The 281,143-nt window shown below is 37.8% G+C and overlaps 3 protein-coding genes and 1 long non-coding RNA gene across 7 annotated transcripts in view; 1 reads left to right on the top strand and 3 right to left on the bottom strand.

The window, feature by feature from the left end:
- Positions 1–51,174: 51,174 nt before the first annotated feature.
- Positions 51,175–160,253, bottom strand: LOC131970579 (RNA-binding protein Nova-1-like). 2 transcript variants are annotated; one of them, XM_059332006.1, is made up of 5 exons: positions 159,335–160,253; positions 155,900–155,968; positions 129,146–129,289; positions 77,232–77,398; positions 51,175–52,546 (listed from the first exon to the last, which is right to left on the bottom strand). In XM_059332006.1, exons 1-5 carry the CDS (start codon positions 159,489–159,491, stop codon positions 51,524–51,526), a joined length of 1,560 nt encoding a protein of 519 aa, XP_059187989.1. In that variant the 5' UTR covers positions 159,492–160,253; the 3' UTR covers positions 51,175–51,523. The 2 variants fall into 2 exon arrangements, with proteins under 2 accessions (XP_059187989.1, XP_059187990.1); XM_059332007.1 differs by lacking the exon at positions 155,900–155,968.
- A 29,871-nt stretch (positions 160,254–190,124) lies between these two features.
- gpr4 (G protein-coupled receptor 4) lies at positions 190,125–256,859 on the bottom strand. The gene is made up of 4 exons (XM_059332013.1): positions 256,701–256,859; positions 199,183–199,955; positions 196,365–196,629; positions 190,125–194,050 (listed from the first exon to the last, which is right to left on the bottom strand). The coding sequence occupies exons 2-4, from the start codon at positions 199,309–199,311 to the stop codon at positions 193,329–193,331; spliced, it is 1,116 nt and encodes a 371-aa protein (XP_059187996.1). The 5' UTR covers positions 199,312–199,955; positions 256,701–256,859; the 3' UTR covers positions 190,125–193,328.
- Positions 235,364–237,955, top strand: LOC131970587 (uncharacterized). 2 transcript variants are annotated; one of them, XR_009394194.1, is made up of 3 exons: positions 235,364–235,637; positions 235,817–235,987; positions 237,617–237,955. It is a non-coding gene; the product is annotated as an uncharacterized LOC131970587 (long non-coding RNA). The 2 variants fall into 2 exon arrangements; XR_009394195.1 differs by lacking the exon at positions 237,617–237,955 and adding an exon at positions 237,262–237,316.
- Positions 256,860–277,271: 20,412 nt separating the features above from the next.
- Positions 277,272–281,143, bottom strand: part of eml2 (EMAP like 2) — a 54,025-nt gene continuing 50,153 nt past the window's right edge. For both annotated transcript variants that reach the window (XM_059332004.1, XM_059332005.1), the window contains one exon: positions 277,272–280,103. In XM_059332004.1, the coding sequence (XP_059187987.1) occupies positions 279,981–280,103 (123 nt within the window). In that variant the 3' untranslated portion in view covers positions 277,272–279,980. The remainder of the gene's footprint in view (positions 280,104–281,143) is intronic.

The raw sequence follows: 281,143 nt of genomic DNA, 5'->3' as shown, positions 1-281,143 counted from the left end.
ACTCACCACATTGGAAAAAGTGAAACAGGTGAGTGTCTGGCAGCTTAACTTGAGAATTGACTTGTTGAATTGTGAATGTCCTGTTGATCTACAGACAAATTAATCCACTCATCATTCGTGCTCCTTGTATTACATCCGGGATCAGGGACACAGATGAATCCAGGTGAAATCTCTCCGACTCACACCTGTTTTTTTGTTTTTGTTTTTTATAAACTTTGTTCATTACGTTTTTTCACAATAGAACACAGACATACAGGAACGCTCAGAACAGAATCCCCACCCCAAAAAGTAAAAACAAATAAATATATAGATGGATAAATAATAATCATAATAATGATGATAATAAATATATGAATAAATCTAAGACAATATAAGTTAAATATGTTATAAAAGAGGACATATATAAACATAAAAAGGAGAGAATTTTACAGAAAACAAACAAAAAAAAAACAAGCAAAAAACATTGGAGAAGTACAGTACATACTGCAGCTCTGATTTCTCTTCCACATATCTCAGAAAAGGTTGACAAATCTTATTGAATTTGCCAGCTGAACCTCTAAATGTGTGTTTTATTTTTCCCAATTTCATATAATATAAAGTACTTCTGATCCAAAGTGACTGACTCACACCTGTTAAGTCCTCTGTAGTTGTGAAGGAAAGAGGTGGAGACATGTGAGAGATGGATTGTTATTAAGCCTTGTGGGTTAGACTTTTGGTGCTCGATTTAAGGAAGTTGGAGATATTTTGGTGCTCAGTGAATGTTGAACGTTTGAGGCAGAGATCAGCTGTTATGGATTTTAGGATTTGTGTCTCCGTTGCTCTTCCTTTCTGTCTTTTTGCTGCAGTAAAATCTTTCAAAGAAGAGGTTGGAAAAAGGAAAACATAATCTTTTCAGCAAAGTATTTGGCCACACAAACATCTCTGCCTTCCACAGCAGTCAGCACTGCACAAAAAGGTGTCTAAAAACCAGATAAAAACACTAAATCTGAGGGAAATGATCTTGCTGCATGGACAGATAATTTCACTTGACAAGATTTCTTGAATTAAGATTGTTAGATAGATTAAGATCTAAAAATAAGCATGTTGAATGCTTAAAATAAGAAATTAACTCTTAAAACAAGATAAATTATCTAACACTTCTGAATCTAAAGTTGTTTTTATCTTGGTAAGAAACAAATAATTTGCAGTGCACTCTGATAATTTTTTTTTTGACAATAGATTTTATTGATTTTTATCAAAACAAACACATAAACAACATATAAGTGCTCTCTATATTCACAAAGATATCAAAACAGATAGGAAAATAAACCACCATCCAAACCAAAATGAGAATAAATAAATGTATAAATAAATGTATAAATAAAAATAAAAGGAAATATCAATAAAATGAAATATAAATAAATAAATAAATAAAAATAAAATAAAGCATAAAAAAATAAAAAATAAAGTCAGCAATAAAAGAAAAGGGAGAAAAAAAGAGAAAGGGGTCTCCTTTTTCTTGTTTGCAGCTTTAATTTATCTTGTTTTAAGAGTTAATTTCTTTTTTTAAGCGTTCAACATGCTTATTTCTAGATTTAATAATCATAATTTAATAAATCTTGTCAAGGTAAATTATCTGTCCATGCAGCAGGATCATTTCCCTCAGATTTAGTGTTTTTATATCGTTTTTAGACACACCTTTTTTGCAGTGAGGAAGCTTAAAGTTGTCTTTCTTTCTTTTTTCTTGTAATGGGAGTCATTTTCTCTGCCTGAATCGCTTCAGACCGCTGACAGACAGCAAGTCAAATGTTAGAACAGCCAACGCTGTGCGAGACAGTGTGATAGGCTGCACAGAGAATCTGTTGCTAGGCTCACTGTGAACAGACCAGTCAAGTCTGACATATGTTTTCAAAGCAGCCCTCTTAGCAGCTTGCAGCAGTTGCCATGGAAACCCCAATGCCATTTCCCCCCATTGTTTGGATCGCTCGATATCCCGAAAGCTTTTTGCGAGTCCTGGTTTATTAAAGCCTGGAAGAACGACAATTAGAGCTGGTTTTGTGCTCAGTTTCACCATTTGTGTGTGTACATTTTATTTAATTTTATGTATATTTGTATGTATGTGCGTATGTGTGTATGTGCAGAGTGTTTGTGTACATAACTATCTGTGGCAGCATGTGTGCACAAACTCAAGGATGCATTCCTGTGTGTGTGTGTGTGTTTGAGCGAGTACAGTCTGTGTGAGACAGTGACAAAGGAAGACATCCTTCACCTGACCTTCAGTCTGCTGAGTGCTGCTCTGTTTCCACAGCTGAGGTGTAAACAGTGAGGGATTTATATAGAAAGACAACAGATGGAATTTAAAAAAAGAAAAAGATGTTTCTTCTAGTTCTATTAGGTTTAAGTGAATCAATCCTTTTTTTTTAAGACGATAAAGTATTTTTTAATCCTTAAATCTTCTACAGAATGAACACCTGGTACCATAAAAGCCCACTTCCCCTTGTGATTTGAGATAATTTGAAACACATGATGTTTTACCGTTATAAGCTGCATTTAAATTTGAACCCCCTTGTTATGTTCAATAATTCTGAGCTTAATTTGTAATATTAAAAGTTATGATAAAGTGTTCCCATTCAATGCAGCTTTCAAATTGAAATGTCTATTCCTATTCCTCATTGTATGTTAAAAAGCTCCAAAAAGCTCCAAATCCAGACATCTTTATCACATCTAGACTAGAAAACAAAGCAGCGTGGAGCCCTACTGTAAATTTACCTCTAAAGTTCTGGCTGTAAACTCCATGAGGCCAGTTTCAGTTTGATGATGATATACCAAGTAAAACTGGAGACAAGCTCAAATATATTTAGTATTAAATGATAGAACTGGATGGAACCCTCTTATATGTTAGATTTGACACCTTTGTTCACATTTGCAACATTTCAAATTCTTTATTGAGCATGATAGTGTTTTGAAAGTTAAAAAAAAGATTCAAAATCACATTTTATGTTGGACTAAAGGACTTAAAAAGGCACAAAATGATAAAAAAAGACACAAAAAGACACAAAATGACTTAAAAGAAGCCACAAAATGACCAAAAACAGACACAAAAATATACAAAATGACTAAATAAAGACACAAAAAGACACAAAATGACCAAAAAAGGCACAAAATAACAAAAAAAGAATAAAAAGACACAAAATGACTAAAAAAAGGACACAAAATGACAAAAAAAACACACAAAAAGACACAAAATGAGAAGACAAAATTACCAAAAAACCCCAAAATACACAAAATAACTAAAAAATACACAAAATTACCAAAATTGTTCTAAACACACAAGACACAAAGTCCCACTAGAATAAAAACCAGAGTTGATGACAGGATCAACACAATCACAAGATCACATTTATGTTGGTTTTTATTTGTTTCTTTTTGGTTCAAAATGTTGATCCAGTAAGTAAGAATAAAAAATCTATTATTATCAGGTCATATAGGTGAGGTTGTGCTGAAAAAACAACAACCAACATGGCATTTAAACATGTTTTAAGTGGTGTATACAGGCAGGATGAAAAGGATTCAAAAATGGACAAAATAGCCCAAAGCTCCATGGAGTTAAAATGTCCATTCCTATTCCTCGTTGTATGATAAACTGTGTGCTGACCGTAAAAAAATAAACCTCTCTGCTTCTTCAACCTGCCTGCTTTGTTCAGACTAAAATAATGTCTGGGTTACATTTGAAATAAATGAAAATAATTGAGTGAAAGTGAAGCAATCAAACAGTAGTTAACCTTCCGCCATCATGAAGGATCTCCCAATCACCTAATGAACCTCAAGGAGACGATAAGAGAGGAGAGAGGAGGCGCCAGGAGGAGCTCAGAGCGAGGTAACACGGCTGTCAAGGGATTCATTAATTATGATCTGTAATTAATTGATCTAATTAATCTCTTTTTTAATCTCACCTAAAATTTGCTGAGAAAAGCCCTCAACTTGAGGTATTTCCATTTGAATGCATTACATTATAGAGGCAGATCAAAAGATTGATAAACAACAAAAAAAGTGGCTTCATAAAGAAATGTATTGTTTCTAACAGATTTGAACAAATGCAGTCCTAGCCATTTACATTCCTTACTCACTGTAGTCCTGCAGGGAACCTGTCTATGTTCCCCTCTTTGTATGAGACTGGGGGACACTAATGGCTGCCCTACATCTTGATTGTTCCCCTTTTTTCCTGTAAGTCGCTTTGGATAAAAGTGTCTGCTGAATGATTAAATGTAAATGTAAATTAACGCGATAATTTGACCCCCCCTAATCCTACACATATCTTCCTCGTGTTTCTGTTTTACAGTCACTTATTTGAGACTAGTTCACAGTGGCAGCAGGCTTGATAATCTCCTCCCCAGCCACTTCCTGTAGCTCCTGGAGTATCACAGGCCAGGTCCTAACACGCTGTTCTGAGTCTACCCCGGGATCCCCTTCCAGCTGGAGGAAGTCTTTAAAGCAAGGCATGCAAGGCCCATTCTTACTTTAGTGATCGCGCTAAAGCAATTCAAGCAGCGTTGAAGTCATTGTGTTTCTAAATAGGGGCCATTTCAGCCACTTGTATCAATTGTCTCATTATTTCTGTCTCAATCCAAAACTTATGACCATATGTAGGATAAGAACCTGAGAAGTTCACCTACAGCTGCTTCGTCTCACCCTGCACTGTAAAAAAATGTCTGTAGATCTTATGGTGAAAAAATGTTTATATTTATACATGTATATTTATATGTATATTTATGTTTATACCTGACAAAGAAGACACAAATATTAACTATCCTATTTTGTTAAATCTGTGTTTTTACAATGGAAATTATTATTTGATGGCTGTAATAAGTCTGAAATGTTAAAATATGTGATTTTCCAATGTAATCTGGACTCTCAACTCTTTTAAAGTTAAACCTTAAAAATAAGACAAACATAGTTACACATATACTCAAATTGTTTATTTATTGTATCACTTTTTGTATCACTAAACTGTAAAAAATGTCTGTATATTTTACGGTGAAAAACTGCTAAACCATGACAGTAAAAGACAGTAAAATGATAAATGGGTTAATTCCGTTTCAGTAACAATGAAACACTGAAAATGTTGATATCAGAATTTTTTTTTTTTTTTACAGTTTTTTAATTTTTAAAAAATACATTACTCTACTGTAAAATACACTGGCAATATACTTTATATATATACTTTATATATAACAAAAATATACTGTAATATTTAATGGCAAAATCTTAATTCTTATCTCTCTCTTAACTCTTATCTATTCTTAATCTTAAATCCTAATTTATGCAGCATTTATAAAGTATTTTGTGGTCAATTATATGGCAGAACAGTGTTTCTTTTGATGGAAAAACTTTTTTTTTTTTTTTTTTACCATAAAACATGGAATAAAATGACAATCTTTGACGTGGAATCAACAGTGCTAATATCCTTTTACCGTAATATCAGAAAAAGTTGCACCGTATTTATTACGGTAAAGTTCTGGCAACCACAGATGCCTTTTTTTTTTTACCGTAAAAACATTTCACATTTTTGTGACTCATTAACAGTCCCTAAGTGAACTTGAAGTTTTTTCTCTTTGAGCAGTAATTCACTCCCAGTCTACAGTGAACAATCCATCATTTTCCACTTGAGTAGCATGGCGTCAGACTTGGAGGTGCTGACTCTATTCCCCTCAGGTTCTCTCACTCGGCTGCTGTCCCAAGTCAAGCAGAACGACATCATCTGCAAAAAGCAGAGATGTAATCCTGAGGCTGCCATACTGGACACGTTCCATCCCCTGTCAGCGCTGAGAGATTCTGTCCATAAAAATCACACAGGACCAGAAGCCCAGTCTCACTCAGTGCCTCATGAAGCTCTACAGGCTGCAGAAAGTTTCAACACTTCAGCACTGTGATTATTTTACTGCCAAATTATAAAACCCTGCTATTTAGTTTGTCCTCCCTTATAAAAGTTGACAAACCAACAAGTTGCTGCCAATATAAAGTTCACAAAGTGAAACCAAGCACGACAATATCAACGTTACATTTATGACCTTAAAAAGTTGCATAACACACTAACCTGATGCGATCAGCTGGACCTGTGCGTGTGATTTAGGATGTCCCTGTCATACCTTTATATAAGAGAATAAGTGCTTCAATATGTGTGTGTTTGTGTGTCTGTACATAAAAGTACAAATTTTTTTCCTTTCTGTTTGTGCCCCTTTTTTTTTAAAATTTTTATTTATTTGCTTTTCTATTTTTATTTTTATTTATTAATTACATTTTATTATTTCATATTCATTTTATTTTACTTATTTTATTAATTATTTATTTCGGCCTTGTGAGGGGTAGGTGGGTGGGATTGATTTGTTGTTTAATGTTACTGTTCTGTAACTTGAAAAATCTATAAATAAAATGCTTAAAAAAAAGTTGCATAAGTTCATGGGGATGTTTTAGCTGATTTTTAAAACATCTGATTATTTACAGTATCCATTGAACAATTTGACCAGATGGTCAAAGTAAAGTTAGTAATAAACTGTAAAAGTGCTCTCGGTGGAGTCATATCTCCTCCAGATGTTGAGAGTCTCCTGCATAGTAAAGTTCTGATCATTCAAAACTCCATTCAGAAATAAAAGCATTTTCAAGCTATTGCCTGTTGTCTTGCAGAGAGACTTGTCAAAGTATGAATTTAGACTTTTTACAGCTTTTTCAGCATCATGCACTGCAAAAAAGGTGTGTCTAAAAACAAGATATAAACACTAAATCTGAGGGAAATTATCTCGGCTCGTTCGAGACTGAAATATCACTAGGACAGAGGGTCAGATACACTCTCTCTGCATCTTTACATGTAGAGTTAAAGAGTTGATGATTTCTCTCCTCCTAACAGCTCACTGGACAGTAAAAACCACGTGTTTCCGTTTTCTGCGTCTCCTCTCTTTCCTCCTGATGACTTGCAGAGCTCCCTGCAGAGTGCCTTGTGTGCCTGAGCCCTCATTTAGACTCAGGTCAGAGTTCGGACTGCTGGATCAGAGATGAATTGGCCGTCAGAGGAGGGCTGTCGCTGGTCCTGAAGTCCTGCTGGGGAGCCATCTGCCTGCGGGTTGATGCAGACAAGCCCTTCTGCCCAGAGTTCTCCAGACTGGGGGGTTTGGCTGAGTAGGATTGTTTATTGGAAACAGTTATGGCAGACAACATGGATTAATATCACTTTCTCCTCCATAAAACATGCTACAGCCATTGGCTTCAGTTGAGAGAAAGCTTAACTCGTACAGCTATTTCAGCTGCTGTGTTTAGTGTGATCACAGGAAAGGTAACGTGTAGAATAGAAAAAAGATGCATTTCTCCAAAAATGTGTTCTTTAATGTTGACGATGCATGAAAAACACATTTACTGTCTGTCTCTAGAGCTGTTTCCACTAACGGGAAATACCTGGAATGAGGCAGGTCCGGAGCAGACTTTTGTCTTTTGGACTTTTTTCGTCCCTGTAGAAGAGCAGGGTCGTTTTTCTCCCCTTAAAAAGCCTGGTTACTGATTGGATAGAACGCTAAGCAGGATGTGACGTAGTACTCGACGCCACTACAACACGCGTCATTTGTAAAAGCCGGCGAAGCAGTGTTGCTAACTTAGCAACTTTATTTAGCAACTTTTCAGACCCCTTAGCGACTGTTTTTCAAAAAAGCGACTGAAGACAAATCCAGAGACTTTTTCTGGTGTTATTGGAGACTTTTGGAGCTGCAGTTAAGAAGAGTAAGAATGAGTCAAAGCTGCACAGTCCTCCTGCAGCAGTCTCTCCCAGCTGCAGAGCCGGAGGGGATGTTAACCCCTTAGCGTGCAGTCTGCAAATTGCTAATAGGCTAACATTTAGCTCTGTAGCAGTACAGTGTGTATGTGCTGCTGCTGCAGGAGGTGTTCACTTAGCGATCTCTGTTTGTTTACAACAAGCACTGGACACTCTGTGCACAGTTAGTGATGCCGGTTAATTTACCATCACTATGTTTATGATCAGTGAGACACTGTGCATAATTAGCCATGCTGCTTTGTTTATGATCAGCTGCTGACGTTGTGCACAGTTAGCGACGGCGGCCCCAGTTGTGTCTCCCGTGTTTAATACGTCACCTCCAGAGTCTCTAAATCCCTCTTGAGCCTTTTTGTAATGGAGACAGGCAGAGTGAGCGACTTTTGAGAGGGCGTGGCCTGAGACTTTCCTGGTGGCCACTCTTTCCCCGAAAGGAAACACGACTAATGACTCTTCTGTTGTGGAAACCAGACTGCGTTAGTGAGCCTCTTTGATCATAATATGATTAAGAATTCATGATGCACTTTAAGGTAAAGTAATTCTTTATCGCTCCATTGCAGTTCCATTAGACATAACAGCTGCACTTGTTTACTTTTATTAAGGCTGAACTCATCAACAGTTTTATATTAACAATGGATCAGATGACAATGTGTAAAGATGCTATTCGTAGTGGAAACCCCACAGAAAATTGTCACTTGACTCTTTGAAGCTTTGAGACATTCTTTCCAGCGTGTTGTGTTGGTTTTTCTGGCCCACAAACCTCACTCTGATCAAGCTTCACTTCCAGCTGCAGGAGGCAGCTGTTCCAGCTAACAAGGTCTGATAAACCAACTGCACACGACCTGCACAGCTCCAAACAGAAGACAGACAATATTTGTCAGCTGGAAAACATAGAGGACCACTGGGCACATTCTGTCATGACCACAGGTGAGCTCTCCTGTTATGTGAAAGTGTTATTAACCCTTTGATGCTCAACATATAAACACCTTCTAATGCACAACATGGGTCAAAAATAAGCTGCATTCATTTCCCATGTTGTTTCATGCTGGCCGTGTGTTTGAATATCTTTTTTATTTATTTATTACAAAAGATCATTATATTATTATATTATATATTTTTCTTTTCATACTTTATGAAGAAAAATAGTTTTTGTATTATTACATCAAGTTTACACACATGGGTCAAAAATGACCTTGCGCATTAGAAGCGTAATGATAAAAAAAGGGGGTTTTATTCAGAAAGTAAGAAATTAAAACAAAAAATTAGGATGTATGATGATAAAAAACAAGTTATTTGAGGAAAAGCTGCAATACTGAATGATGTAATTAATTTATTGCAAAGATATAGAATATAAAAACTTAGTCGGGTCACTTTAGATCCATGTTGTGCATCAAAGGGTTAAGAATATAAGGGAATATTACGTTTGTTTGCAGTTGGCTGGACTACAGCTCATTTTACAGTTTTCCAGACATAGATGAGTTGTATTTAAGTGTCCCATTTTACCATCATCCCAGTTGACTCTGGATGTTTTAACACCTGTCTGGATTAGTTTGGGTGAAATGAACCCTGGAGTGTTTCCCCTCTTGGTCCAGTTCATCTGAGCAGGTGTGAATACAGAATTCACACTCAGGTGTGGACCAGTTGTTCCAGTTCCAAACTAACTCTGGAGCGGTTCATTTGTGGTGGGAACATGACTCCAGTCCAACCAAACTGCCAGCTGTACTCTGAAAGTTTGAGCCAAACTGCTGCTGTAGACAGGCGTGCTTTTCATTCTTTAATGTGCCAGAGCACGCTACCTGAAACAGCTTCATAGTAGAAGTAGCCAAAGAAGCATAGCAGTGTTTCCCTCAAAGAAATATGCACCCACACTGCAAAAAAGGTGTGTCTAAAAACAAGATAGAAACACTAAATCTGAGGGAAATGATCTTGCTGCATGGACATTAAATAAACATTAAATGTTTATTCATTTATTTAAATAGAAAAATCACTATAGAAAAGTTTAAAAAATAAAGGCTATATCGCGAGAATAAGGACATGTGTTACATCCCTCCTGCAGTATACACAGGTAACCTCACCTAGCAGTAACCTCACCTAGTGGTTACCTCACCTAGTGGTAACCTCACATATCGGTAACCTCACATAGCGGTAACCTCACCTAGTCGTAACCTCACCTAGCGGTAACCTCACCTAGTGGTAACCTCACCCAGCGGTAACCTCGCCTAGTGGTAACCTCACCTAGCGGTAACCTTGCCTAGCGGTAACCTCACATAGCGGTAACCTCACCTAGCGGTAACCTCACCTACCGGTAACCTCACCTAGTGGTAACCTCACCCAGCGGTAACCTCGCCTAGTGGTAACCTCACCCAGCGGTAACCTCGCCTAGTGGTAACCTCATCTAGCAGTAACCTCACCTTGTGGTAACCTCACCCAGTGGTAACCTCGCCTAGCAGTAACCTCACCTAGCGGTAACCTCACCTAACAACAGAAACACAGAGCTAATGGAAAAACGGCAAAGCGTCAGGGAGACGAAAATGCTGAATATCTCAAAAAGAAAGAGAGGGTACCATGAAAGTCACAGTTCGGCTTCATAGAGGCAATGGACAATGGGGGGGGGGGGGGGGGGGGGGGGGACCACTGTGCTAAATGACATTGTAGAATTGTAGAATTGTAGAGATAAGTAACTGATGATGCTGTGGTTACTGAAAATGAGGATGATTTTGACTCCTGGCTGCAGTTAGATGCCAGAACCTGGCCTGTTCTAAACGATGACGTCTCAGCTCTGATGTCACAGGTGGAAAACTGGATTAGGATTTCTCTGCAGCAACCCACAGAAGGCTCCACTAGAGACTGTAGATGAGTGGGGAGGACTCCCACGAGACCATCAAAGAAGAAGAACAGATTCCAGGTGTTGGACGCCAGTATCTGGAATTGGCATTGAGCAGAATGCATCTGTTCTCCAGGATCACGTTGCAGCAGCTGCTCTGGATCAGCGTCATCACCCGGTACGGGCCCAGCTACCAGGATCCACCAATCACCAGCAGCTTGGTAGCTTTCTCCTGCAGCAGTTAGTCCTCACTTCTCATTGTGGGCTCCTCCATGGTTCATCACATCTCTCAGCCAAACTCACAAGCCATCTGCAGTCCTCATGCAGCATTATGTCCTGAGTACTGTTGGAATAATTTGATCATTCTGTCTTGTTAAAATAACTTGAATTATTCTGTTTCTTTTTTTCTGTCTCTGTGTGTTGAAGGTCACTATGCATGCATAATCCACTAACCTTGGTTGTACTATCTCTCTCTCTATGCATTTATATATTAATCATGAAATATGATTTTGATACAATGATTATGTTTGTGTGTTAATGTTGGTTTAGAAACTGTGATTACTTTAAATACATATATTCCATTTGCTTAAACTGATTAAGATTCTATAATCACAAAGAATATATTTTATGTTTCATATTTTAGACTTTAAAATGAATGTAGACATTGAAAAATCTTTGGCTCAAATTATATCTGTAAGACATAACAAGACAGAAGGTTTTGTTGAATGTTTTGGAGAACAGGCTAGGTCAAGGACACAGTGTGAAGGGCAGAGATGATTATTGCCCGGTGACATGACATGTCCCTTTAGAACCTGCTCTCACAGGAATCTGTGAAATAGCCACGGATTCGCTTAACTCAAAATCTGTGGAATAGCCACGGAATAACTCAAATTTCCGTGAAACTGACACGGATTTCACTACAATGCAAGTTAATGACAGTCATATCCCGTGGCTATTCCATGGATATTTTTTCCTATTGGCTTGTTCCAAGTCACGTGACTTTCAAGGTCCCGGCCGTCAGAACAAAAAACATGGCGGACAGTTCTCTCATTTTTAGTGAAAAAAATTATATTTTGACTTAGTTTCTGCAAAAAATGGATTCTGATCACATTTCTAGCGAGAAATATATGTTTTATTTTCTAAATATTCACTCAGTGAATGTACATAATCACTTTGTATGTTGGAATAGCCACGGGATATGACTGTCATTAACTTGCATTGTAGCGAAATCCGTGTCAGTTTCACGGAAATTTGAGTGATTCCGTGGCTATTCCACAGATTTTGACTTAAGCGAATCTGTGGCTATTTCACAAATTTCTGTGAGACCAGGTTGCCCTGTGTTGATTAAAACTGACGAATTGGCAGATCAAGAAGGCGACACTTCCTGGAAGAAATCTTCTTTCATGATTATTAAATCTGTAGAGGATAAAAAAGGGTTCGAGGGACAGAAAGGGGGTCAGACATCATGAACTGATCAACCTTAATCATGTGGAAGTGAGTTTTGAAACCAGGGGATCTCTGTAAAATGCACATTTCTTAACGTATTGTAATAAAATTATGTTAAACTGAGAACTTGGACGTCTCCTGCTCATCATTCTTCATCAAACGATCTGCGCAGAGAAATAGGTGAGGACTTTCAGTTGGTGTCAGATAATTTAATTTTCAAGGTTTTCTCAAGCTATTTTTCTAACAGTACTGAACATAAATTTCAGTCTCCCTGTGTTGTTGTTTAGTTGTCACAGCTCTGCGTCTAATGTTGGTTCAAATGTCAGAGCTGCTCAGAAATCATAAAAAGGGGCTTCTAGTCTGGTGCCGTGCCCTATGTTATGGTGGCATGAAATCCCATCAAATCAGACAACTACACACTTGTCTGAAAGGCTGCTGCTGCTCCCTGGGCCTGTCCTTTGTAGATAACTTGTCTGTATTTTTCTGAGATGTCTGTTTAGCAAAGATGGACCTCAGCAGGTCAGGATCCCACCACTTATCTATTTATATAGAACCAGCTCTGTATTTCTGCATTGCCACCTGTCCCTGATGTTGAGAAAACCACAGACTGCACTGTAAAAACCCAGCTTGCATTTAACATAAACCTTATAGTAAATATGAGACCACATTTATAAAATTGTGTGCAATTTTTATTCACTGCTATCTCAAGAAGCTAGACTGCAAAAAAGGTGTGTCAAAAAACAAGATAAAAACACTAAGTCTGAGGGAAATGATCTTGCTGCATGGACAGATAATTTCACTTGACAAGATTTATTATATTAAGATTATTAAATCTAAAAATAAGCATGTTGAACGCTTAGAATAAGATATTAACTCTTAAAACAAGATAAATTATCTAACACTTCTAAATCTAAAGCAAATAATTGTCAGGTCACTCTGCTTGGGCCAGTTCATCGCTGCTTGCAGCTTTAATTTATCTTGTTTTCAGAGTTAATTTCCTATCTTAAGCGTTTAACATGCTTATTTCTAGATTTAATAATCTTAATTTAAGAAATCTTGTCAAGGTAAATTATCTGTCCATGCAGCAACATAATTTCCCTCAGATTTAGTGTTTTTATCTGGTTTTTAGACACACCTTTTTTACAGTGTGTATTTAACATAAACGTTAGAGTAAATATGAGACAACATTTATAAAATTGTGTGCAATTTTGAAACCTGTTATTCACTGCTATCTAACAAAGCTAGAATGATTGAGATAAAACATTATTTATATCAGTGGTTGGCCGTCAGGGCCTGCAAGGCCTTCTCTGCTGGCCTAAAAAGTAGTCTGATGTTAATTATATTTCGTCCATGAATACTTATTAAATCATTCCAATGGTCTGTCTGCTTCCTTTCATAGCTTTTCCCTTGGTTGCTCTGTTTCCAGACGTGTATTTTCATATTAAAGCATTTAACCAATTCACACACAATTATTTGTTTCCAGGGTCAAATAAATCTGCCTGGAGTCCTTCACAATTAGTTCTGCAGGACCTGTAGCATAAAATAAGTGGCGATCAAACTGTTGCTTCAACCAATCAGATTTTGAGTTGGCGACACCAAGGCCCTCTAGCAGCCAAAAGGTTACATCAGCATGTTCATTCCCTCTGATTGGATAGTCAGAGAGTTACTAGCCAGAGCTAGCTAACTGCGTATGTAGCGAGCTGCACAAGCAAAAACATATTTGTGTTGATTTTATAGCTGTTTTGTCAACCCACAATGGCTGAAGGAGGAGAAGAATACACTAATTCTAAGGTATTTTTGGGTTCATTGAGATTAGATATTTTTACTTGTTTTGGAAAGTCTTGACAAGACAAATTTTCTTGTTCCATTGGCAGATAATTTTGCTATCTTTTAAGCAAAATACACCTGATTTTTGTACTTTTTTTCTTCTTTTTGAGAGGTGGCTTTTTGCAGTGCTGGATGGATGGATGGATGGATGGATGGATGGATGGATGGATAGATAGATAGATAGATAGATAGATAGATAGATAGATAGATAGATAGATAGATAGATAGATAGATAGATAGATAGCAGAAGGAGAGTAGAATTGGAAGGAATTTATGTATTTGGTTGTTTGTTTGTCTCTCACAAAAACAACAACAACCTAGGCATACTTCAAGCAATAAAATAATAATGTCTAAAGAAGGAGTATGTATTAAGGAGTAGCATTCCAGTGCAGAATAAATATGAATATACAGTATAAAAATATTGGTGCCGTGAAACAAATAAAGTGCAATGAACAGTGTGCATATAGCGACTGTATGTAATGAACCAGACTTTTATCTGTTATTGTACAGTGTTATGGCATGTGGCAGGAAATATTTTTTATATCTTTCTTCAGTAAATGCATTTATTCTGGCTACACGAGTTATCTATCTGCGATGCAATACTTCTTTATACTGCATTTCTGCACAATAAGATGGTTTTTATAGCCATAAAATAGTTATTGAGGGTGGATTGATTCAGACGGAGCACTACTGAAGGCCGAGGTGTGAAATGCACGGCCCGCCACTCAGTTATATGTTGCATAACTAAGATAAAACAATTATCTGTTATCTTTGCACCTTATTAAAATCAAAATAAGGAAGAATAAATGAGATAATAAAATGTTCGTAAACATATTCTACATTCCCTGGCCTCCAACTATCTTTATACATGTATAAAAAAAATCTTGAGCTGTTTGCAGTAATCCAAAAAGAGCCATGCTCGATGTTATGTAACTCACAGAAATAGGTCAGCATAATGGTAACAGGGTTACTCCCTTTCACACAGTTAAGGAGTTATCTCCCCTTCCCTTTATTCCACAAGACTTTCAACTTGGGTTACATAATTGTTTGTATAACAGTCGGATAATATGGAACAATTTTATAAGTGTAATATGGAATAAAATGGATTAAATGCTATTTACCTGCAGAACCTGTTGGCGGAGGAGAGGCACTTTGTTCTTCTCTCTCTCTCTCTCTCTCTCTCTCTCTCTCTCTCTCTCTCTCTCTCTCTCTGTAATAATCAGCATATTCCAGTTTTATTTGTCAGTTGAAGCTCTCCTGTTTTCAGAAGGTCTGCTGCTCCATAAGCTGACTTATGTAAAAGGGGATAAGCCAACACTGAGTATGTTGCATAAATAGTCCCTTTGTATTCCAACTGTCCATCCAGAAAATCCACCACCGCTCCTCCAGACTCTCGTTTTCATAGTGCAAAGTACATTCACTTGACCTCGACCACAACCAGCTCCATCTAAACCAGGGATGGGCAACTGGAGGCCCGGGGGCCACATACGGCCCGCACCCTCACTTGAAGTGGCCCTCAGTACAACTACATGCATTTGAGAATGAAATCTTAAAAGTGCAGTGTAAAAATGCACAAAATTATTTGTTGCAATTAATGTTGGTCTGCTGTTCTTGCACTGAAAAAAAAAGAAATCACAGTAAGTGGTTATTTTTTATTTGCTTCAAACCTTTTGTATTCCTATTTATACTGTTATACATGCATTTGAGCATGAAATATGTTAAGTTACTGCGCTGAAAACAAATAGACTCAAAATGACCAAAAAAAGACACAAAATGACCAAAAAAAGACACAAAATGAACAAAAAAGGCCACAAAATGAACAAAAGAACACAAAATGAACAAAAGAAGACACAAAATGAACAAAAAACCCACAAAAATAGACACAAAATGATCAAAAAACATGAAATCTTAAAAGTGCTGTGTAAAAATGCACAAAAGTATTTCTTGCAATTAATGTTGGTCTGCTGTTCTTGCACTGAAAAAAAAAAGAAATCACAGTAAGTGGTTATTTTTTATTTGCTTCAAACCTTTTGTATTCCTATTTATACTGTTATACATGCATTTGACCATGAAATATGTTAAGTTACTGCACTGTAAACATATTTAAAATTGCAGTTTCTTCATATCTGGTTAAGTGCATGCTCCTATATGTGGCCCTGTGGTAGTGTCCATGAAAAATTGTGGCCCCCTCCAGCATTTAAGTTGCCCATCCCTGATCTAAACTGACATGGTTTCATTTCTTCCCCAACGCTGGCGAGCCAGCTGTCCGTGTTCCAGGACACAGGAAGGAGCCAAAACAAGACAAAGGGAGGCAGTGGAAGCTTTGAGATTAAAGAAGTGGGCTGTAACCAGACACTGAAAAACGTGGTGAAGACGCTGCTAAGTTCAAGGGTTTACAACCAAAACACACACTGTGTTGGCTTCAGTTGCTGGAGTTGATCATATGTTTTTGGTGAGCGAGGCCACAGTGGGGAGGGCTCTGGCCAAATTATGCTGGCTCAACTTTTGTGGCAACTCAAAGCAACGTCATATGCACTGTAGATGTGCTGTGGGTTACTGTAATATGCACTGTAAATGTGCGGTGCTATTTTCATATTATGATCAGGCGGCAACCTTCGGGTCTGAGCAGAGAGGCAAACCAGGAAGTGCCTTAAGCTGCATTCTACCGAAAATTCCAGCAGGGGGGCGCTAAGTTTAGCTGCAAAAAAAATCTGTCCATTCATTTCAATGTAAAATGAGAAAACTTCTCACTTGATTTATTACCTCAGAATTTTTTTTTCAGGAGAACACTATGTTCTCCATCACTAGTAAAAAAATCTTCAAGACAATTTGATGTTAATAGTTCAAATAATGGCCCCATTTAGAAGAACATAAAAGATAAAGAATCGTTTGATTTGGGGGCGTGGCTACCTTTGATTGACAGGTCACTAACAAGGCGAGCCGTCATCAGGAGAGAAGCAGAACAATGCATATCCATGGCGACGTGTCAATAAAGTTATATATAACGTTATATAGATAGAAAAAAAGGATGTTTAGCGATTTGGTCTCTTTCAAGTTTCAGCTTGTTCATAATGTGAATGACGTAATTATGGTTTACCTTGTAATGATTAAGTCAAAGGTGCAGGAGATGTTCTATACAACCTCATATTTTAGTATTATGTGCTTTGATTTGCCAGGCCAAGAAAAAGTCGAGCTAATATCCACCTATTAAACCTCCATGTGTTGTTCACATTCTTCAGGTTTTGAACAGATGAAACAAACAAGATATAATGCAGCTGTTATCATGGCTGCCACTTACATACTTTAGTGTCAATTCACTCAGTTAGCAACTTAAGCAAAAGGGCTATTGACCACAGAACCTGATTGTATGCTGCAGGGATGATTAGGGAAATAATGGCCCTATTTAGAAGAAAATAGAAGATAAAGAATCGTATGATTTGGGGCGGGGCTACCTTTGACCTGTGATCGTATCCAAGGCAACGTGTCAATAAAGTTATATATAACGTTATATAGATATAAAAAAGGACGTTTAGCGGTTTGGTCTCATAACTTTGAGCCTTTCACTGTATTTTCACTTAATGACAGTTTATTTGAACGTTTTGTTCATTAAATGTCTTGTTCAGCCTTTGGTTGGACTAACAGACACTCCAAGGAGTCGCTGCTCAGTTTTCTGAGGTCAGTAACGAACATTTTGCTATTTTTTTTGCTATCCAAAACAAACATTAGGTAGTTAATGCTAACATGAATAAACAGTAGCGACTCCTCTCAGTCAGGTTGAGGTGTAGAGAGGCTGTAGTCAGTGATCAGATCCCTCCAGAGCCTGGTATGACTGCAGTCAGAATCTCTTCTCCTCATGAGTTCTCCTCTTTCCTTGACCTCGTGAAATTTTCCATTGAGGACTTGCACATTTCAGTTGGTGTTCAATTTTCCAATAAGACTGTGCATACAGTTCCTGACATGTCTGTAGATAGACTTTTATTTCTCAATCTAATAAGCGATTCATTTTGTCCATTGCATTTTGAATTGTAAACCTTAAATCGTGCGTCTGGCCCAGAGGAATAAAGAAAGCTACATTTTATCCTCTTTATTTCCAAGCACTTAGCCTGATCAGATTATCATTAAGTTATCACATGACTTGGGACTGTAATAACTTAAAAGCAAAGGGGAGGAATTCAGAGGTTCGAGGTTACTTCAAGGTCCCCGAATCACTAAATCTGTCTTAAATCCCACAAAGTTCGGACATTTACACTCTTTCTTCTATCGTCTTCCTTTGTTCATTGTTACAATAATGGAGGGAGAGAAGTAGAGGGAAGAATGTGTAAGACAAGAGTGGGAATAGAAGGAAGGAATAAACTGAGGCAGTAAAGAACAAAGGTAGTTACTTTTGACATTGACAGATGTAAAACTGTACAAAAGGTTGGCTCAGCTGTATTGTATAAAGATGTTCTTTAGAATAACTAAAAAATGTTTTTTAAGCATTTCACTTCTCCTTTATTGCTTGTTAGTTTAATCCATCCTACGGAGTCACAATAAGAGCACCTATTTCCCCACTTCGGCACAGTCTGACTTTAAGCAAACTTCTCACCTTGTTTTAACCCCTTATTTTTAATTCTTAAGGGCTTCATTTGCATGTAATAAACAACCAATAGCTGAAAATCTCAAAAGGCAATCGATGAGATTATAAGGCTGTTTCCACTAAAAAAATACCCGGTATGAGGCGGGTCTCACTCACCGAAACGCCCCTAATTTGAATATGGGACTTTTTTAGTAGAAGTAGAAGAGCAGGGCCGTTGTTCTCCCCTGAAAAAAGCCTGGATGCTGATTGGATAGAACGATAAGCAGGATGTGACGTAGTACTCGACTTTGTTGCTATATTGAACGACTTTTCAGACCCCCTTAGTGACTATTTTTTTAAAAAGCGACTGGAGACAAATCCAGCGACTTTTTCTGGTGTTATTGGTGCCCTGGCTCCTTAAGAAGAGTAAGAACGAGTCGAAGCAGCACAGTCCTCCTGCAGCAGTCTCTCCCAGCTGCAGAGCCGGAGGGGATGTTAACCCCTTAGCGTCCAGTCTGCAAATTGCTAATAGGCTAACAGTTAGCTCTGTAGCAGTACAGTGTGTATGTGCTGCTGCTGCAGTAGATGTTCACTTAGCAATCTCTGTTTGTTTACAACAAGCACCGGACACTCTGTGCACAGTTAGTGATGTCGGTTAATTCACGATCAGCAGAGATGCTGTGCATAATCAGCCATGCTGCTTTGTTTATGATCAGCTGCTGAAGTTGTGCACAGTTAGCGACGGCGGCCACAGTTGAGTCTCCAGTAATTAATCCGTCGTGACGATCTAAAACCATACGTCACCTCCAGAGTCTCTAAATCCCTCTGGAGGCCTTTTTGTAATGGAGACACGCAGAGTGAGAGGACTTTTGAGAGGGCGTGGCCTTTCCCGGCTTATGGCTGCTTCCTCGTGGTTTGGACAGAATTTGATCAGCAGAAACATGTCAAGGACAAAACAAACAGAAGTGGTCCTCTTGGGTCCTTACAGATGTTGTTTGTCCTTTAATGGCAGCTGGACAAACACACGATCACACACATAATGTAAAGTAACCATGAGAGAAGGAAGTGGCTTGTGTGTGTTTTGCTGCTCCACTGTGACTGTGATGTGTCGCAGCCTGAGGCAGTCAGCACGATCTGCTGCGGTTCTCTCTTCTCTGGCTGACTTCCATACATCACTGGAGGTCTAACGTCTCCTGACAGGGCTGCGTGATGTTTTGGGGGTCTCAGAGACAGGTGGAGAGTCTGCCCCGCTGGGCTCAGCCCAATGTGTCGAGAGGCTGCTACACTGTGATTAAAAATGACTCTGTAAGCTACCTGCAAGCGATTCTTACCACAGAGGAAGCCTTTGGCCATAAAAAAAAATCCCAAATAGGAAAATAAATGCAATAGTCTTTCTCTTTGTTGAGGGCTAAGTTTGTTTTGTGAATTCTAGATGTTCTGTAGAGTTAGTCTTTACTTAACTCTATGGAGTTTTGGGCTATTTTGTCCATTTTTTAATCCTTTTCATCCTGCCTGTATACACCACTTAAAACATGTTTAAATGCCATGTTGGTATATTTTTTTCACCTATATAACCTAATAATAATAGATTTTTTATTCTGACTTGCTGGATCAATGTTTAGAACCAAAAAGAAACAAAGAAAAACCAACAGAAATGTGATCTTGTGATTGTGTGTGATCCTGTCATCAACTCTGGTTTTTATTCTAGTGGGAATCTATTTTATTTGTGTCTTGAGTGTTTAGCGTAACAATTTTAGTTTTTTTTTTTTTTTTTTTTTTTGTGTCTTTTTGCCTCTTTTGGGTGTCTTTTTTGTGTCTTTTTTTGTTATTTTGAGTCTTTTTTTGGTCATTTTGTGTCTTTTTTTGTTCATTTTGTGTCTTTTTTAGTCTTTTTTGGTCATTTTGTGTCTTTTTTAGTCCTTTAGTCCAACATAGAATTAAGTTAAGATGGTTGAACTAGAAAAACTCTTAGGGGCAAATTCACAAAAGGATTGCAAGGCTTTTACGGCTGCTAAATATGTGCAAATAAGGCAAAAGCAAACCATATAATTCTCAAAGCACCTGCAAAGGGTGAATTGTGAATTGTACCCCTAACTGCACTGCCAAGCAAATTGTGTCTCAGTGCTCCGGTTCTTTTTGGATTTATTTAAATGAGGTAATATGTAATTAAGCAGTGCTTATTTACGCAAATAAGTGTGTCCTATCTCTGAAGACACACTTATCTTTGCGGTTCACTGAGCTGAACCTGGTTTATAAAAAACCAAAACAGCATGAGCCAAAGCACGTGTCAGACTGGGAGTTATTCAGTGCTTCACCCCTCACAACCGACTTTAACCTGTAGCACATTTGGTTACACTTTATATTAAGGTACATATATTCAACATTAATTTGTTGCTTATTAGCATGCAAATTAGTAACATATTGGCTCTTAATTAGTCATTATTAAGTAGTTATTAATGCCTTATTCTGCATGGCCTTATTATACAACCAGGAAGACATTAACTAAGAGTTTTTCCTCAATAACCTCAGAATTATTGCTTATTAGTAGTCAGGAAGTTGTTGTATATGAGTTATGATCTTAATATGCTTTATAATATGGACTTTATAAGGTGGTAGTTATGTAGGAACAGACCATATTCATTTAGTGTTATTAAGGGAGAATAAATATTCTTGTGGTACAAACACCTTATAAAGTCCATACAAAGTAAAGTATATTATACTTTATAATATTAAGTGTTACCGCACATGTATACTCTACCACTTGGATAATTGCAATTATATGTAAAAAGGGGGCAAATTGCTATCAGCTTCAAAACTTTAAGGGTGTGTTTGAGCTGTGATAAAATTAGTGCAATATCTGAATTTCCAAATCACTAGAAACTGAATTTGAATATTTATATTTATCATTTTTACTGAGGCACACATCTGGTCACTGAAGAAGAGCAATCTTTCAATGCATAACTCATGCAATCATAATATACATATGTTTTTTATGTTTTAAAATGTGTGTATGTTTGTGTATGTATGTATTTGTTTCTGTATATGTATATAAATATACCTTTTTTTCTATATTTTAACCTTTAATATCACACATCTAAGTTGCTCTACGGATTTTTGGCTATAGCAAGGTGGATTTAACTTATTAATATTTTACTTATTTAATATTATTTAGGTCGTTGTTTGCAGGTTGTGGTATTGTATAAATACAGATTTCATTTTCTTGCTGTACAGATCTTGACCCTCGCACTCCATGTGGAAACATTTTCCTCTTAAATGAGTAATATGCAAATGTAGAACATGCAGGAGAAGTGTTTCTGTTCCTGTAAGGAAATCTCTGCATCATTAGCATCGAGTTAATTTGGTGGAGAGGAATCACTTCATGTAATGTTTAAAACGTACAGATTAGGTTGAGCCTCGTTCTTCCCCACTCATGAATAATGTTTCTCATACAGAGCTAGGGATGCATGATATTATCGGCCGATATTGGCTTAAAAATTAACTAGATTAATTTATTCATTTTTGACCCATGTTGTGCATTAGAAGGTGTTTATATGTTGTGCATCAAAGGGTTAAGTTAAAATTTGAATTTAAGAAGCAGTCTGTAAGGTAGGGTGACCAAGCGTCCTCTTTTGCCCGGACATGTCCACTTTTTACGTCCTGTCCGGGGGGTCTGGCCGGGTTTTATAAATTCACGAAAATGTCCGGTGTTCACTGTTTTTCATAGGACCAGTACACGTGCACGTAAATTGACCGGCGCTTTGCACAAAATTTTGCGAGACGTAATTACCAAGAGGCTGCCTTGTGGGCGGGTCAGCGCCGCGCACACAGAGAGAGAGACAGAGAGCAGAGCAGACAGAGGGCAGATCGAACAGCGGAGCAACATTGCACGGGAAATGCCGAAGCGTAAGTGCAGCTTCACAGATGAACTGCAAAAAAAATTTCAGACGTACCGTCCGGGTCGGGACAGGTGGGAGGCGGAGTGCACCGTGTGCAATGCTGGCACATATGTCTCAGTGTCTAATAAAGGTGCTGGAGATCTCAAAGCTCAAAGCTCAAAGACAACTAAAGATGAAAAGTATAGATCCTTTTTGTTTGTTAAGTTAGTATCTTTGTGAGACTCTTCTATTATTTATCTTATTGCAGTTATTAAGAGATATATTGTTGAAGCTAGATTTTCTAACAGAAGAGTTCATATTTAGAACATTATTTCATATTATTTATTCATTTATTTGAAAAGAGTCTACGAGAGCTATTATTTTGTTACAAGTTTTTACAGATTTCATTTTATTTTATTACAGAAGTTAATTTTGCACCATTGAAGCATAATAAAGCATGTTCATCAACCTCCGAGAAGCCTGTCTGAATTTGTATGTCGAGGCCGTGCCGATTGTCCTCTTTTTTGGAAATCAAAATATGGTCACCCTACTGTAAGGTAAATTGACTAATTTAAGCACATTTACTGTGAAAGAGTAAATTTGTTATTTTTTCAATTTGGGTTTAACCCTTAATAGGGCACTCATTGAAATATGTGAAAATTCCAAATTTCAACCCTAGAGAATATTGGAGGATATTACATACTGCCAGAATGTGAACTGTGGAATGTGTAAAAAAACATACGGACCCGGGGGGAGGGGGTCATATTTTGAGAAAAAAAGTTTATGAGATTAAAGTGGCAAATCTACGAGAAAAAAATGTGCAGATTTATGAGATTTAAAGTGCTGAATCTGCGAGAAAAAACTTGCTTTGTTCCCCACTTTTTCCTCATAAATCTGCAACTTTTTTCGTGCAGATTTTCCACTTTAAATCTCTTAAATCTGTGACTTTTTTCTTGTAGATTTGCCACTTTAATCTAGTAAATTTGCAACTTTTTTCTCGAAATATTACCTCATTTTGATATCCAATGAAGTTACAGAATATAGTTATTGTCCCGATAAAGGGTTAAGTGCTGTACAGTTGCACTTTTCACATGTTCCCAGTGAAAGGAGGTTATTTTTACTTAATTTGTCAATTGTGAAATTGGCCAAATTTGCCCTGATTGTTGATATTGTTATTGATTATCTCAGGGAGATTATCATCCAAGTTTTAAGTAGGATGTATCTTTTTGTATTTTGTTTGAAAGCAATTGTCAAAAAATAAATATGCAGTTTTAAGCATCAAGTATTTTTCTTATTTTGCACAAGGAATGAATATTACATAACAAATGTGATAAGAGTATTCTCCATAATACTTGATGCTAATTCCACTACAGAAGAGAGATGAAGATCTCTGCAATTAGTTGTGCGGGTTTTTAGTGAATAAACATTTTCAAATCGATTTTCTTATAAGTGAAAAGTGTTAAACAACTCTATTCAAAGATGTGCGTATTTTAGACTTACTATCATAAAGAAATGTTATATTTAAGTCTTAATATGATTTTATCTCACTTTTTTTTACTTCATCACTATCTAGATAATACATTCCCTTTCAAATAAACTTAAAATTTCTACTATTTTTATGTTTAAATTAGTATATATATCCAAAGCAGACTGTGCTAAGTGCAATTACTGCTTGGTTTTGAGTTGGATTTTGTGGTTTTTATATAATTATTTCTCTGAAATAAAGTGAAATTGAAATCTAAAACTTTGTCACAAGATAAAACAGACAACAAGGAGTTCATTTTTAGTTATAACTCAATTTTGACCAAAACTTTACTGCAGTTAGACTTTGTAGGACAGTATACAGAGCATACATTCCATTGCTGAATTACTGCTGATACACTGAGAGCCACATTAAATAATGAACACTGTATCATTACAAGGAGATTATTTTTCCATTAAATAAATGATCTAAAATAACCTGCTGTTATTAGAGCTGTAGCACTTCTGAGTTACTGGAACACTGAAGCTGTTCTCAGGTTAAAAGTGTGTTTTCAGTTATTACACAGAATGAATAAAAAGGTCTGTGACATTTAAAAATGTGATTCCAAAGGTCTGGCACACAGGAACACACTGTGGCTGCACATTTAGGATGTATTGCTAATTTCTCTTTGCTATCTTCCTCAGACAGTTTCATTGACACAGCCTCATACTCTCAGTTTGTATTAGTATGTTTATAAGATTACCTATGGAAGCTGCCTGAGTCCTTATTATGCTAATCTGTCCTCGTCAGCCCACACAGCAGCTCTGATGCTGCTCTCTGCTTCGGCTGCAGCACAACTCCATTTTATATTTACTGTTTAAATCAGAGTTCATCCTGCTCTGCAGCTCCGGAGGATTTGGTGAATTTACAACCGAGTTAAACCAAGAATTGCATCGTTTAAAAGAGATGCGTGTGACTCTGTAATACAGAGTCACAGGTACAAAAGTAACTATATGGTCACATGTTAAGGTACTTTATCATACAGTCGTAAAGTGTGAGGACCCGTAGTTTGGACTTGATATTATATTATATGTTAATGCAATTAATTTAAATTATTTCAACTTTGTCTTTAATTTTTTTAGTACAGAGTTGAATGCATTCAAAACGTACCTGTTCAGAATGATTTGAACAGAAACACTCTCAGGTGCAAACGTTTTAAGCACATGCCAGCAGTGTTTGTGTAGTTTCTCTCACTGCCAGAGGGGGATAGACACATGTTTTGTAATACAGGTTTAAACTTTTATTACAGTTTTTCTCAAAACAATTAGTACAAACTGCAAAACCTAGTTGATAACCTACTTCTAGCAAATTAATTTTGTCTATTTCTGAATATTATCCTTAGTTTCTTTTGTTCAGACAAGGGAAAGTAGGAGATGTTTTTTTTATCTCGTTGATAAGGAGGTTCACCTGAGAGAAATTTATTCAATTCAGGTGATGAAGAATAAAAAAGAATATGTATCAAATTTTTTTTTTTTTTTTAAAGATAATTTTTTTGGCATTTTACATGCTTTATTGAAAGAGAGAGACAGATAGAAAGGGGGTGACAGAGGGGAGGACATGCGGCAAAGGGAGCTCAGGCCGGATTTGAACCCGGCTCCACCGCAGCGAGGACTGTGGCCTCTATACATGGGGTGCCTGTGTAACCCACTACGCTACGGACCACCCAAAAAAATATGTATCAAATTTGCTTGACAGATTTTGACAACTAGTTCAACATTTTTGTATGTAATGACTCAAGCAATGAAATGAGGACTATTAGTTTTATATGGAATGCCTATTCAGCATTCACAAGTATAGTTAATGTTGATTGACGTGACATAAGCAAATGATAATGTTATAAAACAGCAGAGAGTTGTATGAAAGCACTTGATGCATTTCCAAAAGCATTTGTAATTTATTGTAAGGAATGAGAGACTGCTACTATGTTGAGTACAAATGACTAAATGTTGTGGAGGTTGAACTAACTGTTGTGCAAATATTAATATTGATGTGAGAAATGCACCAAAGCGACTAAGAAAAACTGTAATTTATTTTTTCTTGGCCTCTTGGGGGCAGCATGTAAACACAAAATTGACATATTATCACCTTACGAAGTTTATATGGTGAACAGAACAATATTAGGGGTTATGTTGTGTCCATGTGATGGACATAAGTCTGTTTTTTGGTCCGCAGAAACGTCTTTTTTACTAGAAATGAATGTCTCTTTCGCTCCTTGATGCTTAATCTTCTTCACCATCTTGTTGCTAACTTTTTTCTGCTAACTGCAGGGAAGGAGGCGATCAATGGGTTTTTAGAGCTTTTCACTGAAAACAGCTGTAACATTGATGAGTGGGAGTGAAGCAGAACAGTGAAGTTGGAGACATTAAAACCAAAACAGAACACTGATGATACTCTGTTGGCTTGTTACTATGAGCAACCTTTAGAACATTACATGCAGTCAGTTAACTCTATGGAGTTTTGGGCTATTGTGTCCATTTTTGAATCCTTTTCATCCTGCCTGTATTCACCACTTAAAAATGTTTAAATGCCATGTTGGTATATTTTTTTCACCTATATGACCTGATAATAATTTATTTTTTTTCTGACTTACTGGATCAACATTTTGCACCAAAAAGAAACAAAGAAAAAACAACATAAATGTGATCTTGTGATTGTGTGTGATCTTTTTTGGTAATTTTGTGTCTTTTGAAGTGTCTTTTTTAGTTATTTTGTGTCTTTTTTTTTTTAGTAATTTTGTGTCTATTTTTTGGTAATTTTGTTTCGTTTTGTGTCTTTTGTTGTGTCTTTTTTTAGTCATTTTGTGTCTTTTTGTTTCTTTTTTTGTCATTTTGTCTTTTTTTGGTCATTTTGTGTCTTTTTTAGTCCTTTAGTCCAACATAAAATGTGATTTTGACTCTTTTTTAACTTTCTAAACACTATCATGCTCAATAAAGAATTTGAAATGTTGCAATTGTGAACAAAGGTTGCAAATCTAACATATAAGAGGGTTACATCCAGTTCTATCATTTTATACTAAATATATTTGAGCTTGTCTCCAGTTTTACTTGGTATATCATCATCAAACTGAAACTGGCCTCATGGAGTTTACAGCCAGAACTTTAGAGGTAAATTTGCAGTAGGGCTCCACGCTGCTTTGTTTTCTAGTCTGGATGTCATGAAGAAGTCTGGATTTGGAGCTTTTGGAGACTCCAGAGGGTTAAATCTAAAACGCTGATTAGTGCAGCTTTAAGCAAAAGCTTTCGTCCACGTGTGTCTTACCTTCAGTGCAACAAGCTTCATTTTCTTTCCTGCAAACATCTCAAAAAGACAAACAGGTAGAAATCCAAAACAAGAAAAAAGAGTTTTCTGGATTTAAAAAGGAGGCAGACAGAATATGTATTCTTTTTATGTTGTGATGTTGTAAATTAAAAAAGACACCAGAAGATGAAGGAGCAGAACTTTTCTTTTTGCGTTCTGGTTTTGCCGCCACCCACAGCAGCAGCAGCAGTTAGACACATGAAGCAGTGCGTAGGCTTCCCTTTGTACCGTAGAAAATGTATTTATTAAAGCATAGGCTCCAGAACAAAAAACAAAGAAAAGGAACAACAGCTGCAAGATTGCAGAACATATTATGTACCATAAAATTGATAAAGAAATCACTGTACACGCTACAGTGCTTTTTAAAATCACAGCTTTTGCAATGCAGTTAATAGAACGTACGGTCTATGTATTATTATTATTATTTTTATTATTTTTTACATATAATAAACATTTAATAAATCTCAAATATGTCTTCTTTTGGGAACATCTAGATTAATGTCAAATAAATGTATATCTGTAAGTTTGAGTTAGAAATGTTATCACAGCAAAACAAACAGAAAATACAAAAAATACAATCATTGTTCATTATTTAGCTCAGCTGACTGGTGTTCTGTCAATCACATGAAATATATGGATGATGATGAGAAATTTAAAATAAATTAACATTAGGATCCAAAGATTCTGTGGTGCTAAACATTTCTAACGGCTCTGACATAATACATACATAGTTATTCTAATCTGATTAGTGCAACCATATCTGTCATTTCTGTTACAGATCTATAATGTATATATACATACATATATCTAGTATATAGGTCACTTCTGAGGTCACTTAGAATATTTTGAGGTTTCATTGCTGTTGGGAGATGTTGGTGAAATGCAGCCTGTTCACTGCAAAAAAGGTGTGTCTAAAACAAGATAAAAACACTAAATCTGAGGGAAATGATCTTGCTGCATGGACAGATAATTTACCTTGACAAGATTTCTTAAATTAAGATTATTAAATCTAGAAATAAGCATGTTGAACACTTAAAATAACAAATTAACTCTTAAAACAGGATAAATGATGAACACTTCTAAATCTAAAGCTTTAGTTTATCTTGTGAAGAGTTAATTTCTTATTTTAAGCGTACAACCTACACGCTCTAGGCATAGGCGACATAGGCGGTCGCCTCGAGCGGCATCTGCTGGATGGGTGCCGCCAGTCACCCTCGAGGGAGAAAAATAAGTAAAAATAATAATATTAATAAACAGTAATAATTTTCGATGCCCATTGTCGCCCTCGCTTCGTGTTCTATCTTGAAAATAATAAATATTAACAAGATAAAGAAACAGATAAACAATGACATTTTGTGACTGTGACGTGTGGCCATTGCCTTGCCCCCCTTTAGACGGTCAGACCACTGTCACGGAGGTCAGGTCACGTCAAGTGACAGACATGTTATAATTATCTAACACTTCTAAATCTAAAGCAAATAATTGTCAGGTCACTCTGCTTGGGCCAGTTCATCGCTGCTTGCAGCTTTAATTTATCTTGTTTTCAGAGTTAATTTCCTATCTTAAGCGTTTAACATGCTTATTTCTAGATTTAATAATCTTAATTCAAGAAATCTTGTCAAATTAATTTATCTGTCCATGCAGCAAGATCATTTCCCTCAGATTTAATGTTTTTATCTTGTCTTTAGACACACCTTTATTGTAGCTGCTGTAACAGACTTTTTAGATTAAAGACAGGACACAACTTTAATTCAGTTTGAACAAACCGTTCTAAAATCATTTTTGGCTGAGTGACTTTTTGTGACAAACGTACATTTTAGTGATTTTTTTTTTGTTAAAATCTGCAGTCAGAATGTCTCCGCTTGTTACGATAAACTTCTCTTAAAAACTAGAATTCAAGGTTTCTTTTCTTAACTACAAATTGCTTTTAGCTGGCAAAAATATTAATTTTTACTTTAAAATGTAATTATCATACAAATGATATACACTTTTAAAAGCCAATATCTTATTAAACTCTGAGAGAATCCATGTTTAAATTTCATATAAAATGTATTGCATTAAAAACTGCTTTCTTTGAAGCAGATGGAGTTTGGCATACAATAGCTCGTCATTTCTAAAAGATCGAAAATCTTCAAGGGTTTTATTCCAAAATGCTAAATATGCACTTTTATTGTATTACTGCTTCTGATGTAAATCATCTAGAGCTGCAACAATTATTCGATTCATGGAACAGTAATCGATTATTAAATTAATCAACAACTATTTTGATAATCAAATAATTGGTTTGAGCAGTTTTTTAAAGAAAATTAGTCTAAATTCTCTGATTTCAGCTTCTTCAATGTGAATATTTCTGGTTTCTTTGTTCCTTTATGACAATAAACTGAATATCTCTTTGGTTTGTGGACAAAACAAGAGATTTGAAGACGTCATCTTGTGGTTTGGGAAACAATGATTGATATTTTTATACATTTTATTGACCAAACAACTAATCGATTAATCGTTTAAATAGTCGACAGATTAATCGATAATGAAAATAATCGTTAGTTGCAGCCCTAAAATCATCCATTACTCTTTGCTGGTACCTGATATCTGTAAATGTGTATTTGAAATGGGAGAAATAAAAGTTATGCACATTAACAACGTCTCATCGCTGATTTAAAGTGAAGTGAAGCTTTACTGAAACTGTCCCAGCCTGTAAAAATAAACCTGTTTTCTTTTTTAGAAATTCATTTTGTGTGCCAACAAGCAGCAACAAGTTGTGAGTTGTTCTTCTCTAATCGCTCTCTGCTCTGTCCTCTGAAAGACCTGCAGGGCATCAGGGTGATGTTATAAAAGCCGTTATGTCATCTGCTTTCTCTACCAGCTGATCACCAATTCAGATTTGTTGTTTAATTTGTTTTTCACCCCACATTTAAATAAAGCCCTTTGGAAAGTAAACCCTTCAAGCAAACCTCCCTCCTCCCTCCCACTGAGGATTCAATTAGACGGCGCTGCTCAGCGTGTGAATTACCAAGAAATTAAGTGATTGTGTATCTTTTTAGATTCAAAACATCTGCTGTTTATGCTGGTAAAAAGCTGCAGCAGCCTCATACTGGTGTTAGACTGTTTGGGATGAGAAGAGAAGAGGTGATGGAGGAACATGCAGAGAGTGGAGAGTGTGAGCAGTGATTAGGTTGATTGCTGTGAACATTAATGATGGAGATTCGTCTTGGTAGAATATAATTTAGTGCTTTAGTGTGTGTGTTCTTTCATCACACAGTGCAGACATGTTAAGTAAGTCTGGTCCTATGGGAGCTAACAAACAGAACCTTAGTGCACCTGTAGCAGGCAGGAATTTAGTGCATATACACTGTAAAAAAAACCTGTTGTTTTTACTGTAAAAAAACAGCAGCTGTGGTTGCCAGAACTTTACCGTAATAAATGTGGTGCGACTTTTTCTAAAATTACGGTAAAATTATATTGGCACTGTTGATTTAACATTTAAGATTGCCATTTTATTCCATATTTTACCGTAAAAAATAAAAAGTTTTTCCGTCAAAAGAAACGCTGTTCTGCCATATAATTGACAAGAAAATACTTTATAAATGCAGGAATTAAATATTTTACGGGAGTGTGTCTATGTTCGGTCCTATGTTCCCCGGTCTGTTACTTTTTCCACCATTACTGCCAAATTCCATGGCAAATAGGGCTAGGACTACGGGCTGTTTGACACACATATGTAAATAACCTAACCCTAAAAGGAAAAAGCTAAGCCTCGATGCAAGACAATATGATTAGGGTTGGGAATATACAAACATGAGTAATCATAGATTTAAAAAGCCAAAAAATGAACTGCAAAGTTACCCGAAAGTAGCTGCTGTGCAAATTTAAGTTTTGGGTCAGGGTTTTTTTTTCAGAAAAAGGGTCCTATGCTCCCCGGTATGTATTGCTACAGGGGAACATAGGACCCTTTTTGGGAAAAACGGGGAACATGGGACCTTTTTTTTTAAAAAAAAGGGGATGACCCCAGATTTTACCATTAAATATTACAGTATATTTCTGTTGGAGATATGGTATTTAGTACATTTAACAGTGAGAAAAAGTATTTTTACAGAAAATAAATGCAAAAATGATGGCTTGTATATATATATTACCGTATATTTTTGCTACAAACACAGTGCCAGTGTATTTTACAGTGGAGTAATGTATTTAAAATTTAAAAAACCCTGTATTTGCTGATATATACATTTATGGTGTTTCATTGTTACTGAAATGGAATTAACCCATATATCATTTTACGGTGTTTTACTGTCATGGTTTAGCAGTTTTTCACCGTAAAATCTACAGACATTTTTTACAGTGTTTGTGCATGAACACTCACAACAAAAATATAAGATTTTACTCTTGTAATGTGTCATTTAGCCGATGGGGGTGCTGCTATAGGAAGGAGAATAAGAGGCCATATAGAGGGATATGTACATTTGAAGAACTTTATCTGAAAATTAGATAAATGACACATTCACTATATGAAAATGTGACACAGATTTGTCCCTGGCTTAAAAAAAGCAGTCTTGTATTTATGGATTTACAAAATAACTACATTTGAGATTAATAAATTAGTAACCAGTATGACTTTTTTTCTGATGCAGAGCACACTGGAGCTTTAAATCCATCACTGGGATATGGCATATATTATTGACTTCCCCATAATGAATTAGATGTTGCTATAGCTGACGCTGACCTTCCAGTGCTTGGACCGATTGCCATTTAGGTTATTGATCGGCTATCACATGGCCTCAGCTCATTTGGCAGAGTGCTGTAATAGTGTTTAGAGTTCTCCCCTCCTGATAAAACAACAGTCGTCCAACAGCATGAACTGCATCACCAAAGATGAACTGGATCCAGAGGTTGCACTAGCAGACAGGTACGCTGTGCCCAGAAAAACACTTCAGTTGTTTTCTTCTCCTGAATTTCATATTGAAAATACAAAATATGAGTAACTATTCCATTATAGTTACAGTCTAAATTGGTGGTATTCTGAATCAGGCCTGTCACAATAACTATTTATGTTCGACAATTTATTGTCCTAGAAATAAACGTTAAATATTGATATTAGGGCTGCATGATTATGGCCAAAATGATAATCACGATTATTTTGACCAATATTGTAATCACGATTATTAATCATGATTATTCATCATGTTAGGGAAAACATCTGTATTTTTATTGCACTACTTTTAAACAAACAATAGGAACAGTTTTTAGTTTCTGGTGCTTGTTGTAAACAAACAGAGATCACTAAGTGAACACCTCCTGCAGCAGCAGCACATACACACTGTACTGCTACAGAGCTAACTGTTAGCCTGTTAGCAATTTGCAGACTGGACGCTAAGGGGTTAACATCCCCTCCGGCTCTGCAGCTGGGAGAGACTGCTGCAGGAGGACTGTGCCGCTTCGACTCGTTCTTACTCTTCTTAATGCTTTTTGTTATATATGTTAAAATATCCTCAATAAATAAAACAGGAATTACTGTAAAACGTATTGGGCCAAGGAACAAGGATAACACTGTAAGATAGGACATGACCTCGAGCCTTTTGGCAAGTAAAGACCAGATTTACACCGTGACTTCTCCTGTATCGGCCTCCACGTCCTCCACCACCAACTATAAATACTCACAGGAATTCATTACATGACTAATTTATAACAATTACTAATAAACGATACCAGTTTAGAGGGGATGCTGACATTTCACTTGTTAATGTTGTAGTGCCCTCTGGAACCTTGCATGCTGGTTGTAAACAGGGTCTTCCCCGGGGACAGTGAGGGCGTTCATGGAAGCAGGGCAGAGAGGCATCCAGTATTCATGGTCCCACAACATAAATAATTCGCTCTAATGCTCTCTAGATCCAGCACGGCCCTGTATCCCTGCCTGCAGCATGGATTTACGATGCATCGGTATGTTTTTTACACTGTGCACTGCAGTTTGCCTGCACTGTTACAGTACGGTATGCACTGCAAAAAAAGGTGTGTCTAAAAACAAGATAAAAACACTAAATCTAACGGAAATTATCTTTGTTGCATGGACAAACAAGATAAATTAAAGCTGCCAGCAGCGATGAACTGGCCCGAGCAGAGTGACCTGACAATTATTTGTTTCTCACCAAGATAAAAAAAAGCTTTAGATTTAGAAGTGTTAGATAATTTATCTTGTTGATATCTAGACATTTTCCATGGTTTTATTCATAATGATTTTGGTTATTATCAAGAATGTTTCCATGACTGTAGATGTAAAAATGACTGAAAAAAGACACAAATTGATGAAAAAAGACACAAGATGACCAAAAAAGACACAAACTGACCAAAAATAGATGTAGAAAAGACACAATGTTGAAATTAACTAGGTTAAAACAAGATAAATTAAAGCTGCAAGCAGCGATGAACTGGCCCGAGCAGAGTGACCTGACAATTATTGTTTCTTACCGAGATAAAAAAAAGCTTTATATTTTAAGTGTTCAACATGCTTATTTCTAGATTTAACAATCTTAATTTAAGAAATCTTGTCAGGTGAAATTATCTGTCCATGCAGCAAGATCATTTTCCTCAGATTTAGTGTTTCTATCTTGTTTTTAGACACACCTTTTTTGCAGTGTGGTTTTCTTTGCTTTGCAGGCTTTGGCTAAGTTCAGACACCCTCTAAAGCTGCAGACATGCACAACTCAAACATTTGGTTCTGGCCTACTTGCAAAGCTGCCGCCATGAATGTCCACATTAATCCTCCAAAACAAGGCCATGGCTTTATATTCCAATGGGAAAACTGGAAAATACCGTATGACGCCCCATAAAGGCCCTCTATGGTGACAGAAATATAGGCTACATGTGCATGAGAAGCACTGTTTCTCTGCAACAAGAGAGCCTATCCAATTTATCTTCATTCCTACTTCCGCCAGACTTCACAGGAGCAACCTGGGAATTCCTGTGAACGTCTCCGTTGGGGTTTACTGAGATCTATTCTTAGAGTTCAGATGAACGAGGGAACATGCAAAAAGTGAAAAGAACAGATGAGGAGGGAGGGAAATCAATATGCAGCCTCTAAGGGGAGACAGAGGGGTGCTATTAGCAGAAACAGGTGCGGCGCTAATGCTGACAAAGACGGATAACTAGCTAGCACTAGCTAGCATTAGCTAGTTAGCCGTTAAAGAAGTAGGGACGTTTCCTGGTCTAAAACTTTGATTTCATTATTAATTAAATCACTTTGACAGTCTGTGGTGGCAGGAAAGCTCAAGATTTGGTGTTTCTGGAACTTTGTGATAATAACAGCAGCTGAGCGACAACAGTTGTAGCTTGAGCGACATTCGAGCGCCCCAGATTCAGAGTCTGATCTGTGTGTTGCTACGTGCAGCTAGTTTATCATGGTAGCTGTCACACAGAGTCCTCTGAGGCTCTCAGAGCTGCTGGATCTGTACCGGCTACAGCCTTCTGCACTAAAGTAGGTCAACAGTGACTGAAAGACACTGAAACACCTTGAAAACAGTTCTGCACGGCAAAAAAAGTGTGTCTAAAAGCAAAATAAAAACACTAAATCTGAGGGAAATGATCTTGCTGCATGGACAGATGATTTCACTTGACAAGATTACTTAAATTAAGATTGTTAAATCTAGAAATAAGCATGTTGAACACTTACAATAAGAGATTGACTCTTAAAACAAGATAAATTAAAGCTGCAAGCAGTGATTAACTGGCCCGAGCAGAGTGACCTGATGATTATTTGTTTCTTACCAAGATAAAAAAAACTTTTTGTGTCTTTTTTTTGTTTTTGTCTTTTTATGTCTTTTTTGTGATTTTACATCTTCTGTTTCTTTTTTGGTCATTTTATGTCTTTTTGTGTCTTTTTTGGTCAATTTGTGTCTTTAAACATCTTCTTTTGGTCACAAAATTACCAAAAAAGACAAAAAATGTACAAAACAGATAAAATTAAAGCTGCAAGCAGCGATGAACTGGCCCGAGCAGAGTGACCTGACAATTATTTGTTTCTTACCAATATAAAAAAACCCATTAGATTTAGAAGTGTTACATAATGATCTTGTTTTACATACATAATTTCTTATTTTAAGCGTTAAACATGCTTATTTCTAGATTTAACAATCTTAATTTAAGAAATCTTGTCAAGTAAAATTATCTGTCCATGCAGCAAGATCATTTCCCTCAGATTTAGTGTTTTTATCTTGTTTATATTTACATATTATTGTATGCCACGTAGCAGTTAATTTAAGAAATAAAAAAATATAGATACCTCCAGTTACCCTGGATTAGGCTGAAACATGTTAATATTACAGGATGGATGATGTCTATGGTTAATGGAAGAAAAACTATTCTGAATGATGATCCATGCATGTCTATAAACTGTTTGATTTGTAGTAATCTGCTAAAAACACGTCTGTCGTGAAGCTTGTACATTTAATACTGATCTGTAGCAAAAATCATAGCATTACCTGATTGAATACATATTTTTTTTCTTCTTCTGGACAAGGTGTGCTGTAGCACTGGTATGAGGGGGTTTCTTGCTTTTCTTTACTTAATTCTGCTCACTGTAAAGAAATTACTGTGATTTTTACAGTAACGTATTGGCAGCAATTAACAAGTAACTTACTGTAATTATTATTTACAGTAGAACTACTTCATTTTTATTTACAGTACTGATTTGTTTACTGTAAGAATAAGAAATCAGTTAAACATTGTGATTTTTAATGGTACTGTATGTGGCAATACGGCACAGTAAAATATGCTGTTAATTTGATTATAATTGCATTATTTTTTATAGAAATAACTAGTAATTGCAAGTAATTACTCTATACACTAAATAAAATAATATTAATACATTTACTGTTTTACAATTGATTTCCATACTGTGTTTTGTATGAAAAACTTTAAGTTATTTATTTAAACAGCATTTGTATAGGACTGATTCTGATCAAAATGATGATAAAAATGGAAAAATACAGTAGTCTACTTTACTTTTCATACTGTCTACTGTGTTTTTTTCTACAGTAATGTTTTAACGACTGTAATTTTGTCACAAGGAGCTATTTTTATTGTAATTCATACAGCAACTGAACTGTGAATAATACAGTACGTAACTGTAGATTTCACAGCGATTATTTACAGTAATTCTGCTGCATTGTTTTGCTGATGTGACCTGGTTTCAGAGAGCATCTTTTTTTAAAGTTTATTGTTCTTGCAGAGGCACAGATAATCTCTAATCTCAAAGACAAACAGCAGCACGTTCTGTCACTTCTTTGATACATCATGTGTTATTAGCTGTACATGGTTTGAGGTTTTGCGCTTACATGAAAAAACCATTTCACCTCTCTTACTGCAGGTGATGAAACCACTCTGAGCAACTTACCTCCTGTATCCTCAGAGGCCTCTGTGGTTCTGACACAACCTACAGCACCTTTGGGAGCTGATCTAAGGCACATTAACATTCATCACAACACCGCACTGCATCTCAACGGACAATTTCAGACGATGTTTTAGTTCTTTCCTGTGTATTTGACCTCTCAGAACATGTTGATGGTTTGACAAACATTTCTTGGAGGCAGAGCTGCTCTGGAGGCAGAATAATCTTATTAGTTCAGTTAATATTAAAAAGGAAAAGCCAAAAAGGAGCTGTCATTTTGTCAGCATGCTAGCTGGCAACTCGAACTCCAGATGAAATATTTATAATAGATTTTGTCAATGAGCATAGCAGCCATCATCTGGAAGGATTCATATATTTGTCTTTTAGTTGCAATTGAAGACACAGCCAGGTGTGGAGCTGAAGAGGCAGATTATAATACATTTAATACATAAAAAAACAAACAAAACAAAAGAATCATTAGAGTCATTTGTGTTTCAGATTTGCCGATCAAAAGCTTATTTTTGATTAAAAATACATTGAATAATTAGTTTGACTTTGAGAGATAATATGAATGAGGAGGTTTTATTTTTCAAGTTATTTATCTTTCAAGTTTAATAATGATACATTATGACATTGTATTTTGCTCCATATGTCTATGTATGATTAGATTCTAAATATTGAAGGCCTTTCACAATAATTATAATAATAAGTTATTGTATGATAAATGGACATGACAGCGTTCGTTTTGGCTGAACTCGATATCATGTTTAGTTAATAATGTCACCAACACTTTAACCAACATGATGTTTGACAAAAAACATCAGTTAGTGTGTTTACATGCACAGTTTAATCGAGCTATGCTTAAAAATCTAATTTTGCCGTCTAATTGGACTTCTGTCCTTGTCCCAGTTAACATGCAACTGAGAAAACTGAATAACTGACGGGAATGTGTCCTCCTCCTCAACACTGGGTGGAGATATGCGTTGTTTCAGACGGTTAATATGGCGCCCTTTCTGTTGACCTCAGTTCGACACTTTGTGTGTCGGTACTGCGACCGGCTAACGCGACCGGCTAATAACACCGCCTAATTCGACCGGCTAATGTGACCGTCTATTGTGACCGGCGACTGCGACCGGCTAATAACACCGGCTACTGCGACCAGCTAACGTGACCGGCTAATGTGACTGTCTATTGTTTACCGGCTAATAACACCAGCTACTGCGACCAACTAATAACACCGGCTAATTCGACCGGCTAATGTGACTGTCTTTTGTGACCGGCGACTGCGACCGGCTAATGCGACCGGCTAATGTGACTGGCAACTGCAACCGACTAATAACACCGGCTAATGTAACCGTCTATTGTGACTGGCTAATAACACCGGCTACTGCGACCGGCTAATGTGACTGGCTAATAACACCGGCTACTGCGACCGGCTAATGTGACTGGCTAATTCGACCGGCTTTCTTTAGTGTTGCTGAGTGGTAGAAATTGGTCTTAAAATGACACTAATATTGTTTATGGCAATCATTTCTGGGACAACATATTGTCACAAAACGTTACAGGCCTAAATACATGTCATTTTATCTAAATATTTAAGGCTTTATTATTTGGCTGTAATCTTGTATATTTTTACATCAGGCTTAAAGGTTATTTAGCTTTATATGGGAACATTTCACATTTTATTCATGAGACCAGATCATTTTGTTAGAGTGACACATCCTCTTACGGCTCACTGTTTGCCAACCTTGCTGCTGGCTGGTTTATTGGGCCTCAGCCTAATATCACTGACCCAGAAAAGTGTTATTCCGTAAAATGAGGTTTATACCAACCAATGAGATCGTTTTTGCTCCCACAGCACTTCAGCCTCGAAGAAAAGAAAAAAGACCCAATCTGCTCTACACTCTGTGTAAAGTCCCTTTTATATAATATGATTCCAGTTTGAGTACAAAGATAAACATCTTAATGCTTACATTTTGTTGTGAGAACCTTGTAAGTATGTCATATGCATGAGTTTTTTTATTTGTTATTTAACTTTTAGCTGCCTGGAAGATCCATGCATCTGACCTAACGTATCAGGAGTGTAACTTTATCATAAAAACACCACAAAATGCCATGACCTTCTTGCTGGAAGCCGGAGAACTTCTTTAGTGGCTTATGGAGAAAGGTGTGTGGAAGGAGAGTGACAAGAGGTTGGTCGGACCATGCTGTGAAATTGTGACTCCATTTCCCAGGGGGCTTTGCAACAACAGCTCAACAAGCCTGCTAGCTGCTTAGCCGATGGCATGGAGAGGGCTGAGACGATTTGGCCAGAGGTCACAGGAGCTGATTGGCTGGTTTGTGGATCATGGTGGATGCAGGGGTGCAGGTGTTTGTTGATCGGATGACTCTGGTGCACAGGAGGATTGTGGGTAGATGGATATGTCAGAGAGTTGAACCCCGCCCCTTCTTAACTGTGATGAGAAAGCGGATCAAACCCTGATTGTCTTAATTCTTCCCTAACATGTTGAACCGACGACATCAAAATCTGCACTTGAGTCCATTGAAAATGTAATAAAACCTGATAATGTAATAACTTCCTGATAATGTAATAAAGTGCATTTCCCAATAATGTAATACACTTTTTTTTATACCAATAATGTAATAAAGTATAACATTAATGGGAGGTTATTACATTATCAGGTTAGCCTTCATTTCGCAAGTCCTGATAATGTAATAATTCCCCAATATTGTAATAATTTAACAGCAGACCACCCATTACTTGGGTTCAAGTGGTGATACTGTGTAGGCAACTCTAGCTCAAGAGCTCTAGCGCCACCAACAGGTCAAAGTTGAATGTTTATTAACTTTTGACCCGTTCATCCGTTTTTCACAAAGGATGTATCACTGGAACCCTTGGGCCAATCCGAGCTCAATGCATCCTCAATGGGGTTTTTCGGCCATATTGGATTTTCGGCCATCTTTGATTTGATCAAAAACCTTCCATTAATGTTATACTTTATTACATTATTGGTAAAAAATTGTATTACATTATTGGGAGATGCACTTTATTACATTATTGGGAAGTTATTACATTATCAGGTTATATTACATTTTCAATGGACTCAAGTGCAGATTTTTATTACATTATCGGGGTTATTACATTATCAGGAATTTATTACATTATCAGGTTCTACAAGCCCTCCTAGAAAAACTGGAGCACATTACCAGGTGCCATGTTGGATCAACTTACCTCATAACAGTGTATCTACTGCTTTATCCAAAGCTCTCAAAGCACCATTTTTTGGCACTGACTTTCCAAACAAATGTGTGAGGGCTTACTCCTTTAAGACTAAAGATGTTAATTTGCTTCAATGGTTTATTTTACCCATAACCATGTACAAATAAACAAAACCTTTACAGCTTTGTATGGTCACACATTTAGCATTCATTGGTCCATAAGCACTCCTCACGGCGACATGAAAACACTGTTATAAGACACCGACATTGATTTCTAGCATCGGCATCTCAACGTTGCACTGACGTCACAAATGTACCATCCATTCTAACAGTTTCATTGCAAATCAAAATAGTCACATGCAATGATTGAAAAAAATTACATTACCTCATGTCACATAGAAAGTAAGCGAAAAGTTCCATCATTTAGAAATAAGTACTCTTCAGAGATTTGTCTCTTTTTTTTCTCCTTTTTTTTTTAAGTCCTAGACATTCTTTTCAACAGCGTTGTTGGTCTCATTTGGGTTGTAAACATTAGTTACAGTGCCTAGCTTCATTCACCTGGCTGGCTATGTAGCGTCTCTCAAGAGAATTGGTCAATCAATACTATCAATCAACTGATCGAGAGGAATTGGTCAATAGTCAATCAATTGACAAGGAATTTATCATGGAAGGACATGATCGTCTTTGGGCTCAGTTAGGGGCAACAGGACACCAGTGAGAGACTGCAGAACAGACTGAACAGTAGATCAATATAAGACACCCTGAGAATCACAACTACATCTCTTTCATCTGTCATCCCTTCTTCCTATCCTCTCTCTTCCTCTATCTCTTCTTCTATGGAACGATCATAGTCAGGTGGGCGTGGCCTCGGTGGTTGAGGAAGATGGTTGGTTGGTTGGTAGGTTGGTTTGTTGTGGCGGATGCCGGTTGCGATGCAACTGGCTCCTTGGTGGTTGGCATGGAGACAGGTTAAGGTGGATTTCTGACCTGGTAAGGTAGTATGCGGCACGTACAGTAGTATGAACAGTAGAATGTAATATGCAGCTCTGGAGAAAAATACATGAATTTAAAATGGTTTCAAATGAAAACAAACACAACAAGTGCGCCTCATGCAGATTAAAGGGGCATTTCATCCAAAAGGCAACAATATTTTTTATTTTCTGTCTCTGAGATTTCCGTTACCATTCCCCCAAAAAAAATTTAATTTAGGTTTTGGTGCACAAAGTATTCTAAAAGTTTCCACTGGAACTGATTTCTACACTGAAAAAAATTGGAGTGACATTTACTTAAAAAAAGCTAGGCAAGTTTTTCCACACATAAAGTGTTTGTAATCTTTACTCAGGCTGTTTCTAAGTAATATTTATTTAATAGAGCCACTTCTTTTTCATGAAAATACACAAGTAAATTGCAGATTCACTGATGTCTCTCAATTACATTTTACTTGGAAATATCAACTAATGAAGCCAATGAACTGGTTTAGTGAATATTACTTGGAACGAATGATTCAATTTACATACAAAACTGAGGACACATAATAACAAACAATCACTAAGTAATGCACTATATGAAAAACTGCTATTTTAAAGTAAAAGCACTGAATTTGTATTTCTTTGTAGAATTCATATAGATGATTGAAATAATAATTACAGTGTACAGATAAAATAGTCCCAATGAAAAACTGCTCTGAGTGAGGTCTGTTTCTGGAAAAAAAATTGCTTATTTAATTGTAAATTTTAAATGCTTTGTGCACCACAAACTAAATTCTAGTGGAGGCAGAAATTGAGACACGTCTCAATCTGGACAAAATATCGGTTTTATTTTTGGATGTTATGGTCCTTTTATAAGTCAAACAACTTGAGGTGTACTTGTTTTCTCTTTAGAGCAACTTAAAGAGTGCTTGTTTTGATTTGCAAACACTTAATAATCTCAATAAACTCAACGAAAGCAAGTACACCTCAAGTTTGAACACTTGAATGTTGATTCTAGATGAGTATTTCTCCCCAGATCTGTCAGCATGTAACAGTAGATTGTGACAGTAGTATGTTATCGATGGAGAACATCACATGGGGCTGACGTGGTGTGCAGCAAAGGATGGCGCAGGGGAAGGCGGTAGTGGTGGACAGTGATTGGTTGATTTGGTTGGTCAGGTGACTGAGGGGGTTATGGACAGTCGAGTTGAGTCAGATCACATGATGAGGGTTTGCAGCTATAACGTCAGGAGGTTCCATCAGGAGGTATGGAAGCCTGACAGGTTTTAGCTTTTGGTGGACACTGGACAGAACACCCACCCTGAACCCCGCCCTCACATATCCAGCAAGCACCGCAAACACACACACACACACACACACACACACACACACACACACACACACCAACAAACAAGCATGCACTCATACAGAAGTGAGCAGACAAACACAGAAACACATTTACCCACATTTACTTTGCATAGACACACACAAATAAACACAATTTGTTAGCTACATTCTCACACACACACACACACACACACACACACACACACACGCACACAAACACACATCCGCTCCCACACTTCAATCACACAAACACACACTCTTGCCCACCCCCAGACTTGCGATGTGTTACTGTGATGATGCAGAGTGTGGTGGAAGGTGAAGAATAAGACAACGGAAGACAGGTGATGCTAAAATGAACATTTATAATGACTGCTGTTGCTGTCGCAAAATAAGAATCCTTAAAAAAAGACCTCATATATATTAGCACTAGATTGCCCACTTCACTGGTAATCCACAAGTCAAGAAACACAACTCACTAGGTTTTTTTCTCTTTACAAACACAATGCTACAATTACATTAAATATTCAATACTCTTTAAGTCAGTTAATGAATGTTGTTAAAAGCAACCACTAAAATACTAAAAATAAAAACAAAACAATACTAATATTAATTCACCTTTTTCCAGTCGTTCCCTTTTTCTTGTTGCGTTGTTATTTATTAATAGTATAATAATAATAATAGTCTGAGAAATAAATAGCTCATGTGGTGTTCTCAGGGCAATGGGGCAGGCAGCATAAATCAAGAGTGGAGCTCAGAGCAATGCAATGAAATGGTGGAGTCTAATCTCACGCAGTCACTTAATACTTTCAAAATGTCTCTGATGTACAGGCGAAATATGAAGATATGCCACAAGTTTGGTTCTGCAGGTAGGAGAATGGTTGAGTGGCACCTGCAGAGGTTAATCATCTCTAAACTATCATTCTATGTTATGTAAACTAGGACTGTATTGCACAAAAGTTAGCAGCTCAGCTTCCTCGTTTAGTAGCCCGGGAGGAGCTTCGTTTTTTTTTAATTTTTAAAATTTTGTTCTGTCCACCTCCCTGGGTTTATTTTTCCAACCTGGAGGAGCCGAGTCAAGCCGTTTTCCATGATGATATGTCTCTAACACGACCAAGCTTTTTCAATAACTATGGCTTGATGATAAAAGATACTAGCGCCACTACAACTCACTGTCAGGAAAACATCAACAAATGTACAAAAACAAGCCTACTTTGAGAATGGCTCGGACTACTTCTCAAGGTTAGTATTATTATTCGATGAGCACAGTTATCTAAAGAGTTCGCTAACCAACATGGAAGCTAAACAGCGAATACAGTAGGTAAATCAACACTAATAACAACAGCACAGGTTAACACAGTAGAACTAGCATAGCCGATTATACAGGCAGACCTAACTATCGGATACAGAGGATGAAAAGTGTCATGGTGGTCTACCGCGTCCACTAGTACCTCTTTATGCTGCCGGCCCCTTTCTGCTCAACACTTCTCTCTTTACAGCTCGGCAAAAATCTGACAAAATATTTACAATGAGAGAGAAAAAAAAATGAAATTGTGGAGAAACAGTTGTTTAGTGTTTTTTTTTCCTTTTTTTTTGTTTGTCTGCATTTCTTTTTTGAATGTTTTTTTCTTCCTTTCATATGTTTTTTTTTTGTTCTTTTTCGACTTATATCTCAGAGAATTGTCCCCAATGATGAGCAACAAACAAACAAACAAAAAAATCCAATCATATCAGCTAGCATTGCACAGTCTCAGAGAGGTTTTGGGGATGGAATGGAGAGTTATCGTCCAAACAGTTGGATGAACACAGAAGGGGGGTAGGAGGAGGAGGAAGAAGGTCAATAAAGTTCATGAGGGGGTGAAAGTTCAAAAAGTTCAAGAAGACAGAGGATGGCTGCGCAGCTGACGGTGCGGAAACACTCCCCACACCACCGCGCGGGGCGGTGCGTGTGTTGGCGTGCGTGGTTTGAATGTTAAACAACAACAAAAAAAATCATCATTAGAAAATGGAGTTTTTGAATCTTTCCCATCGAGAAAAATCAAATGGAGCAAGAGCGAGAGAGGGAGGAGGGGGGAGGGGGGTAGAAAGAGAGAAAAGGTGAGGGGGGGGGGGGGGGGGGGGGGTAGAAAGAGGGGGAGGTGAGGAGAGTGAAAGGTGCCCCCAACACTATGGCACACAATCAATGAAGTCCCACAGGCTGAAGAGATGACAGAATTAGGAAAGCAGCTGGCATGAGCGGTAGGGCTTTTTTAGGTAGGTTGAGAGGCAGGACAGTAGGTAGGTAGCCAACCTGCAGAGGGGTTAATCCTTGTCGGGTTTAGCTCTGTGGGGGGTGGTGAGGAGGAGGAGGAGGATTGGTGGTGGTGGGGGGCAAGGTGCTGTTCAGTTGAGGCGTCATGAGCGACATCATGTTATGAGGGCGGAGCATGCTGGCTTCATGGGTGCTTCCAGGATGGATGTCCGACACACAAGAACAACTCAAAGAAACGCTTGGAATGGTAGTTGTTGTTGTTGTTGTTGTTGTTGTCTTTTTTTGTTTTTGTTTTTTCCTCTCTGTTCTATTTTGGCACTCGAGAGAAGAGACTCGTGGGAGGCGGAGGAGGATAGTGTGTGTAATGTTTGGGCAAGGAGGAGGAGTGGGCAGTGAAAGTGCAAAAAAGAGGGCATGGAAGAGTGTGTGTGTGTGTAGGTGTAGGTGTGTGTTTGTGTGTGTGTGTGTGTGTGTGTGTGTGTGTGTGTGGAAGGGGTAAACAGGCTACACACAGAAATGGCATTTTGTTAAAACTGGTCTAGGTTAGACAGAGCATACAGTACAAATCAAAAACCAGGAAAAAAAAATCAACAGAGAACGAGAAGAAGGAACAGAAAAACAGTGATATGACAAATGCAGTCTACAGTTGCTGGTGCTTCGATGGGGCCCGAGTCGGGGAGGAAGGGGAGGTGAAAAAGGCGGGAGAGCGGGGTCCCATAATATGTCTTAGGGTGGGAGGGTCAGTGGTGGGTGTGGGTGAGAGTGGGTTTGAGTTTGTGGAGGTGGCGGTGGAGGGGGAGGGGCTGTAAAAGAAGATCTGAGGACTATGTCGAAGAGCCACACCCACTGAGAAGCAATGAGGTCACCCACCTGCAGTCGAGCAGGTGGGAGTTAAGTTTGCATTCCTCTACACATCACAATAACAACAGAAAGAAAAAAACATGACTAGCCGGCTACGTCGCAACACAGACACCACGAGCACGGAGCTGGCCTAAAGCAGACAAACTCAGAGAGAGAGAGAGAGAGAGAAAGAGGAGCATGCACATCTAAAACACTGCTGAATAAACACCTAGAGTACAGTAAGGCTACACATCTACAGTAGTCTCGCACACTGACCCCCACCTCAGCCCGGCCTGCCATGCACAGTAACAGCAGAGAGTTTAGTGCAAACATGTCGCTAGGAGCAGAAATGGAAATTTTCTTCTTTTTTTTGTTTTTTTTTGTTCTTTTTGGGGGAGTTTTGTAGGAAGCGGGCCATCTCCCATGACAACATCTGTCAGGATACAAAACATGACCGCACTGGAAATACTCTGGTTGCATAACAAGGAATGAGAAAGTGAGAGAGGTGGACTTGAGACTTTGGCAAAATTTCTTTTTTTTTTGTTTGACACTGAAGCCAATAAAGCATCTAATTGAACCGAGCTGGGAAACTGGAGAGAGAGAGAGAGAGAGGAGGGGGAGATAGAGAAAGAGAGAGAAAGCACACTGGCAATGTTCAGTGTTGTTTCTCTCCCTGAGATCAGAGCCATGGATTGCATATTAAGGAAGTGAAAACACAATCTGTCCCAAATTCTGCAGCGAGGCACCCGAGGGAGACCGAGAGTGCAGCAGACAGACTTGTGTGTGTGTGTTTTTTTTGGGATTAATAGGTGAGGGAGGGGCGTTTTCCCCTCGTTTTCTCACACACTCTCTCTTTAATAATCTCTCCCAACCCTGTTATAATCCACTGGGCGGGGCTGGAGGTGCTCCATGCCATATTTGAGGTCAATAAGGTGCATATCAATGACAAGACAAGCCAGAGCTCAGAGCGTGGGGGCGGAGGGGGTAAAAAGACAGACAACAGAGTTATACTGAGAGCTCGACACAGTGCGTCAAGGGTTAGTAATGTTAGAATACAAAAACACACGAAAACACATGTAAGCCTCTCCTGCACGTCAATGGTAAGAGGAGTGATATGCAAACTTATGCAGAGGTGAGTACATTCATGGACAATCCCAGTCTTCATTTGAAATTAAATCCTGATTTTATTTTTTTTTCTGTCTGTCTGAGAAGTTTTTAGTACAAGCTCGCTCAGCAAGTAGCAAAATAGTTTTAGGTTTTGTTCGGGAGCTTTATTCGGATCCCTTTGAGGATGGTTAGACAACTTAACGACAAAATACTTATTCTGTTTTAACGTTAAAATCAAACATTTTGTTCACCTTTTGTTCCGGTGGACCAGGACTCAAACAACAAACATTTGAACGCGTGTAAAACAATATCAAAATGCTCTACCCTTATCGGCATGCAAAGATTTGTCTCCGAAAAATGAATGACACACACTGCCTAATTTTTTTTTTTTTGTCACTTCTTTTTTGTTTCTTTGAATTTTTTTCCTTTTTTTTAAATCCACGCTTCACTTTGATATCATGCAATATAGACGTGCAAAAAAGATAACATCTATTTCCACAAAATACATCTTCATTGTAACTATAAAAGGCTGTATTTAAGAATGCTATCAAGTCACATTTTTTCTTTAGCATAATTATGCTAACCTATCGCTATATTGATTTGTCTAGCCCCAGAGTCATAGTGCTGTTGCATTCTGGGAAATGTGGTTTCCCAGAGGACTGGCTAACATGGCGGTCCCTCCTCTTGTGGCAGGAACAGAGAGGGCAAACAAACTGCTTTACTGAGGCGCTTTGACCGTCTAGTTAGTCTACTTAGTTCTTAAAAACTGTCATGTGGACTACTGCCTTCCTACGTAAATTATAAATATGGTTCATTTGGCACTTTTCACATTTTCTTAATATAAAAGTATGTCTTCTCTTATCTAATGTGGTTTTAATCAACACATTTACAGTTTCACTCTGTAAAGACCTAGTTTGGCACAGGTTTAACTTGTTCAGGTTAGAATTACACCATTATTAACTTATCTTCAGCTTATAACAGAGCTTGTATTACACTGCCACTTGAGACTAGCCTCTCCAGCTAAAGGACAGATTTCGATATGTTTAAACCTTGTATTTTTAGTACATCAGTTATTATTAAATAGCAGCATTTTCCACAAATTAAAAAAAAATTACCCATGTAAACCTATTCAACATCTAAATCCAAAGCTCCTACGGCAGACAGAGGATAAAGGACAGGACGACATGCCACTACGTGTATTGCTTCCAGTACTCATCACATTTTATCTCGATCCCCTAACATTAAGATAACTAAAGAGATTGGCCGCTGTTTAAAAGACAAACCAGAAAAAGATCTTTCTAAGGTTTATATATGAGATGAAAAAGAAATCTGTCCAGTATTAATCAGCTCAACTGGCACCTATATATCAGGAGCTTCATGCATTTTTTTCCACTGTTAACACACTGTGCTGCATCCAAAGTCATCTAGAAACAAACTAACCCTGCTCTAATTATGACAAAGAAATTCATCTTAAAGTTACAATTAACCTTCAAACCCTTAATTTAGATAATCCAATATCTGTTCAATCCAGAAAATGTAATAAAACAGTACAACAGAACGGTGCAGAAACTCCTTTTTCCGCCTGCAACAGCCTGAAAGCCAAATAAGTCAATTTATAATAATATAACAGCAAATCCTCACATTTGGAAAGCTATAATGAGCAAATGTTTGCCATTTTTTGCTTCCGTCTACCTGTTTGAACTGCCGTAACCTGCGCTAAATAAAGTGGATAATCGGTTACTAACTGCTTACAGCACAGTACTGCTCTACAGTGGAACAAAAGCACACTATCTACTACTATCTTCCCATGGTTTTATGAACTTTTTACCACAAAATATCAAACATAAATCCAGTCAAACCCCGTCAATGACAAAATATTCCCTCACGATATGTGTATGTTTTATGTTTGTGCAGCAAGATCTTCCAAATGAACAATTTCAGTTTTATGAATATATAATAAGAACGCACCGATCCAAACTACAGATGAGAGTGTTTGTGCACTAAAACCCTGCCGGCCTCGACTATGACTTCCTCTGCAGGTGTGGTCATTTCAGAGCATCTCTGAGCCTCAAAAGAGAAGAGAGACTCAATCTGTGGTGTTTGTCAGGGCAAGCAGCAGACATGCATTGATCGTAATACCAGACATAGTCACCCATGGAGCGATGTAGTAGGAGGAGAGGGGGTGTCAGGATGGGAGTGCACTGGAGGACTGAGGACGGGTGGGAGGGAGGGTGAGGAGAGTGTGGATGGTGTTAGATGGGAGTAAAGAAGCCTCCTTACCAAGCTGTGGAGATAAACCCTCACTGGCGCTCCAACAGAGAGTGACACATTCGATATCACAGTGGAGGATTTTGGGTCGGATTGGTTTAAAAACAATGAAAAAAAATCTCTTTTTTTTTTTTTTTTTAATCTTAGAGGAGTTTCCTCCCCTCACCAGGGTGTTTTAGGTCAATAAATCAAATGCACCCCCTCCTCATTTTTTGGCATTTTACATTCCGTCACACTTCAACTCCTTGTTGGACTTTATATGTGTCCAGGGATTTGCCCATACATCATCAATTTTCAACTGTTTATGAAAAAGACACAGCTGCGATTAGATAGAAAAGTGGATTTTTTATAATTTGTTCCAGTCTCTTTAATCTGCTACTGGACACCTAACACTCCCCCAACATCCCACCCTCTGGTTACAAAACACAGGTAAGCAGAATCTAATTGATCTCGACTCATTGACTTCAATTGATTGATCCTCTTCATCGACCTAGTCTCTTTCTCCTCCTGCAGTATTCAGATACATTTCTGGTGAAGTTCTTCATATGCATTCTACATATATTTCATATATATGTTTTTTTTTTTTCCCTGCCATACAAAAAAACCATCCAATTTGCGATGCCGTCTACAGCACACATCCCTGACCTCATAGGCAGAGAGAACCGCTCCCTCGCTTCACAGTGCATTAAGACAAAAATTCAGTGTACTCCGATTGTAAAAAAAAAAAAAGAAATAACACGACACAAACAAGAAAAAATTAACAACAAAAGAAACAACAGCATCTTCAGCAGCCTCCTGGGTCTACAGTGGGTCAGTAAACCTTTTGCCATGGGAGACCTGCAGTGTGCCAGAGGCAGAAACAAGCTTGACTCCCTGGACGTATGTTGAAAATCTCTCGTGTCTGCCCTTTACCTCATCGGCAGTAGGACGGTTGCTTGATAAGGGCAAAGATCAGTGAGGCTATTTATCTCCTTTAACTGATATGCACGCTGTCCTAAAATAGCAAATCTACGAGTGAGGCCTGCAGATTTAGCAGTGGACCCTGGACGAACAATGTTCCTTCGTCGTGTTTCAGTGTTTCCTCTTTACTCTATGTTTGCATTTCTCAGTAGTACAGTGTGAGTCTTAGATCTATACGCTGTGGTTTGAGTTCATCTAAAAAAAGGTTTTGGAAGACCACAGGCTGAGCAGTAGCAATTCATCTGAGATCTCAGTTATTTATTTTACATTGTAACTGGGCATTTGACTACACATTTAGGACAGCGGGGATATTTTGGAGCATGAGCTATTATAGCCAAGCAGGCGTTTAAGGGTTAATATAGCTGCTAAAACGCTGCACTGCAGCCTGTGGTGAGTGAGTGAGTGGTTTACATATAGATTCTTGCTAATCTAGAGGTCTCACTGCAGTCTGCATCATAGATATGGTGAATTCCCTTTTCTAGCACCAAATATGGCATCATAGTGTTTTGTGTGCGCATGTGTGTGTGTATGTGTGTGTGCGTTCCCTGTTCTGCTCTTTGACTGGATATATAAGGTGATCCTTCACTGTAATGATATTAATGCCTGGGGCGGCTTTCTTACTGGACTTAAATAAGACATATATTACACTATGTGACATTACTATTCATCTTAAATTCACTTAAATTAAAACAAAAAAAGATTCAAATCAAAAAATAGTCTCATTTACATTCATGTCAACCTGAATTCACAGATAAAAAAAAAAAAAAAAAGAAGAAACAACTGAGCTTTTTATGGGTGAACTCATTAATAAATAATGACGATGGTGATGATTCCTATCGTAATAATCATGACAATATCATTAACAGAATTATCACAGCAGACTGCAAATATATATGCCGTAGATCCTGTGTGTGTTTGCCGCAGCCTGCACAGTATCACTCTCGTCGGTTTCGCACTACGTGAGGTCATCAGCGTGCGCCTCGGCATTCTATCTCAAACACTAGAGCTGCGTATGGGGGGCGCTACGTGCCGTAACACCCCTGCGGCGCTGCACTGCTTGTGGGATACATCACAGGGTATACAGGGGAGTGCATGGTGTGCAAATGAAGAAACGCCCAGCTGATTCCCCCCCCCCCAACCTGAATTTCACTTCCCCCTTCGTTCTCCAATTGAAAGGAGGAAAAGGAACGGGGGAGGTGAGATTATAGATCATAGGCGGGGGAGAGAATAAAAGGTTTCGGGGGGATTCGAGGACGTTTCTTCTCTCACACACCAGGCTTAAGTTTGCAGTCTTGCTCATTATAAAACCCTTGTAAAAGGGGGGGAGGGGGGAGGGCGGGGCAGGGGCAAGTAGTGAGAGAGGCTTTGGGAGGAGGCGGGGCAAAGGACTGAGGGGCAAATCAAAACTAGAAAAAATAACAAAAAAAAACCCTACAGGAGGGTGACGGGTGTGGGCTGCAGGGGGAGGGAGGGGTAAGGGGTCTTTCCATATGGGATTTGGGGTTGTGGGGGGAGGGGGGGGGCTGGAGGGTTGTACCCTTTAAACGCAAACCCTCCCCCCCCCACCCCCTCCGTGCCCGTGCCCCTCCCTCCCTCCCTCTACTTCCTGTCGCCTCTCAGGCAGTCGGCCTGTCTACATGGCATTCAGCTTTGTCCACACAATACACAAACGAACAAACAGACAGCTTAATTTACTAAACGAAACAAAACAAAAAAACAATAAAACAAAACAATAAAAAATCCCGAAAGGTCAAGACGTTAAGTAATAAAACCTTATTTACATGTTACACATTTTTTTCTTGGTTTTTCAGCGTGATAACTCGCTCCATTCCCTCCTCGTCTTCTCAGCACATTTTTGCTTCGCGTCAAAATTTTTTTTTTTTAATAGAGAATACTGAAAACACGCAGAAGAAAACGGTGCAGACAATTCCTTCTGACATTCTTGCTCTCCTCTCCTTTTTTCCATTCTCACTCTCACTTTTTTATACTCCTCCCCCAAGCCCCCACTCTTTTTTTTTTCCTCTTTTCCTCCTCGTTTCTCATTGGCTGTCAGGTTTAGCCCACCTTCTGTGGGTTGGTGGCACGTACCCCCTGCTCGTAGGTGATTCGCTGGCTGATCAGGTACTGTGCAGCCTGTGTGGCGGCCTGGGAACCTGTGATGGTCACCTTCCTGTTCCGAGTACCGGGGATGAACTCGCCTTTCTTGGAGATCTGGATCCTGGCGCCGGTCAGCTCCTGGTACTCCACTAGCGTCTTCCCGCCTTTCCCCAAGATGGCTCCCACCAGGTTTTCCGGCACGGCGATCTCGACCACTTCCTTAGCTCCTTCTGCTAGCTTCTCCGTCGCCAATAGAGATGACGCCACCAGGGGCGATGCGGCGCTCAAGTAGCCGTTGGTGGCCCCTGTGGCGGCGGCCAGGGACCCCAGGGAGAAGCCCCCGAGGCCGGCCGCTGGGTGAGCTGCGCTGGTGGATGCATCGCTGGCGTAGGATGCTAACAAATTAGCCGCGGCGGCTGCTGCTGGGTTAGCATTAGCTGCTACGGCCGCTAACACCCCTGAGGCGGCAGCAGGATTCAGCCCCAGGCCCAGGGAGTTGGTGTTGTAGCCGTAGCTGGCCAGGGTGTTGAGGGCGGAGGTGATGGCCAGCAGGTCGTTGCCTGAGAGGCTGGACATGGTGGTGGGGAAGGCCCCCACCCCGGCCAGGCTGGCCTGGCCCAGCAGGGAGGAGGCCGTGGCTGCTGCAGCGGCCGCCGCGGCTGGCATGACCTCGGTGGAGTTGGCGTACGGGGAGCCGGTGGGGTTGGAGTTTGCGACGGGCCCCGTGATGTTGGAGTAGGAGATGTTGAGGCAGGAGGAGCTCTGGGGGTCCTCCTGGATCTTCTGGACGATGATCTCCACGGCTTTGCGGTTCTGCTCCGGCTCCCCGCTGATGGTGACGACGCGTTCCTGCAGGTTGATGCCCTCTGGCTTCTGGGAGAGCTGCACCCACGCCCCGGACTGCTCCATCACCGCCTTCACTGTAGCTCCGCCTTTACCGATGATCAGCCCTGCTGTGCTGTTGGGGACGATCAGCTTGGCCTGGTGGGAGGGAAGAGAGAGAGAGAGGAAAAGAAGTGAATAGAAGAAAAGTTATAGGTTATTGCTTTCCAAAAGATGTTTCATTAAAATCTAGTAAGTGTGTTCCTCTACAAACTACACGAAAGGGAACATGAAGAAATGTACACTGCAAAAAGGTGTCTAAAAACAAGATTAAAAAAAAGATACAAAGATAAAAGATACTGCATGCAGGTTCGAAATGAAATCGAGTGTGCAAGGCAGTATGGGTATACCCAGGCTAGATGTACGCCGAGGTTTACAACCTTCACGCTGCAAAAAAGGTGTCTAAAAACAAGATAAAAACAGTAAATCTGAGGGAAATGATCTTGCTGCATGGACAGATAATTTCGCTTGACAAGATTTCTTAAATTAAGATAATTAAATCTAGAAATAAGCATGTTGAACGCTTAAAATTAGAAATTAACTCAATACTCAATAAGAAAAGATAAATTAAAGCTGTAGAACCAAAAAGAAACAAAGAAAAACCAACATAAATGTGATCTTGTGATTGTGTGTGATCCTGTCACCCAACTCTGGTTTTTATTCTAGTGGGACTCTACTTTATTTGTGTCTCGTTTAGGGTAACAATTTTGGTCATTTTGTGTATTTTTTAGTCATTTTGTGTCTTTTTTAGTCATTTTGTGTCTTTTTTTTTGGTCGTTTTGTGTCTTTTTTTTGTAATTTTGTGTCTTTTTATGGTAATTTAAAACAAGATAAATTAAAGCTGCAAGCAGCGATGAACTGGCCCGAGCAGAGTGATCTGACAATAATTTGTTTCTTACCAAGATAAAAAAAACTTAAGATTTAGAAGTGTTAGATAATTTAACTTATTCCTTATTTCAAGTGTTCAACATGCTTATTTCTAGATTTAATAATCTTAATTTAAGAAATCTTGTCAAGTGAAATTATCTGTCCATGCAGCAAGATCATTTCCCTCAGATTTAGTGTTTTTATCTTGTTTTTAGACACAACTTTTCTGCAGTGTAGTAAGTGTGTTCCTCTACCAACTACACCAAAGGGAACATGAAGAAGGAGCAGAAATATGTGCAAGTCAGTGTTACAGAGAGCTGTTTCTGTGTTTTTTTACACATCAGAAAGAGACAAAACAAGACAATGTCACACCTGTGATGTTACAATTAAACATGCATGACAACAACCCCTCTCGAATCCAGAATATGCCGTGCAACGAGAAAATTAACAAGAATTATGCGATGGGGATCGGTGATGAAAAATCGCTCTTTTGTCATGCAGAACATGGTAAAATGGTGCGCGCGTCGTTCAGCTCGAGAGTAGACTTAAAAGGCAAGGTCAGCGCTGAAAAAGGACTTTGTCAGGAGATGCTTTTCAGAGGTGTCCTCGAGAAGGACGGGAGACAAAAAGAGGCAAAGAAAAGACGCAGAGGGAGACAGAACGGTGTCTGAATACAGAGAGATGTACTGATGTACGCTCTCGTGTGTGTGTGTGTGTGTCAGCAGTGTAATGATGTCTTGAAGGAGAAAAGATAGAAAACTGTGATAGAAACACAACATTATAGAGTGCACAGTGTCTAAACCACCTGAACACATCACTACATAACTAATAAAGGGCTGCTTTTTTTATTTTTTATTTCTTCGCTACATAACGGAGAGAAAAGAGGAGAAAAAGAGAGTGCAAGTTGGTGAGAGAACAGGTGATGAAGAGGTAGAGAGAGGTACACAGCGTGGGAGGAGAGAGAGAGAGAGAGAGAGAGAGAGAGAGAGGGAGGAATTATAAAGAGGCTACTTGTGTGAAAAAAATAACATTGACTCCCAGGGGTCAGTGTTGCCATGGAAACACAGCTCCAGCATTCAAAGGGTAGTGAGAGGGAGCGAGGCGATGACACACACACACACACACACACACACACACACACATGTACACACACATTCTGCATGTCCATGTACTGGCGCAGTATTATTTTTAATTTGATATATGTGTGCGTGTACAGATGATGTATTTTCTTTAGAATACTGTTTATCATATTTAACTCTACTAACTAACGTAATATTGTTGTAATGCTCAATGAATGGACATGAGGTGTTTTTTGTTTTTTTATACAGTAAATTCATAAATAGTACAGTGCTTGTGAACCTCAAGTCATTCTCATGCAGCATTTCCTCCCATGCATGCAATTTAGGTGAACCCTTTTTTTTAATCATTAACTTATATGTTGATTATTTTAACTCTATGGAGTTTTGGGCTGTTTTGTCCATTTTTGAATCTTTTCCATCCTGCCTGTATACACCGTTTAAAAAATGTTTAAATGCCATGTTGGTATTTTTTTTCCAGCACAACCTCACCTATATGACCTAATAATAATTGATTTTTTATTCTGACTTACTGGATCAATATTTTGAACCAAAAAGAAACAAAGAAAAACCAACATAAATGTGATCTTGTGTGTGTTTAGCGTAACAATTTTGGTAATTTTGTGTATTTTTTAGTCATTTTGTGTCTTTTTTGGTCATTTTGTGTCTTCTTTTAGTCATTTTGTGTCTTTTTTAGTCACTTTGTGTCTTTTTTAATCATTTTGTGTCTTTTTTTGGACATTTTGTGTCTTTTTTTTGTCATTTTGTGCCTTTTTTTTGGTCATTTTGTGTCTTTTTTTGGTAATTTAAAACAAGATAGTGCACTGCAAATTATTTATTTATTACCAAGATAAAAAACCTTTAAATTTAGAATTGTTAGATAATATAATAATCTTGTTTTAAGAGTTATTTTACTTATTTTAAGCGTTCAACATGCTTATTTCTAGATTTAATAATCTTAATTTGAAATTATCTGTCCATGCAGCAAGATCATTTCCCTCAGATTTAGTGTTTTTATCTTGTTTTTAGACACACCTTTTTTGCAGTGCACTAACTGGTGTGTGTTTTTTGACCCTTCCATCCATCCGTTCCACCCTACGCAGACTTTGATTACAACATTTTTATGAAACGTGAAAAACAAAGGTAATCTAGGAGAAAAGTTTCCTTCAGAACGTGCTTGTGAAGGTGTGATGTGAAGATGTAATGAAGCTGCTGTGTGAAGGTTCAGTGTTGACGTAAGCAGCGAGTGACGCATCACACTGTGCTGCAGCAGCGAGCACCATGCTGCACACTGAAAGCATCACTTAGCTGAATGGAAAGCGACCAGAGGAAAGTGTGAGACTCAACATTTGACAACAAAAAAAACAACTTCTGCTGCAACTTCTGTTACTTTGCTCTTCAGTGCGAACTAAATGATAGAAATAGTCTCTGTGAAGTCATTTCCACAAACAAGGACACCTGCAGGAGATGTTATCGACTTCTGCAGCACATTAGCTGCCTCCCAACTAACTGTGGGAGTGTGTACGAGTGGCGCGTTCCTCCTCTTAGCATTGATCCCACACTGCAGAACAAACCAGCGCAGCTATCTGCTGTCTGTCTGAATGTCGAATATTCATACTGAGAGCAGAAAGGGAGAGTGTGGGCTGCAGGAACAGGAGGAGGGGGGCTGAAGAGATAAAAAGAACTTGGCCTTGATAAAGAAAAGAGGCCGATAAAATGAAAGACAGAGCGGGAGGGGTGATCAATTCACAGAACGGAGAGAAAAGAGGACGAAATGTTTTGTTTTCTGTTTTTCCTTACAGCCAGAAATAAAGAAATAAAGGACGAAGAGAATCCAAAGAAAGACGGATCAATTCAGCTTACAATAGAAAAATGTGAAGGCCATTCCAATCACCTCCCCTGTCTCTCCCTCTCCTCCTTCCCTCCTCCCTTCTCCCTCTGTTTGCTGCAGTTTAAAGCCAAACTACATCTGCACGGCAGCAGCTCGATGCAGTGGTTTGTTGCCACGCTACATTCCACAGCTCGCTCTCTGCATCGCAGCTTTTCCACGAGGCGGAAGATGAATTTACATAGAAATAGAAAATTAGTAAGGGGCATGCAGGGGGAAGCTGATAATGCTTCAAACCTGCAGACAGCGTCAAATATTCACTTCTCTCTGCTTCGACTGTAATATTAGCAGAATTATCTTTCCCCCCTGTGAGTGTTTGTTTGTGGAGCGTCACTGTGTCGCTCTGTGGGATTAACAGGTGCAGTTTATTTCCCTTTTGTTCATTCATCTTTTCTCTCAGAGCGAGTGGCAGGCTGTAGTCCGTTTCTATTGATCAGTGTTGTTAGTGTGAGGCAGGTACACAGCAACACGTCTGCGTGCGTCCTGCTGCTATCAGAGACGCCGCTACAATCTGCTCCTCTGTGTAGATTAATGAGGAGAGCAAAGTGCTAACAAAGTGTGAACGCCGCTGTGGCTGAGACTCGATTATCTGTTCGGCACCGACGATCGGCTTCATCATCAGGTTACCTTTTAGAAGTCAATCATCGTATCGCAAATGTACTCAATTGCACATAATGTTCTGCGTTCCACTGTTAAAAAAACATTAATAAACCAAAACCTTTAATGTGATACATTAAATTGGAGAGAAGTTGAGTGAAAAACATTAATATAATATGGTCATATTATTACGATTTAATATCATCATCCAACCCTAAAAGCACTCAGACTCTACCTCTGCACTATCCTGTTTTTTTATTTTATTTTAATTAATTTTTTTAATGGATGCACTGCAAAAAAGGGGTGTCTAAAAACAAGATAAACTATCAAACACTTCTAAATCTAAAGGTTTTTTTTTTATCTTGATAAGAAACAAATAATTTGCAGTGCACTCTTGCAGCTTTAATTTATCTTGTTTTAAGAGTTAATTTCTTATTTTAAGCATTCAACATGCTTATTTCAAGATTTAATAATCTTAATTTAAGAAATCTTGTCAAGGTAAATTATCTGTCCATGCAGCAAGATCATTTCCCTCAGATTTAGTGTTTTTATCTTGTTTTTAGACACACCTTTTTTGCAGTTTGAAAATGTTATTTATTGGTCACTTATTTTAATCCAGGAGATTCATTCATGTGTTATTAAATGTTATTAAAAACAAACTCCTGGACCCACAAGATTTCTGAAAATGTATATATATATTCTGCAATTACAGCAGGACATCAGTTTGAGCTTGTGAAGGCTGTAAACCTCGGCGTACATCGCTGCTAAAATCTAATTTTGCATCTGAAAATGATTCAGTGTGTTTTTGTTCGAGTGACAATATTTTCAGGACGGTTGTTTTCTGCGGGGAGGAGCTGTGGGGGCGGAGGGGGTAAAAATGGAGACGAGGGATAAAAGAAATATGTGACAGGCAGCGAGAACGAGGGAAGGAGCCACAAAAAGATTTTACCCATGAACCCTTTCATCCTCTGCACCCTCACACACACACACACACACACACACACTCACACACACACACAAACACACACACACACAGTGTTGGTGGGAGGATAAACAGTGAAACAGTTACCCTAACGATCACATCCACCATCTTTACATCAACTGATTCTCTGCTAATGAGCTTCTCCGTTTGCCTCCGCTCTTCCTCCTCCTCCTCCTCCTCCGCCTGATTGGCTCTCTGTCCTCACGTTTTCCCTTTTCCATATTGTCACTTCTCTCTTCCTCCCATTTCATTTTTGCAGATTTAAAGAGGTTTTAACCCTCTGGGATCTGAGCCTATTTTGGCCGTTATTGAATACTTTTGATTTTGCCCTTCATTTTAGTCATTTTTGGTCATTTTGTGTCTTTTTTTTGTCATTTTGTGTCTTTTTTGGTCATTTTGTGTCTTTTTTTTGTCATTTTGTGTCTTTTTTGGTCATTTTGTGTCATTTTTAGTCCTTTAGTCCAACATAAAATGTGATTTTGAATCTTTTGTTTTTAACTTTCAAAACACTATTATGCTCAATAAAGAATTTTAAATGTTGCAAATGTGAACAAAGGTTGCAAATATAACATATAAGAGGGTTCCATCCAGTTCTATCATTTTATACTAAATCTATTTGAGCTTGTCTCCAGTTTTACTTGGTATATCATCATCAAACTGAAACTGGCCTCATGGAGTTTACAGCCAGAACTTTAGAGGTAAATTTACAGTAGGGCTCCACGCTGCTTTGTTTTCTTGTCTGGATGGAGTCAACAAGTCTGGATTTGGTGCTTTTGGTGACCATGAAACCACCTGCACACTACTTCTTCATGACATGACGACAATAAAATTAAGCAACGTTGAGTCTTGTCATCAGCCTCTAAAGTTCTGGTTTGAAACTCCATACCAGATTTTTTTTGGATTATATTTAGTCAAGTAAAACCGAAGATAATGTAAAATATATTAAGTATAAAAGTATAGAACTAGAGATTATCCTCATTTTACCTGTTATATGTAATATGTGCAACATGTATTCATATTTGCAACATTTAAAATTCTGTGTTTTGAAATATAATTTTCAGATTTCATTTTCATTAATTTCATTTTTTTTTGTTTCTTTTGGGTTGAACATTTTGATCAAGTAAGTCAAAGTTAAAAATTAATTATCAGGACATATAGGTGAGGTAACGCTGAAAAAACTGATACCAACATGGCATGGTGAAGATTTTTTTAACAGACATGAAAGCCCTTTTTAAGATTTAAAAAGGTTTTAAACCCTTTTCTCTCACGGTCAAACACACACTCTCCCACACATACAATCCAATCTGAAGGTTATTTTATTGTGAAATCATCATCTTCAGTCTGGTTTTATTTAGCTGACGCTGTTGGTTTCGGCTCGCTCTAATGGCCGACTCAGCCAGCCAGCCAGCCTCCTACCTACCCACAATCCTCTGCTTCCAGCACCTTTCTGCACAGAGAAGAAGATTATGTGACAGTTGGCAGTCGCTCCGACAGTGACAGCTCTTTCATGTTTGTTTTTTTCCCTCAGCTGCTCTGCTTTAATGCCTTTTATTTTGAGAAGTTTACACTTTTTCCCTCCATTTTTTCATCTTTGGTGTCTCCCCTTTTTGTTTTAGCTTTTTTTTTTTCTCCTTGAAGAGCTTTATATCTGTTGGGAGAAACTTTTCCAAATCGGGAGCGAAGAGGAAGGGTTTGGCTTCCATCCAGCTGCTGACTAGAACGTTCTGTTACTGCAGCTGCTGGGCCGGGGTCAAAGGTCAAAGACAATCTCCTGTTCATGAATACACTCAGGCAAACAGTGTGAAGGAGCGAGGATGGGAAGTGTCGACTTCAGCAGGCACGGCGGCTTAGCAGATAAGTCCAAATCAATGTCACAGCAGAGTGGGATGATTTGATTCACAAGAAACTTGGAACAAGTTCAGGGTTTTTCACTGCTGGGGGTGTTTGAATGCCAAAACTGTCAAAATGCCAATAGTTTATATTTTGAGCTGTCAAGCTTTAAATATCACAAAAAATAAGAAATAAATAACTAGAATTAAGCAAAGACATGCTCGAAACAAGTACAATTATCTGCCAGTGCAGTAAGTTAATGTTTCTTTGTAAGAATTCTTTAAATAAGTAAAAATGTCTAGGCACTGGAAAAGCCAATGATATGTTGAAATAAATCTAAATATAGTTATTTTGAGCAATTGTGGCTTGAATAGCCCAACTGTAGTAACATTAAAATGAGACAGAAATACTTGAAACAAGCACGTTTTGGTGGTAGGAAATGGTTTCGAAATATCATTCAAACTAGACTAATAATTAAATAAGCACATAAAGCTATGGTCAGTAGGTAAATTATACTCAAAATAATATAATTAAGACACTATTGCTAGATAGAAGAAGAAAATAGTTGGTAAGCTTCATGTTTTTTATGTGTGTGTGTATATACTGTATATATACACACAAGATATGATATAATATGATATATTGTATCGGCATTATATATGCATATAAATACTTGACTATACAAGATATACATACAATAGATAAGATACTAAGAGTATAATAATATGTAAATAAGTAGAATATTAGAGGCGTATTCCCTTCAGTTCATGTTATTGTTTGCCTACATGGCAAATAAATGCTTCTCTACTCTTAAAATGACACCTTTTTTTTATTTGAGGTTTTTAAAAGGCCTCCATCTTGCCTACTTTAAGCAACCCATTTCTTTACTGGACTTATATATATCTTATATGGACTTTATTACTGTGCAATATTTCTTTCTACTTGGCAATGTGCAATCATTTGTGTAATAATTTGTCCTTCAGCATGCAATATATTTATGAGCACTTCATAGCATCATATCTGCTTGTGGCAAATTGAATTGAAGACTTTGCACCTTACCTCCCTTTCTTGCATATGTTTACATTATATCGTATATATTTTTCTTTACATTTACTTGCCTAAGTATGTTTATGTTTATATTGCATATTTTTATATTTTATATATATTATATTTATTGTCGTACTGCTTTTTGGAGTCAGCTCTCAAATCTCATTGTAGATGTGTATAGTGACAATAAAGGCATTCTATTCTATTCTATTCTATTCTATTCTATTCTATTCTTTCTATTCTACTGTCGTAGTGTTGAAAAGCAACCATTCTAACTACACACAAAGCTGAATTAAGTTTCCTCAAGCATAGAGAAGATGGAGCCTCCAGCTGTTGTCCTAAAGTCGACCTGTTGTCCTCCAGACAGCGAGGAAGAGGTGGAGGCTTGTTCTGCTTCATCAAACAAAGCCTGTAAGTCATTTTGTGCATCTATAAAAGTGTACATGTATTGTGTATGCATGTGTATCTGTATGTGTGTGTGTGTGTGTGTGTGTGTGTGTGTGTGTAGTAGTAGTAGTAGTAGTGATAAGCTAACAGGGTGCTGAGGTCACCGGAGCATGGAAATCTGAGAGAACAATGTCTCATTTAACAAATGAGGAAACAAGCAAACTGTTAACAGCCATGACGAAACGCACTAAACACACATGCACACACACACACACACACACACACACACACACACACAGTATGTTGCAGTGGTTTGTTAGGGTTGAACCATGCAAATGTATTAACAGACAGCTTCAGCTGCCTGGGCTCTTTCTGTCTGTCTTCTAACTTTATTAAAACACAAAAAGCTGAATAAAAGTTAAATTCAATAAAACCTCCTGAGCGCAGACAGATATTTATTTTTCCATTCACTAAAATGTGGAAATGTTTCACTGGAGAACACATTACGTGCTAAAGAGCAATTGAAATTAATTTGTTGAATAACAAATGGCACTGGCTCGACATGATGCATTTTATTGGTAAACACTCTAAAAGCTTATTCACCTTCAGATACAATACGGTCATCATGAGCCAAATAACAGCAACTTAATGGGATTAAATCAGGGATGTATTATTGTTTTCTTATGAAAGTTTTGCTTGGCAGAGAGAAAAATATTTACAGATAGATATTTTTGAGCATTTTAATTGCATTAAGCATAGTTTCTGGAGGCAAACCTTTAAACTGTATATTTATACATTAATGTGCTCTTTATTTAAGATTATTAAACACGGGAGACTCAACTGTGGCCGTCGTCGCTAACTGTGCACAACATCAGCAGCTGATCATAAACAAAGCAGCATGGCTAATTATGCACAGAGTCTCCGCTGATCATAAACATAGTGATCGTGAATTAACCGGCATTGCTAACTGTGCACAGAGTGTCTGGTGCTTGTTGTAAACAAACAGAGATCGCTAAGTGAACACCTCCTGCAGCAGCAGCGCATATACACTGTACTGCTACAGAGCTAACTGTTAGCCTGTTAGCAATTTGCAGACTGGACGCTAAAGGGTTAACATCCCCTCCTGCTCTGCAGCTGGGAGAGACTGCTGCAGGAGGACTGTGCTGCTTCGACTCGTTCCAAAAGTCTCCAATAACACCAGAAAAAGTCGCTGGATTTGTATCCCGTCGCTTTTTTGGAAAAATAGTCGCTAAGGGGGTCTGAAAAGTTGCTAAATATAGCAACAAAGTCGCTAAGTTGGCAACACTGCTTCGCAGCTTTTACAAATGGCGCGTGTTGTTGTGGCGTCGAGTACTACGTCACATCCTGCTTAGTGTTCTATCCAATCAGCAACCAGGCTTTTTTCAGGGGAGAAAAACGGCCCTGCTCTTCTACAGGGACAAAAAAAGTCCTGTTAAAAGTCCTATTGAAGTACTCATGTTCAAATTAGGGGCGTTTCGGCGAGTGAGACCCGCCTCATTCCGGATATTGGGCGGTAGTGGAAACAGCCTTTATGTCAGAGCTGTCATGACGAAGAGACTTTTCATCTAAACATTGTGTCACGTTCCATCCAGGTCACCAGGCCGTCTGTCAGTGTTGTGTGAGTGCAGGACAACACACACGGAAACACAAACACATGGGCAAAAATGCACAAATGCAATCACAATTACATCACAATTTCACACGAATGTGTGTGAAAAAGGTACATACAATCCCACACAGAGAGATCAACATCAACACAAAACAATACACACTTGTTATCTGAGATGTACCACACCTACACACAAACACAGACACACACAGACTCACACAGGGAGTGGAGGACAGCGGACAACTGTTGAGGCTGCAGGAGTTTGAACTTTGAAGTCTTAAGCAGGGGACTTTAGCTTAATCTGTCTCCTCCTGATCCACAGGCTTAGTCGCCTCTCTCTCTCTCTCCCCGTCATACTCTACCTCGCTCGCTCGCTCGCTCTCTCTTCTCTATCCCTCATCATCATGTCATCCCTCTTTTTCCATCTCCCTCACTGTCTTTCTCATTTCATTCTTTGGCCTGTACGTGAGCACAGAAACCCCCCTGCATGTTAAAAATAACTGGAGGACAGAAGAGCCGGGGTACAATGACTGAACACACATAGTGTTAACTTGGACAAGAACATTCATGTTTACACACACCACCATGAATATATACATTATATATACACTGCAAAAAAAGAAAAATTGTGTGAACTCAAAATTTCAAGGCAGCAAACTTCGATAAAATTTTAAGTTGGACAATTAAACTAAATATTTTAAGTTTTGTTTTTGAGTTTGCTCAACTCTGAATTCAGATTTTTTAACTTAGAATTTAACATTGTAATAACTTTTAGTCCTTACTTCTGCTAACTTCTGCAATGTGCTGAATTTGCACGATTGTAATGCCGCTATGAAATGTCAGCTAATGTTGCGACCACAACTTTGAGTTAGCATTGATATGCTAATGGATACTCTTGTAGCTGTAACAAGCAGCGCCGCTAGCATCAGTTAGCCGCTAGCATCAGTTAGCCGCAAGCTTTCGCTAATGACTGAATTTCACCGCTTTCCCGCATTTCACAACAAAGAAATAAAAGTTAGCAGAACAATTGTCTCTTGTTGTGAACCCCAACTTAAAGATATAAGTAACAACAACTCACAAACTTGTTTTTGAGCATACAACTGGCTTCCTTTGTTGTGCTAACTTACATTATTGCCCTAAATGTCAATAATTAATATTTCCAAGTTTTACCAACTTAAATCACTATTTTAGGCAAAAAATACAAGTTGGTTTTTTTGCAGTGTATACAGTGCTTTAAACATAAAGATTTCAGGGCTTTTCACGACTTCTAAACAAGGATTTTGGTGCATTTTATGTTTCTGGTATGCAAAGAACAAAAACATGAAGACACAGAATATGCACTCTGTGTACACAGAGACACATGGCAAGGGTTAGAGCTGGATTCTGTCCTGTACTGTTGAAGTTTGAATGATCTCCTGAACAGATTTTCCTCTCCGGAGAACATTAAATTTGTCATTATGTGTTTGTAGATGTACACAAACACACACACACGGGAATACATTATTTTTCTGTATGCAAGTAACACAGTTTCGAATGCAAAAACAAAATATTTTGTAGTTAATTGAGAAAAAACAACTGCTTGAGTCATGAAAAATACTCCTGATTATAAATAAAAAATGAATGCATTAATGAAGCACTGCCAGTTGCCACTTCACACCATGAATCACTTTTTTGGGAACTGTTAAACGTTTCCGTTAACGGGCTAGACCTCCGCTGGCTCCATCGTTACATGCATGGTGTGCAGCCAAGGCTCGTCCAAAGCCACAAGACCCAAAGTTTCCAGAGATCCCAAACATGTCCTGCTTGATTTTGAGGATGAGTGCAGACTTTTTATTGATGCTTGATACAACTTGAATATTTCCATTTGTTTGAATGAGAAGTAAACATCATGTATTGTAACTTTAGAGGCGCCATGGAACAAGCTTTTATAATGACAGCTGAGTTTTCTCCTCTCCTCTTCTCCTTTCCTCTCCTCTCCTCTCCTCTCCTGTCCTCTCCTCTCCGCTCATTTCATTTCCTTTCCTTTCCTTGCCTTTCCTTTCCTTTCCTTTCCTTTCCTTTCCTCTCCTCTCCTCTCCTCTCCTCTCCTCCCAAACAAACACATTGTTAAGTCTTAAATAAAGACACAACAAAAGAATAACAGGAAGTGAGTGAGAAAGCTAAAAAAACACATTTGAACTTGATTTTTTTCAGCCTGTGGTGTTCATGTGTGTTAAACCAGTGCAGTAAAATATGAATTACAGCAGAGTTAATATAATGCAGACGCTCCATCCTGACTGTTAGAGCAGATAAGAGAGAGAGAGAGAGAGAGAGAGAGAGAGAGAGAGAGAGAGAGAGAGAGAGAGAGAGAGAGAGAGAGAGTGTGTATTATTCTGCTGATTCAGCGGTGAGGCAGAGGCTGCAAATCACAGTCTGACAGGAAGATAAAATGTTATGTAAGAATGTAAGAAAGCAGAATAGTGTAAAAGACTGCTCAGGTGTGTAAAACCCTGATCACAAGGCAACAGAATACAATGAAGCAGAACAGACGTATTGTCAGCGCACGTGTCTTGTATGCTTTGGTAGTTAAAAAAAAATTCAGAGACATGTTTTGCTCAGGTGGCAACCTCTGGGTCTGAGCAGGGAGGCAAACCAGGAAGTGCCTTAAGCTGCATTCTACCGAAAATCCCAGCAGGGGGCGCTAAGTTTGGCTGCAAAAAATTCTGTCCATTCATCTCAATGTAAAATTTGAAAACTTCTCACTTGATTTATTACCTCAGAATTTTTTTTTAGGACAACACTATGGTCTCAATCACTAGTAAAAAATCTTTATTAAATTCAAATAATGGCCCCATTTAGAAGAAAATAGAAGATAAAGAATCATATGATTTGGGGCGGGGCGGCCTTTGATTGACAGGTAACTAACAAGGCGAGCCGTCATCAGGAGAGAAGCAGAACAATGCGTATTCACGGCAATGTGTAAATAAAGTAAATATAACATTATATAGATATAAAAAAAGGACGTTTAGCGGTTTGGTCTCATAACTTTGACTCTTTCACTGTATTTTCACTTAATGACAGTTTATATTAAACATTTTGTTCATTAAAAATGTCTTGTTCAGCGTTTGGTTGGACTAACAGACACTCCAAGGAGTTGATATTTTCCTTGATTCATTCTTTGGTCAACAACAACACAGAACTTCTCCTCACTGTTGGTGTGTTCCAGTTTTTGGCTGAAGCTGAATTATTTCTCTCTGGCCAGCAGCTCAGAGTCTTACACTCCCACCTCTTCATCATCTGACACAAAGTGAGCCAGACTCTACGTTTTCCTGACATTTATGGTGAATTTCCTGTGCAGGGAGGCAATAACAGGAAGTAGGAAACAGGTGTTGATGCTGGAGGTGAAAGTTCACAGGAAATGGAGGCTCTCTCCAGCAGGAAGTGGCTGCAGGGAGAGGCCAGGAAAACAAGCAGGCTAGAGTCGACTAAAGCTCCTTTCTCTATGTGCATGTACAGTAGAAACAGCGTCACAGTACTGTTGCAGTTTTCAGTGAGAATAAAGGCCAGGCCGGGCCAGAAATAGCCCCAGAGTGATAACCACAACAAAACCACAGGCCATTTACAGCCGATCTCACAGGGGACGCGGCTCCGGTTCTGCAGCTCACTTCCAAACAACATAATGCAACAATAACAGAGGAGAGGGCATGTTTTACTGCCAATATGAATACAATATTGATGCAGTAAGTAGGTGATGCTTCACTACATTACACATAAAAATAAGTGAGGGAGGTCTCATGAGGGCTTTGGCTTTTATGTAACGATCGCTGGTGTTTGTGTGCTGCTGCTCTGCAAAGACTCAATCTGCAGTAAAACAACAGCAGGTGAACAGAACATGGAAACAGTCTGTGACATCATCAAGGTCAGAACTTCGGTTCTTTTCTCATCCCCAACTTGTCCGTCCGTTGAATATTGAAATTTTACAACATGACTGCAGATAGGCTTTGTTACTTGTTAGTAAAGGGAAACAGCCAAAAAACAACACTGCAAAATACTGTCTTATTTTGTGTTCTGGTCTCGTTATTTCTTGTTTTATTTTGAAATAGTAACTCTCCTCTCGTTTCAGGTCACTTGCCCTTCCCCGTGTGTTCACCTGGTGCTCCCTTCCCTCCATGTGTTCCAATAGTCTGTGTTTTCCCTTGTCTTGGTCCTGTGTGTTTGACCCCGTCACCATACTAGCCTGTACTCTCGTTCATGCCACAGCCACAGCTTGTCTTGTCTCGCCATTTTGAGTTTCCTCGCAAGAGTGATTTTTCTTTGTAATTTAATAGCGTAGCGCTAGTATTTAGTTTCATAGTTTTTCTTGTTAGTCGTTTTGTTTTTCCTCCAGTTGGAGAGATTTTGTGTTAATTTTTATTTCTCCCCTTTAGCCCTTTTCTAGGTTATCATAGTGTTTTTGTAGATTCCTTATTATTTCCTATTAGGTTTGGTTCCTCCCTTTTGGGGCGCCTTTTGTTTGTTGGAGTTTTTATTGTTAGTTTTGGTTTAGTATTCCCCGTTTCTTAGATTAGGATTTATTCGTTTAGTTTATTAGTGTAGATAGGCTTCCAATGCTTTCTCCTTTGGAGCAACTTTTCTTTATTATTATCCTACCTCAGCTTCAGGAGTTTTGTAGCCTCTTTGTTTTTCACTCTGTGAGGATTACTCCTGCTGCTTTCTTGAATAAAGAGACTTTAAGTACACCTTCCTTGAGCTGGCCTGAAATTAATAATTAAAAAATATTTTTAATTTGTCTTTTCAGTGAATACTAATATGCTTTAATATCTATCACTATATGACAATAAAAATAAACAATATAAGCAATCAAACTAACTACCTAAAATTAAAATTAACAGCATCAGGCTATGGGAAACTTAAGTTTATTATTCAGAACTGTACCCAGAGTCCCATTAAAAACTTTTCCTATTTAACAGAGAAAACAGTCCCTAACTCGGTTTGATGTACTCAAAGTCCTTTGTTAACATTTTGTGCATCAATCTAATGGTCTCAGTCCATTTAGTGAGAGCACTTATCACCCTTTCCAAACTCTGAATATCTAATTTGAAGTGTAACATTAGAGCGTGCTGCAGTGTGAACACAGTGGAGCGATGATGTTTTACAAAAGAGCACTTGGTGAGGTAACAAAAGCAAACACAGATAGTAAAAATAATAAAATCCTTCCATAAATTCTTCATCCATATGTCATGCCGGAGCTCATTAGAGTTGGTCAAAGCTCATAAATCTTCTTCTTCGTTGGTGTGTCGTCCTGGTATGCGGCCTTGAAGCGCGGCGTGTCGTCAGTCGGTGTCGTCGCTGCTCTGTTTTTCTCTCAGCAGCTGCTTCTTCCAGCGCCGCTCTCTGTCCCTCTGCAGCTGTCGGCTAACAAGAGTTCAGATCTGCTTCCAGCTATCAGTCACCCACTCAGCCGGCCAGACTTTTGTTTCTGGCTCACTTTGTCCTCTCTCGCTCTATCTATCTCTATGTCATCTTCTTCCACACACCCAGTCTCTTGTTCCAACTTTCTTCTTCTTCTTTACATTACAAAGTCCTTCAGACATGTCTTCCATCTCTTTCTTACCCTCTTCTCCTGTCTCGGCCGGTCCCCGAGGGGTTAAACCAGCGAGGCACATGCTACAACAGCCGCACTCTTGACAAGACGAAGAAGACGTTTTTATCCACAACCTAAAATAGCAGACAATGAACGGCTGCACTGCACTGGACGCTGATCCGTCTTTCAAGGACGCACATGTGTATGATGGTGTTTGTCAACGTGTGTGTGTGTGTGTGTGTGTTTGAGAGGTCCAGTCATCAGATGAAAATGAGCTTGTGTTTGTGTGTTTCCACAATGACAGCCATGCTTTTAAAACTCTGTAAGGGGTTACCGACTTGTCTCAGTTTACCAACAGTTCACTGACCTTAAATGTGGGTGTGTTAGTCTGTGTGTGTGTGTGTGTGTAAGGGTGTGTTATTAGTAATAGCCGTGTTTCCTTTAGGGGGAAGAGTGGCCACCGGGAAAGTCTCAGGCCATGCCCTCTCAAAAGGGATTTAGAGACTCTGGAGGTGACGTATGGTTTTAGATCGTCGCGACGGATTAAAAACGGGAGACGCAACTGTGGCCGCCGTCACTAACTGTGCACAACGTCAGCAGCTGATCATAAACAAAGCAGCATGGCTAATTATGCACAGCGTCTCCGCTGATCATAAACATCGTGATTGTGAATTAACCTGTGTGTCTGGTGCTTGTTGTAAACAAACAGAGATCGCTAAGTGAACACCTCCTGCAGCAGCAGCACATACACACTGTACTGCTACAGAGCTAACTGTTAGCCTGTTAGCAATTTGCAGAAAGGACGCTAAGGTGTTAACATCCCCTCTGGCTCTGCAGCTGGGAGAGACTGCTGCAGGAGGACTGTGGCAATTCGACTCGTTCTTTTTTTTTTTTTTTAAGATTATTTTTGTGGCATTTTTGCTTTTATTGAAAGTGATACAAGTGATAGAGATAGAAAGGGGGAGACAGAGGAGAGGACATGCGGCAAAGGGACCCCAGGCCGGGTCCGCCACAGGAAGGACTCAGCCCCAATGGCACGTGCTCCACCAGTGTGAGCCACCGGGACGCAATTCGACTCGTTCTTACTCTTCTTAACGAGCCGCCGGCCCCCGCAGCTTGTTAAGAAGAGTAAGAACGAGTCTCCAAAAGTCTCCAATAACACCAGAAAAAGTTGCTGGATTTGTATCCCGTCGCTTTTTTTAAATAATAGTCGGTAAGGGGGTCTGAAAAGTCGCTAAATATAGCAACAAAGTCGCTAAGTTGGCAACACTGCTTCGCCGGCTTCTACAAATGGTGCGTGTTGGTGTGCCGTTGAGTACTACGTCACATCCTGCTGAGCGTTCTATCCAATCAGCAACCAGGCTTTTTTCAGGGGAGAAATACGGCCCCGCTCTTCTACAGGGACAAAAAAAGCAAGTGAGACCCGCCTCATTCTGGGTATTGGGCTGTAGTGGGAACAGCCCTCTGGTTTTTTAACCCATGCACTCTAACAGCAACTTTTAGTACTTTTAACTACATTCCCTTACTTCCCATAACGTCACTGGTGTTATTCGTAATTACTAGGGTGCCAGCAGCAATACACGTAAATATAGAGCATTATAGGTACAGGCAGATAACCTGCTGTACCTACTAGAATACAAATACAAACACAAACATACTAATGGGAACATTTTAAAATGTTACGTTCTTTGATTATTCATATTTTTTTCCTTACTAAGTGATACAGGGGTTAGAGTGTTTGGGTCAACAAAAGATTGTATTGTAACATGTCGCTGAAGCAGGAAACGGACGTCTATATATATATATATATATATATATATATATATATATATATATGTATATATATATATATTTTTTTTTTAATTCAGATGTGTAGTTAAATATGTTTATAATCAGCCTTGTGTTTGTTTACCTTATATTTCACCATTCCACGTTACTGATAATAGAGCACCTAAAATATAGTTTTTCGTTCTTTTTGTTTGGTTTGATCGATGCTCGGCAGTTTCTTGGAAAGGTCAGGACGTCTGTGTGTCCAGCAGGGTTTGTTAAAGAGGTTATTTTGGTGAGGGGGTTTCTTTCTGTGTGTGTGTGTGTGTGAACATGTGTGTGTGTCTGTGTGTCCTCAAATGCTGCACAAATCCATTTAGTCGCCTCTCCGACATGGTATAAATAGCCTAAAGAGCAACAGGGGGATTCACCCTCTATTATGAGTGTCTAAATATCAGCAGCTATTAGCTTGCTTGTCTCCCGGCGGCTGCTCGCCTCTAAAACAGCATTACTCAACTGTCAGTCAGCCTCAGGCTCACACACTCATCATAACAAGATACAGACTGGACCAAGAAACAGAATCACACATGTTGAGGCTGGGGTTTTTACATTTGTTCAACTCTTCTTCACTGGAATATTCCGTGGAAAAAAACGTCTTTTAAAATATTTTCTAATAAAACATACACTGTCAAAAAAAACCTGTTGTTTTTACAGTAAAAAAAAAACAGCAGCTGTGGTTGCCAGAACTTTACCGTAATAAATATGGTGCAACTTTTTCTAATATTACGGTAAAAAGATATTAGCACTGTTGATTTCACATTTAAAATTGCCATTTTATTCCATTATACCGTATCAATAAAACATTTTTCCATCAAAAGAAACACTGTTTAGCCATATAATTGACAAGAAAATACTACACACACAGTAATGTTGTTTTTTTAAGAACTGTAAAAAAATACTGTTTTGGCTGATATATGCATTTACGGTGTTTCATTGTTACTGAAACTGAATTAACCCATTTATGATTTTACGGTCTTTTACTGTCATAGTTTAGCAGTTTTTCACTGTAAAATCTAGATAAATTAAAGCTGCCAGCAGCGATGAACTGGCCCGAGCAGAGTGACCTGACAATTATTTGTGTCTTACCAAGATAAAAAAAACTTTAGATTTAGAAGTGTTAGATAATTAATCTTGTTTGAAGAGTTAATTTCTTATTTTAAGTGTTCAACATGCTGATTTCTAGATTTAATAATCTTAATTTCTGAAATCTTGTCAAGGGAAATTATCTGTCCATGCAGCAAGATCATTTTCCTCAGATTTAGTGTTTTTATCTTGTTTTTAGACACACCTTTTTTTGCAGTGTACTAATGTGTATATTTACAAAATCAGAAGTATATCAGTTAAACATATCCTCTTAATACAGTTTTCAATTAAAAAGAACAATTGATCACAATCTGTTTTATTTATGTTTTAGATCCCAACTTGTTTGTAATAATCTGGGTTGTAAAGTCACTGTAGCAGCTGGTTTGGTTAGCTTTGCACTAGAAAGGAATAATAATAATCCACCAACCAGCAGCTCTACAGTTCACTCATAAACACTTAAAACCTTGTTTGGTCTGTATGAAAAAGCTCAAGGGTAAAAACAACATTTCGCCATTTTACAGGGGTTATTATGTGCTGCAGTGTTTTCTGGCTCTGAGTAGTAACTTCCTGGACTCTTCACTTGTTGCTTGGCAACTAGAAACTGAGTTTGTTGCGGAAAAACTTTACTGACCTCCACAGAGACTCAACAATATCTAACAATGTGGAATGTGGACTATACCAGCAGTGATGGAGCCACTAAAGAAGAGATGCTACAGTTTCCTTCAGCTGGAATATTCACATGTACTCATACGTTTATCTTCCTAGCCCGACAAGAAGACAATTTAGAACATTTTTTAGGGTAAAAAATGTACTTCAAAACAAGACCTTGACTTAGGGCTGCACGATTATGGCCAAAATGATAATCACGATTAGTTTGATCAATATTGTAATCAAGATTATCCATCATGTTAGGGAAAACATCTGTACTTTTATTGCACTACTTTTAAACAAACACCAGGAACAGTTTTTAGTGTCCAGTGCTTATTGTAAACAAACAGATCACTAAGTGAACACCTCCTGCAGCAGCAGCACATACACACTGTACTGCTACAGAGCTAACTGTTAGCCTGTTAGCAATTTGCAGACTGGACGCTAAGGGGTTAACATCCCCTCTGGCTCTGCAGCTGGGAGAGACTGCTGCAGGAGGACTGTGAGGCTTCGACTAGTTCTTACTCTTGTTAACAAGTTGTTAAGAAGAGTAAGAACGAGTCTCCAAAAGTCTCCAATAACACCAGAAAAAGTCGCTGGATTTGTCGCCAGTCGCTTTTTTGAAAAATAGTCGCTAAGGGGGTCTGAAAAGTCGCTAAATATAGCAACAAATTTGCCAAGTTCACAGTTTACAAATGTCGCGTGTTGTTGTGGCGTCGATTACTTCGTCACATCCTTATTAGCGTTCTATCCAATCAGTAACCGGGCTTTTTTCAGGTGAGAAAAAGGGCCCCGCCCCCTGGTGGTTGGTGGACTACTGGTTTAGAAAGTGCTTGATTAGATATGCAGGAGAGCCGCATTTGAAAATGGAAATATCGCCGACGATCAGGTTGATTTAATCGTGGCGGCCAAAATCGTGATCACGATTAAAATTTGATTAATTGTGCAGCTCTACCTTGACTTCACAAACAGAAATGACCCAGTCACCATATGTGCAAACACAATTTAACAGTGTTTTCTGCACGAGCCTTAAAAAGCCAGTTTGAGTTCAACTCTGCAGAGTGTGTGTGGGCTGGAGGATTGTGTGTGTGTGTGTGTGTGTGTGTGTGTGTGTGTGTATACCCTTTATTAATTAATTATGCATAAAACTCTCCTCATAGCTGCACCTTAGAAATGTGTACTCTGCAAAAAAACTCCATCTCTGAGGACTGTGTGTGTGTGTGTGTGTACACACACAGTCTGATAACTATAATTATTCACAACTATAAAGGCGTAGCACTCCTTCCTCTCCCCCACCCACAAATTTCTGCTTATCACAGAGAATGAGAAATTGCAGCGGGGAAAACAAATGCAACACTTGTGCAACAGCAGCAAGACAATGAGGAAAAACAGAAACTCCTGGGGACATTTAAAAAAAGTATATATATAAACCGAGTTTTCCCACTGTGCAGCAGATGTTCCATCTTTGATTTTTTAACCACTTTTTTATTGTTTTCAATGCTGTCAACACATAATAGTTTTGTTAAAAAGCCACAGCGTTTTATGTGTGTGTGTGTGGTTGAATGCATTGTCTAGCAGGCCTGAACAGTCGATAAGTGGAAACAATGCCAGACCTGACTAATCAATAGGGAGCAATCATGAAGAGAGAATGATGATAATCACTTAAAGAGATTGGGATCATAATCAATGACCGCACTAATTGTCCTCCATTACACGGCTGGTATTGGCGCTCACATTTAGCAGTACAATCAGCAGCAGAATGAGCTGCATGATAACTAGTGGCATTAAACTAAGTTTCTGAGCAAACACAGACTTTGTGAAATCATTTATCAAAAGTTTCTGCTGCACTGAAAAAAATTGGAGTGACATTTACAAAAAAAAAAGCTAGGCAAGTTTTTCCACACAGAAATTGTTTGTAATCTTTACTCAGGCTGTTTTTAAGTCATATTTATTTAATAGAACCACTTTTTTAAATGAAAATACACAAGTAAATTGCAGATTCACTGATGTACCTCAATTACATTTTACTTTGAAATATCAACTAATTAAGTCAATGAACTGGTTTAGTGAATATTACTTGGAATGAATGATTCAATTTACATAAAAAAAAACTGATGACACATAATAACAAACAATCACTAAGTAATGCACTACATGAAAAACTGTTATTTTAAAGTAAAAGCACTGAATTCGTATTTCTTTGTAGAATTTATATAGATGATTGAAATAATAATTACAGGGTCAATTTTTTTTTTTTTTCCAGTATGTAAGTTTGTTTGTAAACAGCTGAAACATGATGTAACTAGCCTCATGGGGGCTGGTCCTGTTGAATTTTAACAATTGATCTTTTTATTTATTTATTCCTAATTTATTCATTTATTTTATTTTGAAATAATGACTTATTTAATTTAGCTGTCTATTTATTTATGTGTCTGTTTCACTTGTTGCATGTTGCTGTTTCCTCTCTGTAAGCTGATGAGATTTATGATGCCGTTTGCTCAGCTCTCGTTGTTTTTATTGTTGCTTTTATTGTTTATGGAGTGCTATTATGATTTTGAGAGCTTTATTAATTTCAAAGTCATTTATTGCTTTGTGTATAGATGGGGTGGGCGGTTGTGTAGACTTATTTTTATGAGGAGAGTCATGTAAATAAGACCTGATTGCTTGATAATTTAGGTCACAAAATTGTCAGTTTGTACAGTTTCTATGTTAATGCGAGAATATGATCACAGGATCATGTTTCATCTTTTCAGAGAGACACATGAAATAATCCCTCGATGAGTAATCGCACCGAACAACAGCTGGGGGAACAAAAGTTCATGCTCAAAGGCCGTGCCTTTGGCTCGCTGATGGGAATTATTATATTTCATGGCATTCTAAATATTGTTGCCTGACTGGCACTCAACACAGAGTGATTTCTTCTTCTTTTTTTTCAGTTCTATTGATGTATAAAAGTATTGCCAACATTTAAACATTAACTCTTTATTAAGATGGATTTATATACATAAACTACAGGCAAACATCAAATTTGTACAAAAAAAGATCATAGTTTCATTGCTATACTTTGCAACAAAATAAACATGATTATTATATAAAGAGTCACTTATTAGAACACATTTTTACTATAATTATCAGGTCTTTGGGTTTTTATTGCTTAGACTTTGTGTATCCTTCTTTCCTTAACCCTCTGGAGTCCATCTATTTATTGAAAATACACATGTTTTATTTACAGTAATAACTTTATTTATATATAATATGTAGACAAGCTGAGAAAGCCAGTTGAAAGTGCATCATAGGAGCTTTAACAGTGTGCCATTTATGTTTCTAGACCATTTTTAAAATGTGAATTTTCTTTCTACAATGAAAACTATCACTATTTTCAATTTACGTGCAAATAGACTGTTTTGTAGTTTTATTATTTATTATTTTTTCCACTGTTTTTGTGTGTATAAATGTTTTTTTTTAAATGGTACATTTCCATAGCAACCTGTGTCTTTTGTTTGTATTTTGGGTTCCTGGCAGCTTTGTACTTTGTTAATTAAAATAAAATGAAAAATCCGACTGATAGCCAAGTTTGTGTGAAGAAAAAGGAGCCATGCATGTGATGTCAGGACAGACTGGAAGATGCTGAACAGAGACAGAAATTAATGCATAGGAAGTTGACAAATTTGAACCAAAATCTCCTGGACTTAAGAGGTTTAAGAGGCTTTGTGACACATGACAGCGCTACAAATATGCACCTGCTTGAATATTATATTTGGTAAGTATTTTGAAATAATTCAACATCATGCATCCACTGAGGTGACCCTGTACGTCATCATAACCAATCCAAGTAGAGAGAGACAGAGTCAATGAAAAGGAAGTCAGTGGGAAGGAAGGTTGAAGCTCCATGTTTTTCATTAAGACACTTCTCACACACAGTTAGTGTGTGTGTGTGTGTGTGTGTGTGTGTGTGTGAGAGAGAGAGACGGAGTGATCAGGACACTCGATCACACTTCCTCTCTCAGCAGGAAACAGTTTCCAGTTGGCGCATGAATGTGTGTGTTCATGTCACATGTGGAGTTTATATGTCGACACCTCACACACACACACACACACACACACACACACACACACACACACACACACACACAGAAACACACACATCCTGTCTGATTGGATGTCATTTCTTTTTTAACTCCCATCCCTTTTCTGTGTCTTCTTCTTTATATCTGCAGCTTCTTCCCCTCCTTCATCTGTTTACATGATTTTTTTGTATGATTGCATGTCGTATTTTCTTTTTTATTTCCTGTCTCATTCAATTTCACTCAAAGAGAAAAATCACAACCTCAACCACAGAAACGCACACACACAGTTTGTCTTTCCAAAGGCAAACACTTCCCTCCTCCTCCTCACACACCCCTTCAGCCTGGCACACACACACACACACACACACACACACACACACACACCATAGTTGGGATAGCCTCAGCTGCACTGCAAAAAGGTGTGTCTAAAAACAAGATAAAAACACTAAATCTGAGGGAAATGATCTTGCTGCATGGACAGATAATTTCACTTGCCAAGATTTCTTAAATTAATGTTATTAAATCTAGAAATAACCATGTTAAATGCTTAAAATAAGAAATTAACTCTTAAAACAAGATAAATTAAAGTAACTTTTCATGCAAAGATTGCAGAAAATGCTCTCAAATGTGAAGATTTCCTGCTTTTCTCTGTTTTATATCATAATAAATAGAATATCTTTTGGACTATTAAAGACTGGGATGAATATTTTACACAACATTTTGACATGATTTTTGACATTTTGTAGAGCAAACAATTCATCAATTTGTTAAGAAAATAATCGTCCGATGATAAAGAATAGTTGTTGATGATGAAAATAATTGTAAGTTGCAACTCTCGACCAGAGTAAACTGAAAAAGAAAGAAAGAGACGGGAACATTTTCTGTCTTCCGTGAAATAGAGAAGACCGTTTACTTTAAATAATGCATTTAAAAATAAATGTGGCATTATTTTAAATAAAAGGTATGATTTCAGTTGGAATTTAAGCTTTACAATAACAATAACAATTATTTGTTTCTTACAAAGATAAAAAACAACAACTTAGATTTAGAAGTGTTAGATAATTTATCTTGTTTTGAGAGTTAATTTCTTATTTTAAGTGTTCAACATGCTTATTTCTAGATTTAATAATCTTAATTTAAGAAATCTTGTCAAGTGGAATTATCTGTCCATGCAGCAAGATAATTTCCCTCAGATTTAGTGTTTTTATCTTGTTTTAGACCCTTTTTTGCAGTGTGCTCCCAGTGTGCTCTGGGTTTTTCTGGATGGAGAGAAGACTAAAAGTGGTACGGACCTGTTTGACGCGGTCGGGGTTGACTGTGGTCTGTGGCTGCAGGATGCTGACCGGCTCTGTCTTCTGGGTGCTCTGAGGCATCTCCCTCACCTTCTCAGCAATGAAGTCATGGACGCCGTTCAGCGCCTCCACCGTCCCCTGAATCAGACACACCCGCTCTGTCGTCCCTGTTAACACACACACACACACACACACACACACACACACACACAGAGGTCAGTGGATGAGCTCAAACTGAGATACAAAGAGCGACTTTTAAGCAAACAAGAAAAAATAAAACAAGCAGGTTTTCTCAGCTGCATGCTGATATGCAAATATTGTGTTTTGTAGAGCCGGACAGATATATCGGGTATTTTCGGCTGATATTAACCTATCAAAGGTATTGGTATCTGTGTATATGCTGTCAGATATTATTCCTGTTTATTCTTTATTTTCTCAGTTATCATTTATAGAATGGGCTGACAATGTAATAGTGTATCATAATGTATTACACTGTTGAGGGAGAGCTTCTTTTCCTCGAGCTTTCACCACCATAAATACTCGAAAAATTAGATCCACGCACAACCTTCATCCGTTTTCTGTATCTGCTACATTTAAGTGCAATAATATTATAGTGCAATATATTTATATTCATATTATCTAATAACTAACCTCTACATGCTGCCACTCATCCTCATTTGCCTCCTTTACATACATGGCTATTTTATTTTCATTTAATGAATTATTCTTGTTGTGATATTTTATACCTTTTATACCTCTATACCTTATTGTCCTTAGGTGTTTCTGTGTTGTTGTTCTTAATTTGTTTTATGTTCTCTGATTTTGTTGTGCTATGTACAATGACATTAAAGGTTATTCTATTCTAAATTATCATTATTATTATTATTATTTTATGCTTGAGAAAGTAGCTCTGTTGGTACATTTGCAGAGAGGTGAGAAATCGATGCACGCTCCGCATAAGAATGGTCTATTTTCATTCCAGCTCAAATAAATTGCTTTATATATTGCCATATCTGGCTCTTGTCATTTGTTACTCTGACACATATTTTAATTTAATCTCTTCTCCACATTTGTGTCACTGATGAGTATATATATATTTCCTGAATTCAGACAGAAAAGGTGTCAGAAATAAAGCACAAAGAAGAATTTTGTACTCCTTCATCGATGTGCCAACTTTAATACAAAAACAGCTTCATTATTTTGAAATTTGTCAAAAAGGGATTTGTTCCATTTATGTTTTCGTGTTCAAAAAATGTTTCGACAGGTGGGTGAAGGGAACTCACAGAGGGCAGGTGAAGGTTTGATGTTGTGCAGAATGTGCTATCCCAATTCTGATATCAACACTCAGAATCTTCTATTTTCATCATTTCTATGTGCAGCTGAATGGAAAAGAATCTCTCTTAAAAAACTATGCGATAAGAAAAGAGACTCTGTAATGATCCCCGCTGGGAAATTACACGTCTGCAGCAGAAAGCACTAACTGCAGAAACCCTATAACATAGAATTATCGAGAAACTGATAAGAAGTGGAAAAAAAGGAACATAAATATAAATATATGTAGTGTGGTAGGTGATATTTATAGCAGAATACGGTAACACTTTACAACAACAACTAAGTAATGTTTATAAATGGCTTATAAACCAATTATTAACCATTTACAAAGTGCTATACATATTTAATCGTTAAATGTTTTCAACCAATTTCTTAAAGGTATACGAATAATTTTAAAAATCATTAACATGCTTAATATGGTGTTACAAATGTTATAAAGAGTGCAACTAAAACCATTAATAAACTATTAATTATAATCTAATTGTTTGTTAATGATAAAGTAACTATAAACCTACATTAATATACCATCTATTAGCCATTTACAAATGATTTAGTTGTTTAAACATTAATAAATTATGTATTTACCATTCTAAATGGCCTATATACGGTTTATAAATGACGATTAAACATTAAAAAACTCTTTTTACCATTTATAAATGATGGTTGTTGTAAAGTGTTACCCTGAATACGAATGAGAAGCTGTACAATTACATTTTAGATTACATTTCTTGAAGGAAAAACACATTTTGGTCAAGAAACTGTTCAACACAAAATCCGTCTCGGTGAGTGAAAGGCCAATGGAACAAAGTCAGTCTGCAGTGAAATCCAAATTCTAAACGAGGGGAGAAAGATATTATTTATGCAACATTCAGAGCTCATATTTCCACTTCATCCTGAACATATCAGCAACGTTCAGTTTATGTCTATTTCCAGGACGTGGTCCAGTCAGGAAATAAATTCCCTGAGAAATAAAACATGCTGCTATGATTCCCAAACTGCTGCGTCATTTTGGGGCGAAACATGTGTGTAACATTAACAACTGTATTTTTAAGATTTATATCAGCTCCACATAACCCGACTAAACTCTTTATGACACAAATCACAGAGGATCAACACTCCACTTCTTCAGCAGGAGAAAGTGGGATAAATGACAACAGGAAATATAAGAAACATATGAGAGAAAAACGACATGTTTGCATTCTCTTGTTCATCTGTTTGTGTGTGTACATGAATATACTCTATGTTGTAGCTTATGCACTATGTGTGACCAGACACTCTGTGTTTACTACACTGGAAACTGAGCGATGAAAATGGTAGTCAAGCAGAAAAAAAGACATTTATAAACAGAGCAGTCTGTAGAAGCACAGTGACACATCTTTGTTGTTTTCTCTCTCTGCTCAAGTGCATTTGTACAGAAGAGGATTAGGGACACACATGAAAAACTGACTTTATTCTCAGAATTTTGACTTTAAAGTCAGAAATCTGACTTTATTCTCAGAATTCTGACTTTATACTGACTTTATTCTCAGAATTCTGACTTTATACTGACTTTATTCTCAGAATTCTGACTTTATTCTGACTTTATTCTCAGAATTCTGAGTTTAAAGTCAGAATAAAGCCGGAAATCTGAAAATGAACTCAGAATTCTGAGTTTATTCCGAGTTTATTCAGTCAGAATAAAGTCTGAATTCTGACTTTTTTTCCCTCAGAATTCTGAGAATAAAGTCAGAATAAAGTCAAAATTCTGGAAAATCTAACCCAATTCTGACTTTAGTTTAAAGTCAAAATTCTGAGAATGACAACGAAATTATCCATCAACCCGTCCAAACGTATACTTAAAACATGCATATAATATGACAGAGGTAGACAGGACAGGGAGACAGAGATGAAAGAAAAGAAATACAGCACAACATGAGGAGAGGAAAGGAGAACATTTGAAATGAAACATTAAAAAAAACCACCTTTCTATCCAAAGTGTCCAAGTTTTGGAGGACCAATAATTAAAAATAAATAACATAAGAGCTACAAGCATATAAATATCATCGTTGTGTAGTAAATCAATTTAAATGCAAATTGAATCAAAAAGTCAAGACTATTACCTCATAAAATACAGAAAACAATTCCAGCAAGCTTAGAAAGAGTGCAAATTTATTTTCATATATTACTTTCAATAATGAATGAAACCAATGGCTGCATTGCTGTTATGTAAATACAATTATATGTTATGTTATATACAGCCTTTTGGTATGCTGTGTGAAACATGAATAAAAACAGAATGCATCATAGTCAGAATTTGTGTTTATATTTAAAAAATATTCAACTAAAATGAATGTCAAAAAGCAAATCATTGCATTCTGTTTTTATTCCATTTTTATTAACCTTCAGAGACATATTTTTTGGATGTGACTTGTAATAAGCAGGCTACAAGATGAAAAACCACCAGTGTGGTCCTCAACAGCTGTAAATCAGCACTTTAAGTGTTTCAAGCCAAAGCTATCCTCACTGTCCTCATACTTTATGACTTCACTGTTTATTAAAATGCTGCACGTCAGTACTGAGAGAATAAAAACATCAGTGTTGCATCCAGAGAGGAGGACAGTGTTGACAGACGGATGGACAGAGACAGACAGAGGAGAATCTAGGCCAAAGCAAAGCCTCTCAGTCCTCAACAACACACCACAGAGTAAATCTCCCCCTCACCCTTTCACCATGTATTCTCTCTCTTTTCCTTCTTCCCTCTCTAACTCACTTTTATCTCCATTTCATTTCCTCCTCGTCCTTTCCCTTTTCCCATCTCTCTTCCTCCCTCGGCTACAGTATTTAGTGGGATGTGCTCTTATCTCGGCTCAGCAGCGTGTCAGTTAGCACTTCCTGCCCTCCCCCTCCCTCCGTCTTCCTGCATTGTTGGACCGGCTCGGTTTGGACCGGCTTGGCCCTCTGTGGCTGCACTGGGAGCACAGGGATCGAGGGAGTGAGGGATAAAAGCTGTGCACTCTGTGCAGCCTTGTGCAAGGACAGAGACTTTGAAAACCTTTTGCATGTTGAATTAAAGTGAAAAATAGTGATTAGTGATGTTTTGCATCACAATTTTGCACAAAGAAACCCTGTTAAATGGCGAAAATGGTCTTTCTCATGACTGAATTTAGGATATTTCATACTTTTTAAATGAGCTAAAATGTGTAAATGTCTAATGTGCAAGGACAGAGACTTTGAAAACCTTTTGAATGTTGAATTAAAGTGAAAAATAGTGATTAGTGATGTTTTGCATCACAATTTTGCACAAAGAAACCTTCTTAAATGGTGAAAATGGTCTTTTTCATGACTGAATTTCAGATATTTTGAAATATTATACTTTTTAAATGGACTAAATGTGAACTTGGGGATCCCTGCACAGCCTGTTGACATGTTGAGTGTTTACAGAGTGGTGGGCCGGTAACAACAGGAGCTAAAAATAAAACACACACAGCACATTCAGGCATTTGCAACATTTGGCTACCTGGCTATGCCGTTAGCATTACAGTCATATTAATTCCCATTCCTATTTTTACAGGGTGTTGACAGTGACAGTGACAAACAGTCGCTGTTGACAGCAGCTGAATGCACAAACTAGATGCTAACATGTAGCCATATGCTAACACTGTTTTGGTGAACATTTCAGCCTCACTTTGCATTTAAATCAGCATTAATGAGAGACAGTGTGTGTGTGTGTGTGTGTGTGTGTGTGTGTGTGTGTGTGTGTGTGTGTGTGTGTGTGCGTGTGTTCTTGTACTTCCTACATAGTGAGGACCGGAACACGTTTTTAACCAACAGAGTGAGGACATTTTTGCAAAGTGAGGACTTTTCGGCCGGTCCTCACTTCTTTAAAAGCTTTTTGAGATTTCAGACTTTGTTTTAGGGTTTAATGTTACATTTAGGTTTATGTTAGGGTTGGGCATGTAGTTGTGATGCTGAAGGTTAGATTAAGGGTTAGGGAATTCACTATTCTAATGAGGGACCTCACAACGGTAGAAGTACAAGGATGTGTGTGTGTGTGTGTGTGTGTGTGTGTGTGTGTGTGTGTGTGTCCGTGTGTGTGTCTGCACTGATACTGAGGAAACTGGGCTTCGCCTCTCCCCCGACAGCTGGTGCCCTCTGGGTAATCTGGACTCGTCCAATCAAAAGCAAGGATTAGCAGGCCATTGTCTTGGCATGAGTGTGTGATTGTCTCTGTGTGTAGCTTGTGTGTGTGTGTGTGTGTGTGTGTGACTGTAGCAGCAAAGGCCACTCAGTCAGTGGAGATCATATTGAAACTGCTGTACAGCTGCAGCAGAGAGCGGCTTCGTTTCATTATTAAATATTCACTTAATTAATATTCATATAATAGAAAACATGATGGAGACTTTTATCTCAGGTACCTGATGTATAATAAGTGCATACATGAGTAATTAACTCCTGAACTCTGCAGTGTTACAGTGGTGTTATGGTGCATTTAGGTGCTGCAGTGGTAAAACTAGAGGTTCATGCTGTGTTTTACATTCATACATTGTTCTTTATCGTGCAGCAAACACACCGTGCAGACGCCAGAGCAGCGCCAACACAACACAGTTTACACATCCCCCAGTGATGGATAGCGAGCTCTGTTGGCAGGAACTCCGGGACTGGTCCCACTGGTGCAAGACATCACTGAGTGTGTGTGTGTGTGTGTGTGTGTGTGTTAGAGTGTGTATGTATGTGTGACTTTTGCATTTCCCTCTTGTAAAATGAGCATCATATATTTGACATTTTAACTTCTGGAAGCCCTTTCCAAGCATGACGTGCTGCAGCTGCTGAAGCAATAATATCTGTTCAGTGTTGTTAAGATTACGTAACCAGTTTATGAGACATTTTTAATGTTGCTCGTGCAGACAGAACATGGCAGCCAGGATATACTGTATACAATCAACTTGTGCCTTTTTTTTCCCACTGTAGGAACTCAACAAATCATTAAGTTGCCATGGGTTTTGCTTTACTCAATTCCAACCCTGATGAGGATGTCACTCTGATTTAAAATTCACACAGTACTTTTAGGTTAAGCTGCAACCTGAACCTGCAAACTCAACAACTGCTTTTCCCTCCCACCAGAAAAAACTGTTGGCATTGTATGTTTTTTGTGCCACAGATATGTTGATATGAAATGTTATTGGCACAATTTAGTGCCGGAGACTGGTGTTCAGGTCCCGTTTGAAACCAAAAGTCAGTTAATCTGTAAATTAGGAGTTCTATGGAAGACGATGAGAAACAAACCAGAGTTCATTACAGTGTTTGCAAGATTTGGAGATCCATTAAAGGGCTTAATTATACAAGGAAAAATTACACACCGGAAAAAAAGGTGTGTCTAAAAACAAGATAAAACACTAAATCTGAGGGAAATGATCTTGCTGCATGGACAGATAATTTCATTTGACAAGATTTCTTAAATTAAGATTGTTAAATCTAGAAATAAGCATGTTGTACACTTAAAATAAGAAATTAATTCTTAAAACAAGATAACTTGAAGCTGCAAACAACGATGAACTGGCCAGAGCAGAGTGACCTGACAATTATTTGTTTCTTACAAAAATAAAAAAAACTTTAGACTTAGAAGTGTTAGATAATTTATCTTGTTTTAAGAGTTAATTTCTTATTTTAAGCGTTCAACATGCTTATTTCTAGATTCAATAATCTTAATTTAAGAAATCTTGTCAAGTGATCTGTCCATGCAGCAAGATGCAAATTATTTGTTTCTTATCAAGATAAAAAACACTTTAGATTTAGAAGTGTTAGATAATTTATCTTGTTTTTAGACACCCCTTTTTTTTGCAGTGCATCCATTAAAATAAAAATAAACAAACATAGGATAGTGCAGAGGTAGAGTCTGAGTGCTTTTAGGGTTGGATGATGGTATTAAATCGTAATAATATGACCATATTATATTAATGTTTTTCACTCAACTTCTCTCCAAATTAATGAATCAGTGTGTATGCAGCAAGATCATTTCCCTCAGATTTATGTTTTTATCTTGTTTTTAGACACACCTTTTTTGCAGTGTACAAAAATGAAAAAAAGATTATGAAAAGACCACAAATTAAGGGCCAAAACTTAAAAAAGCCACATGCTCGTGTTGTGGCGAATTGCAGGCGTGTTGTGTAAATTGCTGGTGTGTTTTGCACTTCAGGGCCACCGTACAAAAGGTTGTAAAGTTAAACAGTGTCAGAGAGGGAATAATAATAACGTCACATCATAACTAAATCATCTATTCAGTCACAGGTTCTCTAAGTTCCCAGTAAATGTTTAGTAAATACAGCTTCCTGTTCAGGCTGCAGCTCCTGATGCAGCTTGCAGTGTCACACTGGACAAACCTGCAGCACAAAGTACAAGAGGTTCAATTAGCAGAGCTCTTATTTCTGTCAGAGGATGATGAGGATTGAAAATGAAAAGTACGCGTCTGTGAAATTCATACCAGACGTGAACTTCACTTCGCAATTTCCACAATGACCAAGTGACCCAACAGCACTTTGTTCAAGAGTAGAACACTCATCATCATCATGATCCAGGCTGTGGACCCTGGCAGTTGTTTTTATTAAAGTCTAACTAGCATGACTCACTCCTTCCTCCTCCTCCTCCTCCTCCTCCTCTCCCTGATGACCAGGGAAGCACTGGAGGCAGCAGACAGAAAGCGAGCTGCTTCTCCTTTGATTTCTGACTCACAGTAACATACAGTAACATATGCATGCTGAGTATGACGATGCATACTGATGTTGCAGGATGAACTGCAGGATGAGCGACAGCAGAACGTCCCTCTGCGCTCGAAATCGACGAGATCCACATGTTAACTAACAGATCAGAGCAACTATGTAGGGTGTGCTGCTGCTGCAAAACAAATCATTGTTCTCTGTATGCAACGGCTGAAATACCATCTTTGTATGTTTGCAGGCTCTCATTGTTAGTTTTTATCTATAAATGTATTCTTGGGCTGCTCCCTCATACCTGTGTGCATACATGTGTCCAAACCAAACTCAACATGGTCATGGGTCTCAAACTTGCGGCCCGCGGGCCAATTGCGGCTCTCGTGACGATATTTTGTGGCCCCCACCTTGATATGAAAGTTTAATGTGAGTTTTATATGAATGGCACTTTACCATGTTGTGTGTGGAAGGTCCCTTTAATGACTTTTTTTGGTAATTTTGTGTCTTTTTTTTTAAATAATTTTGTTTCTTTTTTGGTAATTCTGTTTCTTTTTTTGGTAATTTTGTGTCTTTTTAAAATATTTTTGTGTCTTTTTAAAAAAAATAATTTTGTGTCTTTTAAAAAAAATAATTTTGTGTCTTTTTTAGTAATTTTGTATCTTTTCTGGTAATTCTGTCTTTTTTGGGCAATTTTGTGTCTTTTTAAAATAATTTTGTGTCTTTTTAAAATAATTTTGGGTCTTTTTTAAATAATTTTGGGTCTTTTTTAAGAGATTTCGGTTTTTTTTCTGTCATTTTGTGTCTTTTTTGGTCATTTTGATACTGCCTCCAGCGGCCCCCGGGTAATTTGAGTTTGAGACCCCTGATACTCTCAAATTATTGTACAGATGCTGGAGCCAAGAGTGAGAACTGAGTTAGGTAAGAAAGCTTTTAGTTACGGAACATTTTGCAAAAGGAATTGAAATTGAAACTTAAGAACAAAGAAATAATTTCCCTTGGTCAATGTGATGCTCCTTATACGTCTCTACTGAGGCTCCTTCAGTGTTGTTGTGATGCTGCATTTGTATTTTTCATGATAACTGTGTTTAAATGTGGTAACTTGTCTCTTTTTATGCTGCTTTCTTGGCCAGGTCTCTCTTGGAAAATATATTTTTTTAATCTCAATGACACTTTTACCTGCATAAATAAAGAATATATATATAAAAGCACGACAAGCTTGGAGAGGAAGAAGATACATAATGTTTGTTTTGTTTACAGTGAATATGCTTTGTGCTTCTGCTCCTTTCTGTTGTGATTTAACAGCAGCAGAACAACACGAGTCAAACTGTCCTGAGGAGTAACTAGTGTGAGGATGGTGTGTATCAGTGGTGTAGTTACAGCGGCTCCTCTCTGTGAAGATGACTCGGTGTCTCTCGGCCCGTTAACTGCAGCAGAGCGGTCAACCTGCAGCCAGCAGCCATGATTCACTCGCTCCAGCCGGGCGGAGAGGCCTGGCTGCTGCAGGCTGCTGTAGCTGACAACACTGGAACATTACACTGACAATCACACTGGTTTATTATGATCTCCTGCATGTAGATTTCAGATTTAATGGAATTTAATCCCAAAATACACACTGCAAAAAACATTCGGCTTACCAAGTATTTTCTTCTTATATCTAGCAATACTATCTTAATTATATTGTTTTGAGTATAATTTACCTACTGACCATAGCTTTATGTGCTTATTTAGTTATTAGTATTATTATTATGTGCTAATTTAATTATCTTATTGTTGAAAGACTTGTTTTTAGGATTGACATTGTGATCTTTTTCATGATTTTCAAGCTATTCAACTGTTGAATATGGTGAGTTTTTACCTAAAATATTGGCTCCAGTTGAGAGTTGTAGTTGCATGTAGCTTGAATGTTATTTCAAAAGCATTTTCTATCCACCAAAACATGCTCGTTTCCAGTATTACTGGCTTATTTTAATGTTACTATAATCGGGCTATTCAATTCAATTTATTGTGACATATTTCTGTTTAACTATTAAAAAACAAAGGTTTTTAGTGATAATATTTAACTTATTGTATGCACATCTTTGCAAAAACGTTACATATGTATTACTCAATGAGTAAAATATGAGTGAATAACTAATATTCAGATGCTAGAATAGCCTTTTAGTGTGAATAATGTCCTGATCGGTGAGTGAAAAGATAGAATAATAAAGAGATCTAAAGGCTGATAAGCTGCAGCTACAAACTGGGCCACTGAGGAGAATTTCATATAAATAAATTTAGAGACTGTGATTTAAAAATTCTGGGACTTTCTTTAACAAAGTCAGAGAGCTTCTCTGACCTAAAAAATGGTATTCCTTCTTGGTTTATTAATGTTGTTTTTGAGCTCAGACACCCACTAAAGGCATAAACAGTCTGGTTTTCACTACAGTTGGGCGGAAAACCGCCAGCTAGTGCAACTATTGTGTGAAACAAGCTGTCTCATATATTTTGGTAAATTCCTGCAAAGGGATGCATTTGTTAAAAAGAAAAAAAAATCATACATTTTCCCCTGAGAGTCCTATAACCCTCTGGAGTCCACGAAAGCGCTGGAGCATGATTTCTTCATGACGCCATGACATAAAAACTTCAGCAGCATGGAGCCCTGCTGTCAGATGAACTCTAAAGTTTTGGCTTTTCCAGAAGTTTCCATGTCCAATTTAGTGTGTCAACTCTTTTTCAGCAAAGGTTAAAATCACCACGAACAATTGTGTAACATGATTTTACTTTTTTTGCAGAGATTTTTCAAATTTTACAGTGTGCCTTTCAACATTTTTAATGCAATCTTTTGTGTTTACTGATTTTTGTGTGATTTTTGTGTGTGTTTTTTTGTATTTTTTTGTGTTTTTATCTGTTTTTTATTTATTTTTTCAGTTAATGTGTTTTTTTTATGCCACTTTTTCTGTGTTTTCTTTTTGTGTTTTTTATGTGTGTGGCCTGTGTGTTTTTATGTGTTTTTTTAAATAATTTTTTGTGTTTTGTGTGGTTTTTATGTGTGTTTTTTGTATTTTTTTGTGTTTCAAAATGTCAATGACATAATAATAATAATAATCAGGTGAGGTTGTGCTGAAAAAGATGATACCGGCATGGTAATCATTATTTAAGTTGCATATAGAGGCAGAATGAAAAAGAGTAAAAAAAACAACAAAAAAGCCCCAAACTCCAAAGGGTTAAAGATGTCTAAAGTTGCCTGCTGGTTGTGCGGTTCTCAAACTTTTTTTTAATATTTGAGAAATATGAGCGGAGACTAACAGAAGAGACGCGATGTGACAGCATGGCCAGAGGTCTCGTGTTCACAGGTACATGATGTCCGTCCCCTGCTGTTAGACGTACAGCTTTTTCACTTCCAGCACCCCTGTGATGGAAATAACATCAGCAGGAGGGAGAAAGACAGCCGATAGAAACAGATAGAGAGGTTCACACGACTTCTGTCACATCCGAAAAACATCAAGCCGGGGCGGGGGAGAAGCAGAGACGGAGAAATGGACAGAAACTCAGAGAGGGAGAGGCAGATCGGCACAGAGTCACGGTGGTAATGTCAAAATGGAGTGACACCAAAGAAAGAGGGAGACAAACAGAGACAAGCAGAGAGACGGACAGACTGGGACGCAGAGAGAGAAACCTTTGTGAAACCTGTCACAACAAAGTAATGTCACATAAACAGAGACGAGGAGAGACAAAAAGACATGGCGAGTCTGCAAGATGTATACAGAAATTTAGACAGAAAAAAAACTGAAAAATAGACAGATGCATGCACTGTGGGACAGTAAAAGTGTCTTTTTAAAGCTACAATTTAAGGTGAATATATTGCAATGTATCTGCAAGAAATATTTCTATAAAATTGTTGGAAAAGCTGTCGTGATAAATAAATAAATGAATGAACGAACGAACGAACGAACGAATGAATAAATAAATGAATAATTAAATAAATGAATAAATGAATAATTAAATAAATAAATGAATAAATAAACAAATTAATAAACAAATAAATAAATGAATAAATAAATGAATGAATGAATGAATGAATAAATAAATAAATAAATAAATAAATAAATAAAACATATTTATTTGACATTAAGTGGCTATATATAGAGTACCAGGGTTTAGGCCTCGATAAGTATTTTTTACTTCAGCCTACTCCTTTTTTTTTTTCGGACCAAAATGATATAAGGAAATGCATATTGAATATTAAATGGGTAAATGGGATGCACTTATATATCGCTTTTATCCAAATATTTCTGTTTTACCATGAAAAAACAAATGTTTTTAGTTACAATGTTTAACTTATTGTATGCACATCTTTGCAAAAATGTTATATATTTATTACTCAATGAGTAAAATATCAGCGAATAACTAATATTCAGATGCTAGAACTGCCTTTTAGCGTGAATAATGTCCTGATTGGTGAGTGAAAAGATAAAAATATAAAGAGATCTAAGGGCTGATAAGCTGCAGCTACAAACTGGACCACTGAGGAGAATTTCATATAAATACATTGAGAAACTGTGAATATTAAGTTAACTGGTTCTTATTTCTATCTTATTACTTAGACGGGGCAGATGCATGTATATGCATAGGGTTATATATACTGTATGTGTGTAAATGTTTATATATTTGTCTGTTTAATGGTGCCTATGTGAGTATGTGTATGTATATGTATATGCATCTAGCCTACGCTGTTGTAGTTTATGTTGTTGTTTATTTTTTTCGGTTCGAAAAGAAGAGTTAATAAAATGAAAATGAAAATTAATGATTTCAAGTTTTTCAGCTTGGAATTTAGTATTCACCAACAACTTTCACAGTGCTTTTATAAGGGATCTGAAGCACAAATTCCTCATATTGTTGTTTATATGCAAAAAAATATATTTCATGAGCAACACACATGGTTGATATTAATGTCACAAGCTGAACCTGAGAGTGAGACAGACGGAGAGACAGAAACACTGAATACAATCATAAAGAGACAAAGACAGAGGAGCAGATGGAAATACAGAAACATTAATGAAAATGAAATCCAGGCAGACGGATTGAAGCAGACAGAGAAAAAGAGATAACTATGATTTAAACGGAAATGTAAAAATCCCTCTTGTGGTGTAAAATAACCTTGGAGGCTCCGTGTTAGCAGATTGGAAGCACAGTGAGACGTGGCGGCTGGTTTAATGTAAGCTCATTAACCAGATCTCCTTAGGCTGTGGATAAGCTCAGGTTAACTGGCTACCTTTGATCAGATCTGTTGGATTAGCCGGCTGTTAGCGGTGCAGCTCAACACCTTGTTGTTCCACAGGGTTAAAGAGTTTATAACATGGCTTATAGCACGACAGCATGTATGTGGAGGGACGGAGCAGAAAGAATAAAACTGACCAAAGTCAAAGAGAACCTGATGTTCCTGTGTCATCTGTTCTATGGATCCAAATCCAAACTTGTATACTTGACAAAAGCATAAATAATGTGATGAAAACAGAGATTGTTCCTATCAGAATGAATGAATAGCCGTGTTTCCTTTAGGGGAAGAGTGGCCACCGGGAAAGTCTCAGGCCACGCCCTCTCTAATGCCCTCTCACTCTGTGTGTCTCCATTACAAAAAGGCCCCCAGAAGGATTTAGAGACTCTGGAGGTGATGTATGGTTTTAGATCGTTGCGTAATTTCTTAGTGACAGTTTTGGCCGTTATCACATAAACACGGGAGACGCAACTGTGGCCGCCGTCGCTAACTGTGCACAACGTCAGCAGCTGATCATAAACAAAGCGGCATGGCTAATTATGCACAGAGTCTCCGCTGATCATAAACATAGTGATGGTGAATTAACCGGCATCACTAACTGTGCACAGAGTGTCTGGTGCTTGTTGTAAACAAACAGAGATCACTAAGTGAACACCTCCTGCAGCAGCAGCACATACACACTGTACTGCTACAGAGCTAACTGTTAGCCTGTTAGCAATTTTAGCAGATTAACATCCCCTCCGGCTCTGCAGCTGGGAGAGACTGCTGCAGGAGGACTGTGCTGCTTCGACTCGTTCTTACTCTTAAGAACCGTGGGCTCGTTAAGATGAATAAGAACGAGTCTCCAAAAGTCTGAAAAAAATCACTAAATATAGCAACAAAGTAGCTAAGTTGGCAACACTGCTTCGCCGGCTTTTACAAATGGCGTATGTTGTCGTGGTGTAGAGTACTACATCACATCCTGCTTAGCGTTCTATCCAATCAGCAACCAGGCTTTTTTCAGGGGAGAAAAACGGTCCTGTTCTTCTACAGGGACGAAAAAAGTCCTGACAAAAGTCCACTCTGGACGGCTCGTATTCAAATTAGGGGCGTTTCGGTGAGTGAGACCCGCCTCATTCTGGGTATTGGGCTGTTGTGGAAACAGCCCTAATGTTAAGTTAGAAAACACAACAACAATATATATATTTAGCCAATGGAATGTGAACGATGTAAACCACGCTCATGTTTGATATTCAGATAATGAGTAAATACACCTCTAGTCTGTCCATCACAATCTCATAAAGTTTCTCCTACGAATATGTAGCAAGAAAAAGTTTCATTATTAGGGGTTGACTTTAAAAAATAAACAACAAAAACTTTCCCCGGCACTAAAAACATAAAATATATAACACAAGTTTGGTGCAAAAAGTGGTGTATGACCTGTGTTGGCCTCCTGGAATCAGTGTTTTATAACAACTGACATTATCAGTGAGTCATTTCACATTTCAAGTCTCATTCAAATGCAGTCGTTTCAAACACCAGATTATTAAACTCCTTAAGCAACCAATATTATGGACGGCAAAGGATATTATTACCCAGAGAAACCAAAAACTATTCATTATTATGTAAGAAGCAGGATTGCTTTTCCTACAACAACAAAGGAGAAGAAGAAGAAGAAGAAGAAGAAGAAGAAGAAGAAGAAGTGAGCAGCAGCATTTTGTCTCTCTTGATTTTCCTGAGACTACTCTTGTTAATTCCAATTATAAAATGAGTTTATTTCTTGTTTTGTGCCATAAAGCAAAAATAAACTATTCTGTTGCACATGGATAAAAATGTAATGTCTTAGGAGGCACAGTCTCCTTCTCTATATTCTCTGATTGAGGTTTCTCTGCTACATGCAGTACCTCTACATCCATAAATCATGATAATATCTCATTGTGTCACAGGATAAAGAGCCTCTTCAACCTGCTCTTACTGTACTTCAGCCTCTCTGCACAATAGGCCCCCGTAATGCAGAGAAAAGATGCTGACCACGACCAATAGTCCTCCGTCAGTGAGAGATGGATGGACTCATTGACTGACACCTCAATAAGCCAATGGAAATGACCGCGCAGACCTCAGTATCCAATTAAAAGCGTTTTATGGCCCTAATGAGGCGGCCCAGCTGTGGGAACAAGAGACAGATGGAGGGAGGAAAGAATAGAGAGAGGAAGTGGCATTTAGATAGATAGATCGTGATCGTGTCTTTTTTGGTCATTTTGTGTCTTTTTTGTTATTTTTGGTCTTTTTTTGGTCATTTTGTGTCTTCTTCTGGGTATTTTTGGTCATTTTGTCTTCTCATTTTGTGTCTTTGTTGGTCATTTTGTTTCTTTTTTGGTCATTTTGTGTCTTTTTTTTGTAATTTTGTGTCTTTGTAAGTCAGTTTGTGTCTTTTTTGGTCACTGTGTGTCTTTTTTGGTCAGTTTGTGTCTTTTTTGTTATTTTTGGTCTTTTTTTGGTCATTTTGTGTCTTCTTCTGGGGTTTTTTGGTCATTTTGTCTTCTCATTTTGTGTCTTTGTAAGTCATTTTGTGTCTTTTTTTTGGTCACTGTGTGTCTTTTTTGTGTCTTTTTTTAGTAATTTTGTGTCTTTTTAGTAATTTTGTGTCTTATTTTGGTCATTTTGTGTCTTTTGTTGGTCATTTTGTGTCAGATAGATAGATAGATAGATAGATAGATAGATAGATAGATAGATAGATAGATAGATAGATAGATAGATAATTTGTTACATAACTGCAAAGTTTGGCCTGCAACTGTAAACCAGTGGAGGAGGTGGTCAGTCTCCACTCCCCCAAACTGTGCATGCAAACTTTCACACAATAGTGAATACACACCACACACACACACTCTTTCATGCAGCTGGGCAGCTGTTGGTGATGTCATGAGTTGTTATTCCATAAGTAGAGAGAGAGAGAGAAGAGAGAGAGAGAGAGAGAGAGAGAGAGAGAGCATGAGTGCATGTGCTGATGTAATCAGGAGCAGTAAGGAAACTTGGAGCTGTTCTCGGCTGCAGCCGACCAAGTCCTCATCAGAGACACAGAGAGATAGGAGGGAGAGGAAGAAATGAATGAATGAAGGAAGGAAGGGAAGATGGAAAAAGGAAGGATGAGAAGATGGAAGAAACACTGAAGAAAAAGAAGGAAGGAAGAAAGGAAGGAAGGAGAACCAAAATGTAAAGCAAGAAAACAAGACGGAGAGACAGAAGAAGTCCGATCTGGGTCCAACTCTGCAGCTTAAGTGGATGAAAATGTGATGGTTGCTTTGTAACGCGCTGGCACAAAGTTCAGCTGGTCTCCCCCGGGTGCTGCAGGGCTGTAATACACACTCTCCCACTGGCTTCCACATCATTTACACCAGACAAAATCATGGTCAATTAGGAAAAACGTATGAAACGCTGGAGTTACTGTGGTCATCTGGCATGAGGCGCTGCTTTGACTGCTCTTTACTTACTCTAAAAAACAATTAAATAAGATAAAATGCAAGTTTTTCTTAGGATCCCTGGTGTCTTAACAGGCTGAGGTGCAAATAATATGAAAGAATCCAGCTTCTACTGTAACTGTGTTATAAGAAATATGGTGTAAATCATGCCGACTCCACGTGGGTCCTGCACAGCACCATTAAAACGCTTTTAAAGGTATGAAAACACACTAATCAGCAGAGTTTAGGACTAATGAGATGAAACCACATGCACAGAGTACAATAAAGACCCCCTAAAGTACCCCTCAATCCCAAAATGACTGTGAGAAGTTCCATAAATAATTGGTATCGTACCACATTACCTACAATGAGCCAAACGTTGGAATCCCCACAAAAAAACAGCTGCAAAGAGAGAAACAAAAAAAAACCCCAAATACCAAAATATTCCTGCAAAAGACCACAACATGTCCTAGGATTTGTGTCAAGGCTCTCAGTTTTATACTTTATTATTAAACTTCATCTTCCTTTTTGCAGCACTACACATACTCCGTTTTCCTTTGCTTACAGAGGCTCGATACAGCAGGTATTCTCATATTCATGTAGTTAAATTATCTTCATCCCTCAATAATTTTAAGTTAAGACTGAAAGCTGTTAAATCAAGACTCCTAATAGTTTATTTTCCAATCTAGTTGTCATTGGATCATTATCTCTTATACATGCTCATACACTAAAATACAATTATTTATGTTGAAATTATGAGATAAATGTCAAAATTATGAAATAAAAAGTTTAAATTATGAGATAAAAACACATAATTATGAGATAAATGTCAACATTATGAGATAAAAAGACATAATTATGAGATAAATGTCAAAATGATGAGATAAAAAGTCAAAATTATGAGATAAAAAGTCAAAATTATGAGATAAAAAGTTGATACCGGCAGCTAAGGTAATTTTGTGTATTTTTTTAGTCATTTTGTGTCTTTTTTTGGTCATTTTGTGTCTGTTGTTGTGTCTTTTTTAGTTATTTTGTGTCTTTTTTGGTAATTTTGTGTCTGATACAAATACGCATTAATAACATAATAATAGTACTACTATTAATAGCTTATTTTTTTACAGCAGCTTTCAGGGGACTTGAGGATATTTTAAGAACATGTTGTAAGAGAGAGTCATGTTCAACAGTAATGTCTCTCTGCTCTCTTCTTCTTCTCCACATGTTATTTCTGTAATCACCTTTTAAAGCCACACCAGGAACAATAAAAACATGGTTTCCTGTCAGCCTCCCTCCCTCCCTCTCCTCCGTCCCTGAGTGTTTCTGCTCACTCACTCCTCCCCCCTCTCTCCTCCTCCTCCTCCCTCTCCTCCTCCTTTATCTGTCCCGAGGTCCGGCAGTGACGGAGCACTCGGCAAGAGAAGAATAAGGCAAATCTCTCTTAAAGAATAACAAAAGGAGCTGGAAGAAAAGGCAGGAATTCCTCTGCTGTGATGTAATGCTTTTCAATTGGAGAGTCCTGCTGCTCTCCATCCAGCCTCCACCTCCATGTCATGCACTCCTCCACACACACACTCCATTTGCTGCATGCTTTAAAAAAATACGCTACTTCCATCCAAATTTTTAAGCAATCTGGGAAGGAAAAATGTAAAAAAAAAGCAAAGATAAAATGCTCTGGCTGATTTAAACTCTTGACCTTTTCCTTTACTTTCTTACTTACTTCCCCACTTACTCCATTCTTCCTGTTCGTTTACATGCATTATTATTATTTTACACATGTTTGGTTTAGTAAAAAAACTTTTACTGGTTAGCAGAAGTTGCTGCTATTTCACTTCATAAAAGAAGGGATGATAATCCTCTAATAAAACAGCATTTTCTCACCATTTCTCTGCATTATCAGCCTCTCTTAAGCTCTTTTCCCCTGTTTCCCATCATCCTCCCTCCCTCTCTTTTCTTCTCTTTCTTTCTTTGGCAGCAGGATCGGTGTTGCCCAAGTGACCCGGCCCAAGCCCAACAAACAGCTGAAAGGATGCCATGACTTCCTCCTCTCCTCTCCTCTCCTCTCCTCTCCTCTCCTCTCCTCTCCTCTCCTCTCCTCTCCTCTCCTCTCCTCTCTTCTCCTCTCCTCTCCTCTCCTCTCCTCTCCTCTCCTCTCCTCCTCCTTTTATTTCTCTCTCTTGTTGTAGCTGCTTTCACATTCATATGAAAGCTGCCAGCCTGCCCTCAGCAACAAGTAGAAAACACAGAGAAATAATAGAGAAAGAAACAATAGGAGCTCAGGAACAGTTTGAACATTTCAGACGATTGGAGAAAAAAGAAAAACGGAAGAAGAAGAAAAGCGAAGTCAGAGCCCCGAAACTCTGAAACTCAAAACAAGAAGCCCAGCACTAACAAGTATATGGTCAGTGTAACTCCACCGGTCCAACGAAATGAATGGCCACGATTGATACAGATGTCTTGAAGGTTTATTTTCTCTCTCTGTACTTCAGAAGACACCATGAAAACTACAAGAAATAAAGACATACAAGTTTGAAAACACATGCAACTCCCCCTCACTGTTAAGTATCATTGTAATGTCCAAAACACATAGACACAACCGAAATGGTTGGAATAAATGAACTTCAAAAACATCTCAAAATATCCATAATAGGGCACATTAAGAGTGTTTTACACGTGAAACTTGGACCACATGTAGAATTATCACTCTGGAGTTGCTCTTCTCTACTGCTGTGACCCATAATGCAACTGAACCATAATAAACTGACCTGGCCTCACATTTCGACCTCACATTTCCAGCAATGCCCTCAAATCAGACCCTTATACTTATTTATAAACCTTTTAAACATCTTATTTATTGCATTTTAATCACCTTTTAATGACTTTATGACAGTTACAGTCAGGCCTAAGAGTGATACATAATAAAGACACTCAACCTTAAACCATAACGGGCACAGGAAGAGATGAGAACAGACAGCTGTAATAACGTGGGTCTCCCCCATGGACCAAACACACACACACACACACACACACACACACACACACACACACACACACACACACTCACACAAAGACAAACAGAAACACATATTCCTGTCTCATATCATTAAACGGTGCTGCAGGAACTCCTCGACACACACAAACACATTTATGGAAAGAACGCAGACACACTCACACATACTCAGCTCGGCTCTCGAGAAAGTCACACATCTCACTATGCAACCGCAGACAACTATATATACACACCTAATCACCCGCATACTCATCTGTCTTCTACACACACACACACACACACACTCGTTTGTGTCCTCGGAGGGCCTGCGTGGTAACTGGACCGTGTGTGAATTCTTGGTCGCTCCAAACGAGTTCAACACTGTTCTGATTTTACTCACACCTCTCTCTCTCTCTCTCTCTCTCTCTGTCTCACACACACACACACACACACACACTGATACACAGATGTAGACACATAAGCACAAACGCAGACTTCTCTCTCAGGCACAAACACACATTAAGTGACCATCACTGAATAATGAAGTGACAGAAAGAGAGATAATTTCTTGCTTTCCTCTCTCTCTCGCCCTCTCTTTCTAACCCCGGGCCTTTCTCAATTCACTCTCTCTCTGCATTTCTTTCCTTTCCTCCTCTTGTCTGTCTCTTTATTTTCTTTTTCTATCATTCTTTTCACATTCTTCTTTCTGTTTCTGTCCACTTCCATCATTCTCTTTCTTCTAATTCTTCTGCAAATCGGCGGCGACACGTTCTGTAAATGCATCCTGTTTCCACTAAATCTGAAGGTTTTTTTTTAAGATTTTTAAAGCTCCATATACAGTAATATGATAAGAAAAACACACTTTTTACAGTTTGAGCAATTTTGAACATTTCAAGTCAAGTGAGAGACTTCAGTTTTGGGTACAAATGGCTTAATTTAAGGCTGTGTCAGTTATTTTTCTGGCATTTCTGCTGTAAATAGATGTAAATAATTAAAAAATACTGTGGTTTTAAAGCTTTAAAACTGTCCTCTGAAGGCGTGTGATATATACAATATACAATATTGATATTGGTGAGCATCAGAGTCAGAATGAATCAGTCAGTGGAGTGAATTTTACTCCCAAACCATCAGAAAATGTGACCTCAGGACCTTTGCTGGTCTAGAAACAAAGACTGGAAATAAGTTCCTGCAGTACAAATAAAGCTAAAGTTCAGGAGTTCCTAATCTGAAGCTCACCAGACGACACACTGACCTTTTGCACAGTGTGTGTGTGTGTATGTGTGTGTGTGTGTGTGTGTGTGTGTGTTTGGCTTTCGTGTCATCATGTACATACGTGCACACAGACACACACTCCTTGAGCGTTATCTCCCCTGGTGGTATCTGGTGTCACACAACTGCTTTAATGGAGCCACACCTGTCTTCCTCACACACACACACACACACACACACACACCTCCTTTCACGCTTCTACCCATGCTGCCCTGCATCCCAAAGCCTAAAAGTTATCTAAACATTGCCCCCCAACCTCTGTGTGTGTGTGTGTGTGTGTGTGTGTGTGTGTGTGCGTGTGTTTGTGTGTGTGTGTGTGTGTGTGTGTGTGTGTGTGTTCTTGTACTTCCTACATAGTGAGGACCGGAACACGTTTTTAACCAACAGAGTGAGGGCATTTTTGCAAAGTGAGGACATTTCGGCCGGTCCTCACTTCTTTAAAGGCTTTTTTGAGATTTCAGACTTTGTTTTAAGGGTTAAAGGTTACATTAGGTTTATGTTTGAAAAAAGATAATTAATTAACTAACGAACTAAAATTATAGTGAAAATGTCCTTCGTTTTCGTCTTTGTCAGTTTTTTTTCATAAATAATGAAGATGGATCAGACAAAGGAAATAAAGGCAAAATTTACTGTGACCTCTTTTAATCTCCCACCCAACAAATACTCCATTACAAAAAGCTAAAACTAATAAAAACTAAACTAAAACTAATGAAGAAGTCAAAACTATTATAACCTTGCAAGGGAATTCACTATTCCAATGAGGGCCCTCACAGAGATAGAAGAACAAGAACGTGTGTGTGTGTGTGTGTGTGTGTGTGTGTGTGCGCATGTGTTTTAAGTGTGACAGCATATGTTAATTTCTGTCTGTGTGCACATGTGTTTTGTTCTTGTGTGTATACATTTGTTATTTCAGGGCTTAAAGCCAAACTATGCATTCATTTTCTTTTTTGTCTTATTAGTATGCCCATATATCTTTCTATCTTTGGCTTGTGTATGTGTGTGTGTGTGTGTGTGTGTGTGTGTGTGTGTGTGTGTGTCTGTATGATGTGGACAGTGTCAGCTGGTCTAAGCCTCCTTGTCCCCACCCTCTTATAGCCTCAAATCCCCCCCAAATCCATCTCTGCTCCCCATGTGACTCCAAATGCCCCTTTACCCCGTCAGCTGCCCCCACACTGCTGTCAGTTTCTCTCTCTTACACACACACACACACACACACACATACACACACACACATGCACACATGAACACTTGCACACACACACCTTTCTCCCCTTAATCGTATTTGAGACCATTTCCTCTCTCTCAGTAGGAAGATCATTTACAGATTAAAGTTTTAGTCTTACAAACATTTCTAAAGGCAGAGATTCTCTAATTGGAGTTAAACCCCCCGAAGAGTGTCTGTTAATTACATACTATCCACTTACTGCAGCTGTGTTGTTAGGAAAATAGCATTAAAATCTACAGAATGTACTTGAAAAGAGCAGTGATTTAGTGTTTAGTGCACACAAAGATGAGGGATTTCCACAAGGCAGATTAAAAAACAATTTCATCAAAATGACGCAGCAAAGATCGGAGATTTTTGTCCTTAATATGGGCCAAAAAAGCCCCAGATCCTATAAATTGGCATCATTACATATATGTATGTGAATGTATATATATATATATATATATATATATATGTATCATAATATATGCATGGAGTATGGAAGTGGAACTGAGGTCCAATTTACAAAAACTAAAAGGTCAAAACTGTAACACAATGTAAAGAAAGTACAGGTTTAAAGGTAAAACAAAGGAGTAAATCACAATAAAACAGCAGCATATCTTCATGCACAGTAAATATTTTTTCACATACATTTAAATGGTAAAGAAAAAAGAAAATACTGCCCCTCCCTTTCCTCTCTTTTCCTCTTCCTCTTCATCTTCATCATCTATCATCCCACATTCCTCTTACTTCCTCTCATTTCCTTCCACTTTCTCTTTTTTTTTTGTCTCTCTCCCAGTTGAACACACCCTTTGTCTTCTGACTCATGCTACTTGGAAACACACACACACACACACAGATACAGTATTTAGCCGTCAGTGTGTCTGCAGAGTGGAGCTGAACTACTTTTTTTATGAGAATTCTCGTCTCACTTTATACGCGTTTTAACAACTTTGTTAAGCTCCGGCTGTTTGAACCTGACCCTCCGTACGATCCTCGCTCCCCTGAACACCCGACACACACATTGTGACATCACATGTGCCATCCTGCAGCCTAATGGATGGCCCCAACTCTATTAATAATAATAATGGTGCCCTGCGCTGCTCGTTGACTTTTACTGGACCACATCATCAGGAGGAGAACATTCACAGTGTGTTTCCCCTAAAGGAAGCAACAGATGAGTGACTCTCATTTACACAGTCAACAGCCATAAAGCCTGGGAGGACTCCAGTTAAAGGTGCATTCTCTACATTTGAGGTTTACTGACCAACTGGACATAACTAAGAAGTTTGATTTTGACAGGCATGGGCATTGGTTGTTTGTGTGTAATCATAAGTGAATATACAAGTCGGTTTTACTCCTATTTTACAAATACTGCACTGCAAAAAAGGTGTCTAAAAACAAGATAAAAACACTAAATCTCAGGGAAATTATCGAGATTTCACTTGAAATAAGCATGTTGTATGCTTAAAATAAGAAATCCTCAAGAGAAATGAGCCTGTAATTTGCTAGAAATGCTGAAATCTACCCAAAAAGAGCAAACAGCGCAGCTTCCCTTCATTTATATCAAAAGTACTCAGGAAGAAAAAAAATTTCTCATGAAGATTTCTGCAGGAAAAGATGCTCACAAGGTGATTAACCTGTGACAGAAAGTCTGCACTGCAAAAAAGGTGTGTCTAAAACAAGATAAAAACACTAAATCTGAGGGAAATTATTGTGCTGCATGGACAGATAATTTCACTTGACAATATTTCTTAAATTAAGATTATTAAATCTAGAAATAAGCATGTTGAACACTTAAAATAAGAAATTAACTCTTAAAACAAGATAAATTGAAGTTGCCGGCAGTGATGTTGAACTGGCCCGAGCAGAGTGACCTGACAATTATTTGTTTCTGATCAAGATAAAAAAAACTTTAGATTCAGAAGTGATCTTGTTTTAAGAGTTCATTTCTTGTTTTAAGGGTACAACATGCTTATTTCTAGATGTAATAATCTTAATTTAAGAAATCTTGTCAAGGTAAATTATCTGTCCATGCAGCAAGATCATTTCCCTCAGATTTAGTGTTTTTATCTGGTTTTTAGACACACTTTTTTTGCAGTGTGGATCACAGATTACCTGACAGGAAGACCACAGTATGTCAAGAAACTGTGTTTCTGGGACATTAAAAAGCAGCACAGGGGCTCCACAAGGCACTGTTCTGGCTCCATTTCTTTTTCTTTTTTTTTGTAGTGTAGTAATAAAAGTAGGATTGAATTTGCACAAAAACTCAAGAAACCTACAGAAAATATGTTGTGCCAAAACATGCAAAAGCACGCAGATTGTTTTGTCTTTTAATCTTCTTGTAACATAAACAAAAACGTGAGACGGGGAAAGAGAGAAAGTACAATGAAGGAAACACACTCCCTCACCCCCACACGCCTCTTTGTGATTGGCTGCAGCTCCATATGATGTATTGTACAGGGAACCAAAGAGGGCTGTTTAACAGCTCATGGCACGTGGATCAGGGTTTGACCCCTCTGAACACACACACACACACACACACAGCCACACACACACACACACACACACACACACACACACACACACACACTCACACAACATTTACTCAACAAAGCTCGTCAACCATGGAGACCAGCATGCCTGGTCTTTTACATCATCGTCATCATCATACACAATCTGGTCCCCATTTGTTACAGCTGGGACTGAGTGTGTGTGTGTGTGTGTGTGTGTGCGTGTGCATGTCTCCGGGTATTTTTTTGTGTGTCTGAGATCATGTATGCCCGTGTGTGTGTGTGTGTGTGTGTGAGCTGGGACTTGGCTCCACACTTGGGACACGTAGCTTGAGAAAGTGAAAACTGTGCAGAGCCTCAAACACCAAAACATCCTCAACTGTAGTTGAACTTCATGCACTGCAAGTAAAACCGCCTGAGAATTTACACTTTACACACACTTCTCTTCCAGCGTGACATAAATCCAGATTGTTAAAGCAAATAAAAGTCTTTGGCCGAGGTGGAGGAGTCGTACTGTAACTCTAAGCCCACTTTTACACTGTGAAAAACTTGATTAACCCTATGGAGTCTTGGGCTATTTTGGCCATTTTTGAATCCAAAATGTCTTTTTTGTGTCTTTTTTGGTCATTTTGTGTCTGTTGTTGTGTCTTTTTTTTGTTGTTGTTATTTTGTGTCGCTGCTTTGTTTTCTAGTCTGGATGTGATGAAGAAGTCTGGATTTGGAGCTTTTGGAGACTCCAGAGGGTTAACAGAGAGCAGAAGTGGTATTGTTTCCTCTGAGTGTGTGTGAACAGAGACTCACTGAGCCTAGAAGCCAACAGAACATTTGTCCAACATTGTCTCATATCACCAATGATAGTTTTGACTGGCTGAAGCAAAAAGAAGGTGAAAGCTTTCAGTTTCATAATGTCTTAATGTGATCCTGATCACTTACACACTGCAAACAACATGAAGCTCACCAAGTATCTTCTTCTTATATCTAGCAATAGCATCTTAATTATATTGTTTTGAGTATAATTTATCTACTGACCATAGCTTTATGTGCTTATTTAGTAATTAGTATTATTGTTATGTGCTTATGTAATTATGTTATTGTTTAAAGACTTGTTTTTAGGGTTGAATTTGTGAGTTTTTTCATGCTTTTCTAGCTATTCAACTGTTGAATATGGTGAGTTTTTACCTAAAATATTGGCTCCAATTGAGAGTTTTAGTTGCATGTAGTTTGAATGTTATCTCAAAAGTATTTTCTATCACCAAAACATGCTTGTTTCAAGTATTTCTGGATTATTTTAATGTTACTACAGTCGGGCTTTTCAAGCCACAATTGCTCAAAATAAGAATATTTGGATTTAGTTTTCTTACTGCACTGGCAGATAATTTTACTTGTTTCGAGCATGTATTTGATTAATTCTAGTTATTCATTTCTTATTTTTGTCAGTTGTTTTTTGCAGTGCAGCACACAGATTAATTAACTAACATTAGACGTCAATGTTGGCTTAAAAGCATCTAACGGTAAGAAGGAAACCCTCGGAGAAATCCATATCAGGGGATTTTTCTGATATTATATGAGTAAGATGTTACATGATATTTTACAAACTTCTTTTGTCTAAATCCATTATTCAGAACAAGCTGTAATGAGAAGCTTGTATATAGTTAATTATTAAAGGTTTAACAAGAGTTTTGTCTCTTCTTATTTTAATTGCACATACAGTGCATGTTGATCATACAATATGTGACGTTAATTAATAATCACATTTCATTGTTGCCAAATCTATGAAAAGCAAAAAAACAGTTGGGATGCTGTGAAAAACATAATAAAAGTAAATCATTTGCAACCTACATTCAATTGAATACAGTGCAAAGACAAACATGCTCAAACTTTTTGTTCTTTTCAAATACATACTGATACATACTGTCATTCTGAAGTGTTTTACACAGAATCTCAACCTTTTTGGAATCAGGGTAAAAAGACTACTAACCTGAAGCTGTAAATGTATAAATTCTTCTTCTAAAATGTTTGTATAATCATATTTTAGATATCTAAGAAACAGTAAATACTGCAAAGAAGTTATCAAAAATATTAAAGAAATGGTACGAGATTTGCATCCATGCAGGAAACTGCGTGCAAGTTATCCAAAATATTAGAATGAATGGTGCACAATTTGTACACAGAACACTGCATACAAAGTTTCTAAAACATTACAAAAACCAAAACAGTCCAGTTGACATACATAGACACATAGAAAAGGGGTCATGTGCAGTAAATAGACCAATTTATGAAGCTGTTTAACAAGGTGAATATCTCACATTAGGTTTTTTTCTTCAACTGGAGTAGATTAATCATACATGTTCACCTGCTTTATGATATTTTTTATGTATTAGAATGTATGAACTGTTTCCTGCAAGTTTTATGTTGCATTTTGTGAGTTTGGATAGCAGAGAAACACTGCAAGGTCACTGTGTGTGTGTGTGTGTGTGTGTGTGTGTGTGTGTGTGGGCACCCTCTGACAGCTGAGAGGAACATAAACAATTTCAATTTAGAGGCTGTAAAACATTAAAGTGCATCTGTAATCTCAGAGGGAGTAATAAAGGTGATTCATTCTGCTGCTGGCCGGTCTTCAGATCCATGTTTTAGTTTAACTCTATGTGTCTTTTTTTGGTCATTTTGTGTCTTTTTTAGTCATTTTGTGTCTTTTTTTTTGTTGTCATTTTGTGTCTTTTTTTGGTCATTTTGTGTCTTTTTTTGTCTTTTTGTGTCTTTTTTGTCATTTTGTGTCTTTTTTTGGTCATTTTGTGTCTTCTGGGGGGGGGGGGGGTTTTGTCACTGTCTTTTCATTTTGTATCTTTTTTTTGTAATTTTGTGTCTTTTTTTTGTCATTCTGTGTCTTTTTATAGTCATTTTGTGACTTCTTTGGTCATTTTGTGTCTTTTTTAGTCCTTTAGTCCAACATAAAATGTGATTTTGAATCTTTTTTTTTTAACTTTCAGAACATTATCATGCTCAATAAAGAATTTTAAATGTTGCAAATGTGAACAAAGGTGTTACATCTATCATTTTATACTAAATATATTTGAGCTTGTCTCCAGTTTTACTTGGTATATCATCATCAAACTGAAACTGGCCTCATGGAGTTTACAGCCAGAACTTTAGAGGTAAATTTACAGTAGGGCTCCACGCTGCTTTGTTTTCTAGTCTGGATGGAGTCAACAAGTCTGGATTATTTGGAGCTTTTGGAGACTCCACAGGGTTAAAAAACTGGGATCAGGATGAGAACAAGAAAGACAGGAGGTCAGATATCTGATATGTGTGTGCATGTGTGTGTGTAGACTTGATAAAATATGATTGACAGGTCTGTAATTAGAGGTAAATGACGAGATGAGTTTTTTTTAGATGGAAACTGGTAGAAGATGCTCTCTCTCTCTCTCTCTCTCTCTGAGTGTTGTGTGTAAGTAGGCGGAAGAAAGTGGCAATTAACAATCAGCTAAAACACTAATTAGCTCCCTCGTTCTCCCTCTGTCTGCAGGCTCTCTACAAAGTATCAGTGCTGCTGTGAGTGTGTGTGAGCATGATGTATCTGCATGTGTGCACATGTTCTTCCTCATGAGTGTGTGTTGACTGTGCATGTGTGTGAGTGTGCATGTGAGCGTGGAGGGTGGGTCCTGCCTGGAAGTGTGACCTCATCTTTATTAATGACAACCATATGTAACATATGATTTACAGCACGACGTAGAAAGCAGCGGGAGCCTGCAGGCTGGAGGGAGATGAAAGTTTTTACAGACTTTGGTTGAAGTTTATTGATGAGGTGACACATTTGAAAGAATTGATAACTGTTGGAAAACACTCTGTCTGTGCGAACAGACAAGAAAAAAAAGTTATTGAAAACTGCAAAAATATGTTTCAGTGCCCAAATGATTGTTTTCGTGCTACACTGTTATCATATCTTACTGTTATTGTGTTAAAAATAATGAGCTTTTGTTTGCTGAAGAACAGTTTATATCTTAATTACTTCTCTGTTTTATTTTGTTGTGATCATTAAGGATTGAAGAGTGTGCTGACACACTGCAAAAAAAGGTCTAAAAACAAGATAAAAACAGTAAATCTGATGGGAAATTATCTTGCTGCATGGACAGATACAGATACAAGATAAATGATGTAACTTTTCTTAATCTAAAGTTTTTTTTATCTTGGTAAGAAACAAATAATTGTCAGGTCACTCTGCTCGGGCCAGTTCATCACTGCTTGCAGCTTTAATTTCTTTCACAGAGTTAATTTCTTATTTTAAGCGTTCAAAATGCTTATTTCTAGATTTAATAATCTTAATTTAAGAAATCTTGTCAAGTGAAATTATCTGTCCATGCAGCAAGATCATTTCCCTCAAATTTAGTGTTTTTATCTTGTTTTTAGACACACCTTTTTTTGCAGTGATCTTACTGTTATTGTGTTAAAATAAAGAGCTTTTGTTCGTTAAAGATCAGTTTATAGCTTAATTACTTCCCTGTTTTCTTTTGTTGTGATCATTAAGAAGTGAAGAGCCAATAAAGGGAAAAGTTTGAAACTAGAAAAAGAAGAAAGCAAAGAAAAGAATAAGAAAAAAACAAATATCAAAAAGAAAGAAAGAAAGAAAGAAAGAAAGAAAGAGGGCCGTCAGATGGTCAGCAGGGTAAATATCAACCTGTCATCACTGCTGGGTCAAAGGTCATGAACCCCATCAACCAATCAGCACCTTCCTCTGTGGGTCATGTGACCAACTTTTCTTTTTTTTATGTGTTGTTGTTTGTTCATTGTTGTCACATTGTGACTACATGGGTGTAAGTGTACTTATGTGTGTGTGTAAAATAATAGCAAGTTATGTATGTTAATAATGGTAATAATAAGTTTATATACTACATTTCTATGTGTTATACATACATATATATAAATATTATTGTTGTTATATAACTGAACACAAATAAGTGTTGAGTCTTGTTGTTGTTTCATTTTGTGTTTTATCTATTTATTGTTGTTCGTTTGTTTTTAATTGTTCACCTTTTATTTCGTGTTCAAATAAATTCTTAATCAATCAACACTGAATCCTGCCTGTCTCTCTGTCTCACACACACACACACACACACACACACACTGTCACATCTGTACAATACTTGTGACTACACACTCTGGTCACTAAACAGGCCACACGAAGGCTAGACAGACACACACAGACACACACACTGTGTAGCCATTTTGCTTTGATTGTTTATTTGTTTGTTTGTTTGTTTGTTTGCGCCTACCACCACCGGGTGGAGAAGAGCGCTCATTATGGGCTCTGATGTCATGAGTTAATATAAAGCACCGGTGCTACTCAAAAAAGATGCCACTAGTATGATGAGATCCCGTTTATAGTGTTTTAAACATATAAATGTGGTGTATAAATTGGAAATATAACTTTGTTTGTTTAAGAAAGAAGTATACCTTTGTTTGGAAACGTTACAATAAACTCAGTTAATTGATATATATGGAAACTGGACATTTCATTTGTGCACGTAAAAACACTATAAACAGGATCTCATCATACTAGTGGCATATTTTTGGAGTAGCAATCGGGTCACTACACACACGTACACACACACATACAGTAATCAGGCTCAGGGCTTCATAATTAAAGTGAGAGTCCAGCCGGTGTGTCAGAGAGACGATGCGACAGCTGACGGCTTTGTGGGACCTCAGACTGGGAGAGGGGGGGGGGGGGGTAATCATAGGGGATGAAGGGATGATGGCGGTGCATGTGTGGGTGTAGATGTGTTGCAGAGATGGGGAGCGGGGCCCTGGGCCTGTATGGGGGCGTGGGTGTTGAGAAAGCAAAAGGGGGGCTTTCACTGGGGGATTAAAAATAATGGAAGTGGGGGGGGGGGGGTCTCGGGGCAGCTGTGGAACCAGCTCCTTTGTGAGGGAGGGGTGTGTTTGTGTGCATGTGTGAGAGACAGAGGGGTTAAGGGGTCCCGGAGGGCTACCTTTGTCCCCTCGCCAGAGATTGGGGGTCTGTAAAGACCCAAAAAATGCAATTTCACAACTAGCTCTCTCTCTCTTTTTCTCTCTCTGTGTCTCTTCAATGTCTCTCGCTCATTCTCTCTCTGTCTCCTCATCAATGAGGCTCTTTGTTTGCCGCACTCACCTTCCTCCTCCTTAAAGGGAATGCCTCCTCCACACAAAGCAGGACTCTATAATAAAGGGACCTGCTCCTTTAAGAGCACGCACACATCTGTGTCACTGTGTGTGTGTCACTCTGTGTGTGTGTGTGTGTGTGTGTGTGAGAGGTACTCGGAGACATTAGCAGATTTAGACCTTTTAGATCTGACCCCTTTGTGCAACTAGAGGGTTGTTGCCATGACTACCACCAACGCTAAGTGTCATTGTTGTGGAGGGCCAATCAGCACGGAGCACATATGTCTCTTTGAGAATGTGTTTGATCTGCACCACATTGTGTTTTTTGTTTCACATCAAGTTGCATAAAGAATCTACACTTAACATTTGTATAAATAATGTGTCATGATTACCTTGTGAGCAGCTCTTCAACACAAGCTTTACTTTATTCCTCTGCTGCAGACACAGTTGAGGATGTTTTATTAAAAGCTGACACACAAATCACAGCCTCCACTTCCTACCGGCGCTGCTTATTTCAGCAACTCTCAAGGACAGAAGGCGAGAGGATCTGGACGGCGACCAAGACGGGAAGAAAGACATCTCTCTGTCTCTGTCGCTCTCTTACACCTGCTACAGAGAAGAGAGGGAGTCTGGGAGGAGGTGGAGGGGGAGGCGGGGGAGGAGCGCCTCCTCCTCTAGGAGAGCTGTCACTTTGATTTTCATCACCAAGGCAACGGGTGTGCAGTCCCACAATCCTCTGCTTTGTCCAATGGGGGTGGGGGTGAGTGTGTGTGTGTGTGTGTGTGTGTGTGTGTGTAGCTGCCTCTACAAACCTGCATCACCATGCCATGGTGACACAGAGACAAATCTAGCTATGTCTGCTATTTATGGGAAAAAGAGAGAGAGAGAGCAGGCAATACTGTGCAGCCAAACTAGCTGAACGTGCATGTGTGTGTGTGTGTGTGTGTGTGTGTGCCTGCCATCTCTGTACATGATAAAGATGTTTTAAGAAGAGGGCCAAGCTACGTTGCTTAGCCAAGCTCCTCATAGAGAAGCTTTGTCATAAGAACTGACAGATACAAGTATCTTTGTGACAGCAGAGAGAGAGAGAGAGAGAGAGAGAGAGAGAGAGAGAGAGAGAGAGAGAGAGAGAGAGAGAGCTCCATCATTTGAAGTCTGCTGACTTGAACTCAGCCTGAGGCGTTGTTTTTTGTTTTTTAAAGTCTGGGTCTCAAACCCTCCAGTGGGTTGTTTCTGTGGGTTGTTTCTGGAGGGTCATTAAGGGGTCACAACCGAAGTCCGTTTGGTTCGTCCGAATCAGACTAAAATTGACATTTTGATTTGTTTTGTATTTTAGTCTGTTTGCTTTTAATAGTGCATAAATGCACTAACCAATAATCAGCTTCACAATTACCCGAAAAGCTTTACAACTTCAGCCACAAATCACTAACCACCTCATCACAATTTAGCATTACATACATCCAGAGATGAGAAAAATAAGAGTGAAATGAGGGAAAACATCAGTAAGAACTGGTGATCTTAGTAAATTTAGAGCTCAGACAAGAGGCTGAGATGTCAAACAAGTTCATACATGAGCTCCTAATTAACTGCAGCTGTGGTGGGTTCATTACCAGTTGTAGGTTTAATGTATTAAAAACTGTAAACACACTTCATTTTGCACAAATTAATCTAGGTAAATACTAATTCTGTGGACCTTAAAGAGAGCCAACAGCTGAATACAGATTACACACTGCAAAAAACATGAACCTTCAAAGTATTTTCTTCTTATATCTAGCAATAGTATCTTAATTAAATTGTTTTGAGTATAATTTACTGACCATAGCTTTATGTGCTTATGTAATTATTAGTATTATTATTATTATGTGCTTAGACTTGTTTTTAGGATTGATATTGTGAGCTTTTTCATGCTTTTCAAGCTAATAAAGTGTTGAATATGGTGAGTTTTTACCTAAAATATTTGCTCCAATTGAGAGTTTTAGTTGCATGAAGTTTGAATGATATTTCAAAAGCATTTTCTATCCACTAAAATGTGCTCGTTTCAAGTATTGCTGCTTATTTTAATGTTACTACAGTTGGGCTATTCAAGCCACAATTGCTCAAAATAAGTATATTTGGATTAATTTTAAGACATCATTGGTTTCTTCAGTGCCTAGATATTTTTACTTATTTAAAGACTTCTTACAAAGAAACATTTACTTACTGCACTGGCAGATAAATGTACTTGTTTCGAGCATGCATTAGCTTAATTCTAGTTATTTATTCCTTATTTCTTGTTAGTTAGCTGGTTTTTGCAGTGCACTTTCACACAGACTGCAGAGTACAGATGTACACTCTCTCCTTCCTCTCTCTCCTCTGAGGCAGATGGGGACACCCTCTCTCCTCCTCCTCCTCCTCCCCCCTGCTGGCTTGACCGGGGTCAAAGAGCCTATTGTCATACGGAGCGCCTTGCCTCCACCTATTGTCTGTGACAGTTGGAAACCCTCAGAGCTCATACAAACCTCTGCACATTCAACTGCTCCTCCTCCTCCTGCTGCCCTCTCCTTTCTCCTCTTTATTTCACTCTCTCTTTTGCTCGTTCCTTCCCCTTTTTTCCTCCCCCTTCCTCCTCCACCCCCCCTCTGCTGACTGAGCTCTTCAGTCTGTCACACACACACACACACACACACACACACACACACACACACATAGAAACAAATGTACTGAACTGTTTTTTTACTTTTACCTCTTGATAACTTCTAGGGTTGTCAAAAGTATCGATACCCAAAAAAATATATATCGATACTAAAACGTTGTATCCGGATACGATACTCATTTTCAAAAGTATCGATACCTAGCCAAGGAATGAACACTTGAGTTAAGTTATTGTTATTTTTTTATCAAGCTTGCCTAATATTGTGCACAGCATACAACCTCAAAATATTGTTCTAATTGTTATTGTTTATTGTATTTATTTATTTTTTGCACTACCTCAGACCTGAAGCTTGTTATCATAGTTGCAGTTTCTTTTTGCACAACAGTTTTTTTTTATTATAAATATTTAACCTGTGGTTCTGTTCATTTTTACATGTTGCATTTTCTTGTTAATAGAAATATTTCTGTTAAATTTTGGGTCTTTGTTTTTATCCTTGTGGTATCGAAAATGGTATCGAGTATCAAAAATTTTCCTGAACATCGGTATCGAGTTGAAAATTTTAGTATTGTGACAACCCTAATAACTTCTAGGATTGTTTTTTTTAAATACGTATTTGCAGCCTGTATCGAAGCTGAAGCTGTTATTGGTGTTGCAGTCATTCACTCAGATGATTAGATAAGATCACATGAATCATTAATGATGCTTGTGGGAAAACTGGGTTGTTGAAGAGGACATAAAAATGGCTCCAGAGAGGGTAAGAATAGATTTTTTTTAAATGTCAAAAGCAGTCATCAAAAGCCACTGATAAAGTTATTGACACAAGTAAAAATATACATGCTAGTCAGGAGGTTTTAATATACAGTGGCAAGAACAAGTATGTGAACCCTTTGAAATGACCTAGTGAATGTTTAATGGCTGTGTTCAATAAAAACATAAAATATTATAATTGTTTGTGCGGTATTAGGTTAAGCACGTTGTGTTTGTCTATACTTGGGACTAAGATGCAGATCAGATCACACTTTATGACAAATTCATGCAGAAAACTAGGTCATTTCAGAGGGTTCACATACTTTATCTTGCCATTGTCAATAAGTTTATCAGTGGCTTTTGATGACTGCTTTTGATATTTAAAACAAATCTATTTCTTCATTTTTTTCAGTAAATTCAGTAAAAAAATGCAACTGAAACTATATTTCTCACCCAAATCCTATTCAAATGAGCTCAATAATCTCCGTGACAATCAACAGATGTACAATTTCCTTTGTTTGTAGCATCCAGGTCATTGTGTCTGGTGACCTTTGACCTCAGTTGCACAGTTTGAGAAAAATAACACAAATCTTATGCATGCATTTGCCCGAACAAAAAAAAAAAAAAAGATTTAGTTTAAATCAGATTCAATTTGATGTCATTTCAGAGGTAAACTTAGATAAATATTGAAATATTGATACAGTGCTCATCAAACTCACAGTGAAAAACTGCAAGTTAGCCGTTAGATTTTTCTTGTAGGAAATGACTTTTCCATGTCTGAAACAGACCTGGAATCACTGCAGGATGAATTTGACAGCTTCACACAGGAGCTAGCTGCCTCTGAGCTGTGTTTCCCGTCAGGCTGCAGGTTGAACAGCAGGAATATGGCCGGGCCTTTACAATGACGCTGCAGTTTGAGTGGCTGCAGGACGATGTGATGCTGTGAGTGGCAGGTGGAACCTCTTTAACACTGCATGGGGAGGCTACATGTTTCTTTCCTACTCCTCTCACTTACATGAGCAAAGATTGTTCCATTCTCACATCACGACCACCAAAATTATGCCCCTGTTTCTTATTCTAGACGGGACTCTCTTTAGCACGCCACCATTGTTTTGTTATTTGGTGTTTGCTCTGAGCTGAAAACGGTTCTTTCCGTTCAGTGGAGGACGTGCACGAATCCACATTTTGTCCGTATTTTTGTTCTGTCATCATGCACTGCAAAAAGGTGTGTCTAAAACCAGATAAAAACACTAAATCTGAGGGAAATGATCTTGCTGCATAGACAGATAATTTCACTTGACAAAATTTCTTAAATTAAGATTATTAAATCTAGAAATAAGCATGTTGTACGCTTAAAATAAGAAATTAACTCTTAAAACCAGAATAAAACCAGCTCAAACCACTTAAAACCATAATAAAACCAGTCAAAACCAGAATAAAACCAGCTCAAACCACTTAAAACCAGAATAAAACCACATTAAACCAGAATAAATCCAGTTAAAACAAGAATAAAACTACATAAAACCAAAATAAAACAAGTTCAAATACTTAAAACCAGAATAAAACCACTTAAACCCAGAATAAAACCATTTAAAAACCAGAAAGAATTGTAAATAAACTGGAATCATAAAAATACATAGTTTGCTCCTTGCAAGAGGATTTTCCTCTCCGGGAAAAAGCTTTAAGAAAGTTAAAAAGCAGCAGATTAGTCCCTTTAAAATCAAATTTAGTAAAGCGGTCACTGCTCAAGAACATTACAAGGATTTTACTTCTGCCAGAACTGATGTCATGTCTCCTGTCCTCAACAACACAAATGAGATTCAGGTTGTCTTATGTCCCGAAGACACACACACACACACACACACACTCAGACCTGCAGTGGTGATCAATTGTGATTATCCCACGGGTGTGTGCCTGTGTGTGTGTGTGTGTGTGTGTGTGTGTGTGTGTGTGTGGGAGTGATGAGAGGCAGTGAAAGTGTTTGAGAGGGTTTATGACAGTCGTATTTCACTGGCAGACTGCATTATCCTACCACTTCCCAAGGACACACACACACACACTCTTCTCACACTCTCACTCTTACTAACACACACACACACACACACACATTCTCCATCTTACTCATACACACACACACTCAGTGTAGCATTGATCTGCGGGCAGGCCGGCCATATTCCTGCTGTTCTATTTACAGTCGGCCTCGCTGGGACCCTCAACACTCCCTTATTAAAAGTCTAAACATGAAGGCAGAAATGGAGAGACAGAGAGTGAGAGAGAGAGAGTGAGAGAGAGAGAGAGAGAGAGAGCTCTGAGGTGAAGGGAAAACAATATCGATCAACAACTTCATTTCCAATGATCATTCTGCTGCTTTGAATACTGCATAGACAGAGTTACAGATGCGGTTGGAAGCAGAGGAAATGTGAGAAGTTATTGCTATAAGCTCTAAAAACAAGGAAAAAACGCACAATTATTTTGGTTAAAAATGGCAAAATTATCTGCCAATAGAACAAGAAAATTTGTCTTGGCGAAACTTTCCAAAACAAGTAAAAAAAAAAAAAATGTTGTTATTTTGTGTCTTTTTTTTGGTCATTCTGTGTCTTCTTTTGTCATTTTATGTTGTTTTTTTGTCATTTGGTGTCTTTTTTGGTCCTTTAGTCCAACATAAAATGTGATTTTGAATCTTTTTTTCCCTATCTTAGAAGTGCAGTGTAAAAATGCACAAAATTATTTCTTGCAATTAATGTTGGTCTGCTGTTCTTGCACTGAAAAAAAAGAAATCACAGTAAGTGGTTATTTTTTATTTGCTTCAAACCTTTTGTATTCCTATTTATACTGTGAAATATGTTAAGTTTCTGCACTGTAAACATATTTAAAATGGCAGTTTCATCATATCTGGTTAAGTGCACGGTCCTATATGTGGCCCTGTGGTAGTGTCCATGAAAAACTGTGGCCCCCTGCAGCATTTAAGTTGCCCATCCCTGGTCTAAGATATTTCATCTTACTTAGATTTTAGTTTTTTCAGTGTGAGAACACAAAATGTTAATGCAGCTTCATTAAAGCAGGTGGGTGTATCAGAGTGGCAGATGTGCTGCAGATTGATTAGTGATGGCTGTCTGCAGGCAGCAGGGCGCTGACTGATGTGACCCGGAGTCACTACGTGGAGGAGGACGAGGACGAGGTCGCTGCTCTGCATCTGACAACCACAGCACATCTGCCCTGTCTGACATCTGGATGGTACTGAGTTACAGGCTGCAGATAATCTCAGCATGAAATGAGATTCACCCTCCAGAGTCTGAAGCTTATAAACACTTTTTATTGACAAGAGGTTCAGCTCATGTCGTCATTTACCAAGCTGCAGTTTGTGTTGCTCTTGTACTGGATTGCATTATACCGAAAGTTAATATTAACTTAATAATTGCTCACAATAAGTATATTTGGATTTATCATTGGTTTTTCCAGTTCCTGGATATTTTTACTTACTTAAAGAGGTCTTACAAAGAAACATTTACTTACTTCACTGGCAGATCATTTTACTTGTTTCAAGCATGTATTTGCTTAATTCTAGTTATTTATTTCTTATTTTTTGTCAGTTGGTTTTTGCAGGGCAGAATTTCGGGCTCAGTTATCAATGACGGTGTCACCCATTACCAACACCAGCATGTATATAGAGTATATTAGCTCCTTTAACCCTCTGGAGTCCATCTATTTATTGAAAATGCACATGTTTATTTACAGTAATAACTTTATTTATATATGATATGTAGACAAGCTGAGAAAGACAGTTGAAAGTTCAATCATAGGAGCTTTCACAGTGTGACATTTATGTTTCTAGATCATTTTTAAATTGTGAATTTTCTTTCTACAATGAAAACTATTACTATTTTTTTAATTTACATGCAAATAGTATATATAAAATAACAGTTTTATTATTCATCATTTTTTCTTCTGTTCCATAGACACCTGTGTCTTTTGTTTGTATTTTGGGTTCCTTGCAGCTTTATAGTTTGTTAATTAAAATAAAATGGAAAAATCTGACTGATAGCCAAGTTTGTGTGGAGAAAAAGGAGCCATGCATGTGATGTAAGGACAGACTGAAAGATGCTAAACAGAGACAGACATCAATGCAGAGGAAGTTGACAAATTTCAACCAAAATCTCCTGGACTTCAGAGGTTTAAAACGTTGAGGTTGTTGATGGAGCCGTTTGTCACTGTGGTATTAACCTGCTTGTCCCGTTCTGCATGAGTTCATGTGGTAGAACATCAGTAACCCTGCCAGGGTTCAGGGTTCAGCTCCCAGCGGAGCCTCCAAACACAGAAACACACTCAGAAAGGCACTTTAGAGGGAAGCAACAAGCTTCCGCTCCTTTTAATCTGACCTTTTCAACTGCAGAGCTCCTCTACTAGAGCCGTCCTGAAGGTTGTCGCTCTAAAATGCAGCAGAAAATCCAGTCTAGGGAGTACGAGGGGAATTGAGTTGCTTTAAGTCTCGGAGCAAACAAATACGTTTCTGATTTGATTGTGCAAAGCTTTTCTTAACCGAAAACAATATAATTAAGTGGTAACATGTGTGTGCATAAAACGAGTGAGTTACATTGTCTAAAGATCACATCACACAACTAAATTAGAAACTGACAACACAGTCTGTTTATTGCACCAGATAACAGCTGCTTTCTTTCTTTTGACTTAATGGCTATACTTTATCATGCTACTGAGCTACTTTTTATTGCATAAAAGCTGCAGTTGTCCTTTTCAATCTCATCTCATTGTGAATCAAGATCAACACCGCAAACAACATGAAGCTTACCAAGTAATTTCTTCTTTAATCTAGCAATAGTATCTTAATTATATTGTTTTGAGTATAATTTACCTACTGAGCATAGCTTCATGTGCTTATTTAATTATCTTATTGTTTAAAGACTTCTTTTTTAGGATTGACATTGTGAGCTTTTTCATACTTTTCAAGCTATTCAACTGCTGAATATGGTGAGTTTTTACCTCAAATATTAGCTCCAGTTGAGAGTTTTAGTTGCATGAAGTCTAAATGATATTTCAAAAGCATTTTCTACAAACCAAAATCTGCTAGTTTCAAGTATTACTGGCTTATTTAAATGTTAATACAATACAATTTTAATGCTCAAAATGTTCTTATTTTGAGCTATCATTGGTTTTTCCAGTGCCGGGGTATTTTTTACCCATTTGAAAAATTTACTTACTGCTCTGGCTGATAATTGTAATTGTTTCGAGCATGTATTTGCTTAATTCTAGTTATTTATTTCTTATTTTTTGTCAGCTGGTTTTTGCAGTGAACTTCCTCTTTACAAACCTATTCCTGTACGACTCTAAAAAGGCCTTTCTGGCTCCCGTGGCGCTCTGAGCGGCTGCTGGAAGTGTTCTCGCTGCCGTCTGACTCTGTGAGTGCTGTGATATGATGTTCTGTCTGTCCGTCAGCCTGCGTGGCACTGACTGGTACCGAGGATTACTCAGCCTGTCTGCTGCTGCCTGACCTCACTTATGCAAACACATTTAGAAAGGTTTCATCACTGCTTCTTCAGCTTCGGCTCATTTTTTCACTCCCATCTGATGTATTTCATTCATTTATTAGAGTTTTGAAACAATAAGTATCCACTGACTTGTTGACTAAACATTTTGATATTTAAGTAAAATGCCAAATACCAGCTTCTTAAATGTGAGGTTTTGTTTTTTTCTATGATTTATATCAGGGGTCTCAGACTCAAATTACCTGGGGGCCGCTGGAGGCAGTATCAAAATAACCAAAAAAAAGACACAAAATTACAAAAAAAGACACAAAATGACTGAAAAAACACTAAATTACTTTAAAAAGACACAGAATTACCAAAAAAGATACAAAATTATTTAAAAAAAGACACAAAATTACCAAAAAAAGTAATTAAAGGGGCCTTCCACACACAACACGGTAAAGTGCCATTCATATAAAACTCACATTAAACTTTCATATCAAGGTGGGGGCCACAAAATATCGTCCGCGAGTTTGAGACCCATGATTTATATCATTGTAACCTCAAACTATGTAATATAAGTCAGACATTTAAAGTTCACTGGAACTTGTGACGACATTTCTCATTATTTTTAAGGCATTTTCTAAATTAAATACTTAACCCTTTGGAGTTTTGTCTATTTTATCCTTGTCTGGCTCCTTTTTAGGCTTTTTCAGCATAACCTCACCTTTATGACCTGATCATTATTAGTTCACTTACTGGATCAACATTATGAACCCAAAAGAAAACAAAAAAATTAATAAAAAAAACATTGTAAAATTCTGAATATCAAGTTTTTGTTACTTTCAGAACACAATCATAAAAAAATGAATGAATGAGGATGAGGACTTAAATGTTGGTTTCAAATCTAACATCTAAGAGGTAAAATGTGGAGAACATCTAGTTCTATATTTTTATACTAAATATGTTTGACCTTATCTCCGGTTTTACTTGTTCTAGCATCATCAAACACAAACTGGCCTCATGGAGTTTGAAGCAGAACTTTAGAGAGAAGCTGACGGCTGAAAACACGCTGCTGCCGGTGATTTTGTTGACTTCAGAGGATTGTATTTATTTATTTATGTATCTGTCTAATTGTCTGGGAATTTCCATGTTAATTGATATCATGATGATGTAATTGTGCCAGATTCAGCCAAATTATTCGTTTTTATTTGCTGATGTAGGTAAAAACACTGATGATAAACCTGGAGCTGTTGTGTGAATCAGCTGAATCTTTCCTCTGTGTCAGACAGTTATTACAGTAAAGACTCAGACGCAGTGAGCGGGTTATACTTTGGCTGATCAGCTGTGGCGCTCTGACAGACTAACTGGTGTCAATTTGCCGCAATAATTTGACAAATTCAGACGGAACCAGAGTAGGAATTTAATTTAGTGGAAATCATCTCGTTGTAACTGATAAACAGCAGACATTTGGAACGAATAAGTCGCTTAATGAAGAGGGGAAATGGCTAACAAACAAGGAATTCATTATAGTTGCATTTGTGCAGTGTGTGTGTGTGTGTGTGTGCATATGTAATATTCCAGTTTTCCATCCCTCAGTCTGAGAGCTTAGAGCTGCATAAGAGGCTTAGAGCACTGAAATCAGCAATGTTGATAAAGGCTGGGGAGCAATGTGTGTGTGTGTGTGTGTGTGTGTGTGCTTGAGTCAGGTGTGTGTTAGTATGTTAGGTCATGTGGCCCTTTGCGACAGATGCGTGCTGGTTTCGTGTGTGTGTGTGTGTGTGTGTGTGTGTGTGTGTGCAGATGGGATATTAAATGCTGAAAACTGCAATCATGGCGTGGGATTAAAGACAAAGCTCTAAAATGGTGGCACGCTGAGACAGAGGACAGACAGAGGAGACGAGAGACAGACTGCAGAGAAAGAAGAAGAGAAGAAGAAGAAGAAAAAGAGCAAACGAGAAGGATCGGGGTGATATTTGGACGTCCACATACTTTTGGCCATAGTGTTCTGCCCTACAAAGACTAACTGCAGTAACTACATTTTTTGAGTTATAACTAAACATGAAGTCCTTGATGTCTGTTTTATCTTGTGACGAAGTTTTAGATTTCAATTTATCTTTAATTCAGATAAATAATTATATAAAAAACACAAAATCCAACTCAAAACCAAAGCAGTAATTGCACTTACCCCAGTCTGCTTTGGATATATATACTAATTTAAACATAAAAATAATAGAAATTATAAGTTTATTTGAAAGGGAAATTATCATCTAGATAGTGATGAAGTAAAAAAGTGAGATAAAATTATATTAAGTCTAAAATATAACATTTCTTTATCATATTAAGTCTAAAATACACAAATCCTTGAATAGAGTTGTTTAACACTTTTAAATACATTTATAACAAAACCAATTTGAAAATGTTTATTCACTGAAAACAAAATATGAAAGCTGAAAGAAGACAACAACATTGTTGTTACTGCTCTCTGTTTATCATTACTATTAGAACCTTTTACAGCGATGCAGTAACTACATTTTTGGGTTAAAAGGTCAAATAAATCATCATGATTTTGAGCATAAAAATGACATCATCAATACATTGAAAAACTTTAAAGCAGTTTTTCTCAGTTTTACCCTTACTGCAGTTAGACTCTATGGGGCTGTGTAGTAATCCACCATGTGACTGACTACTAATCGACTATCTATTACTTTCACATGTGACTCAGTGTTTTAATGAGAAAGTAATCGTCTCCATCCTCTGCAGTCGTGTCAGTGTGAGTCAGATCGGAGCATGTGGTCCTCGTCCTTCATTAACCATCACATTGGGTTATTGAAGTGGCTCATAAGTCACCGCTGCAGGAATGTTTCACCGCTGCTGCAGGGCTGCAGCAGAGTAAATAGATACTAATATTATTGTCCACACACTAGTGATGGGGATTTGGTCTCTTTTTAGTGATCCGGGTCATTTGTCTCAGCTCACCAAGAAGAGCCGCTCTTTCGGCTCCCAGATAAAAGAGATAGAAAAATGCCTAAAAAAACCTAAGCATAGAAATTAAAAAAGGACAGCTATTTTATTTAATCGTCTGGGGTCTATGATCACGCTTGCGTGATCAGATAACATGGCTTCTTTCAAAGCGCCATAACAAAAAACAAGGTCACGTGGAGCGCAGACTTGAAACTTTCTCCAGTTTTTTGTTTGACGTTCCGAGGTTATGTAAAACCAAAGATATGATCGTTTTGATTTGGCAGTACAAAAATATTTACTCAAGTGAAAAAGTAGGATGGGACGAGGCAGGCGGGGTCTAATCATCTAACACTGTTCCTACAAATAAACATGTTTTTATGGTAATTTTTTTGTGTATAGTTTTGTTATATTTGAATTTTACCTTTATATGTTCATATTTGCAACCTATGTTTTATGTGTCTCTATGAACTAACCACCATCATCTATCTAACTGGAACTTTTTATTAGTTTTTTCAGGACAGATTGCCATTGAGAATACCAATTAAATATATTACATATTATACTATATTATATTATTTCTGCCCCTCCCTGCTTGGTGGTATGATATATAATTGGTTCTCACAGCATGCACCCGTAGTCACTGTCCGCAGCACCCACAGGTACTTTTTATAATGAGAAAAGTAAAAAAAAAGCTCCCATCGTTCACTTTAAAGAGCCGACTCTTTGAACCGACACATCACTACCACACACACACACACACACACACACACACACAGAACAAACGGAGACGTTTCTCTCCAGTGTTTAGACTCCACTAATGATGACGTGTGTCTCTTGGTTTCAGATCACAGTGGAAAGTTTCCTTTTTGTTGCATTTTGGTTTAATTAATTGGTTCATGTTGCAGGGTGAAGAAGTTTATAGAGACTCTTGATTTCACAACGGACACTTTATTGGATGTTTGGGGAATTTGTCATCTGATGAGGTCAGAGGATTAGTTCCAGTTTACTCCAGCTCAGAGAGAACTGCACTTTAAGGCTTTTATCGGTTTGATGGAAAAATATTTTGCACGTTCACAGTTAAAAAACGACCTTTGAAAAATTACATTTTCACCTCCATTTTTAAATGTTTTTCAATGATATTATCTGAATTATGTAATATTTAAGTGTATTGAGTATGATCTTATGTTGCCGAGGTTTTTTTCATTGTTTTTTCCTCCTTTCCTCTCCTCACGTTGTGCCTCATTTCTTCTTCCTGTCCCGACCTCTGTCATATTGTGTGTTTTAAGTATACATTTGGACGGGTTGATGATGCTAATTTCGTTGTCTTATTACAGGAGTCTGCAACCTTTACTAACAAAAGAGCCATTGTTGGCCAAAAAAAGAGAAAAAATGTCGAAATGGAGCCGCTAACTTATTTTGAGCCTCACAATGAAGATAAAACAACCTACTCAGTCTAAATTAGCCTACCAACATTACTAATAGGCCATAATGAGCATTTATTAATGTGATTTCATAAGAAATATCTCAGGAGAAATGGAATCATAAGCTCGCCTAGCTAGAAAAACTCAATACTAGATTTGAAGTTGACAAAATTTAGAGGTTAAGGCGCCGAGCTGTAGACTTTTAAAAAAAAGTTTAAAAAGCTCTGATGCATATTTTAATTGACTTTTTAATGCCATATATTAGCTGCACTTTTTTACAATTGAATACAAATTCCAATGGACTGACGCCAATGATGAATAAAAATGAAAAATGTAAAGAAAACAGTAATTCATCTCGTATAATTATTTAGCCTCAGGTTGCCGACCCCTGATCTAGTACTTGTTACTCTGTGCAATGACAATAAAGTAAAATGTAAAGGATGTTCTCACCTTGAGACAAGTAATGGGACTTTATGGACTCAGACCTATTTTAAGCATCCAAGTAAAATGACTTTTGGACTGAAGAGTATTTAAAAAAACCTCTGCAGAATATTCCTCCATGTCTGCTGTCCAACATCAGAGACAGTTTCTAAAAATCATCTCAGCGTCTGTCTGCTGTAACACTCAGTTAGACTCTCGGCCCCGAGGCTCTCAATCTGAACCGTGGCCATAAAACTGCAACAGGAAAGAGGGAAACTTTGACGGCATCAATACTAATTCATTTCCAGCTCTAAGTTTGTCTTTATGGCTTCTGCCCTCGTGTGCGACCGGAGGTCAATACCTCGGCGGAGAGGAGAAGACGAGGTGGAAAGTGGGTCGATTCTAATTATAAAACAGGTGTCGTGAATGAATATTTTATGTGCACCGGCAGCTGCTGTGTATGTTCTTTTTACAAACTGATGAACCGATGGATGCAGCCGTCACATAAGTTTCATCTTCACTGGCTGAGCAGATGAACACATGAATGAAGTTTAAGATTCTCTGACGGCTGTTCTTATGGTTCTGCTGTTTACTTTTAACTCTATGGAGTTTTGGGCTATTTTGTCCATTTTTAAATCCTTCTCATCCTGCCTGTATAAACCACTTAAAACATGTTTAAATGCCATGTTGGTATATATTTTTCCAGCACAACCTCATCTATATGATCTAATAATAATAATAATTTATTTTTGTATTCTGACTTACTGGATCATTTTATTTGTGTCTTGTGTGTTTAGTGTAACAATTTTGGTAATTTTGTGTCTTTTTTAGTTATTTTGTGTCTTTTTTAGTCATTTTGTGTCTTCTGTGTTGTTTTGGGTCATTTTGTCTTCTAATTTTGTGTCTTTTTGTGTCATTTTGTGTCTTTTTTAGTCATTTTGTGTCTTTTTTAGTCCTTTAGTCCAATATAAAATGTGATTTTGAATCTTTTTTTACTTTCAAAACACTATCGTGCTCAATAAATAATTCTAAATGTTGCAAATGTGAACAAAGGTGTCAAATCTAACATATAAGAGGGTTCCATCCAGTTCTATCATTTTATACTAAATATATTTGAGCTTGTCTCCAGTTTTACTTGGTATATCATCATCAAACTGAAACTGGCCTCATGGAGTTTACAGCCAGAACTTTAGAGGTAAATTTACAGTAGGGCTCCACGCTGCTTTGTTTTCTAGTCTGGATGGAGTCAAAAAGTCTGGATTTGGAGCTTTTGGAGACTCCAGAGGGTTAAAACTGCAAAGCTTCTTCAATAAACAAAGTTACAAATAATATTATTCAAGACCCATTTAATGCATAATTAAAGAAGAGCCTCTGAGAAGGTGTAGTAAAGGCTTTAGGGCGACAGTGGTTCATATCTATGGCTGCTGGAGATATTTAAACATAACACACTCTGTAAGCACCTGCAGAGAACATGAACAAACATAACAATGGGGGTAGGGGCTCATATTGTAATATTACATCAATTAATTAGCTGATGAGTCATCTGAGACACTGAAACCTGTTAAAGGAAGACTTCAACAATCTGGGAAACACATTTGTGTAATTAACAAAAACATGAGAGTCCCTTTATTTTTAGGATAATTGTGTCCCTGTGATATTATGGTATTCTCCCTTTAATTTCACATGAAAAAAAAACAGTTTTCTACAGTTTTAAAGTTTTGTACTTTTCTTTGATTTACGGTAATTAAAAGTGTCTTCTACGGTGATATTCAATTTTAAATTTTACGCCTTATTTCTGATGCAATTTGACTGTGTTTAACTGTTATTTCTACAAACATTGTTTACAGTGTAGCTAAATGGAAATGTTTTTTTTACTGTCTCTTGCTGATTGCAGCTCTGCAGATGCAGCATTGTCATAAAAATTCTGTTATGTCCTTTTGTATTCAGAGAGAGAGAGAGAGAGAGACAGAGAGAGAAACAGAGAGAGAGAGAGAGACAGACAGAGAGAAGCTATATTTGGAAGCGGCGCTGCCTTGTACTGTATGGGTATGTAATAAATCTGTTGTGCCTTAATAGTGAATGGTGGGTCGCACAGCGCTCTGTGTGTGTGTGTGTGTGTGTGTGTGTGTGTGAGGATGAATGGTGGCCTGTCACGTCCCTCTGTACTGCTGCTTCTTGCTACTGTAATTGGTCGTCGGCTTAAGTGCTGCTGCTGCACTATTCTCCAGATAGATGGATGGAGGGAGAGGAAGAGGAGGGGAGGAAGAGGAGGGAGAGAGAGGAGGGAGAGAGAGGAAGAGGAGGGAGGGAATAATGCAACGGGTGGGGGGGGGTGACTGATGAGTGAGATGGAGCTGGATCGAAGGATGCATGAATAAAGAGGGAGAGCAGACAGAAGGATAAAGGGATGAGGGAGAAGAGTGATATATGAGTGGAGGAATGTAGGCTAAGAAAGGAGAAGAGTTCATGTGAGTTTTCGTTTCCATCTGGATTCTCTAGTTTATTGCATCTGTTCAATCTCAATCAAACTGAAATCAATATATGTAAGAATCTACACTGTAAAAAATATTGTAGAAATTACAGTAAAACACTGAAAAATGCATCAGAAATAAGGTGTAAAATTTAAAATTGTATATTGCCGTAGTAGACACTTAATTATCGTAAATCAAGGAATAGTACACAACTTAAACTGTAAAAATATTTTTAAAAATGTGTGTAAAGTTAATGGAGGAATACCATAATGTCACGAAGACACAATTACCCTAAAAATAACAGGAATATTCAGTCTAAATTACAGTTTTTTCTGTTATTTACATTTAAATTTACAGTAGAAAACCCACTCACTGTGTTTTTTTCGGTGAAGTTCTGGCAACCAAAGGTGATGGTATTTTACCGTAAATTAAACAGATTTTTTTTTTGCAGTGTACGTCTTACCCTTTATAATTTTAATCACCTGGATCTGATGGAAAAACTTTTTTTTAACCTCAGTTGTTTACATCCTGTTACCTTGGTTTTCATTGTCTCCGCTGCTCATTGGATTTTCTATTTTTAACATCTTGTTTTGTTTTTCTCTCTCGTTTCTCCACGCAGCGTCCTCTCTTGTCACATTAACTTTGCTGCAGCAGCGACAACATCTCCCCCCCGGGGAAGATTATGATGTTATTTAAAGGAATTTTATCATATATATTCATGCATTTATTGTAAAAATCCAAATGAGGGGATTCTGTTATTTTATCTTAACTTCATCTTTGTTGTCAGTTCTAATCAGCAGGATCCAGCTGGAGATTTAGCCAGTTTTCTGCTGCCAAACACTGTTCGAGCTTTGTGATAAAGAATCCATGTGGAAGAGCTGGAGGTGCTTTATTTTAGATTATTATGATCTCATTTTGGAACATAACTCACATTTCGGAGCGTCTCTGTTGAAATATTAGATTCTCTTGTTGTTGGAACACAACTTGTTTTGGCTCAATGCAACTTTTGCTCTGTGGGACAAACATTTTCACTGTAACTGGGTTAGTATTATTCCTTTCAAGTCTCCAGACAAGCTTACCTTACACCAGATTGAATCAACCACACAAATGAAGAGCTTTTATTTTGAAAGGACGAATGTAAAAGTGTTAACGTGTTAATGACATCTACGCCTTTTATTTTATTTAATATTTCCAGGGACATTAAGATAGACTTCCCAAAACTTCAATGACCTCTGCCAGGTTTTCCATGGGACTGTGTGTGTGTGTGTGTGTGTGTGTGTGTGTGTGTGTGTGTGTGGGGGGGGGGGGGGGGGGGGGGGGGGGGGGGAGGAAAGGAGGGCAGCTAATGTCTTCCGAGGAGCGACAGGAGAGGAATGAGACGCTTTGGCCAAGACACAGCAGTAACTCTCTACTCTCATTAGACTGGCCCTGTTATTCCCAACACACACACACACACATGCACACAAACACACACATGCACGCACACACACTAAAACACACTCACACACACAGACGAGCCTTGCAGCAGGTGGGCCTTTTGATTTGTCACCCAGGAAGAACCGTGTCTCATTTGCATACAGATGCCCCCTTCAGTGCTTAGGAAGGGTGCACACACACACACACACACACACACACAGCTTCTTCAGTCCTCCCCTCTAGACTGAGGCCCATACAACCCTCTCTTTCTTTTTTCTTTCTTTTTTTCACTTGTCTCCCTTCCTCCACTCTCTCTCTCTCTCTTCAGCTCTTCTTAGCAGTGATTTTGGCGAACAAACCCTCAGGAGATTGCTTGTGTGTGTGTGTGTGTATGTGTATGAATATTTTTGTACTTTTATATGCACTTACTCTGTGTAAGAGCATATATACTGTGCAAACTTTTTATGGATTAATGCAAATGCAAGTTTTTGACTGCATATGTTTGCATTTATGAGAGTGAATCATTTCGTTCCATTAGATGTTTTTCAATGCATGTGTGTGTGTGTGTGTGTGTGTGTGTGTGTGTGTGCATCTTGGAGGCTCTTGCACCTTGCATCTGTTGTAGCTGGCAGAGCTTCCAGGAGTCTTGTGTGCCGTGTCAAACAACGGTGGCTTGTTTGCAAACCCCAACACACATTCAAACACACTTAAACACACACATTTAAACACACACACGCAGCAAGAAGACAACAAGAGCTGAATTTCAAACCAAATAAATACTTTGAGATCATGATTGAGTTTAAAAAGTAGAGGAGGAAAAATAATGTCACTGCAGCCGAGCTGAACCGAAGACGGGATGATGTGAAATGAAGCTTTACAGGAAAATTATTCATAAAGCTGATTGATTGTTATTTCCAAAATGCATCATACTGGAATTCATGTTGCAGAGATAGAAAAACTCATGTTTCATTGAATTTAAAACAAACACTAGGCACTAGAAGTAGATCTTTGCTTGCATTTTCCTTGCTGTTAAAGCAAAACAGTTGCAGAAAAAGTGACGTTTTTTAAATTCATGCAGCTGCTTTTACTGTTTACATTATGTTTTTTAACTTAATTTTATCAGGAGAGAGTCTGTTACACAAACCAACACATGTTGGCTGATGTCATAAATGTGGCAAAAAGCTGAATGCAAAAACACTTTTTAAAAATCTCATTGAAAGATTCATTCAGCAGCTCTGTCCGTCCCTTCACAGACAACATGAATCCCAGGCTGAAGCTCTAAAACATTTTTAAGAGCGGCACACTGCTCGTCCAACAAGTCTCTAGCAGAGCTGGAGAAACCTCATGCTGTGATTGGCTCAAGGGCAGCGATTACATCAGATACTCCTCAGGCGCTACGACAACACTGGGACGTCTCCGAGTTTAACTGGAGACCAGATCGTTAACTTGTTTCAGAGTGTAGTTTTACCTCCGGAGGTTACTTCTTACAAGAACCCTGGAGGCTAAATGATTATTTCACAGAGAAAAGTGTGCATCATAGTAATAGATTTAGGTCAAAATAATATGTTTCACCACACTGAATCACAGCCGCAGAGCACACACAGCTCAACTGGGTGCATATGAAGGCACTAAAATCTTGACACAACAATTGCTTTTCCAAGTGGTTTGAGGTTAAACAAAGTGGAGGCAGAGAAGGAGTCAAACCACAGAGGGACATGTTATGTATTTTACATTTCACAGTTTGGGAAATGCAGTGTGTCTGGAGGATTTAGTGTCTTTACAAGTCCAGGTGTGGTAAAAACACACCAAAATGTAACCATCAGAAGCTTCACTCTCAATGTATTTCATTTGTTTTACAACAACAACTGGAACTCCTGACAACTAGAGCATGAAAAATGTTTTCATAATCAGGTTTAGGCAACTCTTAAGCATTTGGTTGATGTTAGGAGGAGATTGTGGTCTTGGTTAAGTACTGAAAAAGTGAACACTGGCTGAAAGCAATAGAAGCTTTGCTCTATAAGTATTTTACCAACCCACAATCTTTTCTTCATTTTACCAAGAGATTTAGTAGCCAAACCCTAATCTGTCGCAACCTCGTCCCTACTGTGATTTATAAGGACGTCACAAGGATGCACTTTATTGTAAATTATATAGCCGGGAAACAATAAATGATGTTTTGTTTAAAACATATTTTATGGAACACAGAGTTGCATTTGGTGCACTTAGTTAGAAACAACATGCTTTCCATTTTGTTTCCTCCAAAGTTCAAACCTTTGACTCACAGCAGGATGGAACGAGCAGGATGACACACACACACACACGCAAATACACAGCTAAACACACACACACACACACACTCTCAAATTAAAGCTTCCCTCCTCACTGCTCCAGTCAAATGTCACACCAGGGCAGAATTAAGAGTTTAGACAAATACAATTTCACCTCTGATCCTGTAATCCTGATCAGTTAGACTATGTGTGTGTGTGTGTGTGTGTGTGTGTGTTGGTGAGGGGGTGGGGGGTGCAATGTGAGCCCAGTCAAGGCCCCTGTGTCCCTGACTCACTACCTCTGTCAACACAAACTTAGTGCAGTGCAGCCTTTATAAATTCATGAATCTGCATATCTCCCACATCGTTGATTTGTGGCTCTAACTGTCAACGTCAGTGTAAAACAACAAGCTGGAGGTCAGTAGGAACACCCAGCAGATAACTTGTTACTGTATGTATGCATGTGTGTGTGTGTGTGTGTGTGTGTCCATCCATCCATCCATCCATCCATCCATCCATCCATCCATCCATCCACAAATGACCTCATCCATCCATCCATCCATCCATCCATCCATCCATCCATCCACAAATGACCTCATCCATCCATCCATATATCCATCCATCCATCCATCCATCCATCCATCCATCCATCCATCCATCCATTCATCCACAGATGACCTCATCCATCCATCCATATATCCATCCATCCATCCATCCATCCATCCATCCAATGACCTCAACCAACCAACCAACCAACCAACCAACCTACCAACCAACCAACCTACCAACCAACCATCCATCCATCAATGACCTCATCCATCCATCCATCCATCCATCTATCCATCTATCCATCTATCATCTATCCAACCATCCATCCACCAATGACCTCATCCATCCATCCATCCATCCATCCATCCATCCATCCATCCATCCATCCATCCACCATCCATCCATCCATCCATCCATCCATCAATGACCTCATCCATCAATCTATTTATTTGTTTGTCGTTGATGCAAAATTCCATTTTACGACACTTTAAAACTTTTGAAAAGTATTGGTGATGCATCTGCGTTTCTTGTGCCGATATATTCATATTTTGTGCTTCTCTATTCTGATCTGTATCACATCAATGATGTTATATGAAGTACAATGAGTCATTATTTATTTTTGCAGATGCCCAATACTTAAAATAACTTAAATAACTTTTCTCAGCCCCATCTTGTATCCATGTGAAGCAGCAGCAGCAGCAGCAGCAGCAGTAGTAGTAGTAGTAGTGGTGGTGTCTTACCGGGGTAGAAGTCTTTGGATTTGGACAGTTTGATGGTGGCTCCGGTCTCTTTCTGCAGCTGGACGATGGTCTGACCTCCTTTACCGATGATAGAACCGGCCGCATAGCTGGGAATCAAAACCTTCAGGAAGTACTCGCCTTCCTCTGTGGCAGAAAACAGGAAACAGGAAGTCAGAGAGAGCAGTTCATGTTGCTTTAACTTCAATTAAACCTGAAAACATACAAATAATACAAAAAGCTGCAGTATGCATTAATAGTCTGTTTGAACCTTCGCCCTCATGCTTGCCATTTGTCTCTTTACACTGCAAAAAAAACAAAAAACAAGATACAAACACTAAATCTAAGGGAAATTATCTTGCTGCATGGACAGATAATTTCACTTGACAAAATTTCTTAAATTTGGATTGTTAAATCTAGAAATAAGCATATTGAATGCTTAAAATAAGAAATGAACTCTTAAACCAAGAATGAAACAAGAATAAAACCAGAATAAAACCACATAAAACCGGAATAAAACCAGAATAAAACCACATAAAACTAGAATAACACCAAGAGATTTCTCAAATTAAGATTGTTAAATCTAGAAATAAGCATGTTGAACACTTAAAACAAGATAAATTATCCAACACTTCTAAATCTAAAGTTTTTTTTTATCTTGGTAAGAAACAAATAATCATCAGGTCACTCTGCTCGGGCCAGTTCATCGCTGCTTGCAGCTTTAATTTATCTTGTTTTAAGAGTTAATTTCTTATTTTAGGCGTTCAACATGCTTATTTCTAGATTTAATAATCTTAATTTAAGAAATCTTGACAGGTGAAATTATCTGTCCATGCAGCAAGATCATTTCCCTCAGATTTAGTGTTTTTATCTTGTTTTTAGACACACCTTTTTTGCAGTGTCATTTTTAAGACAAATTTTGTTTGAGTAAAAGCAAAATGCAGAAAAAGAACTATCTTTCTTCAGTACAGGGATCATCTTGTTTGTGTAAACTGTGAAGTGGAAGCAAAGTGTTTGTCAGTAATCACAGTCTGACAGAACAGATGCTGAACGGTGCTGCATCACTACGCCGAAGCACAATCATTCGTCTTCCTCTCCGCCCCCCCGTCCCCCCCGGCCCCCCGCCTCCCTCTCCACCAGCTTCCTCAAGCTTCATAAATCCATCCAATCACATCAAACGATGACTGATATCCATGACAACTAATTATTTCCATAATCTGATGATTCCGTTATCTCTCCCCTTTCTCTGCACGTCCATTTATGTGAGCCTCTAAACACTCTCTCCAGATTGGTCTGATCTAATTTCAGCGTCGGGGCCCGAGGAATCTGGTCCTCGTCACCGCCTCGGCATGAAGGGGGGGGGGGCTGAGGAATATGCTGCTCGTCGCTTTTGTTATTAAAGCTAATCAGATTCGACTGGTGCTTGTGGATGTGACGCCTCGAAAATGCATGACACCACATGCCCGCCACGACTCACACGTGCACTTATTAACCCTCTGAAATCTTGGGCTATTTTGTGCGTTAAAAAAATCTGTTAAAATTTTTTACAATGTCATGTTGGTATCAGTTTTTTCAGCGCAACCTCACCTATATGTCCTGATAATTAATGTTTAACTTTAACTTACTTGATCAAAATTTTGAGCCCAAAAGTAACAAAGGAAAACATAAAATCTGATCCTGAAAATTATGTTTCACACACAGAAATGTACATGTTGCAAATATGAATACAGGTTGCAAATATAACATATAACAGGTAGAATGAGGATAATCTCTAGTTCTATATTTTTATACTAAATATATTTGACATTATCTCCAGTTTTATTTGGCCGAATATCATCAAAAAAAAAATCTGGTATGGAGTTTCAAGCCAGAACTTTAGAGGGAAGCTGATGTCAAGACTCCATGTTGCTTCACTTTTATGTCTTCACGTCATGAAGAAGTAATGTGCCGGTGATTTCATGGACTCCAGAGGGTTAACATGTACAGATAAGTCACATAAACAAACACAAAGCACACATTCAGACATTTGGAGCGTCACCTGCAACTGAAGAAAACAGCCCAAACTCTGGATGTGTTTGTTTCATGTGGCCTTTCTCTGCACTGAGCTCAGCTAATTACCCTGATGGGATAAAGATGTCTTTGAGTGTCTTCACAAGCTGAAGCTGCAGTCAGATCTTTGGAGAAACTACATTTGTCTAATCAGCCTGATGAAGAAAAGGAAGTGGCCTTGCACTGCAAAAAAGGTGTTTAAAACAGGATAAAAACACTAAATCTGAGGGAAATTATCTTGCTGCATGAATACAAGACAAATTAAAGCTTCAAGCAGCGATGAACTGGCCTGAGCAGAGTGACCTGACAATTATTTGTTTCTTACCAAGATAAAAAAAACCTTTAGATTTAGAAGTGTTAGATAATTTATCTTGTTTTTAAAGTTCAACATGCTTATTTCTAGATTTAATAATCTTAATTTAAGAAACCTTGTAAAGTGAAATTATCTGTCCATGCAGCAAGATCATTTCCCTCAGATTTAGTGTTTTTATCTTGTTTTTAGACACACCTTTTTTGTTGCGTGCAACAGAAGAGACCAGTCGTTGCTCCTTTGAGAAAGTGCCAACATTTGACCAGATTAAATTTCTTCAGGTCACTTTCACACCTGTTCAAACTGACATATTTAAAACAAGCTGATATGAAAAATCAAGGCAGTTTCAGTGTCGTCCTGCATCATTACTGACTGTTTGTTTATTTAACTGCACCTAATTAGTTTGTGGTCATAATTGATTGTGAGCATCATTAGTCATTAATGCTGGACTGCATACTGTACAAACTATCTAGGTCAATGAACATGAACCTGTTCTGTGCAGTTAACTTTAGTAAAACATTAGAAATTAATCTGGATAGTACTAATGCTACTAATATATATATATATGGGTGACTTTGTTAACAAAAGGTCTAAACTGGAGGTTTAAAGGGGAAATGTTGAAGATCTGAATAGCCGTGTTTCCACTAGGGGGAAAAGTGGCCACTGGGAAAGCAGCATGGCTAATTATGCACAGCGTCTCCGCTGACCATAAACATAGTGATCGTGAATTAACCGGCATCACTAACTGTGCACAGAGTGTCTGGTGCTTGTTGTAAACAAACAGAGATCGCTAAGTGAACACCTCCTGCAGCAGCAGCACATACACACTGTACTGCTACAGAGCTAACTGTTAGCCTGTTAGCACATACACACTGTACTGCTACAGAGCTAACTGTTAGCCTGTTAGCACATACACACTGTACTGCTACAGAGCTAACTGTTAGCCTATTAGCAATTTTCAGACAGAAACAAAGTCGCTAAGTTGGCAACACTGCTTCGCTGGCTTTTACAAATGTTGCGTGTTGTTGTGGCGTCGAGTACTACGTCACATCCTGCTTAGCGTTCTATCCAATCAGCAACCAGGCTTTTTTCAGGGGAGAAAAAAGACCCTGCTCTTCTACAGGAACGAAAAAAGTCCCGACAAAAGTCAGCTCCGGATTGCTCATATTCAAATTAGGGGCGTTTCGGCGAGTGAGACCCGCCTCATTCCAGGTATTGGGCTGTAGTGGAAACAGCCCTAATGTCTCTACAGTAAAGTGGTCGTTGTCCTAATGCGACACTCACGTGTGTGTGGGAACCATTTTTGGTTGCTGTAATCCTTCCTGTTGTTCAAACCGGACAATCGTGAATCTGTCAGAATAGCAATTGAGTCAGAGTCAATTGTCTGATAACATCAGAATCAGGTGACTTAATAAGTTTTGACAGATTTTTAAGATACTCCCTAGAATGGGGAAGAGGCAGCTTTGATGCTTTTGTGCTTCAGTTTGTGTGAAAAAGTCACACCGACGCCCAAAGGGCAATAAAGCAAAAGGTCAGAGCACATTTTAATCACTCAGAGCGGCGGACGCATTCAGTGTCTTCACTCGGTGACACGTTGACCCGAAGCGAGACTGGGACTGAACCTGCGACCTTTCGCTTGTAGCCCGCTGCTTCTTTAACAAAGCAGCGAGAGAGAGAAGTGAGTGAAGCTCGCAGGGCGCTGACGCTCTCTGCCTCCGCTGACCTGCAGGAATCACACAGAATAACAGAGACGTGGAGGTGTTGTATCAGCAGGGATTTATGTGTGTGTGTGTGCGAGTGCGGGACTTGGTAGATAAGAACAAATCTCTCCCTTTCTGAAACAGACGTGCCTTTGTTACCATGGCGATGGTATCAACAAGCTGTAGGTCAACTAAACAGTAGCACCAGCTCACACTCAGTTCCTCATTTCTCCCTCTTAAAAGGGCTGTTTCCCCTAAAAAGCCTTTGTTTAACAAGAGAAACAGACTGAAAACCAGTTAGTCGACAAAACTGATAAATAAATGCAGTTAAACTGTAAAAAAAAGTGTGTTGATTTTATGGTGAAAAACTGCAAAACCACGACAGTAAAAGACTGTAAAATTAGAAATTAGTTAATTCAGTTTCAGTAATGACACATCGTAAATGTATAAATCAGCCACAACAGAATTTTTTACATTTTTTTTTAAATACCTTACTCCACTGTAAAAAACACTGTAATATGTATTTAATGTAATATATATACAAGCCACTACTGTAATTCTTGCATTTATTCTCACTGTTAAATGTACTAAACACCATACCTCTATAACAAAAATATAGATAAATCAACTTTCTGAGGTTGTGACTCTGTGTTTCTAACATGTTTTTGCAGCGTTTTGTCTCTTTAAACTGCTGCTGAATGGACGTTTCCCAGCTTCCCTCCCTCACAGCATTCTTCATGTTTGATAATCCAGGACACAGAACCTCAGGAGGCAGATTAAAATAGGATTATTATTACAGGGGCACACTTTCTGAGAAGGGCGAGGCACCTTGTAACACCGCTGTTCTCTGTCTGCACAACTGGAGGCTCTGAACTGGAAATAAATACACATGCATGCAGAATACCAGGATATCCCGCTCTGGTTGTGAGGTGGACGGAGCAGGTATAACCAGATGGAAGATTCATGATCCCACATGGCTTCACACAGTATATTAAGAGCCTTTTAATAGCTATAAGTCTCATTAAATCCCTTTAACACTTACGTAGCAGCAAACAACAGAGGAACAGAGGTGTTTGTGACACCTCACTATAAATAACTGTAATTAATAAAAGACCCTGCACACCCACACACGTGTTTCCACTTATTCTGGATAATCAGGCCTCTTCAGGTTCATCATCACTTTGTTTAGGTCCTAAAAGTCTGCTGTTGGCCGTGTGAGGGATAAAAACACCAAATTTGTTAAAATATGTTGAACGAATGACTTTTTCAGGCACTTTTGTGTTACTGTTACTATTAAGTTTCCCAATCGTAATCCTGATTTGTATGCTGAACATGATTTACAAGTCAGAAGCTGCTGATTACTGTAACTCGCTGTGACCCAATTCCAAAAATTACATTGTAACTCCGAGCAAGTAATTGATGTGCTCACACTGGGAAATATTAAATTGAGGGTGATGGTTAGAAAGCTCAACGGAGTTCTTGGAAAACAAGACAAGGAAGGAACCCATCATTTATCATTTGCTGGTACTACAAAACAGTAAAGTACACAAAAAAGTTTCCACTACAGTCCAATACCCAGAATGAGGCGGGTCTCACTCGCCGAAACGCCCCTAATTTGAATAAGAGCCGCCTGGAGCGGTCTTTTGACGGGACTTTTTTCGTCCCTGTAGAAGAGCAGGGCCGCTTTTCTCCCCTGAAAAAAGCCGGGTTGCTAATTGGATACGCCAAGCAGGATGTGACGTAGTACTCGACGCCACAACAACACGAGCAATTTGTAAAAGCCGATGAAGCAGTGTTGCCAACTTAACGACTTTGTTGCTATATTTAGCAACTTTTCAGACGCCGTTAGCGACTATTTTTCAAAAAAGCAACTGGCGACAAATACTCACAGTTAGTGATGCCGGTTAATTCACCATCACTATGTTTATGATCAGCGGAGACGCTGTGCAAAGTTAGCCATGCTGCTTTGTTTATGATCAGCTGCTGACGTTGTGCACAGTTAGCGATGGCGGCCACAGTTGAGTCTCGAAAACCATACGTCACCTCTAGAGTCTCTAAATCCCTCTGGGGGCCTTTTTGTAATGGAGACACGCAGAGTGAGTGGACATTTGAGAGGGTGTGGCCTGAGACTTTCCTGGTGGACACTCTTCCCCCTAAAGGAAACACGTCTATTGGAACACACTGCAAACTTGTTTGTTTCAAGAGAAACATTATTTGCAAAAATGCCTTCTAATCAAACTTTTTGTGGCCTGTGTGAAGGATTGTGGCAGCTCAGCGTTCAGTGTTGTGAGTGTTAAATACTGGGTGGGCTCTGTTCTCATCTCTGAATGTTCGGCCAAGTCAAAGCCTGAACACACACACACACACACACACACACACACACACACAGGAAACCTGACACTCCCCTCCCTGCCCTTCCTTAGCTCTGCTAGTGATGAAACACAAACTGCAGGGAGCTCAAAGAAGGTTTGGCCTTCTTTATTAATCACAATTCCCTCATGTACATCAGGAAACAAGATGTTTTCAGTGAGTTTAATTCTGGTTTTGAGTGAAAGGAAATGCTCTTCTCTTTGGACTTCTAACTAACTGAAGCTCCAACTGCATGTTTTCCTACACTGCAAGAAAGGTGTGTCTAAAAACAAGATAAAAAACACTAAATCTGAGGGAAATGATCTTGCTGCATGGACAGAAAATTTCACTTGACAAGATTTCTTAAATTAACATTGTTAAATCTAGAAATAAGCATGTTGAATGCTTAAAATAAGAAATTAACTCTTAAAACAAGATAAATTATCCAACAATTACCCACTATTTTAGTTAGTTAGTAATAAAACCAGTTAAAACCAGAATAAAACCACATAAAACCAGAATAAAACCAAGAGATTTCTTAATAAAATCAGTTAAAACCAGAATAAAACCAAGGGATTTCTTAAATTAAGATTGTTAAATTAACATAAGAAATAAGCATGTTAAATGCTTAAAATAAGAAATTAACTCTTAAAACAAGATAAATGATCTAACACTTCTAAATCTAAAGGTTTTTTTTATTACAAAAACAAAAGTCTATCAGTTTGAACATAAAATGTATTGTTTTGTGTGGTTTTCAATTGAATTTGTGTCAAGAAGGAAAAGGAAATTATCGCATTCATCAAGTTTTTTGTAATGGGTTTGGTATCTCTTCATCCTTCTATCATCCTTCTGCTTGTTCTTTCTCTCCTTCATCTCCTGACTGAAGCTTCAGTAGAAACATTTCTCAGCAGCAGAGGCACATGAGAGGTAGAAATGATGTGATTACATACTGAACCTAAGTGGAGCCCGAGGGTTGAACCGTACAGAAACTCAGGGGCAAAAAGATACAGACAGTCTGACAGCAGGACAGTGCAGCTGCATTTATCTTGTTATAAGTAAATTTCTTATTTTAAGCGTTCAACATGCTTATTTCTAGATTTAATAATCTTAATTTAATAAATCTTATCAAGAGAAATTATCTGTCCATGCATCAAGATCATTTCCCTCAGATTTAGTGTTTTTATCTTGATTTTAGACACCTTTTTTTTTTTACAGTGCACTTACTGTGGACTCCAATATTGAACTTTTTCCACAATATTCTAATTTTCTGAGGCACTGAATTTTGTGTTTTCATTATCTCTAAGCCAGAATCATCAAAATTACAAGAAAAACAGGCTTGAAATATTTAACTCTACACGTAATGAATCTATTATGTATGTTTCACTTTCTGAAATGATTGACAAAAATATTGAACTTGTTCATGATATTCTATTTTTTTGAGATGTATCTGTACTTCTACTAGACATGATTAATGATAAAAGTGAATCAAGTGCAACTTATTTTTAGCAATATATTACAACAAAAAATACACTTTACCAACAGCTGAGAAAACCATTAAAGGGTAATGGACATCTGTCTAATCAATGCTTTTTACAATAAGCAATAAATAGAAATAACTGTAAAAAAAACTCAAACAGGTATTAAACTTCACATTAATTGTGTTTTTTTTTTCAGTCATGGCTCAAGGAGCCTCTTTTTCTTTAGTTATTTGCAGCAGTTTGTTTGCAGCAGGCATGCTTCTCCTGCAGACCTTGTGTTGGGATGAATGTGGGCATATTTTGGGACGCGGCCTTCAGCGACTAAAGTCAAACTTCAGCTTCCTGATGAGAAACTACAGTCGAGAAAAGGCGCCTCATGCTCACATTCTTCTACATTTTTCTTGACCATTTTTGTATTATTCATTTTAATCAACCATGCTAATCGCTAATTAGCTGTATTGCGACAACAATGATGTAATGTTTATTGAGTTTTTTACTCCCTCTGATGTTAACAAAGTTAACAAACAGCACTTTGTTTTTGAAGCTTGAAGAAATGTCCCATGGTTGTGGCCTAAAACTGTCTGTCTCCTCTTCGTTACCTCTCCTCTCCTACACTTTTGTTTTTTGAAAAATACATCACTCCACTGTAAAATACACTCTAATAAGTATTTTTAATATATATATACAAGCCACCGCAGTAATTTTTGCATTTATCTTTTGTAAAAAAGTACTTTTCTTCACTATTAAATGTACTAAACACCATATCTCTAACAAAAATATACTGTAATATTTAATGGTAAAATCTTTAATTGATGCGTTTTCATTTATAAAGTATTTTCTTGGCAATTATATGGCAAAACAGTGTTTCTTTTGATGGAAAAAAATATTTATTTATACAGTAAAATATGGAATAAAATGGCAATCTTAAACGTGAAATCAACAGTGCCAGTATGTTTTTACCATAATATTAAAAAAAAGTTCTGGCAACCACAGCTGCCGTTTTTTACCGTAAAAACAACAGGTTTTTTTACAGTGTAGATGTCATGTTTTATAGAAAAGTGAAAAGTGAACAAACATCAGTTAGCTGCTAGCATCAGTTAGCCGCTAGCATCAGTTAGCCGCTAACTTTCGCTAATGACCGAATTTCACTGCTTTCCCGCATTTCACAACAAAGAAATAAGAGTTAGCAGAACTATTGTCCCTTGTTGTGAACCCCAACTTAAAGATATAAGTAACAACAACTCACAAGCAGTGTTTGAGCAGACAACTGGCTTCCTTTGTTGTGCTAACTTACATTATTGCCCTAAATGTCATAATTTATATTTCCAAGTTTTACCAACTTAAATCACTGTTTTAGGCCAAAAAATACAAGTTGGCTTTTTTGCAGTGTATAAAATATAAATATCACAGGTTAAATTCACCCAAACTGCAGAGACATTTATTCAATTAGTGTGTACATATTGATTATTTTATCATTCTAGGAAGAACTGCTTGCTCCTTACCTCTCCTTTCCTTTCCTTTCCTTTCCTCTCCTCTCCCTTTCCTTTCCTTTCCTTTTCCTTTCCTCACCTCCTCCTCTCCTCTCCTCCTTCTCCTTCTCCTTCTTCTTCTCCTCTGTGTGCTGCAGTGACCCACTTTGAGAATGAAGCCTTGGACTGACCTGCTTTAGATAGAGGCTAGCTAATTATAACCAGCCTGTATTAATAAGGCAAGGGAATTGGTAAATATGAAGTACACACACACACACACACACACACACACACACACACATACACACACACAAATACAATAGCATGTCTGCAGCGAAAAACAGATACAGTCACACAAACAGACTGTTTCCGACGTCTCATAAACAACCTACACACCTTGGCAACATGACTCATGTAGATGTAATGAGTGACTCACGTTCGTCACGTGTCTGTTGAACACTTGTAGGTGTTACCATGGAAAAATATTAAAAAATGTATTTATATACGCAGCATAGATCCTGTCCTTGAGCAAGATATCCAAAAGTTGGATTATACTCAAGAACAATTTAGAAAAGATCAGAAGAAAATCTGACTGCAGCTTCGGTGTTTTACGGATCCTGTAGAACAGGGAGGGGCAACTGGAGGCCCGGGGGCCACATACGGCCCGCACCCTCACTTGAAGTGGCCCTCAGTACAACTACATGCATTTGAGCATGAAATCTTAAAAGTGCAGTGTAAAAATGCACAAAATTACTTCTTGCAATTAATGTTGGTCTACTGTTCTTGCACTGAAAAAAAAAGAAATCACAGTAAGTGGTTATTTTTTATTTGCTTCAAACCTTTGTATTGCTATTTATACTGTTATACATGCATTTGAGCATGAAATATGTTAAGTTACTGAGCTGTAAACATATTTAAAATTGCAGTTTCATCATATCTGGTTAAGTGCACGGTCCTATATGTGGCCCTGTGGTAGTGTGCATGGAAAATTGTGGCCCCCTGCAGCATTTAAGCTGCCCATCCCTGCTGTAGACAATCTTAAAGAACACTTATGTCTTATATATATATATGTAAAATGGCAGTTCTCCACTTAATGAATGCATAAAAAACATTAAACGTTAAACTCAGCTGTATTGCCAAACTGCACTGCAGATCTCCAGTGTTGACTTTGTTAACAGGGTTATGTAACACAGATTGAATTACACTTTGGAAATAAGCTTTTAGCAGGTTTGATAACTGCTGTGACTCAATTTTCATAAATATGAACTTCCAGATATAAAAAAAAAGAAAAGCTTGAAAACTGCGGTGCACTATCTGCCTCCTCCTCCCACACTGCAGCACGCTGAATGATACTGTTTACAGAGAAGTTTCACCAACATTCCTCCACTTTTATCACGTTTATCTGCTGTTTTTTAAAAGCCTCTGACATATATAATGGTTAAAAAGTGATCCATCTTTCCATGGAGCTCTTTTTAAAGATTGTTTTGCTTTCAAAGTAAACATTCTTAGCGTTTGAGCATCTTTGACAGTCAAAAGAAACATCAGTATTGCACACAGTTACTCATTAAAACAGAGTTTTGTGAGTCTAAAGTCATGCTGATGTACTGCAGATTATATGAGTTGGCACAGAGGCTTTCAGGATAAAATATAAATGGTTTTGAATTAAATAGAATTCAAAAATAGATGAAAAAAATAAGCATTACACTGTAAAAAATGTCTGTAGATTTTATAGTGAAAAACTGCTAAACCATGACAGTAAAAGACCGTAAAATGATAAATGGGTTAATTCAGTTTCAGTAACAATGAAACACTGTAAATGTATATATCATTATTTAAAAAAAAAAAAAAAACATTACTCCACTGTAAAATACACTGGCTCTGTGTTTGTAGCAAAAAATATACTGTAATATATATACAAGCCGTCATTTTTGCATTTATTTTTCACTGTTAAATGTACTAAACACCATATCTCTAACAAAAATATATTGTAATATTTAATAGTAAAATCTTTAATTCATGCAGCATTTATAAAGTATTTTCTTGTCAATTATCTGGTAGAACAGCGTTTCTTTTGATATAATTTTTTTTTTTTCACGGTAAAATATGGAATAAAATGGCAATCTTAAACATGAAATCAAAAGTGCTAATATAATTTTACGGTAATATTAGAAAAAGTTGCACCGTATTTATTACGGTAAAGTTCTGGCAACCACAGCTGCCGTTTTTTACCGGAAAAACAACAGTTTCTTTTTCTTTTTTCACAGTGTACTGCAAATTATATAAGTTGGGACAGAGGCTTTCAGGATAAAATGTAAATGGTTGTGAATTTAGAGGCATTAGAGTTGCATTGTGGAGAGAAGCTGCTCACTTATTAGAAACATCTCGTTCCTTATTGTAACCTCATCAGCTTCACTGTGGAAGCTAAATGCTAATGTTGAGAAATTATCCTGCCACTCATGTCCCTGGTGCCATCCCCGCCCACAAGGAGCACAGTTTGGTTACATTTTTACCACAGTTTCAGGAAAAGCTAAGCCTCATTTATCTACCTGTCACAGTTGCAAATTCTAATTATGTGTAATTATACCCCCTGCTCCCTTCGGTGTGTCATCCCACGTCCCAGGGGTGCAGGTGATACTCATGCATGCCAATCTAACCACGCATAATAAGCAGCCGGAGGCTGAGCTCGCCACGTCTGACCCATCAGTGTCAACACTAACCTCAGAATCCAATGCAGGTCACATAACGCTCACCCACGCCATGTTCCCTCTCACAGCAAATTAAAAAGTGATGGTGAAAAACTTCTCCACACATGAGTGTTTGAGCACCATGAAATATGTTTGGAAAGAAAACTTTTGGTAAAAAATGAACTCAGTTTTACAAGGCTCTAGCAATATATTCTCACTAATTAAAATTCATTTTAATAAGCACCAACGGTGGAAATAAGCCAGAGGTCAACCCGAAAACATGGAAGCCAAACCTACACAAATGATCTTGCTGCATGGACGGATAATTTAACTTGACAAGATTTCTTGAATTAAGATTGTTCAATCTAGAAATAAGCATGTTGAACACTTAAAATAAGACATTAACTCTTAAAGCAAGATCATTTCAACACTTCTAAGTTTTAAGTTTTTTATCTTGGTAAGAAAAAAATAACTGTCAGTGCACTCTGCTCAGGCTAGTTCATCGCTGCTGGCAGCTTTAATTTTATCTGTTTTGTACATTTTTTGTCTTTTTTGGTCATTTTGTAACCAAAAGAAGATGTATATATGTATGTAAAATGACCACAATAAGACACAAAAGATGTAAAATCACCAAAAAACAACACAAAAAGTTTTTTTTTATCTTGGTAAGAAACAAATAATTGTCAGTGCACTCTGCTCGGGCCAGTTCATCGCTGCTTGCAGCTTTAATTTATCTTGTTTTAAGAGTTAATTTCTTATTTTAAGCGTTCAACATGCTTATTTCTAGATTTAATAATCTTAATTTAAGAAATCTTGTCAAGTGAAATTATCTGTCCATGCAGCAAGATCATTTCCCTCAGATTTAGTGTTTTTATCTGGTTTTTAGACAACTTTTTTGCAGTGAGATCAAATAACTGAGGAATGAACTGTCTGCACCTTTATGCAATCAGCAAACCATGGTAGAAAGTCTTTTAAATCTAATTTTTTTTTTTCTTGGTAAGAAACAAATAAGTTGCAGTGTATTGAGTAGCTAGTTAGTAGCTGTTAAAATATAAATGTAATATAATAACAGGCATGAGTTAGGAGAAGCTGATATCTCAGCACGGTGTCAGTCTTTTTGTTCTCTGCTACTATTTTCTGCTCTCGTTGATATGAAGCATCATCAGAGATGCAGCGTCTCAGCCTCCCGTGCAGCGAGTCTTTCACGCTGACAACATAATGAGCATGTAAACTTTCAGTCCAAATAAGAAGTAGAAAAACACCATAATTACAGATGTGCTGGTTGTTACTGATTATGTCTAAATGTTTCAGCTGTCACTAGTATTTCTTCTGCTTCCTAAAAGGATGCAAAGACACAACGATGACCTTAATGTCATGTAGAGCAGCAAGGAGAGCATGAGGAAGTTAAAGAGTGAAGGCCTCAGGATGCTTCAAAGTATTATTAGCTCGCTGTGCAGAAATGCCAATTTAAACCTCTTTAGTCCAGGAGATTTTGGTTCAAATTTGTCAACCTCCTGTGCATTCATTTCTGTCTCTGTTTATCATCTTTCAGTCTGTCCTTACATCACATGCATGGCTCCTTTTTCTCCACACAAACTTGGCTATCAGTCAGATTTTTAATTTTATTTTAATTAACAAAGCATAAATCTGCCAGGAACCCAAGATACAAACAAAAGACACAGGTTTCTATGGAAATGTACCATTTAACATTTTTTTTTTTACCATATATGCCCAAAAAAACAGCAGGAAAAATAATAAATAATAACACTACAAAACAGTCTATTTGCAGGTAAATTAAAAATAGTAATATATTTCATTGTAGAAAGAAAAGTCACATTTTAGAAATGGTCTAGAAACATAAATGTCACACTGTGTAAGCTCCTATAATTGAACTTTCAACTGGCTTTCTCAGCTTGTCTACATATCATATATAAATAAAGTTATTACTGTAAATAAAACATGTATTTTCAATAAATAGATGGACTCCAGAGGGTTAAATAAGGTTTGAACTTTTCTCTCAAGGCAGCATGTTCTGCTTTCTCTTTTTTAATGACAATGGTAATTGTAATCAATTGTAGGTATCTTACACTTGTTACTCTAAATAAGGCAACCTGCAGCTCCAGAGCAACATGAGGCTCTTCAGGTAAAACCAAAACATTTATATGAAATGAAACGGTTATTTGTATACATTTTTATTTTTTTTGACATTGGTGTAGACCCAAAGCAATTTATATTCTTTGATTTTAAAAATGTGCAGCTTATATACGGCATTGAGACATTTTTTTATTTATTTTTTGGTCGACTTCAATGTACATCATAGCTTACAAAAGTCTACGACCTGCCACCTAAACTTATACATTTTTGCCTAATTCAAGTCTAGTTTTAAGCTAGCTTTTTCGATTCCAAATCTCCTGAGATATTTGTCAAGTGTCCAGCCTCTCATTTGCACTTTGGTTCTCAGTGCTTTCTGACAAAAATCATAATGATAAATGCTCATTATGACCTTTTAGTAACCTAAAGGCTAGACCTTTAGCTGGTAGTCTAGTTTAGACTCAGTGGGCTGTTTTATCATCATTGTAAGGTCTAAAATAAGGTTTGCGGCTCCAACGCCATGTGGTTTAAATGTGGTTTCATTTTAAAAATGCAGAATTATTTTAAATTGATCATTGAGCTTTTATGTTAAATCTCGACCTGAAAAGAAACTAAAGCTGTCAGCTAAATGTAAGAGTAAGAAGTACAATATTTTCCTCTAAAATGTAATGAAGTAGAAGTATATAGTTGCATAAATGGAAATACTCAGGTGAAGTACAAGTACCTTAAAGTTGTACTTATGTACAGTATTTGTGTAAATGTACTTAGTTTCATTTCACCACTGCTGTCTACTAGGTCGGGCTCAGCTATGAAGCCTAAAGTTGGTTTGTGGTTTAAGTTACAAGTCAGCTGATTAACATGTAGGTCATGTGGGTGCATTAAAAAGAGCCTGACCCGTATCTAATAAATATATAAAAAAAATATGAACGCTGAACTGCACTTTTCCTCCCAGAGTTTTTCCAGCTGATTAAAGTGAACTTTACAAACCACAAACATGCTGAGACACACAGTTAAACAATAAAGAAATTAAAGATCTGAGCTAGAAAATGGAGGGTTTACTAATTCAAACCACAGACTGCAGAGCAGAGCAGGTAATACATGTGTGTGTGTGTGTGTGTGTGTGTGTGTTTGTGTGTAGATATGGTGTGTCTGCAGCTGTGTAACTACAGGGTTCCCTACTGGTTGCTGTGATGAGGGTCTTTGTTTTCACTGCTCTAAGCAACACACACACACACACACACACACACACACACACACAAATCCCTGCAGTTACAATACACACAGGAAGTGCACGCATTTCCTTTTACATGTCAAAAGGATTTGACAAAGAACTTGCCACTTTTTCTCCGTATGTTGTGTGTGTGTGTGTGTGTGTGTGTGTGTGTGTCTTTTTTTGGTCATTTTGTGTCTTTTAGTCATTTTGTGTCTTTTTTTAGTCATTTTGTGTCCTTTTGTGTCTTTTTTGGTCATATTGTATCTTTTTTTGTCATTTTCTGTCTTTTTGTGTCTTTTTTGATCATTTTGTGTCATTTTGTGTCTTTTTTTTGTCATTCTGTGTCTGTTTTTGGTAATTTTGTGTCTTATTTCAGTCATTTTGTGTCTTTTAGTCCTACATAAACACGCAGCAGTGTGCGTGTGTGTGTGTGAGTCAGAAGTTGAACCAACATGGTCAGAGAGTAACTGTGTGTGTTTGCATGATACCAAAATGTTTCCAGACTCTAAGTTCATCAGACTGTCTCTCTCTCTCTCTGTGTTTGGGCTCACGGGTCAAGAAGGGGGGATTTGTTGTTCACAATAAATAATAAATGGCCCTCCACAACGACATAACTGGATGAGTAAACAGTCCAATCTGTTGCTAAGGCCCCTGCGGACCCGCCAGGCCCAGAATAGGCTCTCCATGCTGGGGGATTGGAGGCTCAAATCCTGGGATCTGGTGTCCACAGGGCAGCAGGGGCGGGGCCGAGATCACAGATCCTCTCTCATGTTCTGCTGCTTTTCCTCACACGCTTCACTGTGACAAAGTCACCTTTTCACAGCCGTGTCGTAAAGTGGTAGTTGGTAAATGACAGCCACTTTACTATCAGTTAGCTCTGGGCTCAGAGCGGGAATATGAAAAGATATAGACTCAGTTACACATTTGTTAAATACACATTAAAGCTGAAAAAAAAAAGTCTAAAAGTTATTGAGACTTATCCGTCTTACATTTAACAGTGTGTGTCAGAATTGTTTATGCCTAGTGTTGCAGTTACAGCTGGGTATAGTTGTCTTAACTCTATCTTAACTCCATTTTTGAATCCTTTTCATGTCTTTTCATGTCTTTGTAAGTAATTTTGTGTCTTTTTTGGTCATTTTGTGTCTTTTTCAGTTATTTTGTGTCTTTTTTTGGTCATTTTGTGTCGTTTTTAGTTATTGTGTGTCCTTTTAGTTATTGTGTGTCCTTTTTTGGTCATTTTGTGTCTTTTTTGGTCATTTTGTATCTTTTTTTGGTCATTTTGTATCTTTTTTTGGTCATTTTGTGTCTATTTTAGTCCTTTAGTCCAACATAAAATGTGATTTTGAATTTTTTTTTAGTTATTTTGTCTTTTGTTGTCATTTTGTGTCTTTTTTGTGTCTTTTTTAGTTATTTTGTGTCCTTTTTTTGGTCGTTTTGTGTCTTTTTTAGTTATTTTGTGTCCTTTTTTGGTAATTTTGTGTCTTTTTTGGTCATTTTGTGTCTTTTTTTGTCAGTTTGTATCTTTTTTAGTCCTTTAGTTCAACATAAAATGTGATTTTGAATTTTTTTTTAGTTATTTTGTCTTTTGTTGTCATTTTGTGTCTTCTTTAGTTATTTTTTTTATGTCTTTTTAGGTCATTTTGTGTCTTTTTTTTGTAATTTTGTGTCCTTTTTTGGTCATATTGTGTCTTTTTTAGTCTTTTAGTCCAACATAAAATGTGATTTTGAATCTTTTTTTTAACTTCCAAAACACTATCATGCTCAATAAAGAATTTGAAATGTTGCAAATGTGAACAAAGGTGTCAAATATAACATATAAGAGGGTTCCATCCAGTTCTATCATTTGATACTAAATATATTTGAGCTTGTCTCCAGTTTTACTTGGTATATCATCATCAAACTGAAATTGGCCTCATGGAGTTTACAGCCAGAACTTTAGAGGTAAATTTACAGTAGGGCCCCACGCTGCTTTGTTTTCTAGTCTGGATGTCATGAAGAAGTCTGGATTTGGAGCTTTTGGAGACTCCAGAGGGTTAAAATCTAACAAATTAAAATGGGTCAAATGTAGCCATGCGGTCTAGTCCAGAATCTTGTGCAGCTTTGTGTAGACGCGTCAGATGTGAGTCCCACATTATTTTTTTAGGGGGGGGTCTGAAGTGTATCAGTGTGAACACAGGCCGGCTGATGAATGGGGGTTCTGGTATGGAGGCTCTGAGCTCTGGGGACTTGGAAAATATTCATCTCCCCTAAGCAGGGAGAGCTGAGGGGGGCCGGCTTTGTCTAACACACCCCCTCCAGTCCTCTGCTCTTTTGTTGGGAGGGAGCATTCACACACACACACATACACACACACACACACACACACACACAGCATGTAAAGCTCTCCAGCAGTGAGGCTTTGACCAGCTGTCTTGGATCTGAAAGATGGCCGTCGTCACTCATAAACACCGGGAGCTGAGAGAGGAAGGAGAGCAGGAGGAACTATCTCTATCTTTATCTTCATCATCCTCACTGTACAGTTGTTTTTTCAGTGTTTATTAATTTTGAGTTGGTGGGTGTTGATTTTGGAGTTGTTTTAACCCTTTTATAGATTTAGAAGTGTTAGATAATTATCTTGTTTTAAGAGTTAATTTCTTATTTTAAGCGTTCAACATGCTTATTTCTAGATTTAACAATCTTAATTCAAGAAATCTCTCGGTTTTATTCTGGTTTTATGTGTTTTTTTCTGGTTTTATTCTGTTTTTTTACTGATTTTATTTAAGAAATCTCTTTGTTTTATTCTGGTTTTAACTGATTTTATTTAAGAAATCTCTTGGTTTTATTCCTGTTTTTAAATGGTTTATTATTCTGTATATTTATAGCCGTTTTTGTTTTTTTTGTTCGCTGCAACTCTTCAAAAACAAGCTGTGTGCAAAATTACATATTATCATTATTATCCTATCTTATCCTATTATCATATCTTTGGTTTTACATGACCTGGGAATGTCAATAACATGATTTTAGGGTTAAAAACACACTTTAATCTGTCAAAGTAACACAAAGAATGTTAAAAATTAACACTCACAGTGAAAAGGAATAACACGATTTCGAGTTAAAAGTGCACTTATGTACAATTATGAGTTAAAATATTAACACTTTTCAAAGTGTAATTTTAACTCAGAATCTGTGAGAACTATATAAACTCAGAAAAAATATTAAATTTAACACTGTGAGTTGAATTAACACTCCTGATTTTGCTGTTTAGTGTCTCACTTCTCCTGCAACATTTATTCCATTCAGATTTGACATTTCTGGCGATGACTTCCAGCGTGCAGAAGGAGCTCATATTTCTTAATCACCAGACTCAGAAGCTGCCAGCACTCGCTACAAAGTCCTTCACATTCTTGTGACCCTTTGAATAATCAAATATTTGAAGAAGAAATTAGAAAAAGAGTCTCATTCATAGATACAGGTGCAGCCCAATAACCTGCTGGGAGGGATTTAAATCCTGAAGAGCTAGTTTTTAAAAGGTTTTCTCATCTAAATTGTGGAGTCAGTATTGAGTGTTGTCTTAAAAAATAGTTTTTTTTTCTCTTAAAAGGTATCAAGATGACTCACAGCAGCAGCAGCAGAAGCAAATAATACTGTGTTTTGTTTTTTTCATGCCAGCAATCATTTTCTTACAGAGGCTGTTTTTAAAATGGAGGGCATCTCAAATCACAAGTGGCAAAATTATGAATTATGGAATTCTAAAACCAAACGATTTTACAAGCCGGGTCACCTAACAATTACAGAGATGTGGAGAGAATATAAATGTGATAAACGATTCGATTCACATCTAGATACACAGGTCATATAGGATATTCTCTTTTAAAAAACGATTTGATCCGAATCGATACAGTGTGAGAACGATACGATTTGATTTGATTCTACGGTTGATATTTGTTGTAAATATTTTATAGTGTTTCACTCACAAGTTTTATATTTTATTTATCTTCTGATTTGCCATGGAGTTAAAAATCTGTGTTATTGTGGCTCTGAACCACAAAAACACCTCAAACATCTTTCTACATTTATAATAAATTAAAAGAAAAATTGTTCTAGAAGCTTTTTTGTCATTTCCATTCAGTCCCACGTGAGGCTGATAATTCCTGAGTACAGGTTTGATCTGAGTGACATCATTTACATTTTCCCTTTATCATCTAACCTAATAAAACATTGCGGGACACAATCATGTTCTGGGATATTAAATCATGATTTTATCACCTGGATCGTCTATACAGACGCAAATAATAGGCTAATAAATAAATAATACATAAAGATGTGACGTCCTGGTCAGCAACAGACCGAGTATGACATGATCTGTTTATTTATTATAAATAGAAACCCGAAATCTGACTGGAGAACAACATCCTGCAACAGAAATTCAGTTTGAACCAATCAGACGGCTCCATATTGAAACGATCATCTGCGTAGAAACCAAAGCAGACATGGTGGCTACGCTAACAAAGATAACTGAAGCAGCCGCCTCCTTTCTCTCCCTTCAGTCTGTGTGTGTGTGTGTGTGAGAAAGCCGGTGTGTATTGTTCAAGGCTATTTCAGAGGAGGGGGCCCTTCCAGTCGTCCTCGCTGCATCGGCCCTTTCATCGCTCCCTGATCCATATTCATCATGGCCGCCCGGCTCCCCTCGACCAATCAGAGAGCAGCTGGCTGCGACTGGCGTCTCGCTCCACCAACCACACGCCTCCCTTTGTGGCAGAATCCCCGCCTCCCAGCGCCTTCACCCCACCCTGTACAATGGCTTCTTTTTTTTACTTTGACGCAGTGGCTTGAAAAAAAAAAAAAAAAAAAGCGAGAGGAAGAGGAAAAGGGTGGAGGAGAAGAAGGAGAGTTGCAGCGTCCTGCCGACGGCGGCAGCGAATCGATCGACAGTTTCAGAAACGAGCGTCGTCAATGGCAGCCGGCGATTGATGAAGGGGGTGGGTGGAGGACGAGATGATGGGAGGACGAGGGTGAAGGAGGACGGGAGGAGGAGGAGGAGAAGGAGGGTGCAGTCGTGATGGTCTGAAGTAGAGCATGATTAGTATGGATGAGGAGGAGAGGAAGATGGAGAGAATGGAGGAGAGGAGCGAACGAACGAATAAAACAGGCGTGTCGCAGAGAGAACGCCGTGTTCTGAAGGTACCGAGAAGAAATGTGAGCTCAATCACTCTGTGTTTTAACCCTCTGGGGTCTGAGACTATGTTGGCCGTTTTTTTAATACTTTTGATTTTTGACCTTCTTTTTAGTCATTTTTGGTAATTTTGTGTCTTTTTTTTGGTAATTTTGTCTTTTTTTTGTCATTTTGTCTCTTTTTGGGTCATTTAGTGTCTTTTTTGGTCATTTTGTGACTTTTTTTAGTCATTTTGTATATTTTTTTAGTCATTTTGTATATTTTTGTGTCTTTTTTGGTCATTTTATATCTTTTTTTAGTCATTTTGTGTCTTTATTTTAGTCATTTTGTGTCTTTTTTTTAGTCATTTTGTGTCTTTTTTGGTAATTTTGTGTCTTTTTTTCTTAGTCATTTTGTGTCTTTTTGTGTCTTTTTTGGTCATTTTGTGTCTTTTTTGGTCATTTTGTGTCTATTTTAGTCCTTTAGTCCAACATAAAATGTGATTTTGGATTTTTTTTAATTTCCAAACACTATCATGCTCAATAAAGAATTTTAAATGTTGCAAATGTGAACAAAAGTTGCAAATTTTATACTATATATATTTGAGCTTGTCTCCAGTTTTACTTGGTATATCATCATCAAACTGAAACTGGCCTCATGGAGTTTACAGCCAGAACTTTAGAGGTAAATTTACAGTAGGGCTCCACGCTGCTTTGTTTTCTAGTCTGGATGTGATGAAGAAGTCTGGATTTGGAGCTTTTGGAGACTCCAGAGGGTTAAAAAATACTGCTTCACATTCAAACAAAAATCTGTGTATTTTGTGAGAAAAAATCTCAACAGCTCTGAACTTAAAACATCAACTTATTTCTACATTTTCTAGCTCTCACTGTTGAAGGCGTAGCTACTCGTATTTAGGACAGAACCTCCACAACATGGTGTCTATTTTTGAGAAGCCAAATGTGGGGCTCCTTCCTCCTCAGCTGATCAATGCGAGGAAGGAGCAGCTCTCCTTTGTACGAACGTCCCGAAAAAAGAAAGAAAAAGACGCTCGGCGCAGTTCCAGGAGCAAAAGAAAACACTCGGATCAATAGCATCAAAGACCCTGCCTCATACAGCCACGGCTCACTACACAGCATGTACGCACACTGGCACACTGCTGTGTGTGTGTGTGTGTGTGTGTGTGTGTGACTGCATGCATGCATCCAACTACAGTGCAACACAACATCTACACATTTTGTGTCTTTTTTGTGTCATTTTGTGTCTTTTTTAGTCATTTTGTGTCTTTTTGTGGTCATTTTGTGGTCATTTTGTGTCTTTTTGTGTCATTTTGTCTTCTCAGTTTGTGTCTTTTTTAGTCATTTTGTGTCTTTTTTTAGTCATTTTTTGTCTTTTTTGGTCATTGTGTGTCTTTTTTTAGTCATTTTGTGTCTTTTGTGTCTTTTTTGGTAATTTTGTGTCTTTTTGTGTCATTTTGCCTTCTCAGTTTGTGTCTGTTTTGGTAATTTTGTGTCTTTTTTGTGGTCATTTTGTGTCTTTTTTTAGTCATTTTGTGTCGTTTTGTGTCTGTTTTTGATCATTTTGTGTCTTTTTTTAGCCATTTTTGTGTCTTATTTAAGTTATTTTGTGTCTTTTAGTCCTTTAGTCCAACATAAAATGTGATTTTTAATCTTTTTTTTACTTTCAAAACTATCACACGCAGCAGTGTGTGTGTGACTGCATGCATGCATCCAACTACAGTGCAACACAACATCTACACACCCGTTCATCTCTTTCATTAAACTTCCTCGCTGCTTTTTGCAACTTCTGTTTGAAATAAAACACAAAGACAACTGCACACACACACACACACACACACACACACACACAAAACCCCTAATGTCACTTGGCAAGGGCATTTCAAGGCCCCCCTCCTCCTTCGCAGCAGCATCTTGCCAGTCCATCCATTTACTAAATGAATGTATTACATCTTACAGACAGCAGAGAAGAGGAAGAGTCTGAGATATAAAGTGATGAAAGCACTGAAAGGTCCGAACGTCCAGGTCAGCAAACTTTTCCCTGACTGGTAAACCTGTAGGCGTCCCCACTCACATGTTCATTTTCTGACCACCTACGTTAAAATCGAGGTAAAAAAAAACAAAAAACAACATCCAATTTATTTTGTTTGTGCTTACATAAGACTTCTTAATGGCTTATACAAGCAGTTTTCCCCTGAAAGCTACATTAGTTTTGAATGGATTGTATCTGAGTCATTTCTATCAAACTGAGAGGCTGTTAGTGCTCAAGTATCAGTACTGGTTATATACAGTACTCATAAAAATATCAGATATTACTAACAAAAACACAAATATCAGCCTGTAGTGTCTGTGGAAAGTCTAAGCCTCGTATGGATCGTTTTTCACCAAGATGAGACTAAAATATTTGATAAAAATAGTGAATTATTACCATTTTGGGGCTAGAAAATGCTAAATTTTCAACATATTATAATTCCTTATAATGCAAAGCACACACTGCATAACAGAGTTGTTGCTGCTTTATGTATCAGCCCGAGCTCTAGAGCAGTAAAATGTTATATATATATTTTTATAAATCATCAGCAAAAAAGTATTTTTAACCAGGTGTATATACATATAATACAGTAACTCTGTTTTAGCTGTTGATGCATCTCTACACTAATGTCGCTTGGATATATATTTTTTAATAAATGTATCGTCTTTGCAAATACACTGGTTTTGTGACATATTTAAAGTGATTTAACTCTATGGGGTCTTTTTGTGTCTTTTTTTGTTATTTTGTGTCTTTTTTTGGTCATTTTGTGTCTTTTTTGTGTCTTTTTTAGTTATTTTGTGTCTTTTTATGGTCATTTTGTGTCTTTTTTTGTCATTTTGTCTTCTTAGTTTGTGTCTTTTTTTGTCATTTTGTGTCTTTTTGTGTCTTCTATGGTCATTTTGTGTCTTTTCTGTGTCTTTTTTAGTTATTTTGTGTCTTTTTTGGTCATTTTGTGTCTTTTTTTAGTCATTTTATGACTTTTTTGTAATTTTGTATCTTATTTTGGTCCTTTTGTGTCTTTTTTGTGCTTTAGTCCAACATAAAATGTGATTTTGAATCTTTTTTTCACTTTTCAAAACACTATACACACACCCATGTGGCTGCTGATATTATACATTTTATGAGGATTGTGCACTGAGTTTACACCAATATGACGACACAATAGTAAGCAGAAGGCTGCTCTCTTAAACAATACATGTTCTTAAAGAATGTTTAGCATAATTTGTAGGAGCCTAAATTCAGTTTTTTGTTGTTAACAGAATAATTGAAGTTCACAAGAAATAAGAATGAGAATATTTACAATATGTAAATGTTTTGATATTTACAAAATATGTGGATTATATTATTATTATTATTATTATTATATATGCGTTTGGTAATTTGGTAAGTAATGTGATTTGTGGTCAGTCAGGACAAGTGGGGAGTGGAGCCCGATAGTTTTTTGACCTCTCTCTATCTCTCTCCAGTACTTTCTCATTTTGCAACATTTTATATTTTGTATTTTTCCTGCATTTTTCTGAGTAAATATTTCAAGTTTACCGGCTGGTCTCTGTGGATTTATTGGATGTGGACACGGGGAAGAGTGGTACGAGCATCAAACTGAGGCTTCACCTACATTATTATTCATTATTATACATTTTTATGCAATTACTTTGCTAATTAAATCACCATCTTTGTAAAACTGCCTGGTTGCTGTTGCTTTTCAGCCTTTTGTAGGTGAAAACAATCGTATTTGTGGACAAACTGCATGACAAGGATTTCTAAATCACCTCAAGCATTGCTTTTATGCAATTACGTGTTACATGTTTGTTTTTTTCATTGTTTTTTCCTCCTTTCCTGTCCTCACATTGTGCTGTATTTATTTTCTTCCATCTCTGTCTCCCTGTCCTGTCCACCTCTGTCATATTATATGTGTGTTTTAAGTATACGTTTGGACGGGTTGATGGCTAATTTCGTTGTCCTACTTGTTAATCTGTGCAATGACAATAAAGGAAATCTGAATCTGAATCTAAAAAAAGCTTCCACATGGGTACATATATGCCAAAATCGATAGATACTGATATATCTATTATAGGCCAATATCAGCCAATAATATCTGTCAACAAATATAACAGTCTTTCTCCAGTTTTGACCGCTTGAAACTGTGAAAGCAGTTAGTATAAATAAATATACTGCAGAAAAAGATGATTTATCAGTATTCGTCTACATAAAAACTATGAATCCTGAAACACTGGAAGTCATTTCTCCAATCCGGAGCAAGTCTGGCTTTGAAAATGATCCAAGTTTAAACCTCTGAAACTTAATCAAATATTAACTATGGGCTTATTAAACGTCTCTGATCATATATGTACATGATTAGAGGGAAATCAGAATTTCTTTAATGTGTGTGGGGGGAGACCCTGCTGGGTCAGGGTGAGGCGCAGAGATAAAAATGGGTTTGTGTTGGTGGATTAGAGAGGCGGTGGGGGTGAGGGGCTCCGAACAGCAGCTACTGCAGCTACTCATTGATCTTTTCATCTTTAAGACCTTCAGCTTTTATGAGATGTGGCTGTGATTTATGACCCCGAGGGTTGTAGTGGTCCCACGTCCTCTTGTACCTCTACTGTCTGACAGCCGAGCAGATCTTTCTCTCTAATGTCGCTTCCCGTTTTACTCTCTCACACACACATACATTCTGGACACAAACCAGCCGGAATCTCAGTGACAAAAAAGTCCATCCTGTCTGAAAATTAAATGTCTACTCTCGCTTTTCACACAATTCTGAGTGACATGAACGGAAAACACTCTGCACAGCCATTAAACCTGATCTCAATGTATACACTGCAAAAAATAAGTGTCTAAAAACGAAATAAAAACACTAAATCTGAGGGAAATGATCTTGCTGCATGGACAGATTCTCAACAATCGAAAAATAAGCATGTTGAATGCTTAAAATAAGAAATTAACTCTTAAAACCAGAATAAAACCAGTTAAAAACCAGAATAAAACCACATAAAACAAAAATAAAACCAGTTAAAACCAGAGTAAAACCAGTTAAAACCAGAATAAAACCAGGTAAAACCAGAATAAAACCACATAAAACCAGAATAAAACCAGTTAAAACCAGAATAAAACCACATAAAACCAAAATAAAACCAGTTCAAACACTTAAAACCAGAAAAAAACCCACTTAAAACAAGAATAAAACCATTTAAAAACCAGAATAAAACCAAGAGATTTCTTAAATGAAATCAGTTTAAACCAGAATAAAACCACATGAAACCAGAATAAAACCAAGAGATTTCTTAAATTAAGATTGTTAAATCTAGAAATAAGCATGTTGAACGCTTAACATAAGAAATTAACTCTTAAAACAAGATAAATTATCTAACACTTCTAAATCTAAAGGGTTTCTTTTTATCTTGGTAAGAAACAAATAATTGTCAGGTCACTCTGCTCGGGCCAGTTCATCGCTGCTGGCAGCTTTAATTTATCTTGTTTTAAGAGTTAATTTCTTATTTTAAGCGTTCAAAATGCTTATTTCTAGATTTAATAATCTTAATTTAAGAAATCTTGTCAAGTGCAAAATAATTTCCCTCAGATTTAGTGTTTTTTTTCTTGTTTTTAGACACACCTTTTTTGCAGTGTATCTAAGCTTCACTCTTGAAATATGATTTTTTTCTCAGATGAAGAGAAATATCTATGATTTTCTTTGTGTTAGAGCTCTACTACGCATTAAGTTTCAGAACCTGTGAGAAAGGAAAGAGGTTAAAACTACAGGTAAAGCCATCACATCACATCATATCACACTTTGAACACAATCAGAAAAATGAACATTTCAACATTTACAACATCAGTCATAAACCCAAATGCTTTGATGATATGGCTAGCATGAGGTCAAAGGTCATCAGAACTCATCTGTGCAGTAATGTTGGGTATCATGACAAAATAATTTGTATAAAAAAGCATGAAAATGGATGTCATGGATCTGATAACATACAATATAAACAATCTCAGCATGCATTATCCTGGATCATGAGCAGAATATGAGGGTGCTACTTTAAATCCTATTTAAATGTCAGGCAGCAGTTAGACCTCGTCGTTGAAAAAAACCCTAAAATTTAGTATTTCACTGTGAATTTGATCTTCAAGAACACAACATTTAGGTGTTGTCACTGCTGAATCACTCCTGCATTGAAGAAGGTTACAGTAAAGATTAAAAAAACAGGAAGAAGATCAAAAGCAAAGTCTCTCTTACCATGAGTCTCAGTTTCTTGGTGAGGGAATACAATGCCTTCAGTTTCAAATAGGGGCTGCAGGAAGGCCACTACAGAGAGAGGAAGCACAGGGGTGGGGGAGTGTGTGGCGTGAACTAATCATACAGAGAAACAACCATTGTTATGATCTCTTAGCAGCACTTTGACTTCTAGAACTTTAAAAACATAGTCTTCCTTTAAAAAAAAAAGATTTTTGGGCTAATCTCTTCTGACTGATTCAAGCTGTCAAGACTAGGGTTGTCAAAAGTATCGCTACTCAAAAAAGTATCGATACTAAAACGTTGTATCCGGATACTAATTTTCAAAAGTATCGTGTTATTATTAGCCATTAGCCGCAGCTAGCAATTAAAGCAACATACATACATAATCACTTTGTATGTTTGAATAGCCACGGGATATGACTGAGTGAATATTTAGAAAATAAAACATATATTTCTCGCTAGAAATGTGATCAAAATCCATTTTTATGCAGAAACGAAGTCAAAATATTGATTTTTTCCCTAAAAATGAGAGAACTGTCCGCCATGTTTTTTGTTCTGACCGCCGTGACCTTGAAAGTCACGTGACTTGGAACAAACCAATAGGAAAAAATATCCATGGAATAGCCACGGGATATGACTGTCATTAACTTGCATTGTAGCGAAATCCGTGTCAGTTTCACAGAAATTTGAGTGATTCTGTGGCTATTCCACGGATTTTGAGTTAAGCGAATCCGTGGCTATTTCACGGATTCCTGTGAGACCAGATTCAATTAAAGGCTGACGTCACGTTAATGATTATAAACAACGTAAATAAATAAATCAGGCACATAGTATGCCCATATTACGTTAATTGACACTGTGTCAGTATACATAAGCATAGAGTTAATAAGTTTACATAAATGTTGGTGACTGAAAAGTCCCAGAATGCAGTCGACTTATCAAGCTTGCCTAATATTGTGCACAGCATACAACCTCAAAATATTGTTCTATTGTTTATTGTATTTATTTATTTTTTGCATTACCTCAGACCTTAAGCTTGTTATCATAGTTGCAGTTTCTTTTTTGCACAACTGTTTTTTATTATAAATATTAAACCTGTGGTTCTGTTCATTTTTACATGTTGCATTTTTCTTGTTAATAAAAATATTTCTGTTAAATTTTGGGGTCTTTGTTCTTGTCCTTGTGGTATCGAAAATGGTATCGAGTATCGAATATTTTCCTGAGTATCGGTATCGAGTTGAAAATTTTAGTATCGTGACAACCCTAGTCAAGACCAAATTATTCAATCATGAAATTGGAAAAAAAGAGACATTTTTTTCAAAAACAGACTTAACTGTCAGTGCAAAAACTCTCACAGAAAACCTGCAACCAAGATTCCTCTTTGTTGATTATCTAAAGTGGTTGTTGGTGGATTGTGTGTGGCAGCTACAGGAGCGTTGACCTGGCGGCGCCGTAGCCGTCCTCTCTGCCTGAGTAAAAGCCTCTTCGGCTGCGCTCATCATCATCATCATCCCAACCTTTTCATTTGTCTAAATGGACGAGTTACGCAGGCAGCAGGATGGTCCCCTGAGGGCCAGCCTGGGGTTTTTACATACAGCGAGGAGGAGCCTTTAGTGCTCCGAGTGCATCGATCTGCAGTTAAACAACGCTCGCTAACCTGCGGCTCACCTCCTCCTCTCCTCTGTCTAATTGTTACTCCTGAGGACGGCTGTCATGTTTCCTACTGAAGAAACTGTACAAAAAAGAGACTTTTCTGGCATTGCTGAGAAGTGCCAGGTCACACAAAGATCTACAAAAAGATTAAAGTGTATTGATCCTCAAGACTCGCAGGGGTTTTTAAGATTGTGCCACCTGTCATTGTGCACTAAAAGGGACAGGCCGATCCTAAACGGGTTTGTTAGGATATTATGTTCTTGGAACCATCACCCCTGATCGCACTAAATTAGTAGATCATCCAAATTGTACGGATTTGTGAGGAAAAAAAGTGGCCTTTTCAATAAATCGGACCAATAACGACACCTCAGTAGGTTAAATATCAGTCAAGTTGACCTCCTTTAATACGCTGGAGGTTCTACACTCTTCAAACTTGGAGTGAAATCACATTTTCTTTGCATATATTTATATTTTTTGTATATATTTTTTTAAAAGAATCTCATATTTTACCTACAATTCACCAGGCGTCTGTTATTGGACTTTAAACACACACTTCTTTTGGTCCGGAAAAATATTTTAGTTATTTTCTTTACAAGAAAAAAAGGCCACTTCAAACAAATTCAGAATGACAGCTGCATGCACCTGGAATATTACTAATAGCAGGTCAATCTTTGTGTTAATGTAGGTCAACTAAATGTTACTTTTTGGAGTTTTTGTTTTATGTTTTAGGCTATGTCATATTCCTCTTTGACTCCAAGATTTTTGTCACATTTCTGTCACATTGACAGTGCACTGGATGGTTGGTAGAAATATACTGAGAACATTGATAAGGGAGTCTTTAAACGCCTCCCCAGTCTTCATGTGTGTGGTGTCAATAAGACATTTAAAGGTGCATGTGTCCATGATGGGGTGCATGGCCAGGAGAGGCTACTGATGGTTGTAATGCCGGGTGATGGGAATGCTTGGCGCATGACAGCATGTAAACAAAAACCAAATATGGTGATTACCATGGTGACATATTCATATTTCATCCAACAAGAGAATAATGAAAGAAAAAAACATTATCGGACAGTTTATAGAAAAAAAAATGTCTCCCTTCCAGCTAAAATCAGGACAGCAAAGCATGATCCAAATATACAGGCAGTGACATGCTGCAGTAGCACAGACACTGTCGCATTCAGGGTCCCCTTGTTCTCTGTGACTCGCCACAGGCCTGCTGTTAATGCGAGTCTGCTTGTTTATCCGCTTGTGTAATTGTACACAAAGCGGCGATGGTGGCTGATGTGTGAGATTATCACAAGGTCATCCGTCGGCGGGATGAGAGCCTGCTGCATGCGATCACGCACCAGCCTGATCTGGCTTTCACTTGTTTACATCCTTATTTTGGCTCCAGCATGGCCGCTGTGGCTGCATGCGCGTCAATCTTAAGACGCAATAAAAAAAAAAACAGCCCATTGTGCCGCTGTGAGGAGGCTCAAACAGTCAGGATGTGAGCCGGCGACTTCCCTCCAAATCCCCCTCATTGTTTCCTTTCCACCATCATTATTTCAACGCTGGTGGAAAATGACTGTCGCTCATTAGAAAGCGGATTTTTAAAATAATCTATTTTTACAGCCTATCGCTGCGTAAAGCAAGCACAAATGTATGAATCTGAGCTGTAGCGTGCCACTGTGTACGTCAAGAATCAACCTGCTCCCCTTTCTCTGCCTCTGCCTGCCTGCAGGACGAAGCAACATTCACCGAAACCCGAACAGCTCCCCGCATCCCCATCGGTGCTCTTACCTCCTGTATTTGTGCGTTTGGTGCTGCTGGCCTCCGTCGGAGTCTCCAGGGGTCTTTTACGTGAGTCCGGGGGATCGGACTCCATGTGTGGTTGTTGATTGTGATGGTGCGGATTTGAAAAAATCCCGTTTTGTTGTACTGCTCCGCCGGCCATCATTTTTAGAGCTTGCTCTTGGATGCTTGGGCTGCGTTTGCGTTTAAATCCCCCCTTTTCCCGTTTTTCTTTTTACGCAGCGTAGCCGTAGCCTGCAGATGAGTCCTTGGAGAAGGCGAAAGCGATTTGGGAATTGGAAAGTACGCCTGTTTCTTACGGACGGGGAAGGTTAGCTGCGCGTTTCTCCGTGGTGCGCCGTGCCGTGCGTAGAGATGCTGCTCAGGGACGGAGAGAAAGAAACACTGGAGCGGCGGATGAACGAGTCAGAGGGGGAAATCCGAAAACCTCTGCAGATGATGAATGATCTAGGCTACTGAAAAAATGTGCAAACGGAGCGTCAATCTTCCATCAAGCTTGTGATATGCGGGCTTAGGATATGTGTGTCATTCCGCTGCAAGCAGATAAAAGAGCGTACTCATGTCAGGCAGTGCAGGATGGTGGCGCTCCTCTGCAACAGCCAGAGACACGGAGCAATAAATAAAAGAAAACAAAAAAACACCGAAAGACAAAGAGGCGAAATCAAGCGAAGAAAGATAGGTAGAAATAAAGAAAAGGCTCGGTGAAGCAATAATAATACAAAAAAAATCCGATTGGTAGGTTATTATAATTTCTTTCTTCTTATCCTGTCCTGGCTCCGATCATGAAGACACCCAGGGGTGACGGGGTGGGTGCAGAGGGTCCGGAGGTTCACACAGAGAAAGAGACGTTTTTTTCCCTGCTCGTTCTCTCGGTGAAGATGCTGCAGTCTTGCGTTCAGAGCATCCCTCCTCTGACTGGCTGCTCGAGGGAGCGCAGGGGAGCGGCTGACGTCACAGGGCCTTGAGATGCCTTCACTGGCATCCCGTAAAATCGGGATTCCCAAATGTTTATGTTAAAGTGTGATTTAACTGTGTGTTTTGTGCGTAAAATCCAAAAATAAAGCCTTACATTAATTTAAAAAAAAAAGTTACTCCTTGAAACGAACGTTTGTTTTTGTTATTTTTGTTGTTTTACAAGCTGTTGTGCATTTCGAGATTAGATTGATCTTTATCACAGCAGTGGTATTAAAACCATCATGCATGTTTTTGTGCACGAGTAAAATCAAAGTGCAATTGTTTATGTTAAAGTGCGATTTAACTGTGTGTTTTGTGCTTAAAATCTGAAAATAAAGCCTAACATTAATTTAAAAAGTTACTCCTTGAAATGTTTTTGTTATTGTTGTTTACTAGACCAAGCTGTAGTGCAATGAAGATTAGATTAATCTATATCACAGCAGTGGTTTAAAAACTCATATGCACATATGATTTGTGCATATGAGTAAAATCAAAGCACAATAAAATAGAGCTGCAACAATTATTCGATTAATCGAACAATAATCGATTATTAAATTAATCGTCAACTATTTTGATAATCAAATAATTGGTTTGAGCAGTTTTTTATAAAGACAATAAGTCCAATTTCTCTGATTTCAGCTTCTTCAATGTGAATATTTCTGGTTTCTTTGTTCCTTTATGACAATAAACTGAATATCTCTTTGGTTTGTGGACAAAACGAGAGATTTGAGGACGTCATCTTGTGGTTTGGGAAACACTGATTGATATTTTTCAACATTTTATTGACCAAACAACTAATTGATAAATCGTTTAAATAATCGACAGATTAATCGATTATGAAAATAATCGTTAGTTGCAGCCCTACAATAAAACAACATCCCGACACCAAGCGTTTCATCCCTTGTGCGTAATTCCAACATGTTGTGATCACTTTCCTGCAAAACAAACCCGTGTATTCCTCATTTTCGATGTCCCCTGAAGGCATCAGGAGAGAGAAAGCGAGAAAATGAGAGGGAGAGAGCCGCCTCAGTCGAGACACGATTGGCCGAGGCTGCATTTCTCCGGCAAAACGAAAAGGACACAGATATATTCGCCCGGTGGAGTCACATGACGGAGAGGAAAGGATGCGGCGGCGGGTTTTTACTCCGTTACAGTCGCGGCAAATGCAATTATGGCTGAACGGAAAGCCTGAAGGTCCCTTTGCGGCTGTGTAAAGGTCTGAAGCTGAGGCTGCCAGCAGGCCAGGGGAGCCTCCAACTCACCTGGACATCTGCAGGAGCACTAACAGTGTTCTGGCTTTAATTTAACTCCCAGAAATGTTAATAGTGGCACTATAAACAGGGTGTTTTTATTATTAAAGTGGAAAAATCTCCAATTAGTATCACATTTTAAACAACTATCACACAAAATCTGTTTATATTTGTGTTTTTTTGCCTCATTTTGAGTTTAACAATCTCAAAATCTGACAGATTTTTGTTTGCAAAGCACCTCAACACTGATGACCTGTAGGCCAGACTGCAGGCCTGCAGTCACAACCTGCACCACAACACAACAAAACTAACCCTAATTGACATGTATGGTAGTTTTGCATGACTATAATGCAGCTCTGACACTAAAAAGCATGCCTGTAACAGAGGAGGCATGAAACCTGAACACCCGGCCTGTCTCACCTGTCCCCTCAGCTGCTGTGTGACCCACCTGTGTGTGCTGCGCCTGACATCTCTGCGTCGCTCTGCCTGGATGTGAAGAGGGATCCTCCAGCACTGTGAGCTGTCTGAGAGAGCTATACCCGCCTCAGTCTTTCTCTCTCTCTCTCACACACACACACACTCACACACACACTCACACTCACACATTTGGCATATTCTCACACACGCTCCGAGAGACACGCAAATACCTTCTACTCCCCCTCTCCTCCTCTGTCCAGCGCCGTACAGATGCGGTGCGCCCTCTTTGCCTCCTGTAGATTGTAGTCAAGGTGACATTGTGCTGCCTGTGCACGCACACACACACAAGCACACATACAGGCGCACACACACACACACTGAGTCGCACAGAGAAGCTTCCTCACACTATTTCACATCGCCATGAGAAATGCACCGGTGAGCCAGTCTCCTGCTCTGGAAATACGTGGCAAATGTGAGGCAGATGGATCCCAGGCTGCAGTCTGAAACAGATTTTGCACCACAAATAGCCGGCGCTGCTCACGGGGACAAAAGGCCTGGACGCCGGCGCCTAATTGTATGAGCCGTACTCTGCACAGTGTGTCTACAGAGGGTTGCACGGTTTCAGCTGGACACATGCATTTAAGCATTTGGAGCAGAGACAAAATCACTTGGAAGCAGAACTGTGAGGGTCCCACTCTGCCAGAGCGTCCAAGCTGCTGCTGCAGCATATGGAAAAAGTGAAGTAGCCCCATAAGCAGTAAAGCACACAGACTAGCAGCATTCTTGAGTTTTTATTAGGCTGGGGTTATGAGCAGATGTTGGTGAGATGGTGTTTGGAGATTTGGTGCTGCAAACTTTTCCTGTTCGGCTTTGGACAATGACCTCAAACACTTAGAGTTTAGAGCTTTCAGGGCAGCCACAAGTCCTCCTGAACAGCAGGGCCGCAGTAATAACTCACATTTTCCCACTATGTCATAATCTGAAAGCAGAAGCTTCCGCTCAGCCAACAGCAAATGTTACTCTCATGGAATGAGTTAGGAAGAGGTGATTTTCCAGTGATGGATTTTTCATTTTGGAACCAAAGTCTGGAATTCCCAGTTATGTGACAAAAATGTTTGGTGGTGATTCAAATGCATACGGGAGGAAGAGACACGAGCCAGCTGGACTGTCACAGCTCAGACCTCGGAGATAGATTTGACCTGCTGCACAAAACCAGATCAAAATTCAAGCAAACATTTTCATCATTAGCTCCGTTTAACATTTATTACAATGAATGCATGCCTCAGTGTCTCAAGTAAAGTCTTTTGAAATGAGTTTTGTCTGAGAACAAGGTCGTCCTCAGCAGGTGTGAGCTGCCTCACACCTGTTTTCCCTGCAGGGTTCAGTACTGTACGTACAGGATTCTGGCTGTTTCTCTAACACTGGGTCAAGGCCGACTGCAGCTAAATGGATATTCAGGATGTAAAATCTGCTGTGCTGCTCACAGATATTGGCACTCTGCTGCCCCCTGCTGGCAGCCTGATAGAAGAGCAGCACATAGTCTGTAATAACTTCTGTTTTCAAATTATTACTCTACTTTGAATTTCTCTGTTGTAACTGACTTAATTTCTTATTCATATATTTTTTATTCATCTCCATACATACTGTTGTATACAGTATTCTAGTGATGGGAATTTTGTCTCTTTCTAGTGATACGGATCATTTGTCTCAGCTCACCAAGAAGAGCCGGCTCTTCATTTTACCACTTATACCTTTTATAATTCAGCCAAATTTACCGTTGTTTTGACTTGTGATTTGTATTTGAACACATATATCACTTAAATTTCCATAAATTGCTGTAGCCAATTACATTTACAGTTGTTAAATCCCTTGTTAACTCTCTAACTGGTTTGAAGAACCACTCTGCTACACAAAGCAGATAGAAAATGTCTATAAAAACCTAAGCTTAGAAATTAAAAAAGGACAGCTATTGACATTTTAATATTTTTTTAAAAACATACTAAACTAACAAAACAAGTAAAGTACTGAAATTAAATACAGCAATTAAGTTAATGTGCTTTGTTAATGCCAACTACTGAAATCTGGACTTTGGGATAGAGTAAAAATAATTATAAATGAACAACATAATAAAGTCAGCAGCACCCGCATGTACTTTTTCTAACGAGAAAAGAAAAAAAGAAGAACGGCTTGCTGATGGATGTGAGCCGGCTCCCATCGTTCACTTAAAAGAGCCGACTCTTTGAAACGGCTCGTTTGCGACCGACACATCACCACAGTATTCATACAACTGATGTAGTGCTTTGTCATAACTTGGCACCTCAAACTTTGATTCTCTTCCTCATTATGCTGCAGAGGATTGAGGGTCAGAATAAAGAGAAAAGCTGCGACCAGCTATAATAGGACATCCTGGTATTTTCAGCATACTGGTCATGTGACTGTGACAAGAAGTGACTTCTCCAAAATGTGGCTGTGACTGGAAACAGAAATGTGAAAAAGTATCTAATTTCAAAAAGCTTATTTTTTTGTTACTTGGCTAAGTTTAAACCCATTTAACAATTCTAATCCGTTAATAGTTTGTCCTGCATTACATTTAACCTGTTCTGACCAAATTTCTTAAACAAATTAAAGTCACAATTTTGATATGTTATAGAGATGCAAACAAAAAGGCAAATGGTTATTTGTTTTTATTTATTATTGATATATTTTTATTTTGTCACTTAAAAACAAATCTGAAAAATAATTTATTGTAAAACAGCACTATTAATGTCACAATTTTGATAAATGTTGTGGAGATGCAGAAAAAAAAGGCAAATTTGTGTTTCTGTCAGCAGAAAAGGTGTCAAGTTTTGTTTTTTTTTAATTAAGAAATATCATAAACATAAATACCATAAACGCCCAATGTAACTTATATATGTCACATCACAGATCTTTGACATTTAGGGGTAGAATTTTTTTTAAACATCATAAATGCGTTCTATGTGGTCCACTGGTCTGTTGTATATCCCCCATAATTTTCCTTCAAGGATTACTGGGTCTGGGTTCTTACGGGTTAATACATTTCCCCTCATGTTCTACCCTCCTTGGACATCAGAACATTGCGATAAACTTATGCGATAAAGTGACTGGTATAATTTCTTCAGCAACAATTAAGCTGATACTGGTTTTGATGTGTAGGATTTACTGTATGTTTGGAGATATCAATACAAATCAATACACTGATGTTTTGTAGGCTGCATTTTACATTGTTTTTTCCCGTTTTATCTATTAGAATTTAAAGAAATAGGTTCACATCTTGTACATTGTAATTATGTTAAAAAGGGATCACTGCAGGACCAATATGTAGAAGAGGAACATAAATGTCATTATCAGTCTAAAAAATTCCATTGTTTGGGACCACATGGATCACATTGAAGTATTCTTTTTATTTTTTATTTACATTTTTGTTTAACCCTCTGGGACCACTCGGGACATTTTCAGCCATATTTGTCATTTTTCACTTTTGTTTTGGCAATAATTTTGGCTGTGATACTGCAAATGACATGATTTTTGGAAGAAGGTTTTTTTTCTTGATGTATTTTGTAATTAAAATTTGACTTTTTTCTAATGGGTCTATTATAATAATAATACACTGTGTACACATTTACTACCCCTTCAGACCCTTCGGGCTGAAAATGTCCAATTCCAAAAAAAATGCTATAAAAACTTTACAGATTAATGTTTTTTTCTACTTTTCCCCGCATAAACCTCTTAAACAGCTTCTGCCCTGCTCAAAATTAACCAAACATTCAAAGACTTTGAGGATTTTGACCCTTTAAATGCCAGTTTGATTACATGATGTTATTGTTTTTCAAAGAAAGGGGTTTTTACATTTTAAATCTGACACTACACAAAAACTAAAAATGCATCAAAATCAATTTTTTTCTTAATCTTTGACATAGCCATGACTGTGATAAGAAACAATGCCCAAGCCAAAAATCATTTATTATATGGAAAATAACTACATTTTTGTGGGGTTTTTTTCCTTCATAAAAAACATCAGTGACATTGTGCAATCAAATTGGCATTTAAAGGGTTAAAATGCCAAAACTGTTTAAACATTTGGTAGTTTTGAGCAGGGTGGAAGTTGTTTAAGAGGTTTATGCAGGAAAAAGTAGAAAAAAATATCAATCTGTAAAGTTTTTACAGCGTTTTTTTGGAAGTGGACATTTTCAGCCTGAAGGGTCTGAAAGGGTAATAAATTATAGTGGACCCAGAGGGTTAAGGAGAAAATAAATTGTTCAGGTTTAGCCAACAGCGTAAGTAAAAGCCACAGTCTGCTCTGTCCCCCTTTTACGTCCCTTTTTGCATAATTGTTGTCCCACCCGGCACTCATTCAGTTGTCTCCCAGAAATCAATAGTAAAGTCGATGCAGAAGAGGCTGCAGCACTCTGGTAGATTGGAAAGAGACAGATGTGATGTGTTCCTCTTTAGTTTTGTAGATTGTGACCGCAAGATTTATGACTGAAATAAACAGGAGCAGACTGCAACAGAGGGAACTGGATTATAACTGTATGTTATTAAATGATTCATTACTCTTTCAAATCAGTGCAAAGACAAACTAGTCATTGCAGTGTGTCAGCTGTCTATAGGAGAAAGACTTCCTGGTTCTTTACTCCTGATCTGTTCCAAGTTATTATTCTTCATCATTCAGTGTCTCAAAGTGTTGATGGCTCAACCTGGAAACAGAAAGGCTCAGTTCTCACACAATGCTAAAAAGGTGTGTCTAAAAACAAGATAAAAACACTAAATCTGAGGGAAATGATCTTGCTGCATGGACAGATAATTTCACTCGACAAGATTTCTTAAATTAAGATTGTTAAATCTAGAAATAAGCATGTTGAATTTAATAATCTTAATTTAAGAAATCTTGTCAGTTGAAATTATCTGTCCATGCATCAAGATCATTTCCATCAGATTTAGTGTTTTTATCTTGTTTTTAGACACCTTTTCTGCAGTGCATCTTACAAGTTTTTACTCAACTAAAGTTTTTTTGTAACTATGTTTTCATGTATTATTAGAATTTAGTGATGAAAAATACATTGACTCAAGTACTGCACTTAACTACGATTTTGAAGTTTTTGTACTTTACTTGAATATTTCTATTTATGTAACTTTAAGCTCAAACTCACAGAGATGGGAGTGGATCTTTCCTTCATCTCCTGGATCACAGATTAGCTGACAGGAAGACCACAGTATGTCAGGTTGGGGAACTGTGTTTCTGGGACATTAATGAGCAGCACAGGGGCTCCACAAGGCACTGTTCTGGCTCCACTCCTGTTCACACTGTACACAGGGTACTTCAAATACAACTCTGACTCCTGCCACATCCAGAAGTACTTATTTTTGTTGTTGTTTTTTCCCATTTCTGGACATGCTACAATATGGTGTTTTAAAAAATATATATTTTTAAAATTGCTGTACTATTACAATGATCAGCGCGTCATTTTTGGTCAAACTACAATATGTCCATTTTTACTTTTTTCAAAATACTACAGGCCAATTTACTGTTCAACAATAACGTATTTTGTGGTCAGAGCCTGGTGGCAGAAAGTGAAGGTTAGCTGCTGGTCCCAGCAGTGTGAGCTGTACAGATGTTAAATAATATTAATCGTCCAGATGTTTTTCCTGAGTATCTTCATGGTTTATTATAAAATGAAAGATCTGACCATGTTTGACAAAAATCAACATGCTTTAGTATGACCTTTTTTTTGAGGGGGGCATTTTTGGACATCCCATAATATGGTGTTCTTTTTGTGCTATTTCTGGACACTTAAAATAAGAAATTAACTCTTTAAACAAGATAAATTAAAACTGCAAGCAGCGATGAACTGGCCCGAGCAGAGTGACCTGACAATTATTTGTTTCTTACCAAGATAAAAAAAACTTTAGATTTAGAAGTGTTGGATAATTTATCTTGTTTTAAGAGTTAATTTCTTATTTTAAGGGTTCAACATGCTTATTCCTAGATTTAATAATCTTAATTTAAGAAATCTTGTCAAGTTAAATTATCTGTCCATGCATCAAGATGATTTCCCTCAGATTTTGTGTTTTATCTGGTTTTTAAACACCTTTTTTGCAGTGTGACTGGATTTCACTGTGTGATTCTCAAAATCAACACTTGAAAAATCAAACAGCAACATTTCTTTCCACACAGAATGTCTGTCTGTGTGATTCTCGTTCCATGAATACTGGAAAGACAAATTGCTGTAGAAAAGTGTATGTAAGTGTGTGTGTTATGTTAATTTTGAACAGATGGTGATGTGGCTGAGTGAAACCACCTCTGGAGGTTTATGAGCTTTTGCATAAATCTAAATTATCTGCTCGCCGTCTTTAAAACACTGCTGCACGTGTTTAAGAGATTCTTGGGATCCCACAGATCTACTGGTAGTGTTTAAGTGTAGGGGAGGGAGGGAGGGGGGGGGGGGAGGGGGGGAGAGAGAGAGAGAGAGAGAGAGAGAGAGAGAGAGAGACAGAGAGAGAGAGAGAGAGAATGAAAAGGTAAGAAAATAAAGAGGAAAGTTCACAGTTCACAAGTTTACAGTGCTGTGACTTAACATATTTCATGCTCAAATGCATGTATAACAGTATGCATTTGAGCAGTGGTCATTTTGTGTCTTTTTTGGGCCTTTTTGTGTCTTTTTTGTTAGAAACCTGTGTCTTTTGTTTGTATTTTGAGTTCCTGCCAGCCTTATACTTCGTTAATTAAAATAAATTGGAAAAATCTGAACAGAGAGAAATTAAGTTGACAAATTTGAACCAAAATCTCCTGGACTTCAGAGGTTTAACTGGATCTCCTTCCTGATCTCTTTACTAAGAAACATCTAAATATATGACATCACTATATTTTTATTGGGGCATTATTGTGATGTTCCTTTTTCCTGTGGAAGTGGTTTTACTGGCCGGTCTGGAACCAGGGACCTTTCCCCCGCTCATCTATTGGTTGATGATTGTGTTACGTCACTGAGACTTGAGATAATATCAAACAGGTTTGATATGATCCAAACCAAGACTAGGAAAAGACTGATATGAAACAGAGCAGATTGGTTTAATACTTTTTTTCATTACTGTATTTTTGGTCATTTTTTGATAATTTTTACGTCAATTTTTGGTCATTTTTACATCTATTTTTGGTCAATTTGTGTCTATTTCGATAATTTTATGTCCTTTTTAGGTCATTTTTACATCAACAGTCATGGAAACATTCTTGATAATAACCAAATCATTATGAATAAAACCATGTTGTGTTACGTCACTGAGACTTGAGATAATATCAAACACGTTTGATATGATCCAAACCCAAGACTAGGAAAAGACTGATATGAAACAGAGCAGATTGGTTCAATACTTTTTTCCATGACTGTATTTTTGGTCATTTTTTGATCATTTTTACATCTATTTTTGCTCAATTTGTGTCTTTTTAATCATTTTTACATCTATTTTTGGTCATTGTGTCTTTTTTGATCATTTTTACATCAATTTTTGGTCATTTTGTGTCTTGCCGTGACTCCAGTAAAACTTTACATTTACTAAAGACTTTCAGCTTTTAGTCTGGGACTGGGGAAAACGTTTAGTGTAAGCCCAGCATTAATCATTTGGGCTTTAGAGCAGCAAATATGAATTTATTTCTCCTTGAGACCACGAATATTGAATGTACAAGGTACAATTCAACTTTGACATACAAGAGTTTCAGTTGTTTCACTTGATTAATTATGTTCAGAAACTAATCGACAGGTTAAACCTCCATTATTTCACAATGAGATTTGACAGAATATTACACATTTCCACATTAAAAAGATGGCTTTTCCATGCCGGCTCCTGAGAGCAGATGATGAAGATGAAGAGGGGGAGCTCGTATGTCTGCACAGCTGCCAACACACTCAGCAGACTGACACACATCTGGCCAGGAGCGTGTCTCTGTGTTTGTTTTATTCTTCTCTTTGTTCACTGACACTAAAATGGGCCTGTTGCATTAGGTGGTGTGATATTAGAGCGGCTTTCAGGATCAAATATCGATAGAAGCTTTGTTACATCACAAATCTCTCAGCAGCCACAGCTGTGCAGCATATTGGAAATCCATTAGGGGATTGGCTGTGGACGGAAGCATAAAAGTCTTTATATAGCAATGAAATGAAGAAAAACTCCTGAAAAGTTGATAAAAAAAGAGACACGTTCTTAGTGTGGAGATGAACGGCCGGATAAACTGGATAAAGAGCTGATTTAGTGTTATTTTACTTAAACTCCTGTCCATAATTGCAGCCACTACCTGTCTATCTGCCATCTGCTGCTACTGTACACCCTCCTGTCAGTACTAGTCAAATTAGACCTCCATCTACCTGCCGAGTTTCACCTAACCCTCTGGAGTCTCCAAAAGCTCCAAATCCAGACTTCTTCATGACATCCAGACTAGAAAACAAAGCAGCGTGGAGCCCTACTGTAAATTTACCTCTAAAGTTCTGGCTGTAAACTCCATGAGGCCAGTTTCAGTTTGATGATGATATACCAAGTAAAACTGAACACTATCAGAAAGTAAAAAAAGGATTCAAAATCACATTTTATGTTGGACTAAAGGACTAAAAAAGACAAAAAGACACAAAAAGACTAAAAAAGACACAAATGACCAAAAAAGACACAAAAAGACACAAAATTACCAAAAAAGACAAAATGATGGGGAAAAAAACAAAAACAGAAGAAGACACAAAATGACTAAAAAAGACACAAAATAACTAAAAAAAGACACAAAAATGACATAAAATGACTAAAAAGAGACAACAAAAGACACAAAATTACCAAAAAAGACACAAAATTACCAAAAAAAGACACAAAATGACTAAAAAAGACACAAAATTACCAAAATTGTTACGCTAAACACACAAGACAAAAGACACACAAAGACACAAAATGACCAAAAAAGACACAAAAATACACAAAATGACCAAAAAAAGACACAAAATGACTTATAAAGACAAAATGGCTAAAAAAGAAACAACAAAAGACACAAAATGACCAAAAAAGACACAAAATGACTAAAAAATACACAAAATGACCAAAATTGTTCCACTAAACACACAAGACACAAATAAAATAGAGTCCCACTAGAATAAAAACCAGAGTTGATGACAGGATCACACACAATCACAAGATCACATTTATGTTGGTTTTTCTTTGTTTCTTTTTGGTTCAAAATGTTGATCCAGTAAGTCAGAATAAAAAATCAATTATTATCAGGTCATATCGGTGAAAAAAATATACCAACATGGCATTTAAACATGGTTTAAGAAAAAGGAAAAGGATTCAAAAACGGACAAAACTCCATAGAGTTAAAGTGCTCAACTTAATAAAAAGGCCATCAAGTAGCAGGATAATAAGAGATCATCTGAACATAAAACAGATGTTCTACATTACAGAAACTCTCACTCACTGTGCAAACTTTCCTAACTTCCCCTCTCGTCTCTCCTCATCTCATAACAGTAATGCAAAGTGACAGTCCAACATGGTGAAGAGATTTGTTTTCATCAGTCTGCTGCTGGAGTTCATCAAATACATTTATAGTCATCAGTCAACTTTTATCTAACAGGAATACAAATTCGACCAACATGCTGAAACTCTGAACCAGTCAAAATAACACTTCTATCTTATTATGTTCCCATGTGTTCTAAACATTATAGCTAGCTTAGCTCAGTGTTAGCAAGAAAACACCCACATTAAAACAATATTGATACACGGTTTGTGTTGTCATCATTTGCAGTAAAAAGCCAACATTAGATGTTGAATGCTGCCCATTTCCAATAGATTTATCTGCAACACAATACATAGACATCTTAAACACACACCTTCACATTCTGTTGATCAGGTTTAGTTCTTGTTTTGATGGTTTTAAACAAAAATTCTGATCATATCTTACACATTGGACATTTCAGCTTGAAACAGATTCTTACAACAAGTGCAGCTCCTCAGCAAAATTGTGAAATAATAACCTTGATGGGGGGTAATAATTGATCTGGTTCAGGTTTAGTTTGTCACCATCTACTGGAACTAAAATATTTGAAGAAGTAACAACAAATACACTTTTCAAATAAATATTAATACACTTTAATTTGAATTCTTGTCATTTCAATAAAAACTGCTATACACAGAAAGAGATACTGCTCATTAATGATTGTACTGTATCATTGCAGTACAGCTGACAAGCCTCAAACTCAAACAAACCCTTAAACTGCATTTCCTCAGGAAGATTTTCACACAAAGTGAAGTGGTGATTTCACATGAAGTGGTGCTCTGTCTACACTGGGTGGCGCTCTTGTTCAAGTTTCAGTACATCGTTCCAAATGTTAAAAATACCAACAAATAAATATCCTGGTGGTTTATTTAATTAATAAATGTTTATTCTAAAGTGTAGACTGAACTTGTTGGATTAATGACTTTAAATAAAACATCTACTCTCTCTTTTTTTCTTGTTCTGATACAGCACACTCTTATATTATATATATCACATATATATATGTGATGGTTAACCCTCTGGAGTCTCCAAAAGCTCCAAATCCAGACTTCTTCATGACATCCAGACTAGAAAACAAAGCAGTGTGGAGCCCTACTGTAAATTTACCTCTAAAGTTCTGGCTGTAAACTCCATGAGGCCAGTTTCAGTTTGATGATGATATATAAGTAAAACTGGAGACAAGCTCAAATATATTTAGTATAAAATGATAGAACTGGATGGAACCCTCTTATATGTTAGATTTGACACCTTTGTTCACATTTGCAACATTTAAAATTCTTTATTGAGCATGATAGTGTTTTGAAAGTAAAAAAAAAAAGAAGATTCAAAATCACATTTTATGTTGGACTAAAGGACTAAAAAAGACACAAAATGATAAAAAAAAAATACACAAAAATACACAAAATTATCAAAAATGACACAAAATGACTAAAGACACAAAATGACGAAACATAAGATATAATCCACAAGATGGACTAAAGGACTAAAAAAAGACACAAGAAGACTAAAAAAAGACACAAAATGACCAAAAAAAGACACAAAAAGACTAAAAAAAAGAAACAAAATTACTAAAAAAAGACACAAAATGACCAAAAAAGACACAAAATTACTAAAAAGACACAAAATAATGAAAAAAAAGACATAAAATAACTAACAAAGACACCAAAAGACACAGAATGACAAAATTATTATTATTTTTTATATATCTATGATAGTCACTCCTTAAGCTCATGTTTAACAATGTATATGGAACAGTGTTCCAGGAATATAATGTTTTAGGAGGATTAGAGTGGTTTTAACTGATTTGATAACTGTAATCTGGGTTAGTGTATCTACAGTCTCATGTTAAACATGTTGACATTACATTTTTATAAATGACATGGTGATCCTATTTAACTCCCTCAGTATACAGTTCTGTGTGGTGAGGAACATTTTGTTCTATCAAATGTGTAATCTGATTACAAACACCAGTCTCCTGTATTGTAACCTAACCCGTGTAATGCCCTTACATAATCATATAGAGCAGGACTCAGCCTGTCGGCCATCTTGCTGAGGGAAGGTAAACATGACGGTCACGTACATGATATTCTTGTAGCGCTCCAGTTTGTTTGTTCAGCATCAGTCCAGTCTGGGTACCGTGAGAACCTTCTTCCTTATTGGTTCTTCACAGAAACAATTTAAAAAGGACGCGTTGGTCCTCATAAAGCCCAGAGTCTCCGCTCACAGGGGAAGTTATGATTTGATGAATGTGTTGCATCTTAATCTCCTGAAACTGTAAAATACATATTAGAATATTCACGTTTTACATTAACTCTATGGAGTTTTGGGCTATTTTGTCCATTTTTTAATCCTTTCCATCCTGCCTGTATACACCACTTAAAAAATGTTTAAATGCCATGTTAGTGTATATATTTTTCACCTATATGACCTGATAATTGATTTTTTATTCTGACTTACTGGATCAACATTTTGAACCAAAAAGAAACAAAGAAAAACCAACATAAATGTGATCTTGTGATTGTGTGTGATCCTGTCATCAACTCTGGTTTTTATTCTAGTGGGACTCTATTTTATTTGTGTCTTGTGTGTTTAGCGTAACAATTTTGATCATTTTGTGTATTTTTTGGTCATTTTGTGTTTTTTGTTGTGTCTTTTTTAGTTATTTTGTGTCTTTTGGTCATTTTGTGTCTTTTGTTGCATCTTTTTTTAGTTATGTTGTGTCTTTTTTTGGTCATTTTGTATCTTTTTGTGTCTTTTTTGGTCATTTTGTGTCTTTTGTTGTGTCTTTCTTTAGTCATTTTGTGGTCATTGTGTCTTTTTTGTGTCTTTTTGGTCATTTTGTGTCTTTTTTTAGTCATTTTGTGTCTTTTTTTTGTCATTTTGTGTCTTTTATCAATCATTTTGTATCTTTTTTAGTCATTTTGTGTCTTCATCTTTGCACAACAATCTTTAGTATTAGTTTACTTCTGCTGAGATGAAAATTATATCTGCAGTTTAAGACGCAGTTCATTACTTCTAGCAAGAAAAAAAGACAAACTTCCCACCCTTCAAACTCTGAAGGTTGAATATGCAGAATACTGACAGGAAGTGAAGGGCTGAACTCACCAGAATAAGATGACAGCAAATAGCAATATAATTATATCACTTGCTGAAAATAATCCTGGTTACTGTTTACTGATTAGATCAATCTGAATGTAAAATAAACCAGTGATCAGAATATAGCTGGATCCTTATCTGAAGGGATATTTTGTTTGTAAACAGTGAATGGGATGAGATTTCTGCCCGTCTCGCTTACACACGATTGAGGCTGTTTGTTTTCTTGAGCTGATGCTGTTTACTCTAGAAGTTCTTCTCTGTGCCTACTGGTTTACACGGCTCCAGTCCGGAGACATTCCTGTCCAACCCTCCGCTCATAAACAAAGGTCGCAGCTCTGAGAGGTAAAACATCCCGGGGGCTTCCCTCGCTCCCGCCTGGAAATATGATCGCTTCACATCCCAGCAGCAGAAAGAGCTGCTGGGGGATCCTGTAAGAAGACCTGTCAGACCAGATCAGACCTGACTCAGTCTCCACCAAGACATGTTGGCTTTATATACTTCTTTATATATTTATGTCTTTATATTAGTATTGTAGTTTTATTTATTCAGGTTTTTTCTAGTGAGTTTTTTATGTTTTCGCTTGAGGTGGAAATAAACTACTACTACACAGTAAATACCGGGGATCAAACATTATTTATTTATAAACACAAGAAGCATCTGTGTGTGTGTGTGTGTGTGTGCGTGTGTCTAGTTCATATCTCTCTGACCGTTAGACTGACCTCAGATTTCGTATGCGTCTTGCTCATGGCACGAAGGTGTGCATCCTCGATTGAAGATTTTTGAATTCATTTTTCTAAATATTATTTACATAGGACGTGTTGCAGCATTGCTCTGTTTCTGATTGGATGCCGCTTAGGGGCGCTCTGTGTCAGTAACACAATTCACTCTGGATTTCCACCCTGACTCATCTCATCTGGAAGTCTATTTAGCCTACCTATCTTTAGGAGTTTTAAAGTGGCTACAAGGTTTGATTTTCCAATAATATTCAAATAGTTTCCAGCAAATATCAATGTTCAATGTGTATGTGCTGGATGGTGTGGTACCTTATGAAAAGAAAGTGTTTTATGGAGTTGCAGACGTTGTAGTGGTCTGCATAGCCACAATATATGAAACACAATAGTTATCAATCAATCTACACATTCCACAACACACCTAATAACCCTTACTCACATTATTCACATCCATCTGTTTGTGCTGCATCTAAACATATTCCCTCCTATATCTGTGTCTGTATATATGTCTAACCATGTTGAATGATTAAGTTTCTTTAGCTTAAAATAACTATTTCTGTGTCTTTATATCTCAATGTACATCAATGTATTACCCAATATACACTTTGTATTTTAACACTACAAAATGACACAAAATGACTAAAAAAAGACACAAAAAGACACAAAATGACCCAAAAAAGAAACAAAATGACCAAAAAAAGACAAAAAATGACCAAAAAAAGACACAAAATGACCAAAAAAGACACAAAAAGACACAAAATGACCAAAAAAAAAGACTCAAAATGACCAAAAAGACACAAAATTATCAAAACAGCTCTGTGTAAACAGCCTCTCCTCTCCTGTCCTCTCCTCTCTGCTCTGTGTAAACTTCTTCCCTCCTATATCTGTGTCTGTATATTTGTCTAACAATGTTGAATGATGAAGTTTCTTTTTCTTAAAATAACTATTTCTGTGTCTCCTTATATCTCAATGTACATCCATGTATTAGCCAATATACACTTTGTATATTAACACTATTAGTGAGTATTACACCTCATTATACATCCAACTTTAACACACAACCTCATTTGGCCAGAATTGAAAACTCTACTTAATCTCCCACTGTATGAATATATACTTCCTACGGGCACTGCACTAGTCCTGAAAATGTACAGCGCTGCTGTACATACTATAACATCATATTTAAAGAATTACAATAAAAAGGTGCCTTTTTTGAGTTTACTGTACAAACATTTCAACACAATGCAGGTTTTGTATTGTTTCATGAACCCAAAGGAATTTTCTCATGTAATAGAGCAGCTTGTGATCGCTCACATGAATACTGAAGTCAGGACAGTTTCACTCAACGTGTCCTAAAATCATCTTTAAATAAATAAATCCCTCAATCCAGTTCTATTTGTAGCAGAGCCATGACTCAGCAATGTTTCCCAACAATAATATGGGTGTTTCCATTGACAAAGTGATGTTTGACAAGGTACCTTTGAAAAGTGACACACCCAATTTTTGCTTTGGTGTGTTGGTTTAAGGATATGCCTGGAAACAATACTCATACACCCATATATATATATCTCATACATCAAAATCCCAGTTTTAGTCCCAGGTGTAATTTCATTCCCATTCTTCAGGCTAAGCCCCAGTCCTATCCAGGTGGCAACCTCCAGGTCTGAGCAGGAGGGCAAACCAGGAAGTGCCTTAAGCTGCATTCTACTGAAAATTCCAGCAGGGGGTGGTAAGTTTGGCTGCAAAAAGATTTATGTCCATTAATTTCAATGCAAAATGAAAAAAACTTCTCACTTGATTTATTACCTCAGAAATGTTTTTTTAGGACAACACTATGGTCTCAATCACTAGCAAAAAATATTTCATGTTTAGTGTAAATAATGGCCCCATTTAGAAGAGAAGATAAAGAATCGTATGATTTGGCGCGTGGCTACCTTTGATTGACAGGTCACTAACAAGGCGAGCCATCATCAGATGACATTAAAAACAGTTACAGTGAAAGGCAGATTTATTGGTTATCATAGATTGACTGGCCCATAGTTATAATTGTGTTGAGTTTGAGTGAATGTTGTAAGATGTTCCAGGTAGATGCAGCAGAAAAACTGAAAGCATATCTGTCTATGGCTTTCAACACGCAGTCCACAAACCAATGGGTGACGTCACAGTCACTACGTCCATTATTTATATACAGTCTATGGTCTTATCCCAGGTTTTATCCAAACCTAAATCTCAGCCCTTAACTCTCAGTCCAAATATCAACTCCAGTCCAACTCTGCTGTACCTGTTTCCAGTCCTGACCCCCTATCAATCCTAGTGTCAGTCCCTCCTTTGGTCTCAAGACCTCTCTCTTTTATACCACACTTTTTAATCTCCAGGCTCAGTCCCTATAGTACCTCAGAGCCGGTTCTCAGTGCGTGTTTCCTTTTCAAGTGTCTAATCTCAACCCTGCTCTTCCAGAATTCACAGAGCCTGTGCTGACACAGCTGGACTCACACTGGACTCTGTCATCACCACGGGGACTATCTGCTAACAGGAAGTGGGCCGGCTTAACGCTTCAGGGCTCGTTTTCTTATTTCCTCTTCTGGCTGACCAATCAGAAGAGGATTCATGCTCGGGAACAGACCACCAGCTAAGTGGACTGTCGGGAAACATCTGCGAGGGTTAGCGAGGACGTCAGACACATTTTAAGTAAACCCAAGATAACTGAAGCTAGCGGGTCACGGCTGCTAATGATCTGACCCGCCGGCAGAACAGGGACACTTATGCAACACTCTTTTAAAAATGACTGCTCTCTGAACTGTCTAGATTCTTAAGTAGTTACTAAATTATGTTGGTTTACAGTACATATCAACAAAACCAAATGTGTTGTTGTTTTTATTGACATTTGGCCCCGTTGTCACTGTGACTGATCACTGCAGGAGTCAAAACGGATGAGGAGTTTGGTAAATCAGGGATATAAACAATTTAGTGTGAGCATAAATCAGGAGCTATCACAAGTGTGAAATAATAAAGCAAATGACAGCACTTGGAAGCAGCCTTGGGATTACCAGGAGCGGTTATAGGAGAGTGTTGTTAAGAAAACATTTTGGCTGTTTGACTTTTTTTTTTTATGGTATGTCCATCATTTCATTTTTTAAATAATAATAAAAAAAATCAGGCCTATGGACTAATCCCCAAGTTAATTGCAGAGATCCGGATAAATACTAGAAGTCTCACAGGGCAAACAAATGGGTCAGAACTACAAAAAAAAAAAATTGTTTTAATAAATCCAAAATAAGTTGATGCCCCATCGCAACTGCTCATCTTTATTACAAACAAAGTCATCAAACTGGAGTTCAGTTCAGCCAACTGTAGATCTCTTGCAACTAAGATAATACAGAGTAAAACATGCTCCCACAATAAACCAGCTTTGATTCTCACATTGGTCAGAAGCAGGTGGTAACCTCCAGGTCTGAGCAGGGAGGCAAACCAGGAAGTGACTTAAGCTGCATTCTACTGAAAATCCCAGCAGGGGGTGCTAAGTTTGGCTGCCAAAAAAAACTGTCCATTTTTCAGGACAACACTATGGTCTCAATCGCTAGTAAAAATCTCCTTCAAGACAATTTGATGTTAATAGTTCTAATAATGGCCCATTTAGAAGAAAATAGAAGATAAAGAATTGTATGATTTGGGGGCGTGGCTACCTTTGATTGACAGGTCACTAACAAGGCGAGTTATATAAATAAAGTTAAAGTTTTTTCATTTCAACGACAACATTAAACTGACTACCATTTTGTACTATTTATCTTTCTGGAAGAAACTCTTTAAAGTTGGAGTGTAGCTTTTCAATTCCTCCTTTGCTGTTAGGTTTTCACATGAGCATGTTTAAGTTGTTTAAAGAACCATATGAATGAGGTACTTCTGATAAATAAACACAGAGGATTCAGTGTAACATTGTTTCCCTTCAGATAGTGGCTTGCTAGTGCTTCCACCATTTGATAGAATCTTATTGGAAAGCACAATATATGTAGTATAGTGTGCAATGTTCCCTTGTAATACACGTGGCATGTGTAATGTGTGTAGTACACTTTTACAAGACTAACATTGATGACATACATCCTTCTTGATATGTTGATTATTCGTATTCTCACATTTAACAGAGAAACAGTTGTTCTATATTGCAGGGTCATGTGATGTTAAATATGTTTTCCAGGTCAAAGGGTCATGAGATGAAGACACAACAATGTCACGAGAAACCAAATCACAAACATTAAGAAACAACGAATTCATTCTTGCACACACAGGGATAGGTTTGTGTTTTTCCCTCTTCTGTCTCCCCAGAAATTTGAGACACAATGAGAAACTCTGAGGATCTCTTCTCCAACATAAAGTTCTCTCAGACAAAACTTTCCTGAATGTGGTTCTGAACATCTTTGGTCATTGGTCATCACTATAAGAGGTTTTGATTTAAATGTTAGCTTTACCCCAACAAAAACACTTCCTCGACAAGACTGTACTGTCCTAGAAAGTCTAACTGCAGTAACTACATTTTGGTCAAAATTGAGTTTTAACTAAAAATGAACTCCTTCATGTCTGTTTTATCTTGTGACAAAGTTTTAGATTTCAATTTTGCTCTATTTTAGAGAAATTATATAAAAAACATAAAATCCAACTAAAAACCGAGCAGTAATTGCAGTTACCACAGTCTGTTTTGGATATATATACTAATTTAAACATAAAAATAATAGAAATTATAAGTTTATTTGAAGGGGAAAATTATTATCTAGATAGTGATGAAGTAAAAAAGTGAGATAAAATTATATTAAGACTAAAATATAACATTTCTTGATAATATTAAGTCTAAAATATGCACATCTTTGAATAAAGTTGTTAAACACTTTTAAATACACTGATATCTAAATCAATTTGAAAATGTTTATTCACTGAAAACAAAATATAAAAGCTGAAAGAAGACAACAACATTGTTGTTACTGCACTCTGTTTTTACATTACTATTAGAACATTTTACAGCAGTGCATTAACTACGTTTTTGGGGTCAAAGGTCAAATAAATTATGATTTTTTAGCATAAAAATGACATCATCAATACATGTAGAAATAAGTGTCATATCACTTATCTACCTATAACCCATTTGGCTGGCCAGTTAAAAAACACGTTAAAAAACTTTAAAGCAGTTTTTCTCAGTTTTACCCTATGCTAGTTACTGCAGTTACACTTTGTAGGTCAGTGTACACAAATGTATATTTTGATTTCTCTCTCTCTCTCCCAGGTTCATTGTGAAGAGGCAGCGAGGCGGCGGAGGAGACGACGACTGAAGTTCTCACCAGACGTGAGTCAGACTTCAGAACATTATGACTCCATGAACCTAAAGCAGAAACAGCTATTGTTTCGTTTCCCTTCACCTCTTATCTTATCAAATAAAAACATGCCACACAATAACCAGCACCGTTCGCCTGCATATGGTATAGGTTCCACACAAAGGAATACACATTACGGTACATGCATACACGCACACTTACAGTCTGTACACTGCAAAAAAGGTGTGTCTAAAAACAAGATAAAAACACTAAATCTGAGGGAAATGATCTTGCTGCATGAACAGATAATTTCACTTGACAAGATTTCTTAAATTAAGATTATTAAATCTAGAAATAAGCATGTTGAACGCTTAAAATAAGAAATTAACTCTTAAAACAAGACCATTTCCCTCAGATTTAGTGCTTTTATCTTGTTTTTAGACACACCTTTTTTGCAGTGTAGTAGACAGTTTTTCAAACAGCTTGACTTTTTGTCCATGGTCCTGATAAATCCTTAATTTTGTCTTTTGTCTTGTGGAGACATTCTGTGCATATTTGCACATTCTTTGCACAATTGTCCTCGGCATAGCTTGAATAGTCCTGGTTGCTCACTGCTCAGCTCAGTGTGAGTATTTCCCCACTTAAAAGGGTCTTGGTCCTCACAAAGACTGAAGAAACACACGAATACACACACATCCTTGTACTTCTATCTTTGTCAGGACCCTCATTGGAATGAGTGAATTCCTGCCCCTTAACCTAACCTTCACCATCACAACTAAATGCCCAACCCTAACATAAACCTAATTGTAACCTTAAACCTAAAACAAAGTCTGAACTCTCAAACAAGCCTTTAAAGAAGTGAGGACCCGCCGAAATGTCCTCATGCCTTCATGCCTTTTTGTGTCTTTTTTTTTTTTGGACATTTTGTCTTTTTTTGTCATTTTGTGTCTTCTGTGGTTTTTTTGGTCATTCTGTCTTCTCATTTTGTGTCTTTTTTCATCATTTTTTAGTCTTTTGTGTTTTTTTTAGTCCTTTAGTCCAACATAAAATGTGATTCTGAATCTGTTTTTACTTTCAAAACACTATCATGCTCATTAAAAAAATGTAAAAGTTGCAAATGTGAACACATATATTTGAGCTTGTCTCCAGTTTTACTTGGTATATCATCATCAAACTGAAACTGGCCTCATGGAGTTTACAGCCAGAACTTTAGAGGTAAATTTACAGTAGGGCTCCACGCTGCTTTGTTTTCTAGTCTGGATGTGATGAAGAAGTCTGGATTTGGAGCTTTTGGAGACTCCACAGGGGTAAAATGTGCTCCGGTCCTCACTATGTAGGAAGTACAAGAACACACACACACACTGAGGACATGACACACCAGCTCCTGTGAATCTTTTAAGACTGTAGCTGCTCGATGACTCACCGTTCAGTACTGGCACTGAAAACTGTAAATCACTGAAGCAATTTCTCTCCGACATGGAAACGGGTCTGTTTATAGCTGCAGTCGGCAAGAATATATATTGAATCTCTGGACTTTCTGTTGAAGCATCCACTCTTTAGAAATACCTCCTGGATTTTTTTTTGCAGATACAGGACTTCTATTGTGCTCTCGTTTGTAATGTTGGTAACTGACATCATTTAAAACGTAAAATATCGGGTGTTGGCAATATAGAAGGGGATGAACTACTTGATTTATCTCCTTAGGGAAATTAGTCATTTTCTTGTTTACTTGCATATGTAGAAATAATGAACTTCTTGTCTTCCCATTCTGTAGCGGTGCAACTGGGAGAGGGTACTGCAAACCTCATGCACACCACTATTAAGGTCAGGCGGCAACCTCCGGGTATGAGCAGGGAGGCAAACCAGGAAGTGCCTTAAGCTGCATTCTACTGAAAATTCCAGCAGGGGGCGCTAAGCTTGGCTGCAAAAAAATCTGTCCATTCGTTTCAATGCAAAATGAGAACACTCCTCGTTTGATTTATTACCTCAGAATTTTTTTCAGGACAACACTATGGTCTCAATCACTAGTAAAAAAAATTCTTCAAGACAATTTGATGTCAATAGTGTAGGCTACATAATGGCCCCATTTAGAAGAAAATAGAAGATAAAGAATCATATGATTTGGGGCGTGGCTACCTTTGATCGACAGGTCACTAACAAGGCGAGCCGTCATCAGGGGAGAAGCAGAACAATGCGTATCCACGGCAACGTGTCAATAAAGTTATATATAATGTTATATAGATATAAAAAAGGACATTTAGCCGTTTGGTCTCATAACTTTGACCTTTTCACTGTATTTTCCCTTAATGACAGTTTATTTGAACGTTTTGTTCAGTAAAATGTCTTGTTCAGTCTGAGTTTTAAGCATATTTTGATGAACATTGTGATAATATGAATTGCAGTTGATTGGCCAGAATATTCATAACATAACATGTTCATATTGTACCATGGCTAGGGGAGAAAATACTGGCACAGCACAAGTTTGTGCACCAAAAATGACCGAGTTAAAAGAGTAATTTTAATAGCTGTATTACAAACTAAATGCTGAATAAACAAAGCTAAATGAAGACACAAATGTCAACGTATTTACTCGCTTGTAGAATCCTGCATTTATATAAATGCCTCGACCATGACAGTTGTAGCGCACAGCAGGAGCACATGATTTATGGATTTATGGTCATTTGCAATTCACTCTCTGACCTCTTTTAACTTAATATGAATCCAACTCCCTGAACCTGAGGGCTTTGTGTGATTCAGTTGTCATGAATTTGTATTTCAAATCAGCAGTGGCTCCAAATTTGAATAATGAGTTGTGGATTATTTGAATAAATATGTTGGAATATATTGAAGAGTCTAATGTGTACAGACAGCTCAGTGCTCCTACTTTAGTCAAGGCAGGAACAGGAAGTCCTGTACACATTATTACCACACACAGATGTATCCACTACTATCTTTAATCTTAATATATTAATTTATTAATGACAATGCAATCGTTCCCCAAGTGCTGCAGGACTTATTATTTTCCTTTTTTACAACATAAGAAATTTAAGATTACCATATAAACATATATATATATACATATATATATATATATATATATATATATATATATATATATATATATATATATACTTGTGGCCCTCGTGACGATATTTTGTGGCCTCCACCTTGATATGAAAGTTTAATGTGAGTTTTATATGAATGGCACTTTACCGTGTTGTGTGTGTAAGGTCCCTTTAATTACTTTTTTGGTAATTTTTTGTCTTTTTTGTATAATTCTGTGTCTTTTTTGGGTCATTTTGTGTCTTTTTTTGCAATTTTGTGTCTTTTTAAAGTAATTTAGTGTTTTTTCAGTCATTTTGTGTCTTTTGTCATTTTCTGTCTTTTTTTGCTCATTTTCTGTCTTTTTTTGTAATTTTGTGTCTTTTTTTTGGTCATTTTGATACTGCCTCCAGTGGCCCCCAGGTAATTTGAGTTTGAGACCCCTGATTTAAGTGTTTATTTCACATAAAACATTTAAATCTAAACTTGTTGCACCTAGTTTCAGCTTGTCAAAGACTTGGCAGGTTAGGGGAAAGATGGAAGTTTTCCTAAAAGAACTTCATCTAAGTTTGATTATAACTTTGAAATATCAAGGAGGGTCAAGACTTTCCAAACATGAACATAGGTTTGACTCACCATCATTTACTTTCTGTCGGGCTCTTTACACATGTGTATTAACTCCACGTCCTTTATTTGTGGTCCAATTAAACATTGTAAATATTAGTGTAATTCTCACAGTGGTGACTTGAAATAAACCAATGGTTCACATGGTCTTTGCCAGCTAAAAAGCCTGTGATAAGCCCACAAGGATCCTGAACGCCTCTCCAAACATGTGATAACATTTAGAAAAACACACGCTTGTCAATCAGAAATTATAGGCTTTTGTTCTGGACTCCTGCACAGTTCACGATGCAGGGTTTGCATCCAAAAGCAACGCGAGTCTATTTTTTACTCTTTTGTTCATTTGTCTGGGTTGTTCAGGGGGTGGTGACCTGCTTCTTCTGCCAGGATGGAAATAAAACTGAATGAGTTACTAATTAGATTATAACATCCATCTTAAAAATGGATTCTGGGTCACATTGGTCACAGTTGAAGGAAGCATAAACAAGCTAACACAGAGTTAGCATTAGATTGCAATTGTGCTAATTTCAAAGACATGAAAGATTCCTCTTCTTCTTTATGTTTCTTATATGTTTATGTTTTATTTCACAACCAAACAAGGTTTCCTTTATACCTTTTACCTACAAACTTGAAATGATTTCATTTGATTTGACTAGAGGGCAAACAAACACATGTTCTCTTCATTTTTTTGTCAGTAGTTAGTTAGTTGGGGGCAAATTTCATGCAAACAAAGAAACATTGTGATGAAGCCCCGTTACTGAGTTAACCACACATTTAGTTACTGCAGTTTTTCTTGTTACTTACCTTTATTACTACGTCCACAGTCCCATGGTCTGAACCAGAGCTGAACAATGGTTCTGTCTTTTATACAGGCTGCAGTGAACACACACCTGAGGGCTGATGACGGATGGTACCATGTGTACCTGCAGCATAGGGGATTCTTCCACACTGCAAAAAAGGTGTCCAAAAACAAGATAAAAACAGTAAATCTGAGGGAAATGATCTTGCTGCATGGACAGATAATTTCACTTGACTTCTCAAATAAAGATTATTAAATCTAGAAATAAGCATGTTGAATTCTTAAAATAAGAAATTAACTGTTAAAACAAGATAAATGATCTAACACTTCTAAATCTATTTTTTTTTATCTTGGTAAGAAACAAATAATTGTCAGGTCACTCTGCTCGGGCCAGTTCATCGCTGCTTGCAGCTTTAATTTATCTTGTTTGAAGAGTTAATTTCTTATTTTAAGCGTACAGCATGCTTATTTCTAGATTTAATAATCTTAATTTAAGAAAGTGAAGTTATCTGTCCATGCAGTAAGATAATTTCCCTCGGATTTAGTGTTTTTATCTTGTTTTTTTAGACACACCTTTTTGCAGTGCATTTTCAGGTAGAATTGGTACAAAGTGGCAGTTTATTATGACGTATATTCTTTTCAAACGGTGGTTCGCTAAACTATAATATATTTGGTTGAGGTTGAGACCTGCCAGTAAAAGATGTATGGGGGTCCAGTGGAAGCTGATTCATTTCAATTAGCAGTTGGTTGGTCTTGGGGGAGGGGCTTAGCCTTTATAAGAGACTGACAGCTAGGCTGCAGACAGTGAGACAGAGTTGGAAACTGAGTGAACGGAGAAGATAATTTCTTTTTTGAATTTGTAAATAATTAAGGACTGCAACTAACGATTATTTTCATTATCAATAAATCTGTCGATTATTTAAACGATTAATCAATTAGTTGTTTGGTCAATAAAATGTTGAAAAATATCAATCAGTGTTTCCCAAACCACAAGATGACGTCCTCAAATCTCTTGTTTTGTCCACAAACCAAAGAGATATTCAGTTTATTGTCATAAAGGAACAACAAAACCAGAAATATTCACATATTCACGTAGCTGAAAACAGAGAATTTTGACTTATTGTCTTTTAAAAAACTGTTTTTGCACAGTTTTTGTTCTGTAAATAAAAGCACCTCAATCAGCTTTCGACTCCAGCCATCTATTAGTCCTCAAACAGTGACCCAGCCTGTTTAATATGTGACAAACATTAAATCTGAATCTGTGTTTTTTTTCTAACAGAGAAGTGGCATGAGGAGACAGATAAGAAAACCATTGTGTGCTTTGTCAAATGCCCTCCACGGTGGCATTATGTAATTAGCCAATGTAGAGGAGAGCAGAGGAACAATGTACAACCAGGATTCCTCAGATTCCCATAAATAATGCAATGATGGTAAAACTATGACCTGTAGACTCTAAAACAATCAGTGTCTGCTTTTTATTTTCTTGTGATAATTTATCTTGTTTTAAGAGTTATTTTTTTTATTTTAAGCATTCAACATGCTTATTTCTAGATTTAACAATCTTAATTTAAGAAGTCTTGTCAAGTGAAATTATCTGTCCATGCAATAATATCATTTCCCTCAGATTTAGTGTTTTATCTTGTTTTTAGACGCACCTTTTTTGCAGTGTACAAAGAGCCAAACTGTATTGACTCGAGTTTTACCTTTGATGCAGATCTGCACTCAGGCCAAAAATATATCGTAATATCTCATGCAAATAACAATGCAACCATTTTCTAGGTCCGAGAGGCTTTTCTGCATCCTTACCTGATAATAAATCACATTCATAATCAGGTGACTGTTGGTAATGACAGCTTGGCCTCTGGTGAGCTGCTATATATAGACTTATAGCAGAGGTGACCAGTGAAGCATGGAGAGACAATGTTCTCTCAGAGAGAACGAGTTATGTCCCTTCTCCTCTCTCAAGAACACCAAGGCATGAGCACTCCCTTCTCCATCTTTCTCTTTCACACACATGCAGTGAAACACACATGTACTCTCATATAAAAACACACACGAACAGTCTATATTTACAGTATGTTCAATTGGTTTAAACATACATTCAGTATGTTTACATGACACTTGAAAAAAAATGAATTATTGCCTTAATCTGACTATAACTGGACAACTGAAGTGCATGTTAACTGAATAGGGCACCCAGATAATGTGATTGGAATAGGATTTTCGTTTGTCACTTTAGCCGGTTGCATATTAGCCAGTCGAGTTAGCCAGTCACATTAGCCGGACAATATTAGTCGGTCACGTTAGCCGGTCACACATTAGCCGTTCACACATTAGCCGGTCACTTTAGCCAGTTGCGTTAGCCGCTCACACATTAGCCGGTTGCATTAGCCTGTCACATTAGCTGCTCACACATTAGCCGGTCACGATAAGGGGTCACATTAGCTGGTCGCACATTAGCCGGTCACGTTAGCCAGTCACGTTAGCCGGTCGCGTTAGCCACTCACATATTAGCCAGTTGCATTAGCGGTCACATTAGCCGCTCATACATTAGCCGGTCGCATTAGCCGGTCACATTAGCCGCTCATACATTAGCCGGTCGCATTAGCCGGTCATGTTAGTCACTCACGTTAGCCGGTCACGTTAGTCGGTCACGTTAGCCGGTTGCACATTAGCCGGTCGCATTAGCCAGTCGCATTAGTCATATTAACCTGCTGAAACGACGCATATCGCCACCCAGTGTTGAGGAGGAGGACACGTTACCGTCAGTTATTCGATTTTCTGAGTTGCATGTAAACTGGGACAAGGACAGAAGTCCTATTAGACGCCAATATCCATTTTTAAGCATAGCTTGATTAAACTGTGCATGTAAACGAACTGAATGCTTTTCTTTCCAGCTCTGTTCTTTCTCCCTTTTCTCCCACACAAACACACTGTTCTTTCATTGTGGTTTCAATGTGTCCGCCCCCATGGGGACAGATTGTAAATATAGTGTTCCCTCTGATGCATGGGGTAACAATGTAAAGGACACGCACACATTGTGAAAGATAAACACACAAATACACACAGTGTGCTCATTTAACTACATGCAAATAGATATATGCACACACACACACACACACACACACACACAGACGTATATCCTACAGTTTGCCCTTCATGTTAGTCATTAGCCATGCAGGAGTCTGGAACAGGACAAAGTGATGAGTGAAGTAGGTGACTTTGTGCTGGCAGCATCCCAGACCTGCTCCTAATCTGTTACAAGAGAAAACCTGCAGTGCTGCAGAATCGTGAGTTCTGAATCCAGAGTTTGTGATTTGATTTATTAAGTCTGTTGGGAAAGTGTATATAGCTGTTCAGAGTGTCCACACTGCAAAAAAGGGGTGTCTAAAAACAAGACAAAAACACTAAATCTGAGGGAAATGATCTTGCTGCATGGACAGATAATTTCACTTGACAAGATTTCTTAAATTTTAGATTATTAAATCTAAAAATAAGCAAGATGAAGATGAATTAAAGCTGCAAGCAGCGATGAACTGGCCCGAGCAGAGTGCACTGCAAATTATTTGTTTCTTACCAAGATAAAAAAAAAACTTTAGATTTAGAAGTGTTAGATAATTTATCTTATTTTAAGAGTTAATTTCTTATTTTAAGCGTTCAAAATGCTTATTTCTAGATTTAACAATCTTAATTTAAGAAATCTGTCCATGCAGCAAGATCATTTCCCTCAGATTTAGTGTTTTTATCTTGTTTTTAGACACACCTTTTTTGCAGTGCATATTGTAGTAAAACTAGTTATGTGAAAAATGAAAGAAGAACGCTAGGCAGGTTTGCTCTCTGCATTTAGTACATTAGTATTTTTAAAGCAATTCTTGTGTCGCAGAAACCACTGAGAGTAAATCTTGTGTTTTGGATCAATAACACAACAAAAAGAAAAGTGATTTTTGATCAAAACATGTATTTTACACATGTCACTTGTCAGGACATCAGCCCATAACTGTAATGAATATTAAGTTTAGGTAATAATTTTACAGTTTGCTTTTTGTTTTCTGGCTTAACTTTGATCATCTGACTGTCCTGTCCGACTTCTTGTTGTCCATTGTCACAGCTTTCCCACATCTCAGCGTTCTTAGTAACAATACCATGTTATCACAACTGAAGGAAATGATAGGAGGTGGCGTCCGTTAGATAAAAAAGTAAAGGAAGACAGAATAGGATGATAAACAGTCCACCTCCTTTAATTTATTTCCATTTAAAAAGGGCATCTTCAACAAGTTGCTTCCATGTAGCTTTTCCAGCACGTAGATGCCAATAAGCAAACACAAAAGGATGCAAGGTTTTGTATGCATAATTTATTTCTCACTGACCAAATACACATTTTGAAGCCTGGTACCTCCTCTCTCAGACTGACATGCAGATTCACAACAAAAGCAATGGTACATAGCAGCTATTAGGGCAACACTGATGAGCTGAAAGTGTCCAGAAAACCTGCTGAGTAGAGGAATGCAGTCATGCCAAGACAACATAAAAAAACATGTTTCTGGGACATTTCATACCCCTAAAACATTAATTGTTTGCCAGTGGAATTGCATTATGGACACTGGTTGTCTTCACCAAGAAACCACTGTGGGAGCCATAATACTCCACACAAGAAAAGTTTGTACACCGCAAAAAAAGGTGTGTCTAAAAACAAGATAAAAACACTAAATCTGAGGGAAATGATCTTGCTGCATGGACAGATAATTTCACTTGACAAGATTTCTTCAATTAAGATTATTAAATCTAGAAATAAGCATGTTGTACGCTTAAAATAAGAAATGAACTCTTAAAACAAGATAAATTAAAGCTGCAAGCAGCGATGAACTGGCCCGAGCAGAGTGCACTAACAATTATTTGTTTCTTACAAGATAAAAAAACTTAGAAGTTAGTTAGAATAAATAAGAATTGATCTTGTTTTAAGAGTTAATTTCTTATTTTAAGCATACAACATGCTTATTTTTAGATATATCAATCTTAATTTAAGAAATCTTGTCAAGTGAAATTTTAAGACAATTTCCCTCAGATTTAGTGTTTTTATCTTGTTTTTAGACACCCCTTATTTTTTGCAGTGTATGTCATTGTTATATATCTTAACATAGCAGGACATTCTGTATGTAAACTGTAACAGTGACAGTTTGTTGAAATGTATTACCACTGATATTAACCAGTGCAAATAAATTTTGTAGAAAAGCTGACAGCTTCAAAATAGTTTTTAGAAGTTGCCTCTGCTCTGCCAGCTGTCATGACACCTATAATTTATTTATGTACAGTATACGACGCTCTGTTGTAGAAGCAGCCATTAGGTTTTGTGAATGCCATAAAAAAAAGGCTACGTGTGGTCACTTTGTGTTGAATTTACTGTAAAAACCAGCTGCCAACTATGGAAAAGAAAGATCATTCATTTCTGTGTAATGTCAAATCATGGTAAAGATGAATATTTTTTTAGAATCATTTTTATTTTTCACACCCTGAAAACTCTCCTTTGACATCAGGGCTTAAGTAGTAAATATATGGCAGAATATGGCAGCTGATCCAGTGTCGGTGGATCAAAAGTTGTCACTTATATTTTTTCATTAAAAACAGTCAGCTTTATGTACAAAAGGAGCAACATGCTTACTGTACATTTTTAACCAAATAAGTCATTAAAACAATCTGTGTTACACTGCTGGTTTGAATGCTGCCACATGCCCTCATGGCTGCTGCCATGACAACCGGAGATGGTTTTATATGGATATCCAGTCAAGTATTTCTTAAATTCCTCATCAGAGCTTTGACTTTATAGAGAAATGTCTTAATTTGTTTCCCTAATATGAGTTACTGTTAGCAGCCAGGAGTGAATAAAAGGGAATGTAGAAAACTTGCCAAACGAGGAGCTAAGAAACTTTTTCTGTGATGAGAATTTAATGATTAATATAAAGACTACTGTATATGAGGGCTGCACGATTATGGCCAAAATGATAATCACGATTATTTTGATCAATATTATAATCACGATTATTCATCATGTCGGGGAAAACATCTGTTTTTTTATTGCACTACTTTTAAGTAGTTTTTAGTGTCCGGTGCTTGTTGTAAACAAACAGAGATCGCTAAGTGAACACCTCCTGCAGCAGCAGCACATACACACTGTACTGCTACAGAGCTAACTGTTAGCCTATTAGCAATTTGCAGACTGGACGCTAAGGGTTAACATCCCCTCAGTCTCTGCAGCTGGGAGAGACTGCTGCAGGAAGACTGTGCCGCTTAGACTCTTTCTTACTCTTCTTAATGAGCCTCCGGCCCCGCGGCTCGTTAAGAAGAGTAAGAACAAGTCTCTAAAAGTCTCCAATAACACCAGAAAAAATCGCTGGATTTGTCGCCAGTCGCTTTTTTGAAAAATAGTTGCTAAGGGGGTCTGAAAAGTCGCTAAATATAGCAACAAAGTCGATAAATTGGCAACAGTGCTGCGCCAGCTTTTACAAATGGCGCGTGTTGTTGTGGCGTCGAGTACTATGTCACATCCTGCGGCCCCGCGCCCTGGTGGTTGGTGGACTACTGGGGTAGAAAGTGCTTGATTAGATATGCAGGAGAGCCGCATTTTAAAATGGAAATATCGCCGACGATCAGGTTAATTTAATCGTGGCAGCCAAAATCTTGATCACGAATAGAATTCGATTAATTCTGCAGCCCTACTGTATATCATTTATGAAGTTTGGGACAAGTGACATTTGAAGGCATCTGTCTGAAATAGCAATGTAAACAGTATCAGGTCAGCTGTGGGTCGCCTTTACCAAAGCCCAAGCATGCAGTTTATATTCATGGAGTTGAGAGATGGTTTTCTGGTTTCAGTTAAAGATTTTCTTATTTACTATAGTATAAATGTCTGATAAATGGCTGAGTGTGCTGAATGCAGGCTCTGGTTCAGGATTTTCTCTGTCATCTCAGTGGACTGAGTTGTGTTTATTTTGCTGCCTGTGGTAAAAAGAAAGAGAAAAAAAAAATTGCTCACATAATATAAGAGACACTTCTACTCTAAGCCTGCTTGCTATCACAGTTTACAAGCTGAGGTACTTCATAAGGCGTCATTATTTCCTTCAAAAAACTAATAAAACGGTTAAGACAAGCAGTAAAAATGTTTTATTGACCAGTACTTCACAATCTTAATATTACCCTTCTGCTCTTCTTCCACAATCCAAAGTGGTGCTTTGTGTTTCAGAATCTCCAACATCCGTCCTTTGCCCACTTGTGTCACTAACAATACTCAGCCATGCAAAATACGGCGTGTTTAAATAATTCCACTTAAATATTCAAGAACGTCTTCCTAGGCATTGACTCCCGGCACAGTGGGCAGTTGTCCACATGGAGTTTGATAATGCTCATTGTTACTGGCTGCAGGTACGTCAGCCAATCTGTTGATCTGTTTAGTCCAGACAAAATATCTCAATATCTATTGACTTGAATTGGGATCACATTTGGTACAGACATTTGTGGTTCACTGAGACTGAATCCTGAGGACTTTGGTAATCCCCTGACAGATCATAAAGTGTCACCAGCTTTCCTCTGGTCCGACACTTCATGAGGATACTTCTAAAGCTATCGACTGAATCCTTGTCAGTCTCAGCTGTACTCTAGGATTTATGGTAATTTATAGCATGCTAAGAGGCTAACAAATGCATCAAGTGCAGCTGTGCAGAGGCTGAAAAACACTGCAAAGACTGCAGCTCAATGGAGAAACCCTTTTGATTTACAACATGACTCAGGCCAAACAATAACTGTCTTCCTGTCCTGTTCACCTCTGTCATATTGTTTGTGTGTTTTATACGTTTTGGACGGGTTGATGGCAAATTTCGTTGTACTAGTACTTGTTACTCTGTGCAGTGACAGTAAAAGCTTCTGATTTTGATTCTGATGACTTGTTTTAGTGGTAATGATCCAACAAAAACCAAAAAGTTTCGGCCAAAAATGTTGTTTTCTGGGGCGTAAGCATTTCAACCTTACAGGGACTGCGACTGTTGCTACAGACAGTGTGTCTTGTGAATTCAAAAAATTCCCATTCTGGCTTGTCAATGTGTCATTAAGTGGAAGATTTTACCCCAAACATCTACAACCTCATGAATGAATCTAATTTCAGTCTGTTGGGGCCAAAAGACATCAGATTGTGTCAGTGTTGGGAGCTTCCTCCATCCACTGAGCAGTTTACTTCTTACAGTAGGAAGCTGAAGTCACTTCCTCACGCTGAGGATGGTCATCTGTAGACACTCCTCCTTCAGAGCCACCAGTTCTGTCTTGTAGGTATTCGCCTTGGCGCCCTCAGCGTACACACAAGGCTGCTTTTTAGCCGACAGAGGGGTTTCCATAGTCACTGAACCTGCGTTAAGCATGTCGGCGTGCGATGGCGAGGAAGAGGAGCGCCTCTTGCAAGCTGCGGACAGTAAAGCTGAGAGAGCCCGGCCCACGTCGTGCCTCGCCCCCTCGTTGACGAAACAGTACAAAATGGGGTCGGCCACGCAGTTCAGGCTGGTCAACGCCAACGACACATGGTACGCTGCGAACAAGCTCTCCTCCGAGCCGCAGTCACATGGCTTATTTAGAAACATGACACTCCGCACCAGGAGGAGGATGTGGTACGGTCCAAAGCACAGTAAAACAATCAGGATCAGACTGAGCGCCAGTCGCTGGATTTTCGCCTTTTCCTGGCGCTCCGTTGAGACGTTGCAGCGCACTGCGGCGAGGATCCCGCGGTAGGCGACGAGCATGGCTGTCCACGGAGCCAGGAAGCCCAGAAATGTCCTGTAGAGGTTCATGCCCGCCACCCAGTCCTGCATGGGATACTTCTCGAAGCAGAAGGTGTGGTTGAAGCGGTCCTGGAAGAGCTCGTCGTGGAAGAGAGGAGCAGAGTTGGCTACGATCTCAATGATCCACACCATGGCGCTGACCATGACGGCTGCAGGAGGATCAGGAGAGGAAAGAAGAGTGAGAAATAGAAAAACATCTCTCCCTGTAGCCTCTGTTAGTTCTGATTATGTAATAAAATTAATAAACACAGCTAATCAGGAGTTGATTAAGTGATACCATGTATCATTCTTTACTTGAACCATTTTAGAGATTTTTTTGTATACATATATATATATATATATATATATGTATACAAAAAAATCATATAATCATGCTCTACTTCTTAATTATTTATGTATTTCTTGTTTTTATCTTTTTTAACTTTTTATTGTTATATTTGCTTTTTGTTTTTTATTTTATTTTATCTTACCTTACTTTCTTACCATTTTAAGAGATTTTTCTGCTCTTGCATCTTATTGTTACAAAATCTTCTTTTTTATTTATTTATTTGCTACTATTTATTAGTCTATTCATATATACATATATATTATCATGCTCTACTTCTTAATTATTTATTTATTGTTTTTATTTTTACTTTTTATTGTTATTATTTACTTTTGTTTTTTATTTTATTTTATCTTACCTTACTTTATTTTTTATTTATTTTATGTTTGCTTGTTTCTATGTTTTGTTATTATTATTATTGTCATTACTTTGTCTTTTTTATGTAAAGCACTTTGTGTTACATTTCTCTTGTATGAAAAGTACTATACAAATAAAGTCTGATTGATTGATTCTTTTTCAATTGGACTAAAAATGTTCTTAATGCCATTGTTTTGTATGACTAGAAAAATTGAAGTCTTGGGCCATGTTTATGAACTGGGCTTGATGTGTTTTATTAAAAGTAAAGACTTCGGCAGGCGTCATTATTTAATTAGTTATTTATAAAGACTTATTCTGACATGGAAGTGATCTTACTTTGTCTCCTCACAAACTCAATTTCCTGTTATTTGAAGGAATGGCAGATTTGAGGAGGCACCTCCCATCCGGGCTCAGCGGCAGCACAGTTTGGTGAACCAATCATTAAATCTTTATCTTGCAAAAACAGGATGAGACACAGTATGTGTCAGATGTGAAAATACTGACTCTTGTTTTGTTAAAAAGTTAGTTGCTTTCCCTCCGAAAAATGTTTTATTTTAGATTCATCCATTGCAAGAGCTAATGAAATATTTACACCTCTTTATATTTTTTTGTGTGAATTTGTTTGTTGTACATATTACTTACAAAGAAAAGCCCATCTTTAACGCAACATACCTTTTTTGATGCATCCATATGGCACAATCCGAAAATAAAGATAGAAAGACAGCCTATGTATTGGGCTCAGTGGTTAAGAACAGACATCAGAATAAAAGATGATATATTTGAAAATGGCAATTTTCTTTCATTTATTAGATTTAAAGAACATTTTAATTTAGAGGGTAGAGGACACTTTTGGAAGTACTTACAAATTAGACAGTGTATTTAAGAGGTGGGTCCTGTTGGTCGGGACAGAAGACTGATCAAATGCTACTTACAATTACCCAAAATACATCATAAGGCTTTAAGATGGTATGAGATGTGTCCATGGACAAATAATAATAGTCGTAGTAATCTCAAGATGATATGGGAGAAAGATCTGTCTTGTACACTGGATGAAAAACATGGGAGGGGATTCTTTCCAACACTGAAGAAAACATATAAAATAATTCATAGATATTATTTTACCCCATTAAGACTTAACAGAATGGGTTTAATTAATAATGATCTATGTTGGAAGTGTAAGGCAGAAAGTGGAACATTTATCCATGATGCATTGTGGGAATGTTCTAAGATCCTCCCCTTGTGGAAAAAGTTGTAGATTATATGAGCAAATCACTAAATTGTGACTATGTCTCCTTGGAGACAGAACTATGATTCCCCTGTTGAACAAATACAGTTAAAGAATATTAAAAACTGGCCTAATAACATGTGGACGGACTATTCTGAGGTGTTGGAGGGAACCCCAAGCTCCCACGCTGATTCTGTGGAAAACACAGATGATGATGATGATGATGATGATGATAGGGACATTGGCGTACAAGAAGATGTTGGGGAGAGTAAATTGTGAAAACAATTTGATAAAATAAAAATGGGATAATTTTGGTAGACTGATGTGTTAATTTGCCTGCCTTGCATCCTCACCTGCCTGTCTTATTTTAATTTTTTAATTTTCAGATTTTGTATTGTATTTTATTTATTTATTTATTTATTCAATTACTTTATCTTATTTTATTTTATTTATTTTTTTATGACCTCCATTCTGTCTGTTTTGTTCGATGTTCGTTTGTCTGTTGTAATAATGAAAATATAATAAAAACTTTGAATTATATAAAAAAACAACATACCTGTTTTGATTCGCCGCACCTTGGCGAAGCGTAGAGGATACGCCACGGCCAGGTACCGGTCCAGAGAAATACAGCAGAGGAAGGCGATGCTGACGTAGATGTTGGTGTAGAAGATGAAGCCGAACAGCTTGCAGCTCTCCTGGCCGTGGATCCAATCATCGTGCTGCAGGAAGTAATCGATCCACAGAGGAAGAGTGGTGATGTAGAGCAGGTCGGCCACCGACAGGTTGATCAGGTAGATGCCCAGCTCGTTGCGTTGCCGTACCTGCAGGGAGGAAAGATGGAGAGAGGAAAGGATGAGAGAGATGGGACAAGGAGGAAGATTTTAATGTAAAGGAGAACATGGATGAAACAGAAACGTTCAATAGAAGTTTAAGCGTTTTATTTAACTTCCACCCTTTTGTATAAAAGTTAACTCTATGGAGTTTTGGGCTATTTTGTCCATTTTTGATCCTTTTCATCCTGCCTGTATACACCACTTAAAACATGTTTAAATGCCATGTTGGTATATATTTTTTTCACCTATATGACCTGATAATAATAGATTTTTTATTTTGACTTACTGGATCAACATTTTGAACCAAAAAGAAACAAAGAAAAACCAACATAAATGTGATCTTGTGATTGTGTATGATCCTGTCATCAACTCTGGTTTTTATTGTAATTTTGTGTCTTTTATTGTGTCTCTTACAGTTATTTTGTGTCTTTTTTGTAATTTTGTGTCTTCTGTGTTTTTTTGGTCATTTTGTCTTCTCATGTTGTCTTTTTTTAGTCTTTTTTTTGTCATTTTGTGTTTTTTTTGTCATTTTGTGTCTTTTTTTAGTCATTTTGTGTCTTTTTTTGGCCATTTTGTGTCTTTTTTTGGTCATTTTGTTTCTTCTTCTGTGGGTTTTTTTGGTCATTTTGTCTTCTCATTTTGTGTTTTTTTTAGTCATTTTGTGTATTTTTATAGTCATTTTGTGTCTTTTTTTGGTCATTGTGTCTTTTTTAGTCCTTTAGTCCAACATAAAATGTGATTTTTAATCATTTTTTAACTTTCAAAACACTATCATGCTCAACAAAGAATTTTAAATGTTGCAAATGTGAACAAAGGTTGCAAACATATATGTATAAGAGGGTTCCATCCAGTTCTATCATTTTATACTAAATATATTTGAGCTTGTCTCCAGTTTTACTTGGTATATCATCATCAAACTGAAACTGGCCTCATGGAGTTTACAGCCAGAACTTTAGAGGTAAATTTACAGTAGGGCTCCACGCTGCTTTGTTTTATAGTCTGGATATGATGAAGAAGTCTGGAGTTGGAGCTTTTGGAGACTCCAGAGGGTTAAACAGTCAGTGAAAATATAATAAAGCAAACAGTGCCTGTGTTTGCTTTTATATGCAAAACTTTTAAAATGTGACGAGAAATAAGAGGCAAATGATGTGTGCATTTCCATCAGCTGCAAATGATTTGGCTGCCTGAATGTCAAAACACGGACGAAATGCAAAGTCTTTAAAGGACTGATCAGCTCTGAATGTATAATATATATGTATAATTGTGTTTGAACAGAATAATTGACGTGCACTTGCTAATATTCTGCACCACATGGGCGTACACTCACAACAAGGACTTGGAAATGAGAGAAGTGTACAGATATTTCGCCAGCAGCAGTTCAACTTTATTGCTTCCATTAAGCTTTTCTAATTTGATTTGTCAGCACTTTGATTGAAATCCAGCTATGAGGAGACAGCTATGTTTCCTATGCAGTATTGATATTATAATGTTAATATTTAGCCATGGTAAATAAACATGCCAAGGATGTTCGTTTTGGATTCAGTTCAGGTGTTGTCTTCTATACACACTTCTTTGTTGTATGTTGCTGCTGCAACTTTATAACACTTTATCTTAGGGAACACATAGTCAACATTAATTAGTTGCTTATAAGCATGCAAATAAGTAACATATTGGCTCTTAATGAGTCATTATTAAGTAGTTATTAATGCCTTATTCTGCATGGCCTTATTATACAACCAGTAAGACATTAACTAAGAGTTTTCCCTCAATAACCTCAGAATTATTGCTTATTAGTAGTAAGGATTGGTAGATTGTAATGTCAATCATTACTTTACAAAGTGATTTGTAGAGTAGTGATTGACATTACAATCTACCAATCCTCATCCAATCATCTAAAAGGAGCCACCAGTCACGTCAAAGGTCTGGAGAAGGTGGCTATTTGCCGTTTCCATGGTTTCACCATTTATAAAGTCCATACAAAGTAAAGCATATTAAGATCATAACTCATATACAACAACTTCCTTAATTACTACTAATAACCAATAATTCTGAGGTTATTGAGGGAAAACTCTTAGTTAATGTCTTACTGGTTGTATAATAAGGCCATGCAGAATAAGGCATTAATAACTACTTAATAATGACTAATTAAGAGCCAATATGTTATTTATTTGCATGCAAATAAGCAACTAATTAATATTGAATATGTGTTCCCTAATATAAAGTGTTACCAAGTTCACTCAAGTTCTTCACTTGCACAGAATGGAAGAGAACTGGAGGCAAATTTTGGCCTATGTTATTTTGCATGTGTGACCATGTGTGTGTGTGTGTGTGTGTGTGTGTGTGTTCTTGTACTTCCTACATAGTGAGGACCGGTACACATTTTTAACCAACAGAGTGAAGACATTTTTGCAAAGTGAGGACATTACGGCCAGTCCTCACTTTTTTGCGATTTCAGACTTTGTTTTAAGAGTAAAGGTTACAATTATGTGTGTGTGTGTGTGTCTGTGTGTGTGTGTGTGTGTGAGTGTGCTCCCTCCTCACCTGCATGTAGGCAGCCCACAGGGCCATGCAGTTAGTGGGCAGTCCCAGAACGATGACTATGATGTAGAGCGTGGGCTGGAAGAACTGGTCCACCTTACTGTCCACATTACAGAACGAGATGTTGCACATTGTCCTGTGTGGAAAACTTTGAGTGTGTGTGTGTGTGTGGGTGTGTTTGTGCGGTGTGTGTTAAGTTAATCTCAGCTCTGCGTGTCTCTCTGTAGCTTCACTATATTCCAGCTCCAGCAGTTGGACAGTGACATGCCGACTCTGGCGTCCTGCTCGGCTACCACACAGCTGTCCGACACGGAGCAACAGAAGAGAATAAAAGTGTCATTTTCAGGGCATTTCATGGTTCCTATTCCTTAAAACATTGTCCTTCCTGCCCAGGGGCCTTGCCGTCTTAAAATCCTCTCTCATGCTTCAAAGGCGGCCCCTGCTGCCCCGCAGCATGGAGGCAAAGAGGAGAAGAAAGGAAGGCGCGAGGGATAAAATGTGGTGAAATGAAAGCTGCCTTATCGACGCTGTGCCAGGCCTCCTGTGCCTGGACAGGACCTCATCAATCTTTTAGAGATTCGAGGTCTGCCAGGTCGTCTGTGAGAAGGAGAGGCTCAACATTAATGTGTGTGTGTATGTGTGGGTGTGTGTGGGTGTGTCTCAAGGTCCTGATGACACACAAAACTCCACCGGGATGCTCACACTCCAACACAGGAATGACTTTACAGAGATTCACCACTCTGGAGCCCAGAGGACGTCTGTTTACTGCTCAACATCTGCAAGAGACAAACAGAGAGAGAGAGAGAAAGTGTTAAATAATGATGTTTTATAATTACATTTTCTACAGTATGTTGTTTGATTTATTGCATTTGTGTTCATGACCTACCGTAGATAATAAAACAGTGAGATAATTGAGATATATGGGACATTTAGCTGACGTTTTTAATATCTTTGGCAAGTGGAATTTAAATTAAAAGTTATTTGGGTTTGAACAATGTGAACACTTAAAATAAGAAATTAACTCTTAAAACAAGATTAATTTAAGCTGCCAGCAGCGATGAACTGGCCCAAGCAGAGTGCATTGACAATCATTTGTTTCTTACCAAGATTTTAAAAACAACTTTAGATTTAGAAGTGTTAGATAATGTATCTTATTTTTAGAGTTAATTTCTTATCGTAAGCGTTCAACATGCTTATTTCTAGATTTAACAATCTTAATTTAAGAAATCTTGTCAAATGAAATTATCTGTCCATGCACCAAGATCATTTCCCTCAGATTTAGTGTTTTTATCTTGTTTTTAGTCACACCTTTTTTGCAGTGTACCGTCTGTAAAATACCCAGGCATATCTTAATAACTTGATACTGCCCAAGCCAAGCTGTCTCTTTATACTTTACAGAAACTTGATGAACTTCCACAAGAAAATAAAAAGCAGACACTCTGATTGTTTTAGAGTCTACAGCTCATAGTTTTACCATCATTGCATTATTTATGGGAATCTGAGGAATCCTGGTTGTACATTGTTCCCCTTTTTGCAGTGTGAGGCTGCACAGCTTGAGTTTACATGACACATGGTGCTCTTTCTGCAGAAATGTACATCCTCATGTGCTCGTAGCAGTCAAGATTGCAGGAACAGAAACTGAATAAATTAATTTTGCCTGCTTGCTTTGTCAGATGTGGAGCTCTCATTACATCTCAACCGTTTAACTTTGTGTTTCAGGCTTATTTCCTGTATTTATTTGAGGTGCTCTACATTTAGTGTACATGTACTTTGAATACAGTTCCTCAGAGCTGCAGGTTTTATACATTTGGTTTGGTTATTTAAAGCGAATGGAATCCTTCTCGCAGTAAAAACAAACCACTCAAAACTGGCTGGAATGAACACACCCTCAACACATACAGTCAAAGCCTTTTCTTCCAATGTAGTGAATTGTGCCCCGATAGAGTGATACAGAAGAAATGTAAGAAAAAGGCACACAGAGGAACCACTTTATCTGGGTCACAGAGACTTTCTAACATCTGGTATGATGACACAGAACATGCTGACATGCTGTTCGAGCACTAAGAGACCTTGCATAGAGTACAAACAGAGAGTGCAGGACATATGATAAGCATTATGTAAGCCTTCACATAAACATGACCTGAATATGCATGTACAGTAGAAAGAGAGAGGCCGAACTCTTGTTTCACTCCTTGACTTCTCACTTTCCACCCTGAGCTCAGCTCCTGTTTATACATCTTGGACTGCCTTGACATTTTTGCATACGAGTCCACATGTGCTTTCAATCACCTTATTGTTACATGTTCTTAAGCACCGTGAAATGCCTTCCTCCACAGTTTATGTGTGTTTCAGACTTTTTTCTTTGATCGATAAATATCAGAAATAACTGTAAACGTTTTTCAGCCTGGGGAGCCAACAGGATGTCGCAGCTTTTTCACATTTCAGTGAAATATTTTTCATAAAAAAGCATGATTTTAGGGCTGCAACTAACGACTATTTTCATTATCGATTAATCTGTCGATTATTTAAACGGTTAATCGATTAGTTGGTTGGTCAATAAAATGTTGAAAAATATCAATCAGTGTTTCCCAAACCACAAGATGACGTCCTCAAATCTCTTTTTTTGCCCACAAACCAAAGAGATATTCAGTTTATTGTCATAAAGGAACAAAGAAACCAGAGATATTCACATTGAAGAAGCTGAAATCAGAGAATTTGGACTTACTGTCTTTAAAAAACTGCTCAAACCAATTATTAGATTATCAAAATAGTTGACGATTAATTTAATAATCACTTGATCAAATAATTGTTGCAGCTCTATATGACTTAAAATTAAAAATACAGATCAACTTTTTCCTGAAAGCACCTGCCAGATCATCTTTATTCAGAATTCGTCTTATGAAGAAAACGTTTATGGTGGAGGAGGGAAACAAACCCAGGACATTCAGCAGGACACCAGCGTTTGTTTTTTTAAGCCTAACTCTGATTTTTTTTCTAACTTTAGGAAAGTGGGTTTGGTTCTTAAACTCAACTCCTTTACAACATTTACAACTTAAATCAGCGATTATTATGTGTATAAAACACACTTACAACGCGTCACATTTATGGAATATCATATAAATCACGAGTTAAATAAGAAAAACATCCATTCTCATTCATGACATTCATTACGTTGAAAGAAAACAATCTGATGGTGGCAAACCTTTTTTTTTTTGACCATGAATCTACAAATACCACGGCCATACAGCCATATGATTCCTTGTATAGAAAAGTTGACAATAAGAACAACACAAAGGAATAGTACCAGCAGTGCAATAAATTGGAAAGGGTTCTGAATAGATTTGACGGGAAAAACTTGTTTTTCAGACCCGATGGAGGGACTGATATAAAGGTCAGACATGTCAATCAAAAACATTACAAATCTTCCTTTGAGGACTGTGAACACACACAGAAAACATCTTAGAAATCCAGCTGTTTACTAGCCTGGGTATTACCATGGTGTCCATGGCCGATTCTTAGCCCTGCTTTTGGGATCCAATCACAGAACGGGGAGGGACGGTGAGACGATGGCGCGTACTATTGGACAGACTCAACTCAACTCAACTCAACTTTATTTGTAAAGCACTTTAAAACAACAACAGCCGCAACAAAGTGCTGTACATAAACAAACAGAACAAGAGACAATAAAATAAATAAAACAGGAAATAAACACTAAAATAAATTGATTTATTGCTTTTTAAAAGACAATTTAAAAAACAATAAATAAAAGCAAACCATAAAACACTAAAAACAAGAGCAGAGTCTCATGCGTGGTTAAAAGCCAAGGAATAAAAATAGGTTTTAAGATGACTTTTAAAAATGGACAGTGAGGAGGCTTGTCTGATGTGCAAAGGCAGCTCATTCCATAGTTTGGGGGCTGCAACAGAAAAAGATCTGTCCCCTCTGAGCTTCCGTTTAGACCTCTGTACCTCCAGGAGCAGCAGATCAGCTGACCTGAGGCACCGAGCAGGAGTGTAGGGGTGGAGGAGCTCAGAGAGGTACAGTGGGGCGAGACCATTTAAAGATTTAAAAACAAATAAAAGAATCTTAAAATGGACTCTAAAATGCACAGGCAGCCAGTGGAGGGAGGCCAGGATGGGAGTTATGTGCTCCCTCTTATGAACTCCAGTTAAGAGGCGAGCAGCCGCGTTTTGCACTAACTGGAGCCGTGCGAGGGAGGACTGGCTGACTCCAAGGTAAAGTGAGTTACAGTAATCCAGCCGAGATGTAACGAAGGCATGGATTACTGTTTCAAAGTGCTTGTGCGTAAGGAAAGGCTTCACCTTAGCCAGCTGCCTGATATGAAAAAAGCTTGACCTCACAGCAGCGCTAATCTGACGATCTAATTTAAAATCACTGTCCATCTTAAAACCTAAATTTGACACAGTTGGTCTTATAAAATCTGCCAGAGGGCCCAAGTCAAAAGGAGGGGTCACACAAGAGCCACTAGGGCCAAACACTATCACTTCTGTCTTCTTCTCATTAAAATTTAAAAAGTTCAAGGCCATCCAGGCCTTGATGTCTTTGAGACACGACAGGAGCGGTGTGAGGGAGAAAGCATCTTTTTTCTTCAGTGGCACATATATCTGACTGTCGTCAGCGTAGCAATGGAAAGGGATGCCGTGCTTTCTCAAGATGGATCCCAAAGGCAGTAAATACAAAGAAAAAAGCAGGGGCCCTAAAATCGACCCCTGTGGAACCCCATACAGCAGTGGAGCGGGGCTGGACTCCGAGGTACCAAGGCTTACACTTAAACTTCTGTCGGACGGAAGCTTGTAGTTTTCTTACGGATCCAACATGGCTGCAGACACCAAGCTCTCTTTGGATCTAGCTGTAGACAGAGTTCTAGATAGTTTAGACCCAAAGTTTATTTTAAAAGAAGAACAACGTTTGGCTTTACACTCCTTTATCACCACCAAAAAGGAGGTTTTAGCCTTGCTGAGAAACAGGATTTGGCAAAAGCCTAATCTACCAACTACACTGCAAAAAAGGCAACTTGTATTTTTTGGCCTAAAACAATGATTTAAGTTGGTAAAACTTGGAAATATAAATTATTGACATTTAGGGCAATAATGTAAGTTAGCACAACAAAGGAAGCCAGTTGTCTGCTCAGAAACAAGTTTGTGAGTTGTTATTACTTATATCTTTAAGTTGGGGTTCACAACAACGGACAATAGTTCTGCTAACTCTTATTTCTTTGTTGTGAAATGCGGGAAAGCGGTGAAATTCATTATCGAAAGCCAGCGGCTAACTGATGCTAGCGGGTAACTGATGCTAGCGGCGCTGCTTGTTACAGCTACAAGAGTAGCCATTAGCGTATCAATGCTAACTCAAAATTTTGGTCGCAACATTAGCTGACATTTCATAGCAGCGTTACAATCGAGCCAATTCAGCACATTGCAGAAGTTAGCAGAAGTAAGGATTAAAAGTTGTTACAATGTAAAATTATAAGTTAGTACAACTTACAGTTGAGTTGACAAAAATCTGAATTAAGAGTTGAGCAAACTCAAAAACAAAACTTAAAATATTTAGTTTAATTGTCCAACTTAAAATTTTATCGAAGTTTGTTGCCTTGAAATTTTGAGTTCACCCAACTTTTCTTTTTTTGCACTGTGGCCCCGTTAGTGGCTAAGCTAATGGAGTTTAGTGAGACGATTGGCTAAGAGCTACATACAGATGCTTATGATAGACATTCGTAGCGCCCAATAAACGTCTCTGGAGGATCGTAAAGCACGCCTCCTCTACGGAAAAATGAATAGGTGGTCTCCAAACTAGATCTCATGTGATATAGTCTGGTGTTAGCCAGGCTAGCTGTTTACACTGGCTGGGCTCAGACTACACCATATCAGCCCAACAATACCTCGACCACATGGGTTGTAGGGGAACAAACATGAGACCTGTGATGTCACAGTCCATGATCCAGTGTCTTCACTGATATTGTTATTATGTATTTCAAACTCTCTGTGTGACCAATATATGTACCTCTTTTTTAATTTTTTTTTCTTTTTTCTTTTTCTTTTATTTTTTACTACTATTTCTCCTGATTAGTTCTGTGTTTCGTGACATTTGTTTCTTGTAATCCCTTTTTTTCTGACCTCATGATTGTAATGTTCCTTAATTGTCAATAAAGAAGAAACAAAAAGAGATAATGTGATTTTACGAGGCAGCGCCCACTATGAAGCAGGTTGGTCCATTTCCAAAGAAAAGGGCAGGCAGACTGAGTCAGAGTTGACTTCCTGGCTAAAAGCAGCCTGAGAGACGTCTGTCAGCTCGCATCAGAACAGTTTAAAGATCTTTGATGTGACAGTCAGTGGTGTGGAAGAGTGGCTTTGGACAGAGCTGAGCCACTGTCATAATCATACAGACACACGTGAGCAAATACACACATGAAGGGCTAAATTAGGCCTTTTTCTGCGGTCACCTTGTAAAATAACTCTCTGTTGGGGAAACACCCATCTTGATAAGCTGAACCATAGCTGAGTCACTGTTATCACACACCTTACCACCACAGGACAGAGATATTGGAGGATTATCCGCTTCATTTTCTTTGCCAAAAAAGCCTCACATTGGACCATAAACTTACAACCTTTAGAAAACTTTTAAAAACTTGTTTGCATTTACGTTGTATTGTATTGTAATACATTTTTTATAAATGTATCCATGTCAAGTTGGAGGTAAATTATCTTGTTTTGTTTTAAATCCCTAAAAAGTTCTGTTTGTATTGTTAAAATTTCACACCTCATGAGCACTGCTTCATCTGTCTTACAGAGGAAAGCCAACAACTCCTTTTTTTATCCTTTTATGGGAACTTCACTCAGCCTCTAAAGTGTTTAAAGACCATTACTTGTGCATTTTTCAATGTTGCTATTCCCATAACTGAGAAACTCCCTTCAGCAAGTAGATGTCTCAGTATTTCAGTAGCTAAAGCTGCATTTGGCATTAAAAAAGTCATCCAGCTTACACTGCAAAAAAGGTGTGTCTAAAAACAAGATAAAAACACTAAATCTGAGGGAAATTATCTTGCTGCATGGACAGATAATTTCACTTGACAAGATTTCTTAAATTAAGATTATTAAATCTAGAAATAAGCATGTTTAATGCTTAAAATAAGAAATTAACTCTTAAAACAAGATAAATTATCTAACACTTCTAAATCTAAAGTTTTTTTTATCTTGGTAAGAAACAAATAATCATCAGGTCACTCTAGTCGGGCCAGTTCATCACTGCTTACAGCTTTAATTGATCTTGTTTTAAGAGTTCATTTCTTATTTTAAGCGTACATAGATAATTTACCTCAGATGTAGTGTTTTTATCTTGTTTTTAGACTCCCCCTTTTTGCAGTGTACATTTTAATGTGCATTTGTGTGTGCATGATGTGTGACAATAAAAAATAAATCAATAAATCCAATTCAGCATTACTGCAAAAATGTAAATTTAAATTCCACTGAAATAATAAGCTATTTTCATTAGTGACTGACGTTTATTCCTGCCAGTGAAATTTAATATTCAGGTAGCGAGTTTACTGTCTGTAACACTAAAGTCCATTTCACTGTCGGTTTCATTTTAACTAGTGGATGAGCATCAAAAGTGTTAAAAGTGCCCAGTGAAGAGTTTACTTTCACACGTATCTTAACTTTGGGGTTTCTCATTCATTCATGCAGGAGGGAGTGATCAAACAATGAAAGAAAGCTAACAAAAGAAGGAAATACAAAAGAAAGTCAGGAATGAAAAGGAAAGTTGAGTAAACACTGTAAAACATCATGTAAATAACATATCAGTACTGTTTCAATTGTACAGTACAGCACTTGAACAAGTGTACTTGTTACATTTTGAACATCAAGTCAAAGTTGGAACTTGTAAAGATAGAGAAGTAAAAACAAAAAGTGCTATCTCTCTCTGTCACTCTGCGGTCGCAGCAATGAGATCACATCTGTCTCCAGCGAGCGCCACAGAGCCATCTCACTTCCTCATTTGATAAAACAGCGAGGCCACATGCCAGAAACATAACTACTGCAATCAGCCGTATCACTGCTTACATTCTGCTCTGTGTGTGTGTGGTGGAGAGGCTGTTCTCCTGCCATGGGAACCTTCACTAGCCTCTGACTACACTATCCATCAGCTACAGAGAGGAACTTTGGGTTCTCTTGTGTTGCATATTGTTGCTCCTACTTTACCTGAGCAATAAGACTAACAGGGAGTTCACAGGTTTGTTCACCAGCGTGTAGAAAACCTCACTTGTGTTATCTTTTTCCATGCTGTCAGCATCAGAAATGTGGTTTTTCTGTCAATCACAGATGTTTATCAGGGAACGTTTGCATGCGATGGAAACACACACGCAGCTCCCTGCTGCTGTTGTTTTTGTATGTCTGTAGATATATGTTAGAAAAGGTGTGTTTGTGTTACTGGGAGGTAGGGCTGGGCAATATATCGATATATCGATGTGTTTTTCAATGTGATATGCAATTAGACCATATCGCATATATCGATATAGCTCAAATTGTGCACTGTGATCCTTGCTCCAGTCAGTCAGTTTTTTATTTAAATGTGCACTTTATGGAGCTTTGATTAATAAAAAAAAAAAAAAGGTCCTCCTGTTGTTATACAGTATTTATGATCACTTAAATAAACGGTTTCAATAAAACTACTTGAAATGTCATATTTGACTTTGACTGGATATTTGCTCTCACTTTGTGATAAAAATATTGGGATATATATCATTATCCAGCCTAAATATATAGGGATATGACTTTTGGTCCATATCGCCCAGCCCTACTGGGAGGTTCCTTTACAAAGTTGTCATGACGCTCAATCACAGTCTGCAGAGCGTGGTGACCGTACGGACACACTGCTTTGTCTCTTTGACTGAAGTGGCATTCTGCATGAAATAAAACCTGGTGCATGCTGTTCTTCTCCTCAGAGCCAAATCCACTGATAGCAAGGTATAGATGAACTCCTTCTGATTGGTTAGAAAGAGAAAACTTCAGAAAAACACATCTTCAATACTAACAGCTTAAGATTTGACCCTGTGAAGCAATTAGCCATATTAATAAATAAATATTAATAAACCTGGCACACTTCACCCGTGTCACCAAACTCTCTTCTCTCATTTCATGTGTTCATGTGTCAGCAGCTGCTCCAGACGGGAACATAATGCAGCTGAAATGAGGCTCACCTCTTTCATCCAATATGTTTTTTCATATTGCTGCAGTATTAGTTTTCTTTGAGACGAACTCTGCCACGTCTCATCACATTACCCCAAAAACACACATGAACTTTCGGTAACATTTTATATTAGGGAACACATATTCAACATGAATTCGTTGCTTATTAGCATGCAAATTAGCAACAAATTGGCTCTCAATTAGTCATTATTAAGTAGTTATTAATGCCTTATTCTGCATGGCCTTATTATACAACCAGTAAGACATTAACTAAGAGTTTTACCTCAATAACTACTTCATAATGACTAATTAAGAGCCAATTTGTTACTTATTTGCATGCTAATAAGCAACTAATTCATGTTGAATATGTGTTCCCTAATATAAAGTGTTCTAGAAAACAAACACAACATGCAGTATTCGCACCTTTCTGCCTCTGGTTATCTTGTTCTGGTGCTTCGGTTCAGCAGTAAATTACACATGTCGACACTAATGGTCCCGTTTATTAACAATCATGATAATATGTGAATCACGCTTATTATTCATATCAAACTCAAACGGAGCTTAACGACACTTGAATGCCGTTAACGACACTGATGTGAGAACTGCACTAACTGATAAGACTTTGGCAGTAAAGGGAGAAGCTGATCCAAACACAGCACCAGAGGGAAACTTCACCTGAAAATTTGACCAGATGGGGTCAAAAGTTGCATGCAGATGAGGAGGGTAACATGATAAACACTGAGCTATTTAATGGGGATCTTGGTTGGTCATTTCCTAACCAGAGGGAATATGGAATTGTGTTTCCTCTTGACAAAAAGAATACAGAGATTATGGCATAACTATGGCAGAAAAAGCTACTTCTACTGGTTTTCATCATAGCCGACTCTCCCAATGAAGCTCTTTCACAGAGTGATGTTAGCACATACTTTAAAAAATGTTTTAGAAATAATAGCACTGAATACAGTACTTTGGTTAGCAAAAAAAAGTAAGGGAACAAAAAATGGAGTTTGTATCAAAGATATATGCCATCGTTTTTAAAAAGATGGATAACCTGACTTCATTTAAAATAAAAACAAAGAAATAGAACCGTGTGAAAATTTATTGAATATACTTTACTGTATGTATTAAAAAAAAAAATTCCAGATTGCATGATGGATTGCAGAAAAAAAAAGATAGTGGCAGATAAACAGATCACCTTTACACGTTCACTGCCATCGTCCGTCTCTCTCTCTGGTCAAACTCGAGCAGTGGCTCAAGTTTGACAACACTTTTCAATCCTTATCTGCGTCCTCTACGTAACATTATTATCAGAGATCTCTTTCTCTTTCTGTGTGAGAAAGAGTGAGGGTAGATTAAAAAAGATAAAACAAAATAAATGTTATAATGGGGTGTCAGAAATACCATGGTGGCCGTGAATATACCTTGTCAGCTCACCTGTGTTTAGTCTACATATGAAAAACATGTAAATACACATTGGATTTAACACCATGATGCTTTCTGCAATGGCTGCTGATGTAGGCGACTTTTGATTTTGTCAGAATCAGGGTTATTATAGTTAACGAAAACCAACGAAATAATGAAAACTAGAATTGAAAAAACATTTTCGTTAACTGAAATAAAAATAAAAACAAGAGTTTTTTAAGAAATGATAACTAACTGAAAGTGTATTTTGTGGTTACAAAACCAACTAAAACTAAAATTATAGTGAAAATGTCCTTCGTTTTTTTCATTCCAACTTTTGGGGCTGAGATGGATCAGACAAAGGAAATAAAGGAAATATTTATTATGACTTTTTTTAATCTGGCACCCAACAAATACCCCATTACAAAAAAACTAAAACTAACACTTAAACAATAAAAACAATAAAAAACAAAAAACTAAAACTAACCATTTTCAGAAAATAAAAACTAATTAAAACTAGCAAACTCACTCTTAAAACGAATTAAAATAAAGTGAATTTCAAATCAAAAAATCACAACGAAATTAAAACTAAAACTAATGAAAAATCTTTTTTTGGTTGGAATGCATCAAAATGGGCCATACCATCAATCAGGAAATCCACCTTGCAGTCATGACTCTGCTCACCTGTTTTACAGTAAGTTCACATCTGTCTTAGATGGCGTCAGAATTTTTACTCTTAAAATTATGAGTCAAGACATTTCAGAAAATACTGTAGCACACATAATTTCTTTCCATCACCCTCCCTGTGCAGTCGTGCATGTTTTAAAGAGCTTATTTGCCAAAATGATCTGTATTTCTCAACAATGTAAGAAAATTTCGTAGAACATAAAGAACAGTTGTGCAGGGACGGACTGTAATTCATGGTTGGAGGTTCCAGGTCACAGCTGGAGAGTGGTTCAAGAGGTTTATTAGTGATTAGGAATCAGGAATGTGCGTGTGTGTGTGTGTGTGTGTGTGTGTGTGTATGCGCACAATGGAGGCCTATATCAACCTGTTCTGTACCGTCCGGTGCAACACAGCAGCGTCTGATCTGCTGCCAGAGGAGATTAGGTCAAGGCAGCCATGCAGACGTCATGCTGGTAGTCTGCAAACACACACGCACACACACACATACATGCACACACACTTTCTCTCTGACATAACACACACACACACACACACACACACATCCTTGTAACCCTATCTTTGTGAGGTCCCTCATTGGAATAGTGAATGCCCTACCCTTATTTTGAGCCTAAAATGAAAATTAAACAGCCTTATCAGTCTAAATTAGCCTACCAACATTATTAATAGTCATATTGAGCATTTATTAATATGAGTTTGAAAGCTAGTCTATCTAGGGAAACTCAAAACTAGATTTAAAGCTGGAAAAACTTAAAAGTTAAGGCACCGGCCAAAGACTTTCGTAAACTACAAAGCACATTTTAGTTCACTTAAATGTCAGAACTTTTTTTTATATGCTGTAAAAAAGCTATACAATTTTACAACTGAAGAATTCAAATTGTTTTTGGCCTACACCATTGATGAATGAAAATTCAAATGTTAAAAAATATATATACTTTTTTTGTCACTGCCACAGGGAGCCCCTGCATGCGGCCTAAAGAGCCACATTTGGCTCCGGAGCTGCAGGTTGCCTACCCCTGCCCTAACCCTTAACCTAACCTTCTCCATCAAAACTAAATGCCCAACCCTAACCCTAACATAAACCTAATTATAACCTTAACCCAAAAACAAAGTCTGTACTCTCAGGACCGGCCGAAATGTCCTCACTTCACAAAAATGTCCTCACTCTGCTGATTAAGAACGCGTTCCGGTCCTCACTATGTAGGAAGTACAAGAACACACACACACACACACACACACTTTCTCTCTGACATACCACACACAGAGACCTCTACTCTACATGTAAAACGCTATAGGACACAATATCACAAGTTCACACAGTTTTCTGCTACATTGTTCAGACTTCAGGCTCTCATGGTTTTTATCCAGGTAACTTAACTCTGAATATCAGAATGCAACCAGGAAAAATCAACAACATAATCTAAGAAATGACACACAAGCCAAACAGTCAATTACAAGGCAACGTCAAGCTGTTAGCATAAAAGTTATTTAATTTGTGGTTTGATAAGGTTCAGTTGAAGTCATGTGAATTCCATGTGAAAGTTACCACTACATGACAATGTGCTGTAACTTATGTGATGTAATTCAGATTCTGTGACGAATATTCTAAAACATTCAAAATCAGCTTCTCCACTACTGAAACTACTGATAGAAATCAGAACAGAACAGTGTGGGGCAGGAGTCTCAAACTCAAATTACCTGGGGGCTACTGGAGGCAGTATCAAAATGAGCAAAAAAAATACACAAAATTACTAAAAAACACACACAAAATGACAGAAAAAAAACAAAATTACAAAAAAGGACACAAAATGACCAAAAAAGACACAAAATTACAAAAAAAAAAAAAAGACCGAAAATTACTAAAAAAAGACACAAATTTACCAAAACGACACAAAATGACTGAAAAAACACTAAATTACTTTAAATAGACTAAATTACTTTAAAAAGACAGAAAATAACCAAAAAATACACTGAATTACCAAAAAAGACACAAAATTATTTTAAAAAGACACAAAATGAGCCAAAAAAGACACAAAATGACCAAAAAAGACACAAAATGACAGAAAGAAGACAGAATTACCAAAACAGACACAAAATTATGTAAAAAAAACACAAAATTACCAAAAAAGTCATTAAAGGGACCTTCCACACACAACACGGTAAAGTGCCATTCATATAAAACTCACATTAAACTTTCATATCAAGGTGGGGGCCACAAAATATCGTCACAAGGGCCGCAATTGGCCCGCGGGCCGCGAGTTTGAGACCCATGGCGTGGGGTATTTGTAGATTAATTTATGTACCAGTCCAAGTAGTTCTCACCTACGTCTACTTGGCAAAAGATTTGATTTGAAAAGTATAACACAGTGTTGGAACAGTAAAGAGGTTGTTGTTGTTGTTTTTTTAGTCTCTGTTTGTTAACTGTTTTCATTTTGTGTTGAATTTGTATTGGCAAAAACCATGGTGACACACCCTCTCACTGATCGGTGGTGGCAGGTCAGTTTAATTGTTTGGTTTTATAAATAGTTGTGTGTTGGTGCAGAAACACTTCAGATTGTGGAGCCAGGAGGGAAGACGACACAAAGAGCCTGACCTGAGTCTTAGAAAACGGAAACACCGGGGTCAGTAATGAAGTCACTTACCCTGTTAGGAAGATATAAGGGCTGTAGTGTGTGTGTGTGTGTGTGTGTGTGTGTGTGTGTAGTGCTTCTGTGGCCAAACTGAATTTCCGACCTTGGAGAGCAGAAATTTTTGGAATGTGAGGTCCGGTCCTCACTTCTCCATAGGGCTCTTTGAGGGTTTAGAGTTATTAACGTTTAGTCCAACTAACTACAGCCTCATTTTCAGTGTTTTGACCCACTAGAACTGTGTCTGTATCTGCAGAGACCATGCCCTCTGTCTGAATTGTCTCTTTTCTTTTTGTTTTGCTATGTTAGTCTGTTATGCCGTGTTTCCTTAAAAGTTGCCACCAGGAAATCTCAGGCCACGCCCTCTCTAAAGTCGCTCACTCTGCGTGTCTCCATTACAAAAAGGCCTCTAGAGGGATTTAGAGACTCTGGAGGTGACGTATGGTTTTAGATCATAGCGACGGATTAAACACAGGAGACTCAACTGTGGCCGCCGTCGCTAACAGTGCACAACGTCAGCAGCTGATCATAAACAAAGCAGCATGGCTAATTATGCACAGCGTCTCTGCTGATCATTAACATAGTGATCCTGAATTAACCGGCATCATTAACTGTGCACAGTTAGTGTCATCATGTCGGAGAAAACATCTGTTTTTTTATTGCACTACTTTTAAACAAACAATAGGAACAGTTTTTAGTGTCCGGTGCTTGTTGTCAACAAACAGAGATCGCTAAGTGAACACCTCCTGCAGCAGCAGCACATACACACTGTACTACTACAGAGCTAACTGTTAGCCTGTTAGCAATTTGCAGACTGGGAGAGACTGCTGCAGGAGGACTGTGCCGCTTCGACTCATTCTTAGAAGAACGAGTCTCCAAAAGTCTCCAATAACACCAGAAAAAGTCTCTGTCTCTGAAAAAGGATTTGTCGCCAGTCGCTTTTTTGAAAAATAGTTTACTTACTGTTTGTTTGTGTTACTTTTGTTTAACCATATAATTTATACACATTTGACCTGATGCATATACTTTAATTAAGCACGTCACAAATGAAAAACAGCAGACTAAATGTGAATTTGTATATATATATATGTGTCTGTATAAGCTGCAAAAATTGAAATAAAATTTAAGTTAAAAAAAAAAAAACAACCTTGTCCGCAACCTACTGGGACATCACAGTGACTACATGCACTTCTAACATCCAGTCTGTGGTCGGACGCTTGGGAACATTCGTTGAATTATCCTGTCTGGACACGAATACTTTTAACTATATACCTGTAAACTGGCTGGACTGAAGGTTGCTGAACTTGCTGGCTAATTAGAGGTTTTAGAAAAAAAACAGCCAGCTTTGAATGTTGTGTTTACAAACAGCAATGGAAAAATCCTTTTCATTTAACTAGTACTATGAAAATAAGATCTAGTTTTACATAAACTAGAATTAGTTATTGTTTCATATTTGTGTTTTTGTGTTTAAGTCAAAACTAGGCTACGGTTAGGGTTAGGGGAGGCACAGGAATGTGAATTGTTGATGAGCTTTCTTAAAAGTATAGACGTACCATTGTAAGTGAGCGTCAGTGTGTGTTTCAGTGTGTATTCGTGTTTTGGCAGTAACTACGTGGCTGTTTGCCAAACATTCCTGTTGACAGTCAAACAGTGGAAGCAGGATGACACTAATGCTACACTATCAAACATGTCAACACACCTCTCACAACTGTGTCACTTCCAGGACACACACACACACACACACACACACACACACAGTCCGGTCACCTCACTACTACTCTCATTCAAAGCTCAAAGCTCGTGAAAATGATGCAAACCAAAACAATGATAATCTCCAGCAGGCGCATGCAGCATTTCAGGCAGATTTTAAGGACACAAACTAAAGTCACAGGGGAGTTTAAATGGATGTTCCGCACATTAAATTCCTCTGCTTTCCCATTACCAGAACATTCCCATTAGTTCTGTCATCATTTAAGATCCTTAACCCTTTATCAGGCAAAAAAAACATATTTGGTAACTTGAGCCAATCAATAAATCATACAAGAAGAAATTTACATGTGCTTCTCATATATAAGGTGCTTTAAAAAAGACATTCAGACATTATGCATCTGTAATAAGTAGTTTAAAGGTAAAAGATAAACTGGTGATGGATGCAGATGATGTGTTATTGTCTATTTAGGGTTGCTGTGGGAAAAAGACTATAATAAATATAATAATAATAAGGACTCAATTGACCTCGATTTGCAATATAAAAATGAAATATTTTGCAAAAATTCTTGCAATATCCTCCAATATCACTTCAGGGTTGATATTTTCAATCCTATAAAGGGTTAACTGTTCAATTCAGAGGGTCTTTGAGGTTTCCAATGCTGCTGACTGAGGTTTTTTTGTTGGCCCTGTGACCTCAACAGTGTCAGTGGCCCCTGAGGGCCGACCCCCAGGGTGTCATCACGCCCACACTACATTTTCTTTGGCACAAACCACAGTGGAAACATTTATTTTACTGTTTCTGATATTAGTTTGTTTAGATTTACTCCGTGTGACATAGACACAGGTCACATGGAGTCACAACAAACTTGTTTGGTGGAGTTCTTGTTACCTGTTATGTGCCTGGCGGACATTTTGGCAGGAAAGTGAGAAAACGTATCTGATTCCTGTCATTGTAAGTTTCCTACATGTTGGACGAGTCTGTGCTGTTTTTAGCCTTCATTGTAAAGTTAGCCCAATCTGTGATAGCTGTGATAAAACTTTTACTGTGTAAAATTATTCTTTCACTCTCCCTTTTAGTCTCTGTTTCCCCTTTTTCTCTCTTGCTCCCTTTGGGAAACAATAAGGACAAGAACTTGTGTTTCAGCTTTATCGACCCTCTCTGGGTCGGCCCACCCATGTTTGATACTTTTGATATTTTATCAAGAATGTTGTACAAGAAAAAAACTGAACATCACACACTGGAAGAATTTGTTAATAGGCCAAATCTCAATGGAAAAAATGTCAGCATCAATTAATCACAATACACCCCGATTCAACAAAACGTGGTCTACATTTCTTCAAAAATAAAAAAGAATGCTGTGCTTCATTATCATCTTGTTAACTTTGAGAGTGGACCAAAGGCTCCGCCTTGAGTGTTAACTGTAACCCCACTATAACATGTTCTCTTATCAACAGTACTGTAGTATAGCATGTTCACTGTGGGACAGCTCTGAGGATCTCAAGCAAACCAGATGACGTCAAGCATTCTCAGTGAGCCTCTTCCATTAGCCCTGTCAAAGCGTTTGGCAGGAAGCCTTATTTTCACATTATTTATCAAGAACATGTGAAGGAAATTTGGGTTTTCCTGCATGGTGGGACATGAAGTAGGCGGCGACCTACTTGGTATTCAAGACACAAGGCATTGTGGGAACTGACTCTGTGAACTTAACAATTCTAACACCATGACTGAGGGGAAGGTGTTGACCAGTGGGCTCTCTCCTGATGTGATGTTTAGGGCAGGAAGATAGGGCCGCATTGAGTCTTGTTGAAAAGCCAATGCTGAAAAGTGCAACAGTCATAAGTCGAGCGGTGTATGGGACTTTGTTGTATTGTAAAATAGCCATTCGGAACTGTGCGATGTATGGAATACAAATGTGCTAATAAATCTTGCTGAACAGAGTATTGAGTGCTTTGTTTTTGGCCAGCTCACCCACTTACTTAGTGCAATTGACCAGAATTGCCACGACAGTTTGGGGGCTCGTCCGGGATCACCACTTGAGTTGGACCAGGATTATTCTGCAGGTGAGGATCGGATCCTGGAACTCAGTACCTTCCCCTGAGAACAGGCTGTTGGATGCCGGAGGGGGTGAGAGGTTTGAGCGCCTGCTGAATGATCTGGAACTACTCAATGCGTGATTTTACCGGACACGGGTGAGCCAATACTCAGTTCTACTAAATTAAATGTAATTATTTTAGCTACTAGTTACATTTACAAAATGCATTCCTAGTCACCGTGTGATTATTATTAGTTTTTAGATCAATGCCTCTTTCAATTTAAATTAGGTGTTGATTATGTTAACTACGTTAACAAAGAGGGGGAGGGAGGTGTTGACTGTCCATTGCTTTTTCTCACCTTGGGCGAATCTTGAAGGCTTCCCTTTTTGTCTTACATTTTAAGTGAAAACCCTAGCATTGATTAAATTAAGTAAAAAGAAAATGGGTTGTTCACTGGGGAAAAAGAAAAAACGAATTCCATTAGCTGGGCCAGCAAGAGTTATGTCTGAAAAATATGGTGAATGGACATGTGAACAGCTTGATCTGTGGGATAAATGGGGATTTCCAACTGGGGGTAGCTTCAGCACTAACCAACTTGCAATCTTAAAATTTCGATTAGAGCAGTATGAGAAATCCAAGAAATTAAGGAAGGTTGAAGTTGACTGGGAAGCACTGGAGCTGTGGGTGATAGAGGCAGAGGCGAGGGCCAGACAAAGAGCTTCTAATGTTGTCCAAGCTGTTGCAGCAGTTCCAGAGACAGAGAGAAGTCTGGAGCCAGCCCTGGACTGTCTCCCCAGCAACACAGCAGTGATGACTCCTGGCCGAAAACCCCCACCACCACGTCACAGCCAGCTTGTCCACAACCCAAGGGTGATGGGTGTGCCAGAACCAGCTACCCTCCTCAAACAAGGAGATGGACTCAACACATCTCCACCTTCTGCACCAGCAGTGGATACTTGCAGTGATGCAAAGAGGGATCTGCCTGTGACTTCCCCCATGTCTGGCCACTGCCCCTGCCACCAGCCATCAACGCAGAGGATTGAGACTCCATCGACACTACAGGGTGGCCAATCGACACATCAAAAGGATTATTTGATTCAGGGACAGGACCATGGAGGCCAGCCAGCGTCTGCTTTCACGCCATGGAGCCCAGAGGAGAGACACGCAATGCCTGACCTTGCAGAACTATCCAAGGAGTTCTCAAAGGCCTTGCTGCAGCTGGTTGGACACTACAGGCCTAACACTAGAGACTTCAGGACTGTTCAGGGAAAACTACACCTGATATGTGGACTGTTCAGAGGTAGCAGGAGATGTCACAAGGTGACATGGATTCACGAAGCACAATGGCCTGTCTACTTAGCAAGAGACTGGCCAAATGCACAACAACAAGGACATTGGCAGGCTGACCCACAGGCCAAGGAATGGACTAATGGCCACCTACTGACCCACTCCCAAGTTTCAGAGAGGGGGAGTCCTGGGGTCACAATAAGATACCAAAAACGATGATATGGTAACATCCCTAGACACCTTATACCACTCAGTAAAACAAGCAAAGCAAAACATTGTACTGGGTGGCCATGCTGTATATATCGCCGTTTTGAGTTTTAAGCTTACATTGTCACTTTTAGAATGTTTCATTGACTTTTTAAAGAATTTTTTATTGACTTTTTTTATTTACCTTTTAGAATGTTTTATTTACTTTTTAGAATGTTTACCTGTACACCATTTTCAACTTTCATTGTTTACATTGTTTATTTTGAAACGTCACCATGCTTTTTCTCACTGTTTCTGAATTTTGTTTATCTCACATGCACCTATTAAAATTACTGTTGCATTGTTGTCCTCTTCCCACTCAATCATGGTGTAACTAAGTTAACAATCAGTGATACAGTTCCCCCTTGGCCTGAAACCAAATTTCTAGTTTGTAGTTGACTACACATATGTTAGTCAAAAGGGGGGAAGTGTGAAGGAAATTTGGGTTTTCCTGCATGGTGGGACATGAAGTAGGCAGCGACCTACTTGGTATTCAAGACACAAGGCATTGTGGGAACTGACTCTGTGAACTTAACAATTCTAACACCATGACTGAGGGGAACGTGTTGACCAGTGGGCTCTGTCCTGATGTGATGCATAGGGCAGGAAGATAGGGCCACATTGAGGCTTACTAAAGAATCAATGCTGGGAACTGCAACAGTCATAAGTCGAGCGGTGTACGGGACTTTGTTGTATTGTGAAAGAGTCATTCGGGATTTTGCGGTGTATGGAATACGAATGTACTAATAAATTGTGCTGAACAGAGTATTGAGTGCTTTGTTCTTGGCCAGCTCACCCACTAACTTAGTGCAATTGACTTGAATTGCCACGACAAACACAAATCACTCTAAGCTCATATTTAGTGCTTCTGAATGCTTTATTCTCTTCTGACAACCCAAGATGCTTTAGTTTGACCTGTTTGTAGTGAATGATGGTGCATCGCATGTCTGGATGGGCCATCACTGAGTTCAACATTGTGATTAAAGCCAGCAGTGTTCATGGCATTCACTCAGTACGTTTACATGACACTTGAAAAAAATAAATTATTGCCTTAATCTGACTATAACTGGACAACTGAAGTGCATGTAAACGTGTTAGTCCGACTGATGTCGGAGTTCTCCAACTCTGATTAGGACACCCAGATAATGTGATTGGAATAGGATTTTCGCCGGCATGTTTGACAAGACAACGCATGTGTGCATCTCCGCCCCCCGCGCTGGTGTATGACAAAAACATCCAAGAAAGCCGGTCACATTAGCCGGTTGTACATTAGCCGGTTGCATTAGCCGGTCGCTGGTCAGTAGCGACAGCACAAAGTGCTGAACTGAGGTCAACAGATAGGGCGCCATATTAACCCGCTGAATCGACGCATATCGGCACCCAGTGTTGAGGAGGAGGACACGTTCCCGACAGTTATTAGATTTTCTCAGTTGCATGTAAACTGGGACAAGGAAAGTCCTTTTAGACGCCAATATCGATTTTTAAGCATAGCTCGATTAAACTGTGCATGTAAACACACTGATTGTGATAAGCCAGTGGTGTTCTTGGCATTTACTGTGTGATTAAAAAGTCCCAAATCTAATTTTATTATCTGCTGAAAACTCCAACTTAAAAAAAGAGAGACAGATTGTACAGTTTTGTATTTGCATGTGTTTTCTTAAATTGCAATGCTGTGAGCTCTCAGGGCCACCGTAACATTAGCATAATGATGTACAGTGAGTGGACAAGGAGCACAAGGTACAGGTACAAGGAGTACCTGAATACTGATTAGTTATTATGGAATGTTTGAATTTGTCATTAGCGGTACTCCAATGAAGACACTATCATTTTTACTGATTAAATTGTAATAAGTCCCCCAACAACAAAATCATCATTTCATTGTGGACATTGTAATATGCCTACACTGCAAATTATTTGTTTCTTACCAAGATAAAATTTTTTTTTTTTTTTAAAAAGATTTATAAGTGTTAGATTATTTATCTTGTTTTAAGAGTTAATTTCTTATTTTAAGCGTTCAACATGCTTATTTCTAGATTTAACAATCTTAATTTAAGAAATCTTGTCAAGTGAAATTATCTATCCATACAGCAAGATCATTTCCCTCAGATTTAGTGTTTTTATCTTGTTTTTAGACACACCTTTTTTGCAGTGAACCCTAGCCCTGTCCTTTCTGCAGCACTGATCCTATGGGATTATGATTGTTGGCTCAATTTACCCGAGAAGACGACCAGTTTGTTGTGTTCTCGTCTGGACAACTAAACAAATAAATAAATAAAGTAAACACTTGTGAGTGATTGTGACGGAGTACATCTTTTTATTTTTGTTTATTTTTGCTTCGAGTGGCGGCATTGTGAAAAGCAAGCCTCACCCTTGTAGCACTCATTGTTTTTCTAATTGGTGAGATGAGCTGTAATTGCCCACAAATGATGAGATAATGGTTTTGAGTGCTCTGTAATAGCTGGTATAAATGCACTTTAATTCACTCAGCATCAAATGAATCAGCTCTAAACTGTTCTGGGGACCAATTAAAAATTAATTCAGTTGTTTTTTTGTTTCCCAGTTTAACAGATTCACACCAACATGTAAAACATACTGAACAAAGACCCAAACACTTATACTGTGCATTCTAACCATACCACTGTTAGGAAGCAGTTTTTTTTAAAATCATGGCTACAACCAAGCTCCTCTCATCCAGAAATATAAAGAAAAGTGCTGCCCATTTTATTAAGTACTTATTTAGTATTTCTTTCAATTAATTAGGTACGTTTTTATTTGTATGTCCGTTCTACCTTCCAATAAAGTCAGATAGCTTAAATGTAAGGAGAAAATAGTCTTGGATTAAAGGATTGAAGGATATCTGAGTTTATTACAGTCTGGATGTCCCACATTAACCTTCCAGTGTACGTATAAGTAAACTGAATGCAAATCTGTTGTTTGTTTTGCATGTGAAAATAATGCAAATATGCTTCCTACAGTTGAATTAATATTCTGTTTCAGATCCTGTCTATTCAAATAATTAAGCGCTATGTTGTATAAACTCAGTTGGTCCTGGCACCTTGCTCCCAGGGACTTATTCAAATGGTTTGCCTTTGATTCCCGATACATCAGAAGACTTTAAAAGATTTGGAAAGGACTCCTGGAAAACTATTGTGTCCCACCTGTTCACATCTAAAGACAAGTGTTTAGAGTTTCTAGTCTCACACTGAGATTTTAGACAGACTGTCAATCTAGAAGGGAAACTATTTACAAGACTACAACTAGATTCTTTTAGCAGTTTTTCCATCATGCTCTTAGTAAAAACTGACTAAATGGAGGAGAAGCAGCTTTTGGCTCCAGCTGCTCTAGTGTGTGACTCAGTGGTTTGTGTTGAAAAAAAAAACAACAACAAAAAGAAGAGAAGACGCCACAAAATGCCCCTCACAAAGCTGAAAAGGAATTCTGTTTTTATCACATGAAAAGTTGACTATTTTACAATAAGAATAGATATAAGGAAGAATAAAGGAAAGGAACATTTAGAAATGAGTTCATGATATACATTTATGTCCTATTTAATTATAATGTGTTTAATTGAATAGTTATATTTATCAGCTCTATCAACTTTCATTTAGTTAATCACACATTAATCATGGATTATTTATTACTTATTTATGTAAACATTTATTTATACATTTTAACTGGGTCTCCTTACTGTTCTCTTTACTAAGAAACATCTAAATATATGACATCACTATATTTTTATTGAGGCATTATTGTGTCCCTTGGGCTCAAGCAGCCAAGGCATTTTTTGAAGAATTATATCTGCTGTAGGAATATCTGAGCAGGAATTTAAAGTTCCGGATGGAATTGAAGGACATTTGGGGAAGGTTTTGTACACACACAAAGACCCCAGAGTGAGTGCTGCTCCCAAAGCATCATATTTCCATAGAAGCCTCTCATCTGACAGCCACTATTATTGCTACACAATGATGGCACTGGAGACTAAAATCTCAGAAAAGTGTGCAGGTCTGTGTTTTCACATGAAACAGACATAAAGGAGTTTTAAGCGGAGCTTGTTTTGTTACAGTCAAACTTATATTCGTAGTCCTAGACTGAGAGCTGCAGTTTGTCACGTTCACTCAGCTGTGTGTCACGGATTATTACTTTTTATGCAACCCTGAGTGTATATCTCACCTCCAGGTCCCAGAGCAGACACATTTTCCATAAAATTGGCATATTTAGTGGCGTCTAGTGACAGCAAAAGTAAATACAGTCTGGTCTACTCTTGCCCTCATCTGTCATATTCTCAGTCCATGAAACCATCAAAGGGAACAACTAAGAGAAAAGTGCAGTTTTTTAACATTTCTAAACGATTTGTGTACATAAATAGTAGTTGCTTCCATAAGTGCACTGCAAAAAGGTGTGTCTAAAAACAAGATAAAAACACTAAATCTGAGGGAAATGATCTTGCTGCATGGTCAGATAATTTCACTTGACAAGATTTCTTAAATTAAAATTATTAAATCTAGAAATAAGCATGTTGAATGCTTAAAATAAGAAATTAACTCTTAAAATAAGATAAATTAAAGCTGCAAGCAGCGATGAACTGGCCCGAGCAGAGTGACCTGACAATTATTTGTTTCTAACCAAAGTAAAAAACACTTTAGATTTAGAAGTGTTAGATAATTTATCTTGTTTTAAGAGTTAATTTCTTATTTTAGGCGTTCAACATGCTTATTTCTAGATTTAACAATCTTCATTTGAGAAATTTAGTGTTTTATCTTGTTTTTAGACACACCTTTTTTACAGTGTGTCAGTGTGTGAGTGTGAATAGGTGAATGGCAGGCAATTCATTTTGCACTGATGCTTTACAGGCCACTAGGTTAGAAACAGCATGACTATATTAGAGTCTGCAAATACCTGCTGAAGCGATATTGGTGCTGATTGTGGTCAGTGCAGGATGTGACACACACGGTAATCAGTTTGCTGCTTCATAGTCAGTTTGACTGGTTGTGGTTGTTGGTTTTGCAATGGGAAAATAAACTGAAGGGCAGAGAAAGATTCTGCCGTTGTTGTTTTGGGGGAAGAGAAGGAGACGGGCTGGTGAGATGCAGCAACAAAGCTGCCAAGTCGGATCAACCAGACACACACTTCTTTGTTGGATGTTGCGGCTGCAACTTCACCAATAAAAGTTCACCAAAGTTCTTCACTTGCACAGAATGGAAGAGAACTGGAGGCAAATTTTGGCCTATGTTATTTTGCATGTGCGACCATGCACTAACACGTTGCTTGCTTGCGTGTGTGTGTGTGGTGAAAAGGTGGCAGGTGAAAAGCCCCCCCTGCGAGGTAATGTCCAATTACTGTTGTGCCTCCACTCAAACTCTCTTACTTTTGTAACTGAAGCGGGTTCAAAGGTCTGACAGGTCTGCTTATTATAAGCTACTTTGGGCTCATTATAAGCTACTTTGGGCTTATTATTTGAAAAGTCGCTTGTAAATATTGGCAGTTGTGAGTTATTTTTGGGCCTGTTTCAAAAGTGCAGTCGATGTTTTGGGCTTATTCTGCTCCCAAACCCAGGAGAGATCCGTAGCACGATTATCGTAACAAACAAGACTAACTCAGTGCCCTTAAGAGAGACCGACTGTATTAATTAATTTGATTTGTTTAGCCGTGTTTCCTTTAGGGGGAAGAGTGGCCACCAGGAAAGTCTCAGGCCACACCCTCTCTAATGTCTGCTCACTCTGCGTGTCTCCATTACAAAAAGGCCTCCAGAGGCGCTAACTGTGCACAACATCAACAGCAAGGTAATTATGCACAGTGTCTCTGCTGATCATAAACATCGTGATGGTGAATTAACCGTCATCACTAACTGTGCCTGAGTGTCTGGTGCTTGTTGTAAACAAACAGAGATCGCTAAGTGAACACCTCCTGCAGCAGCAGCACATACACACTGTACTGATACAGAGCTAACTGTTAGCCTATTAGCAATTTGCAGACTAGACGCTAAGGGGTTAACATCCCCTCCGGCTCTGCAGCTGGGAGAGACTGCTGCAGGAGGACTGTGCCGCTTAGACTCCAAAAGTCTCAAATAACACCAGAAAAAGTCGCTGGATTTGTCACTTTTAAAAAAAATAGTTGCTAAGCGGGTCTGAAAAGTCGCTAAATATAGCAACAAAGTTGCTAAGTTGGCAACAGTGCTTTTACAAATGGTGCGTGTTGTCGTGGCGTCGAGTACTACGTCACAACACGGCTATAGATATGTTGTCAGAGCAACAGGGAGAGTTTGGCTGATGTAGAAGGGGTGGATGTGCATGTTAGCCACTGACAATGCAGCCGCCTTCTCAGTTCTCACTGGAAGCACGGATGGTTTGATTCCCGTCAGTGTTTGTTCTCTGTTTATCATGGCTCAAGCTGGATGATAATCATTTCCACAACAGCCACATGTTCTGTATACATAGAATGAAAGATACTGGATGAGTTATTTTTTCCTACCGATTTAAATCACATTAAGTGGGCCAACGTGTCATCTCACCAATATAGTGCAGCCTTTGAATAGGATCTGTTTATCTTCGTACTGTTTGGACTGAAATAGCATTGCATGTTTTGCTGAGTGCACATTTTTCTGAAGTCTACACTGGAGGCTTTTTTAGCCGTGCACCAGATAAAAAGATGAAACACTTATACACTCAAATTTAATCATGCTCTACTTTCGCTTTACACATGTGACTAAAGCCGAATTGATGTCAAACCACATCAGAGTGCTGTTGTTTTGCCACAGAGGCCACATAGAGAGGAATGGTCCTGATGATATCTGATATGATATTTGCAACAGGATATCTGACCAATTGTGACAGCCAGCCAATGAAATTTGAGCAGCGTCTGTCCCCAGTAACTAGTGTTGCTCAAAGTTTTATCTGCTGCTATTTTCACTGAGCTAAATAACCTCAATTAAATATGGAATGATTGATGATAAGTTTCAGCTTACAGCTAGAGGTTGTGTCTTATTTTGTGTTCTGGACTCGTTATTCCTTGTTTTATTTTGAAAAAGTAACTCTCCTCTCATTTCAGGTCACTTCCCCGTGTGTCATCTGTCTGATTGTCTTCCCTAATCACAGATTGTGTTCACCTGGTGCTCCCTTCCCTCCATGTGGTCCAATAGTCTACGTTCACCTGGTGCTCCCTTCCCTCCATGTGGTCCAATAGTCTACGTTCACCTGGTGCTCCCTTCCCACCATGTGTTCCAATAGTCTGTACTCTCGTTAATGCCACAGCCACAGCTTGCCTTGTCTCGCCTTTTTGTGTTTTCCTCGCAAGAGTGATTTTTCTTTGTAACGTAGCGCTAGAATTTAGTTTCATAGTTTTTCTAGACAGCCGTTTTTTTTTTCCTCCGGTTGGAGTGATTTTGTGTTGAGTTATTTATTTTATTTTATTTTTAAATTATCTTTTTTATTGATTCCACGTATCAATATTCCATCGACATTTTACATTTAATGTACAATTTCCCAACAGTATAGAGTATTCCCATATTTCTCCACCACGGAGCAGAGACATAGTTAGACACAAATTCTCAAGTAAAGTTACTGTAGAATAAATGTGAAGTAAAATGAAACCTTTTTCCACTCCTGTCCTTATTTTCATACCTCTCTTGCATTGTCCCTTTATCTCCCATTGGAGGGTAAACATATCAAATAAACATATGAACAATGAACAAGTTTGTGTGTTGAGTTATTTTTAACCTTTTTGTCTCTTTTTCCAGGTTTATCGGTGTGTTTTGTAGATTTTTTTTTTTTCCCCCATCAGGTTTGGTCCCTTCCTTTTGGAGCGCCTTTTGTTTGTGAGTTTTCATTTCTTAGTTTTCCCCTTGTTTGATTAGATATATTTCCCCGTTTTATAGATTAGGATTTAGTGTAGTTAGGCTTCCTCTGTTTTTCCTCCCTTAGGAGCGATTTTTCGTTATTAGTTATCTCAGCTCAGTTTCAGGGTTTTTGTAGCCCCTTTTGCCTTAAGCCCGGCCTGACATAAATAAAATGTTATGTTTGCTCTCTCTTTTATACACGCTTTTTAAGACAATGTTCCCATTGTAAAAAAAAAAAAAATGAGTTGTGCTTCCCTTTGATATGGAAGAGTGACATTCTGCCTGAGGGAAAACACATGTGACTTTTAAACAAGCTTGTGTACTTGCCAACACAGTGCATCTTGTAATGTGCTTCCCTGGGTCCTAAAGGCGAGAAATGTGATTTGTTGCATGTCAAACTGTCTCAGTGAGATGATCATAATGTAATCTTAGTCACAATCTGTGTTGTGGTGTTTAGTTTCAGGTCAGCAGGTCACACGAATGTCTGGAAATATGCAAATATGCAAGCAATACAAAACAGTCTATTGCTACGGCAACTGCATTTGTTTTCAGTGTTCTGTCAGCCAGTATTTGTGCCATTTTGCCCGTATTTGGTCGTCTTCGGTTTTGGACCATTGCAGAAAGGATTTGGTCCCAAATTTCTTACCATGTCAGAATTTCTTTGGCTGTTTTGACTGCTTAGGACCGCCGCTGTAGAGTTAATGAGATTAATGAGGATTTCACCAAAACTTTCATCCCTTGCCACTGATGCACACATGTTTTGGAGCTTGCAGCAAGCTTAAATATTTTTGATCTTTGATTTTTGAGGCTATTTCAGAATTTATGGGAATACCTATCAGTCCATGCCCATTTTAAGCGTTTTTTGGTACATCTCCAGAATATCTTAATTTGTCAAAAACACAAACAGTCTGATATGACTTAAGTGGAAAGATCCACATCCTCCCACTTTTACACACTGGATCGAAAGTGTTTTAGATTTCCTTAAACTAGAAAAGATAAAACACTCGTTAAGGGGCTCTGTTAAAAGGTTTTTTGTGTTGCGGAATCCCTTTATCAATCATGTCAAAGATAAAATTGTGCTCCATAACTTAAATGAACTAACCTAATGTCTACTGCTTAACTTAACTTAACTTCAGCTCTGCGGCGTAAATATTTGCACCAATAATTGTGACTGCTGCCTGGATATGTCGTCTTGTGTTTTTTTGTTTGTTTGTTTTTGTGATTTTTTGTGTTTTTTTCCTCTTTTGTGTTATTTTATTTTATTTTATTTTATTTTATTTTATTTTATACAAATTTTAAACAGAAGATCATAAATCTATCAAACAGATGCAGAAGACAAAAACCTGTACTGCAAAAAAGGTGTGTCTGAAAACAATTTCTTGAATTAAGATTGTTAAATCTAGAAATAAGCATGTTGAACATTTAAAATAAGAAATTAACTCTTAAAACAAGATAAATTATCTAACACTTCTAAATCTAAAGTTTTTTTTATCTTGGTAAGAAGCAAATTGTCAGTGCACTCTGCTCGGGCCAGTTCATCGCTGCTTGCAGCTTTAATTTATCTTGTTTTAAGAGTTAATTTATTATTTCAAGCGTTCAACATGCTTATTTCTAGATTTAATAATTTTAATTTAAGAAATCTTGTCAAGTGAAATTATCTGTCCATGCAACAAGATAATTTCCCTCAGATTTAGTGTTTTTAGACACACCTTTTTTGCAGTGTGTAATCATCAGTGCATCATTACTGAAACAAAGCCACCAAACTCCACCACATCAAACAGCTCCTCCATCAGGTGGAGCCTCTCTTCTAACCCAGCGGTTGTATATTTAATCATTATTTCCACACACTCAGCTCCTCAGTGGACCTCCCTGATGGCGCCAGACTTGTTTGTTATGAGATCTGTGCAACAACTGCAAAGCAGAAAAACCAACAGAATACGGCTTCAGTAGCAGTGGTTTATGGAAAATATCCAGATGGTTAACTACATGTTTTTAACCATCTACATCAGTTATGGTGCACGTATAATACAGCAGCTCTGGTCTTTCTCTTTATATGATGTGAAGTGTTTCACTTTTACTGACAGTTAAACAGTTTTACAACAGCAGGAAAGATAAGAGATGAGATTATATAACAACATTGATCCCTGGGAATACTGATGTAATACAGTTATATACATCAGGCTGTTATTCACATACACATAAACTGTCGACTTAGCTAAATGTAACATAGTCAAGCTGATCCATGACAGGGCCATGTTGCTGCAATAAATCCCATGCTCGTGATGGTTATACTGCTCAGGTTTTGTTGGGACTGTTTCAGATTGTGTTGCTGTTGAATTGTATTTTGTTACACTGAGAGGTGTTTGTGATATTTTTCCCACCCCAAATATATAATTTAGGACACTTTTCTAGTAAATTAGTATTAGTGCCATACTGCAGAATTACATCCTTTTACCAAAACTGCAAAAATGACTTGTTTGTTCACACCTATCGAGCTTGTACCTCAGGTTTTAATTTGTGCAGAATATCAGGAACATAAAACTGTCATGATTCAACATGTTCTAATGAACAGAGTTGCATGATATCTTCCAAAAAACATATGCACAACAATTCGTATGATATCCTATAAAATATGACCTCAAACAGTTGCACAGTTGCTGTTTTATACACGTGGCGATCACTGTTTTAAACACGTCATTATTGTTGTGACTCTAAAGTACTTGGTTAGGTTTAGGCAACAAACACATTTGTTAAGCTCAGGGAAAAAAAGAACTGGGTTTGGGTTAAAATTAGGGGTATGACGAGATCAAACTCGACGATATTTCTCGTTGTGTTAAAAACCAGTCTCGCGAGATTTGTGAGTTATCCAACCTTCTATTTCTGATCTGTTGGGGCAGTAAAATGAAAAGAAGAAGAGGAGGAGAAGGAGGAGAAGCAGCAAGCAGCCAGAACGACGTCGCGGGGGCCGGTGGCTCGTTAAGAAGAGTAAGAACGAGTCGAAGCAGCACAGTCCTCCTGCAGCAGTCTCTCCCAGCCGGAGGGGATGTCTACCCCTTAGCATTCAGTCTACAAATTGCTAACAGGCTAACAGTTAGCTCTGTAGCAGTACAGTGTGTATGTGCTGCTGCTACAGGAGGTGTTCACTTAGTGATCTCTGTTTGTTTACAACAAGCACCGGACACTCTGTGCACAGTTAGTGATGCCTGTTAATTCACAATTGCTATATTTATGATAGTTAGCCATGCTGCTTTGTTTTGATCAGCTGCTGATGTTGTGCAATTAGCGACGGCGGCCACAGTTGCGTCTCCTGTGTTTAATCCGTTGTGTATGTGATCACGGTCGAAACTGTCGCTAAGCGATTATGCGACGATTGAAAACCATACTTTTATTGTTTATTTTTCTTATTTTTCTTATTTGAACTTTTATAAATTTTAGTTGTAGTCTCAGTTTGTGGAAGAAGTTTATTAAAAGCTCATGCCTACATCATGCATGTAAAGAGTTATAATAAAACATTTCAAAATGCATGTGCAACTCGGTTAAATAAAAGTCTATTGGTCCAGTCAAATTGTCATTGTAGTTTTCTTAAAATCGTGTCTCGTCTTGTGAGCTGAGAGTATCGTCACACCCCTAGTTATTAAAATAGCTATTTCCATATGTAACTATTGGACGCAGTTTTATGGACGTAGATGTCCGTATGGATGTTTATTTACAAGTTTAGTAAGTTCAGATTTCTATGAATTTCAGTCTATTTTTTTTGTAGGTTTCGTAGAAAACAGCCTGCGTGATTGCCAACGGCGTCAGAGACGACAGTTGGGCTGCGTCTCCCGTCTAATGACTCCCAGAGGGCCCCAACTGTCACCATGACTTGTAAACAGGAGGGAGGACGACTCGGTATCAGCTCCCATAAGTGTGGTGGGAAAAGGCCCGGTATCATCCTGTCGTACTCCGCAACAATAAACACAGAGAGGACAGGAGAGGAGAGGAGAGGAGGAGGAGGAGGAGGAGAGGAAGAGCAGATGAGAGGAGGAGGAGAGGAGGAGGAGAGGAGGAGGAGAGGGCTGCAAAAAAGGTGTGTCTAAAAGCAAGATAAAAACACTAAATCTGAGGGAAATTATAATTAAATTAAGATATTTTCAACCACAAACCACATAAAACCAGAATAAAACAAGTTCAAACCAGAATAAAACCAGTTCAAACCAGAATAAAAACCAGAATAAAACCAGTTCAAACCAGAATAAAACCAGTTCAAACCAGAATAACACCAGTTCAAACCAGAATAAAACCAGAATAAAACCAGTTCAAACCAGAATAAAACCAGTTCAAACCACTTAAAACCATCATAAAACCAGTTCAAACCGTAATAAAACCAGTTCAAACCATTTAAAACCAGAATGAAACCAAGAGATTTCTTAAATTAAGATTGTTAAATCTCTATTGTATGCTTAAAATCAGAAATTAACTCTTAAAACAAGATAAATTATCTAACACTTCTAAATCTAAAGTTTTTTTATGTTGGTAAGAAACAAATAATTGTCAGGTCACTCTGCTCGAGCCAGTTCATCACTGCTTGCAGCTTTAATATATCTTGTTTTAAGAGTTAATTTCTTATTTTAAGCATATTTTGCAGTGTTAGAGGAGAGGAGAGGAGAGGAGAGGAGAGGAGAGGAGGTTTTCTGTGCAGACACAGTGACGGGGTCAGGCTGATCTCTGCATTCATCCTGAGTGTTCTCTGAGTGTGTTTTTCCATCTCTAAAAAAGCAATTTGAGTTTTAAACCTTCAGACAGTATTTAAAGGAAATAATGTCATTGGTTGAGTTCCCCTCAGTCGGTGGAACCAAAGACTAACTGTTCGTTCATGCTCAGCAGCCTCCAGATGGCTGATACTTGTTGTTTGTTTGTTATTTCCTCCAGCAGGGCTCGTGGGAGTCTGCACTGCTTTAACACTTCTTACTGTAACTCCCCTGAGTACTGGTGCTGCAGGAAAGAGAAAACTTTACACGTCAATGAACATCTACAGCTGGGCTCTTGTTAAGATGCTTCTTCTCCAAAAACACTCACAATCACAATAACACCACCCAAATGTGGAACTGTAACTGAATTTTGTCGTTACAATAATCATATTGCAAATATGAGAGAAAGTGTGCTGTGAAAGAAAAGCCACCTGACTGTGTTCCAGTGATGCTATTGCAGATTGGCTGCAGGTTGTTATCTATACAGGTTATAGTTGAGTTATTGTTAAGTTACAGCTCGTTTAAGAGATGCTATTTTTAGGAGGAATCCTGCCAAACCAGTTATATGACTCAATCCGTAGGAGAACCTATAAGGGGAGGGTCATCCCTCGAAAGTGCATGTTAAGTTGCAAAATTTCTCCTACGTGGAAATTTTCTGTTTTTGATAGTGATCCTCCATTATCCAAGAGAACAAAGGTTTATGTTTCACTCTAACACAACAGTGTTTTTGTGCATTTTTAAGAAAAATGCATCGATCTTGTGCACTTTTGGGGCTAAATGAGAGCAAACACCTCACATTACATTCTCAGTCAGGAGATACCGTGACACAGAATCTTCCGGGGCTGGCCCTCCCTCGGAGAATTTTTTTTTTTTTACATAAAAAGCCCAAATTTAGTGGCTAAAGCCACTATTCCATTATATAAACTGATCCTAATCATTGCATACTTTAATTAATTATTGTAAAGGAGAATAAATGTTCTTGTATGTTTTATTTAAGGCATCTTATTTTGACAGTCTTTAAATTCTGTGGTGGATTCTGTTAACACACTGTGCTCTTATTTTGAAAGCAGCATGTGTTAAGCGACAGGAAGTAATTCAGAACATTAGGCACAGTTTAGCCTTTTGTGATTAAAACTACTTTAATTGCAAGCTAATGCTAACTGAAGGGCGTATGCAGCAGTGTGTTTGGATCACCTGTGACCGGCCCAGACAGGTGGATGGGATTTAGTTCGGAGTGTACACATGCACACAGAGAGATGATGTGGGGGCGGGACTGATACAGGCAGGGAGGCATTCAGGCGTCTCTCTATCATGCTGGAATTGTTTTGCAGCGGAGAAGTGGGGTGGGCAGCTTGGTAAATTCAGTGTCTCGGAGGAGGCCGCCACAGTCTAGGTCATTAATGGGAAACCCACCGCACTTGTGTTTGTGTGCGTGCATCAGGGCGGAACTTAGTTGCGCGAACTACAGAGAACAGACGAGACTTGTAAACACACAACCATGTAGAGCAGGGGTCTCAAACTCAAATTACCTGGGGGCCGCTGGAGGCAGTATCAAAATTACTTAAAAAAGACAAAAAATTACTAAAAAAAAGACACAAAAATGACAGGAAAAAAATCAATTACTTAAAAACGACACAAAATCACCAAAAAAGATACAAAATGACCAAAAAAAGACAAAATGACCAAAAAAAACAAAATGACAAAAAAAGACACAAAATGACAAAAAAAGATACAAAATGACCAAAAAAAGACAAAATGACCAAAAAAGACACAAAATTACTAAAAAAGAAACACAAAATGACCAAAATAATACACCAAACATTAGTCTGTGGCCTCTCTGTACAAACAAGATGGTCTGAGGCCTGAAGAAGCAGCGTCCCTGTGATAGCAGACTGCTAAGGTTTGCTAGTGTAAACACAGCGTCTGTGGCGAGCCGAGACATATCTGCTGCGTCACATGGAAACAGGCCGCCGACCGTAACGCCATCGCTCATGTTACACAGAGACAAACGAGCGGAAGTGGCAGAGCTGCAGCTACAGAGGGTTGCTGACGATGCTACGGGCTGAACAGCCCTGAACCAGCTGTAAAACATTTCACTAATCAGATTTAGATATGTCAGCCTTCTAATGGCATTACCCTTATGGCAGTTATGCTTTAGGAAGGGCTACATCTGTACAGGGAAGTGTACTCTTCCCAGAAAGAGATGCTCCTGCTGCCTCTACTAACACTGATGCAACATACTGCCTTCAATAATCACCATCAATAACACTGTAACACTTACAGTAATGAGGCCTTCTCTGCTGACTCACACACTGTGTGTGGGAGACTCAGATTCAGACTTTATTTCCCATTATATTTGCATAAAATGGAAATTTGTTTTTGGCACTGGCACAAAACAACATCACACACTGTGCACAACAGTATGCAGCTCACACAACAATCCATAGAACAATAAAAGCCTTAAAGCAACAAACAAAACAGACATGCCAGCAGGTTGTCTTCACCATGTTTACATGCCTGACTGCATGTGATTGGCTAACTAGATATTTTGTATTTTCTATTTATTCATTTGCACCATCAGAAAAGATAATTACAAAAAACAGAAATGAAACAAGAATAATAAGTGCGGGAGAGGTTAAAAAACCCTATAAAAAGCTCCTCCCCAAGAAATATACAAAAATTCAAAAATAAATCAACAACAATGAGAGAAAGCAACAACAAATAACAACAAAAAAGAAAGCAATACGAGTGCCATTTAATAGCACACACACACACACACTGTGAAGGAAATTTGGTGTTTCCTGTCATGGTGGTACAAGAAGTAGGCGGCGACCTACTTGATATTCAAGACACAAGGCCTTGTGGGAACTCACTAGGGCCTTAACTCTGATAACACCATGACTGAAGGGAACATGTAGATCAGTGGGCTCTGTCCTGATGTGATGTATAGGGCAGGAAGATAGGGCTGCATTGAGTCTTGCTGAAAAGCCAATGCTGAAAAGTGCAACAGTCATAAGTCGAGCGGTGTATGGGACTTTGTTGTACTGTGAAAGAGCCATTCGGAATTGTGTGGTGTATGGAATACGAATGTGCTAATAAAACTTGCTGAACAGAGTATTGAGAGCTTTGTGTTTGGCCAGCTCACCCATTAACTTAGTGCAGTTGTTAAAATTGCCACGACAACACACACACACACACACACAAACACAAACAAAGTCAGAAATAAAAAACACGGGTGTGTATAAAGGGAAAATAATTGTATTTGAGTGTATGAGCATGTATAAGAGATAATGATCCAATGACAACTAGAATGGAAAAGAAAATATTAGGAGTCTTGATTTAACAGGTAAACTTTCAGTCTTAACTTAAAACTATTGAGGGATGAAGATAATTTAACTACATGAATATGAGAATTCCTGTTGTATGGAGCCTCTGTAAGCAAAAGAAAACTGAGAATGTGTAGTAGATGAAGTTTATCAGTGTGTCTTGTGTTGTAAAAAACCTGAGATCTGAGAGTTAACTGTAAAGAATTCATGAAAAGATTTGGACAGCAATTGGGAAAGATGAATATATTTATAAATAAGTATGCATGATTGGGTAACACTTTATATTAGGGAACACATATTCAACGTTAATTAGTTTCTCATTAGCATGCAAATAAGTAACAAATTGGCTCTTTATTAGTCATCACTAAGTAGTTATTAATGCCTTATTCTGCATGGCCTTATTATACAACCAGTAAGACATTAACTAAGAGTTTTCCCTCAATAACCTCAGAATTATTGTTTATTAGTAGTAAGTAAGGAAGTTGTTGTATATGAGTTATGATTTTAATATGCTTTACTTTGTATGGACTTTATAAGTCTCTACATAGCGGTGAACGAAACCATGGAAATGGCAAATAGCCACCTTCTCCAGACCTTTGACGTGACTGGTGGCTCCTTTTGGAGTAGGTCACTTTTTCCCATGCAGCAAGATAATTTCCCTCAGATTTTGTGTTTTTATCTTGTTTTAGACACACCTTTTTTGCAGTGTGTGTCTGGAAGTGTGTGTGTGTGTGTGTGTGTGCGTGCGTGTGTGTGTGTGTGTGTGTGTGTGTGTGTGTGTGTGTGTGTGAGAGAGAGAGGCCAGCAAGTTTTGTGTATTGATAAATCAAACAGCACGCTGTACAACAGAAAATGTGTTATACAGATGTTACTGTACGTAACTCCAGTTCTATGAATATGTGCGTAGCCCTCTAACTGCTCTGCGTTAATTTATTTCACAAACATTTGCATAAAACCAGCATATTTATCCAAACCCATGTTGATAAAAGCACAAATAGTTGAAAAATCTCCCTTCAAACAGACATAACATGTGCAATTAATTTGCGATTATGTATGAACAATCACAAGATTAACTGTGATTAAATATTTGAATGAGTTGTAACTTACTTAAGTGTTACCCATGATTGAAGTATATTGATATCACAGATATCTGTGTTAACGAGCAGTTGAACAGGTGTACATAATAAAGTGGCCGGTGAGTGAAAACTCCCTTTCCATTTCAACCAATGTCAGTTTGCTGCTGATCTAATTGGCGACAGGTTCCACGATGTGTCCAGCACCTGGTTGTAGTCTCTGTTAGAGGAAGTGCTGACAGACGGTTGTCTCCAGCAGCGTGCTCCCAGTTATTACAGCGATCCATCAAAGGCCTAATCCTTTTACAGGTGAGTCACAACAGACGGTGACTTCAGATTAGATTACAGTGGAGATGATTGGGTATATCTGAACCAAACAACCAGACTGTATTATTAGAAAGGCTCAGCCTGCAGCACCGTAATCACTTTTTGTAATATCTTTGGAGTAAAATGCACTACTATGGCATCTGACTCTAATGTCCCTGCAGGGTGTGAGTCAGCACGCTGCACCAGTCGCTGTGTGTCATCAGCCGAGTCCAGAACACGTCTGTCACGCAGTCGCACCGCTGTCAAATTTGTAAAGCTCAGCAGGATTGTTGCACACTCTGTGTCATATTGACCCGCACGTCCCAGTAAGGTGACTGGAGCATGTCTCTTAGGTATGTGTGTGTGTTTACGTTATCGGTGTCCCGTTCTTTCCTGTTTGTCCTTCACACTGCAGCAAAGGGTTTATAAAAACAAGATAAAAACACTAAATCTGAGGGAAATGATCTTGCTGCATGGACAGATTTTTTTAATTGATAAGATTTCTTAAATTAAGAAAGATTATTAAATTCATTAGATTGTTAAATCTAGAAATTAGCATGTTGAGCGCTTAAAATCAGAAATTAACTCTTAAAACAAGATAAATTATCTAACACTTCTAAATCTAAAGTTTTTTTTATCGGGTAAGAAACAAATAATTGTCAGGTCACTCTGCTCGGGCCAGTTCATCGCTGCTTGCAGCTTTAATTTATCTTGTTTTAAGAGATAATTTCTGATTTTAAGCGTATTTTGCAGTGAGAGGAGAGGAGAGGAGGTTTTCTGTGCAGACACAGTGACGGGGTCAGGCTGATCTCTGCATTCATCCTGAGTGTTCTCTGAGTGTGTTTTTCCATCTCTAGAAACGCAATGTGAGTTTTAAACCTTCAGACAGTATTTAAAGGAAATAATGTGATTGGTTGAGTTCCCCTCAGTCAGTGGAACCAAAGACTAACTGGTTGTTCAGGCGCAGCAGCCTCCAGATGGCTGATACTTGTTGTTTGATTTTTGACAAGATTTCTTAAATTAAAAAAGATTATTAAATCTAGAAATGAGCATGTTGAACGCTTAAAATAAGAAATTAACTCTTAAAACAAGATAAATTATCTAACACTTCTAAATCTAAAGTTTTTTTTATCTTGGTAAGAAACAAATAATTGTCAGGTCACTCTGCTCGGGCCAGTTCATCGCTGCTTGCTGCTTTAATTGATCTTGTTTTAAGAGTTAATTTCTTATTTTAAGCGTTCAACATGCTTATTTCTAGATTTAACAATCTTAATTTAAGAAATCTTGTCAAGTGAAATTATCTGTCCATGCAGCAAGATCATTTCCCTCAGATTTAGTTTTTTTATCTTGTTTTTAGACACACCTTTTTTGCAGTGCAGAATAGATTTAATTACAGTTATCCTATTTAAATAAATACAATCCTAAGAAATAAAGGACAGTGACAACAATGAGCAGAAACAAGGAAAAAGACAAGATGTTCTGTAACATACATGTTGAATTGTTGGCTGATTCATTAGAAAAACAGTTACACAAAAGGATCAAAGCTGTTGTTATTGTGTCCATGAATATCCTATTCCTTATCAGGCTCTCTTTGTTTCATTTTATGACTGTGGGTTACTGTAAACAGGCTGCTGCTGAGCAGAGGGATGAAAATGGAGCACGTTGATTGAGTTTAGGCTTCCTGGACCCCTTTATAGAAACAGGAAGTGAGACTCATGAAAGAGGTGCTAACCTCGGGGGGCGTGCTGTACTTTGTGGAGTCTGCAGTAAGTTACCCAGTCTGGCACTGCACCTTAAATTCCTGAAATATTTCTCACAGTTATTCATGTGACAAAGTAGGAAGGAAGAAGTTTTCAGGCTGTGAACAAGGGCAGGTATAAATCTGGGAAGTCAGGGAAAAGTTTGGGAAATTCAAATCAGTTCTGAAGTGAAGGAAGTAACTGCTGATTTTTTCCCTTCACACCTGTTTTTTTTCTTTTCAGCCAGAACTTTTCTGCTGGTGGGAAGCTCTGGAAGTTCAAAGTCAGCTGCTTTGCATTCATTTGCTACAATCTGTTCCAGAAGCTGCTACCTGGAGAGCAGTGTGTCTGACTGACTGACTGACTGACTGACTGGGGCTCAAACCAACTCACGCTGTAACAACTCATTCAAATATTTAATCACAGTTAATCTCATGATTGTTTATAGATAATCGCAAATTAATTGCACATTTCATATCTGTTTAAAGGGAGATTTTTTAACTATTTGTGCTTTTATCAACATGGGTTTGGATAAATATGCTGGTTTTATGCAAATGTTTGTTAAATCAATTAATAGAACTGGAGTTGCGTACAACTGTAGAACACATGTTCTGTTGCTGTACAGTGTGCTGTTTGATTTATCAATACACAAAACTTCCCGGCCTCTCTCTCTCTCTCTCTCTCTCTCTCTCACACACACACACACACTTTCAGACACACACTGCAAAAAAGGTGTGTCTAAAAACAAGATAAAAACACTAAATCTGAAGGAAATGATCTTACTGCATGGACAGATAATTTCACTTGACAAGATTTCTTAAATTAAGATTATTAAATCTAGAAATAAGAATGTTGAACACTTAAAAACTCCTTTTGCTGTTTTGTCTCCACCGAATTAATAAAAAATAAAAAAAATGAACCGTTAGTCATAGCTGCCAATAAATCTCATTACTAAAACTAGGTGGAGACATGCAGACATTGCAGTTGAAAATCTTAAAAAAAATTAAGAAAACTTATAGTAAAATTATTTGTCCATGCAGCAAGATAATTTCCCTCAGATTTAGTGGGGTTTTTTTTGTTTTTAGACACCACTTTTTGCAGTGCACACACACACACACACACACACACAGGTGAGACAGCCACATGATGACAGCGTGGGTCCTCGGGCTTCAGTCTCATGACTCAGCTGAGCAGCTGATGACGGGCTGGAAGCTGTTATCATGTGGCCGCTCTCTCTCTCTCTCTCTCTCTCTCTCTCTCTCTCTCTCTCTCTCTCTCTCTCTCTCTCTCTCTCTCTCTCTCTCTCTCTCTCTCTCCGTCATCTTGTCCAACATGTTTTGTGGTGACCAACGCCGTGTTCGGGCTGCCCCGTAATAGCAACACATCCTGTCCTGATGACTATTTTCACTGATATTGGAGATGTAGTCATTAACTTTCTCACTGGTGACCTGTTGTGGAAAAACTGACACGCCAACTTTCTTTTGTTGTTCTTCACACATTATTATCAACACAAGCTATAAGTGATAATATGCAGGATTGTTATTATTTGGCTTATCTTACTTTTGGTTTTCACACCAACCAAACTCTCTGGACAGAACTATAAACCACTTTTTCTTTTGAATATGTGTTGAAAGAGTTTACATTTCTATAGGCAGATAATATTAACATTATGATTTGTTGCAGCTCTCTTCATGCTATTTCCCATACAACTCTTCTTCTATGTTCCCATTTAATGCAATGCATCCCTTACATAGTCCGACCTACTTGTTGTGCTATTCAGCAGGGCTTCTTACAACACAAGACACACTGATAAACTTCTTAACGAGAGTAAGAACGAGTCTCCAAAAGTCTCCAATAACACCAGAAAAAGTCGCTGGATTTGTCTCCAGTCACTTTTTTGTAAAATAGTCGCTAAGGGGGTCTGAAAAGTCTAAATATAGCAACAAAGTTGCTAAGTTGGCAACACTGCTTCGCTGGCTTTTACAAATGTTGTGGTTGTTGTGGTAGAGTGAGACCTGCCTCATTCTGGGTATTGGGCTGTAGTGGAAACACCCTTAAAGACTTAATGGGCAGAGTAGGTCCATAGTTTTCATATACAGCACAAACACATTCACACTGCAAACTGCACCTATAACCACTGGAGTACAAAATGGGAGAGACAAAGTGCTTGATGCTCTTGAGACATTGTTGTAATGTGCTTATTAGTTTTTTGCTTCGTGAACATCTCATCATTCTCCTACAAGTCATGTTAACTCTATGGAGTTTTGGGCTATTTTGTCCATTTTTTAATCCTTTTCGTGTCTTTTTGTGTCTTTTTTAGTTGTTTTGAGTCTTTTTTTGGTCATTTTGTGTCTTTTTTAGTCATTTTGTGTCTTCTGTGGGTTTTATTTGTTCATTTTGTGTCTTTTTTTAGTAATTTTGTGTCTTTTTAGTGTCTTTTTTTGTGTCTTTTTAGTTTCTTTTTTTTGTTCATTTTCTGTCTTTTTTTAGTCCTTTAGTCCAACATAAAATGTAATTTTTAATCTTTTTTACTTTCAAAACACTATCATGCTCAATAAAGAATTTAAAAAGGTGGAAATGTGAACAAAGGTGTCAAATCTAACATATAAGAAGGTTCCATCCAGTTCTATCATTTTATACTAAATATATTTGAGCTTGTCTCCAGTTTTAATTGGTATATCATCATCAAACTGAAACTGGCCTCATGGAGTTTACAGCCAGAACTTTAGAGGTAAATTTACAGTAGGGCTCCACGCTGCTTTGTTTTCTAGTCTGGATGTCATGAAGAAGTCTGGATTTGGAGCTTTTGGAGACTCTAGATGGTTAAAATTCTATTCCTAGAACGGCAGTCTGGTGCTTTTGCAAAACAGATAGCGGACATAGCAAAAGGAGAGAAGATTTCCATCTGAAATAGCCGGCCAACGACCGTCTTTGTCTCAGAATATGAACAATCTTCGGGGTAGGACATCGACCATGAACCAGGACGTCTCCACATGGAATCATTGCTGCTGTAGCAGCACGTTTAAGAGGTGAACATCAGTGTCCAGTGTAGCTAGAGACTCCCTGAGCTGAGGAGTATTTGCTCCTAATGCATCCAGTTTGTCTGCATTTGACACTCTGACCATCTGGTACATTAAGAAAGTTTGTCGTCAGCATAAAGGAGGAGAATAAATGAAGATGGGATTGTGGTGGAAGGACAGAAGAAGAGAAAGTGAACAGGCCTGAGGCAGAAAGGAAGGCTGCAGGTAGTTAATCCTGGCTGTTCATTTCATGCTCGGGTGGCCGTGCAGCCGTCCATGTTTCAAAGCCCTTGTAGGCTCAACCTGACACCCTGCAGGGAAAATTAATGACTTCAATAAAAGTGCCACATTTTCCTGTGACGTTTCCCGCATCGAGCTTTATTGGACAAATCTTAATTTGGCTCTGATCAGATCACCAGAGCTTGTTACTGTACGTCTGGAGAGAAATGAATGAGGCACTGTGTGTGTGTGTGTGTGTGTGTGTGTGTGTGTGTGTGTGTTTGTGTGTGTGTGTGTGTGTGTGTGTGTGTATGACTAACTTTTTCCTTTCTGCAGCAGCCAATACAAAGGACTTGATGTATGATACTGTGTCCTTGTAGCTGAGCACCTGTGTTGTTGTAGTCTACCTGAAAGGGCGGTGAATGACCGGGCAAGTTTTATTCTCGTTGTTTCCGCAGGGTACATTTTGTCCACTTGATCACATTTTTAAGTGTCAGCATTTGAGGGTTTTTCATCCATTTCTCCCCTGACCTATGACGTACAAGCATTAGCCTTGCACAATGACAAATGCAGACTCAATTTGTACCACACAGTTTTGTTTGAACTTCTTTCCCACAAGTGGAACAGAAGAGGATTGTGTCATTTTACCCTCAATGCCCCAGGCAGTCCATCCTCAACCACTAAATTCTGACCATATGTTGTTATGGGTGTGTTTTGTTTTGATCCAGTGGTTTGTGTGGGGAATGCGTTTTCTTTCTTCTCAAGCTGCACACAGCTACATTTCCTTCTCAGAAACAGGTGATCATTGATTCCCACTAATAAGTCACAGCTGATGTCTTTGCTGGCGTTCTCTGCAGTGTCTGTGTGAAGTGTTTTGCACCTCTGTGGGACTCGGCGGTTTGTCCTCGGCTGCACACTGCACCTCAGACAAATGATATTCCAGTGGAGGTTTGGATGTGGAGGTGTCAGCAGTTTTAATGACGGGCTGCAGAAAACCTCCACTCATTTCTGAGGCGCTGCCTGCCAGACTAATCCCACCAGAGCTCTGTGTTTGTGTGTAGGTGTGAGCATGTCAGAGGCACAGAGAGGGAGCGTGCGTGTTTCTGTCGAGTCGAGGGTGTGTGTGGGCATGTGGATGGGCGAGTGTGAGACCGAGTCCGTTGACAGATAGGTGTTAACTAGAGCGTCCACCCACCAACATGCACACAAAAATAATCATACAGAAAACTAAACAGCAGCCAAACCTGCTCTGTAAAACAAGAATAGATTAGATATAGAAAATCTTTCCTGCCAGATGCCATCACACTGTACAATAACAGCTAAAAGTCTCACTAAAAGTCTGGTCAGAACATATAGTTGCTATATGGACTTTGTGTTTTTTATACACACTGTTCACTGCACTTCATATCTATATCTGCACTTGTATATCTATATTTTATTCTGCACTTCAATCAATACTCCTTCTTTAGACATTTTTATTTTTATTGTTTTTTATTACTTGAAGTATGCCTAGGTTGTTCTTTTTGTTTAATTGTGTTGTTATTGTCTCTGTGTGTAATGCTGCTGCTACACTATAATTTCCCAGCTTGGGATAAATCCATCCATCCATCCATCCATCCATCCATCCATCCATCCATCCATCCATCCATCCATCCATCCATCCATCCATCCATCCATCCATCCATCCATCCATCCATCCATCCATCCATCCATCCATCCATCCATCCATCCATCCATCCATCCATCCATCCATCCATCCATCCATCCATCCATCCATCCATCCATCCATCCATTATACATTTATACTTGAACCAATCAGGTGGGACTAATGTTGGAAGTGATGCGCTATGCATTTGACACAGTTACCCTAAAAATAACGGGAATATTTAGTCTAAATTGCAGTTTTTGCTGATATTTACATTTAAATTTTACAGTAGAAAACCCACTCACTGTATTTTTATGGTGAAGTTCTGGTAACCAAAGCTGCTGGTATTTTTTTACAGTGTTTCTAATGAGCGTTTCAGTGGGTAAAAGTAACCAAAACTGAGCTTTTTCTCTGAGTGCTGTTGTGGTCCTCACTTCTTCAGAGGTCTGTTTGACAGTCATGACTTGGTTTTGGGGTTAACGTAATAATTTGTTGTCATATATTTTGTTAAGGTTAGAGTTCGGGACTATGGAAGGTTTTAGGTTAATGAGGCTCTTTATTAGTTTACAACACTTTGTGTAGGAGTGTGTGTTTGCCAGCACCGGTCTGCTGCCAGGATGTGGCTGCTTCCCGTGCTGCTTCCTGTTTTGTCTTTTCTCGTCTGATTGGTCTGTTCTATTCTGGTGAGTCGTGTCGAGTGACACAAGGGCACGGAGGGACGAAGTTTTTTTTCTCTTTGAACTCAAGTTGAATATCTGACATCAATCAAAAAGGCATGTTCCTGTCGATATAGGTAGATTTATACTGGAAAATAAAATCATCAAACATTTAATGACTCCTCTTGGATATGTGTTATGAAAAAAAAGTGGCTACAAAAACAATGGGCTTCATCACAAACACACAAACACAATTAAAGAGCGGTCCAGACCTGTTGAACAAGTCATGTGCCGTTTTTCAGTAACGGACTGTATATTTCATTCCTTTGAATTTACTTTTAGTTTGAATAAAACTATAGGTCTCTTTCCACTACTGCCCAATACCCGGAATGAGGCGGGTCTCACTCACCGAAACTGCCCTAATTTGAATACGAGCCGTTCAGAGCGGACTTTTTTTGTCCCTGTCGAAGAGCAGGGCCATTTTTCTCCCCTGAAAAAAGCCTGGTTGCTGATTGGACAGAACGCTAAGCAGGATGGGATGTAGTTGCTTTATTTAGCGACTTTTCAGACCCCCTTAGCGGGGGCCAGAGGCTCGTTAAGAAGAGTAAGAAAGAGTCTAATCGGCACAGTCCTCCTACAGCAGTCTCTCCCAGCTGCAGAGCCGGAGGGGATGTTAACCCCTTAGCGTCCAGTCAGCAAATTGCTAAAAGGCTAACAGTTAGCTCTGTAGCAGTACAGTGTGTATGTGCTGCTGCTGCAGGAGGTGTTCACTTAGCGATCTCTGTTTGTTTACGACAAGCACCAGACACTCTGTGCACAGTTAGTGATGCCGGTTAATTCACCATCACTATGTTTATGGTCAGCAGAGACGCTGCGCATAATTAGCCATGCTGCTTTGTTTATGATCAGCTGCTGACGTGGTGCACAGTTAGCGATGGCGGCCACAGTTGAGTCTCTTGTGTTTAATCCGTCGCGTATGTGATCACAGTCGAAACTGTAGCAAAGCGATTACGCGACGGTCGAAAACCATACGTCACCTCCAGAGTCTCTAAATCCCTCTGGGGGCCTTTTTCTAATGGAGACACACAGAGTGAGCGACATTTGAGAGGGTGTGGCCTGAGACTTTCCTGGTGGCCACTCTTCCCCCTAAAGGAAACACGGCTTATAAAAATTATGTCAGTTACCTCATTTGGGTTATAGGTAGTGACTTAACAAAGATTTTTTTAATGATAGAATCATAAAATTAGATTTATTGATGCTTATGTAAAAGAAACAAGCTAGTATCATTAACAAAAAAGTTGATCAACATGCACCACAGCACTGAAAATTCATAGGTTAAGTGTTCAGTTATGGTTGAGCTAAATATAGAGATGACTCATTTGTAGTACACTGCAGTGACAATATGCTGAAAAAGGGAAGTTTAAGTTGTGGTTTAAAAGCTCTTTAATATCATCTCAGAAAAGTGTAGTATATAAATACTGTTTAGACGTTTAACTGCCATTACTGAGATCGAAATCATATTTGCTATAAATATACATGCATTTGTCTCATGGAACCATAAATTAATGCATGCCAGACATTATACAGCCAGCAAATACAGAATGATGCAATATGACCTTTTTGCAACGTGTTTGTGCAGTTGGTCATGGGATTAAGGGCCTTAAAATAAATTCTCAAAACTCAAACTGTCTTCTCTGCAGAATAGAAAATACTCTTGTAAACAAGAAAGCGTCTCATTATTATTCAGTATATTTTGAATTTCATTAAAAACAAACAGGCTGCTCTGTCAGGCTCCAAGCAGTGAGGTTAAATCATGAGCCACACAGATCTGCCAGCTGCCATTTGGGAAAAAAAAAAAAGTTATTGCAAATTAAAACGGACTTGGCAAGAAGTTCAGGCAGAGCTTAGATTCAATTTAAAGAGTAGGTTAAGAGGAGACACGCTACCATGTTGGATAGTACCATGTATGACTTTTATGTACTGTTGCCGAAGGCTCATTGTGTGTAAGGTCTCCTACTATTTTAATTTTAATTTGTTCGGAAATATGTATCACTAACGCAAACATATCCTTATTTCAGTCCTGGTGGATTTTCCCCACACATTTATTGTGGTAATAGCAAGTGCAGTTTAATACTATACACTCCTTGTGCAACTACTGTTTGAAGAACAAATGTGTATCTATTTGCTGCACAGCCAAAAAAAAAAAACCTTTACTTAAATACAGAAATCAGTAATTATCACAACCTGCAGCAGTCTCTCCCAGCTGCAGGGACGGAGGGGATGTTAACCCCTTAGCGTCCAGTCTGCAAATTGCTAACAGGCTAACAGTTAGCTCTGTAGCAGTACAGTGTGCATGTGCTGCTGCTGCAGGAGGTGTTCACTTAGAGATCTCTGTTCAAAACAAGCACCGGACACTCTATACACAGTTAGTGATGCCGGTTTATTCACCATCACTATGTTTATGATCAACAGAGACGCTGTGCATAATTAGCCATGCTGCTTTGTTTATGATCAGCTGCTGACGTTGTGCACAGTTAGCAACGGAGGCCACAGTTGAGTCTCCCGTGTTTAATCCGTTGCGACGATCTAAAACCAAACGTCACCTCCAGAGTCTCTAAATCCCTCTGGAGCCCTTTTTGTAATGGAGACACGCAGAGTGAGCGGATTTTTTAGAGGGCGTGACCTGACATACATTGCCTTTTGCTTTTGCTTGTCTTTTTCTGTCAAAGCACTTTGTGAACGGTGTATTTAAAGGTACTATATAAATACAATTATTATCTGGTCTGGGATGTTTTTGTGCAGCCAAAATACAAAAATACATACAATAAACCTGAAAATATGACGTCTTCAAAACAGTCTGTCAGCGTGACAGTATAATAATCTTTGGAAATTTATGTGAACGTTTATTGCAAATGTCTAATGATCAAAAATGTTAAATATCAAACGTGTTTGACAACACATTTTTCTTGTGTCACTACTCCTCCAAAACATCCTTCACATCATACATCATCTCCAGTGATTACCAAAAACTGTTTGTGCTTGTGTTGACTGATTTTTGCAGCTTTTAGCCATTTTAAACTTGTTAAACCTAACAGAAGACAAATAAAACAAGATCTGGTCCAACAACAACACGAGAAGGATGAAGTTCAATATGTCTGAATGCAGATTCCAGTACATTTTATTTTTACTTGCAGCAGCTGTAGTACTTCTCTGGATCAGATATCAATATTTACCATCTACTCATATCTATTTCCTCAGAAAAACAGAACAAGACAATGAGTTGTAATAGAAATGATCCCTCAGAGTACTGCTGGTACACAGGACAAAAAAATATGTGATTTTAATATTCCACCTTAGATGTTTTACATATATTGTTTAATACGTCTTTGCACATGTCATGCAAGACTATTTGCACAATATTCACCCATCTGTCCCATACCCATATCTTACATCATGCACACAGAGATGCACTGATACACACACACACACACACACACACACACACACACACACACACACACACACACACTAAGATAGGCTGATTTTTATTTGATGAATCGTATTTCTTCTTGCCGCTCCAGCAGCCCCATTCTTCTTCAGAGGTCAGTGAAGTTTTATCTAATCATGTTCAATACTCCATTACTGAACCAGTCGATATGAGGAAAATAGAGGTGGAGGGTGGAGAGACAGAGCGAGACTGATAGGGAGAGAGAGGGATATCTTCTCCTCTCTTTCAACCCACACTTTAAATATCCTGACATCATCAGTCTGTTTCATCCAGATTCACTTTGAGCCACTTTACACTCTCTCTCAATAAGCTAATCATCCTGATTCTATCACCTTCATTGTCATATTTAAGCAGTAGATTGTAAATGAATGAGCAGTAGCTTAATAATAAAACTTTGTTAGCGTGCCAGCATGAGGTTTTTACGAGCAAGAGTCTCATTTCTAATCACCACTAATCTCATTTTGTACTAAAGGCTCTATGACCCAAAGCTCTAAGAGAAGTCTTTTCTGGTCCCCTCATTAATTTCAGTGGGGTGTTGAAGCAGAGGACACAGGCAGAGCAGCTAACCGTGGCTCTCGGGATGCCACACACTGCAAAAAAGGGGGTAATTAAAAAGAGGTAGTGTATTCATTTAGGATTTAACCCCAAGGCCTGCAGTGCAAAAAGGTGTGTCTAAAAATAAGATAAAAACAGTAAATCTGAGGGAAATGATCTTGCTGCATGGACAGATAATTTCACTTGACAAGATTTCTTAAATTAAATTATTAAATCTAGAAGTAAGCATGTTGAGCACTTAAAATAAGAAACTAACTCTTAAAACAAGATAAATTGAAGCTGCAAGCAGCGATGAACTGGCCCGAGCAGAGTGACCTGATGATTATTTGTTTCTTACCAAGATTAAAAAAAAAAACTTTAGATTTAGAAGTGTTAGATAATTCATCTTGTTTTAAGAGTTAATTTCTCATTTTAAGCGTTCAACGTGCTTATTTCTAGATTTAATAATCCTAATTTAAGAAATCTTGTCAAGGTAAATTATCTGTCCATGCAGCAAGATCATTTCCCTCAGATTTAGTGTTTTTATCTGGTTTTTAGACACACCTTTTTTGCAGTGCAGCAAGGACAGTTTCCCAGTAGTTAATAAACTTAGATCGCACATTTTAAAAGAGAGAAATTAGTCTGTGAAACTCAATATCTGCAGAGTGCTAATTCAATCTTTTACATGTTTTGAAGAAAACAGAACACTAACAGTCAATGTGTCTGTGGCTGCTACTTATGAAAATATAATCAGTGCATGTCTGAAACATCATGTAACACCAGTAACACCTAGTGTTACTTTTGCATTCAAACCAGCAACCGGAGAGTGGAAAAGAGGATAAAAGTACACCACATTTGAAGAAAAAGTCCATTTGAAACCTGACAGTTGGCTTGCTCAGAACTCAAAACAACCCTCATACAGTCTGGACCAACCAGATTATCATAGAAAGGCATACAAATTATTTGAAATCATCTGAAAAACTCAAAGTAAAAGAAAAGTCTTTTAAACACTGAACGCCAAGTGGCAGATTATTTGGGCAGCATGAGCAACTAAAAACTAAGAGGTAGATTGAAGACCGAAACCAGAGAGGGAGCAGAGAGAAGGAAAGTATTGATCAGGGGAAAGTGAAAAGAGGAGGAGTGAGAGAGATTGAAAATGGAAGAGATGAGAGGAGTGGAAAGAGATGGAGAGATAATGCAAGAGATGGAAAAGAGAGAGGGAGAGCCAAATAGAGAGAGAGAGATTAATTTTAGATCCAGGCAAAGAGAAAGAGACAGAGAATGAAAGAGAAGAAGAGGTGGAAAATGACTAACGCAAGAGGGAATAATCAGAGAGAAGCACAACAGAGAAGAGAGTAAAAAGAGGAGAACATTATTGATCTCGAGAAAAATAAAGAGAGAGAAGGAAAGAAAGGGATAGAAAATGAACAAGAGAACAGAGAGATTGAGGCTTAATGGGAAAGAAAGAAGGAAGACAAACAGAGAGATGGTTGTTATAGCCCATCTGAAACTACTCTAATGCTGCCACAGGTGCTGCTGTCTCCACACCAGAGACATCTGTGTGTGTGCGTGTGTGTGTGTGTGTGTGTGTGTGTGTGTGTGTGTGTGTGTGTGACAGGACTAACAGTGTTTACAGACAGAGGTGATCTCATCACGTCCCGGGTGCTTTTAGACGCGGCGTCAGACTGTCAGCAGTTACAAAAACACACACACACACACACACAGAAAGTGATCACTGCCCCCCTCATCCACAGCACACCTGCTTTCTTTTTCCCTTTCTTTTGTTTAAATCTGCTGCTCAGTCTGCAGGACATCAGCCGTATCACTTCATCGGCACACAGAGATGCTGCATGACACAGTGTAATGTCTGGAAAGCCTTCAAAGGATCCTTTTTTTCCATTTGAAGAAATGCATCAACAAACCAAAATCTCCTTCAAACTGTGTGACAAAAAGTTTGGTAGGATTTTCCTTTAGTAGCTGTCTGCAGTCACACCAAAAACAGCACTTTTTCAAAGCGCCTTAACATAAAACGAGGTCACGTGGAGCGCTGCTGTCGAATTTTACCTTTATATGTTCATATTTGCAACCTATGTCTTTTTTTGGTCATTTTATGTCTTTTTGTGTCTTTTTTTGGTCATTTTGTGTCTTTTTTTTGTCATTTTGTGTCTTTTTTGTCATTTTGTGTCTCTTTTTAGTCATTTTGTGTCTCTTTTTAGTCATTGTGTGTATTTTTTTTGTCATTTTGTGTCTTTTTTTTGTCATTTTGTGTCTTTTTTTGTCATTGTGTGTATTGTTTTGGTCACTTTGTGTCTTTTTCAGTCCTTTAGTCCAACATAAAATTAGATTTTGAATCTTTTTTTTACTTTCAAAACACTATCATGCTCAATAAAGAATTTTTAATGTTGCAAATGTGAACAAAGGTGTCAAATATAACATATAAGAGGGTTACATCCAGTTCTATCATTTTATACTAAATATATTTGAGCTTGTCTCCAGTTTTACTTGGTATATCATCATCAAACTGAAACTGGCCTCATGGAGTTTACAGCCAGAACTTTAGAGGTAAATTTACAGTAGGGCTCCACGCTGCTTTGTTTTCTAGTCTGGATGTCATGAAGAAGTCTGGATTTGGAGCTTTTGGAGACTCCAGAGGGTTAATGTACATATGTTGGTGTTTGCTATGCTTTCTTTTCTTACTTCCTAGTTGGTGAAAGGAACCGAGGACAGTGATTGCTGCCTTTTTATTTTGTCTGTGTGTGGAATGTGGGAGATAATTGGGCCAGGGTTCATGCACGGCTGTAGTTGTTATATAGCACAACACGAATTAAATTCATGAAATTCTGATCGGATCTATTAAATCACTGAAAAAGGGCACAGCAGGGAAACAAACCTCAGCTCCTTTCACTTTAAAAAACGAAGACTATTCAAGGTCAGGATTAGATTCACCGCTAATTTGCTCTAAACAATGACTGAGTTTCACACTTGGGTTATTAGCTAACAGAGAGCAACAAAGGATTAGACCATTATGTCTGGATGAATGATAATCTTTTTGGCATTAATTTCTAAAACGGCACAGCTTGACACCCACCTTCATTAATTCTGGTTTCTGACCTGAAAATCTAATGAGCTAATGATGCTAATTAAACACTTATAATTCTTCACTCTTTCACTTTGACAAATTAGAAGCAGCTCGCCATTTTCTTATCATGAGTCAGTTAATGAATGGTGTGTCGGAACAGCAACATGTCAGAAAAATAAGTATTAATAGTTATAGAATAGAATAGAACAGGTGGTAACAGTAACACAGAGCGGCAAATAACAGCAGTTTACAAGTCAAACACATAAGTTCAAAGGAAACTGGTATTTCTGTTCCTGTTTGGTGACGGATTTGACTTTCGGGAAAACTAATAATAGTCTTATCGCCATGGCAACAGACAAAGCACAGGTTGGCAGGGGGCAATATTGCCGATGCAAATGAGCTCTCTGCACTCGAAAACAGAAACAGAGTCACCCACAATTAAACACACAGGCACACAAACACCACTCTCTGTGTGTGTGTGTGTGTGTGTGTGTGTGTGTGTGTGTGTGTGTGTGTGTGTGGAGTGACTCAAACCACTGTCACCTTCACTCGCTTGTGAGTCATCCCTCTAATTAAACGACCAGAATCGTGACAGCTCTCAGTGTCTCGGGAACAAATATCCAATTAGGCGAGAGGCCGTGATCCTGATCCTGCAGGCTGAAGTTTCTCATTTCAAACTGGACAAAAACTATCTTTTTTACATCTATTTTTCCATACATAACCCAAATCTGTGTGTGTGTTTAGTTTTAGAGAGAATGCCTTACTGGTCAACTTACCAATTTGGCTTAGTAGTAAGTAAGGGAGTTGTTGTATATGAGTTATGATCTTAATATGCTTTATAATATGGACTTCATAAGGTGGTAGTTATGTAGGAACAGACCATATTCATTAAGTGTTATTAAGGGAGAATAATTATTATTTAGGTAATACCACCTTATAAAGTCCATACAAAGTTAAGGTCGTAACTCATATACAACAACTTCCTTACTTACTACTAATAAGCAATAATTCTGAGGTTATTGAGGGAAAACTCTTAGTTAATGTCTTACTGGTTGTATAATAAGGCCATGCAGAATAAGGCATTAATAACTACTTAATAATGACTAATTAACAGCCAATATGTTACTAGTTTGCATGCAAATAAGCAACTAATTAATGTTGAATATGTGTACCTTAATATAAAGTGTTACTGATAAATAAGTGAACTATGTTCCTTCAGTGACTGTGAGAGTTTGGACTGTGTGTGATGTAGGTCTTTTTTTTTTTTTTTTAAAACTCTGCAAATGTCTTCACCTACACTGCAAAAAAGGTGTGTCTAAAAACAAGATAAAGACACTAAATCTGAGGGAAATGATCTTGCTGCATGGACAGATAATTTCACTTGACAAGATTTCTTAAATTAAGATTAATAAATCTAGAAATAAGCATGTTGAGCACTTAAAAATAAGAAATTAACTCTTAAAACAAGATAAATTATCTAACACTTCTAAATCTAAAGGTTTTTTTTATCTTGGTAAGAAACAAATAATTTGCAGTGTGCTCTGCTCGGGCCAGTTCATCGCTGCTTGCAGTTTTAATTTATGTATTTTCTGCTGCCTTGTGGTCAGAAATTCCTTAATGCTGCTTCAAATTTAATTGTCCAAAGACAGTGGAAAGCATCTTCTGGTTCCTGAAGATGTGTAAGATATGTAAAAGGCACCAAGCATTGCTAAAGTGACAACCAATCCTGCTCATTGTGATGCCCACAGAAACAGAAGCTTGGAGTTGTTTACAACCCCACGTCACTCCGCTAATGAACTCAGAAAAACCCACAAAAACACCTCAGTCCTTGAATGCAACACCCAGACTGCACCTGGTTGAAATCCCAACATGAGATTAAAATAGAAGGAGATGATGTCAAACAACCTTGACAGATGAACAGAAGCTGTTTTTGTGTTGTGTTATGTTGTGCTATGCTCTCTTGTGATGTTATGTTCCAGTATAATGTGATATTGTTGTGCAGTGGGCGTCAGGCTAGCTGTTAGCATCCTTCTCTACCTCTGCAGCCATTCTGGCCTTTAATCACAGTGATTACTTAACCACAGAGGCTCTTAAGTGCTGCTTATCAGAACTCCTCCGGAGAGCAATCACACCATCACTGCTCTCTCTTTCACATTAACCTCCTCTGAAGCTCCTTTTTATCCGCCTGTCCTCTCTCCTCCACCCATTATCCTTCTCTCAGCCCGACTGCCTTCCTCTCCTTTCTTCTCTTTCTCTTCTTTCTCCTATGCTCCCATGCTTTATGCATTCAGTCTCTTGTCTTCTCTTGTCCGTCCAGTTGGTCTAGCCAAACCTCCTGTCCTTGAATTTATTTTACTAATCCAATTTTTTCTAATCCATCTATTAGATTTTGAGATATTTCACAGGATTAATGAAAACTCTGAGGTGCTGGTGGCGCTAGATGAAAAGTCATAGGATCACTAAAGTCCTACGGATTCGTCCTCTAAGCACCACAGATACCTGGACCAAATTTAGTGGAAATACATCCAATGATTGTTGAGATATTTCATTCCAACTGACATCGCCACCCTCAAAGCCAGGTCATTCAAAAATAATTAAATAAATAAAACATTATTATGTAAAACTATGAGAAGACTCAAGTTACTCAAGAGTAAGAACGAGTCGAAGCGGCACAATCCTCCTGCAGCAGTCTCTCCCAGCTGCAGAGCCGGAGGGGATGTTTACCCCTTAGCGTCCAGTCTGCAAATGTTGACAGGCTAACAGTTAGCTCTGTAGCAGTACAGTGTGTATGTGCTGCTGCTGCAGATGGTGTTCACTTAGCGATCTCTGTTTGTTTACAATAACACTCTGTGCACAGATCAGCGGAGACGCTGTGCATAATTAGCCATGCTGCTTTGTTTATGATCAGCTGCCGACGTTGTGCACAGTTAGCGACGGCGGCCACAGTTGAGTCTCCCGTGTTTAATCCGTCGCGTATGTGACGTCACGGTCAAAACTGTCGATAAGCGATTACGCGATGGTCGAAAACCATACGTCACCTCCAGAGTCTCTAAATCCCTCTGGGGGCCTTTTTGTAATGGAGAAACACAGAGTGAGAGGACATTAGAGAGGGCGTGGAGACTTTCCCGTTGGCTACTCTTCCCCCTAAAGGAAACACGGCTAGTGTCTGGTTTTAGAGAATTCTCACTTTTGCACACTTTTCAAACGTACATCTCTTCTTCAAATTTCTGTTCAAATACACAGTTCAGCACTGCATGAGACTTTTGATGCAGTGTGCAGTGTAGAAAAGTCAGTCAAATGTGTGTTTGTCTCCCAAACTTAGAAGAACGGATTCTTGAGACAGTGAACAAGGAGAGAAGAGAGAGATCAATCTGGGTAGGGGGCTGAAGGGGTGTGTGTGTGTGTGTGTGTGTGTGTGTGTGTGTGTGTGAGATTGGTTTGGGAGTGGTAAAAGGAAACGGTAGGTGGCTAAAGCTGAGGCTCTTAGCTAACCACAGTCATCCTTCTGCCTTCAAGGTCGGAGTAAAAAACAGATTATCTTTCCAAAGAGGTCAGAAATAGTTCAGTTTGAGGGACAGAGGAGAGGATGATTTATTGTAAATGGTGCAATGAAATACAGAAACAAAACAGAGAATCGAAAAAACTTCACCGTAGAAAGAGAGCAAGGGTGGGAAGAAAGGAGAAGTGAGAGTGCAGACATAGGGAAGAAGAGAAAAGGAGATTCTACTGATTTTAATATTACAACTGTTGGAGTTGAAAGCAGGAATTCTGTAGGAGGAACAGAGGATTCATTGTGCCGACTGTTTACTAAAAAGACCATTAAGATCTGTTGAAACATTTCCCTGCAGCTCATTGAAGCATGATGCTTTTCCCGAGATCCTTTCTTCCAGAGGGCGCTCAGCTGCTCCACTGCAGTATTACATGTGTACTCATATGTGTAAAATATGCATCAAACCCCTAGAAACTGTATCATCACACTAAAACTAAAATGCTGTTCCTATAAGCCTTCTCAACATTTCTCTAAGCTGAATCAAGTGGCTGTCATTCAGCATGAAAATCAACCTCCATAAATCGAGATAATTCATCACAGTAAACATAAATCTATAATTTGATTTGGTCAAACTCCATTTATCCTTCTTAAAATTGTGTTTCTCATCCATTTGTTTCCCTGAGTTTCTTCCTGACATTAAGCAACGGAAGACTCTTACCAGGAAATAATCCTTCAAAGACATGTCACTGCATAAACTTTCTTTTCACATAAACATTATTGAATGCGGAGTATCTGTACCAGCTCAAAGAGACACAAAGTGATTAACGGTGCTCAGCTTAACACTCGATCACATGCAAACCTGCAGCCTGATAAATATTCTGGTTTATGTTTGTTTATCATCTTTTTCTGACAGAAAAACACATGAACATAACACCGTCAAGCTGCAGAATTACTTCAAGAGCCGGACCTTTAACCCTCTGGAGTCTCCAAAAGCACCAAATCCAGACTTCTTCATCACATCCAGACTAGAAAACAGAGCAGCGTGGAGCCCTACTGTAAATGTACCTCTAAAGTTCTGGCTGTAAACTCCATGAGGCCAGTTTCAGTTTGATGATGATATACCAACTAAGACTGGAGACAAGCTCAAATATATTTAGTATAAAATTATGAATTAACTGGATGTAACCCCCTTATATGTTATATTTGTAACCTTTGTTCACATTTGCAACATTTAAAATTCTTTGTTGAGCATGACATTGCTTTGAAAGTTAAAAAAAAAAAGATTCAAAATAGCATTTTATGTTGGACTAAAGGACAAAAAAAGACACAAAATGACCAAAAAAACACACAAAATGACTAAAAAAAGACACAAAATGACCAAAAAAAGACACAAAATGAGACGACAGAATGACCAAAAAAATACCCCACAGAAGACACAAAATGACAAAAAAAGACAAAAAATAACTAAAAATGACAAAACAACAGACACAAATGACCAAAAAAGACACAAAATGAGACACGAAAAGACATGAAAAGGATTAAAAAATGGACAAAATAGCCCAAGACTCCATAGAGTTAACTGACTGTTCCAATGGCAAATGAATGCAACATAACTGCTTGGCAGAAATCATCAAATTCTTCATCAGTGGTCATGCAATGTGCTCTCCAACTTTTGTGTTAGATATGAAGCTGACAGACAGACAGACAGGCAGACGTTTGAAGACTGAACCGTCCTCATATTTCATTGGCAGGGTTAAAGATCGAAGATCTAAGTGCTTTTTAAAATGGCAAAATTGCACCAAGATTCAATGTAGAATTTAATTCAGCACATAATAAACTGGGTTACAGAGGGATCTGCATAGCAACAAGCTGGTTCTGCTCTACATCCCATGATCTAAAAGAACAATTCTCTGGTCCGTGCACAGATAAAGTTGGAAAGTATCACCGACACAAGCAGCTGATTTAGTTGTTCAGTCTCATGATTTATTAATTGTCTGCAGTCAAAACCCCCGGAGCACTGAAAGACACACAAGCGCCCACTGTACTGAAACGTCAACTCTGCCAGCTCGTCCCATTAGCCGTTTATTAATGCTGTTTGACTTGCTTTTCCAACAAGTTAATAGGAGCAAAAAGCAGCCTGCTGTGTGAAGAGTGGAAGTGATGTCAGAGTTCAAAACCAGCTGGGGAAAGAGCAGAGAAGACGCTCATGTTTCTGACTTTATTTTTTTTGTTTCCTAGATGGCTTAAAACCCCACTGACAGTTTAGTATGTACAGTAAAAGCATTATGTTCACTTAGTGTGGAGTGTTTAATCCAGATCATAAACACTGAAGCAATGTGTGACTGAATGTTATGATGGGATGTGAATACACTGACATACTGACCTATAATGAGCCAGGAAGAATCCTAACTACTGAAAAAACTACACACAATGTGCAGATAGAAGACAGTTTTATCAACTACTTATGTCATAGCTTTCATTTTTCTGCAGCTACATTTAGAGTGTAAAACAGCAGGTTTAGAGTTTATAAACTACTGTGAAATTAGCCTATTACAAAATTATGATGTCCCATAAAACGTGTATGTAGCCTATAATCCAGCTTTTGTTGTTGCAGGGTGAAATCAGCTAAATTGAGCCACTTTTTGGTAACTCACTTGGGACAATAACACAATACCATATAGGCCTATGCTATAATAATCTATCTATGCCTTTACCATGTGTTTTATGATTAATAATGACTGTTTCTGATCATTTTGTGTTGAAATTATGTAATACAATATAATTATTTAAGCCCTGCAGTTCTTAAAACATCAGCTGTGCCAACTTTTTTTGCATGAGCAGTTTCAGGTAAAATGGGCACACAAAAACACATTTAAACTGCATTAAACAAACTTATAGTGGCGTTAAAACAACAAGAACAGCCCTAACCCTAACCCTAGTGTAATCCAAATTACTCCTGTTAGGATGAAGTGAACGTTGTGGGCGATTGGTTTAGGTATTAGGTTTGTTCATGTATGTAGTTTAACGCCTGAGCTCAGTCGCAGTCACAATGTATAGAGGTTTAAATGTAAAGCTTTCTGCAGCAGGTGCCTGTTTCACATACAGTCCTCCCTCTCTGTGTGTGTGTGTGAAGAAAAGAGAAACACAGCAGCGTAAAGGCACGAAGCTCTACTCACATTTATGTGTCTCCTCCACACAGTTAGGATCATCCAGAGGAAAAACTCTGCGCGTTTCATTCAACAAAAGGTCCGTAACAGCAGTGATGGCGAGTTAAAACACGATCCACAGCGAGACACAGTGTGAGCAGAGCGGCAATAGCCGGCAGACTGAGAGAGAGAGAGAGAGAGAGAGAGAGAGAGAGTGAGAGAGAGAGAGAGAGAGAAGGCGGAACAGTAATCAAACCATGCAGAATGCCGCCTCTCTCTCTCTCTCTCTCTCTCTCTCTCTCTCTCTCTCTCTCTCTCTGTCTCTATTCTTTCCTCTCTCTATTCTCTCTCTCTCTCTCTCTCTCTCTCTTTCTCTCTCTCTCTCTCTCTCTCTTTCTCTCACTACATGAACATTAAGTATGAATCAATATGTTGGAGATTCTCATTTTTTTCATGTATGCACGGACATGAGAAGTTTATGCAATAGTAGGACAAAAGTCATATCCCGATATATATATTTAGGCTGAATATCGATATACAATATATATCCCAGTATTGTCAAAGCCATATATGACATGGCACAAGTAGTGTTATTGAAACTGTTTATTTAATTGAACATAAATACTGTATAACAACAGGAGTACCTTTTTTTAATCAAAGCTCCATGAAGTGCAAGAATAAGAAGTAGACAAATCAAGTTACATAAAATAAAAATATTCAAGTAAAGTACACTGTAAAAAAAAATCTGTTTAAATCATGGTAAAATACCGGCAGCTGTGGTTGCAAGAATTTCACCAAAAAAAAAATACAGTGAGCGGGTTTTCTATTGTAACTTTTAATGTAAATATGATCAAAAACTGTAATTTAGACTGAATAATCCTGGTATGTTTACGGTAATTGTGTCTTTGTGACATTATGGTATCTATCCCTTAATTTTATATACATTTTCTTTTAATATTTTTACAGTTTAAGTTTTGTACTATTGTAATAATTGTCTACAACAGCGATATCAATTATTTTATTTTACGCCCTATTTCTGATGCTATTTGACAGTGTTTTACTGTCATTTCTACAAACATTTTTACAGTGTACTCAAATTGTACTTAACCCTCTCTTATATGTTATATTTGCAACCTTTGTTCACATTTGCAACATTTCAAATTCTTTATTGAGCATGATAGTGTTTTAAAAGTAAAAAAAGATTCAAAATCACATTTTATGTTGGATTAAAGGACTAAAAAATACACAAAATTACTAAAAAAAGAAACAAAATGACTAAAAAAAGACACAAAATGAGAAGACAAAATTACTTTAAAAAAGGACACAAAATGACTAAAAAAGACACAAAATGAGAAGACAAAATTACAAAAAAAAAAACACAGAAGAAGACACAAAATGACCAAAAAATACACAAAAAAGAAAAAAAGACTTACGCTAAACACAGACAAAGACACAAATAAAAAATGGACAAAATAGCCCAAGACTCCATAGAGTTAAGTAAATGTACTTAGTTACATTCCATCACTGAATATGTGTCCTGATTTAATGAAGTGTCTGCCTTCCAGACAGCAGAATATCAGCACAGAGTGAAGTTTTATGTGGAGAGCTCATGCAGCTCCTGGTGACAGACTGGCCCATCTGGAACGGAGACGTGGGAGATGATGGTGTCATTTCAGTGGAGAATCAGCAACATTTCTGCACTTCTTATAATGGGCTCCATGTGTTTTGCGTTGGATGTTCACCCTGTGTGAAAGCTGGAGGAGGCTGACTATGTGCAGCTTCACTCTTTCTGTTGTATTTTTTGTTAAATGACTGTTTAGTGTGTTACCATTAAATAATGTGTTTGGTTCAACTGCAGGAGCAAGGTTAGGGGGTTTCATGTCAAGTAACTTTATTTTTTGGTTACACACACACACATGCGCACGTGAGCGTGCACACTCCTCCAGATACACATGCTTCACACACACACAAACACACACACACACATTTTGAGGTAAAAGGGCATAAGTTGCTGTATAAATAAATACTTGAAAAGGAATGCTTGTTGTAGGTGTGCTCCTTGTATATAATATACTATCATAACATTACTAGTATTAATTGTTTAAATCTCTGAAGAATCTCATCATAGTGTACACACACCAGCAGGTAACCCCCTTTCAGAATTTCCCCAGAGGAAATTTTCTAGTTATTTATATTATTCATTTATATATTGTTCTTTAAGTGATTGTGAATTGCAGTGCAGACTTGAAGGTAGAGTCCATTCTGCCAGTTCTTATAGGATGATCACAGCTGACAAACACCAATTTATGGAAACGTCCCACATTTCACATTTTCTTTAATGCGACATTTTGGACTTTTATCCAAAGCACTTTAGACTACAGATGCTTATTCACACACACATTTATACTGTTGGAGTCTACCAGTCACCTGTCACCATTGGGAATTCATTCATACATGGAGGAACGTAGCATCAGGAGCAATTCGGGGTTCAGTATCTTTTCCCAAGGATACTTCGACATGTAGGCTGCCACGGTCTAAGATCGAACCACCGACCTTCTGATCAGTATGTGACCGCTCTACCAACAGAGCCACAGCCGCCCATTTTAATAGTGTGATAACGTCCTAATCAGGTGGAGGCATCTTGGGATCAATAAATGCAGCTTTAAGGTTATAAAATACAGTGAAATCATAATCGGAAAAAGGATTGGGGTTAGCAGGAACACGTTTGGGTTGTTGTAATATCACTTCAAGGGTGTTTGTCTGTGTGTGTGTGTGTGTGTGTGTGTGTGTGTGTGTGTGTGTGTGTGTGTCTAAATATCTAAATAAAGTGAAAGCCAAGTTTGCTGGTGGTGAAAGCCAAGCTTGCTGGTGTAAAAGATCTCCCAGCAGTGAACTCATTATGTCCCATTAAAACACGAGCCAGCTCATTTACTCATTTACTTGTTTTTATGGAAATTGAGCTCATTGAAGTTGCCTCTGAAGTCTTTTTTTTAGTTTCGTTTATTTAGGTGGCTAAGCCTACAGCTTTTCTTTAAAAAAAAAAAAGGAAAACTGAGTGGGCATATTTCAACAAGGCATAATTGGTCTAAAATCTCAGGAATTTCAAAAGAATATTGTGTTAACACGATGTAGGAGGGTATTAGTGGGGTCACTGAAGCTACGGTGAAGGTGTTCACAAAAGAGTTTCGGGTCTTTAGTCCCTTCTTAAAGACTAGGAAAGACTCAGCAGGTCAGATACAGTTTGATAGTTTAGCTAGTGACATCAGGCCCAGACACCTTTCATTGGAAGAGCGTAGTGAGCCGGAGGGTTTGTGGACTATGAGTACAGGAGTTAGAGTAAGCAGGAGCAGTTCTAGTTGCTGTTTTGTATGCGAGTGTCAGGGTTTTGAATTTGATTTGGGCAGCAACTGGGTGCCAGTGCAGGGATAAGAGCAGAGGGATGACATGTACTCTTTTGGGCTGGTTGAGACCAGGAACACCACTGGGAGTTACAGTAGTCAATGCATAATATGCAATGGAGGCTAGATGAAAATTAAAGGCTGGTTGGTTATCAATTCTGACGCCCACATTCTGTGCAGAACTTGTCAGAATCAGAAGCCTTTATTGTCATTGCACAGGGTAATACAACGAAATTTGCCATCAACCCGTCCAAAACGTATAAAAACACACAAACAATATGACAGAGGTGAACAGGACAGGAAGCCAGAGATGAAGAGACAGAAAGGTCAGATAAGATTTGAATATGGGCTGTAGATGAAAGTGGCAGCAATTTTCTGCTACTCATCTTGTCGTTAATGTGCATACTGATCTCCGCTTTTCCAGGTTCGTCCGTCGCTCCTTGATTTCATCCAAAGTGCGGTTTGTGACCACAGTCTGAGTGCTGACAGCTCTGCACATCGCATCAATCAGCCTTATGGGGCTTTGGACAGCTGTCACTGTTTTCTTTGTATCTCGATACGCCAGAGCAATGCCTAATCCAATCAGTAAAAGACCTTTTATCAAGATTCCGAATAGATAGAGATCTTCTATGTCCTCTATGGAAAGAGCCGGCAGGCACACGACCCACCACCTCTCCCACGTGTCCATCGTGTAGCCAGCTGCAAACGTCCCGGCAGGGCAGGAGGGTTCCCTAGGCTTCTCATCAAGAAGATTGTGTCGATTGCGTTAAGAGACCAGTTGACCAAATCCTTGATTTTTTAGTTTTGAGAGCAGTATAGAGAGAGTCTTCCAAAGTAAGACAGAAGACAAGACCAGACAAGAGGTGCAAAGCAGGAAAACACACCTTTATCACCCTTTTACATGTCACAGTAGGAAAAGCACAGGTGAAAATCATAAAGTGAAAGAAGCTAAATTACATTTAGCTTCTTTGGTTTCGGGGTCCTGGTTTTGGTTTGCTGTCATTATCATTGTCAAGTTCCATAGTCACCTGTCTGCTCGTCACACCTGGTCAGTTTTCCATTACTCACTGTCCTCAGAGCTGTTCTTAGTGCACTCATTAGCTCCCCACTATAAATAGAGGACCGTTCATCCTCCGTCTTTGCCGGGTCATTGATGATGCGACACAGCCACAGAGCTGCTGCTCTTCCTGCCTGCTTCCAGTTTGGTCCAGTACGCAACCATGAAATCCCTCAAAGAAACACTTTCCTACTGCCTGTATGCATTAAGTGAGATATGATACACATGACAGACTTCACAGCACTGCAAATAAACTTAATGACATGTATTTTAAAACTTCTATGTGTTCTGTTGTTCTAATGTTCTAATTTTATCCCTGTTGAGAAAACACAAACTGGCTGAAGGCTCCAAAAAAGGTGTTTATTCCCTTAAAGGTCATGATAAGGAATGAGATTTTGTGTCAACAACAGTGATACCATTTAATGCTTCTGATATACAATTCCTTTTTCTAACAACAATACTTTGGATTTGTTATTTTAAAGAACTCTTTGTTTAGTTTTTCTTAGCTGTGTCTGAGGCTGCCAATGACAACAAATTATGAATTTTGTCGATTGATAGCCAAGACACCAGACCGGTGTTAAATGCTGAAGTCATTGCTGTTGTACCCAATAATGTCCTTTTTAGTCAAGTGGGAGTAAACTGTTTCCTGTGACAACACAAGTTTATATTGAAAAGCCACTATGTATGTAACTAGCAGGAAGTGATGCCTCTCAAAAACAAGAAAAAAAGTACAAAAATGAGGTGTATTTTACTTAAAAATAGCAAAATTATCTGCTGATGGAACAAGAAAATTTGGCTTGTCAAGACTTTCCAAAACAAGTAAAAATATCTAATGTTAACGAACCCAAAAATACCTTCGAATTAGTGTATTGTAACTAATAACAAGTTTATTTAAGTAATAAATGTTTCATGTTAAATGTTTAAATATCAAGTGTCAGTTGTCCCAATGTACTAGTTAATTACATACACACTACACAACAATACACACTTCTATTGTTTCATTGATAATAAAACAATTGATTCCATCTGGCTGCTTGTTTTAAGTATGTGAAGAGGTCAGAGGTTTCTTAGTTATGCCTGAAATCAGAAATCATTACTTTGAAATAGCAGTTTTATACCTGTTAGTGTTGATGAAACAGCTTTGTGACTTTTGATATTCTAGTTTCCAGCATGTATTTACTCAGTTTAGTTCATAAAATCTCAGTAACAAGCTGTAATATCTGATTTAAATAATTAAGGACCAAAACACTTAAAACAAGTGAAACAGTCAAACATTTTGTGTCTTTTTTTAAGTCATTTTGTGTCTTTTTTTGTTCATTTGTGTCTGTTGTTGTGTCTTTTTTAGTTATTTTGTGTCTTTTTTTTAGTTATTTTGTGTCTTTTTTTTTTGTCATTTAAGTCTTATAAGTGTTGATGAAACAGCTTTGTAACTTTTGATATTCTAGTATTCTAGTTTCAAGCATGTATTTACTCTATATAGGTCATAAAATCTCAGAAACAAGCTGTAATATCTGACTTAGATAACTAAGGACCAAAACACTTAAAACAAGTGAAACAGTCGAAGATAAAAGATGCTGACTAAGAAGAACTATCTTATCAGACAAAACATAAGCATGTTTCCCCTTTGATCTAAGATATTTAATCTTACTTAGATTTCAGTTTTTGCAGTGTTCGATTCCATAAAAAATCCTTTCAGATAATATGATTAAACATTTAGAAAAAAGCATTCCATTCATGTTTTAGGTAGATAAGCACAATGCAAGGAATAAAGCAAACATCACCTGAACTTGCCATAAAATCAGTTCTTGTAAAAAAAAAAATCAGAATAAAAAATAATCTCATATCCTGCTTTGTGCTTTGTGGGAGGTTTATTATCAGCTCACACACAGAACTTCTGCATCACACAACAGTTCATCATCTGTGCATGTGTTACAGTTTAGTTAATACACCACAGCGTCTGCCAAGATGTTTTGTTTGGAATAATGCAAACATCAATTAATATTCCAGACACAGTTTCATAACAATATCTGGGACAGAATGAGAGAGAGAGAGAGAGAGAGAGAGAGAGAGAGAGAGAGGGAGTAAGCTGTAACACACTAAAGCATAGTTTTCTTAAAATAGTGTGAAATAGAAAACACACTGCAAAAACCAACTGACAAAAAATAAGAAATAAATAACTAGAATTAAGCAAATACATGCTCTAAACAAGTAAAAGTATCTGTCAGTGCAGTAAGTACATTTTTTCTTTGTAAGAAACCAATGATATGTTGAAAAAAAAATACAAAAATACTTATTTTGAGCAATTGTGGCTTGAATAGTCCAACTGTAGTAAAATTGAAATACGCAGCAATACTTGAAACGAGCACGTTTTGGTGGTAGAAAATGCTTTTGAAATAACATTCAAACTACATGCAACTAAAACTCTCAATTTGAACCTATATTTTAGGTAAAAACTCACCATATTCAACAGTTGAACAGCTTGAAAAGCATGAAAAAGCTCACAATGTCAATCCTAAAAAGAAGTCTCTAAACAATAAGATAATAACATAAGGACATAATAATAAAAATACTAGGTCAGTAGGTAAATTATACTCAAAACAAGATAATTAAGATACTATTGCTAGATATAAGAAGAAAATACTTGGTAAGCTTCATGTTTTTTTGCAGTGCACTATTAACTGTACTAACTGTTTCAAAAGTGCTTTAATATATTAAAACCATAGTTTTATGCACTTTTTGGTTACTTTGGCTAACAACAAACCACATAATAATTTATAACATGCTGAATATATATCTTATATTACATGAAGACTGTAAGGGTAATGAGAGAATCAGTTGCTTCAAATATGCCCCAAAACAACACTGCAAAAAAGGTGTGTCTTAAAACAAGATAAAAACATCCAGAAATAAGCATGTTGAAAGTTTAAAATAAGAAATGAACTCTTAAAACAAGATGAATTAAAGCTGCAAGCAGCGAAGAACTGGCCAGAGCAGAGTGACCTGACAATTATTTGTTTCTTACCAAGATAAAAAAAACTTTAGATTTAGAAGTGTTAGATTATTTATCTTGTTTTAAGAGTTAATTTCTTATGTTAAGCGTTCAACATGCTTATTTCTAGATTTAACAATCTTAATTTAAGAAATCTTGTCAAGTGAAATTATCTGTCCATGCAGCAAGATCATTTCCCTCAGATTTAGTGTTTTTATCTGTTTTTAGACACACCTTTTTTGCAGTGAATATGTAAGTTCACAGACATCAGCAGTCATGTTATATGCACACAGAGTATAAACAGCAGGTTTTTCTGTGTGAAAAGGGGCTGAGAAGGAGAGCAGAGAAAGAAAGTGGAGTGAAAGATGGAGAAAGCTGAGAGAACGGGACACAAAGTGAAAGAGAGGGAGGTTAGGAGAGGAAGAGCTCAGGGAGAAGGTCAAGAATGCAGATTGTGTCTAACAGTCTATTCTCTGCAGCTCCAGGGTGTCTGAGCTGCTGCCGATGGCCTGTTGAGCAACGTGTTGATGTATAGGGCGTTCCTAAATAACACTGGTTGGTCTGCTGGTCGTCCTGCAGAGAGGAAAAAACCAAAGAGATTCATTTTGATGTACAGAAAGATTCCTTCGGTTGCTGCTACAAAAGCACATCAGAGTAAAAGAGCACTTGTCCCACAGTGTAACTGCTACACTGTAAAAAAAAAAACCTGTTGTTTTTATGGTTTAAAAAAAACGGCAGCTGTGGTTGCCAGAAGTTTACCGAAATAAATATGGTGCAACTTTTTCGAATATCAGTAAAAAGATATCAGCACTGTTGATTTCAAGTGTAAGATTTCCATTTTTTACTGTATAAATAAAACATTTTTCCATCAAAAGAAACGCTGTTCTGCCATATAATTGACAAGAAAATACTTCATAAATGCCGCATAAATTAAAGATTTTACCATTAAATACTACAATATGTTTTTGTTAGAGATATGGTGTTTAAACCATTTAACAGTTAGAAAAAGGTTTTTTTACAGAAGATAAATGCAAAAATTACAGTGATGGCTTGTATATATATATTACAGTATATTTTTGTTACACACATTTTACAGAGGAGTAATGATTTTTTAAGAACTGTAAAAAATACTGTTCTGGCTGATATATACATTAACAGTGTTTCATTGTTACTGAGCTGAATTAACTCATTTATCATTTTACGGTCTTTTATTGTCATGGTTTCGCAGTTTTTCACCGTAAAATTTACAGACATTTTTTACAGTGTATGTCAGCATCTGAACAGCTGTAGAAATAGATGCAGGTGCAGATAACATTTGCAATATTTAAACTTCAGGTATTGGGTCTTTTTTTTTTATTGTCAACAAGAATCAGTTTGAGAAAAGGGTTCAAAAGCTTCACACGACATGTGGAAAACTAACAGCAGGAGCACAGGTGCCTCGAAGGATTCAAAGGAATTCAGCTGCGGAACACATTTTTCAACATGAAGTTATATATCAGCCGAGGCAGCAGTTTGTCTCTAATGACTTCCAGCAGGTCAGACCTCCTTCAACTTGAGCAGTGTGAACCTAAACAAACTAAACTCAAAAATACAACAAAGTAAACTTGTGCAGTAAACTGTTTGCACCCACACAGTGTCACAGAGAGCTGCACCAACAGCTGAGGCTCTAATTTAAACAGGACGGAGAGTCGAGCTGCTCTCTGAGGAGAAGATGTTGAGATATTGACTAGATAAAGGACACTGACCAGATATTTTTACTAGATGGGAAGGCACCAGCGTTAATAGAGCCATCCTCTGGGGACTGGACGGTACCAAATGGACGTAGTCACCGTGACGTTGGTTTGTGGCTCGTTGGAAGCACCGAGTTCAGTGTTAAACTCGTCTCCATCTTGTTTCCGATACAGGAAGCAGACCATATTTGGACTGTGGAGGAGGAGAGGGATCTGACTACAGCCTCTCTACACCTCAACCTGACTGACTCATGTTAGCATTAACTGGAGCATTAACTGGGATGTTAGTTTTGGCTAGCAAAAAACAAAAACAAAATGTATACTACCGTTACTGACCTCAGAAAACTGAGCAGCGACTCCTTGGAGTGTCTGTTAGTTCAACCAAACGCTGAACAAGACATTTAATGAACAAAACGTTCAAATAAATGTCATTAAGTGAAAATACAGTGAAAGGGTCAAAGTTATGAGACCAAATCGGTAAAGGTCCTTTTTTCTATTTATATAACGTTATATATAACTTTATTGACACTTTGCCGTGGATACGCATTGTTCTGCTTCTCTCCTGATGACGGCTCGCCTTGATAGTGACCTGTCAATCAAAGGTAGCCACGCCCCAAATCATATGATTCTTTATCTTCTATTTACTAGTGATTGAGACCATAGTGTTGCCCTAAATTTCTGAGGTAATAAATCGAGTAATAAGTTTTCAAATTTTGCATTGAAATGAATGGACAGATTTTTTTTGCAGCCAAAGCTTAAGGCACTTCCTGGTTTGCCGCCCTGCTCAGACCAGGAGGTTGCTGCCTGGACGGTACATAGAGGAGGTTGATAATGAGTTACCTAAATACCCAGTTGTGTAAGTGTGTTGGCTTTGGACCCACCCTTGACCAGTTTTACAAGTGACTACGCTGCATTTCATCATATTTTCCCATGCTGGCCACCTCACAGACAGCCTACCTGCTCAGTCCTAAATATGCTGCGGGGAGTCCAACAGTGAAGACAAAGCCTTGTCTTTCATCTCTGCATGGAGCTGATTCCTGGATCCACATGGTGTTCTGCACAATCCACCTGTCTCAACAGAGCTGGTGCAGGTTGATGGGTGTGGATACGATATGTTTACAGACACTCTGAAGGTGGGAACATATGGCTGCAGCTGTCGAGGAACTACTCATATTGAACAACTTGCGTAACATGAAAAGTTTTGTTCAAAGTCTTACATTTCCCGAATAAATATCTGTCAAGAAAGAGTTTTGAGAACCAAATGAACTATTCTTGTTTCAAACAAACTAAATAAAATTGAAAAATAAATTTTGCCAGCAAAATCTATTAGCATCCTGCTGCTAACCCAGCTGCTTTTTCACCCTGTTGTTTTGCTTAATTTCCAAATAAAGCAGCTGCAAACTGTTTTTAGTAGAACTACTGAAAGTTGAAACACACAAAAACATTAAACACAAAAGATTGCATTAAATGCTGAATGCACATTGCACAATTCAATACAATTTCTGCAAAAATTTAAGTAAAATCATGTTACACTTGGTCGAGGTGGTTTTTACCTTTGCTGAAAAAGAGTTGACGCATTAATTTGGACATGGAAACTTCTGGAAAAGCCAAAACTTTAGAGTTCAGCTGACAGCAGGGCTCCATGCTGCTTTGTTTTTACGTTGCAACGTCATGAGGTGTCATAAGGCGCTTTCATGGACTTCAGAGGGTTAAAATGTTGCAGTTGTGTGTATTTGTGTCGTGTATAATAGTGAGATTAGTCTTCTTAAAAGTGAAACCAGTAATTACCATCACTGTAGGAAACATTTTCAGCATGTGTCCTTTTATTGTTTCAATCCCAAAATAATAAAGTGTGTGTGTGTGTGTGTGTGTGTGTGTGTGTGTGTGTGTGTGTGTGTGTGTGTGGCAGCCTCAGGGTCTTACATTTTGTGGTTGAGACCCCAGACTGTCAGAATATTCCGTCCTGTATTATTTGATTAAGTTTGTCTGAGAACAACTCGAACTGCTTTCTGTTCTCACGACTCATCTCCCGTCAGAAAAAAACCCTGCAGAGCTTAGACTGTATTTAAATAATGGACGTAGTCACCGGACGTGTTCATCGTTACACTCGTCGCCATTTTGCGTCTCCATTTTGTTTCCGATACGGGGAGCAGACCATATCTGGACTGTGGAGGAGCGAGAGGGATCTGATCACTGACTACAGCCTCTCTACACCTCAACCTGACTGAGAGAAGACACTGCTAATTCATGTTGGCATTAACTGGAGCATTAACTGGGATGTTAGTTTTGGCAAAAAACAAAAACAAAATGTATGTTACTGACCTCAGAAAACTGAGCAGCGACTCCTTGGAGTGTCTGTTAGTCCAACCAAACGCTGAACAAGACATTTAATGAACAAGACATTCAAATAAACTGTCATTAAGTGAAAATACAGAGAAAGGGTCAAAGTTATGAGACCAAACCGGTAAAGGTCCTTTTTTCTATCTATTTAACGTTATATATAACTTTATTGACATGTTGCCGTGGATACGAATTGTTCTGCTTCTCTCATGATGACGGTTCACCTTGTTAGTGACCTGTTAATCAAACATTTATAGGCATTTTAAAATTTGACAATTTTTTACAAAAATCGACTGTGTATGACTTTTTTTTCAATGTTTTAATATCGCATAATATGGTGATTTTCTGTCAATTCTGGTCATATAATGCTATAATATGTACCAACAGACTACAATTGACCTATTTTAAGCATTTTTAGGCATTTTAAAATTTTACCATTTTTGACAGAAACTGACATACGATAGTATGACTTATTTTTTAGGGCTATCCAGTCTGCCGATTCTCTATCAAATATCCAATAAAGGTGGAAATGAATGCCCCTCCAAAATGACAAGAAGCCTTTTTGTTATGACAAATAATCATTTTAAAGTAGCAGGGCTGACATTTATTCTTTTCACATTTATTTGGATCAATACTTTCAAAAGGGATCTTTGGTTCCTGTCCACTCCACTGAGCTGATTTATGCCAAATATATTGTTCCCCTGTTGGTCCCAGCGGAGGGAGATTTACGGTATGACTGCATTAATCTCTTCTAATATGTCGCCTACTCCATCTCCTTGTTGTGAAGTGGCTCTTTCAGTGAAAATCAATAAATTACAGCCCACGTCTTCAGTGATTTGCATTAAATCCACTTCGCTTATAAGTCCCTTTCCTCAGTTCCTCAGGGACAAAAGACAGATTATTCTTTCCTGTGCTGCTGATTTGCAACCACACCACAACATTATCATCATATGCAGTACACAGTGGTGGAAGAAGTTTCCAGATCCCTTACCTAAGTTAAAGTACTAATACCGCACTTCGAAAACCTTATTAAGTTAACCCTCTGGACTCCCCAAAAGCTCCAAATCCAGACTTGTTGACTCCATCCAGACTAGAAAACAAAGCAGCGTGGAGCCCTACTGTAAATTTACCTCTAAAGTTCTGGCTGTAAACTCCATGAGGCCAGTTTCAGTTTGATGATGATATACCAAGTAAAACTGGAGACAAGCTCAAATATAGTTAGTATAAAATGATATAACTGGATGGAACCCTCTTATATGTTATGTTTGCAACATTTTTTCACATTTGCAACATTTAAAATTCTTTATTGAGCATGATAGTGTTTTGAAAGTTAAAAAAAAGATTCAAAATCACATTTTATGTTCGACTAAAGGACTAAAAAAGACACAGAATGACGAAAAAAATCACAAAATGACTAAAAAAAGACACAAAATAACTAAATAAGACACAAAATGACCAAAAAAAGACACAAAATGACCAACAAAAGACACTAAATTACTGAAAAAACACTAAATTACTTTAAAAAGACACACAATGACCAAAAAAGACACAAAATGAGAAGACAAAATGACCAAAAAAACACAGAAGACACAAAATGAGAAGACAAAATGACCAAAAAAACACAGAAGACACAAAATGACAAAAAAAAGACACAAAATGACAAAAAAAAAACACAAAATGAGAGGACAAAGTGAACAAAAAAAGACACAAAATAACCAAAAAAAAAAACAGAAAAAGACACAAAATGACCAAAAAAGACACAAAAAAGACACAAAATGACTAAAAAAAGATACAAAATGACCAAAATTGTTACGCTAAACACACAAGACACAAATAAAATAGAGTCCCACTAGTATAAAAACCAGAGTTGATGACAGGATCACACACAATCACAAGATCACATTTATGTTGGTTTTTCTTTGGTTCAAAGTGTTGATCCAGTAAGACAGAATAAAAAAGCAATTATTATCAGGTCATATAGGTGAAAAAATATATATACCAACGTGGCATTTAAACATTTTTAAAGTATTTTTAAGTAAACATTTAATGGTAACAGAGGCCACCAATTCAGCTTCTGATAAACACTTGTCTGTATACTTTATATTAGGGAAGACTACACTCACACAGTATGTGCTTACTGTGATATCTGAGCGTCATGAGTGGATGGAAACCTCGAGACAGTTCTCCATGATGTGTTTGTGTCCAGCAGTGAAGCTCTTTGGTGTCTGAGGGGAATGTGGATAAACATTTGTTTGCAATAAATCTCCCAAAGATGATTTTGACGTTTGTGTGAAAGCAGAGGAGACTGTGGAATGTGAACTGGTTGGGCTAGAGCTGTAAAACCTGCCTTCTTAGGAAAAGCATGCTAATCACATTGAAGATAGATGTGGTGGATGATAAATGGGACCATTCTGGGACCATGTGCTTTAAGAATATTCCTGTTGGCCAATGGTAATGTAAAAGTTATTCATAAAAGGCAACAAATGACCTCTTCACTTGAAAAGACAGTTCACTGTCAATAAAGCAGGTCTCATCGCTGCTCTGATATTAAAATACTAGCCCGAATTGAAACTTGGACATGTCCATAAATCTCTGCTAACCCAACTGAGCTTTCCACCAATACTTGCCTCAAAAAAGGCCCTTTTAGACTGATAAACATTGTAAACTTACATGCACACTGCAAAAAAGGTGTGTCTAAAATCAAGATAAAAACACTAAATCTGAGGGAAATGATCTTGCTGCATGGACAGATAATTTCACTTGACAAGATTTATTAAATTAAGATTATTAAATCTAGAAATAAGCATGGTGAACACTTAAAATAAGAAATTAACTCTTAAACAAGATAAATTATCTAACACTTTTAAATCTAAAGTTTTTTTTTTAATCTTCTTATCATTTTGTGACCAAAAGAAAATGTAAAAAGACAGAAATTTACCAAAAAAAACAACAAAATTACCAAAAAAAAAAGACACTAAGAAGACACAAAAAAAAAAACCAAAAAAGACACAAAAAGACCAAAAAAAGACACAAAAAAGACCAAAAGGAGACACAAAAAGACACAAAAAAGACATAAAAATTAAAATGACAAAAAAATAAACAAAAGACATAAAATAATCAAAGAAAACACACACAAAAAAAGACACAAAAAGTCAAATAATTGTCAGGTCACTCTGCTCGGGCCAGTTTATCGCTGCTTGCATCTTTAATTCATCTTGTTTTAAGAGTTAATTTCTTATTTTAAGCGTTCAACATGATTATTTCTAGATTTAATAATCTTAATTTAAGAAATCTTGTCAAGTGAAATTATCTGTCCATGCAGCAAGATCATTTCCCTCAGATTTAGTGTTTTTATCTTATTTTTAGACACACCTTTTTTGCAATGTGGGTCAGATTAGCAAGAAAAGCATGCTGTCTTACATACTGCAGAATGTGGCCGGACATCCTGCAATATTTGACAAACTGCATTTGATACTAAATCTTCTTCTTACTAATAGTTTGCTGGTGTGGGTATTGTAATGTGCAGTGAGTCCTTCTCAGACGGCCCAGCGCTGTCCCTTTTATGTCCTTGTCCTCTACATCACCCTCTTCCTGAGGTCGATGTTTATTGTGTTAAAGTTTAGGGTGTCGTGTGTCTCATCCTCTTGCTTTGCACTGTGTGGGAAGTCATTTCGTCCTTGAAATGTTCAAGCTGTCAGTACGTCCCGTAAAGATCACAAAAGCTACCAAGACAAATTTGTGTTTATTTCAGACATTCTGACTGAAAATAAAGGAGTGAATCTGTACCCACGGAAGATGGCATGAAATAAATAATTATTATGGAACATTTCACAAAACATACAAATGAACCAGTTATTTAAGAAATAATTCAATATGAAATATTAACTGAATTGCTAGTATGCAGCTAATTCATATTTTATCACCACAACTAGCCACAAGAGGTTATTTTTATTGTTTGAAATTTGTTAAATGATCGTCCCTGTAGAAGAGCAGGGCCGTTTTTCTCCCCTGAAAAAAGCCTGGTTACTGATTGGATAGAACACTAAGCAGGATGTGACGTAGTACTCGACGCCACAACAACACGCGCCATTTGTAAAAGCCGGCGAAAAAGTGTTGCCAACTTAGCGACTTTGTTGCTATATTTAGCGACTTTTCAGACCCCCTCAACTATTTTTCAAAAAAGCGACTGGAGACAAATCCAGTGACTTTTTCTGGTTATTAGAGACTTTTGGAGACTCGTTCATACTCTTCTAAGAGTAAGAACGAGTTGAAGCGGCACAGTCCTCCTGCAGCAGTCTTTCCCAGCTGCAGAGCTGGAGGGCATGTTAGCCCCTTAGCGTTCAGTCTGCAAATTGCTAACAGGCTAACAGTTAGCTCTGTAGCAGTACAGTGTGTATGTGCTGCTGCTGCAGGAGGTGTTCACTTAGCGATCTCTGTTTGTTTACAACAAGCACCAGACACTCTGTGCACAGTTAGTGATGCCGGTTAATTCACAATCACAATGTTTATGACCAGCAGAGACGCTGTGCATAATTAGCGTTGTTTAGTGTTTTTATCTTGTTTTTAGACACACTTTTTTTGCAGTGTAATAAATTGAGCAGTGGCGAATAAGATATGAATAGTTGATTAAATCAAAGGCAGCTGCAAACAGAAAAAGTCTTCAGTCTTTAAGATTTAAGATTTAAGAGTCTCAGCAGACCTGCAGTTTTCTGGGATTTTGTTGGAGATATATGGAGCATATAATCTGAACTCTACACACCCTCTGTTTACATGATATAATAAAGCAACTGCTGCAGGTCCCTGAGCAAACTGAAAGTTCCTGTTTTTTACCTATCGAGAGTGACCTGAATGTGGCCACGAAGTGACTCTCCTGCAACCATCACACACGTGTTGACTGTCAACAGATGGTAGAAGTGTCACCACAACATCCTCCCCTCAGTTCATCATAAAGTGTTAATATTTTACTTTTAATTTAACACTTATATACTTATATACAAGCACAACAGGATTTTTTAGGCACACTTTTTGTATTATAAGTCAGCTTTATTGCCGAAGTAACTTTTTAAACTTTAATTAATGTATTATCATTGTACCCTCAGTACAACTACATGCATTTGAGCATGAAATCTTAAAAGTGCAGTGTAAAAATGCACAAAATTACTTCTTGCAATTAATGTTAATCTGCTGTTCTTGCACTGAAAAAAAAAAATTACAGTAAGTGGTTATTTTTTATTTGCTTCAAACCTTTTGTATTCCTGTGTTGTAAGTTAAAGTTAGTAAGTTAGTTAAAATAAGTTGTTGCACTGTACACAAATAGATACAAAATGAACAAAAAAAGACACAAAATGAACAAAAAAAGACACAAAATGAACATAAAAAGACACAAAATGAACAAAAAAAGACACAAAATGAACATAAAAAGACACAAAATGACCAGAAAATACACAAAATTAACAAAAAAAAGACACAAAATGAACATAAAAAGACACAAAAAGACAAAAACATGCCAAAAAATCCCCCCAATGTTACCCTATGGAGAGGCTAGAGTGATGACATCAAAAAAAGACACAAAATGACACAAAAAGACACAAAATGACCAAAAAAGACAAAATGACCAAAAACATGAAATCTTAAAAAGTGCAGTGTAAAAATGCTTTGTGCATTTATTTCTTGCAGTTAATGTTGGTCTGCTGTTCTTGCACTGGGAAAAAGAAATCACAGTAATAGGTTATTTTTTATTTGCTTCAAACCTTTTGTATTCCTATTTATACTGTTCTACATGCATTTTAGCATGAAATATGTTAAGTGCACTGTAAACATATTTAAAATCGCAGTTTCTTCATATCTGGTTAAGTGCATGGTCCTATATGTGGCCCTGTGGTAGTGTCCATGAAAAATTGTGGCCCCCTGTAGCATTTAAGTTGCCCATCCCTGGTCTGGAACAACCTGCCCGAGGAAATCAGGTCGGCTGAGTCAGTGATCTCTTTTAAATCTCTTCTTAAAACATACTTTTATCGGAGAGCCTTTCCTGATTTTACGTGAACTTTACCTTCTCTTGAACTGTCTTTTAATTGCACAGAACTATGTCGTTCTCCAACATTATTAGGGCCTCGGGGCAATCGCACCGAGCACTACTGTTATACTGTGGATTTCTTCTTCTTCCTCTTCCGGACGCAATTTCGTCCCGCTACTAGTCCTACAACTTGAAGAGTTGCAGGACAAATTATGTATCAAAATGTGTGGTTTGATCGGGATCGGTGTGCTATTACTTTTCTCTACAGAATACAAATTTTTCGCGACGTAAGTCGCGAAAAATTCGTATTTTGCCCAAAATTTGCCCAAAAACTGCCCAAAATTTTGCATTGAAATGAATGGGACGGCTGAAAAAAATGAGCGAAAAAGAACAATAATTGGAGATTTTTAAACGTCTACTTCTCCAGCATAATTTCACCTAGAGACTCCATTTAAACTTTAAACAGTAGACACAAGTCTTATGTATTGGTGTATTAATCCACATATCGATAGGTCATATAGTTTTTTATCAATCCCTGTTCAATGACCATGATCATTTTTGGAGAAATTCTGAGATTATAATGGGTGTGTATTGCACGGAATGTTCGTGTCACAGTGTGTGACATCATCGCCAGAGTGTAGAGGGAGAAAAAAAATTGTCAAAAAATCAATTTGAAAACTGCACTCCAGGCCGCAAATTCCACTCTACAGAAATAATTTATACATAGAAATGTAGGAAAATTTGTCTTCTCACTCACAATCCTCTGGTAAAGCTGTCAGAGTTATAGTTTGGGCGTACGACGCACAGATTCGCCACCAAAACCTCCAACAGCCACATTGGCTCCCATATTAAAAACGCAGGGAGATTTCGGAAAAAGGGAAGATGGAACAGTTTTTTTAGATCGCTCTAACAAAGCAATTTTTTCATTTTTCTTAAAAAAAAATCACATGTAGACGTTCAGGAAGAACTCGGGACGCTCAAAGTGAAGTCGGATCAATGATAGGTATTATGGTTTTGCCAAAAATGCTTTCTGTTCGAGGCCAGAAATTTCAGTCTGTCCACCTCTGCTGTCACTATGCCGGAACAGGTGCCAGTTAATTATGTTGATTGCTTTGATCTGATTGCCTTTGATCTTTGATGTGATTACAGTCACAGATACACACACACATGCACGTAAGCACGCACACTCCTCACACATGCATACACATGCTACAAACACACGCACGCTATGAGGGGTATTTTATGCCAGCACACTATACTTAAACGCCTAGAATGCGTCGCCTGTGCCAGCATAAAGTCTGATTAATAGGCGTGCTTACAGACACACGTATTGCGAGTACACCAGATGACATGGGTGACGGGTGAAAAGTGCCACGAGCGAACGTAGTGGACGCCTGTGTGTGTGTGTAACGCGTGTACGTTAACAGTGTGTTACTCTGTGTAACAGTTCAGCTGTTACACAGAGTCTCAGCTTCATATGGTATTGTTTATAAGAAAGCACAACTTACAGATGAACTCCAAGCCCCCACAGAGCTGTCAGGATATTTCTATTATTTTCAGGCCAGTTTTTATTTTCTTGTTAACGAAATCTCTCTCTCTCTCTCTCTCTCTCTCTCTAGGTTTGAATGATATCGAATTGATATTTAATGATAGCAAGGGTGAAAGGGATAATTAAAATAATTTCAGCTACTTAAAAATAGTAGGCTAATAGTAAGTGCAACGCTCACAGCCAGTTCCCAGCTTCGCGCGCGGACACACAGTTCATTACGCACCAGCTGTAATTGGGTAGGTTTACCTGCCTGCAGAAGCCGTAATCGCTGTCACCCTGAATATTAAGTAGCCATGCGGACCTATCTAATGAATATTCAGTAGCCATGTGGACAGCAGTCCATTCACAATATGATTCCATCGGACCTTATATCTACACTGTTTAACCCAATTCGGCACTTATGCACAGTCCCATTATGTTTTACAGACATTCGTAGTTAACTAATGAGGTAAAACATTTTGTTTAAGCTGCATTTTGCTGACTTTCACTCCTAAAACAGGCTAATTAAGCCTCCGGTTTTGGCCAGAAAAACGTTAAGTTTATCTGGTAAGTACGAGATAGTCTTTCTCTTCATCTATAAGTTGTGCTTTCTCATAAACAATACCATATGAAGCTGAGACTGTGTAACAGCTGAACTGTTATAGGCTTACACGCGTTACACACACACACACACAGGCGTCCACTACGTTCGCTAGTGGCACTTTTCACCCGTCACCCATGTTATCTGGTGTACTCGCAATACGCGTGTCTGTACGCCTATGTAGAATTGTACTTAACAGTCACGCGGGTCTTCATGTCACGTATTTGAGGCGTAGTTCACCCGTCACTCAGCCGTCACGTAGGCGTATGTGCAACAACGCGTGTACAGCGTCTGCGTGACGCCTACGTGACGCCTGTCTGTCCATTGAAAGTGAATGGAATTTACACGCGCACGTTAGACGTCTGATGTCATCGCATAGGCGCTGTACACGTGTTTTAGTATAGTGTGCTGGCATAAAATGCCCCTCATACGCACGCACGCGCGCACGCGCACACACACACACACACACACACACACACACACTTACATTTAGCAGACGCTTTCATCCAAAGCGACTTACAGGAAGAGTAAAAACAAACAAACACACACACACGCTGAGGTTAAAGGGCATAGTTTGAAATCTCTGAAGAGACTCATCATGGTGTACACACACCGGCAGTAGCCCCCGTGGCCCTTTCAAAATTTCCCCAGAGGAAATTTTCTAGTTTTATCTGTTGTTTTATGTCTGTTTTTAACTTGTCTTTGTAAAGCACTTTGTAACATGTGTTTTGAAAAGTGCTCTATAAATAACATTTTATTATTATTATTTGCTTCATAAGTAAAACTCAATATTTGTCCTGGTGGAGTCCAGAGGATGAGGTGGAGTTGAGACATCTGCTGCTTCAGCAGTGGATACTTCTTGTCTGCTTACCAGACAGTCTCAAGAGACTAGAGTATCTCTTTCCCTTTTTCCTGCCAACCTCAATGAAGACAAAGAGCCTCCACTCAGTAGTACTTGGGTAAAAACTTTATTAACAAAACAGAAGAAGGCAAAGCACAGCTCAAGCTCACTTCCACAGCACAGCAGCCAACATTACCTCTCTGTCAATCGCTAAAAGTGCCACGAGAATAATAATAACATCCATCATTATTACAGTTAAATATTAAAATAACACAGCCACTCGGATATACTGCATAATATATAAATTTACTCTATAGACCTTTGCGACATTAACAGCATCTACAGGAGGATAGCCTCGGTCATGCTCATTCTCTTGCATTGTAGCGCCATCTAGTGACAGTTACAGCAGTAGTACAATCAGAAAGAGGAGAAATGAGGCTCGGGGGGAAAAAACAGCTACTTAGTACCTTTAACAATCTCCAACTGCAATCTGTAATACTTACAATCTGTGTTTGGAAATGAGGCTGAGGGATGGAGAAGTGAAAGATAACAAGGCAATGGGTTTATAGTATGAGTTTTAAGGGAAATACCACCCGTTTTAGGAGTTCTAATACAATCTTTCTCAGACCCAGGATCGGCTAGTTAGTTCTTCCAAACATGCACCGATCTTTCTTAAAGCTAAGTCACTGACTTCAGAATATCACCTTGACAAGGTCTTTTTTTCTTTTAGTAATTTTGTGTCTTTTGGTGTTTTTTTTGTCATTTTGTGTCTTTTTTAGTCATTTTGTGTCTTTTTTAGTCATTTAGTCTTACTGTGTCTTTTTTTAGTCATTTTGTGTCTTTTTTAGTCATTTTGTGTCTTTTTTTTTAATTTTGTGTCTTTTTTTGGTCATTTTGTGTATTTTTTTTGTCATTTTGTGTCTTTCTTAAAGCTAGAAGCACTGACTTCAGAAGGTTTTATTCTGTTTAACTCAATGCTTGCAAGTTCATTGATGGTTTAAAAGTTTATCTCTGTGATTTGTTGCTGCAGGAAAAAAAGGTGCATGTTTAAACGAGTCACCTGGGCTGCAGAAATAACATGAACTCTTAAAGGGGAATGTGATTTCTCTGTTTTAACCCTGTTGTTTAACATCATGCACACTTTACAAACCAAGCTGTTGTTTTAGCTTTTTTTTGGTAACACTTTATATTAGGGAACACAAATTTAACATCAATTTGTTGCTTATTAGCATGCAAATCGGTAACATATTGGCTCTTGATTAGTCATTATTAAGTAGTTATTAATGCCTTATTCTGCATGGCCTTATTATACAACCAGTAAGACATTAACTGAGAGTTTTCCCTCAATAACCTCAGAATTATTGCTTATTAGTAGTAAGTAAGGAAGTTGTTGTATATGAGTTATGATCTTAATAGGCTTTACTTTGAGGCTTTAATTCTGAGGTTATTGAGGTAAAACTCTTAGTTAATGTCTTACTGTTTGTATAATAAGGCCATGCAGAATAAGGCATTAATAACTACTTAATAATGACTAATTAAGAGCCAATATGTTACTTATTTGCATGCTAATAAGCAACTAATTAATGTTGAATATGTGTTCCCTAATATAAAGTGTTTTTTTTTTCTTCTTAAAATGTATTATTACATTGGTTTCTTATATTTGGTACGATGTGGAAAATCTATTAGAAAATATGTTATTACATTAGTTATGCATTATTTTCTGTGAATCTTCATTTTCATTCTTTGGTCTGGACTGAAATAAAAAAAATGTGTACTGTAATACCCCACGCATCTGAAGCAAGTTTCAAGAGTTCAATTGATTTTCATAGTTCATGGAAATAAATGGAGTAAGAAAAAAAAAAAGAAACTAAAAAAATATTTAACAATATTAAACCCTAAAATATAAGCATAACCCGAACCATAACTGTGTAGCATGCATTCACACTGCAAAAAAGGTGTGTCTAAAAACAAGATAAAAACACTAAATCTGAGGGAAATTATCTTGCTGCATGGACAGATAATTTCACTTGACAAGATTTCTTAAATTAAGATTATTAAATCTAGAAATAAGCATGTTGAACACTTAAAATAAGAAATTAACTCTTAAAACAAGATAAATTGAAGCTGCAAGCAAAATTATTTGCTTCTTACCAAGAAAAAAGTATATAATTTATCTTGTTTTAAGAGTTAATTTCTTATTTTAAGCGTTCAATATTCTTATTTCTAGATTTAATAATCTTAATTTAAAAAGTGTGAAATTATCTGTCCATGCAGCAAGATAATTTCCCTCCGATTTAATGTTTTTATCTTGTTTTTAGACCTTTTTTGCAGTGCAGAAAAGGTGAACATTACTGTAAAGTGTGCATGATTTCCCATTTTGAGGGGTAAAACTTGAAAAGACACTTGTCCTTTAAAGCAGGTGGATTTCCCATTAAAGGGGGTTAAGATAAGTACAGTTTAGGCACAGTTAGTACTAATGCTAAATCACAGCTTTACTGTGTGTTGCAGTAGTTGATAATTTGGGGGAACAGTTAGGATTCACTTCCTGCATGGCAACAATTCATTTTTTCTACATTCTATTACGAACAGCAGGACACTAAATAATATTTCATTTATTACAATGATACTCATCTCATCTGGTCTGACATCTGTGGGTATAAGTTGTGTGTATGTGGGTATTATTTTATTTTTTCTGTCCAGTAGGCACAGTGGAGAGACTGCCCCCTGGTGGCAGGAGGGTAAAACAGTGAAGAGGTGGCAGGGTTCTGAAGGATGCTGGTCCCCGCTGGAGGGGGATTAGAGATGTGGGCGGTCTAGACCACCCACTGCAGGATGCTGGTGTCTTTCCCACCAGTGGAGATCAGGTGACTGTCGTCGTGCAGGAAGGCAACGTTGGTCACGTGACTGCTGTGGCCACCGTACTCGTGGCTCGGAGCCTGGAAACATGAGAGGAGGTCAAAGGTCACAGTTAACTCTATGGAGTTTTGGGCTATTTTGTCCATTTCTGAATCCTTTTCATCCTGCCTGTATACTCCACTTAAAACATGTTTAAATGTCATGTTGGTATATTTTTTAGCTATATGACCTGATAATAATTGATATTTTATTCTGACTTACTGGATCAATATTTTGAACCAAAAAGAAACAAAAAAATGTGATATGTGATAAATAAATGTGATCTTGTGATTGTGTGTGATCCTGTCATCCACCTCTGGTTTTTATTCTAGTGGGACTCGATTTTATTTGTGTCTTGTGTGTTTAGTTAACAATTTTGGTCATTTTGTGTCTTTTTTTGTCATTTTGTGTCCTTTTTTAGTAATTTTATGTCTTTTTTTGGTCATTTTGTCTTCTCATTTTGTGTCTTTTTTGGTCATTTTGTGTCTTTTTTTAGTCATTTTGTGTCTTTTTTTGGTCATTTTGTCTTCTCATTTTGTGTCTTTTTTTGGTCATTTTGTGTCTTTTTTTGTCCTTAGTCCTTTTAGTCCACATAAAATGTGATTTTGAACCTTTTTTTTTACTTTCAAAACACTATCATGCTCAACAAAGACTTTTAAATGTTGCAAATGTGAACAAAGGTTGCAAATATAACATATAAGAGGGTTACATCCAGTTCTATCATTTTACCATTGTCAATTTCTCCAAAAGTACCACTTTTTAATGGAGCACAACTGTAACTTGCTTTAGTTTTATCCCAGAAATGTGTGTAAAACGAGTTTCCTTCCAGGAGAGCTTTAAAACAAAACCAACTTGTAACCATTTGCAGCATCTGAGTCTCTGTGCTAATTGCAGCCAGATTGTCTGAATGGATGATTACATTTACTGCTCCAGTTTAAACGGCTTTGTTGAGGAACTAGAATGTGTAAAAGTTTGTGAGCACAACATAAACACCTGGTAGACATTGTGTATTTTAGATCCGACACTAAAGACTTTGTGGCTGAGCATTTAGTTATTAGTGCTGAGCTTTCATTGTGTTTCA

The sequence above is a fragment of the Centropristis striata genome, chromosome 4, assembly GCF_030273125.1.
Source record: "Centropristis striata isolate RG_2023a ecotype Rhode Island chromosome 4, C.striata_1.0, whole genome shotgun sequence".
NCBI lineage: Eukaryota > Metazoa > Chordata > Actinopteri > Perciformes > Serranidae > Centropristis > Centropristis striata.
The sequence above is the reverse complement of the archived record's forward strand: the minus strand, read 5'-3'. Positions and strand labels throughout refer to the sequence as shown.

Bases quoted from the DNA above. Each gene is read 5' to 3' on its own strand.
- LOC131970579 (XM_059332006.1), bottom strand. From the start codon at position 159,491: ATGATGGCCGGCGGAGCAGTACAACAAAACGGGATTTTTTCAAATCCG. The intron at 129,290-155,899 runs GTAAGAGAGACT...TTTCTGCCACAG, and splicing joins CCAAGAAACTGAGACTCATG to AGGAAGGCGAGTACTTCCTG. The intron at 52,547-77,231 runs GTCCGTACCACT...CCCTCCCACCAG, and splicing joins ACCCCGACCGCGTCAAACAG to GCCAAGCTGATCGTCCCCAA.
- gpr4 (XM_059332013.1), bottom strand. From the start codon at position 199,311: ATGTGCAACATCTCGTTCTGTAATGTGGACAGTAAGGTGGACCAGTTC. The intron at 196,630-199,182 runs GTGAGGAGGGAG...TCCTCCCTGCAG, and splicing joins TGTGGGCTGCCTACATGCAG to GTACGGCAACGCAACGAGCT. The intron at 194,051-196,364 runs GTATGTTGTTTT...ATCCTCCTGCAG, and splicing joins GGTGCGGCGAATCAAAACAG to CCGTCATGGTCAGCGCCATG.